Source organism: Tursiops truncatus, chromosome 16, assembly GCF_011762595.2.
Source record: "Tursiops truncatus isolate mTurTru1 chromosome 16, mTurTru1.mat.Y, whole genome shotgun sequence".
NCBI lineage: Eukaryota > Metazoa > Chordata > Mammalia > Artiodactyla > Delphinidae > Tursiops > Tursiops truncatus.
Genome location: NC_047049.1, coordinates 13,177,254 through 13,465,611, shown reverse-complemented (window position 1 = coordinate 13,465,611; position 288,358 = coordinate 13,177,254). Strand labels below are relative to the sequence as shown.

At 44.3% G+C, this 288,358-nt stretch overlaps 5 protein-coding genes, 2 long non-coding RNA genes and 1 pseudogene across 9 annotated transcripts; 5 read left to right on the top strand and 3 right to left on the bottom strand.

Moving 5' to 3' along the window:
* Positions 1-9,442: 9,442 nt before the first annotated feature.
* Positions 9,443-15,564, bottom strand: VAX1 (ventral anterior homeobox 1). The gene is made up of 3 exons (XM_033841864.2): positions 14,877-15,564; positions 13,534-13,721; positions 9,443-11,677 (listed from the first exon to the last, which is right to left on the bottom strand). The coding sequence occupies exons 1-3, from the start codon at positions 15,115-15,117 to the stop codon at positions 11,111-11,113; spliced, it is 996 nt and encodes a 331-aa protein (XP_033697755.1). The 5' UTR covers positions 15,118-15,564; the 3' UTR covers positions 9,443-11,110.
* Positions 15,565-61,300: 45,736 nt separating this feature from the next.
* On the top strand, positions 61,301-72,249 carry KCNK18 (potassium two pore domain channel subfamily K member 18). The gene is given in 7 exon segments (XM_073793739.1): positions 61,301-61,520; positions 63,890-64,006; positions 71,001-71,010; positions 71,368-71,609; positions 71,612-71,940; positions 71,942-72,011; positions 72,014-72,249. Coding segments are annotated over 7 exon segments (1,224 nt in total).
* A 21,003-nt stretch (positions 72,250-93,252) lies between these two features.
* On the top strand, positions 93,253-132,043 carry SLC18A2 (solute carrier family 18 member A2). Its single transcript, XM_033842184.2, has 15 exons — positions 93,253-93,908; positions 95,308-95,659; positions 103,701-103,759; positions 104,035-104,118; positions 104,428-104,520; positions 105,226-105,315; positions 105,423-105,466; positions 105,537-105,597; positions 108,254-108,349; positions 118,980-119,058; positions 119,227-119,278; positions 120,541-120,604; positions 122,334-122,453; positions 122,594-122,727; positions 129,525-132,043. Exons 1-15 carry the CDS (start codon positions 93,788-93,790, stop codon positions 129,627-129,629), a joined length of 1,554 nt encoding a protein of 517 aa, XP_033698075.1. The 5' UTR covers positions 93,253-93,787; the 3' UTR covers positions 129,630-132,043.
* A 1,086-nt stretch (positions 132,044-133,129) lies between these two features.
* On the bottom strand, positions 133,130-231,286 carry PDZD8 (PDZ domain containing 8). Of its 3 annotated transcripts, XR_012326883.1 has the most exons (6): positions 230,190-231,285; positions 202,797-202,922; positions 178,896-178,998; positions 143,004-143,166; positions 133,934-137,898; positions 133,130-133,875 (listed from the first exon to the last, which is right to left on the bottom strand). XR_012326883.1 is itself a non-coding variant. In XM_019940066.3 (5 exons), the coding sequence occupies exons 1-5, from the start codon at positions 231,053-231,055 to the stop codon at positions 135,695-135,697; spliced, it is 3,462 nt and encodes a 1,153-aa protein (XP_019795625.1). In that variant the 5' UTR covers positions 231,056-231,285; the 3' UTR covers positions 133,130-135,694. The 3 variants fall into 3 exon arrangements, 2 of the variants coding, with proteins under 2 accessions (XP_019795625.1, XP_019795627.1); XM_019940066.3 differs by having other exon boundaries at positions 133,130-137,898; XM_019940068.3 differs by lacking the exon at positions 202,797-202,922 and having other exon boundaries at positions 133,130-137,898; positions 230,190-231,286.
* LOC141276784 (uncharacterized) lies at positions 160,730-178,383 on the top strand. Its single transcript, XR_012326884.1, has 3 exons — positions 160,730-160,775; positions 167,030-167,152; positions 178,362-178,383. It is a non-coding gene; the product is annotated as an uncharacterized lncRNA (long non-coding RNA).
* LOC109550696 (gamma-aminobutyric acid receptor subunit alpha-5) lies at positions 212,961-223,794 on the bottom strand. The gene has a single exon (XM_019940069.3). The coding sequence runs from the start codon at positions 214,375-214,377 to the stop codon at positions 213,337-213,339; it is 1,041 nt and encodes a 346-aa protein (XP_019795628.3). The 5' UTR covers positions 214,378-223,794; the 3' UTR covers positions 212,961-213,336.
* A 20,299-nt stretch (positions 231,287-251,585) lies between the features above and the next one.
* Positions 251,586-252,674, top strand: LOC109550673 (uncharacterized). Its single transcript, XR_002177286.3, has 2 exons — positions 251,586-251,805; positions 252,257-252,674. It is a non-coding gene; the product is annotated as an uncharacterized lncRNA (long non-coding RNA).
* Positions 252,675-287,514: 34,840 nt separating this feature from the next.
* Positions 287,515-287,820, top strand: LOC101319291 (non-histone chromosomal protein HMG-14 pseudogene; annotated as a pseudogene).
* Positions 287,821-288,358: the final 538 nt, after the last annotated feature.

The window sequence follows — 288,358 nt, the reverse complement described above, 5'->3', positions numbered from 1 at the left end:
GAGCTTAGAAGGCAATAAAGCAATGTCTTCAAAATTCTGAGAAAAGGCAGTTCCAACCTAGAATTCTACACTCAAGTAAATAATCATGTAAGTGTAAAGGTAGAATAGGGCCACTTTCAGACATGTAAACTCTCAACAACAAAAAATTACGTCCATGTGCCATGTCTCAAGGAGCCACTGAAGGAAGTGCTCTACCAAAACAAGGGCGTAAATCATCAAAGAAGCAGCAGGAAAAGAGAATGATTCCCAGGACAATAGCAAAGAAAAATGCTAGGAAAACAGCTGTGTCACCAGTTTAGAGAGTCAGCAGTCCCCATTAGAGCTGGACAGAAACACCAAGACAGATGTCTCCAAAAATAAGGAAGGAACTGGGAGAATATTTGATGCATATGAGCTAACTGGAAGATTTACTCTCATGGCAGACTTTAAAATGAATTCGTGACTAGTACACAGAGAACCAATTAAACAAAAAATGTTTAAAAAACAATTACCTCCACAGAAAACAAAAGTTGTACCCCAAAAAATGGATTCATAATATATAAACAGCTCAACTATGAATAGGGTTTATATTGCCATAATAATGTAAATACTAAATGTTGGTCTAGCCCCCGCAAAAAATTAAACTAAACTGTGAGTATTGGAGGAGAGGAACTATGGACATATAAAGGAGATGAAGGGGAGGAATTAAGAAGTAAAAGAAAACATTCAAAAGAATTTAAGGTGGTTACAGCTTGAGAATGAGGGCAGGGGACTGCTCTTTTACAAAAAGCCTTGACATTTTAACTTTTTATCACTTTGAAAATAAATATAAATCTGTTTAGTTTTAAAAGAGATCCTAAATGATCTATAAGATTAATAATCAATCCAGAAAAGAGAAGAAACAAACTATGTTTTTCAGTACCTTCAGGGAATTTATGTTGTATGCAGTTTCAACACCAATTCCTTGAGAAGTTAGCACACAGAAGAGTCTCAGACGTATCATATCCAGTAGTAGACATTAAATTACCCAGACTAACTTTCAAAAACTGTGAGTGGGAATATAAATTCGTTTAATCTTTGGGCAGTACCATTAAACTTATTAAAATACATATTGTTTGACCCAATAATTCCACTTTCAGAAATACCAGTATAGGTGCAGAGACACAAGAATGTTCTCAGAAATATATCTGTAAAGGCAAAAAAAATAAAAAAGAGGAGGAATACAAATTTCCATCAATAAGTGAATGGCTAAGCAAACTATGATACATCCACACTATAAAATTTAGAGAAGTTAATAAAATAGGCCTATAAGCAGTGACATAACAGGATCTCAAAGATATACTGTGTTACATGAAAAGAAAGTCACAAAACAATATGTATAATATGAACCTATTTATGTCAAGGGAAAACAAGAACTTTAACAAAATGTATGACTGAGAGTGTGTGTATGTGTGCATGTGTGTTTGTAAAAATACATTTAAAAAATGCTCTGGAGGGCTTCCCTGGTGGCGCAGTGGTTGAGAGTCCGCCTGCCGATGCAGGGGACACGGGTTCGTGTCCCGGTCCGGGAGGATCCCACATGCCGCGGAGCAGCTGGGCCCGTGAGCCATGGCCGCTGAGCCTGCGCGTTCGGAGCCTGTGCTCCGCAACGGGAGAGGCCACAACAGTGAGAGGCCTGCGTACCGCAAAAAAAAAAAAAAAAAAAAAAATGCTCTGGAGACACCAAACTGTTGAAAGTGTGTCCTCTGTTCTACCAATTTGCAAAGAGGATTCTCCTACTCTATGTCACGTACTCCACATCCAACATCTCAGTGAATCTTCACAAAAATTACAGTTATATAATTTTGCCCAGGTGAAGATCTAGTCAGAAGTTGATGCTTAGGACCTAAAGACAAGGTTTTGTTCAAAATGGAAAGAGGCTAATTAATATTTGTTGAGTTCATAGTTGGGCACTATGTTAAACACTTTACATCTAGGTTGAAAAAGTAATATATTTCTATTTTACAGATGAGTATTCTGATTGAAAGAGGTTGAGTAATTTGTCTAAGTTCACATGACTAAATGAAAGACGGAGACGGAATTCAAAGCCCAAGTTTTCTTACTATGGCCAGATTGTGGGGGTCTATGTGACGACTGGGATACCTGCTGCAGGACCTTGCCCTGAGTTACTTGGAATCAGCTCCCCACTCTGCCATGACCTTCCTGGCTAAGAAAACCTACTGAGCTAAAACTGGACCCAACTCCTTAATCAGAACCTAGAGAAGCAGCCTGACCACTGAGTCACTTATATTTGTCTCAGAATTACAAAAACATCTCCTATGGCTATAGTAGACATCACTAAGGATTGGCACACTTTTCCAACTGAGTTTTAATGAGGCCTTAGAATTCTCTGCAACTTAGTATGGCAGGCAGCCACCATCAATCAATCAGAGTTAGAACCAGAACTGAAACTTATTTGCCACCTTCCCTCTTTTTTTTTCTCGGCTTGTATTTTCCTTTTTTTTTGGGGGGGGGGTGGTCATTTTGCAGTCAACCATACCTGTCATTTTATTTTTTATTATTTATTGGCCATGCTGCACAGCATGTGGGAATCTTAGTTCCCCAACCAGGGATCGAACCCGTGCCCCCTGCATTGGAAGCACAGAGTCTTAACTACTGGACCGCCAGGGAAGTCCCCCTTGCCACCCTCCCTCGTCTCTGAACAGACATGTTCATAGGAAGATCAGGAAAAGAATCTTAAAATGAAATAATGCTTTTGTTTAGAAAGGAGTGCTGGTATCGGTGCATTAACTTACCCCTAGCCTCCATCACTGATGAGATCAAGAACAAGCCTACCTACTTTCCATTATCACCACCTGTAGCCTAATTTCAGATCTCAATACCTAACTTCAAGAGTCACTAACATTTCTCCTCTGTCTGCACCCGCATGATCCAGGAACTCAACTTTCCTCCCATTGCTGCCCTACCAAAAAATCTCCCGTTTGCCTACAGAATGAAGATATTTAGCTTGGTATTCAAGACCTTTCTTAATCAGGCTACTTTTCTAGCCTCATCTTTCACCTCTACTCAAGGCGCACTCCCGCCCCACCTCCTTTCACTCCATTTCATTTTATTCCCTCTCCCCTCCCATTCCTCCCCGGGCTGCCTTTGCTCACCCCTCTGGGCTTGCTCTCCATAGCATCAAGTGACATCTGGGATGGAAACATTAAACTTGCATTTAGCTCTTCCCTGGAACGGACTAAGTCTGGCCCTAAGTAAAATGGGCTAGATGAACTTCCCTACGGACCACCTATCTAACCGACGGCAGTCTTACTAACAAACGGGAAAAAAGGAAAACAAAGCAAAACCCAGACACTCACTGTTAGGCACCTTTAGCAAACTCCTCACTCCTGCTTCTCTCCTTCCAAGAGGGAGTGGGCCCACGACTCGGGCCCAGCCTGTGTTGCTGCTCAGAACCCAGAGCACTGGTCTGGAGGATGGAAAGAAAGATGGCGTCCGGCTTACCTCCCTCTCCTTTCTCACGAGCTGAGCAGCTGGGTGGAGACGGGGGCTCCAGGGGTGGCGGCCGCACCTCCTCATGCCAGTTCCTGCTGCTCCACAGCCCTGGTCACTGCTGACCTCTTCAGAGCCCGACTTCCGAGGAGGGCGTTTCCATTATTTCTGCCCATGCCGCGCAACAGGGCGCCACAGGCAGGCTCAGCTGAGGTCAAGGCCTCTGGAGCCAAAGCGTCAAACCAGGTCCAACTCTCCACTTTCCTGGCAGCTGGCACCGCATGCGAGTGCGTCCTAGGCCCGTCGACTGGCAAGAGCAGCAAGGGGTGAGGAGTGAGACGTGAGGTCTTGACAGATAAACAAGAAGCCCAGAGGCCCGGTAACTCCTTCACGCCCTCCCGCCGCGGAGAAGAGGCGCCTACTGCTTCCGGCAGACTCGCGCGGAGCGCGCATGCTCCGTGATTTTCCCGCCCTCTGGCCTTCCTGCCTTCCGGTCCAAAGCCTCCTCCGGAACTCGTAGCTGCCGCCACAGCCTTGAGGAGAACTCTGCCCCAGCCCCTTCTTGGGTTTAAGCTTCTCATCTCATTCCCTTCCAGACGCAAGGAAAATAGTTTCAAATTTGATTACTTTCCGTCACTTCCATTTGATTACTAAGATCTGTTGATTTTACCTAAGAAAATACCTTGAACCCATCCTCTCTTCTCCATTTCTTCTGCTAGTGCGCCAACTGACACCACCACCAGCACCACCGTCATCCTCTTGTCACTTTTGCAGTGAACTCACCGACTGACCTGTGCCTCAGAATCCGTGTGCTCCTCTTACCACACCACTTCCCCTGGGGTCTCCCCCAACTGCCAAAAGATCTTTCAAAATAGACCTGCGGGCTTACCTGGTGGCGCAGTGCTTGAGAGTCCGCCTGCCGATGCAGGGGACACGGGTTCGTGCCCCGGTCCGGGAGGATCCCACATGCCTCGGAGCGGCTGGGCCCGTGAGCCATGGCTGCTGAGCCTGCACGTCCGGAGCCTGTGCTCCGCAGCGGGAGAGGCCACAGCAGTGAGAGGTCCGCGTACGGCAAAACAAACAAACAAACAAACAAAACAAACAGACCTGCAACTCACGGATATAGAGGACAAACTAGTGGTTGTGGGGGGGGGGGGGTACAAACTACTGGGTGTAAGATAGGCTCAAGGATGTGTTGTACAACACAGGGAATATAGTCAATATTTCGTAATAACTGTAAATGGAAAATAAAATTGTATTAAAATCTTTTTAATTAAAAAAAAAGAAAGGAACAAAATACAGACCTGCAATGATAGAGAAAAGCCATGGGGAAACAGGATAAATAGAACTTCAGGGAGTTGGGAAGATGGGATGCCCTTCAAAACTATCCAAAGTTGGAGTGCAGAGGATCAGGCTTATCCCCAGGTCTCTCCGTCATTGGAAGCCACCCTGGGAATTTAGGGATGACCTTGGACAAGGTAGTTCTCTTCAGCTGAGGCAACTCCCAAAAAAGACTGACAACTGAGGGCTGTCTGACAACTGACAGCTGAAGGCCGTCCGCCAAGTCATTTAAATAATAATTTATCATTTTTAGTGAAAGTGCTGTTCTTACTGATGGCCTTACTAAAGGCAGGGAGAGTAAACTCCATTATGACTGGCTCAACCACAATTCCAAGTCCTTCCTTGAGTAAGGACTTAAGGCTAACCCCCTCACTCTACAGATGGGGAAATTAAGGCCCTGAGAGAGTTTCAGACCATCAGCTACCACATTGACACAGTCTTATAATAAATAGCTAATATTTGAATGTTGATACTAGGTTGTACCAGATGCTTTAATGCCTTATCTAATTAACTACTCATGAAAATTCTATGAGGTAGCTACCATTATTATCTTCATTTGACACATGTAGAAACAGGCTTAAAGCAGGCAGCTGGGTAATTGTCCAAGATTACACAGCTATTAAGTGGTGGGTCTAGGATTTGAACCCATGTCACTGTGACTGGAGAGTCTGTAACTAGTAACCTCTAAGATTAATTACTTTTTCTTAGTGGAGCAAACCATCATCCTGGGCCTTGTGAGATACTGAGGAACGTGTGTGTGTGAGCTGCTGTTATTTCTAGGAATGGATACAACACTACCACATAAAGCACAACATATGTCTTCTGTTTTCAGGGTAAGAAGATAAGCAAATATGCTTCTAGACAGAAAATAAGTTTCATATCAACTAAATAAACCAGAGAATATGAAAGTAATTTTCAGCTTCCATGTCCATTCCACGCCAGTTCCTCTGGACCTGGTGGCCTTGCTCCTTCCACAGCTCTGATGTCTCTCCAACAGACACCTTCAGTTGCCACCAAGAAAAGAGTGCACCTGAGTGTCTTTCAGTGAATATGGAGGACTCTCTTCTTGCCCCCCCAAACTCCCAGGTCTAAAGGGGAGCATCTGGTCCAGCAAGATTGTCCCAGTTAGGGTGATAAAAGACCTTCCCTTAGACCTGAGAAACCACCAAAATCTATCCATCTTCCTCTCCTGCTTCATCGAAGTGAAACCTATTAAAGTAAAAACACTCTGATATGTAAGGATTTCCCAATGTAGAAATGGTGTTAAATTACAATAGTATTATGTGATCCAAGAAACTCGTGTCAGAAAATGTGGATTAATTTGTTTAACAAACATGCATTGTATTCCTACCAAACGCCAGGTCCCAGGCCAGATGCTGGAAGTTGCAGTGTCTTGGGAGTTTGCCATTCAGTACAGTAGCTCTCAAATGTTAGTGTGGATAAGAATCACTTGGGAAACTTGTTAATAATGCACACTCCTGAACCCCACCCCCAGAGTTTCTGATTCATCAGGTGGGGCTGAGGTTTAGGAATCTGCATTTCGGCTAGTTCCCAAGTGAATCTGTAGCAGGTGGTTTTCATTTGTATCTTGAGAAACCCTGACTTAGTAGACAGCTCTGATCAGGTGTTTGATTTAAGTCACTTAAACTCAGGACTGCAGGAGATCCGGAAGATACCTGATTTCTAATGCTTTCAAGAAGCCTTAAAAGGACTTCCTGGAGTGGTTTTCTGTGAAAAAAAACATCACACCAATATGACACCACTTCTTTTCAAACAGGAGAAAAAGCCATTGTGTCATGACGTGGCCCAAGAGGAGAAGTTGAAAGAGTTTCACTGGAACAATTCAAGAAGTGTGTGTGTGCGCACGCGCGCGTGCATGCGTGTGTGTGTGTGTGTGTGTGTGTGTGTGTGTGTAAAAATTCATTGACAGTATACTTAAGCTTTGTGTACTTTACCATATACATATTTACTATATGAATGTTATTCCTCAATTAAAAAAAGTTTTTTAGAAAGTGTAAGGTAAAGAGGGTAAGGAGGTTTAAAGATGTCTGTTCTAGAGGGAAGTAGGGGGAAGGAGTTGGGTACTGGCAGGAAAGAAAACAGGAAGAAGGGAGAAATTCAGACCTCTTGATGAAGGTACCAAGTAAATCCTCAGCAGCTGGTGTAGCAGAAAGAGGCCTGGAAATAGGAGTTGGCAGATGTGGAAGCAAATAGACTAAAGAGTTCGATTAACCGTGAGCCAGACACTTTGAACACGAAAGGAAGGAAAGAAGGAAGGGAGGGAAAGGGAAGAAAGAAGGGAGTGAGAGAAGGAGAGACAGGAGAGGGAGGGAGAGAAGGAGGAAGAAAAAGAAAGAGGAGGGCCCTGACCCTAGGGGGAGCTTATAGTCTTGTGCTCTGATTACTGGCCCTCGGCAAGTTATTTGAGGGCTCCAAGCCTGTATGTGGCTCTTCGAAATGAGGCTGGACCTCTGAAAGTAAGGCGTAATAGAGATGGTGTATGCAAAAGGCTGTAAACTACAAAGGGCCGCTAAATGCTGCTTCTTACGAACAGATTCTGGCTCAGAGTTAGACCAACTGCAAGCATGGATATGAGCACACGTCCAGTTCCGGAGTGACTTCCCTCACCTTTGCCACACCTGACCGCCAGACTCACAGGAGTTTGGTGAGAGGTTTTTTCTTTTTCTCCTCTGCTCTGAGCTAACTTGGATATTGCTTTGTGCAGGCCTGAGCATGAGATTCCCTTCAGTACCCCTACCTCCAGCTGTTCTCCATGACCCCAGAAGTCCCTTCCACCTTCTCCCAGACGGGGCCAGTTGTTCTCATAGAGGTCACCTGCCTCCTCCCTGGCCTGTGAGTCACTAGTTGGAAGCCAGAGACCTCACTAGAAGCCTCCAGGGACCAAAGCAACTTGCTGAAGGCCCTTGGGGAAGGAGAGGAAACAGGACGGGCACTAAAATGAAATAAATTGTCTAGAAGTGTTTTTTAATTAAAATTGTAATTCTTGTTCTATGCAGAAGAGTCGAAGAAGAACTCCACTCCAAGTGGCAGGTGAAAAGCTCAGCAGCTCTCCCAAAGCCAGGGAGGGGAGGGGAGGTGAGAGCAGAGAGGAGATGGGTTAACTTGTTCTTTCTCCTTTTAGGGATAAGAAAGCAAAAAGGAGAAAGGCGGGGGTGGGGTGGGGGGCTGCTGAGGGACCTGCTTGCTGACTCCCCAGGCTGAAGCTCCTGGGGGAGGGGGCTGAGCTTCCTGGGGACCCTGAAGCTGCGATTCTGTGCTTTCCTTTGTTCTATAAAATGATGCCACCTTCTCACTCCCTTCTCTCCCCTTGCTGGCCTCAGCCACCAGCCATGAATCTGCAGCAAGAGCCACCCACGCATCGGCCTTGGGGCCACCCGGGCAGACAGAGGAATCCAAAAGCGGGGAGAAAGAGAGAGACACTGGAAGTCTCCAGGTGGAGAAAAAGGAAGAAGGGAGACAGCCGGACTGTGGAGAAGCGATGGAAAAGGGGAGGAACAAGGGGGTGGAGACTGGAACCCCACCAGAGGAGAGGGGTCCTCAGAGGGAACGCAAAGGGTAGACGGAACGGGTAGAGGAGGGAAAGTGGCGGCGAGGGGGGGGGAGGGGTGTGTAGCGACTTTGAGAAACAAAAGTGAACTGTCTGGGCTTTGCGGCTGCTCTGATCTCTCAGAGGTCTGAGCCGACGGCAAGGGTCCTAAACTCGGTAGGGCCCATCGCACACTCAGCTCAGGAACTCCGCTGCCCACACCGTGCCGCCGCCTTATTTCGGATGCCTCAAGCTCGCGGTTTAGGCCCAGTGCACGCGTGGGGGGCCGAGGGGCCTGGCCTGTGCGGGTGTCCCCAAGAGAACTGTGAGCCCCCATGCCCCCCAGGGGTTCAGGCGCCACGAAGAGAGGACTGGAGCTGCCGCTCAGCTTTAGAAGAGCGCGCCCTGGAGTACCGTCCCCAGCCCTCCTAGCTTCCCCAGATTTCTGTTTGCAAAATCTACATCCGTCACCACTGTGTATGTTGTATGTACTGGGGTGGGGTGGGGGGAGAGGTCTCTGCAGGAGTTAATAACTATTTTATTCTCTTGCTCCTTCAAAGTTTCTCTTTGACGGCGAAGAGACTTATTATAAGTCAGAAGAAAGGAAAAGCTTCCCTGTTCTGGGCCCTGTGATTGCACAAATCCAAAATACTGCCGGCGTGGAGATTGCGGCTGGAAAACTCTAGAAGCTGGGGGTGTTATTAGGCAGGAGCTCTAGGGTTTCCGGAGACAAATTCCTAAATAAACCAAGAAACACCAAGTGGGAGATCTAGGAGGGAGGGCCTGATGGTCCGACACCGCTGGGACAGAGAGCCAGAGAGTGAAAGGAAGCAGAACAAACATCGTCGGCAGGCTCCTCTGTCTCCCGGACCGAAACCCTCCCCAAACCTCATCCCAAGCGCTCTCGGTACCAGTGGCAGGGCCTGGCACTGCCGGGGCTGCCACCCTCTGCCTCAGGTCCCCACTCGGAGACTCATCACTTGCTGGCTCTTCTTTCTTCTTCTTTTTTGTTTTTTTAATCCTTCAAATACAAGACAAAAATACACCTCATTTATCATCATAGATATATATATTTCACTCTCACCACATAAATACAAAACATCCAAATATCCAAAACATTCAGAACAAAGTTAGTAGCCAGGATTCAGTGACACCTACCCGCGTTTGAATCGTTCATTATTTTCTTCACTATTTGCCTAAGGAAAAAAAAGAGAGAGAGAGAGAGACAGAAAGAAAAGAAAAGAAAAAAGGGAAAAAAGCTTCCGACGTAAATAATTTACAATAAAATTACTATTTTTAAAATGCTCTGCGCTCGCTTCGGATGGAGGAATACATTCTAGACACTGCGGCACCTCGCCGTCTGGGTCTGTGGTTTTGGTTAAAATGCGGGTGGCCGTGGCTGTGCGGTTAGGGCGTGAGGCCGCGACAGCGTCGCGGTCCGGGTTTCTGACTTGGGACCGCCGAAACCCTGGGGGTGTTTTAGGGGAGGCGGTGGAGAGGGATGTCTTTCATATCCACGCAGGGAACTGATCGGGATATGGAGACTACCGACAGAGGAGGCCGGGCCGCCCTGATGTCCCCGGCTGCGTCCCTGCCTCCCGTCCGCAAAGAACTCTGAAATCGGGACGTTTCCTGCGTGCTGGGAGGGTTTTGTGAATCCGGGGAGAGGGCGAGAGGAGGCAATGGGCACTGATCTGTTTCCAAACCTAGCAACTCTGCCCGGAGCCACGGGTCCGGGAACAAGGGAGACGGTGGGGAGAAGAGCCAGCGTCCGGGAGCTGCCGCCAGCTGCACAGCTCTCTCTCCTGGAGGAGCGTGAAGCTGTCGGCCACCTCCCGGCGCAGCCTCGGAAAAGATTCTGAATTTTCTTTCACTTAGCAGCATAGGCTTTTCTTTTGCTTTTCCCTTTTAAATTCCTGTTTTAAGTCATTACACCCAGAACTTTAATTTTGTATTGCCCTGGGACGCATTTTGTATCCTGCATTTTCTTACGCCTTCTAAACTCCATCGTTATGAGTATTTAAAAACTGGTTCCACTCCATTTGGTTTTGTGTGGTAGTTCTTACTCTCCTCTTATTGCTGATGAGATCAAATTTATTACTGCCGCTGCCCATCACGATGTTTGGTTTATTGTCTCCTGGGGTCGGGGGTGGTTGTGATTGGAGTTTCTTTAAAGGGGAGAAAATTCGGCAGGATTTGTCCAGCCAGGAAGCTGCGTGTGCACCGGCTCTCTCGAGAAGTCCGCAAAGTGGGGCCCAGGGGCTTCTCTGGCGAGAGGAAGGAACGTCCTCCTTTTTGGTCTAATGAAATCTGTCAGCCTTTTCAGCTGGGGTCTGCTCGCAGCTTCCTTTTTCAGATATCCATAAGAATAATCAACGGCAGCAGTGGCTCGATCTAGAGCAGATGTCCTGTGCTCCGGACTTAGAACCAGACTTTACCCTCCAGGGCCAGGCACTGGTTGGGGCATCAGGTTGGCTAACTCGGGCTTTCCCCCCAATTCTTTGGATTCTCCTGGATTCAGAAGGAAGTTGGGGGCGAAGGGTGGGTGTGGGAGGACACAGGAACGGTAGGGGGAAAAAATAGCCCAAATGGGGTAATATTGGAAGCAGAGCCTGGTGGGGAAGGAGAGCTCTCAGAGGCCTCTTGGGAGCCGGGAGCCCAGCGCAGGGGCCCCGGGTGCCTAATGCGCGTGAATCCATAAATATCACCACGATAGATACTATAAATATAAATACAGGAAAACACTTAAGATCAGTCCAGCGCTTTTTTCTCGGCCCCTTCTTTATTGTTGGTCCGGGAGTAAGGCTCGAAGGCCGAGGAGCTCAGGTATCGGGCGGAGAGTTCTTGCAAATTCCCGGCCAGCGAACCGGCCATTGTCAACGGGGCGGAGGAAAGGCGGCTGGCGACGGATCCGAGCAGCGAGGGCACGGGCAGGCTGAAGAGGCCGTGGCCGGCAGCCGGTGCGCCCGCGTGCAGTCCCCCTGGCCCGGTGGGCCCGGGGCCCGGAGCGCCTCCCACGGCCGGCGGGTGCGGGGACGCGGCGCCTGCGGGACCCGGGGCGGCGGCGGCTGCCGAGACCGCGGCAGAGCCCGCGCCCAGGGCCGGCAGGTTGGGCCCGCGTAGCGCCGAGCCGAGTGCGCCTGTGGCGCATGGCGGCAGCAGCGCAGGCAGGCCGGGCGGCGACAGCAGGCGGCCCTGCTCCAGCAGCCGCAGCACGCTGCACGTGGCCGCCGTCTCCGACACCACCGAGCGCAGCTCCGAGTCCTTGCCTTGGTCCTTCTTCTGCTTCGTGCGCCGGTTCTGGAACCAGACCTTCACCTGCGCGCCGGGCGCAGGGAGGGTGGGAGAGAGGGGCAGAGGGAGACGGGCGTCAAGGGGAGCGGGCTCCCGGAGCGCGAGGGCTCCAGGGGGCCCTCCCCCAACTCCAGCCAAAGCCCCAGTCCCAGTCCCAGCCCGAAGAAGTCGGGCCGGGAGCTGCGGGGCGGGTGGGCGGGGCGGGGAGTCAGGGCCGCCAAGAGGGGTACACAGCTCCCATACGCTGCGCTTCCGGGTCATGGAAGCAGGCCTAGGCCAGCCTGGGTTACAAATAACAAAGAAATAAAAATGTCCACGACCCTAACTGGAAGGAAGACCAGAAGTTATTTCACTGGGCTGCCGCACTACCCGCAGCGGAACTATGGATCAGTGCTGCATAAAAGCCCGCATTTCCAGGAGAAGGTGTAAGGCCTAAAGGATGCAGTTCGGGAAGTGGGAAGTGAGGGTGAATGGGGAGGAGAGTGGCCCAACTGGCTCGAATTTAGCCCCAGAGCACTCCTCCTGTTGAAGGCTACGAGAAGCTACTTCCTGCTTGTTAGGGTCAGATTGACTATGAACTAGCAGCAAGCAGGCTATAGACTGAATAACTGGTGCAGGATGAACTTTATAGGCCAAGCTTCCTCACCACCAGGTGGATCGAAAGGGCTGAGTGATACCCTTCATTTGTAACTCAGCTGCTCTCCATCATGAACTTTGGAGTCATGGGAGGAAGTCAGTAGGCTGGAGTGGACTAAATTCTCTCCGTCAACCTCCCCTCTTACTTCCTGTTCTCCCTTTGCCCCTCTTCAGGCCTAGCTGGTGGCCCAGAATGGAGTTTGGTAGCTCTAGGGAAAGGTTATTCTGTCTAGATTTTGTAAACTAAGAGGGATGGTGGCTGAGAGAATAGGGAAAAAGCTACCATGCCAACTCAAATTCGAACATCCAGTATGTTCTGTCCTTGATTCTCAGCTTTCTGCCCAGATCCCATACCCAAAATGCTCCCCACCCACTTCAGGGCTGGGCACAGGTCAAGGGACTGGTCCTCAGAAAGAAATACGCCTTCCGTAGGCCAAGCTGGTACCATGCCCTGGGGAGGCCCTAAATGAACCCCACAACACAAAGCTCTCAGGTCGTAAAGTGCTCCTGGGCCCAGAGTTCACACAGTCAGCCCCAGTAGCATCATATGGATTTCATGTAAAGGAGAAGACCTCAAGCACAATTGTCAGTGCTGGCTCCCAAGGCCCCAGATCTGCTTCCCATCCCATACCTCACACATCACTGGCACTTAAGACAGGGTCTCCTAGGTGCCCACAGTGGGTGCTCAGGGCTGGGAATGGGGCTGAGTCCAGCTCAAGACCAGGGAAAGCCTTAAGCATTGGGGCAGCCTGGTCTGCAAAGGCAGATCTCTGGAATATGCAACTTTTTGATCCCTAGTTGTCACCCATGCTCTGGAACAGGGGGTTTTGGCCCTAGCCCCATTCTTGCTGAATGGGCCTGGGTGCTGTGTAAGGCTAGGGTCTCCAGAGGGGGTGTGCCTGGAAATCTGGCCAAAATGTTGTGGCCAAAACAGGGGCAAACATTGGTTCCTCCAAGAGCAGAGACAAGCAGGGAATTCTCAAGACTGGGGTCCAAAAAGAAATCCAAAAGGATAGGATTTGGGGCCTCCTGGGCTAGAGGCCAGGAAGATTTGGGGTGGAGGGGGAAAGGGATGGCTTAGGAAAGGGAGAAAGCCTTCGCCCTTTCTTCCCCATCCTCCTTATCTTCTCCGCCTCACCTGGGAAGCTCTATCCAGAGTCAAGCTAGGTGGTGAGGAAGAGCTGGCTGGGGGTGAAGGGCAAGGAGGCTGATGCTGAGCTGTGTGCAGCCCGGCCGCTGAGTACCTGGGTCTCTGAGAGGTTGAGCTGCCGAGCGAGCTCGGTTCTCTCCCGGCCCACCACGTACTGGCAGCGCTGGAACTCCATCTCCAGCCGGTAGAGCTGCTCCGCCGTGAAGGAAGTGCGCGTCCTCTTGGGCCGATCCAGGTCCAGGCCCTTGGGCAGGATGATCTCTCGGATGGACCCCTTGGCATCTGGGGAAGGGGAGATAATCAGGCACAAGAACCCTCCTGCCTTCCTCCACCTCCCCTGGCCCGAGCTGGCTTCTGGGACACAGTCACCAGCAGCCAGCAGTCCGGAGGTGGGAAGTCGGGCTGCTGGGCCTGCAGCCACAGCCGGGGAGCAAGGACGCTGTATGTGCTTGGGGGGTGGGGGTGGGGGTGGGGGTGGGGGTGGTGGGGGGACTAACTCCACACAGCTGATGGGAAGGGGAATCGGACTTGGCCTTTGTAGAGCCCTCCGAACAAGGGAGAAAAAAAATCAATTCCAAATCGGCTGACGTTCCTTTTGGTCTGGGGGCCTCGGCTGCGTGGACTGGGTCCCCTGTAGCTTGAGGGTCCCCGCACTGACCAGCTCAGATCCTGCCGGCCCCAGCTCTGGAGCATGTTGACCAGACCGCACTCCGGCGGTTCCCACCCCCATCCCGGGGTCTCCTTCCCTCCCGAACCAGGGCGGCGGAAGGAGGAGGGACCGAGTCGGAGCCGGCAAGGCCTGGCGATCAGTTGGCGGGGGCGGCGCCGGGCCGGGGCCGGGCCTCACCACCGCCACCGCCGGAGCCGACCGCACGCCGCGCAGCAGAGCGGGGTCGAGGCCAGCACTAAAGCGACATCCGCGGCCTGGCAACCCAGCTTGGCTGCTTCTCCCAGCGGCGGCGGCCAGGCCCAGCGCGCCAACTGGCCTGGCCGTAGCCGGCGGTCCGCGACTGTTCTCCAGCGCCCGCGGCCCCCTCGGACGCGCTCAACTCGCCAAGGTGCGGGAGCCCGCGAGCGGGTTCCCCGCAGGTCCTCCAGTCCGCAGGATGCTAACAGGTCCTCCAGAGTTTCCGGCTTCTTTCCCGGGTCGGAGGCCGCAGCCTGGATCCTGGGCCCTCCCGCACAGTCCCTCGGCTACCCCAGCAGCCAAACCGGCGGGGCCTCTCGAGGCTTGAAGGGATCGAAGCTCCTGGAGAGCGCGCGTCCCAGGTGGGAATCCCCAGCGGCTGGCCGCACCCGGGACGGGGAGGGCCAGCAACTTTCTCCTAAGTCCCAGGAGGCAGACCCACCCGGGCTGCCGGGGTCGGTGGCGGCACGCAGCTCGAGCCCCTGAGTCGCCCCTAAAGAACGCCCCCCGCAGCCCTGCCCCATTCCTACCTCGGACCAGGATCCGGCGGCAGTAATCCGGATCCGCGGTTGAATTGGATTTACTTTTGTTACAATCTTCCGCGGCGCCCGACGCAGAGAAGGCGCCCTGCGGTTCCTTGAGGAAGGCGGCAGGGAGGTTCCCCTCCGCGCCCTTGCTCTCCCGGCTCTCCTTGTGCGCATTCTTCGAGACCCGGGCAGCCTCTGCGTCCGAGTGGCACCGAACGTCCATTTTGTCTCGTTTCCCGAACATAGGAGAGGCAAGAGCAACAAAAAAAAAAAAAAAAAAGAAAGAAAGAAAAAAAAAGGGGGGGTGGGGGGAGGAGGAAAAAAAAAGCAGACGGGAGACAAAACCGCTACAATGCAGCCCCTACGCTCGGTCCGGAGAGAGGCAAGCGGCAAGAATGAATGCCCCCGCGGGGCGGCTGCGGCGGCCGCGGGCAGGTCAGCGGCGACCGCCGAGTGGCGCGCTCGCGGAGAGGCGGCGGGTCTGGTCGTGGATCCCGGTGGAGCAGCGGCGAAGCCGCCTCGTCAGCGCCCGCGTCCTCTGAGCACGTCCACTGTCCCCAGCCTGGCGATCAGGTAGCGAGCAGCGCAACTCCGAATTGCTGCGGCTCCCGCCTATTACTGAGACTGCGAGTAGCAGTTGTCCGACACCCGGGGGGACGCACACTCGCTGTTGCAATTGATTACGGGTAATTTCGCAGCCTCCACGTTTCGGCTACCTCATGAATACACTAAATTGTTTGGATAATATATCAGACCGTAATGGATGGTTTCTGTCCTTGTCCCCAATCAAGTAGGGGTTTAGCCAGTGAATAAACGGAAATGATTGGTCTTGCTTTCAGGAAACACACAATCAAAGACCCACACTTCCAGAAAAACTTTTGACAAGATTCATCCTGAATTGTTAGTACCGTTAGCAGGCATTATTAACTTTCCCTTTGCCTTTGACCCTCCTGCTCACACACTGGCTAGAGGGGTTTTCTCCACACTCGACATATAGAGCTGAATGAGGATGGAGGGGGGAAGAAAAACAAAAAACAAAAACCCTTACACACCCTGCGGCAGAAGAAAGCAGTCGCCTCTAGGAGGGGGAAAAAAGGGGGGGGGTGGAGAAAAAGTTTTCCCCAAAAGTACTTCCCCCACCCTCTAAAAAGCCAAGCTTTCGTCCCAAACAACTCCTTAACACACCTCGAAGCTGACAGCCATCTTAAACTGCCACCTCTCTTCATTTAGTTCCAGTTGGATTTTTTCATGCCTGCACCTCCAGCAGCCCTGAGGCAGCCCATTCAAAGGGCAGCTTTGTACTCAGAGAGTCCAGCAGGAGAGAGAGGGGGAGAGGGAGAGAGAGCCGAGAAAATCTGAACTGTGAGATCTGCTTAAAAAAAAAAAAAGTTTTCCCCTAGCTATTTCATTGTCTCTGCTACAATATCTTTGAGAAAAGCAACAGCCAGTAATCCAATAAGAGCATTGATTAGGCCACAATGATTCAATTCAAGCGCATGGCCTTGTGCAAGGAGCATGCTCCAGCCCTTCTCGTCACCTTGCCGGGGCAGAAGCCCTCTCCACGCCGCTCTCCCCATTCATTCCTTTATGGGAAATGCGGAGCAAAAGGAGTGAAAGATGGCAATTATCTAATTGGACTATTAACAAACAGTCCTCTGAGTGCGGCGGTCTGGCGTGGCTCCTGGGCGGGGGAAGGGCCGTGTTCCCTGCCCTCATTCACAAAGAGTGCAGGGGCCGGGGAGGAAAGGGGGCTTTTTAAAGGGCGTGGGGAGTGGGGCGGGGGTGGGGGAAGAGGAGAGGTGGGAGGTTTGGCTGAGAATTTTTCCACACAATTCCAAGAATGGGGGCGGAGGCGGGCGGGGAAGGGGAAGGGGAAGGGGAGGGGGCTGGAGTGGGGGTCGCGGCGAGCCGGTGGGAGAGGGGGAGGGGAGGGAGGGAGGGGAGGGAAAGGGGTAAGAGTGTGTGCGGTGGGATCGGAGGGGCTCTGCCCGCCGCTTCCTCCCGCCGCCGCCGCCGTCCCCCTGCCGGACTCCAGCAAGCATCGGGGGCGGAGATGATGAGGGGCCCTCAGCCGGCTCCTTTGCTCTCTCCCCCTCCCCCTTCCTCCCCCCAGCCCCTCTGGCCCCCAGGGAGAACCCACGCTCGGTCCGGTTCCGGGGGGCGTCTCTGTCCACGGAGGCAGACCTTGGGCTTTTACTTTATTTCATTGGTTGGGTGTGTGTGTGTGTGTGTGTGTGTGTGTGTGTGTGTGTGTGTGGGTGTGTGTGTGTGTGAGTGAGCACGCGATTGTCCCGAGCTACTCTCCGCAGGGCGGCGGGCTTCCCGGGTCCCCAGCGGACCGGTGGTCCGTCAGTCCTCCTCCACACGGGCGGCGGCCCTCCAAATCCCACGCCAACTGGGCCTCGGGGTGGAAAGTGCCTTTGAGTCCCGGCTCTCCCGGGGCCGTCCGGTAGGGACAGGTGGGAGTGGAGGGGGGGAGGGGTCCTTGCTGCCGTCCTGTCCTGAAGATGTGGCGTGGGCTTGGGACGAAATCCAGCCAACTCTCCAGTGACTTGCCGCAAAGCTCAAACGCCCAGGTTGGCGCTCCGAGGCCCCGAGGGCTTCACTCCCTCGCTGGCCGAGCCAACGCGGGGCGCCGCCGCGGGGTCTCCCGCTACCGCGTTGACAGTGCTGGTCCCTGGGATTCGGGTCCTCCTGTTGAGGATTTGGGCGGTGGATGGGGCCCTTGTTTACCTGCAGCGCTCAACCAGAGTCAGTTACTGGGGCCTCCGCGGGCGGGGAGATGTGAGGCCCCAAATTTCTGATCACCGACCCTTCCCCGCCACCTGGAGGGTGGGGCCTCGAACTCTCCAGCTGGCTCTGGCCAGGGGTCCCACCCCAACCGCTCCGGGTCCCCAGGAGGATTGGGGGCCTCTTTATTCCCTCCGGAGACCTCCCGGCCGCGGAGAGTCCAAGATCGCAGGGATCCTCCCCGGCCGCACCCAGCTTCACGGCCCGCAAAATCCATGCTTATACCTGCGGTGCCGGGTCAAAGGCCCAGAGGGAAGTCTTTAAAAATAAAAACGCCCAACCCACCGCCTCATATTTTAGGTCTAGGAGGGTGAACCAGCCAAGCAACGAACTGCTGCCTGTAGTAAGGACGCCCTGGTGGCTGTCCCGGGGTGGTGGCCCGGGAGATCCATGGCCACGTTTCCCCCGCACCAGAGGATACGCCCAACTGTGGCCAAATCCCAGATACCGATTTGAAGTTGGGCCTCGGACACTCTTGCCCTCCCCCGTCTTGTAGGGGATAATAGTGGCATATTTTGTTATATAAGTGGCAACTATTTACTGAGCAGTCAGTTACCAGGTGCATAAACTCATTTCTTTAACCTCTCGGCCAGGGAGGCACTAATATGCCTGTTTAAAGTTTTCAGAATCTGCCAGTGTTGGTGATGTGTGTCAAAGAGATACAGAGCAAGGACCTTAATGTTAATGCCAGGAATCCTGAGTATTAGGCATCAACTTACATGAATTTTATCCAGACAGCAACAAATACAAATGCAAACATGAAATTCTTGTTTCTGATAATGCTGTTTATTTCTAGCCATGAGCCTTTCTTAGTAGTCTATCACCCTCCTACATCAAGCTGCCCTGGACTGAATAAAATGCAGTTTTATTGGCTCCAAACCTACTGAATGAACGTCTACGAGCAAGGTCCTGGAATGTGCGTTTCTGGCTGCCTCCCCAGGGGAATTTTCCACAAGTTAAAGTTGGAGAACGACACCTTTTAAAGTTAGCTTAAATTAGGAGAGCTTAAGTTGCTAAGCTTCCTGAGGACAGGGAGTTCCCCCCTCCACCCCTTACTGGAAATGCAAATACTTATTGGGGAAGGGAAGACAATGGGGCATTATGGAGAAACAACCAGTTTAATTAAGCAGCCAGTTACCAAGAGTCAGGAAGTGTCAGGACCTGGGGCAGGACCCAGGGTGGCCACTAAATCATATAGGCCTTCTCTCCACATCTTCAAGGACAAATGCTTAACTAAAGGAACTCATTGGTCCTGGCCATGGCTCTAGGCTGGCAGCACAAATGGTGCTGTTGAACGATGCCCTTCTATGTTCCAAGCCCTTGAAGTAAACAAATTCAGTAAAGAAACAGACAACCCATAAGCTGGTTTTGCTTTATGTTATGCATAGTACTTTTTTGTGACTGGATTAAAATTCTATGGGCATCCATCCAGAAAAACCATGACAGGTTTCTGAGAGGACAGAGTGGAGATGGAAGCCCTGGGATGGAAATTTCAGAAAAGCAGCTGCTGCTCTCAGAAAAAACTAAAGCTGTGTGTCCATTGGCAATGAAAGGAGAGAATCCAGTCATTTATTTGGATAATCTGAGACAAACCTGTCTACACAACACATGAGGACACAGGGCTGCTCCAGGTAAAAGTGTTTTATGCTCTTGACTAAATGTGCCTCCCTCCCTGGTACCCTCCCCGATCCCACATCGATGTCTGCAGGTGCATACAGACCCAGAATAGAACTGTAGAGATGGAAGAATTTTTAGAGATCATCTATTCCATAACCTTCATCTGACTTGACAGATGAGGAAAATGAGCCTGGAAAGACCAAGTCACTTGTTAAGGATTAGACAACTAGTTAGTGGGGGCATGTGTGCTACAATCCTGGTCTCCTGACTTAAAACTGCATTCCCACCACCACCCAGTTTTCCCAGAACCTGAACAAAATGAATGTTCTCTCTGGAACTGATGAAACAATGCCATATAAATTAACTAAATCATAATCTGAGCCTTGGGGGTGTTTTTCATATTTCATGCCTCCACCTTGTCACTGCAGCAGAAGGTAGGATCACAGGTACTACACATTGCTTCCTTTTTCAGTCTTCATTTTTTATTTCAGAAAGATGTAGGAGGGGAAAACAAGCTGGCGGAAAAATCTGAGATCCGCTTAGATTATGAGTGGCTTGGGAACAGCATAACTTAATGTCCAAGACATCATTTTAAAAGAACTGCACCAGAGGAGATAATACAACCAGAAATTAAGTTTCTGTAACAATGAATCAGAGTACCTGATAATAATGACTAATTAAAAACAAGAACATCTAGTATTTATACAGAGACTTTCATCCCAATCAAAGTTGCATGTGGTGATGAATTCAATGTCATCTAATTGTCATTATCCCCATTTCACAGAAAGTAGTCAGGGCACTGGAGAAGCAATTGACTTAAGAACTGGTGCTGAATATCCAAAGTGAAAAATACAGCCTTACATCCAGATATTTAGTTCCCATTTTAGCTAAAGATAGAGTATTAGCCAAAAGGCAGAGAGCTAAATTCTGAATTATTCTGACCACATTGCCAGCAAATAATCCCACTGGACTCCATTTCTCAATTTTGTATTTTGTAACAAGAAACTAGGTTCTTTCAACTACTTTATATATTTTGTAGGTAGAAGCAACATACAATTTTTGAGTTGGAAGGGGCCTTAGAGTGGTATAATAAACAAACAGGGCTCTGGGGTCAGCCAGGCTGTCTGATTCCTATGTTCCTATCTCAGCTGCACTACTTACTAGGTGTGTGGCTTTAGGCTGGTTACTTTGCTACTCTGTGACTCAGTAGCCTATCTGCACAATAAGGGTAGCCCTACTACTTACCAGGTTGTTTGTAACATAAGCAAAGTGCTTAGAATATTGCTTGTCCCATAGCCAACACTGTGAATAAATATTTACTATTACTATTTTTACTCGCACATTCCCCATAGGCCTAGCACTTGTTAGATAGAACCAGAGATAGCAAAAAGAACCAAGAGCCAGACAGAGTAACTGAAAGGTCCAGATAGTAAATGGCAAAGATAATTGGCTTCATACTGATTCAATACTATAAAACAGTAATGAAAACTAGTATTTAGTAAGGACTTACTGACTGCTATAATCTCATTTAATTCTCATAACAACCCTTTGAGAAAAGGACAATTGCGTATACCCATTGTGTTGGATTAAAAATGGTCATATATTCTTTGCCATTCCTCCCATCAAGAGATAGAGTCTATTTCCACTTCAGTAAATGTGGCCCGTGACATGCTTTGATCAATCAAATGAGGTGAAAGTGACACTGTGCCAGTTCTGGGGCTAGGTCATAAACAGCCCGAACAGATTATGTTCTGGCTCTCTTGGAACCCAGCTGTTGTGCAAGAAAGAAGCCTATCTAGACTACTAGAGGAAGAGAGGCCATATGGAAAATTGAGTTACCCCAGCTGATAGCACCACCTTCCAGTCACATGTGTGAGGCCATCTTGGATGCTGCAGCCCAGGTGAACTTCCAGCTGAATGTAACCTTATAAGGGATCCCAACAGTTTCATGTGAGGCAGGGATGAACCATCCATGCAGAGCCCTGTCCAAGTAGCAGAATCTTGAAAAAATATATGGTTGCTGTTGTTTTAAACTACTATGCTTTGGGTGGGTTTGTTATGCAGCAATAGGTAACTGAAACACCCATATTTTGGATGAGAAACTGAGGCTCAGAGAGGTTAAGCAACTAGTCCTTGGCGTCACAGCTAGGAATCCACAGCCTGGATTCAAACCCAGGACCATCCTAAACCCAAATTCATGATCTTGACCAATGAACTATATCATGCCTCCTAAGGAATAACCAAATTCTAAAGGATAATTCATAAGTTTATTTTTGTAATTTCTCTATTTCAGACATTACACAGTGTAGGCTGGACTAATAAAAAACATAGCATGTCATTCTTTCTTTCTTTTTTTTTTTTTAGCATGTCATTCTTAATACCAAACAGAATAAAATTGTTACAGCTAGAAATGGAACCAACGTGGTCTTTGCCAAGTTCATCATCACTTCTTATAAATTGAATGGGGCTACCTCACTGGGATGCACCTCAGGGTACAAAGCCCTAAATTACTTTCTCTTTTTATTAAAAAATAAAGATGCAAATGAACATGTTCTGCTCTCACCTTCAGGAAATCAGAGGCCCATTTGCACTTAGGGTGGTAAATGGAAAATGACAACAGGTGCTTGTTGGCTGTGACATTCTCCAGGTGAAGCATTCTGGGAAAAGGAAAAGAAAGGCTGATTTTATTACATTTTCTGGATCACAGAGAACTTTGAGGTTTTCCAGGAAACTTGGCTTATAACTTTGTATCTTTCTAACAGGAGTACATTTGTATTTCAAAGCGTCTTTAAACCCATCATTTTCTAAAATTTCTTACTGCCTGAAAAACTGCTGGAGCCATTTATTCAACAAGCAGGTACTGACACCTACTCCATGCAAATCTCTGAGAACTCCCTGTATCAGAACTCTAAAGTGTTTTTATTTCAGTGTGCAAGAATGCTTGCCCAGAAATCACTTATTTTATAAACCTCATCCCATCTAGAAGAGAGCCACAACCGGAAAAGGATGAAGACAAGGCCATCAAGTAGTTAAAATGTGTGTATCAAAGAGTGTAAATTACAGCCTGGGTTCTTGGCTTATAGGAGACCTTCTCAGTCCCTCATTCAAAGCCTACTTACTCTTATTTTAGGACTAATTCTAACAAACCTAACTCTCCCATTTCCTAGCCTACAGAAGATTAGAGACATCAAATGGGAGGGGAAAGTACTGCTTGGAGAGAGAGAGAGAAAACAGACCAAGTAACTTGAAATATCGCAATCTGGGGTGACTTTGCTTGGACACAAGTAACTACAACCTCAAGTGCTCTTGAGGGCATGAAAGCAGTAGAATGCAATGTGACAGTGGATAGTCAGGGAAATGACCCTCAAAAGATTAAATTGCGTTTTTGTTTAAGAGGGCAGGGAAGCACATAAAAGCTTTGAGAAACATTTTAATATAAAATAAACTCAGAAAAACTACATGTGTGTCACACTGAATTCCTTTATAATAAGGGAGAAATCACTGTAAGTTTGAGATGCAAAATTATATCACTGTGAAAGCAATGCAAGCAATATGGACTTTCCTTCATTCTCTACTTAATGATGGCAGAAGTGAGATCATTAACACAGGAATACAGAACTGAGCATGAGCATAGTTTTATTCCCAGACGTTTTGTGTTAGATCCCTGCAACACAGCCAAAGGGATCAAGGAAAGTGGAAAGATGAATTGACTCATCCAAGGTCACTCAGCAAAACCATTAGCCCAGACAAGAAAAGAGGACCAAAAAGGAGGGAGTGCCTGGTACAAGGTGGGGCACTCAGTATTTGGGAAAAGAGGAAAAGAAAATGAGAGGACTGTTAGTATTTTTGAGAGGCATTTGTTCTAAGAGTTTGCCAAGACTCTCAGCTACAGCAAAAGTGGAGAACTGTGGTCACAGGGTCACAGATGGCTGTAACTGGCCTGGCAGCCCAATGTGACCCCAGAAGGAGACAGGAACCCTTTCCATGTGATGAATTCTGTAATGGTCAGAACTCACACACACCCAATGAGCTGGAAGGGATGACATTTATAACCAGGAGATGTTACAATAAAGTGCGTTGAGTAACTCCTAATACTGCTCACTACTTAGTACTTCTACAGCACGTTCCCTCTCCCAAAGTGCTTTACAAACATTAACTAATTAAACCAGCATGAATTCTGGATGGGAAAATTGAGCCTGTGTAATCTGTTTGAGTTCTCTGAAAAAGCTAATAAAATTAAGGTGTAGTGTTCGTGAAGAGGAGTACACAGAGCTACAGCTTTTGTAAGGGACTAAATATGGAGGTGTGACGGTGCCATTTGATATTCTCAAAGGCTGTTTATGGCAACGTTACGCCACTGCCGCAACGACACCAACAGAAGACCAAGTCGAAACACCGGGGATGCTCTCTTTCCGCAAGCAGCCTGGGTATCTGTGGCTGGCTGGGGTCCCCTCTCCCTAAAGTTCTTCCTGCAAGGGGCTTGTCTGAGGGTACATACATGGAAGGAGGAGGAAGCCTGCCTCCTGGGTCAGCCAAGCTCTGTCCACCATCTCTGCAGAAAGGGCCTCATAAAGAGGTGTGGGGAGCAGACACCCTCCCAACGGCCTACACCAGCCAGTGGCCAAATATCTGGTGCAGAGCAGGATATTCAGCTCCCCGCCCCCCCACCCCACCCCGGTCAAATATTTGGTCGTTGCTGCCCAATACACAAATGCTTTAAAATATTCACAGTTTTGAGATTCTACAGCGCCTTCTCCTACTACATTCTTAATCTGGACAAGTTATTTTGCCTGTTTTTACATGTTGCCATGTTTTTTATAAAAGGGAGACATTGTTACTCTTGGTGAAGAAATTTGGAGGCAATCAGATGAAAATGCACGTCAGAGCATTCTGGTTTGCCATATCAGAATCCCTGGGATTCCGCATCGCACTCATCCTGATTCTGACCTCAACCATAAAGAACAGACCACAGAGCTGGCCATTCATCCAACCTGCCTTTCATTCTTCAATGGCTTGAAACCCCAGTGGCTCAGAGGAATACTACTTCTCAGGAGAATTTCATTTGGGGTTGAAGCAAAGACAATTATTTTATAGCAGGAAATGGAAGCTCAAGGAAAAGTGGAAGGAAATAGGACCAGGGGTTGGGAGGCTGCACTATTGCTCCAGCTGGTTCACTAAAAATCTGAGTGATCCCAGGCAAGACCCCACTCCATCTAACCTTTGCTTTCTTTTTTTACTGAAGCAGGAGCAAGACAGGATCAGTGGTCCAAGGAGAGCTGGTGATCCCAACTCCAACATTCTTAGATTCTGTAGTTATACACGTAAGCCTAGGGGGGTTGGGTCCCTAGGCAGAGACTTCTTGATTCATGGCAGAGTCATCGGGCCATCCAAATTATAGGACTGCTGCTGGGTATTTAGACAAGGCCCCAGTAGAAATGCATATAAGTCACAAAACAGTTACACTGAGCATTTACCAATATTCTCATGTGGATTACTTTAAAGCAGAGGCTGAAGACGTGAGCCAAATCCAGTCTGTGGTTCTGTGTTTTGTTCTGTTCACATTTTTAAAGTTAATCTCCAATATTTCAAAAATAAGCGATGTCATCTAAAAACTTGAACTCCCAGTTTCTCTTGAAAAATTAGATAACCTGGTTGCACTGGGCTAATTTTTCCATGTCAACAATCAGCTGGAGATGAAGAGAGACTACCTTTCCTGGAAGGACACACACTCCCTGGTTCCTTACCAGGTGGGCCCCTTCCATCACATTCCCTGCTTGGGCCTGGAGGCATCTGTGTCTAAGAAGATGCTGTAGAGAACAGGTGCTGTAGATGTGTCTGTCCAGCTGGGCTGCACGAGAAGCTAGCAGTGCAGGCTGCCATTGCTCCGAGGAGCTGACAAAGTGGGAGAGCCTTACGGTCAGTCGGGTTCTCCCTGCTTGCTGGTCCTGAAAAACATCTCACAAAACTGCCCTTTGGGGTTTGTGCCATCATTGGAGTACTTAGAACCCCGAGTCACACCAGTGAAGCCAGCCCTACATCGAGGGAATGACCCCGAGGCTGACTGGGCCCCTTCCTTCTTTCTCCCCAATCCAGAGATCCAGCCACAGTGAGGCCAGGGAAGGTGAGAGAACAAATGACAGGCAGCTGGTGAAAACAATGAGAACAACCACATCCTCCCAGAGTGTGACGGATCTGCAAGAGCTTTCACATTGATCCTCCCCACTATCTGTGCCATTTTACAGATGAGGAAACTGAGGCTCAAGGTTCCCAGTGTGACAAGGCTAGAGGAAGCAGAAACAGAGTTAGGAGACCAGCCTATGTTTTTCACTCCAAGGCCTGCGTTCCCTCTCCTGCACCCAGAGAGTCTGTGACAGAGACTGCAGGCTGCCATTTACCCCGCCAGATGCAGAGCAGCGAGAGAACATGGGCATGTGCCCGTGGATGCAAAGGCTGGTCTTTCACCTCTAGGAGAAGAGCAAAGAAGAAAGATAAAGGCAATGTGTGACCCAAAGGTTCAGACCCCAACTCTGTCTTGGTTTTGAGAGTTAAAAACAATAAAACCAAACCAAAAAGGATCAACTTACTTGACAGTAAATTGAACATTCCAGTTAAATTCTCTTTACAGAGCAAATCTTTGCATGCCAGAAAGGGAGGGAGTAGCAGACTTGGGACTGTGTAGCACAATGGCTAATGTCCTGCTGCACCAGGACATGTACTCTGGTGGGTGTTTGGAGGAGAACAGGAGAAGCAGAGTGTGCTGAGTAAGAGAGAGCATGGTGCCAAGAAGGGAGAGAAGTGACAGCTGGTGAAGGGCAGGCCAGCAGGGCCTGTTGACAGACCCGAGAAGGTCAGTAATCAGAACGGAATCATCAGTGACACAAAAAACACTCAGAATGTCTGCCGGCTTCTCCCTTGCTTTGAAACACTGGTGTTTATGTGCAGATAGAAATGGAACTCTCTTCTCTACAGACCCTCTGCCCAAGCCAGCCTACCCTGTTTGCTGCCCCTGGGCACATCACATAGTGCCGACTCCCATCCTGTCTCTCCAGAATTTCTTCTCTTCCTCCTCTGCCCTTTTGCATCTACCTATTTGTCTGGGGCCTCTCTAGGTGACACTTCTTTCCCCAGGTAACATTTTCTTCCCAAATGTCCTACTTGGGAGCCCTAAAATTTTGCATGATTGCTGTCATTCACTGAATTGACTGAACTATTACTAATTCAAATAGCTACCATTAATATAGTATCCTAAGGGCCTTAAATATATTAACTCAACCTTCATCACAACTCCGTGAGGCAGAAACTATTATCAGCTCCATTTTACAGGTGAGGAAACTAAGGCACACAGAGGTTAGATGACTTGTCCAAGGCCAGCCAACTAGTTAGTAATTGTGTATATTTTAGTCTACTAGGGCTGCCATCACAAAATACCACAGACTGGGTAGCTTAAACAATGGAAATGTATTTTCTCACAGCTCTGTAGACTGGAAGTCTGAGATCAAGGTGCTGTCAAGTTTGGTTCTGGTGAGACCTCTTTTCCAGACTAGTAGACAGCCACTTTCTCACTATGTCCTCATATGGCCTGTCCTCTCTGCTCTCATGGAGAGAGAGAGACCTGGCATCTCTTCCTCTCCTTATAAGGACACCAATCCTTTTGGATTAGGGCCCTACCCTTATCACTTCATTTAACCTTAATTTCCTCCCGAAAGGCCCTGTCTCCAAACACAGTCACATTAGGCATTAGGGCTACCACATATGAATTTGGGAGAGACAGAATCCAGTCCCTAACAGTGTGATATAATTTTTTTCCATTCATTCATTTACTGAGCATCTACTAATTGCCAGACACAGCAGTGAAAAAGGCAAACAAGAGCCTGGCTTGTTAAACTATAAGCTGCCTGTAGTCTAGTGGGAGAAGTGGCAACACACAAGGGACATATGAACTCATTAACCAAATAGATAATTTCAGACAGTGCTACGAAGAAATAATAATACTGTGAAGAAAGAATGCTGCTATGAAAAAATAATAGTAAGGTGTGTTATTGGACTATCTTGGCCAAGCATGCTTAAGTATTTATTAAGCATTTATTATGTGTAAAATCTATTCATTCATTCAACCAATATTTACTGAGTATCTATTCTGTCGGATAAAGTACTGATGCTGGAAATGCAATGGTGAACAAGACAGACCAAGTCCTTGTCCTCAAGAAATTTAGAGGCCAGTGGGTTATAGAGGGGAGACTCTGAGGCATCATGGTCCCAGCCCAGGATACTTCCAATCTTCCATTAAAACATCAAATGAGGGCTTCCCTGTTGGCACAGTGGTTGAGAGTCCGCCTGCCGATGCAGGGGACATGGGTTCTTGCCCCGGTCCGGGAAGATCCCACATGCCGCGGAACGGCTGGGCCCGTGAGCCATGGCTGCTGAGCCTGCACGTCCGGAGCCTGTGCTCCGCAACGGGAGAGGCCACAACAGTGAGAGGCCCACGTACCGAAGAAAAAAAAAAAGATGGACAGAACATCAAATGAGTCAAGACATCCCTGAGGGCTGAACTTTGTGGCCCACACTGCAAGCGGGGAAGGAGTTCAGGAGAAAGGAAGGGCTGGCTACAGTGCAAGTCAGAGTGTGGAGCGTGGCTTCTTTGAAGATGTGGGACTCAACGGGCATAAAAGGATGGAAAGGATGGGCGTGTGAGAGAAGGGGGACCTTCCACCTAAAGGGGTATGAGGAAAGGCACATAGTAGAATGGAAACAGCAGCGACGGCACTGGCTTATTCTGAATAAAGTTTCATTCAACACCTATTCAGCAGAGCACATGTTCTGTCCCTACAGGGACCCCAGACTCCTACGTTCCAGGAATTTCCATCCGGCAAGGATAAGGAAGGCCCATGATGATCCATCGCAGCCCAGAGTGGGATGTTCCATTAAAGAATTGGAGAAAACACTGAGGGACATGAGAGGAGTGTATATGCCTTTTGTGTATAACAGTAGCTGTAGAAACTTGTGTGTACACCTCCATATCTATACACATATATAGGAAGAACAATTTATGCTCTCAGAGCGCCTTCACATTCATCCACATAAGTACCTTGTGAAGTATGCACAACAGGAGTGATGGTTACTTCTATCTCCCGTGTGCATAAATGCAGTGCTTTCTCAATGAGGACCCAGTCAGGAAACCTGGAACCACAGCTATGCCCTGCACTGCACTGTCCTGCTCCAGCATCAGTCCAGAGCTGCTGGGGAAATGTGCCAGCACACGGGCAATGGCAATGGGGAGAAGTGGGGGGACTCGGGACATAGAAGGTTGAACTGGCAGGACCTGCTGTTGGCTTGACTATGGGGGTAAGGGAAAGAGAGGAATGAAGGATAACAATAAGATTTACAGAGGACAAAGGAAATACAGATCAAGGGAGAGGGGAAATAATATATAGTGCTACTTTAGCTACTGAGAGGCTGTTTGATTCTAAGCAAGCATTTCTTTCTCTAGTTCTCAGGTTTCTCATCTGTAAAATGAAACTATTTAGACCCAATAACTAAAGTCCTTTATGTATATATATAATATGGTATATACATATGAATATATGTATGGTATATAAATATTTCATATATACCAACATTTATAAAAATGAGGCAATGAACATTCACGTGACCATCCCTCAATGTAACACAGAGCACACCCTTTGCAAAAAAAAAAAAAGACCCTTTTTACACCCTTTCCCATTGTACCCCCTAACCTCACCCCCACTCTAGATGGAACCGTATTGCCGTGCTACTGAATTTGGCATTTGTCTTTAAGCCTTTTAAGGTTTAATAATAATTCTGTTATTTTCCTGCATCTTACAATTTAACAATGCTCACTCTTTTTTTGTACAGTTGATTTGTGGTTGACAGAAAGCTTCCCATATAGACCATCTCATCTGTTTTTCACTGAAATCCTATGAGAGGGGCTGACCATAGAGGATTAACTCCAGTTTTTCAGGTGAGCAAAGTGAGGTCCAGAGAGGGGTATGCCATAGCGCTTATCTTGACTGCATTTTCATCCCATTTCATGCTTGCTTTCTACTGCTAGTTACCTTTTCATGCACATGTGTCCCCATAACTAGACTATAAGTTCTTGAGAGCAGGGATCTCTTCACCGAAGCTGTGACCAGTGTGGTAAGGTTATGGGACTCAGGCTTCAGTCAGAGAAAGAGTGATGAGGGGAAAGCAGCTCACGTGATGGGGAGGCTTCACAGATAACACAGGATAAGAGATGCAGAATTGGATCTAAAGAGAGGAACAGGACAAATGAAGGCCAACCGAGTAATCAAGAAAGTGCTTAATAGATCAGAACCCATGACAGAGTGTTCCAGGCACAATTTTGCTCTTATAAACCAAACTTCTGATGTTTAAAAAGCAAAATAAGGAAGTTTTCAGAATAGTTGTAGGAAACCATGGGGGTTACCCAGTTTGCTTGTTGGCATAGTCCTGGACTTCCTGCAAATGTAACACATGTCTAGTAAAATGCAATGGGATCATATTACAAACCAACCAATATAGTCAGGAAAAGCATGACCCTCTAAGTATAACATTTCAGAATTAGTAAATTTAGGACTAGGGAATACCAGGGAAAGGGTAATAAAGATAACCATAACCTTACAAAAATTATCTCCCACAAAACTAGAGGGTACTTCTTTTGTTCATAGGCTTCTTAGAGTCTCAATCCATCAGTAGGGAAATGAGAACTTCTTATATGCCACCAGTCAGCTCAGACAGCAGAAGCTTCCTTGAAAAACAGGTCTCCCAGATTTCAGGCAGCCCTTATGAAGGCTGGACAAATTTTGTCAGATGTCTGGTATTTTTAAGGAATGTATGTTGGTTTCAATGATCTCAACCTCTTGGTCAGTCGTAACTTGATATACTCCACTTGAATACTCCAATTTATTCCTATCTTGATACCTATTGGTAAAACTAAGATTTTTTTTAGAAGCTCCTGGATTTCTCAACTCTTTCGTAAAAAAAGAAGCATGACTGTGAAGACTACTGTGATTTGCCTAATGTGTCCATACATGTATAACCCCAACAGACCAATTAATGAAGCTTCACTTGGGTGTGACAAGTCTCCTGGGATCTACGAGTAAAACATGTGACCACAATATCCATGGAGTAGATGTTCTTTCTAGTGACAGGGACAGGGCTAGGAAGAACTCTAGGGCTGGGTCTTGGATACTCAGTGCTGTTCATCGTATACACAGATAATACTGATGATCACTAATGTTGCGTGTTGATGCTTTGCATGCACCTTGTCATTTAAGCTTTATAACAAATAATAGAGCACTACTATTCTTACTTTCCCTATTCTTAAAGATAAGGCAACAGAAGCTCAGACTGGTTAATAACTTGCTCAGAGTCACCGAGAAAGCAAATGGGGGAGTCAGGATTCCAGCACAGGTCTGTCTGCCTCTGGAGCCCCAGCTCTTAAGCATTTTGCCATCTCATGTTCCTCAGTGGCTCTCTTGCAGTCCAGCAAGACCTAGGCTCTGAACTGTTTCTCTACTAGCCATGCAAAGGTAGGTTTGCACAGATCCAGCCTGGGGCTGCTGGAGAGGGCACTATTCATTACCATCTCAGAGCAAAGTAAATCAGCATACGACCTTGGTCTCATTAGTATGAGGCTTAATCTCCTCAGGTTGCCAGTCTTGGCCCATTAACACTTTTATTATCAGCAGCTGTTACCTTTGTGCTTCCCAGGTTACTAAACATGGGTAATAAATTGATAGCAACTACTGGAGCCATGCTGACAATTAGCTTGCCTCAGGTCCAAGGGCAAAACAGTCTTAAGTGTCCTACTGACTCTTTAGCTTCAGGTTAAACAAGTCTTTCCGCCACTAGAACTGCCTTAAGCTATATTACGTTTTCCAGGTGAAAACACTTAGGGCCAGTAGGCCTGAGTAGGTGTATGTAAGGAGAGAGATGCTTATGGCAGATCAGAGGGTTTCTTTCTATTCCCCGGGCTTGTTTCACTCTTATGGAAGATCTCAAGTATGACAAAATAGCTCCAAAGAGTTAATGTTTATCAACCTTTGTCATGAATGTCAGAAGTCTTGACATGTCATGATATTATATATATATATGTGCGTATATATACATATATGTGTATGTGTGTATGTATATTTTAGCTTACATGTTTAAAAAGAAGTAAGCAGAAAGGAAACACTGTGGTCCAGTAGAAAGTATCGGAGGTCCTGTGGTTTCTAACCTTTTGGGGTTTGATATTCAACAACACAATATTAGAAAATCTTTTAGGGGTTTGCTATTCAATAATACAAAACCAAAAAAAATGAGACAACGATAAATAAATCCTATCTAGCTGATTTAAATTATAGAGCTCACGCAGTTGGAGCAAACCCTCTTCCTTTAGCCACGGTATGATTCTTCTTGATTGAGAATCGAGTTTCTGAGCCCTTTCTCAGAGACTGAAATTACAAAACACAAGATAGCAGATTTAAAAAAAATTGTCCCCAGGTATCCCTGCTGAATATCAAGAGACTGGGTCAGAAACTCAGTCGGAAACTCTGCTTCAGGAAGAGCAGAACAAATCCCCCTCGCCTAGGAAGCCAAACAGAGCATTGTTTTAGTTCCGTAGGAGATGATGACAATGGGATAGGACATTGTCCCGAGTAATGGTCTCCTGCTGGTGGGGAACCGCAGAGGCAAAACCGAGGTGCTCAGCAAAAACAAACAAGGGGCTGAACTGCTACCTTCTTTTTAAAGCGAAAACTGTTGATCCTGGAACTAAGCCCCTCCCAGCAGCTTCCATTCGGTTAGAAAAGTCTTGCTTTTGGAAGCATTCTCAGCTGGAGTGTCACTGAGTGGGGAGGCAGGGTACGGAGGCTAACGAACTGGTTCTACTGTTTCTGAATTGCTGGCTTCAGAGACAGGCTTTGGGGACCATTTTGAATTTCACCAGCTGCTGGACAAAAGAGGCTTTCCATAAAAACACAATCCCTGCATCCTGCGTGGGTCCCAGATGAGCTCTCCCTGCCCCCGCACCCCACCCTCACCCCTCACATTTTAGGACTGCGGATCACGCTGATGTACTTTGTATTAGCAAAGTCCTGCATGTGAGAAAACCTTTATTTTTTTAAGTATTAATCAGAGATGCCTGAAGACAAAAACCAATAAGCCATTTCTTTGACACAGAAAGTCAGTACCTTCCCTTTTTTCCTTGTAAAATAATATTAAATGTAGAGTCTCTAATGTGCATCTCAAAACATAATTTAAACCAGATAAAAATGGAAATGATTGAAAATTTGAAATTTTGGGAAATAACAACTATCCTTTCATATTTGAAACAAAACATAAATGAAAATTCAGGGCCAAAGTCGTCCATCAGCCAGCTGAAGCTTTTGTAGCAAACACAGCTCAAACTCTACCACACAGATGGAAAATAGTTCGTCCGAATGCAAGCTGGCACTATTCTTTCAATCCGCAAACTTCTACAATCTCCATTAAAGCTGCATGGCATTCAAAAGTTGAGGTCCAATTCATCTTTGCTGTTAATGAGACATTTTACAAGCGTATTTTTTTTCTTGGGAAAAATTTTTGAATTGGGTAAAACAAATGGGAAGTGGATATTTAAAAAACAAAACAAAACAAAACAATAAAAACCCCCCCACAAAACTCCTGCCTGGTCTGGTGATTGACTTGCTTAGAATTCTCTGGGCAAGCATTTCATTTCCTGATAACTGCCATTTTCCCTCCCATCCCAAATTCCCTCTCATTGGGGCAAACACAGGTCATGGAAATACGAATTTGTTCTGCTGGAATTCCCTTCAAGTGTTTCAACAAGAGAATTATTTCATATCAGCTGTCTGGGTGTCCTTCCAACTTTTTCTTTTCTTCTAAGAACAGGTTTTTCTACAAAGAAGGATGCCAGAGAGATTGTCAGTTATAGGAATGAGGCATTTGGGGTTAGACACGCAACTTTTTGATGTTTTGTACGGCCACTATTTGAGTTTTATAACGTCGCTAGCAGAAAAGCATCCTGACGTGAATACCCAAGGGAGAGTGGCAATTTACATTTGTCTTACAGTAATTAATCCGATATTTCTAATTTAAAGATGTTCTTTAAAAAAAACTCAGTGAGAGGATGTTTTTGTCCTCAGTTACTTGTATATGATCATCTCATTTTTCTCCCTCACCTTCCTGGGTTGACTTCCTTGGTTAAATGATATTCCAGTGGGTGAGGAAAGGCATCAGTTAATTTTGAAGGTGTTTTGAAACCTCAAGTGAGAGAAGAATAAATGGGGAGAATGATAAGCAAGGAGAGCTAGTTTGAAGTACAGGAATAAAGTTAAGAGGGAAAAAGTAAAAAATTATGTAGGGACAGAAAAACTGTTTAATTTGAAGATCTAGTTGTTAAAGAATAAAATTAGAGTATAAGAATTTGATTAGGCAGACTCAGTTCAAATTATTACTGACAATGTGGGGAGAAACCAAAGGAAACTGTTTTCCGGTAAATCTCAGGTACTCAGAACTGGCTAAACGAAACAAGCTCTGGAAAAGGAATGAAAATTAGTAATAGATAGACATAGACGCTGTAGACAAGTCCGATCTCACTGCCTCCTCTTCCTCAATATCTGAGTGCATCCTGCAAGACAAGGGGCTATTTTAATTTTGTCTTCATCCTCCATGACTCTGGCTAGTTTTTGCATCTGCCTCATCTTGTCAGCATGTCCAGAATAGTTGCTGGGTTTTAAGCTGATCCCACGTCCAAATCGTGTCCATCCTGATAGGCGTGAGATGCAAAATCCTGCATTCATTTCTTCTGGGCTTGCCATAAAGCAGAGTTCTTCAGGGATGCAAATTTTCCCCCCTGAGAACCCTGCTTCAAGAAGAGGAAGGTCCAGGCACTCAGGAAAATGCTCAATTCAAAGAATCTGGCAGGAAATGGATGGTTGTGAAAGTTGTGCTCCAACTTCTGCTTTTTAAGGGTCCCAGAACCATGTTTAATATGAAATTTCTCTAAGAAAATGTTCACGGGAATTATTTTAAAGTTTTAGGAAAGTCTATTTGATAAAGGTGGAACGTTTTCAACTTCAGAGACTATTTTTTTTAAGGAAACAAATTTCAATCACTTTTAATATACACTTTAAAAACAATTTATGATAACCGTAGCCCTCCGATGACTAAGGCTACACTTCAGTTTCCAAGTTGAAACATCCATCCTTGTATTCAGGGAAAGTCCTCTCAGCAATTTTGAAAAATACTAAAAACAGGGAAGCAATTGCAAGATCACCTTCACCTGTGCAATATCCTTTTACATGACTGTTTCCGAATTACATAGCTCGGGTCACGAATTTTCACAAACACAGTTTCATTTGTGATAGTTATGTGGCTGAAATTCCAGGCTGCTGTTTCATTCTACTGAAAGGTATAGGGCTATCTTTGCCCTCTCTTCCTCCTGTTGCTTAAACCAGCCAAGAAAGCGTCAAGAAATTAAGAGGAATGGAAAACAGGAGGTAGAGATCATATTCAGAGGCCTGAAATCCACCACGTGAGAACAATTATGTGGATGATCGTTGGGGTTTTACCTCCCTGCTCCAAGTCCTTCGTGTGTGCAATGGGCTAACGTCCCTGGGCTGGGGAGGAAGCCGATCCAGATCCTCCCGGTGTCAATTTGCCTTCTAGAAGCAACAGGATCTGGGCAGTGCTTACATTTGTAGTTTTTTGGCTTTATGAGGGTTATTTGGGACTCTCTCTGCGACAAGCTGCAGAAGAGTGGGGGGCGGGGGACAAGGTGGGGAGGAAAGGAGTTGGCGAAGAAGAGGAGAGTAACAGAGATAAGCAGGGGGGTGGAAACCCCGGGAGGGAAGGGAAATGCCGAAGGCGCAGAACGCAGCCAGAGGAGGGACGCGGAAGAGGTAGGGCGGGAACCGGACTGCGTCCCGAGCGGGAGGGCCCGGGCTGGGCTCCGCTCGAGCGCGCCGCTAAGCCCGGGGCCGAGCCCTCGGCAGCAGAGCTGCGTCCCTTGGCTCGGCCTCCGCCCACGGCCCCACCCCCACGACACCCCACCCCAACCCAGGTGGCCGCCTCGGGGAGGTAGGAGCCGCGGGGATGCTGAGTTCTGCCTGCCTTCGGCCAGGGATCTGCACCAGCCGAGACTGAGCCATGGCGGGGGCAGCCCACGGCAGGGTGGCTCGCCAGGCTGGGTGGGATGGGCCCGTTTTACTGGAGGTGGTGTTTGCAGGAGGGGAGGGGACAGGGGCCACTCGGGGCATCCCTGAGCACCGCGGGCCGGGCTGGGGGCCGGGAGTGAAGATGCGAGTCGAGCTCCAGGTTCTGTTTCTTGCTGGCGGCCGCCGGGCGCCAACTGCAGCCGCGCGAGCCCGCTGCCCCCTCGGTCTCGGCAGTCCTTCCCCGGCGCTGGGGAGGCACCCGCCCCCAACCCAGGTCCTGAGTTGCGACGATCTCGGGGGGGCCCGGGAGCCGAGCGGAGAGGGAGGCGGTCTGCGCGCCTCGACTTACCCCGCGCGCCGACGGCACGGAGCGCAGGGGCCCCTCCCAGGGCGGGGGTTCCCGCCTGCCCCGCGACCTCACCTCGGCGTCGGGCCCGGCCTTGGGCCGCAAGGGCAGCTGCGGGCGTGGGCTGCGCCTCGGCCGCATCCCCAGCCAGCCCAGAGGCGCCTTCTCGCCCTTTCCTCCCCGGGTTGGGGACCTAAACTCCCGGAACCCCGTGCGGGGCGGAGAAGACAAAACAGTCCATGCTGTCCGCCCACGGCGCCAGAGGAGCTTCTCGGGGGCGCTCCAGATTCGGGGGGTGTCGCCTCCCCCAGTGACTTGCGGGAGTGGATGCCAGGCTGGGCCTCTTGACAGTTTCATCGCTACTTCTAATTTCTCCTTCGCTTTGCACTGGGGGAGCTGCCCCCTCCTCTTGGAGAAAGAGGCCGCGCCTGCACCCAAAGGGAATGCTCGGGTGACCCGGGGAATGGGGCTGTCTGCCCTTGGTGCGCGACCTGGGGCCAGGAGTTAGAGGTTTCTGTTGCATCAGAGAAATACAACGGCGTCAAGGAGAATAAACGTATAGTAGGACTGGGCCTAAACTTAATTTTAAAAAAGTCTTAAATAGTCCAGTTTGCCTTTTTGCTTCTACTGAAAACATTACTATTTCTCAGCGGTGGAGAGGGGATAAAGGTGATGGTTGGGTCACCCTATGCTGGCGTCTAGTTTGCCTTCATTTCCTTCGTTTCTCCCGCGGTCGTCCCAGCAGTGTCCACATAAAATATTTTCTTCTGTAGAACCCTTGCAATAAAATCGGATTTTTCTATTTGGATGATTCTACGTCAAAGACAGTAGGCAGCGGCGCCCGGCTTTGCCAGTGATTAACGGGAAGGACATTTCCTACAATAAGGTAGAATCAATGCAGTGTCCACAAGCCATTGATTTCCACCCCTGTGTCGTCAGCTTGCTGTTCACTTTCTCCTAAGATTATGGCAATAATAATAACAACTAGGACACAAACAGCTCTTGAGAAGTCGCTTGTAACTACTTCTTGGAGGTGAGACACACGGCACACCACCCTGTGGACCTATGTTTTATTTTTGCCAGAGGAGCGGCAGAATTGCCTGGAGTTTTAAAAAAAATGATCTATTTACAGACTTGCTAATGCCTCTGCAGAAATCCTGTTTATCAGCCCAATAGTTGTGACAGGGTTAGAAAACCATTTTAAACTGTTAATCGGCCACAAAAAGGGTCCCAGATTGACGCCTTTCACCTACCTTTGAAAGGCTATAAAAGCGATGCTGTACATTGGGATGAAATTAGACAGCGACAAAATCATTACCTTGACTTCCCACAGTAAAGACAGCCTTAAAGAGGGGCTATTGATGGTTTCAAATTACATAACGGTGGTTTAAAAGTTCTTCCTCTGGGCTCACAGAAAGCAGTTTTAAAGTGTGAATTCTTCAAAGAACAAACAGCCACTGTCATTCAAACGCTGACATGCAGCTGCCTTTTAATTTTATTTATTGCAAAACGGCTATTGAGGGAAAAAAGAGAAACACAAAAACAAAAATCCCAGCAAGAGCAGGCCGAGCCCAAAGAGAATCATGTTCGGGTTATATTTCACCAAGCTCCCTGGGCGCACACTTGGCCCGGAAGCTCGGAGGGCGCGACCTTTTCCTCCGCGATGGGACATGGAGTGGAATTCGTAGCCTCACGTGTGGGAAGAGCTCCGCGAGTGTCACTGGGTACGGTCTGCCCACTGCTTTTGCAGATTTTAAATCTGGACACAGCCTCCTCTAGGCTAGAAGGGAAGGCTTTTCCCACACGGCATCGATTCCGGGGCTGGGGTGGGCCTGGGGATGGGTCCTAGCGCTAAAGGTCAGCCCTCCCACCCCCGCCCCTCTGGATTGGCTCCAACCTGGCCGAGGGTGGGCCTCCACCTTACATCTGACCTTTCCTCGGACCGATTTCTAGGTAAATCCGGAAGGCGATCGAAAGATAGCGGCCCTTTCCTTTGCCAAAGGGGCATCTGCATTTTTGCGGGCTGTCCCCTCAAACCCCATCCTCCTTGTAACTCCGCCCTTGCGCGCAAGGCCTGCAAAAACCCTATGGGACACCCCGCCGCCCCAGCTCACGCTTCTTAAGGAGAAGTCAGTGGTCGAAAACCAACCAGGTGGCAGCTGTCTTTACCGAGCAAAGACATTCAAAGACGGCCGCACCGAGCGCGGCGTGCGGTGGGAGAGGAGCGCACCCCCTTTAGCGTCTTGGGGCGAGAGGGCTGTTGGGCTCTGGAGCGCTCAAGGAGCAACTTTGCAGCGTACTTGAGAGACCAGAGGGGAGTCGGAGAACCGGCGGCAAGCTGCGGTTCGGCCACATTCGCTGCGCAGCACTGCCCCCTGGTATCCTGCGCCGAAACTGCCCCGCTAGACGGCTGCGGATCTCCCTCCTCCGCAGCCCGGACCAACATTTTCTCCTTTCTTGGCCACAAGCCCTGCCAGAGAAGCTGGCCCGGAGGCCTCAAGAAAGCCCTCGTGCCGAGCTCCAAAGCCTTCCTCCCCGCCCCAGGCACTCACCTCCCCAAAGAGGACTGAGGGCGAGGGCTGCCAGACCAGGCCCCAGTGCGGACCGCGCCCCTTCTTGACTCAGGCAGCCAAGTCCCGGCTGATGTCTACTCAGGAGGTCGCTGAGTAGATGTGTGCCGCTGGAGATGTGGGATCTGCTAGGAGGCCTCGACTACAGGCCTGGGAGAGCGGGGAAGGCTTGTGTACACAGAAACTCATTTGGGGCTGGGAATGTTCATTCTTTAATGAACACCAGCTCCCTGGGCATCTTTTTTTGGCATCTGGGCTTTGCACAGAAGAAAGAAAGCGGGAGGCAGAGTTGGGTTCTTCCTTGCACCCCGAAGTGGGAGAGATGGGCAAGGTATCAGGTGACCCACTCCAAACACCAGGGTGAGACTTGGGAGGGCCCAGAGTCCTGCCCAGTTTGTCCCTTCCTACCAGCCCTGGCTGGCCCTGACTTCCTGCAGGCGCCGGGAGGAAGACTGCCCTCTTTTCCAACCCATGCTAGGCATCTGGTGCCCAGCGTGGGTATCGGGCCCAAGACACCCACCACCAACTGGAGGATTGGTCCCAGGCTTGGGGGCTAGGCTTAATGGACAGGTAGGTGTTTAGATCGCTGGACATAGGGAAGGAGCTCAGGCTCTGGAACCAGATCTGGTGGGGGGTACCAGCTTGGTTGGTCACTGACTGTGTGACCTTGAGACCTTCGGCTTCTCTGTACATCATTTTCCTTGTTAGTTTTTCAGGATGTTGTGAGAATTAATTGAGATAATTTCCTTAAAGTGCCGGCATGTGCTCAAAGTCACCGTTGGTGATCGCAGGTGTTCCCTGCAGGAAAGTGCCCCAGAAAGCATCCCATACGGGGGCCGCCTGCACCACCACACTGGTGCTAACTCCAGTATTCAGGAGGGGATGGTACAGAGCAGTGACAGCCCTGAAGGCTGTGCACTGGCGTCTGGATGCTTCCCTGGCCTCTAACACCAGGGCCCAGACTTTGCTCACTTCTCTCAGCTCTGGGAAGCTAGTCATCCTCGCTTATGAGGGCATCTAGCGATGAAAACACTGGCCTAACACCTGTCGCACACCCAGCCTTAACCTGCACCAGATACAGGGCTAAGAGCTGTGCATTCACTATCGCATCTCATCTTCACAATGCCGGGACAGAAGTAGTTAAGTTTTTAAAACTCCCTTTTACAGAGCAGGAAACAGGGCTCAGAGAGATTGGGTAACTTGCTGAAGATCACACAGTAAATGTGGCACAGCAGGGATTTGGACCCAGCGTTTTTTTCAGAGGCCAAGCCCCCTCAGGTGTGACATTAGAAAGCACAAGCTTTCGCTCTTTGGTTTCCACTCACTCTACGTTCTTTAAACTGTAATTTCCTCTTCCCTCCGTTGGCACCTGCGGACGCTGAGGCACGATCCTGGGAATCTCAGGCCTTGGCGCGCATTTTCGCTCAGTTAATTAGTTCCCCGGGCGTCCTGAGACCCTTTGGTCGAGTCCTTTTCGGACTCTAGTCCCCTAGGCGATTTCAGATCAGACTGACCCACCCGAGCACCGCGACAAAGGTCCGGGGAAGAAATCCCTCCCCTCCCTGGAGACTCAGCTCAGCTCAGCGGTCCAGAGGAACCATTTAAGAACGTAGGTGAGGCTACTCCTGTTGAGTCTCGGGGAGGCTGGGAGGAGCACGGAGCCGGGAAATTTCGGGACTCCTCTGGGTGCCAAGCCGCGGGGGAGCTCCCTCTCTCCCCAACCCGGTATGAAATTCTCTAGGACGGGGACGGGGACGGGGCGGGTGCTCTATTGAGTGTAACAGTAGGTTCGCGGCAGTCAGCTACCGAGACCCCATTGAGAATGGACTTGGACTTGGGGTTCCCGGGCCAGCTGCTCCCTATAGCTGTCCCTGAGCGCCGCCCCCCGCCCCCCAGTCAGCAAATCTCTAGTGAGCGCCTACTGGGTGCCAGGCCCTGCACCCCAGGGCCCTCACTCTCTGTCCTGACCCCTGCCCTCCAGTGAGGGCGAGTTGAGGGCGCCCCCAGCGCTGGTCCGAGTGAGCTTTCCGGGGGGGGCCCGCGCTTTCCAGGCTTAGCTGTCGCACCCCGCCCACCCTTCACCCAACTGCGGCCGCCCCGCCTAGCCCCGCCGTCGGGCCACGCTGGGCCAGGCGGCCCCTGGCGGCAGGAAGCCGCGCACTCGTCGCCCTTGCGGCTCCGGGCTGAGCCTGCCCGCCGCCCCCTCCCCCGCCCACCCGGGAGCCCTCGCTTGCCTCGCCCACCCTCCCACTTCCCACGGAGGTGGCCAGCCTTGTCCCCAGAGACCGTCCGAGAGTCACTCAAGGCTGTCCTTAACTGGCCCGGGCGCGCTGCTGCCCCAAGCCCCCCACGTTCTCCAGTCGCAGGCCCGGTTCTCCCTGGTTAGAAACCAGCGACGCCAGGTAACGCCGCCCCCCACTGTCCAGCTGCAATTGGACGCCAGGCCGCTCGGAGGCAAGCGCTGTGGTTGAGAAAAGACAAAACCCACCCGCCCAAGTTCAGGGGGTGAAGGAAAACTGTATTCAACCTGGGTTTTTGGAAAGTGTCCCCACTCAACCACCGCCAACACACCCTTGTGTCCACCTCCCCTTGCCCGTATCTTGTGAACCGGAAGGGCAAATACGCCGCAGTCGGCGGTCACACGTGTGTCCCCGATGCCATCTGCCCATGTCTCTGTGCGAAGCAGCTTCTCTCCCTCGAAAATCCCCCCGGGAAGACGCGATGGAGAGAGAGGGCTCATCCGAACCAGAATTTGGAAGAAAACGCCCTGAGAGCTGTTCAGAAACCCAGCAAGCTTCATTTTAACTGAAACTCCTGGTTAAAGCTTCTTGGGTTTCATGTGGGTTTCAGGTCTGGGGTCAGAACGACCTGGATTTGAATTTTGACTTTGTCACTTAATAGCTGAATGACTTGGGCAAATTACCTTCTCTCTAAGCACCAGGTTTCCCTCCTATTACAATAGTGTTACCTCACTGGTTGCCATAAAGATGAAAAAATCATGTGTGTAAAGAGCTTAGGATAGGCCAGGGAACTGCATCTCGATTATTTCTTCTAAAGCTGGAGTTCGATGAGATTTTAGCTAATGAAGTTTTGAAAACTGGATTTGATTTGGGTGCAAGGATGAGACTGGAGGCAGAGATATTATGGTGAGGTCAGTTTTTAATCCTGGGAGGGCTGAACTCACAAAGGAGCATTAGGTGGGGTGGAAGCCTGCATCAGTGAGAATAAGTAAGGTTGGGAGTTAGGACCCCAGGATTCTCCAAGGACCCTCCCAAGCCTAAGAGTTTTCTTGTACCTGCCTTGGGGCAGGGTTGGTCTTTCTGCTCTGTACGCTTGAAGCCAACAGGGGGCCAGGCACTCAGGGCCGTTGCTGCCTGCTGAATGAGCGGTTGACTTGATTCATCCCAAATGGGGCCTCACACAGGTTATCTTTCCCTTTGCTTCATTAACTCCTACCTTCTCTGAATGGGTCAAATTCCCCTGTCCTATGCTCTCGGAGGACCATACACCTTCTGTTCATGAGGACTTATCACTGTTAAAACTTCACATTTATTCGTGTGATCATCAGATTGTCTTTTTTTGCTGTAAGCTTCATGGCTGTTTTCTTGTCCCTGTATTCTCAACAGTTAATACAATGGATAACGGTTGAATGGCAATGAAATGGCTTTTTTTGTAGCTAGATTCAGAAAGTAGTTTAACCCTACCCCTCACCCTAATTAGCAGTCATAGTAGGTAATTCACAGTATACTCTTTCAATATGTTGTAAAGAAATTAGCCTCCAAATGCACTACCAGGCAAGCTATTCTAGAGGTGACAGAATAGAAAGGCACGCAGACCAAGTTAAATGCTTGAATCTCACAGATTATTGGATAAATTTAAAACCCACACAGGAAGAAGGAAGAGGAAAGAGATGGGGCATGTTAGCACCAATACAGTAAGGTGTAAGCAGGCGGAAGGACCACTCTCAGAATCATGGGTTACGTAATATGCAATGTTCATGTCCCCTTCTCCCTCCCCTCCCCTGCTCTCCGTATTAACCTCCCCCCTTAATGATGTGGTTACAAGGACTAGAGTTGGGGGTGAGTAATGCGATAACAGATACAAGGTGCCCGAGGCAATGACACACACTTTCGCCATTAGAGAGCCATGGTCAAGTTCACCTGGCCACAGCAGGAGCTCTACTATTAGCTTGCTGAACGTCTAAGGGTTTAGCTGTGCTTCACAGGCAGAACACAGTTGGGACCATAATGGTGTCACCAGTGGGCGGCTGGTATAGAGGATAACATAGCTGCCAGTCCTGAGGTGGCATGATCGTACCTTATAACTTGGTGTTTTTGTCTGTATCTATACTTAGCACTCTGGTTTGTTAGGCAGTCTTCCACTTACTGGAAAGATACAATCAAATAATCCACACAGTCATATGAAATGTGATAAACACCAGGAAGCTGGGGGTGGGGGTGGGGGAAATCTGCTGTCCCAAGAACATGAGATGAGCAGTCAGGGAGAGCTTCCCAGAGGAGGTGGCATTTGAGCTGAGATCTGAAAGGAGAGTTCCATAGTCCTGAGGTTTCAGAAATTCCTAATAAATAAACATCAAGGTCTATTGCTTTCCGCCATCCAGTTCTCAGTCATATTTAGTCTGTTTTCTATCTGACTTTCCAAAGAACACTAACCTGTTCTAGTCCCCCAAATGTGCAAATGTTATGTTTTACACAACAATAAGAACGAAACACACCTATTGGCAAAAGACACTGCAGAACAGTGTTTAGGCTTATAAATGGTTCTAACTGGGATCAACAGCCTATAATTAGACTTTAACAATCCAAGAGAGGAGTAATGTGCACCCTGCAGGACACATTGGCGTCTTTTTCTTTAGTTCTGCAGGTTTGGTGGGTAGATTAGCCCCCGACTTGCCTCCTACAATAACTGTCCCACCGAGGTAAACATGTCACAAACAAGAACAATGAGATCACCAATAATATAACACTAATACTATAAACAAAAGAAACGCCACCTTTGGCTCTGGTGCAATGAAAAACACAATGTGGACCAACTAACAGGGCTATTTAAAAAACAAATTACTCACGGCCAAGCTTCTTAGCTCTCCAAACACAATTTTCTGGGAACCTTGGTACGAGGAGAAGTTTTTCCTGAAAGGGACCCGCCTCTGCTGCTCTTTGGACGGTGCTCTGCTTACAGATCTGAGGCCTTGGACAAAGAAGAAAATGCCCCCCACAGACCTACCTCGGTGCTTATTCTCATGTATTCCTCTTTATTTCCTCCCAAATCGAGACATTTCTAGGGTCACAGGTTACCGTAAATGGAGAGTCTGAAAGCACATCCCCATCAATGACATTTTCCAGAAACCTCAGGCTTTTCCCAGGTGCCTAAGCCCTCTGATCGCAGACCACAGTTCCTTGATAAGGACTTTTTTCTGTACTTTATTAAAGAATGTATAGATGGGTAACAGAATATTAGTTATAGTGGATGTTTTAAGAAGTTACTTGGTCTATCCCCTTCAATTTGTAAATGAGGAAACAGACTCCAGGTGCAGACGAGATGAAAGGCCTTGCTGTGAAGAAAGTGCAACATATGCTTATACAAATAAATGAGACAGACTTGGGTATCAAGCAAGATGCCTGGCTGGTTTCATCTGGATATTGCAATTTGCCCCCATTCCAAGAATCAACTCATCGGACCAAGGGTTGAGTAGACAGAGTCCTCAATTAGCTTCCTTGTGACTTGACAAGAGGGACAGAGACAAGGACCAAGCCCACTGTCTAGAAATGGAATGAATGTGTTTATAATGGGATGACTGGTTTTTGTAGTAGAAGGGATGTTACATTGGATAGGACCTTTGAGCCAACTCAAAACTGACCCAAGAAGCGAAAGGCCTTTATTGGATCATATAACAAAAAAGTCCAGGGAAATACTCATTTCAGGCATAGCTATATCCGGAGACCAATGGTATCATCAGCTAGTCACTCTCTGTTGCTTGGGTTCCTCATGGTGACAAGATTGCTGCCAGATATTCCAAGCCTGCATGCTCTCAGGTTTCTCAAGTGCTGCGAAAGAGAGTACCTGTCTCTTAACCATCACAGCAGGAGTCTCAATGCTTCTGACTGGGCCATGTGCTCCAAATCACTGTGGCCAAGAGAAAGCAAGGCTCCAAATGTTCAAGTCTAAGTTGCATGTCCATTCCTGACACAGGTGAAACATCATACTAAATATGAGGGAGAGTGGTCCCTCTTAGGAAAACTGAGGTATTGGGAGAAAGCAGATAGGGTGATGGACAGCAAAACCAAAGACATCCACCATAGATGCAAAATTGGATACAGGATATGACTTAGAGCATCAGCCTTCTAGTGGCAGCACCAGGTCATGTGGGTTCTGGAATCCAGATGGTTATCCAGAGATTCCCCCAAGCTCAGGCACAGCTACTTCATCAAAGTGAAGTGCCTCAGACTAGCATTGTCTCCTCCCTGAGGTAGGCTTGTAAAATCAATAGTTTGACTTCAGGACTGTCAGTTCTGCAGATTTGTAATATGGTTCCTGATTCACCAGACTTTTGGATGCTGGCAAGCCTCAGTTTCCTCATCTGTCTAATGGGGATAATACAATGAAAGTGAAAGCTTTTTGCAAACCATAAAATACCATTCAGAGGGCATGAGGGTGGCTGGGGAAGTCAGGGTCCCCGGCCACAAAGTCAATGGCATGGATGTTCTAGGCCATTTCAGATGAGGTGCAACTGCTGTGTGGGTGAAACAGTTAAGGGATCTACCCATCTCTGAACCAAGACCCTGTGCACACCGTCTCAAAGAGAGTCTGAGTTTTTAACCATGCACTAGAAGAAAGGGAATGCAAATGCACCCTTCGTTCACAGAGCTCCAGAAGGCGAGGGCGTGAGTCATGAATGTCACCTGAGACCTGGGGGAAGGAGATAAGACCCAGGACAGCAGCTGCCCCCGGTGATCCTGTCACCTGACTTGGCAAGCACTCAGAAGATGCCACTCAGGGAACATGTGCTGGTGCAGGCCAGGGGGCGGCTGAGGGGTGAACCCAGAGTGTTGGTTGCAGTCACCTATCAGCCTTGCAAGAGAAGCCTGGGGGACATCTGTCTTCGGAAGCCTTTCCAGATGTCTCCAGGAGCAGCTGCCGTTTCTGAGCGGTCATGCACTCCTCTGATGTCCCCTGAGTGCAGGAACAATGCATGCGACCGTATTGACAGATCCACTTCCCTGTTGACCTACTGGCCTCCTTCAAGTCAGGAGCCCACCACAGCAATCTGTGCTGAGCCCCCAAACCTGAAAGTCGGGGCCAATTCTCTCTGCCCCCTCCCCCACCCTTCTAGGTTGCCCCCTAGGTTCTGCATGAAAACCAAAGGCCCCTGGGCCCAAGGCAGCATCCCTCTTCACAGTTCTATCTCCAAACACATTAAAAAAAGGGAAATTTCTGCAGAAGCAAAATAATCTTGAGAAGAAGGAGAAAGCAGTTGTGATGTCCTCACACGGTAATAAGGATGAAAACCTCGTGAACTCCGATGATTCTAATCAACAAGTGATCTAAGGTGGGATTTGTCATGCTCTCGGATGCAGCTGCTGTATCACCTCCCTGGGAATCTCGTCACTCCATCCTGGCAGCAGAGCACCACACTGCTGCATCCCCACCCCAACTGAGATGAGAATCTGCAGTAAAAAGGAGGCATGGGGAATCTAGCAGCTGGAAGCAATTTCCACTTTAATTTCAATGCCTATATAACAGTCTGTCACATCAGTATTGTCATATGTTCATGGGTAGCTTGGAAAAGAGGGGCCTGAGGAGTGGGGCTGGCACTGCTGTGGATGTTGGAGGTAGAATCTGGGCTTGGTTCTGGTTGGGAGGGCAGTTCCGGAGGCTGTGAATCCAGGTGGGGAGAATGCTGGCATCCCATCCTCTGAAGAGAGCACCATGGGCAGATTATAAAGGCAGGACTTCCACTGTGGGGATCATTTGAGTCTGAAATATTCATGGGAAACTCATGGAGGAGGGCAGCCATTCTGTAAATCTACGGATCCAGCATCATTCTGCCATGCGTACTTGTCACAAAGTAGGAATGAAGTAAAACCGTTAGGGGGTTTTAACTGGTCTTTGGACTGGCTGAAGGCAGAAAGCAGCCTTTCCCCCTCTTCTTTCATAAATGACAAGGAAGCAAAATTCAGGCTTGTTCTTTGAGCTCCCTCTGGTGGCAATTACCAAAAATAATCCAGCTCTGTGGGGTTTGCGGGGAGTTCGTAACACAGTGGTGGCCTGCGTTTTCAGTAAGAAGCTATAGGAGAAAAGATCCTCTACCCTTTTAGTAGTGGGGCAAAGGGTCCACTGTCTCCCTCTGCAAGGTGGCCGCCCTTCGGATTCTGAGGAATTGGAATTCCTTCCGATGTCCAGCCCGGCTGATGTGCATGTATCCTGGGGTGAATGGTTCCTGCAGAGGACTTGGAAATCTGCTCTGTGCTGCTTTGGCGCTTGTATTACCCTTTCCTAGATTGGTCTCAGTTTCTCAACCAGATTGACAGCTTCTCCAGCGCTGAGATGGCATCTTAATCACCTTTGAAGGATGCCTCCTTCCCTCCAGCATCCAGCAGGGGGCTTTGCTGATTGGAGTGTTTCCTGGAGGAACGCTAGAGCCGGGGCAGGTCACAAGGTGACCTGCCTGTGTGCCTCTGAGGCTGATGCTGGGTGATCGACCACATCAGCTGCTTGCCTGCCCCGTGCCGACTGCGTTCTCATAGGTCTTGACAGGTGGTGGAGGCTTTGACAGCTTGTCAGCCCTGCGTGGACGCTCGTCCCTAGTCACTGGTCTTGGACCGCCAGCTCTGACTCTGAGTGCCGGGCTTTTCTGCTAATGCTTTTGCCTTGGGAGATGGGAGCCAGGAGCAGCAAGGTGGGAGTTCGAAGGCAGCCGTGAGGTTGGAAGAGAGACTTGCCCTGCCACAATCACAGCAAGAAGTGCTTACGTCAATACGCAGACATGACTTGCTCTGAAAGCTCAGGGGAAGGTCGAGGAAAGCTCGAGAGAGCAGGAGGCTGTGGTACCAAGAGCATCAGACATGAAAACATTAGACCTGGGTTCCAGGCCTCGCTCTGTGGCTCTGGGCTGCTCACTGAACCCAATTTCTATATTTATATAAACTTGATGGACATGTTTTCCAAAGATCCTTTTCCAGATCCAATATTCTTTTCAACATACATACTATATATTTTTAAATAGCTGATGATGTGTTCAGTAGGCTGGGGTTATTTGCTACCACTTTCAATGATGAAAACTGGAATCTGCAACTCAAGAATTCTAATTTGTCTTCTTAACTGGTGAGGCATTGCCTGGACACCACTGCCCCCTTGTGGCAGCGAATCTAATTTTGTAGTAGTATGGTGAGTTCAACAATTTATAAAGCCTTATAAACTTGGGTTTATAAAGGGGCTGGAGAATGTCCCCAAAGCTTTATTCATCCCTGGAAGGAATGCATGCTTGTAACTAGATCAGATTCCCCCCTAATGCCTTGGCCTTACTTCAAGATAGTGATTTAGAGGCAATCTTTAAGTGGATTTACAGCCAGATTACCTAAATCCACTCATAAATTGACTCACAGATTAAAATTTGCAAGCTTCTGAGACCTGGTACGCTCCTGCTTCAGAGTGGAGTAATTAAAAAGAGACGTGACACCGGTGGCACTTGTAGGTATTACACATCCCATTTGTATGAAGACAATTTTTTCTTTTCATTGAGGTAAGATTTATATAACATAAAATCAACCATTTTTTAAAATTGAAGTATAGTTGATTTACAATATTGTGTTAGTTTCTTGTGTACGGCAAAGTGATCCATATATATATATATATTCTTTTTCATATTCTCTTCATTATGGTTTATAAAATCAACCATTTTAAAGTAAACAATTCAGTGGCATTTAGTACATTCACAATGTTATGTAACCATTTAGTTCCAACACTTCTATCAACTCAAAAGAAAACTCCCTACCCAGGCGGTTAGTCCCCATTCCCCCTGGAACCTGGAAACCACCGATTTGCTTTCTGTCTCTATGGATTTACCTTATTCTAGTAAATGACATGGAATCATACAATATTTGTCCTTGTGTATCTGGCTTCTTTCACCTAGTGTACGGTTTTTGAGGTTCATACACGTTGTAGCATGTAACAGTACTTCATGCCTTTTTATGGCTGAATAATATTCTCTTGTATGTCTACCACTCATTCATAGATGGCCATTTGGGTTGTTTCCACCCTTTGACTATTGTGAATAGTGCTGCTATGAACATTCATGTACAGGTGTGTGTTTGAGTCCCTGTTTTCAATTCTTTGGGGTATGTATCTAGGAGTGGAACTTCTGGGTCATACGGTAATTCTGTGTTTAACTTTTTGATGACCCAAGTCCTCAGGAAGAAGACATGTTCTAGCATCTAACAATTCCTACCAACTCCTTGTTTATTCTCCCAGGTCTCTTACAGGTTTGCCAGCTGGCTGGTCTGCCTTTGCTTGGATGGGGGCGGGGAGTTCTGGCTGGCTCCACATGTCCCACACAAACAGCTCCCAGAGATGTTAAGGTGCATAGCAGAATCCCAATCCATGCAAACGCATTAAAAAGCCATTTCTGGGGACTTCCCTGGTGGTCCACTAGTAAAGAATCTGCCTTTCAATGCAGGGGATGCAGGTTCGATCCCTGGTCGGGGAACAAAGATCCCACATGCCGCAGAGCAACTAAGTCCACGTGCCACAGCTATTGAACTCGTGTGCCTCAGCGAGACAGCCCGCGTGCCACAAACTACAGAGCCCATGTGCCCTGGAGACTGCATGCCACAACTAGAGAGAGAAAACCTGCACGCCATAACTAGAGAGAAGCCCGCGCACTGTAACTAGAGAGAAACCCGAGCAGACGGTGCACCATAAGGAAAAGATCTCGCATACCTCAACAAACATCCCGTGTGCCGCAACTAAGATCCGATGCAGCCAAAAAGGAAGCCATTTCTGGCATCACATCTGCTACTATTTTCATTGGCCAAAGTCACATGGACAAGCCCAACTTTAATGGAAAAGGGATATAATAGTTGCCGGCTCTGTTGGGGGGCACTGCAAAGTCACAGGGCAGAGGGTGTGGCTGTATCATGGTATTAGAGGCAAAGAGTAAGGAACAGGAACAATTATACTCACCATCCCCAGTAAGCCTTGTTATCTCTTTGTAACGGGCTGACTGGGGTTATTTTAAAAACTTACTTTTTCTATGTCATATTTACATTGTATCAAGGGCATTCATGATCTTGATGCAAATGTGTTTGCACTGTGGGATGTTTGCAGTTAGAGAACCCTCACACCACAGGGCCAGGACAGCCGAGCATCCTGACTGCTGGAAACGCCTCTGGGGAAGCTGGGCTTGCACTGTGTGGAAACCTCCAGCCTCCTTTAACCCAGACCTCTTAAGGAATGTGAATCAATAAGTGGCATAAATTATTCACCTCAAGGAACGTTTTCAGAAATGAACAGCAGGCTGGAGAAATCACCAGCAGGGTATTCATTCTTTTCAGTGTTTGGACCTCTGCTCACCTTCTGAATGGCTGGGCATTTCTAAACTATTAAAAATTCAGATCTCAGAGTAGAACGAATATAAGTTGTGCTTAAATTTCAAGGCAACTCCGAGTTTCCTTTTCCGCCTCTTCTGCAGGGTCAGGGGAATGAGCATGTAGGCACAGTCTTGTTTGTGGGAGATGCCTCCGGCCCCCTCTGTGATGTGATCTCAGGGCTGTGGAAAGGGCCTATCCTCTGTTCAAAACGGTCTTTTCTACCTGTCTTCCAAGATATCAGAAATTCATTTCACCTCTAAAAACCATTCTGAGGGCTTTGCCTCTTTGGAAGACTCCATTCAGAATGCAAAACTTCGGGAGGGGAGGGGAGGGGAGGAAAGTTAACATTTATCACACACCTATTATGTGGATGCATCCTCACCCACAAGATAGATATGCTTTGCAGGTTTGCTTTATTAGTTTTTCCTTTTAAATAATTAATATATTACAGAAATATGCAATATTGGAAAATAAAATTTAAAAAAAAAGGAAGAGTCTCTGCATTCCAGCCCTCAGAGATAATCTCTGGTAACGGTGTGGTGCATAACCCTCCAGGATGTTCTCTATGCTGATACTCACGAGTATTTGCATCTCACTTGACCTGTCAGTAGCACTTGACTGGATTGATGACTCTAGGCTGTCCTGGCTTCAGAGATGGAATTCCCCATGATTTCCCACTTACTACTCCGGCTGCCTGACCGCAGTGGCTTCTGTAGGTTTCTCCTCTCCTTGCCCCCTATGTTGGAGTTTCTCAGGGCTCAGCCATGGGCCATCTTTTCTACTCATTCTATACGTGTTGGGAAATCTTGTTCACTCCTTTACCATCTCCGTGTACCATCATATACTATCTGCCTAATTATGGATCTCCAGCCTTCTCTCTTCTGAGCTCTGACCTAAATACCCAAGTGCCTTCTGACATTTTTCACTAATATGCCTTATAGGAACTCCAAACTTACTTTTGAGTGAGAAGTTGATCTCTCTCTTTCAAAATCTGGTACTCTTCCATCTCAGCATTTGGGACTTCCGTCTCCTGAATTATGATGATATTTTTCTCTTCCCCTCCCTCAATCCATCATTAAATCCTGTCAATTCTGCCTGCGAATATATCCACATATTATGACATCCACATTTTACCAAATCTAAGATGTGTTGCTGCTGACACTTAATCTTACCAGGAGGTGTCAATGGAATGTTTTCACCACACAACAACCTCACAATTGTTTCATGGTTGATAGCAATTGAAAGATGCTATTGATTGAAGAGTACTTTTCAATTTCAGAGAAGTATAAATGTGAAAAAAATGTGGATCTTAGAGTCGGTGAAATAGAGAATATTAAATCTATCTCTGTCAGCACTATTCTAGCCTAAGCCATCTTCCATCTGGACTTCCTGTCTCTTCTCTCAGACCTCACATCTACCCTCCTCAAGACTTCTGTTCTCCCATTTATTCATTGGTAAATCCTGCTTACCTCTAAAATATATCTGGATTCCAATAACTTCACACTATCTTCCCTGCTATGACCCTAGTGCAGGCCCCACCATCTCTTGCCTGGATAACTGGTCTACTTTCCTCCTCCTCCAAGCCAGAGGGATCTTTCTAAAGAGTGAAGCAACCACATCACCCTTCATCTCGACACTCTCCAGAGGTTTCCATTTGTACCTGGGATCCACTGCATGGCCATCAAGGGCCTACTGAGGGTCCCGCGTCTGCTGCTCCATTCTCCTTGGTCTCCATTTGGCACCTTGCTCCCTGTGCGTCAGCCACCTGGGTTCTACTCATTTCCATCTGAGGGTTTTTGCACTTGCCATTCTGTCTGATTCAAAAGCTCTTATCCTGGATCTTTGCACAGTTCGGGGTCAGCTCAAATGTCACTTCTGAGGAGAGGCCTTTCCCAGACCAGCCTCAGTAAAGCTGCCCCCCACCCCCACTTCCATCCGCCCTGCCCGCCCACCGAGTCACATTCTACCACATTTAATACCTGACAGTATCTGATTCATGTATTTATTTCTTTTTCTCCCCTCACTAGAATGTAAGCCCCTTGAGGGCAGACACTCTGTCTTGTTCCCTGCTACCACCTCAGCACCTTAGTGCTTAACCCAGTACAGGCACTCAATAAATATTGATGAAATGTTTAGTTGATGTAATTTCCTAATCCCTACTTCTTCTTTTGTTCTTCACCTCTCCTCCTAAACTCAATTGCTAGACAGACTGACCTTTTAAAAACAAAAATTCCGACCCTGTTACTGCCCATTGCAACCCTTAAATAATGCTGTAGCAGCGTCCCACTATATCGGATCTGTTGTATTTTCATTCAGTTCAAAATGCTTTCTAATTTCCCTTGTGACTTCTTCTTTGACTTATAGGTTATTCAAAAGTATGTTATTTAGTTCCCAAATATTAAGGGGACTCCCAGTTATCTTTTTGTTACTGATTTTTAATTTAATTCCGTGGTGACCAAAGAACGTACTTTGTATGACTTAGATCCTTTTACATTTATTGAGACTGGTTTTATGACCCCAAATATGATCAATCTCCATAAACATTCCATGTGCACTTGGGAAGAATATACATTCTGTGGTTGTGAGGAGGACTTTTCTGCAAATGTCAATGAATCGATTTGGTTGATAGTGTTGTTCAAGTCTACTATGTCCTTGCTGATTTTTTGCCTACTTTTATGAACTATTTAAAGAGGGGTATTGAAATTTCCAGCTACAGTTGTGGATTTGTTTATTTCTCCTTGAATTTTATCAGTTTTTATTTGATGTATTTTGTAACAGTCTTTATTTTAAAGTCTATTTCGTCTGATGTGAGTATTGCTATTCCCCCTCTCTTTTGATTTCCATTTGCGTGGAATACCTTTTTCCAACCCCTCACTTTCAGTTTGTATGTGTCTCTAGATCTGAAGTGGGTCTCTTGTAGACAACATATATACAGGTCTTGTGTTTGTATCCATTCAGTCTACGTCTTTGGGTAGGCTGAAATCTACCAGATTTAATTTAAATGTAAATCTGTTTACATTTAAAGTAATTACTGATGTGTATGTTCTTATTGCCATTTTGTTAATTGTTTTGGATTTGTTTTTGTAGGTCTTTTTTCTTCTTTTCCTCTTTTGTTCCCTTCTCTTGTGATTTGATGACTATCTTTAGTGTTGTGTTTGAGCTCCTTTTTCTTTTTTGTGTGTATATCTATTATAGATTTTTCATTTGTGGTTACCATGAGGTTTTGATATAGCAGTCTATATGTATATATGATTGTTTTAATTTGCTGATCTCTTAATTTCAAATGCATTTCAAATATCCTGTGTTTGTACTTTCCTCCTCTCACAATTACTGGTTTTTGATATCATATTTGTGTGTGGGTAATCTCCTACCTTTACCATCTGTTTGCCTTTACCAGTGAGCTTTCCCATTTCATAATTTTCTTGTTTCTAGTTGTGGCCTTTACTTTCCCGCCTAGAGAAGTTCCTTTTATTGTAAAGCTAGTTCAGTGGTGCTGAATTCTTTTAGCTTTTGCTTGTCTGTAAAGCTTTTGATTTCTCCGTCAAATCTGAATGAGAGCCTTGCTGGGTAGAGTATTCTTGGTTGTACGTTTTTCCCTTTCATCACTTTAAGTATGTCATGCCACTCCCTTCTGGCCTGCAGAGTTTCTGCTGAAAAATCAGCTGATAGTCTTATGGGTATTCCCTTGTATGTTATTTATTGCTTTTCCCTTGTTGCTTTTAATATTTTCTCTTTGTCTTCAATTTTTGTCAATTTGGTTACTATGTGACTTGGCACGTTCCTCCTTGAGTTAATCCTGTATGGGATTCTGTCTTCCTGGACTTGAGTGACTGTTTCCTTTCCCATGTTAGGAAAGTTTTCAGCTATTATCTCTTCAAATATTTTCTCAGGCCCTTTCTCTTCCTCTTCTCTTTCTGGGACCCCTATAATGCGAATGTTAGTGCATTTGATGTGTCCCAGAAGTCTCTTTACCCATCATTTCTTTTCACTCTTTTTTCTTTATTCTGTTCTGAAGCAGTGATTTCCACCACTCTGTCTTCCAGCTCACTGATTCGTTCTTCTGCCTCTTTTATTCTGCAATTGATTCCTTCTAATGTATTTTTCATTTCAGTTTTTGCATTCTTCAATTCTGGTTGGTTGTTCTTTATATTTTCTAACCCTTTGCTAAAAACTTCTTGTAACTTCTTGCTCTGTGCATCCATTCTTTTCCCAAGTTCTTGTATCACCTTTATGATCATTACTCTGAACTCTTTCTCAGGTTTTTCATGTATTTTGAAGCTCTGTTATTAAGAGAAAACCATTTAAGATTGTATGTCTTCGTGATTAATTGAATTTATGATTATGAAATGACCTTCATTATCTCTGGTAATATCCTTTGCTCTGAGATCTATTTTATCTGATATTAATATAGCCATTACAGCCTTTTCTTTTGGTAAGTGTTAACATGGTATACCTTTTTCCATTCTTCTAACCTATTTGTGTCTTTATGTTTAAAGTGTTTTTCTTGTAGACAGAATCTAGTTGGGTCTTTCTTTTTGTTTTTTTAAATTTATTTATTTTTGGTATTTTTTGGCCATGCAGCACAGCTTGCAGGATCTTAGTTCCCTGACCCAGGATCAAACCCAGACCCACAGCAGTGAAAGCTCAGAGTCCTAACCACTGGACCAACAGGGAATTCCTGGGTCTTGCTTTTTAATTCCGTCTGACAATCTGTGCCATTTTATTGAGATATTTAAACCATATATATTTAATACGATTATTGTTCTGGTTAGTTTTAAGTCTATCATCTTGCTATTTATTTTTTATTTGTCTGTTCTTTTCTCTGTGGATCACTATCTTTTGTTGCCTGATGTTCAGGTGTTTTTTTTTGTTTTTTGTTTTTTACATTATTTCATGTCTTTTTTCCCCTGGTAAGTTTTATCCCTGTTATTCCATCTTGACTGGACCTATTGACTGTCTTTGAGTTCATTAGTTCTTTCTTTTGTTGTGTCCGAGTCCTCAATTAAACCCATCCAGTAAGTTTTTTTAAAAAGTAGACTATTTGGGGTGCAGTTTTAGGTTCACAGCAAAATTGAGCAAAGTACAGAGAGTTCTCATATACCTCTGGCCCTAATACATGCAGAACAACCCTTGCTATCATGATCTGACACCAGAGTGGTACCTTTGTTACAACTGATGAACCTACATTGACATATCATTATCATGCAAAATCTATAGTTTATATTTGGGTTCACTCTTGGTGTTGTACATTCTTTGGGTTTTGATAAATGTATAATGACATGTATTCACAAATACAGTATCATGCAGAATAATTCCATTGCCCTAAAAATCATCTATGCTGTCTATTCATCCCTCCCTACCCCCTACCGCCTAGCAAGCACTGATCATTTCACTCTTGCAATAGTTTTTAGTTTTGCCTTTTCCAGAATATCACATAGTTGGTATCATTCACTATGCAGCCTTTTTCAATTGGCTTCTTTTACACAGTAATATGCATTTAAAGCACCTCCATGGCTTTTCATGGCTTGATAGCTCATTTTCTTTTTAGTGCCGAATAGTAATCCATTGTCTGGTTGTATTGCAGTTAATTTATCCATTCAACTATTGAAACACACCTTGATTGCTTCCAACTTTTGGCAATTATGAATAAAGCTGCTGTAAACATCCACATGAAGCTTTTGTGTAGGCGTAAGTTTTCATCTCCTTTGGAGAAGCACTAAGGAGTGTGACTGATGGATCATATGGTAAGAGTGTGTTTAATTTTATAAAAAACCACCAAACTGTCTTCCAAAGTGGCTGTGCTATTTTGCATTCCCACCAGTAGTGAATGAGAGTTTCTGTTGCTCTACATCCTCACCAGCATTTGGTGTTGGCAATATTCCAGATTTTGGCCATTCTAACAGGTGTGTAGTGGTATGTCATTGTTGTTTTAATTTGCAATTCTCTAATGACATATGATGCGGAGCATCTTTTCATATGTTTATTTGTACCTGTATGTATCCTTTGAAGTGTCTGTTCAGATCTTTTGCCCATTTTTAAATCAGGTTGTTCTTTTTCTTTTAAAAAATTATAAATATTTTATTTTCCAGCTTTATTGAGATACAATTGACATATAACATTGTGTAAGTTTAAGGTGTACAACATGTTGATTTGATGCTCTTATATATTGCAAAATGAGGTTGTTCTTTTTCTTATTATTGAGTTTTAAGAGTTCTTTATATATTTTGGATAAATCCTTTAACAGACCTCTCTTTTGCAAATATCTTCTCCCAGTCTATGGCTTGTCTTCTCATTTTCAGTAAGTTTTAAGTTTCATATTTTAAAATTTTAAATTCTAGAATATCATTTTGATTGTCTTTTATAGACTTACAGATTCTCTGTTAACATTGTTCATTCGTCCGTTTGTCAACCTTTTCTTCTATCTTCTTTAACATGTTAGTCATAGTTAAAGTACTTGTTTGCTTACTTTAACATATGGATCATATGTGGGTCCACCTTTGTCTTTTTTCCCCACTTGATTATGTTCACAATTTCCTCTCAATATGTCTATCAGTTTTTTACTGGGTGCTGAACAGGCAGGATGGAAAGGGTGGGAACCTCCATACCCCAACATTCTAGAATAATAAAAATCACCAAAAAAACCCAAACAAAAAGCAAACCCCCAAACAAGAACATCACCCCTTGAATTTATACAGTGCTTTAGAGTTCCCAAAGCTCTTTGAAAGCTTTTTTTGGGGGGGGGGTGCTGCGTTGGGTCTTTGTTGCTGTGCACAGGCTTTCTCTAGTTATGGTGAGTGGGGGCTATTCTTCGTTGTGGTGCGTGGGCTTCTCATTGTGGTGGCTTCTCTCATTGCGGAGCACGGGCTCTAGGTGTGTGGGCTTCAGTAGTTGCGACTCGCGGGCTCTAGAGCACGGGCTCAGTAGTTGTGGTTCACGGGCTTAGTTGCTCCATGGCATGTGGGATCTTCCGGGACCAGGGATCGAACCTGTGTCCCAGGCATTGGCAGGTGGATTCTTAACCACTGGACTACCAGGGAAGTCCTCAAAGCTTTTAATCTTTTGGCTTTCCTCATTCTTCCCTCACCAACCAGGATAATTAATTGCAGGCTATAATAAGAAGTCATCCGCAAAAGGGAATTTTATGAAAGCCCTTATCAAAGACTCAGAGATGTGCGTCTCCTTCCGCCAGTGTGGCGACTTAGCAGCAGTCTCAGGACGTTGTTGCTCTGTTAGTGTGGTTGTGGTCAGTTGTGTCCTCATAATCAATTCCCCCTTCTTCCTGGGCAGTTGCCACCTGCTAGATGCTACATTTACATTTTCCAGATGACCTTGTGTCTGGGTATGACAAAATTCTCATCAACTGAATGTGAGCAGAAGTGATGTGTGCAATTTCCATCTCACTGGCTTAAAAGGAAAGTGATTTTATTTTACCTGCATCTTATGCACCTGTGTTCTCTGCAAAAAAGCCACTTGTTTAGAAGGGGAAAAATCCTTGCTATTATTTCCATCTACCCTTAGCCCCACCTCCAGAACTAGAAAATTTGACCTCAGTCCAATCTATTACCATGGATATGCTCTCATCTGTCCATTATTCATCTCCTCCTTTGATATATTTTTAAAATTAATTAATTTACTTATTTTTATTTTTGGCTGCGTTAGGTCTTTGTTGCTGCGCACAGGCTTTTCTCTAGTTGCGGCAAGCGGGGGCTACTCTTCGTTGTGGCACGCGGGCTTCTCATTGCGGTGGCTTCTCTTGTTGCGGAGCACGGGCTCTAGGTGTGTGGCCTTCAGTAGTTGTGGCACGCGGGCTCAGTAGTTGTGGCTTGCAGTCTCTAGAGTGCAGGCTCAGTAGTTGTGGCGCATGGGCTTAGTTGCTCCGCAGCATGTGGGATCTTCCCGGACCAGGGCTCGAACCTGTGTCCCCTGCAATGGCAGGCAGATTCTCAACGACTGCGCCACCAGGGAAGTCCCCTTTGATGTATTTTGAATTCTTCTCTTTCATGAGGGCTGCAGGGGCCACTCGAGCTCACAGCATCCCTCTTTCTTCTGACTCCATAAGCCACATAGTATTTGCATCTCACTTTGTAATTCATCCCTCACTATATTTAAGTGCATAAACCCATGTATCTGCATCCTCTCCTTTGATGGACATTGGGGTTTTAATTGCCCTTACATAATCTAGTCTGTAGCTGACCCTCAGGAATGGCTTCTTGTCTGGTCCATCTGATGCCTCATTAAGAGAGAGATTTAGGCTTCAGGAAGAGGCCTGTAGCTACCCTGTCTCACTTCCTTCCTAGGAAAAGGGTCTGGACAACCTATGGGACTGCAGGAAAATTTCTCCTTTCTAAAGACAAAAGAAACTCGGATCACCTCAATGGTGTTTCATGTAGTGGAGAGTGGTGGCTGGACTTCATGGCCCTGAGTTTATCCACAAGAGTCCCCTTCTCTTGAGGGTTCTTACCCATTCCTGCTGCCACCATCACATTGGCCGAAATGTGGTGAAAAGACTCTTGTACACACACACTGAGTGACATGCAGCTAGATAATCTGGCCAATGAGCTGGAGCTCACTTACTGTCAGTTTGTGGCCCATCACAGTGTCCTTCTCTTCCCAGCAGTCAGTCTACCTCCAGAAGGTGCATTACGTCATGATGCCCATCATCAAGAGTGATGAGTACACAGGTTCTGTTATTCTCTAGACTCTTCTAGATGTTGAAATATGTCTTCTAACAAGACTTAAAAAGAGGAGTATAAATACACTTTCTGACCTCTACCATCCAATACTTTCAGCCATTAGCACTGCCCCTAAACACATTAAATAGCACTCAGAATGCATTACATAACAAATAACACATGACTTATGCATTGTTATCTTAAAATGTTGATTCTTGACTTGGGTAAAGAATAATGGGCACACGCTAAGGTGTTGTTCAAAAGTAATGGCCAGGAGAGACATACAGGAGACGTACTGTGTTCATGGAGTGGAGGGCTCAACATAGTAAGAGGTCAAGTCTCCCCACATTGACCTATGGGTTTAATGCAATTCCTATCAAAATCCCATAAGGTTTTATGTAGACATAGATAAGATTATTTAAAAACATATAGAAAGGCCTTTTGTTTAGAAGTATAGTTGATTTACAATGTTGTGTTAGTTTCAGCAAAGTGATTCAGGTATATATATATGCTCTTTTTCAGATTCTTTTCCCTTATAGATTATTACAAGATATTGAGTAGGGCTTCCCTGGTGGCACAGTGGTTGAGAATCCGCTTGCTGATGCAGGGGACACAGGTTCGTGGCCCGGTCTGGGAAGATCCCACATGCCACGGAGCTGCTGGGCCCGTGAGCCATGGCCGCTGAGCCTGTGCATCCGGAGCCTGTGCTCTGCAATGGGAGAGGCCACAACAGTGAGAGGCCCGCATACCGCAAAAAAAAAAAAAAAAAAAAGATATTGAGTATAGTTCCCTGTGCTATACAGTAGGTCCTTAAAGTAGCTAAAACAATCTTGAAAAAGAAGAATAAAGTAGGAGGAATCACTATACCCGATATTAAGGCTTTCACACAATGGAGCAGGGAGGAATATGGGTGGCAATCAGGTGACCCAATGGACAAACACAAGCAAGTCCAACCTGGAAAGGCTGTGGTTACCAAGGACTCAGACCCTTCAGGAATGCGAATTTGGGTCACGCCATTGGGAAATCCATTGAAAGCAGTAAAAGAGGCAGCAGAGGGCAAGGAGAATTTAGAATGAAGAGTGAAGTCAGGAGACAACGAAAATCAGTTGCCGTCCTGAGTTCAACTGCAGTGGAGGCTGTGCGTTGTCCTACTAACCTCCCTTTCTAAGTTTGCCTTCAGGGGATCAATGCAACTTCCTAATAACCACCCAAACTTATCCTTATATTTATCATTCCTCTCCTATGTTTTTTTTTTTTTTTTTTTGGTATGCGGGCCTCTCACTGTTGTGGCCTCTCCCGTTGCGGAGCACAGGCTCCGGACGCGCAGGCTCAGCGGCCATGGCTCACGGGCCCAGAAGCTCCGCGGCATGTGGGATCCTCCCAGACCGGGGCACGAACCTGCGTCCCCTGCATCGGCAGGCGGACTCTCAACCACTGCGCCGCCAGGGAAGCCCTCTCCTATGTTTTAAATGCCTGAACTGTTGCACCTGCACACCATCCCACCTCACCATTGCCAAAAGTGTAACAACTGGATGGCCACCTTGAGCCAAGAGCTGCCTGCGCGCCATCTCCTTACCAGTGGGTACTGAGCCACCCAGCGCTGAAACCCCATTTAAGATCCTGCTCTCTCAGGTCACTCCCGTTGCCCACTATTGCAGGTTGGATCCTCTGCGAAGCAGACACAGATAGAGTAAGGCAACCAAAAGCTCTATTTATTAGGAAGTAAAGGCGAAGGGAGGAAACAGGATGGGACAAGGAGAGCCTTCATATCACGATGCAGACCTGACAAAATCTCTGGCAGACCAACAGAGAGCGAAGATTTCGGCTTGGAGGAGTCCGGCATGCGGCAGAAATGGTTAAGCTCTTGTACCTCACCTTGCTCAGCCATTGGACAAGGGCTTCCCGGAGAACAGGGCCTGAAAGCTGAAGCAAACCCCGAAAGAACGGATAGCTGGAGGCTGTCAGGACCCATGCTCCTTGAAGTGCATGGAGAAACCTTTCATGAAGGGGAATCTAAACACCCACACATCTCCACATCCACCATGTGGGGCACTTTTTTTTTCCTAGTGGCAGAGGCAAGGCACAGGGGAGCAGGTCCCATTGTACGTTTACTTTTCAGGTCCCTGCTTAAGTCATGTCTGCTAACACCTGATTGGCTGGAGCAAGTCACGTGGCTTAGTCCAATGCTAAGGAGGAAGTATTCTCTGCCCACCCTGAGGCCAAGGCAAGTCTGGGTATGCTAGAGGGGAATGAAGAATTGGGACCAATAATTAGATCCACACAGAATAAAGGCCATTTGTAAACTGTGGAGCTCTGGCCGCACTAATTACTATTATTTCTACCTGTCCAAGAGTCAGGGTACCACAGGCCAAAGCACAAAGCAACCACCACGCATTCCTCCCAAAGCCCCTGAAGGTCAGCTCTCAGGCTGGCCAGGCTGCTGGGAGCGCACCTGCCTGGTGGATCAATAGTAATTTGAGACACTAGGGGGCGCGCTATCTGAGAAACTCTCAGGAACTGAACGCGCAAGGAGTGCCGCCTGCTTCCCAAGTCCTTGGGGGAAGCGCTGGAGCCGGATCATTCTCGGGGCACACCCCCCTCCTCCCTGGCGGGACCTCTGGGCTCCTCCCTCTTCCAGCAGCTCCTGTCCTGCCCACTCCTGGGAGATGGAGGCTGCGGGGCCGCCTCAAGATAGGAGGTGCTGCTGGGAGGCCCTGAGGAAAATCTTCCCTCGCCTCTGCTTCCACTGCTCCCTGGTGACATACGCGCTGGTGGGTGCCGCGCTCTTCTCAGCCATTGAGGGCAGCCAGGACCTGGGGGCAGATGACCCGGAGTTTGAGGAGTTCCTGGAGAAGCTCTGTGACATCTTGAAATGCAACAGAACAGGTAGGTGGTGTACCTGGGCAGGGCGGGCCTTTTCTCTCTGGGTAGAGGCAGGCCCCAGAGAGGAGAGAACTGCCTTGAAGGAAGCTGAGTCTGGGAGCCCTCTGCTTGCATCCTGCCCACTCCTGGGCAACCTTAGGCAAGTGACTTCTCTCTGGGCCTCAGTTTTCCCCTCTGTAAAATGGGGGTGGGAATAATGGACTGCCTCTCAGGGTTGATGTAAAGAATGTAGGAAAAGTGCTGAGCACCCAGTGGGCTCTCCCTTCCCTTTGCCTCAGTTCCCAGCCCCACCCAGACCGGCAGGCTCTGAGGAGGATGGATTGCTGGAGATTTGATGAGGTGGGGTGGGGTGGATGGGTGACCAGATCTGGAGCTGTGGGTTCCTAGGCTGGTCCTCAGAACTGCCTGCCCCACCCCATGATTCAGTTTACAAGGACTGGAATTCAAGGAACAATCCAAATTGGGCTTGGACTGCCAAGATAGTAGCCTGCCCCCTGCTCTCCTACTTCTTGTTTCAAGTGGCCTTTTTTTGTCGTCGGACTCAGGGGAGGAAGAAGGTGTTGTGAGAAGAACTTGGGTCCTGGTTTCAGTCCCAGTTGCTCTCCCAGCTTGCTGTGTGATCTGGGGCAGATTGCCCTCTCTGGCTCTCAGTCTGCCAGGGAGAAGAAGGCCCACAATCTCAGGCCTGCCAATCACAGGGACCCTGTGGGAAGCAGAGGAGACAATGGACATGAAGCCTCTTGGAAGGCACAAGGCACTTTATATATGTCCTTATTGCTTTTCATTCATATTTGTCACTTATTTCCATACTGTCTCCTAAAGCTTGGAAGGATGCATTCAACAAAGCAAGATAAAATAATAGAGAGTAACTAAAAGACAAAGGAAAAACAGACTAAAGTTCAAGGGAAGAACAGGGTCCTGTGGTATGACAGGTCCTCAGCCAGGCTGGCAATGACCCCTCCAACCTGTGGGAGGTCCTTCCAGCGGGGGCGGGCCAGAGGCTGATCACAGGTGGCAGAGTCTCCTCTCCGTGGAGGGTCCTACTCCTTCTCTCTGCATCTGTGCCAGACAGACACAAGCCTACTCAGATGACCCAGGAGATGCCATCAGACACTCTGAGCTATCACTGGGTCCAGACTGTCAACAAGTTCAGGGCTTTCCAAACCTGGCCACGCGTCAGAATCGTCCAAGGAGCTGATCTAAAATACACATTCCCAGGCTCTTCCCCCAACCCACTTAATCAGGATCTCCAGGACTGGGCTGGGAATCTTATTTTTAAAAAGTTTCCTGGGTGATTCTGATGCACAGAATGGTATAGGAAAACAGAGCTGGTCCATCCGCATTTTGTACTGATTTTCACTGGAGATGAAAATGCTCAGTAAGTGCTGGTTAGTGCAGACCCTGTGCCAAGTGTTTTTCATGCACTGTCTCACTTGATCCTCACACCCACCCTATGAGGGGGATATGAATTGTCCCCCTTTTACAGATCAGGAAACTGAGACACTGGGAGTTAAACAACTTGCCCAAGGTCGCCCACTAGAAAATGGAGCCAGGGATTCAACCCCAGACATTTAGATTCCAAAGCCATGTCATGCTGCCTCCCCGATGGGGAAACTGAGGCTCAGAAAGAAGCCTCTTGTCCACGGCTACAGGAACTAGTCAGGGTCAGAACTGGGTCTAGATTGCAGGTGTCTGGACTCCCAGGTTGGTGCCCATTCAAACGAGTGGTGACTTCCTGCTGTGCCAGGCTCTGTGACATCTTCTTACAACTGTCCCAGCTGGCAGGTGACTTCTGGGATCCCTAAAACCCACTGGCTGCCAGGCCAAAGGTACCAGTTGGACACCTCCCCAAGAAACTAGGGCCCCCAGGCCTGCTTCCGCCAAGTCTTCCCGGGTATCCTCAGCCAGCTGATCCCACTATGATCACCACACTCCATCAGGCTTAATGGCTTCCAGGAGTGCATATGGTTTACAATCACGCAAGAGCCTGCATTTCATAAAAGCCTTTTTCTTTCAGTTCTCAAGACCCGGGGAAAGAGGCAGAGCAGAAGTTAGTAGGCCCCTTTGCTAGGCTCCGAAAGTTCAGAAAGGCCACAGGGCAATTCCATGGCTGAGCTCAGGCCGGACCCCCGTGGGCCTCTCTCTTGGGTGCTCAGCACACAGGGTTATGTGGCCTCCTAATCTCTGCAGGTGCTGGAGCAGTACCTAAACTGCAGAGACATTGAACAAAGGGTTCTGAGATCCTCCATTTAGTGTTGATGAGGGCCGCAAGGCAGGGGACGTGGTCCCTGGGGAAGACGCCCCTTCCCCTGGGCGGGACCTGTTTTAAAGGGTGTAACCTTCTCTCTCACGCCGGTTGTCTCTTTCTGGAGTTGAGGAAGGTAGGAAGCGGGGTCTCGGGAAGCTGCTGCAGAAGGTGAAGCCCCAGTGGTTTAGCGGGTCTGCAGACCGGTCCTTCCTGAGCTCACTCTTTTTCTGCTGCACAGTGGGTAAGTCCAGGGACGAGGGCAGACCTGTGAGAGAAAGCTGGGGGTGGGGGCAGGGGAGAGGGGGAGGCGGACCCTTGGTGGGGATGAAGGGTTCGATTCATTTAGTGCAAGAAACAGCTGTGGAGTGCCTACCCTGTGCTCAGGGAGACGACAGTGAGCAGGGCTGCCACTGGCGCATTTGTGCAAATGAGAAGAGGATCCCCTTCCTTCAGGTGGGCATGGCCCCATTCCCCGGGCAAAGGCCCCAGTGAGCGAGGTGTGGGCTGCGTTTCGGCTGCTTCTTGTCTCCCAGTGAGTGCTCTTGTACAAAACACAACCTGCAGGGTACCTGCCTGCCTGGGTTCCTGGACTCGGGGGCAACCAAACGTGGTCAGTGCGACGCGCTCAGGGTATGGTGGGAGCACAGCTTCCCCAGCCTTGGGGCTGGGGAGTGGGTTTCAGAGTCACCAGCATATTGATGGCGGCTGGCTCCAAGGGAATGGAGGAGGGCACGGCGTGCAGAGGGAGGACGGTGTGCCAGAGCAGGACCGGAAGCGCCAACGATGAGGCAGAGGAGGAAGGGGACCTGCAGCTCTAAGGAGAGCGCACAGTTGCCTGCAGGGGCCGTGCTAAGCTGCCTCCTTTAAAGCCCACAGTGAATCAGGTCAGGGAGCCCAAGCCCAGAGAGGTGACGTCAGGGGCCAAGGTCGCGCAGTGAGTGGAGCTGGTGCCCACGAGAGCTGTTGAGACTCCAAGTCCAGTGCTCTTTCCCCAGAGTAGGCTGCCAGCTTTGCAGGTCTGCGGGGTGCTGTGGAGACTCTGCTTATCCCCGCTCAGGGAGCCCCAGGGAGAGCCTCGCCCTGCCTGGAAGCAGGGGCTGCTCAGATTCCTGTGTCCCCATGGAGTGGATGACAGTGCCCAGAAGGGAAGGACTTGGAGAGAGGAAGGAGCTGGCCTCGCCCTGTTCCCTGCACTTGCTTTGTACGTGTCTCCAGCCTCCAAGCAAGGGAAAGACTCCTGTGTGACACATTGTCCCAGCGAAGTCCTTTCCAGAGCCCCAGGCAGAGGGGAGGGTGTGGAGGCAGAGCTGCTTCCCTACAGTGAACACTTGCACGTTTTAAGATGGGCTCTGTGGACCCTCAAAGCCACAGATCCTCCTCTCGGTGGCTACACAGAGGGTGGGCTCCTGTGTGACACCGCACATTGGAACTGGGCTGTGGAGATGGCCTTTGCTTCTTCCCTCCCTCCCTTCCTTCCTTCTCTCCTTCCTTTCTTCCTTCACAAATACCGAACGCCTATGATTGCAACAGCAGCGGCTGCGCTGGCTAACGCATGTGTATTTATTTATTTACTTGTTTACATCTTTATTGGAGTATAATTGCTTTACAATGGTGTGTTAGTTTCTGCTTTATAACAAAGTGAATCAGTTATACGTATACATATGTTCCCATATCTCTTCCTTCTTGCATCTCCCTCCCTCCCACCCTCCCTATCCCACCCCTCCAGGCGGTCAGGTCGCAAAGCACCAAGCTGATCTCCCTGTGCTCTGCGGCTGCTTCCCACGTGTATTTAAGACTCATCAGGCTCCCTTTTAAGTTCTTCGTGATGATTAGCCCATTCACACCTCGCAACAACCCTGAGGTAGCTGTTGTTATTATTCCCACTCTCTGAGGCAAGGCAGGTCCACCATTTTTGCAAGGGGACACAGCTCATGTCTGTCTGGGTCCAGGCTGTCTGGGTCTTAACCTGAAACCCCACTGCCTCTCTCTGTAAGTGACTTTTTCTGTGCCTGGCATGGGGCTGAAATAGCTGGATGCCTCCGAGTCTAATGGAGGCGGGAACAATGAACAGCTAAGCGCACAGACGTGCTCAAGAGGAGAAGCTTGGGCTGTGGAAGTGGGTGAGACAGGATGGGGGAGGGTGGTCCTGACTTTCGGGGATGGGGAGAGGCTGGTCTGAGGAAGTGACATTTGAGTGGAAGGATCTGTGGAGATGAACCAGGCAAAGAAGGCTGAGAGGGCTTCCCTGGTGGCGCAGTGGTTGAGAGTCCGCCTGCCGATGCGGGGGACGCAGGTTCATGCCCCTGTCCGGGAGGATCCCACATGCCGCGGAGCAGCTGCGCCCGTGAGCCATGGCTGCTGAGCCTGCACGTCAGGAGCCTGTGCTCCACAGCGGGAGAGGCCGCAACAGTGAGAGGCCCGCGTACCGCAAAAAAAAAAAAAAAAGAAAAAAGGCTGAGAGAGCTTTCCAGCGAGGCAGCAGGCAAAGCTCCGGGGCTTAGAGGCCCCTCTGAGGTAGAGACCACTGAGGCTGGCAGGCTGTGAGAAGCGGGGCTGGTCTTGCACTCAGGCGCCGTGTCCCTGGGCCAGCATCGGAGGACCTTCTAGTAACTAAGGGCCCCAGCTTCCCTCTGCGGTGCAGCAGCAGGGTGGGCCAGGTGCAGGGACCAAGCCAGGCCTGGCAGGAGCCACCCCTGCTGGTGATGAGGGGGTCACAAGAGTGGAGGTAGTGGAGCTGCCCTCGGCCACAGGTCAGGGGCTCCTGGGTCAGCGTCCCCACCAGGAGTGTGACTCATTGCGCAGCCCCTGCCCCTCTTGGTCAGTGAAAAGTACTGGGGCCCCATCTTCATTCAAGAGAGCATCAGTTCAGGAGAATACCGATCCCCAGGGGGCCTGAGCTCACAAAGGCCATGGCTGGGCACTCTTCCCGGGGTCCCCTCACACTCGGGGTAGAGGTGGAGCACAGTGGCCAGCTGCGGACTCTGGGGGCCAGACACCTTGGGTCAGAGCTGTGTGACCTCCGGTGAGCAATTTAGCCTGTCTGAGCCTGTTTCCCTAATCTATAACTCCTCCCAGACCTGCCTCTGAGGGTCAGCATGAGGGTCAGCTGCGACTGACAGAAAACCCAACATGGTTGGCTTAAACTGCAAGGAAAATGTGTCACCTCCCAAGTAGGAAGTCCAGTGGGGGACAGCCCTCAGGCTGCTTGATGTGCAGCTCAGCTGTGACATCGAGTATCAGGTTCTCTCCATCCTGCTCAGCGGGTCACACGATGGTCACCAAGGTCCACTTCCCGTCCGGGCATAATTGCATCTCATAGAGAAAAGGCTGGCTGTCATAATCGGCAAGAAACTTCCGGGAAGCCTCCCACCCCCCAAGCCAGTCCCTGGCAAGGGGATTGGATTACCAGGATGACTTAGACGGATCGGATCTATCTCTAAATCAGGTGAGAGAGAAGCAGCGTTCCAGGGAAAGATGGGGGAATGGCTGCTGGGTGGACAACCTGTGCCTACTGCAACACACTTTCTTAAATGGGCACATATGCTTGTGTCCAAGGGCGCCCCCATGTGGTTTCTTTCAGAACCGGTCTCATTCACCTGAATGTTGATATCCAAGCAGAGACAGGTCAGGAGCAGAAAGAGTAACAGTAACTTAATAGCTGCACTACTGAGCGCTTACCAGCACCAGGCGTTGTGCCAATGTGCTTTATATGCATGATTTTTTTTTTTTTTTTCGGTACGCGGGCCTCTCACTGCTGTGGCCTCTCGCGCTGCGGAGCACAGGCTCCGGACGCGCAGGCTCAGCGGCCATGGCTCACGGGCCCAGCCGCTCAGCGGCATGTGGGATCTTCCCGGACTGGGGCACGAACCCGTGTCCCCTGCATCGGCAGGTGGACTCTCAACCATTGCGCCACCAGGGAAGCCCCTATATGCATGATTTTGTTTAATTCTCATGACAGCCCCACGAGGTAAGTGCTGTGACTGTCCCGTTCAGCAGTGACCTTGGGCTCTGGGAGGGAAGTCGTTTTGAGCAGGGTAGAAGCAGGGCACAACTGGCCTTTTCAGGGACCCCAGACCTCCAGGGAATGCTTTGAGGAACAACATTTACAGGGGATCAGCAAGCGCAAGGAAGAGACTGGAAGCAAACGGGCTTGAGAGTATGGGGTTTTGTTAGGTTTTTTCTCAAGAACAAAAGGGGACTGATCTAAGGCAGCGTTTTTTAGCCTTGGCACTATTGGCATCTTGGACTAGAGGATTCTTTGTGGCGGGGACTGTCCCATGCATTCATTGTAGGATGTTTGGAAGTATCCCTGGCCTCTACCCACCAGAGGCACCCACCTTTTCCCCTGCTGTCTTCGCCAGTTGCAACAGCCAAAAATGTCTCCAGACATTGCCAAATGGCCCTTGGGGGGCAAAATTGCCCCCTGTTGAGAACCACTGATGTAATGCAATGGTTATTAAAGCGTGGTCCCTGGACCAGTGGTGTGAGCATCACTAGGGAGAACTTGTTAGAGATACAAATTAATTTCCGGGCCCCATCCTAGATCTACTGAGTCAGAAACTAATGGATGTGGGACCAGTGATCTGTGTTTTAGCCAGTTCTCCAGGTGATGCACGTAGATGTTTGAGAAGCACTCTTCTGGGGCAAGTGTTCTCAGGCCAGGCTGCATATCAGAATTACCTGGATATCTTTTACATGCCCCCATGCCTGGACCCCACACGTCAGACTTACTATCACGTCAGACTTACTAGGGACAGACCCAGGCATCAGTCTTTTTCAGAGCCCTCCAGGTGATTCTAATGGTAGTCCAGGCTATGAACCACTGACCTAACGGAAATGCATTAGCTTGGTTCATATCCCAAGAAAACAATGCTGCCATTCATGGTACAAGTCCATTAAGACATCAAGCCATCCAGTAATTACAACTGGAAGAGGACTGGGGAAGGTTCTTCGCTGCGCGTCATCAATAACGGTCCTGCTGGTAATACTGCTTCCTGTCCTGCATCTCCGGGTCACCTGAAATGCACCTGGCCTTTTTGCTGAAAAAGGGACCCCTGAAAGGTATGAGGTTGGTCAGTCCCCAGTCATTCCCAATTGGATCAGCCCCCTTGGATTAGGAAGTGTATGGGCTGTTAAATCCTCACAGGCTAAGTGGCGTGGACTGATGGAATTGGAATATCGGCATGCATTATAAGAAATAATACGATTTTCCATAATGCGTCTTAGCATTCAGCAATTGGGTAGGCAATACATTTCCTTCATAGGGGCCTGTGCTCTCTGAGACTTACTTCTTTGATGCATTCTCTGCAATGTGGCATGTCCTCTGGACTGTAAACATATTCCACCCAGAGGCAGCCACAATGACTTTGTTTGTAATCCACTAAACCCGCCTTTGCCAAGGAGAACATGCATGTGGAGGGAGGTCTTCAGGTGAGGGGTGCCCACAGGCTGTGGGCTGTGCGACTCCGGACGTGTCACCTGACTCCCCTGTTCCTTGTCTATTAAATGCAGTAACGACGGTGGTTGCCAGCATTAGGGGTTCTGCTATGCGGGAAATTCTGACTCTTAAAGGCAATTTTCTCCATAAATCCTGTAAGAAATGTGATATTCTTTCCTTTAAATAAAATAGATCTCACCCTGGGACTCCATCCTGGAGGCTGGAGGGCTTCCACTGGGGAGCCTCTCCTGACTTTCCTAGGGGTGCACGAGAGCTGGGGGCTTCCAGGCAACATCTGGAAAACAGGGTGGCTGCCTGCCCCCGGGCCCTGCTGCTGACACCCCTAAGGACTGCAAGGCCTGTGACAATCTCAGGAGCAGGGATATTTGCTGACACCGGGGCCTAGGCTCCTGAGACTCCACGGCCAGGCCTCTCTGAGCTCCTGCCCCATCACGAGGGGCTCCAGGCCCCCTCCTCTCTTCCCCGCTCCGGAGAATCTCTCCTCACTCTCCCCAATCACCCTGGCTAGAGCGAGCTACTCCCTGGTGTGCCCGAGGCTGCCGTGGTTTTAGCATTTAAGGGTTTACCAGAACATGAGACTTTCAGTCCTGGGCACATTGGGCCGCTGGTCATCCTCTCCAGGGCCCCCCTCTGTCCCCAACCCCCTCCCTCTTCCTGAGACCCCTTCCCACCCCAATCTCCTCAGTGCTTCTGGGCTTTCACCGAAGCCTGGACCAAGATGCTGTCCTGAGGTCATTTCTGCAACCTCCTTTCCCTGAGGGGAGGGCTGAGCTGCTGGAGACCTGCAGGGAACGGGGAAGGGAAAGAGAGGCAACAGAAAACCTGGGCACCCCCTTAGAAAGTCTGGCCCTGCGGAACAGCCTCAGGTTTCTGATGGGGGGTTTAGCCAGTGCAGGCTCACTCCTGAGCTCTTGGGTCCTGCTGGACAGGTGGGGAGCTGAGTTCAAGGCTTTTCTTCCTGCTTGACTAGGAGCCCCCAGAGGGTGTGACCTCTGCCTGTTCCTCATTGTATCCCAATCCCACCCACGAAAGCCTGGCATAGAGTAGGTGCTCAATAAATGCCCATCCAGGATGGATGCCTGTGTTCTAATCTGTTGGTCTGCTCTTACACATCTTGTTACTGATCTCCACTTGTAATTGCATACTCACGAGGGTGGTTATTTGATTCATATCTGCTTTGCTCACCACTGCGTCCCAGTGCATGCAGTAAGCACTCACGTGCACAAACAATATGAACGCACAGAGAGTTCACCACCCCTGCCATCAAATGGTACCTCATGGGCGCAGTCAGGGTGGCGTGGAGTGCCCTGGGAGGGGTGCACAGTGATGGGACCTGGTGAGGGCCACAGCCCTCTTCCAGAACCCTGATGAAGATGGGCAGCCTTGCCCCGTGCGTATGCCTGGAGGGCGGAGGCTGAGGCCAGAGTTTGCACAGGAAGCTGCAGCCCTGGAGGAGGTTGGGGCTTAGCCAGCCCGGGAATTGCCTTCCAATTAATTTACATAATTGGGCTGGGGTTTTCTGTATTAGTCATCCTTTATGACACCAAAAATTAAACATAGGCATTAAATACAGAGCTTCTCCCTCTTTGTTGAAGGCAGTGAGCTTGCCCACCCCAGAAGATCCAGCGACTTGTGCTGTGGGGTTCCACATTCCTCTGATCCTGCCCTCTCTAGACACGGGGGGGCGGGGCTGGGGTGATGGGAGCAGGGGGCTCCTGAAGAGCACGGAGGCTTCAACCTCTAATATTTCCTGTTTCTATGAATTTGACTGTTCTAGGTAAACTCATGTATGTGGAATCATAGAATACTTGTCCTTCTGTGTTTGGCTTATTTCACTTAGGATAATGTCTTCAGGGTTCATCCGTGCTGTGGCATGTGTCAGAATTTCATTTGTTTTTGTTTTTTTGCGGTATGCGGGCCTCTCACTGTTGTGGTCTCTCCCGTTGCGGAGCACACGCTCCGGACGCGCAGGCTCAGCGGCCATGGCTCACGGGCCCAGCCGCTCCACGGCACGTGGGATCTTCCCGGACCGGGGCACAGACCCGTGTTCCCTGCGTCGGCAGGCGGACTCTCAACCACTGTGCCACCAGGGAAGCCCCAAGATGAATATTTTTAAACATGTTGTGTAAAATGTCATATGCCAGGGAGAGGAAGTGGCAGAAGGTCTCTTTAAAGTTTTTTGAGCAGGGGAGGGGGGAGAGCAGCCGACAATCCCGGGCTCTGTCCTCCTTTTCAGGTTATGGCAACGCCTGCCCTGTCACCAGGCTTGGCAAGCACCTGTGCGTGCTCTGTGCTCTCTTTGGCGTCCCCCTGATGTTCCTGGTCCTCTCAGACACGGGTGACATCCTGGCAACCATCTTATCCATGTCCTACCACCAATTCCAAAAACTCCTTTCCTCCCCTCTCCCCTTCCCAAGTGGCGCTCCGGACCCTCCTGCGAAAGAAGACCTGACGTCAATCCCGTAGACGAAGCCATCCCGAGGATTGCCATCAACGACCCAGAGCTCCCGGGCCCCAAACCTGCCCCCTCAATCCCAAGCAGCAACATGGAGCTGTTCGAGAGACTTCTAGCACGAGAGAAAGGGAACACACGGCAGGTGCCCCCTCAGGCCATGGAGGGGAGCTCTTCGCGTCCTGAGCTGGTGTTCGGGAGACTCTCGTACTCCATCATCAACAACCTGGATGAGGCGGGGCGGCAGGAGGAGAGGCTGGGCATCCCCCCTCCCCATCATCGCCCTCGTGGTCGTCGCCTACGTTTCCTGTGCAGCTGCCATCCTCCCCATCTGGAGAAGCAGCTGAACTTCGAAAATGCCTTCTGTTTCTGCTTTGTCACGCTGACCACCGTTGGGTTTGGGGACATTGCTTTCGAACAGCCTCACTTCTTGTTCTTCTCCATTTATATCATCGTTGGGATGGAGATTGTGTGCATGGCTTTCAAGTTGGTGCAAAACAGGCTGATTCACATCTACAGAAATGTCGTGCTGTTCTTTGCAAATGGAAAGTGTTACAATCCTGTTAAAAAGTGAAGGCTCTATCGACTCTCGTGTGATGATGCCGGCCCAGCTGGCTGTCTTGCCTTTTGGGGCAGTGTAGTTAGAGCTGGTGGCACGGCAGCCTGTCACCTGAGCCCTCAGAGTCACACCCTGCATGACAGCTGAATGCAGTCTCGAGGCCCTGCAGAGATGTGGCCAATGCCCTTCCTCTCAGGACATTAGACAAAAACTGTCACCATCCTCCAAAGTTCAATTAATTGCCCTGTCTTCATTTTTCAAAAGCCCCACCTAATGTAGATGAAACCACCTTACAGATGTCACTGGATTTCTTGCAACATGAGAAAAAATTTACCTTTTGTTTTTGCAATTTGTACTTTCAGCTGAATTAAAATCTTCCTGAGCTGCTCCCCATTTACCCTTGAGGAAACAGAGCTAGACTGAGCCATCTCTTTTCTTGGATGAGTGCACGCATGGGATCAGCCCCATCCCAGCCCTTGTAACATACACTGCTGGCACTGAGAGGAATCGTCACCTGTGTTCACAGGGGCCTGGGATAGTTCCTGACTGCCAGATTCGGTGTAGACCAGTGTTCTCACCAAGCAGCACATGATCGCACCTCCTGACTGAGTTGGCATGTGAAAGTATTGATGCTTATGTGAGTGGATGGGTACGTGTAAGGGTTGGCACTCATTGGTGGCTGTACTCGTGACCTGTTCATGAATGAGTTGGCTGGTGTATGGGGCATCTGCGTGGCAGATGCTGTAAGTACCCCACCCATGTGGCCTGTTACTCCAGTTCCCTTTGCCTGAGGACTTTCTCCGGCCACTAAAGCATAGGCATGCGCAGGGCAGGCTAGAAGTGTCAAGGAATGAACGCTCCTGGGAGCAGCCCTGAACCAGTGACTGATGGGAGTGGGTGGATGTATGGCCCCAGCTTCTTGTGCCACGTTCAACACCGTCTCCCTCAGGGGAATCGAGCCTCACTTGCCCAACAGTCCACCCTGTATAGCTTCCTTCATTTCTCTGTCTCCTATCTCCCCTCCTCTTGAGATCACCCCCAGATTACCCACTTGCACACAAAGCTTTGTCTCAGAGTCACCGCTGGGGACCCCAGCCTGGGAGAGGATGTACCAAATTGGTGTATGAACTGGTTGGCCCACGCACGTAGTACTACAGGAGTCCCACTGTTTCCCTAGTCAGTTATTAGAAATGTCTTATTTGAGAGAATCAAAGTTTCTTGAATGCTTCTTTGAGAGAATCTTGGAAAAATCAGCTTGTGCCCTGTGATTGGCCAAATCAGTCAGCTCCTGGGTAAATGGTGAATTTTGCTCCAGGGTATAGAACGAAAATCGCAAAAACTTGAAAAGAAAGGAAGTCAGCAGTCAGAGGGGGCTGACTGATCCTTTCTGGATCTTTCCTCCTCTTCCCCAAACCTATTAGGTTTTTTTGCCCCTTCAGCTCTTTAAGACCTACCTCAGGAAATGGAATTGACACGGTGTGAACAAGAACCACTGGAAGACATGGGGTTTCAGGCAGCAGCCACTGGGACTAGGGCTTCTGTGGAGTTTCTTGACAACCCTGAAGTCACAGTCGCCCAGTTTCTGTGCAGCAAAGCCCCTCAAACCCAAAGGTAATCAAGACTGGCCACTCAAGTGAGAGCGCAGGATCAGATTCAAAGTTCAGTTTGGTAAACGTTCATTGAGTGCTTGCTGTTTTCCAGGCTCAAAGAGGATTGCAAAAATAGGTATATCCTCAGAAACATGGAGGTAATAGCAGGTGGTGTTCAATCTCTCAGCCCCTCCCTTCCTAAGGCAGTAGGGAGTCCTGTTCAAATGCAAACATGGAATTTGTCAGGGACACGTATTGTGTAAATTGAAGGCCACTGTCATTTGCTACTGGTTATTCTTCTGTGGTTCTGAGGAAATGGCCCAGCATGTCTTCCTGCTCTTCATTTCTTGCATCTCTGCCCTGCACACCCCACATTCCATCTACCTCAGGCTTTTTATTCCCATGCCCCTGGGCGGGAATGTAAACTCATTCCTCCAAGCCTTTGCGTGGTGGTTCTCAGCTTTGCCTGTACACTGACACCTGGGGGCTTCAAAGAATTCATGTGTCTCCCCATCTGTCTCCCCCTGAGATTCAGAAGTCATTGGTCGGGGGTGCCACCTGAGCCATTTTAAAGGTCCCCGAATGGGCTTCCCTGGTGGCGCAGTGGTTGAGAGTCCACCTGCCGATGCAGGGCACACGGGTTCGTGCCCCGGTCCCGGAAGATCCCACATGCCGCAAAGTGGCTGGGCCCGTGCCGCTGAGCCTGCGCGTCCGGAGCCTGTGCTCCGCAACGGGAGAGGCCACAACAGTGAGAAGCCTGCGTACCGCAAAAAAAAGAAGAAAATGTCCCCGATCGACCCCAGTGTGTGGTCAGAGTTGAGAGCTTTGCTCTAGCTGCTCTCTCAGCCTGAATGCCCTTCTCCCTTGTAGGACTGATGAAGCCTTAAGTTCATGACTCAGCACACATGTCCCCTCCTCTGGGTAGTGTCCCCTGACTCCTGGTCTCCCCTATGCACCCACTGCATCCACTGTCACCCCTTCCTCTGTTATAGGATTTTAACTAAGGCCTCTGCAAACTCAGAGCTGCCCGAATGAAATGACTGTCTTTTTCACCATCATTGTTCTCTCTTTTAATCCTCCCATCCGTACTCCGCAGTGCCTGCCACATACGGGAGAGCTCTGGGCAAGACTTAGGGGCACAAATGCCAAGGAGGGCAGCCACCACTTAACTGCACACCGGCCACATCCGGACCCCAAGCTGGGTCCTTTCCCAAGTGGCCACCAGGTGGGCGTTGCCAGACCGTGCGGGCCCCGCGCTCCGAGGCCAGCAGGTGGCGCATCCGTAGCCCGGGCCCTCGGAGGAAGGGGCCCCTGGGCGCCGGGAAGGAGAGCGTTGGGTCCCTGTCCTCGCTGCGGACACCCGGGGAAGCAACGCCTCGGACCACGTCCTCAGAGCATCCCTCTCAAGGGGGCACGCCGGACGGCTGTCCCGCATCTCTCAAATCACATGTCCCGCCAAGCTCCTATGAGTGCCTGAAATGTTACCACTTGAGTCTCAGCCACTTGACAGGTGGCGTCCTGTCTGCAATTCTGCCATTAGCTCCCTTTCACCCTGGATGCTTCTCAGATCCACCAGCCTCGTTAGAGAGAGCAGGGCCTTCTGGACCTCATGGAGCTCGCAAGAAAGACACCTGGAAGTTTCTACAATGTGCAGGTGCCCTGTCCCGCCTGAAATCTGCTGGGTGGGAGGCCCTGGGAGTGATGCCCGAGAATGGCTGCTGTTGGGGGCTGTGGTTCACTTTCTGTCTCTCAGCTGTGGAGGGGGATTCTCACTGAGAAGCACCGTCCTAAGTGGGAGGGTGGAGAGGCCCAGGGCCAGGCATGCTCTGACCGGAAGGGGCTTGGGGAGGCCTAGTGCTTCCTGGGAGGACTGCTGGGGACAGAGGGACTAGAAGACAGAAGACCTGGCCGGAGTGCCAGTCCTGGCTGTGACCCTGCTTCTGGGTCTCTCCAGAGAGGAGAGGATTGGCCTGGGCAGCCCCCGTGGTCCTGCTGACCCGCACGCCGGCCCCCCTCGCCCCCCACGCCCACCCCACAGCCAGGGTTTGAGTAGCTGCTGCTTTAATGGGTGGGAAGTAGGATTGATTGCCTAGGAGACTGGCTCGTAGGCTGCTGGATGCATTGCTCTGACCTTGGCCTCAGCTTGGGAGGGTGCCTAGCAGATGGGAAGAAGCTTTAATGAGCAACTAATATGTGCCAGGCTCTCTGCCCATGTTACACATTTAAACCTTTGAGCTATATTTGAGGGGTTCATGGTGAAATGGCCCTGGCATCGTGTTGGCGTGTAGTAGGTACTCGGTATACGTCCGTGGTGTGAATAAATCCCTATGACTAATCTACAGAGAAGGTAAATATTGGTGCTCGGATCAGAGCCTTTGCCCCTGAACACTTGTGCCAGACCACTGGGGTGGGCTCTGCTCAGAACTGCCAGAACCTTCCCTAACAGTGTCCCCTCCGCAGTTGGGGTTGGTCTGGGAGAGGCAGCAGTGAGTGGCGGCGTGAAGGGAGATCTTAATTCCCTGCCCAGGAATTGAACCTGGGTCGCCTGGATGAAAACCAGTAATCTTAGCCACCACACTCCCTGGCTCTTGCCCCAGTGAAAAATGCCTCTCACAGAGGCAGAACTGTAAGAACAGGTACAATGTTTATTATTAGAGACACAGCAAAACAAGTGGGAGAGCACACAGAGAAACAGTTTGTTTAGTTAAGACAGAAGCAGGGCAGAGATGCACACCCAGAGAGCAAGGGTGTGGGCGTCCCCCCAATGAGGAGGAGCGACGTGAAGAGGCGGGTAAGTCACTTATATAGGGCGGTTCTTCCGGGTCTGTGTTTACCTCTGGCCAATTACCTGGTTTCTTTTTCCACACCTGCCCTGCCCTAGGACCCTCCCCAACACGCGTGCGCAACGTTTTTCCAAGATGGATTACAGCCCAGAGGCCTATGGGACGGCCTTAGCATCACCTATTATGGGGTGGCGCCCCCTCCTTTTTGACCCCCAAGGAGTCTTTCTGCACATGTGCAATGTCTCCCTTGCCCCAAGGATGGGAAATGTATGACCTCTTGAATTTTTTTTTTTTTTTTTTTTGCGGTATGCGGGCCTCTCACTGTTGTGGCCTCTCCCATTGCGGAGCACAGGCTCCGGACGCGCAGGCCCAGCGGCCATGGCTCACGGGCCCAGCCGCTCCGCGGCATGTGGGATCTTCCCGGACCAGGGCACGAACCCGTGTGCCCTGCATCGGCAGGCGGACTCTCAACCACTGCGCCACCAGGGAAGCCCTGACCTCTTGATCTTTTAACAGGGTTTAGTCCTGCTCTGTCCCTCCCATAAAAATGTCCAGTGTCTGGTTATTTACCCTATTTCTGTTACTGGTTTTTATATCGAGGTGCAGATCTCAAAATATAGACACGAGTCCGGTCATAAATATGTAGTCCGTTTGTCTCTTGCTTCGGGAAATGTAAACAGGGGGCTGGTAATGAATGTCCGGCCTGGAGCCCATCTTCTTCTCACCCCAGGAGGTGTGAACAGGAGGCCAGTTGTAAATATCTAGCCTGGAGCCCATCTATCTCCTGCCTCAGGGTGGACCAGGCCAAGCCCCAGAAGGTGGTGCTTGAAACAAAGGATCAGAGACTTCCACTGACTCTGATCAAGGTCAGTGTGTCAAAGGCAGAGGTGATTCACCTGGAAACTGACGAAGCTTATGCTCAGGGTCCTTGCTTGCCTCCACCCTGACAGTGTGGTACATTTTTGTATTTGTTCGCATTTTGTTATTTTTTCTCATTCTAAATAAGTATTCGTATTCATACCTAGTTTTGAATGGGCAATTTTGTATTTTTTTTCTTAAAGAGGGCCCCTTAAATTGAATAAACATCCGCAAACCTGCCCCTGGCTGACAGGTACTCAGCAGGAGGAAATGCTGTCCATCTCCTTCAGCCAGCCTCCTGCTGATCCAGTGTCCTCCCCAGACAGAGGTCCAGCCACTCTGCCATCGGCCACAGGCACTGATGTGCATCTATCTGGATCCCCTTTGGCCACATCAGCCTGTGCACACACAGGCACGCAGTAAATAACCTTAAGTGGAGCCACAGACTAACAAGAGCTGTGCCCTGGTTTCTGCCAGGTGGTAAGACTGCCCACTGTCCAGAGATGCCCCCAAAGAAGGTGACTGTTAGAGTCAAGAGGAAGGTACTCAGATACCAGAAACTTCCCTGGGGGCACCCTCAATGTGCTGACCCGGAAGAGACAGTGCAGGCTAGTGGTTAAGGCCGTTGCCTATGGAGACAGGCAGCCTGGCCAGTGGGCATAACAGTAGTACCTACCTCAAGGGTTGTTGTGAGGATCGAACAAGATAATCCATGTGGAGTGCTGTAGCCCAGTGCCCAGCTTTACAAGCGCCTAAAAAAATCCTAGCTGTCTCCATTACTATGATTAGGAGGCAAAAAATGCCATGTTTCCGCTTTCTCCAGCACCCGTCCCCCACTCCCACTGTGACCGGGGAAAAGGATGCATTTGGTCAGCTTGCAGGACACTCAGCGAGCCCCTGCTGATTCTAGGGTGGTCCCAATCCTGTGGGCCCAGGCAGCATGGGCAGTCCCCAGCCAGGTGGGGCATCTTCAGTGGCTAAGACCCCAGCACGCATGGGGTAGAGGCCCTCTTCCTCGGCTCCCCACTCGGTACCCTGAGGTCTCCAGGCATGACTGCATCCTTCTTCCCCAGCCTGCGCTTGTCTCTTTCTCTTGGTTCCCACAACACCACATTGCCTGATGCTCTCTCTCTGATGGCTCACATTTTGTTGCTGGGCCCTCCTCATTGGGCTCCAGGGCTTACACCTTGGACCCTTCGTTTCTTCCCTGTCTCCACTCCCTCCCTTGGGTCTCATCCACTCTGATGGATATAAACACCATCTCCAGTCCTGGCCCCAGAACTGCAGACTCACGACTGCTTCCCCAGCACCTCTCCCTGGACAAGTCCAGGACAGAGCTCTAACCTCTCCTGGGGCCCTGCCCCACCCCATGCATCTGGGGAGTGGCAGCCCCAGCCTGCTAGCAGCTCAAGCCACACGCCTGTGAGGCTGTCTTGACTTTGCCTTCTTCTCTCTCCTGCTCTAACTTGAGAGGCATGTGTGCAGCTTTCAAGGAGCTCCCCAGTCTTGAGTGTGTACCTCCCAGCGATTCTGATGACGCTGATTTCAGGCGGGGCCAGGTGACTTCGGCTGCTTCTTCATTCATTTACGCATCGCAAGCTTTTGTTCAATAACCGTGTGCCGGACACTGAGGTATAGCTCTTAAGGAGAGCACTTCTGATGCCCAGGCACGTGGCAGGTGCTCACGTGTGTTGAGGTGGAGCTGGTGACCCAGAGCCCCCTCCCTCAACAGAGAAGCAGTAAGAGAGCTGGGTGACAGAGGGGCCAGGCTGAATGGGTACTTGGACTCCCCACCCACTGTAGTCCCTCTGTCTCCTCCCCCATCCCCAGCTTCCTGGAGTTGGGCTGTCAGGGTTGGGCTTCTCGGTTGTTGCCATGGTGACTGATGTGCATCTGTCTGTTCAGCAGAGAACTTTGAAGTTGACTTGGATGTGGGATAACAAAGGGCACCTCCATCTTGGATGCAAATTACGGCTTCTTTTCATCCTCCTGGGCTCTTTACTGCTCTGCTTTTGTTCTTGCCATTTAGATCAGAGAATAAAACCCTTTCAAATGCTGTAAATTCAAGACATGGGCAATTAAGGGGCCTCTCTGAGGTTCAAGCCTCCCTTTAGTGTCGTTGGAAAGCAATTTCATGTGTAGGAAAACAGATGACCCTGCAGAGACAGTCAGCATTGCTTGTATGTCACTATCCAATGAATATTTACTAAGCATCTACTATGTGCTAGGACTTGGGGTGGGGTTGGGATGCTGGGGATTCAGTGTGGTACAAGACCAACCAGGTCTCTGCTTTCTTAGAGCTTATGGTAAGGACCACATCTCCGTGCCTCAGTTTCCCCAGAGTACAAGGGGACTGAAGTAGCCCAGGGGTTTTCATACAGAGTTTTCTGAAGCCCAGGCAAAGGTTCCAGCCACTTACCCCTGTTTTGGCCTGAGTAGCTTTGCTTTGCTCCGTTTTATATATTCTCCTTCCCTATAACATTTTGTTTGAAGAAAGACGTCCATAACTTAAAACAGAGAGAGAGAGAGAGGAGAGAGAGAGTGGGTTAGGAATGAAAACCACCGGCTGAGGTTTCAGTAAGGCTCTCTCCAGGTGGAATGTTCTGTGATGTAGATGCTAAGGAGACTGCAGTTTCTCCAGGCTGTTTGGCCACACAGAGACCACAGAAGGAGGTGCATTTAGGATGTAAACCTGCCTGGGATGACAACATCCTGCCTTCATTTTGAACAAAGTAAGGATCCTGGTGGAAAGAGAGCGAATCCCATTCTGTTTCCTTCTGAGTAGACCCAGGGCTTCGCTCTTAAGGCATCTGCCTTCTCAGACTCTGGATCCCACCTCGAGGCCCCGCTCTGGCCCTCCCCCCTTCCCCTGCCCGCTGCTGGCCTCCGCACACTTACCCCGTGACTGAGGCCTGTGTCGTCCTCTCTGTCCAGCTGGACTGTGCGTTCTTAGGGCAGGATGTTTGTTGAAGAAATGTTAGTAGATGAGGTGCTGGGGCCCTGTTGGTGCTACTTATTCTTTGGGCCCTGACCCCACCCTGCACCTTTCCTGGGGTTGCTCCCGAAATGCAGGAGGGCCCAGTGGGCAGAGCACGCCCTCTGCCACCTTCCTTCCCTCCCTTTGCATCACCCACCCTTCCTCCTTCCCGACAGGTGACTGAGGGACACCAGGCCCCATTACAAAGGCGACCTGAGTCTTTCCCCAAAGCCAGTCACATGGCCCAGCCAATCCCACTCAGAGCCATCATGCTGCCTGGGCCCACTGGAGGGTCTCGCCGGTATTGTCACCCTTAGGCTGAGTCATCTTGTATTTGGTTACCCTTCTCTCTGAAGGCCAAAGTGATGCAAAGAACAAGGAGAGGTTTTGGATGGGAGAACAGCTTCTATTTAAACACCCTGAACTTGGTAAAGTTGCCCCACTGTGTGGGACTGTTGACATTTTGCTCTCTTGCCTGATCACTGCAGGGTCCATTGGGAGATCAGAGGCACTCAGGTGCTCTGCACGGCCCTGGCGCATGGTGGGCTTGCAGTACGGACAGGAGGATGGACTGTCTGCTGCTGGGCATGTAGGCTTAGCGGCCTCTCGGCTTTACCAGCTTTGGGGAATCCCTTCCTTCTGGGGATGTGTGCAGTTCAGTGTCATCAGCACTCCCGCTAACCAGCCCCTCCCTCATCTTTGGGGAGATGTGAGCTGTGGAGAACAGAGAGAAAGGGCCGTGTCAAGACCTGAAGCAGGCTGGTCGGTCGGCACAGAATTTACAACCCATTTCACCTTCTCATTTTCCAGTTGCATAAAGACCTTAAAAAAAAACCTTAAAAATTAGCAATATGTATTCATGCAACTATTTTAGAAAGCATTTGACATTTGCTGGGAAGGGTGAAGCTGTGGGTATCCCATGATCCAGCAGTTCTCCTCCCAGGCACAGACCCTGGGGAAACTCGGGCCACACATCTCCAGTGTGTTATTAGCAACACTGCTAATAACAAATGCGGGACACCACAATGTCCATCCACAGAAGGAACAAAGAAATTGCGATATGGTCCTGAAATGGAATACTATACAGCAGTGATTAGGAATGAACGTTAGGTATACATCATGTGGATGAACTCACCAGTGATATTGGTGAGACTGAAAAGGAACCAGATAGAGAAAGAACACCTACAGGATGTTATAAAAAGATAAAAAGATAAAAAGATAAAAAACAGGCAAACCTCAATTATATTTTTAGGAAAATGCCATAGGTGGTAGAATTGTAAAAAGGGCAAGGAACAGAAAATCTAACAAGTCAAGAACTCTAGGGGAAAGGAGGTTATTGTGATGGAGGAGAGAACCCCAGAAGCTCTGGGGCTTCCGGCTGGGTTTTTTAAAAAAATTATTTATTTTATTTATTTATTTTTGGCCGCATTGGGTCTTCATGGCTGCACGCAGGCTTTCTCTAGTTGCGGCGAGTAGGGGCTACTCTTTGTTGCGGTGCGTGGGATTCTTACTGCGGTGGCTTCTCTTGTTCTGGAGCATGGGCTCTAGGCGCATGGGCTTCAGTAGTCGTGGCACACGGACTCAGTAGTTGTGGCGCATGGGCTCTAGAGCGCAGGCTCAGTAGTTGTGGTGCACGGGCTTAGTTGTTCCGCGGCATGTGGGATCCTCCTGGAGCAGGGCTCGAACCCGTCTCCCCTGCATTGGCAGGCGGATTCTTAACCACTGCGCCACCAGGGAAGCCCCCGGCCGTGTTTTATATCTTGACCCGGGTGGGGTCACATGAGGCTCAGTGGACATTTTTTACTCTGTAAACATATGTTTTGTGCCCTCTTCTGTATATATGATATATCCCATAATAAAGATATGAGAAAGAAGCATTAGAAGCTTCTGGTAAATAACACTTCAAAAAAATTGGAAGGACATAAAGTTACCCGTGGAGAGTAAAAATCTTCACCTTCCTACTCTCCCCCCCACCCCCATTTTCAGTCCCTGGAACTAAATACAGTCAGTACTGTATGGACTGTACAGTATCTGTCTGCATTTTGCATGAGTACATGTATTTATAGCCTTTTTGATAAGTTCACTTGTTTTCCTAAATGAATCATCGCAGACACGCTATCCTGTGATATTTGATTTCACAAATCAAAGAATGAAGAATGTCTTGGATACTTTTCCGTGGTAAACCTTGCACTACCTCGTTTTCTTAAGTGGCCACTGGGTATTTCACTGTAAGGGTGACCACCACTTACTTTCACAGTCCCCCGTGTGCAGCCAATCAAGAGCTTCCAGATTTTTCCTACTGCAATTCTAAAGTCACCTAAGTGACTTGACATGCAAATGTCTTAACTAATTTTCAAAAGATTTCTCATCCTAAATATTTTCTCTCATTCAGGGGATTTGGCAAATGCCTGGGGTTGCAGAAGATATTCATGCTGCCATTTTAAAGGGATTTGTTTTCTACTCTCCTCAGAGGAATTAGGGTGGCAAAATCTGGAACCTCAAAAATAAGACCCAGAAAGTCACCCAGGTAACAGCACCTCTGGCCACCTGTGCAAAAACGGTGGACCAGAACCTTCCCGAAGGCTCCTAGAAAAGGGACAGCTCTCCCGTGTGTGTGTGCTTATGTGTATGTATGTGTATGAGTGTGTGTACGTATGTATACATGTGTATGTGTGTGTGAGTGTGTACGTGTGTGTGTGTGTCCCTGTGGCACCCAAACACTGGTTTTGCAGGGAGACAACATCTTCTACAACAAGACAATAGTCAATGTAAATCCAGTTGGACATAATGACTGGATTTCTCTTCCCGCTCAGAGATGGTGACAGTGATTTCTCAGATGCCTTTTAGTTACAGACAAGTTTCTGAACAAAATAATTAGGTTTGGGGCTTTGCAGTCGGCCCTATTGGACTATTGATTATCCACTAAAATCTCCTGCCCTGCGGACGTCTGGGTATGCGGTCAGCATAGCAAGTGCGCAAAGACAGCCCTGAGTGGGCGGGGGGAGCCTCCCAAGTCCCTTCTAGCATCCTCTGCTGCTGAGGGCTGCCTGTGGGCACCCACCTGTCGGCCCCTCCAGTGTTGCACACCAGCTGTCCCCAAACCATGAAGGCCCAGGGAGCAGGGCTCTAGTCCTCACTGCCCGGACCTCACACGTGGTGTGGCTTTGGGCATGCCTCTGTCCCTCTCTGAGTCTGCCTTCTCGCGTGGAAAAGGTAGCCATTAGACTCAATGACGTCCGAGGCCCCTTCCAGCACTGATGTTCTATCCCCACACCATCCAGCAGAAATATAACGTGAGCCACACACTCCAGCCATGTAAGTAATTTAATTCCTAGCAGCCATGTTTTAAAAAAGTAAAAAGCAATGGGTGAAATTAGTTTTAATAATATATTTTATTTAACCTAATGTATCTAAGATTGTTTCAGCATGTAACAATACAAAACATTAATGAAACTCTTTACATTTTTTTCATACTAAGTCTTTGAAACTCCGTGTGTATTTTTTTTTCATATTCTTTTATTGGAGTATAATTGCTTTCCAATGTTGTGTTAGTTTCTGCTGTACAATGAAGTGTACCAGCTCTAGGTATACATATATCCCCTCCCATCCCATCCATCTAGGTCATCACAGAGCACCAAGCTGAGCTCCCTGTGCTATACAGCAGATTTTATACTTACAGCACGTCTCACTTCGGCCGGTGGCATTTCAGGAGCTCTGTGACCATGGGTGGTGAGTGGCTCCTGGACTGGACAGGGCAGGTCTACCCGGCCCATCCACTCTGCCTGTGCAGATGAGCACACTGAGGCAGAAGGCTCCTCACTGTGCCTCTGATGCCGGTCCCAGGGGTCTACTCTGTACAGTGCACAGCGCAAGCCATCCTTGGGGGAGACAGAGAGGAAGGAATTGCTTCCCTTGCCATCAAGGGGCGAATGACCCAGGTGGAAAAAAGAAAAAGAATGAGCGCAGGGCTTCCCTGGTGGCGCAGTGGTTGAGAGTCCGCCTGCCGATGCAGGGGACACGGGTTCGTGCCCCGGTCCGGGAGGATCCCACATGCCGCGAAGCGGCTGGGGCCGTGAGCCATGGCCGCTGAGCCTGCGCGTCCGGAGCCTGTGCTCCGCAACGGGAGAGGCCGCAACGGCGAGAGGCCCGCGTACCGCAAAAAAAAAAAAAAAAGAATGAGCCCAGATGGACCTACTGCGGAAGAGCGCTGGCTGGTAAATGCTTTGGGGGACAGGCTATCAGGGCTTTGTGTATTCTTGGAGGTAGTGGCCCAGGGCGGGCTGTGGGTCATCCCAGGTTTGACTTTGTGACAGAGCACCTGAGTTGGGCTCTCGGGCGAGGAATAAGATTTGCAGTCAGAGGGATACGAGGAGAATGTGAATGATGTCTGTTGCTGGGTCACCGAGGAGGCCAGTGTGATTAGAGCAGAGGGTGGGAGCTGGGGGTGCAGTGGGTGGATTGCGGACCACCCTGAAACGTAGGCAGGAGGGTTTAGACAGGAGCATTAGCGAGCCGCCTCAGGCTCTCGAGCTGGGGAGGGGCTCGTTGGAAGCAGTGGTTCATTGAGATCCGCTGAGTCACCGATAGATTGGAGGCAGTACCTGGTGCCAGGGAGCGGGTGAGAGGCTGCTTGTGCGGGAGGTGGTGACTGGGGTTGGGGGGGTCTTAAAAGGAAAGAGGAGCCGTTCTACAGAGTTAGAGGACGCCTGTCCCATGGCCGTGAGCCTTCAGCTTTGATGGTGAAAACGTGACCATGTGATGACATCTGGGCGTTTGGCTTCTGGCTGGGCTCCCCTTCCCAAGGGCATTCTATGTGGATGGATCTGCCTAAGCAAAGACTCAGAGTCAGGAAGGAACAGAGGCTGGGGGGCTGGGGCTGGGCGCGGGATGGCTGCAGGTAACTGCTGGGGAGGGAGGGGGCATGAAATGACTCAATTATTTGAGGCTTGTTAAACAAGCAGAGATGTCAATTCCTTATGGGATCATAAATTGAGTGGGTCTTTTGGTGAGTTGGTGGGATAGTGGGAAAAAGGTTTTTCAAACCCAACCAGGTAGGAGGAGGCAGGGGCTTGGGTAGGTAGGAGAAAGGGGGTGAACAGTGCAGGTGAAGGACGTCACTTTTGCAAAGGCACATGAGCTGGGCTGGGCATAGCACTTTGCTGTCTCTATACAGCCTGTGAGAATAGAGGTCAATTCCTCGAGTTACCCCCAGAGGGCGCTCACTGCTTAAATGATCAGGGAAACCTGACTCAACAGCTGCATTTATTGATACTTTGTGCCAGGCAGTGTGAGGCTCTGCGGGGATGACGTGGGGAGCAAGACGCCAGAGGTCCTGCCCTGGCCTCAGCTTGCGTGGCGGAGGGATATAGAAGTCAGACATTAATTACAGTCTCATCAGTAAAATTGTGATTATAATGAAAAGTACCAGGAATGAAAGGTTTAGGGACCTATCAATATAGTACAGGGGAAAAACGCATAGGGGTCAGGGATGACTTCCCTGAGAAGAAATACCTCTCCATCCATTTACTTTCAACCTACCTGTGTCTTGACTTGAGACATACAGGCTAAGGAGGAGCTAACTAGTTAAAAGGGGTAAGAGGGAAGGACATTCTAGGCGGCATAAATGGCCTGAGCAAAGGCCCTGGGGTGAGAAGGAGTACGGGATGTATGAACAGATGGGAGACTAGGAATGAGAAAGATAATCAGACAAAGAGGGAGAGGAAGAGCTTCGCAGGCAGAAGGAATGGAGAGTGCAAAGGCCCTGAGGCAGGGAACCCTACTGAAAGGAGCCCTCTGTGGCTGGAGGGGGAAGGCAGGGGCCAAGTGGCCTAAGATGTGTGGAGGCTGCATGACCCAGGCTGGGAAGGGCCTCCGGGCCAGGGCTCCTCAGGCTGCAATGCTGGGACCCTCGTGACACACAAAGATATCTGAAGCCATGTGAGAGCCCAGATAATTATAAGGGAATCCAATTTCAGATCAGAGTCAAGAGCAATGTGGCAAATGAAGATGGAGGAGTGGTCGAGGCTGGACCAGGCACTTCCCGTTGGGCCACATTGAAGACATTTGACATTATCCCAAGTGCAAGGCCGCTGAAGGTTTAGACAGGGAATAAGTAGCGTGACCACCCTGGTGTTTTGAAACTCCCTTGAGCTGGTGAGGAGGGTGGACTATGGGAGGGCTGGGTGGCCATCGGAGTAGCCACTGGGGATGACTGAAAAGTCCAGGTGAGAGTGGGGAATCAAGGCATAAAGCTGATGAAACACTACCCTTCACAGCTGGCTGGCTCCTCTGTAGCCTCTAATTACAGCAAATGTCCTCAGACAGGTTAGTGATTCTATCAAAGTGGCCAAACCTGGAGACCCACATTTTACAGATAATGCTGCATGAAGCCAGTTAATTCAGTGATTGAATTATTAAGTTAGAGCATCTATGACTTAATTTCATTGGCCATCAGCAAGGCCTCCTTCAAGTAAATTGACATTTGCTTTGCCATTCTGTCTTAAAACCAGAACAGTAGATTTGGTTCAATTTCCTACAGAAAATGTGCTTTTGCAGTATGCAGAAGAACTCAGAAAAGAGTAAAAATAAAATGCATTTAAAACAAACTGTGTCCTCACTCTTTGTATGTGTGTTCAACAACAGTAGAGCTGGCTTCAAAGAGAAAAAAAAAAAAACCTCTCTGAATGAGATAGCTCCTGGCAGAGACCTTCCATGAACACTTTAAAAGAATGTGAAGTCTGCTATTTGCTCAGGCTAAATGAATATCAATTAAACCAAGGTGGTTAATGGCATGATTCTGATCATCTGCGTTGCTGATTTTTTGGTCTAGGTGTTAGATTCCCCAATTTGGATTGTGAAATTGTCTTTTTCTCTCTTTAATTCTGTCTGGTTTTGTTTCATACATTTTGAAGCTCTACTGTTGGGTGTATATACATTATGATTCTCAGGTCTTCTATTGAATTAATCACTTTTATCATTATGATATCTCCTTCTTGTCACCAGTTAAAGTTTTGTTTTGAAATCTATTTTATCTGATTAATGTAGTCACTTCAGCCCTCTTATGCTTACAGTTTGCATGGTGTATTTTTTTCATCTATTTACTTTCAACCTACCTGTGTCTTTACATTTGAAGAGTCTCCTATAGACAGCATAAAGGTGGGACTATATTTTAAAAAATCCATTCTGACAATTTCTGTCCTTTAATCGTGTGTCCCTGAACACAATGTAATTGTTAATATAGTCGGATTTCAATCTATCATTTTATTTTTTGTTTTCTGCTTGATTTCTCTGGGTTTTTTTTTTTTTTTTTGGCTCATCTGTTCCTCCTTTCCTGCCTTTTACAAGTATTTGAATACTTTACAGAATGCCATTTAATTTTAATTTTCCTGTTAGCTATTTATTCTTCTTTGTATTACTTATACAGTGGTTGCCCTAGAGATTACAATACACAACTTTGACATTTTACAGTCCATTTATGGTTAATAATATACCACGTGTCACATAAAATACAGGAATCTGGCTGCTTTATAGCCCCACAACCAACCTTGTCCTTTAAGTTATAGTTGTTATAAATAATATACCTACCCGTGCCATAAATCTCTCAATTGTTATAATTTTAAACAGTTAAAAGCTTATAAAGAAAATAAGAGGGAAAAGGCAAAAAACAAAACAAAATAAAACAGAAAACCACCTGTGTCTTTTGCATTTAGCCAGAGAGCTTACTTTTTCTGATGTTTTCCGTTCTTTCCTGGACCTTGGTTTCCATCTGCTCTCATTTCCTGTCAGTCTGGCTTGAGACACAGCACAGCCCTGCCTGCCCCAGGAGATAAAACCCACGTACAGCGCTCAGAACAGCCAACTCTGTATTGAAAGGCTTTGACTTCTCTAGGCATCCACAGGCCACAGCCCCCTTTGGGGGGAACCACGTGCACAGGGAGTTGAGTTGATCATCTGTCTCAGCTCTGCGTGTACTATCATCATTGGTCCTTGCAAGGTCCATTTCTTGGTTTATTTCCACTTTCCCACTTCATCCCAGATGCTCACTCCTCGGCCCCTTCTCTACAAAGGCACCCACTCTGAGGGGCTTCATACGGCCCCTTGAATAGGAATGAAACCTCCAAAATAAGTGGTGCTCTTCTAGCTTTTACTGAACTAACAAGCAATCTTGTTAAAGAACTTGCTCTCCTCCTCCTTCCTTCATACTCAAGACTTAGTAAAACCTGTGCACAGTCACCCGGGGAAATCCCATCTACATGGCATTCCACCATGAGCATCCTCCACATTTCAATTATTTATTCCCAACTGAGGTTGCCTCTAACTTCCCACTGCCACCAAAAACACTGCGATGCCTACCCTAGTTCTTCCCCTTTAGGGATTTCCCCAAGTCGTAGACTGGATCAGGGGGTACATGCTGACTTAATTCCACCAAGCACTCCTGATTGCTCTCCAGAAAGGCTGCACCAGTCCCCACTCCACCCCCAAGGAAAGCGTCCCCATTTCCTTACATCTTCACCAACATACGGCTTTTACCCAGCTTCCTAGTTGTTGCCAGTCCAACGGGTGTAGCGCTGCATCTCCCTCTCATTTTAACTGGCATTTCTCTGATCACTAGTGGGTCTGAGTGTCTCTTCATGAGCTTGGGAGCCATTGGGGCTTCCTCTGTCTACGAACAGCCTGCTCTACCCTGTGCCTGGCTCTCCACTGGGTACTCCACCTCCTTTCTCTACCCATGTGTTAACCAGCGTATCAGGTTTTGCTGCCCACGAACCATTGTGTCTCATCAGGATTCTATTGTCCATTTCTGCTCTGATCCTTTGTTTGCATTTCACAGCATAATGTCCAGGTCATAAGTTTGTTTTCATTATTTCCAAGTTCTCTGGTTGGGGGAGCACCTGAGGATTTTCCCCACAGACCAGCTACACCTCCCACCTATCAGCACTTTCACTTTCACTTTCCCGAGGCCAGGGAACACTTAAAGTGTGAGCCTCTGCTATGTGCCAGGCACTATGCAAGGATCATCTCCCTTGATCCCCAAAACAACTCTGTCAGGGGCCCCTCTTATCATGCTTGAGTGACAGATGAGAAACGGAGGCACGTAAAAGTTAAGTAACATGCCCCAGTTCACAGAATTGTAAAACTGACCCAATCAGGTTGCCATTCATAGCTTAAACTCATGTTAGTTTATCTCAAATAATGCCTATTTCAAATAACTGCTATGTTCCAGAAAGCTCCATGCCTTACCTTTCCTAAATATTGAAATGTAGTGAAAAAAAGTCAACCCTGGTGGTACCTTTGTACCTTCCCAGTCCCTAGTGTTTGAAAAAGGTGGTTGAGCTCACCAGTCTGAGTGCCCAGGAAGAGCAAATAAATGTTGTATTCACTAGGGGACTTCCTCAAAGCCTGGTCCCAGAGGAGTGGCCTCTGGTGGGGGGAGGTGTAACCGTTGCCTTCCAGCAACGGTGCTTCTCTCTCTGGTCCCCATGGCTCCGCCTCAGAAGGGAACCCGACTTACCCAGAGCACATCCTTTTTGCAGGTATTTAATGAGCATCAGCTGTGTTCTGGAACCTCAGTGATGACGAAGAAGAGTATCCCCAGTCCTGATAACCTAGGGAGACAGAGATAACCGATCACACTTATGTGAGTATTGTTCCTCATGGACAGACATATTCCGGAGGAAGTAACAGTTCCATGCAGATTTATAGGAGAAGGGGGCCTGTCTGATACTTGGGGGATGTCCATGAAAGTGTGGCTCCTCCTAAGAAGTGGTACTAGGGCTGGTAATGAAGAATGAGAAGGTGATAACTAGAAGAAGAAGAGGAAGAAATTCCTAGGCAGAGAATGTGCAAAGGTCCTGAGGAACCAGTGTGGCTGGAGGGGAAAGGCAGGGGCTGAGTTGAATAAGAGGCTACAGAGTCCCAAAGTCCCAGATCAGGCAGGGCCTCCCAGGTTGGCTCCTTCAGGACACTGGGTATGTATGAAGACTTCCCAAGCCATAGGAGACCCTCAATTTCCATATGTCCTGTATTTAAAAATTGATCTGGCTAAGATGGACCCCGGTAGAGACACGAGGATTCTCTTTTATCACCTCCCCCTTCAACAATCTCCTGTCTCTCAGTTTCCGAGGAAAGGCTTACCTCCCACCCAACCTGACTCTTACCATTTTACTGGGTTACATTGTTCTGAGGCATAAAAACAATATACTTTCTCTTCTTCTAAGGCTCCAAAAATCCTCTCTCCACCCATCTCATCAGGTAATGCACTTCTAATATAGTGTTCCTTTTTGTGTTTAATATTTATCAAAATTCATATTATATGTCTGAGGCGTTATCATTTATATACTACTAATAATTGTTATAATAACACAATTTTAGAGAGAACCTTAGAACTTAGAACCTTATGGCCATAAGAAAATTTTAAAAAGCTAATGCATATTCATATATTTATTGCAGTTCATATAATAGATAAGGTGGTGAATACTGGATTTAAATAATAAAAACATTACAGTTGGATAAAATTCTGTTGAAAGCAGAAAGAAAATATACTTTGAAGGCATAAAGGAAACAATGTAAATTTTTGAGTGTTAAAGAGAAACTTGTTAGTATTTTAAAATATAATACGGTAGTTTTATAATTCATTGGGTACATTTAAAAGAGTTATAATGGTTTTATATATAAAGGTGAATTTACATAATATACCCCTAAACTATTAAAATTTATGATGAAAGAATATTTTAGATGTCAACTGAGAAATGTGTGAGGCATACCTATCTTTTTAAAAACTCTTTGGGGGTGTCAACAAGAAGTTTGAAGACACTGTTATAGGCCATGGTGCTCTAGGGGTGGTGGCAGAGATCAGGCGGAGGGAATACAGGGGCTGGCATTTTCCCTAGGGCCATATTCCTCCAGCTGCCTGGGCTGGAGTTGGTGTGGCTTCCTGTGTTCACTGTTGTGTTGCTACCAGAATGTGTAAGCACCCCAAGGATGGGGATTTTGTCTCTTTGGGCCGTTAATGTCTCTCCAGTATCAACCACGGTGCCTAGCATGCACTAAAAGCTCAACAGATATTTGTTGGATGGATGAATGGTGGACACTGACTCTCACTTGGTGCCAGGGACTGTGTTAAGGGATGACTGTGGATCCCCACTTAATCCTCACAACAACTCTGCAGTATGTCCAGTTGGCATCCCCACTGCAGAGATGGGGAAACTAAGGCACAGAGAGGATACATGATGTGCCCGAGGTCACCAATCAAGGACGGAGTGGACTGGGACCCAGGCATCCTGACAAGAGCCCTTAACCGTGATGCCTGCCTGCCCAGGGGGCACAGGGGCAGGACCTGTGTCTTTGTTCTGAAACTCCAGGCACTTTGGGGCACCCCATGAACGTGATATCCTTCACAGCCAGCTGAAACAGCTCCCTGCCATCTGTTCTCTCCTCCTAAGTGGTTTTCCTTCTCTCCTCCCTGTTTAATATTTAAGTTGCACATATCCTGGGACATCCCAGAGTCCGCATGTTCCTGACCTACTTACGTATCCAACCATTTTTCTCACATCGGGGGCAGCACAGGGGGGTTTTGGGAAGGAAGTAAGGAGGTGCAGAGAGTGGGGAGCCCTACACATCACCCTGCTGCTCTAAGCAGTCTCCAGCTGACAAGGAAACATTAAGAAAACAAGGCCAGACTCTACGGCTGAGGCTGCAGCAGACAACGTTTATTTCAAGTGGCTTTCCGCGAAAACAGCTCCTGCTTCTCCCGCCCCCAGAAGGGTCTTCAAAGCTCCAGCTCTGTTTGGGGCATGTCTGTTTGTTTCTCTTCTGTTTATAAAATGGAGGGACTTGGAAATCAAAGGCGGGCTGCTACTCCTTGGTAGTGAGGATGACAGCTCCAGGTCAGCCACACACAGGCACTTTGCCTGTTTCAACCATCTTTTTAACCAGAATCCCTGGGGAAAACGCCGAGGGGAGAGGACTACAGCACACAGGGCCTGGGGCAGCTGCCCCGTAAGCCCTTTTACTAAGGCGCCAGGCACTCACCTATTCTCTAGTGTCCCCTGCTCAGGGTGACATGGTCCTATTTTATGAGAATTGGATTCAGGGCCTGGGGCCCTCAGAACCCCACTCTCACTGTGGGGTGACACTGAGAGAGGTCCCCTTTCCCCGTTTCCACATCACCATCTGGAGGGTACCTGAGGACCCGATGGTCAAAGACTCCAAGTGGCACCCTGCATCATGATACCGAGGTGGGAGAGGGGAGGGGTGGTGGGGTGCAGAGTGGCTTCTCCAGGAAAGAGATCGGTCCCCGGCTCCCAACACCCTAAGACCTCTTTCCCTGGCACACTCGCTAGCCTTCATGTTCTCACGGCCAATTTCAGGAACAGGGAGGCTCAAAGAGAGCTTTAGCGCCTAATTGGGCCAGGTGAAACCACTAATCCCTGACTCCTTATCTTGGCCCCTGACCCTTCACCCTGGGATCCTTGACCTCTCGGCCTGGGGCTTTTGACGTCCTCCCTCTGCGACCCATCCACTTCACCCGGACCCGGGTTCCCAGGGCTCACGGCCAAGTGCAGGAACAGGGGCTCGGGTCTGCTCAGGACGGGGCGACCTTAGGATCCGGGCTCAGAACCTGGTCGGGCACCTGGCGGGGAAAGGAAGGCAGTGGCTACTCCGACGCAGTGATGGCGCGGGAGGGCGGAGGCCGGGGCGCCCCAGCCCCCCGCCCCCGCCGGCCCTGACGTCACAGCCAGAGCCGGTAAACTGAGCGGCGGCCGCCGGGGCGGAGACTGAGACCCGCAGCCGCCCGGACGGACGGAGCCCACGGCGTTCGGTGCAGGCAGCCGCAGACCACCTGAGGTAACGCCGACCCCGCTCCCTGCCCGCGGGGCTCGGCGCTGGGGACGGGTCGCCCCCCGGGGCGCGGGGGAGAGCGGAGCCCGGCCGAGGGCAGGGGAAGCCCCCCGAAGCGCCGCGCGCGGGGCTCCAGGGCGTCCCGGGAAACCCGGGGCGCAGGACGCACGGTGCGCAGGCGTCCCGCGGCACTTTCCGAGCACGCAGGGGGTTAAGTGGGACCCGCGGGGGCGGCGGAGAGCCGGGCGGCGCCCAGGATCCGGCCCAGACGGCGCTCGCGGGCGTTATTAACAAGGAGCGCAGGTGCCGGTGAGAACGCGCTCGCCGAAGGTAAGCCGAGGGTGGGACGCCCGGGACCATCCGGCGCCGCCCGGTGCGTGCCGCTCCCCGAGCGCCCCTTTGGCGGCCGGGCCGGGCGAAGTCTGGGGCCTGGGGTTGGGGGAGCCCCCAGCCCGGCAGAGCCCCTGACCGACCGTGCGCCGCGCCCGCAGCCGAGCCCCGGAGCCATGGCCTTGAGCGAGCTGGCACTGCTCCGCTGGCTGCAGGAGAGCCGTCACTCGCGGAAGCTTATCCTGTTCATCGTGTTCCTCGCGCTGCTGCTGGACAACATGCTGCTCACCGTCGTGGGTACGTACGGACCGGGCGCCTCCCCCCACTCCCCGGGTACCCCTTCCCAGGGCGTCCCGCTTACCCGAGCGCGGTTCGGGAAAATTCGAGAAGACGTTTTGCAAAAATACATTCCCCAAGACTGCCTCGTCTAGGCTAGTAGCCGTGTTTATGGCTTCGTTTTCCTGGCGGTCCGGTCAAAAAATGTGACAGCAGATAAAACCCAGAACTTATGTTTCCTCCTGATAATTTCCTGCTTCCCTTTGTCACTTTCAACGCGATTTAAAAAAAAAAAAAAATCTATTAAGGAGGAGCAAGTCCCAGGATTCAAAATAATGTTATAATAATTATTATGCTACCCGGAAAGGTGGGTCAATAATGTGGTCTATCACATCAAGGAACAGGTCAAAATCCTTCCCTCCATAAAAGGAAGGGACATTTAAAGGTAGTGGTTCCACAGATGACTTGATATGGAGACATTACAGGACCCACATCAAGAGCAATTTTAACGGCATTGGTTTTCATCTTTTTCCTGTAATGGATTTTTGAAAAACTAAGTAATTGACATCCAGTTCTCTTAATTAGCACCATTAACAGCAACAGATTTGACATGCTTTTCCTTAAAAATATCCCAATTTGTAATGAATAAAAAATGATTTTTTAAAGGGTTGTTTCCCTTCTCTCCATTTAAGGTTCTCTCTCGATGGTTTTCAGAATATCACACAGTCAGGGTTTCACTTCCAGGCATATCAGAGCTGGGGCGGGGGGGCGCTCATCTGAGTTCAGTAACAGGGCCCGAATCCTCCTTTGTCTTGAATGCTCTGTGATGCACATGCCCGAAGCTTCCAGTATATCAGTTTTTCTTTTCCTCTACGAAAGTCTCAGATCTTCCAGGTTGTATGAAACATTGAAGCTTCCCACTCAAGTAATGGAAAGATGAAGTGGGCCTGCTGCAGAATTTCTGAATTATTACTTCCTGCAGGTTTATTCTTTTCTAAGACACCTAATGAAATTTAGATTTCTGTTTCCTTGATTCATTCACTTAAAGGTCTTTCTAGCCTCTTTCTGAGAAGTACTGGTTGACCCCAGGTCAGCACTGATTAGACTTCAGACCGAATCTTGCTTTCCTAAAATATTCCTGTGAAGGAGCCCTGTAATGGGAAAGCCCTTGAGAACGGGGATCTCTGGGGTGGGTCAGGTCTGCACAGTAGCTGCCCTGAGAGCTCTCCCAGCCTCTGGGGCTTTGTTCGCAGAGCTGAGCAACGTGAAATTGTTCAGTGTCGGCGCGGAGGTCCCATTCCCGAGGCAGACATGCCACTTCTCTGGGCCTCGTTTAGCGTTTGACAAGACCACGGTTTTGCTGGCTTTGGTCCCGGGCAGGGTTTCAGTGTAATCACCACTCTCCTGCTCTTGTTCTCAGTCCCCATCATCCCAAGTTACTTGTACAGCATCGAGCATGAGAAAGATGCTATAGAAATCCAGACTGCCAAGCCAGTGCTCAAAGCCTCCACCTTCGGCAGCTTCCAGAACATCTTCTCCTATTATGACAACTCCACCGTGGTCGCCGGCAATAGCACCGGCAGCCTTCAGGGGGCGCTGCTGCATGAGGCCACCACGCAGCGCACAGTGACTAACAGGTCCACTGCCCCTTCCGACTGTCCCAGTGAAGACAAAGACCTCCTGAATGAGAACGTGCAGGTCGGCCTGTTGTTTGCCTCGAAAGCCACCGTCCAGCTCCTCACCAACCCGTTCATAGGACTGTTGACCAACAGGTGGGTTATATCATTTTGGTCAAAAAGTTTGATGTTTATATTGTTCCAGATCACTTCCACCTGGGATTTTGCTTCTCATTCATTGATCAGAATCTGGAAAACCAAAGCTGGGGAAAAAGCCAGTCTCCTTCGCCTTACGTTTCTGTCCTTAGTCAATGATGATTTCCCATTTGGTCTTCCTTTTCACTGCCACCATGACCATCCTTGTGGGATTGTACGTACCATGTGGCTTTCTCTTCTCTTGCACCTGTGGTCATGCACTTCCTGATAGACAGCTGAGGTGGTTTCCTTCAGGGCTGGTGTCTCAGTGCTCGTGGGGATGGCCAGGTGGGGAACGTGGCACAGGACCTGTAGTCCTGCTGCGTATATGAAACATCTGACACTGAGGTCCTAGGCTGTGTAGCAGTTCTTCCCCTGCCACTTACTAAGCTGCATCCACGTGCACAAAGGGAAGAGGTGTTTTTTCTGGATGATTCAAGCTGCCCAAACTAGCTTTATATTAATCTCAATGTTCTGGAGTCTTTTGGGACCCACATTATTTTGAATAACTGTTCACATTTCCATTGCTGGTGGCCATCCAGCAAGTATTTGCTCTTCTACAGCTGAGGTGGGCCAGCTCTGCCTGATGAATGGGGACTCCAAGTACAGGACAGGGGGCTTGCAGAGGAGGGGAGGAGGTGTCAGCTGCAAAGAGTGGGAGCTGGTAGAGTGTGAATGGTGGTGGTGGGCCGCTATGTAACAGTGTGACCCCAAAGGCAGCAATGTGAAAAATGGGGCGGTGCCCAGAGTCCTACCTGTGAACCAGGCCTAGTAGCAAGAACCAAGACAAGGACTAGAGAAAAAAGGAGAATAAAAGAGGGGGCGGGGTGAACTGAGGAGGCCGGGGCTGGGGGGGGACCCGGCAGGGCTGAGCTATAAGAGGCCTCATGTGCTAGGTGAGAGAGGAGTGGGGCTTGTTTGGGGGGCACAGAGAGCTGAGCGCAATTTTAAGCAGGTCAGCCCAGCACCCCCTGCAGGCTGGGAGCAGGGAGGTCTGTACATTTACCAGGCTTTGGCCTTGGGAAAGGTGGAGCAGGGCTGGCCGGGCCTTCTATTAAAATATTATTAAGCATTTCAAGATGGCAACAACAGAAGCGTTAAACCAGGCAGGGGACCCTTCTCAGAGCGGGGCCCACTCTGCGGGGTGGGAGGCCTGGGGTGTTGGCAGGGGCTCAGAGAGGGGATCCGCCCTCCTCCGCACGAGCTGTCCTCTGGCACGCAGGTTGCCGGTAACGTACTCATGGGGAGTCCGATGGAAGCACATTTTCAACTTCTGTGATTCGATTTTCCGCGCTGAGTAGGGCCATTGAATCCATTTTAACCGTCCCAGGCCACATCCAGCCTGCAGTTTGCTGTGTAGTGTTATCAGGCTGCTGCACAAAATGCTGAGCAAGTTACCGCAGGACGCTGGGCTGACTGGGAGCCCACCAAGAGGCACCGTCATCACGGTGACGTTCGGCAGTTCCTCTGCTCTTCAGGAGGAAAACCAGGCAGACCTTCATAGTTACAGGGTTTTCTTTCTTTTCTCAAGCCTAAGAGCGCTTCTTAAAATGCATGTGGTATAATTACGGGAAACAGCTCAGGGTTTTGTATTCTGAGAAAGCAAACAGCTCAAATACTATATTGGGAAAATTGAGGACATTATTGTAATAACGCCTTGCCAATCACTTGGACGTGAATGTCACTAGCTGCACAGCGTAATACTTAGAAACTCGGCTGCACTGATGTGAGTGTTCCAATCTTCCAAACGTAAATGGCAAATGAAAAGCTTACAAAAAAACCCCATTCTTGTTTTTAATGCTTCGCTTATGCTACCAGGCAAGCAGCTTGTTTAAAACCAGTGTAGCCCTTTCCCCTAGTAAATACTCCAAATGCTTTGACATTGCAGCCACCTAAGGCTCACGTCTGGGGCTCCCAAAAAATTATCTGCCAAGAGAAAACTAATTTCCTCTAGTGACCTGTGAGATTTAGTCTATTGGTACGGTGCGTAATCCACTTCGGAACTTATTGAGGGCAAAATTTTAATCCCTAGCTGATTTCTTCCAGCTCTCCAGCAAATTTCAAAATAATCTTCATCTTCTAGCACTGCCTTGTAATGTGGAAATGCAAACAAGTTTTAATATTGATGTAGGACAACAAACTCTGTTTTCCCTCCAAAATGATCATGATAAGTAATTTTTTTCTAATATTTTCCAAGCCCGGTAGATATGAATTTGGGGACTTCCAGCATTTCTGGGCACTCCACGGCTGTGCTCAGAGAAGTGATAAATACATTTCCCTCTACAGACTCTTCCTTTGTGAGCCATTGCAAATAGCCTTCTGATGTAATTTGTGCCAATCACATCTGCAATTACCAACAAGACGTGTGACTCACATTTTCAGTGTTGTAAAGAAGTGAGTTTACAATAGCATTTTACACTTGGTTAATATGTTTCTGGTTAAGGAGTAGTTAAAACATGAAGCATCAGATCTTGAGACTTTAGCAAAAGCTTTTGGGTCCGTCTTAGTATTAATTTATTTTTTTTTTAAAGAAGATGTTGGGGGTAGGAGTTTATTAATTAATTTATTTTTGCTGTGTTGCGTCTTCGTTTCTGTGCGAGGGCTTTCTCTAGTTGCGGCAAGCGGGGGCCACTCTTCATCGCGGTGCGCGGGCCTCTCACTAGCGTGGCCTCTCTTGTTGCGGAGCACAGGCTCCAGACGTGCAGGCTCAGTAGCTGTGGCTCAAGGGCCTAGTTGCTCCGCGGCATGTGGGATCCTCCCAGACCAGGGCTCGAACCTGTGTCCCCTGCATCGGCAGGCAGACTCTCAACCACTGCGCCACCAGGGAAGCCCCTGTCTTAGTATATTATAGGCAAAAGGGTTTGCTACTCAGGAGGAGAAAGCATTTGTCCAGACTCTCTGGCCAATGGCTTCCTTCCTTCCTGTTCTTTCCATCTGCTTACTGTTACACAGTTTGTACCTTTGGCTACGAAATATAAACAATGCAGGTCAAAATCAGCTTTTTTTGCATCTACTCGGGCTCTCCCTTGTGTGCCAGGCTGAATGAGGGAAGGTTCAAACAGTAAGTTGTTGGGTGCTATTTTTATCCAATGGGAGGGAGTTTAGGAAAAATCAGCCTGATTTTTGGGACATGGATCCTCCCTCACCTCCCTGGCTCTAGAAAAATATCTTTTTCCAGCCCGTGATGTGAGCTGGTCCAACTTCCTACTGTCTCTGCAGTGCTTCTGATAGTGGGGAAAAGAAAGGCCTCCTGCATCCCCAGAGATGTGAGGGGAGCTCCATAGAGACAGGCTGGTTGGAGCCGCTCCTTTCTAAAGCTTCTTGCCGTAAGTGGGACTCACTCTGAAATGAGATACCCAACATCACACAGGTCATAATCCGAACCCCCGTGTTACAACCTGGGGCCCCATAATTTATGGTCACGATGCTGCTGAGTGAGTGGCTTTGTGGTGACGCAGGCTGCCTGTCTGTTTTAAATATTGGATAAGATCTCATGCCAAACCCTGAAAATAAAAAATGACAATTCTTGGGAAGCATTTAAATGCTCATTTGGCTGTTAATATGATACAAGTAATTCCCGTTTCATTGACTCTTTGGGAACTATATTTTTACTGAATAAGATGTGACCAGGTAGGGAGCAAAGGACCTTTAGATTTTGTCGAGTGTGGTGATCACACGTCCAGTAACGCACTTTCCAAAGCCTGTGGGTGCCTTGCTTGGTCTGATTGCCATCTTTGAGGCTTGTGTGACTTATTTTATAATTCCAGTTTAAGTATTCATTTCATGATTGCAGCTGTGAGTAAAAGGGGGTAGAAGGACTTATACTAGCAACACCTGTTGTCTTTTGGCCCGGCAAGTGGAGTTTAGACATACACATAAAAGGAATGTTCCAGGCTGGTAAACAATGTGAAAACCACCTTTACGTTTCTCTCTTCTGTAAGTCAGGTTAAGAACGAGGCATCGTGGCGTTCACTTGCTTAACGTAAGGCTTACATGTAGTTGCATCTTTAGACCCAGGATATTCCAAACGAACCCGGCAGCTTGGGGAAGGGTTAACAGGGGTGGGGATGGTTCCCTCCCCGGCTGGTCATTGTGTTAGTGGCCTGCTTTTTATCAAGCCAGCGTCAGTGACTTAATTTATTTCCATAGTTACCTAGTATATTTGAAAGCCAGTTATTTTTCCTCACAAATCTTAGCTAACGTCTGAAAGACAGGGAGAAAGCCGCAGGGCATGAAATCTCTACAAAATCTACTGTGGGTTTTTTTTTTTTTCCCCTTTAGCTTTAGGCAACTGGTCTAAAGTGGGCTTTGTAGGAATAAGCAGTGACCTTTTCAAAAAGCTCCTCCATGGACAGGGAAACCAGCTATGCTGGAAAGGGATTTCCCATCCTCGATGTCATTAGGGTGGTGGAGACGGTGTGACAGCGTCTTTGCTTCAAAATCAGAAGAAGCTGGCCGTGGAATTGGGTACTTCTCATGGGAGCAAAGCCCTCGCGTGACCTGTGCGTCGGTGAACACCCTGGAGAATAAGAAATCCAAGGCTCGCGTAATTCCCCACACACATCTGATAGCTGAAAAAGACAGACCCAGGGGCTAAACCTAAGAATTCTGTTTTATTTATGCAATGGTTGACCACAAGCTTCCTAGTATATCCTAGCAAATGTAAAATACCTTTCCGTTTACTGCTGCTCATCTTTTGGGAGTATGTTGAGGTAATCGAAATGGGAGATGTCACCTCTTGTCTCATCTGGTGACAGTTTGTACCCTTCCCTGTCCCCTGTTCTGTGTCCTTGCTTTTGTCACTTACCACAGCAGAGGGAACCCAGGTCTTAGCAAGCCTGGGAAGAGAGCTTACATTAATCTCTGTGGTAAAGACAAACTAGTTAGGAGCATTAGAGAATAAGTACTGATTGCCAGTGACAATTTAGAGACATAGTGGGGTTTCTCTGCTGACTGGGTAGGGATATGTAATGAATATAACTTTTATTGCTTTGCACTTTTTTCTAGGATTCAAATATATGATTTTCATTTTTATTCAACTGGATTAACTGCTCCCTGATACTCTGTGAAGATGACTGTGGGCCAGGATGACTCACGAGGGGGTGATAAAGGGATATTTCGTTAAAGGTTTGCCACATCAGACGTGGCTCTGCTTAGTAGCACTTTACTTGAGATGGCGTTGAGTTGGGACAAGAGGCCGAATCAGACATTTATGACTAATGTCAGTTGGGGTTCTGTCCAATTAGGAGACATTGTGGGGAAGGAGAAAGGACAGTGGCGATCTGCCCATCACTCAGTGACCCTGGGGCCTTGAGCAAGTCTCCTGAGGTTGGTGTTCAGGGGGCCAGGAGAGGCTGAGGGTGGAGAGCCAGGAGCTGGCCCTCGGGCCACACTGGCCGTGGGGCTGAGCTCCAGGGAAGGGCGCTGCCCAGCACTTTCCACTGGGCAGCCCTGCCAGCGGCTTGGCTGGTGGTGAAGGCATAGGGCACATGTGTCTGGTAACAAGCAGGAAGCAGCGGGAGCCCGGTGGCATCAGAAGCGATTGGCTTGCTTCACCTCTGAACCTCGGCTTTCTCACCCACGTTGGGGGTTTGGACTGGCCCGCCTTTGAATTTCCTTCTAGCTTTGCCGGTTGGTTATTCCATTCATGCTTTATTAAAATCCCAAAGGAATTAAAAGACAAAACAGTAGCTACAGCATTTTTAAAGAAAACACAGCACCTGGCCTTGGTAAAAAGAATCTTCCGTAAGCACACAGCCCTGTGGGTTCGGAGCCACCTGGTTTCAAAAGATACTGTGGGCCCTGGGTTCCACTCAAGCTGTGTGAACCTCTGCTCCTGTGACTGGTGTCCCCACCAAAGTGTATGCTAGCAGGCCCTGCCACACCTGAGACACACGAGGTACGCCCATTGCCCTGAATTTGGGGCAGCTCCCCAAGCCTCAATGTGGCCATCTGAAAATAGGGATAAAGCCAGCTACCTTGCGGAATTGTGGTGAGAATCACAGGTGACCCTTATGGTCTCTGGGAGTGCTGGAGCCTCCTGGTAAGAAGGAGCCCTCCTCAGCTGTGTCCTGCCAGGTGACCTTGGCCAGTGGCTGGGCTGTAGACTGGACATAACATTGCTGGTATTCCGATAGCTTTGACGTATGTATGGTTTTCCAAGTAGGATGTTGAAAGGGATGAGAAGCCTGTGTTTATTCCAGGGTGGTCGTATGTCCATTCTTCCCCCAGACATGCAGTAGTTGCTGAGAAAATAAACTGCCTGTGAGTTCTCTGAGTTTCCTGGAAGTTTCCTTCACAGTATCCAGCAGTGCCATGTTGGACCTGGTGTTGTGAATGGCTTTCTTTTCCTACATGAATAAGGGCACAGAGCAGTGAGCTCGGTGTTAGTTGAGACGGGAGAAGCTGTCATTTGATGGCATCTGAACTGCAGTTCAGGACTCTGGTATCTTTCCTAGTTCACAGGATTGGCTTGAAGCCCTGCTTTGTGAATTACAAGCTCATTTCAGGTCACAGTAGAGGAATCTTTGCCTGGGTTTGTGGGAGGGCGACTGCCTGAGAATGCTATGATTTTGTGATGCTGTTTAGTTTCCGGATGCACATGAAGCAGTTAAAAAACTTTGTAAGTGTGCCCAGGACTTTTAGAGGGTTCTACTTAAAGCCATGTATGCCTTTTGGCATATACCTGAGGAGGTAGTAAAATTTGCATGGAAACGTCCTGGACTGGATTGAATGGCCCTGAGTGAAATTAGCTCTAGGACATTAGACAGTCATTTTTTTGTACCTCAATTTCCTCATCTGTAAAATGGGGAGGTGGTCGTCTGCCCTTATCAGATCATTGAGCTTGTGTGTAAGTGGAGAGAATGGAGTGTAACCTTAAGGTGAAGGTATTGTGTTATGATTTTTTTGTTCAAGCCTGGAATAGAAGAGCCCTCCCAGGCTGTTTGACTGGGACTCGGGGTTCCTGTTCCTCATTTGGTTTCTCTCCAGGATCTGGAGGGTCCAGGGCTAGAGGGAGATGAGGCCTGGAGATGCTCAGGGCTGTCCTGGGCTGACACAGGTCTCCTTTAGGGCAGTAGCTCAGCCAGTGCTGGCCCCTTCAGGCCAGGTCGTGGGAGGGAAAGAAGCTGCCTTCACTCTCATGCCCTGTCCATATGGCGGGGACCAACCTGCTTGCTTAATCTGCAGAAACAGAGAGGAAAAAAGGAAGAGAATGAGGGAGGAAACAAAATTTCTGAGGCACTTTTTCTGTTCCGGATGCCCTGGTAGCAGTTTAACATCCATATCTCATTTCATACCCACTCCAGCTCTGGGAGGTGGGTGGTGGTCTTTCTGCGGGGCCGAGGGGAGATTTGCCTGGGTTAAGTGGCAGGGCCAGGTGTCCCGGTAGGGGTGTGATGCCAGGAGGCCAAGGTCTCCCCACCTCCCCTGTCCGCCTGGTAGCAGAGCCCTGTACAGACAGTGGTCTTACAGAGCAAATAGGATGTTGAATTTTTGCACAGAAAACAAGGTCTGTCTTTCTCAGCTGGCTTCATTGGGGTCAACGTGAAGACAGATCTGAAAATTTCCTTGCTTCCTAATGACTCTTAGATGTAGTGCCGTTGCATCTGCTGCCCGTTGAATCGCTTGATGACCTTTTACTAGAGTCGTTTGATTGCAGCTGTCCCTTTGGGGAAGCTCTAGCAAAGACTGCAATTAAAGAAATTTTTACAAAATGATGGAAACAGGGGCTGTGTATTTGAACGTGTTCTGGGTTACTTGCCAATATTTTATTAACATTTATTCCAGAGAAATTTCAGAGTGGCAATCCGTAAATGTATTCACGTTCCAAGACAGTCAAACACAGAAAGGTCATATAGGAAGCACCAAGTATATGAATTTTTAGAAAAGTTGACCAAATACTTATCCACCTGATCCCAAAGGGTAAGCAGGAGAGACTCAATATCAAGGCTACACGAGTACGCAGCGGTCACCAGGTTCTCACTGTGGTTCTGTTCTGCAGGATCGGCTATCCCATTCCAATGTTCACGGGATTCTGCATCATGTTTATCTCAACAGTTAGTAAGTGTCTGACGTTTGCCTTCTGAGTGGGGGTCACCGGGTGGGCTCTGGCCACCACCAGCTGGGGGTTGAGAACACAGCCGGGGGTGGGGGTGGGAGGGTGTGTTGGCCACAACTGCAGAAAGAAGTTGATAGGAGAAGTCTTCAGGGAGCAAAAGCACAGTGTGGTTAACACGGAAATACCCCATCGGGTTAAGGGAGGTCCCTGTTTGAGCTGATCTGGTCGCGGCACCAGCGGGTCCACAGTGACTGTGGCCTGGCCCCTCTTCCCGCAGTGTTCGCCTTCTCCCGCAGTTATGCCTTCCTGCTGATCGCCAGGTCCCTGCAGGGCATCGGTTCCTCCTGCTCTTCTGTAGCTGGTAGGTGTGGAAACGCCTAAGTCAGTGCCCCGGGGCTTCTATCTGTCGGAGGCGCCACCGTCATTGTCCAGGCTGGCAGCCCTTTACAGAATGAGTTGGAATAGTTCAGGGAATCTAGGTGTTGGTGGTGGTGGTTGGTGGTTGGTTCTCAGAGAAGGTGCCACCTTGTTGGGTGCTGCTCGGCCTTATGTTCTGCTGGTCTGGCAGGTGTGGGGAGACCAGTCTGGGCTGGGGGTGGGGGAGGGCGAGTCATGATGGTTATTCTGTTGCTCCCAGAGCTTGGCTGTCGCTGTTTCTTCTCCTGTTTAGGGATGGGCATGCTGGCCAGCGTGTACACAGATGACGAGGAGAGAGGCAATGCCATGGGGATTGCCCTGGGAGGCCTGGCCATGGGGGTCTTAGGTGGGTGAGGGCCACTTTGGGGGCCACCTGGGGGGAGGGGCCTATCTGGCATTGGACAGTGAGCCCCCTTTCACACTAGTGTCCACTGTTTCTTCCCTCATTTCATGGAGCCTTTGAAAAATGGTGGGAAGAGTCCTGACCTGGGAGGACCTGGACTCCCCAGACCTCCCTCCTGGGCCCAGGTGTAAACCCAAGCTTTGAACGGGACGGTCTGCCAAGGCCCCTCCTCTTGAACATTCTCTGAGTTACCACCCACCTGAGGACCTTCCCACTTTCCGAGCCTGCCTCCTCCACCTGCCCTGGCTGAGCTCCCAGACCAGGTGCAAACACCTTCCCTGAGAGATCCAGGTCCTCTCCGTTTTCTGTTACTTTCCTGGCCTTCATCTGGAGCCCACAGTCCCTGTCTGTGCTGCTGTGTAATGACCATGAAGTCTTCACTGGCCCATTTTCCTGTGCACTTTCGTTGCCTGGGTCTTATTTCCTCTGACCTTTACTTTGGGAGTGATTCCATGTCTCAGGTGTGAAACCCCTTGGAGGAAGTTGCCAGGGCAACTTAACAGTCCTGAACAGAATGTAGGGTGGCCACCCCACACAGTGTTTGGAACAAAGTAGAGGGAGAAACGCAAGAAACGCAAGATGGTTCTAGACCAGGGGGCGGTCATCAGTCCCGGGCCCGGCCCTGGCCCTTCTCTCTCTTCCTTGCAGTGGGCCCCCCCTTTGGGAGTGTGCTGTACGAGTTTGTGGGGAAGACAGCTCCGTTCCTGGTGCTGGCTGCCCTGGTGCTCTTGGATGGAGGTGAGTGAGTCCACGTGGACCCCTTGGCCGTGATCTTGGGGGCCCTGAGCTTGGCACTCCTGTGGGCAGGTGCTGGGGGCCACACCTCTTCTTTTTTTCTCCTGTAGCTATTCAGCTCTTCGTGCTCCAGCCATCCCGGGTGCAGCCAGAGGTGAGCGGCGGGGCAAGGCGGGTGCTGTGGTGGCCGCGTGGCCTCTTCTAACCCCTGTTGTCCCTGACAGAGCCAGAAGGGGACGCCGCTAACCACCCTGCTGAAGGACCCGTACATCCTCATCGCCGCAGGTGGGGCTCCCCCAGCACCCCTGGTTCTTCCCAGCCAGGCGGTGGGGGTGGGCGGTGAGGACCAGCGTTCATTTTGCTGCTGGAAACGTTGGGCTGTAGAAAAACATAAAAGGCACAAAGAGGTTACACGTCAGAAGAAATGGTTGTCTTCTGTCATTAACTTCTGACGCAGCCAGGCTCCTTTGTTGTTTTTCATCTGGGGCAGAGATGCCTGAGTCACAGAGACGCCCTCCACAGAGGATTGTTTTGGGCCAAACTTGCTCACTGTGTTTGTGTCAGAGGCTGTCGTCGTTTGGCCTTGAACTTCTGGAATGGGTCCATGGCCTCCCTGCCGGTGCCTTAGGGGGGTGCTCTGATTCACCTTGGCATCTGTGAATAGAGACTGACAGCAGGGCCCCAGAGGGCCAAAGGGTGCCTCTCTTTCTGCAGAGGGCGTCCTGCGCAGCGGCGGACAGGCGGCTGGAAGACACCTTTGGGTTCTTGGCCGAGATGGGCTCAAAGGACGCCCTGGGGTTCTGTGGCTCTTGGGGAGGATAATGGGCTGCATCCATCCAAGCAGCTGACCTCCCAGGAGCACCCCAGTGACACAGGCCTGGAGCTGCCTCGTGAGGGACTAGCCTTACGCAGCCTGGGCCTGGACACAGTGGTCAGCAGTGACCCTCGGCATCAAGCCGGAGAGGGCATCCATGCAGTGTGGCCTCAGGCCGGGTCAGGGTTCCCTCCAGGAAGGGGTAGGTGTGTCTAAGCAGCAGTCACAGACACTAGGGCTGGGGGAGCCTGGGTGAAGTGAGGCACGCCCCACCTGAGGGCGTTCAGATTCAGCCGCTTTCAAAATCCCAGGCTGCTTTTGTTAAGGTGTATACTGTTGGGTTTGGTCCCGGCACCACATAAGAGGCCTTGGTCTAGACCTTGTCTGTCATGCCTGTTGACCAAAGGGTTATAAGCCTGGTGTGGCGACCTCCTCATGCAGGGGGACCTCACTGTGTCCCCAGCAAGACACAGGGAACATTCCAGAGCTGAGATTCCCCTGGAGCCCTGGCTGTCCGAACTGGGGGGTGAGGACATGTGTGGTGAGAGATGGGGGCCCAGAGATGCGAGTCCCTGCACCTCGGGGCACACGTGTGGGCAGGCTGTGTTGCCTGGGCCCTCACTGTCTCACCCCTACCCACCCTTGGAGGAAATATAGAAATCCAGCCGGCACTCAGGGTCAGGCTGTCGGCAGGTCCGGGCAGCCTGGATGGTGGGGTGTGGGGTGGAGCTGGGGGGCAGGCGGTGTCTCGTTTGTACCGCTGGGGTTTAGTTTACAGAGGCGACTGAGTGTCGAGATGACACGGAGAGATTAATACCACCAAAGGATGATTTTATTACTTATGTTTCTGGAGAAAAGGGGGCATGCCACGTCGCTCAGGGCCACATGGGGAGGCACTAGGTTTGGTCAGGAGGCAGAAAGGGACGAGGGGAAGACCCAGGCCAGAACCTAGGCATTGGCATGAGAAAGTGGATTTTCCATGGGAAAGGTAGGGGAGGGTAAGCAGTTTCGGATTGGCTAGTTTAAATAATTCCAGTCTGGGTGCTCTCCCCAGTTGCCTGGGTGGATTTAGGGCAGGAGATACTGGTGAGGTGGGTGAGAGTTAGATAAAGCAGGGACTCAGAGTATGGGTTCCGGATCACAGGGGAGACGAACAACTCTGGTTGTTAGCTTGGCCCTGTAATTAACGTCAAATAGACAAATACAGAATTTAAGAAAACACGGAATAGATGGGTGAGGGGAGTCCAGCCATTTCAGCATCATTTTTATGTTCTGTCTTTAAATGCTACAAAGCATGAAAAAATCTTTCATCGTATGTAAACACCTTAATTATGATTGCGCAATGTTCTTTGAATCAGGAGTTTAGCAAATTAGAGGTTCCACGGCACACAGCACAGGAGGCTCTCAGAACAATGGGGACGGCAATTTGTGTTGTTCCAGGTGGTTCTACATTTACGAAGGGTTCTGGTTAACACAGTGATAACGGATATTTGCATGGATACCCTATAGGTACAGCTGATTTAAAAAAAATCCCTCAACAGCATGTTTGCACTAAATGCACTTGAATTTTGGGCAACTAAGGGCATCGTTAGAAATATCTGTGTTTGTTATACGGTGAAACATAGGTGTAGGAGCCTCAGGTTGCCTGAGTCTGTGTGTGGTCAGCCCGAGCTGCTGAGTAGCCTCAAGCAAGTTACTGCATTAGTAACTTGGATTTCTTCATTAATAATAATGAATGTAATAATGAATAATAATAATGAATAATAACGATAATGAATAATAATGAAGTAATGAAATAATATTATAATCAATAATAACTTGGATTTCTCCATTTCTTCATTAATAAATTGGGAAGGTTAAACCTAGTGATCACTAAGCCTTCCTCCACTTCCACACTTTATGACTCTGGGATTCTAGTTGTTTTAAGTAATAATAATAATTTCCAAAGCAACACTCACCACTATCCCTTTGACCTGTCATTTGTCTTTTTCTTACAAAAGTAGACGTTCTGGGTATCTGAGCTGATTGTTCTGGCTGTGGGCACATGGGATTTAACTGTGTTTGGAAATGGTAGGGGACACTTGAGACCCCAAACAGAAGGACACTAACCTTCTTCCTCCCTTTAAGGGTCCATCTGCTTTGCAAACATGGGGATTGCCATGCTGGAGCCAGCCCTGCCCATCTGGATGATGGAGACCATGTGTTCCCACAAGTGGCAGCTGGGTAAGACTGGGCCGCGAGTTTCTGGTTCTAGAATTTTTGTCCCCAGGTTGGGTCTCATTATTGTAGTCCTTCTGAGCTGCCGGTAGCAGGATGATAAAGTGATGGTTTCTGTTTGTCACTTAATGGGGTCAGTGCTTAGGTTAGCAATGAGCTTTGGGGTTGGTTTTGGCTCCAGTTTTTGTATCACCCCTGATAGAGGCATAATTAATATCAAGGCATCAGACCTGGGCAGAAATGAGAGGTGAAAAATACATTCAGCATTTCCTCACACTTATGAACTGGACAAGTTATATTAAATATATGTGGACAGTAATAACATTTATGGGAAAGAGAACAACAAACGTAGTTTTATTTTTTTTTAATTGAAGTGTAGTTGATTTACAGTGTTACGTTAGTTTCTGGTGTACAGCAAAGTGATTCAGTTATACATACATATACGTATTCTTTTTCATATTCTTTTCCATTATGGTTTATTATAGGATATGGAATATAGTTCCCTGTGCTATACAGTAGGACCTTGTTGTTTATCTATTTTATATATAGTAGTTTGTATCTGCTAATCCCAAACTCCTAATTTATCCCTCCCCCCACCTTCCCTGTTTGGTAACCATAGGTTTATCTTCTATGTGTGTGAGTCTGTTTCCTAAATAAGTTCATTTGTGTCATATTTTAGATTCTACATATAAGTGGTAACACATGCTATTTGTTTTTCTCTGTCTGACTTACTTCACTTAGTATGATAATCTCTAGGTCGGTCTGTGTCGCTGCAAATGGCATTATTGCATTCTTTTTAATGGCTGAGTAGTATTCCATTGTGTATATGTTCCACATCTTCTTTATCCATTACAAACTGTTTTTAAGAGGATGAATTTTTGAAAGTATTTTTTATTTAGAAAGTAATTCATGCTTATTGTTAAAAAATCAAAGTACAGGGACTGAGGAAGTAAAAATTGTAAAAATCTCATATTCATCTTTCCCCCTGTCCCAGCCCAGTCCTCTGTGACATTCATTGTTAATAGTTCCGTGTGTCTATTCCTCCATTGTTCTGCATTGATCACCATCTTTGTGAAATGCCTGAAAAACCCAAATCTTGCCATTTACACACTGTGTGACCTCCTGTTTTTCTATGTTTCTGTGTCAAAATGGGTAGATTTACTTTTCACAATTAATTAAATTTTATTTTTTTATCAAAGTTACACATGTACACAATTTTTAAGTTAAATATGTTATAAAAATCATAATGAAAAAGCAGCAGTCTTTGCCCCATGCCTCCTCATCTCCAAATCTCTTCCTCAGATTTGATCACCTTCAACTCTTTTAGTTGTTTCTTCTGCTAATTTCCTTTATGTCTCTAAATAATGTGTACACGCCTATTTTTTGATTTTCCAATTTCTGACGTTGTCCACCAGCTTCCTAATACAGTAGATGAGGATTTAATGCCATTATTGCTTTACCTGAAAATATCAACCAACCAACTCACATGTTTTCTCACCTTCTGTTCTCCTGAAACAATTGTATTACAGGTTTGGTTAGATTGGCATTCAGTATTGACATTATTGTGACTATGTAAATATTATTCAAAGACGAGCTCTGTAGGGTTCTGTGATTATTTCTTTTCTTTTTTACAAAGTTTCTGTTTTTCCTGGAGTTAGTAATTATGGTGTCTTTCTATTTTCTTAGTTTTCTGTGTAGCATTTATGAATATATCCCTCAAACTCTTTTGCAGAGATGAAAGACCCTCTAAATATGGACAAGTACCTCCACAGACCTAACCTTTCTGTGTTTTTGCTTGTTTGTGGACATCTGTCCCACATCATTCTGACTTCCTGCTCTAGTCTAGAGTTGTTCCCTAGGCCATCCAGAGATTTTCCTCTTCTAATGTCTGGGCGTCTTCTTTGCCTCTCTTCTGTTTCCTGTATTCCTCTCTTTCGGTTTACTTTCTCATTATGCTGGAACCCGTCCTCCAGCAGCTTCCTGAGAGGGGGTGCACGGCAGGTAAAGTCCTCTGGGGTTCTGCTTATCAGCAGCATCTTTATGCTTCCCTCAACTTTATCCCGAGTTTGGTTGACTTAGTCTGTTTGGGTGTATAATTCTTGGCTGGACATCCTTTTCCTTCAGAGTCTTGAGGCCAGGGTTGCTGTTGTCTTCGGGCACGCAGGGTTGCTGTTGAGGAGGCCAGTGTCCTCATTCCCCATCTTCTGTAGGAGCTCGAAGGATCTTCTTTTCCTCTCTAGGTTATGAGCATCCACGAGCTGATTTGCAGGCAGTCTTTTCCTCCACTGTGCTGGGCACTTGCTTGTTCAGCCTCTTCATTTGGGAAATCCCTTCTTTCAGTTCCGGGAAACCTTTTTGTATTATTTCTTTAATCCCTCCCCCTCTTCCATTTTCTTTCTTCTCTTTTCTGCTACTCAGGTGGGTTGGATGTTGGGACCTCTGTGTTTTACACTTAATTTCTTATTTGCCTTCCCTTATTTCCATTGATTTCTTCATCCTCCTCCTCTAAACTCTATTGAACTTTTACAGTTGGTGGCATCGTATCACACTTTTGAAGAGCCCTTTCCCATTTGCCCTAAGTGGTTTTGTGTATGTGTGGGGCGGTGGAGGGATGTTGAAATGACACCCTTTACCATTCAGTAGGAAGACTTCTCTTCACCTCCCATTTCAGCCTCTTGTGACATCCCTGATCTCCATGCTGCCTGGGGTTCCCTGAACCTTTTCAGTTCAGTTTCTCTAAAGAAACCTTCTCCTGCTAGGTGAACCACTGAGGGCTGGGGGGTCCAACCGCTCTCTTTCTGGTTGACAGCCTCCGCCCTCAGCCTTATGTTCACAGTACCTGGAGCCTTCAGTTCCTTAATTTTCTGGGTTCTGAGGCACAGAGGTCTTGCTGCTTCTGCCTGCTCCGTGAGCAGGTGGAAGGTTCCAGTGCTCTGGGCTGTGTCCCTCTCTGCTCTCCCTCCCCTTGCTCCTCCCTCTCGTTGCTTTTTCCCCTTTCATTTTGCCTTTCCCTGGGCAGACAGGGGGAGGGTCTATAGTTTTCTTTTATTCCTTTACTAAAATTTAAATGGAATTTAGAGTGGGAATAGAGAAAAGCTCGTAGATTCAGTCTGCCCTGTTTAACTGGAAAGCCATCATTCCTTCTGCTCTGATTGCCTTTTATTCCATGTTAAGGTTATACCATACCTTTGGTATATACCATATACCTTTTTCTACCAGTCCTTATTGCTGGACATCTAGGTCCATTCCAGTTTTGCCATCAGAAACCATACTGCAGTGAAATATGCTTTCCACGTATTCTGCGCATGTTTGGAAGTACATATATCTGTAGGGCAAATTCCTAAACTTAAACTGGCATTTTGATATTTGGTAGCATTGCATTAACACGGGTATTATCAGTCTTTTCCAATCGAGTGTGTGAGAAAGGGGGTCTCTTTTTTTTTTACATCTTTATTGGGGTATAATTGCTTTACAATGGTGTGTTAGTTTCTGCTTTACAACGAAGTGAATCAGTTATACATATACATATGTTCCCCTGTCTCTTCCCTCTTGCGTCTCCCTCCCTCCCACCCTCCCTATCCCACCCCTCTAGGTGGTCACAAACCACCGAGCTGATCTCCCTGTGCCTTGCGGCTGCTTCCCACTAGCTATCTGTTTTACGTTTGGTAGTGTATATATGTCCATGCCACTCTCTCTCTTTGTCACAGTTTACCCTTCCCCCTCCCCGTGTCCTCAAGTCCATGCTGTAGTAGGTCTGTGTCTTTATTCCCGTCCTAGCCCTAGGCTCTTCATGACATTTTTTTTCTTAGATTCCATATATGTGTTAGCATATGGTATTTTTTTTTTCTCCTTCTGACTGACTTCACTCTGTATGACAGACTCCGGGTCCATCCACCTCACTACAGACAACTCAATTTTGTTTCTTTTTATGGCTGAGTAATATTCCATTGCATATATGTGCCACATTTTCTTTACCCATTCATCTGTTATGGACACTTAGGTTGCTTCCGTGTCCTGGCTATTGTAAACAGAGCTGCATTGAACATTTTGGTACATGACTTTTGTGTGTGTGTGTGTGTGTGTGTGTGTGTGGTACGCGGGCCTCTCACTGTCGTGGCCTCTCCCGTTGCGGAGCACAGGCTCCGGACGCGCAGGCTCAGCAGCCATGGCTCACAGGCCCAGCCGCTCCGTGGCATGTGGGATCTTCCCGGACCGGGGCACGAACCCGTGTCCCCTGCATTGGCAGGCGGACTCTCAACCACTGTGCCACCAGGGAAGCCCAAATGACTCTTTTTGAATTATGGTTTTCTCAGGGTATATGCCCAGTAGTGGGATTGCTGGGTCATATGGTAATTCTATTTGTAGGTTTTTTTTTTTTTTTTTTGTGGTACGCGGGCCTCTCACTGTCATGGCCTCTCCCGTTGTGGAGCACAGGCTTCGGACGCGCAGGCTCAGCGGCCATGGCTCACAGGCCCAGCCGCTCCGTGGCATGTGGGATCCTCCTGGACCGGGGCACGAACCTGCGTCCCCTGCATCGGCAGGCGGACTCTCAACCACTGCGCCACCAGGGAAGCCCCTATTTGTAGTTTTTTAAGGAACCTCCATACTGTTCTCCATAGTGGCTGTATCAATTTACATTCCCACCAACAGTGCAAGAGGGTTCCCTTTTCTCTACACCCTCTCCAGCATTTATTGTTTCTAGATTGTTTGATGATGGCCATTCTGACTGGTGTGAGATGATATCTCATTGTAGTTTTGATTTGCATTTCTCTAATGATTAATGATGTTGAGCATTCTTTCATGTGTTTGTTGGCAATCTGTATGGGGTCTCATTTTGATTTAGTTTTACAAATTCTTTGTGAGTGAAATTGAGCACCTTTTCATATGTTTATTATCCATATCTATTCCGTTTACTGTGAACTTCTTATTAATATCCTTTACCCATTTTTTCTATTGAGTTTTGTCCTTTTTTAAAAATTGATTTTAAGTGTTCTTTGTATGTTATTAATCCTTTATCAGATGTTTTGCAAATATTGCCCTTTGTTGTGTGTCTTTTGACTTTATAGGTGGGATTTTATTTTATTTTATTTTATTTTAAATTTTTTAAATTTTTTACCACTCGGAACATTTAAAATGCTCTGAGTCAGATTTAGCAAGCTTCCCCTTTACGTCATTGTCATTTCAATTCAGGCTCAGGAAGGCCTTTCCTATGCCAAGATTATTTTTTCACTATGTTTTCCTCCAGTAAATTTGTGATTTATTTTTTACATTAAACTCTTGGATTTACATGGAATTCATTTTGCTGTAAGGTGTGTGATAGGGATCTGGTGTTACTGTTTTCTTTATGGCTGGCCAGCCCTACAGCCAGGAACCCTAGGAGTCCATCTGGTATTTCCCACGTCTGTCATGCTGGAAATGACTGTGTGTTCTTGGGTCTGTTTCTGGATTTCTCTCTTGTGTTCCGTTTGTCTGCTTGTATTCCTGTGTCAATACCCTCCTATTTAATTAGCTTGAGAATACTGCTTAGTACACGGAAGGCTAGTCCCCGCACACACACATTTCTTTAAGAATTTATCAACTGTCCTTCCTAGGGGTTTATTTTCTTTTCATAGTTCTTGCACCTTACACACTGACATCTTCAGATGGAGACTCTCAGTTCTGAATAAGCCCACTTGTTAGAGCTCCCAACCTTCCTCAGGTGAACTTGCATTCCCTTTGCGGAGGCATCCTGGCAGATGCTGCCTCCTGGTTTGGGCTGGTCCCTGATCTTCCGGCCTCACTCCAATTGGCCTGGCCTGAGCACTAGTCCCTTTGGGTTCTGCATTGAATTTCTGTGTTCGTTCATTTAAAAAAACCCAAAAATCCTTCATTAAAAAGCCCCAAATGGTTGGAGGTCGGGCCAGATGTGGAAGGACTGCTAAAGGGCGTGAGGTTTCTTTTTGGGGGTGATGAAAGCGTTCTGGAGTTAAGTCATGGTGATGGTTGCACAGCCCTGTGAATATACTAAAACCCAGTGAACTGCGCACTTTAAAACGGTGAATTGCATGGTTTGGGGATTATGCCGCAAAACCAAACCAAAGCAGGCCCCCAACAACGAATCATTCAGTGAAGCAGGAAAGATTCTGGGAGGTAAACTAAGGCTAGTTCTTAGCAGGAATTTTGCTCTGAACTTCCTGGCCATGGAGAGAGCAGAGGAAACCCAAAGGCTCTCAAAGGTTCTAAGGAGAGCTCACCACTTTGCAGGAGGGGTGGACTTTTTCTGTCCTCGAGTTAGCGAATAGCAGCTTTGCAAAAGATGAGGAGACATTCTTCGTGTCTCGGCGCTGGTACCGGCGGATGACACCACGGGAGCTGTTTTTCTAGGGCTCTTTCCCTCTGTGCCTGTGCTGATCGGCGCCTTCAGGTCTCCTCAGGAGGCTCCCTGTGTCGGTGGCGCGTGGCTGTGAGTGGAGCTCCCATGTTGGCTTTGCACGTGCTCCTGGGCAGAGACGCTTTCCTGGTGTTTCTGTTTTCTCCACTTAACTGACTTATCACCCTAATTGAACACGTCCTGGCCACGTGCAGCGCTCTCCAGCTGCTTTGCCCTATTCTTCTCCAGACACAGCCCGAGGCTTTCTGTAGAAAGTCTTTCACGTCAGTCAGGGACCCAGGCCATCCGGGTTAGACAGCAGGCCGCAGGCTGCCTAGATTTCATCAGGAGGCTCTCTTGTGGGGCTTATCACCCCGGCCAGATGTTCCCCCGACCCTGTACCTTTCCACCAGTGAGATGGCTCCTTCCTCGTCTCAGAGCTAGACTTGGGTTTCCTCAAGAGAATCAGATTTCTGTTCCCATTTGCAGTGTCATCTCCAGTGAGGGGAAGCTCTCCTCTTAGGTGGGCCTTGCCACCTCGCGGCCCCCTCTCCTGAGCGCCTCAGGCCCCTCCGAGCCTGGGTGAGAAGGCCCCTGGGTGGGCCTGTCCCCGAGGCGAGGACCCAGCTCTAGGAGGTGGCACAGGGCTTCCCCGGAGGCCCGGGCAGCTCAGCCCCTCCCTGTGTGAGCTCTCTCCAGCCCAGTGTGGAAACGGAAGCCGTTCTACCTTTTGCTTCTCTGATTGTTTCTGGAGAAAGACTGTAAGATTTGAAGTAAAGCAAAACAGTCTTATGAGCTGCGCAGGGGACGCATGATTGTTCCTGTTGAACGCGGTGTTTTGGGCCGTCATTTTGGGGGAGGTAAAGACGCGGCCATCCCTACTCCAGAGGGCTCCCTTGCAAGCCCGTCCCTCAGACTCCCTGTGCTGCCACTGGGGCGTGGCCCGGGGTTTGGGTTGGTGGAGAGAGAATCATCATGGCGTCTCTTTACCTCAAGTCCTGGGTCAGATGACCTCTCCCTGACACCCTGTGACACCCTGAGGCTTAGGGAATCAAAAAGTTCATGTTCATGGTGAGGGCTGTGACCCCAAAAGGGAAGCATAGGCTCTGAGGGGCAGGCCCCAGACAAGGGTGGAAACAGACTTTTTCTTCTGGTTCTTTAACGAGGTGTGGTGGTGCAGTGTGGGATGGAGGGAAGGACACTGGCCTGCTGGTGGGGGACCACACTGCTCCCAGCCAGCTGTGACCCCAGGCATGCCCCGTGCCAGCCTAGCTGGGTGGCAAAGACAAGATGATGGCCAACCTCCTGTGGTTCTGGGATGTGACGACTTCAACCTCCCGAGCCTCCCTCTGGAGAGTCCAGATGGGACCACTGCCCCATTCTGGTTCCTAGCTGAGCCCTTGGGGACAACAGGGATGGGTCACCCGGAGCTCGGAAGAAGCCCAAGGCTTCATTCTCGCGGTCACTTTGGGGCTGCGTGTCCAGGATCAGCTCTCTGTGGACTTTGTGATGGTCCAGGCCTCTCCCTCGTGTGCAGGTCAAGCCTGTGGTCAAAGCCAGACTTTCCATAAAGGCACCAGGGGCAGGTGGGTGGTCCTTCTTGGTTAAACGTTCTTGTATGAGCAGAGGCGAGTGAGCAGGCACCGGCACCCCAGGGGAAGAGAAGGGGTCGCGCGTGGCCCAGCCCCAGTCAACACTTGTCATGCGGCTGGGGAAAGGCCTAGAGGGAAGTCGTCTTGTGTTTGCCGGTGATACAAATTTGGGAAGGATAAAGATGTCCAATTAGTCGCAGATTCAAAAAAATCTCCACAGGCACAAATGAAGGCCTGAAAGGAACCTGGGGGGATCCTCTGGTGAGAGTGTGAAGCCCTGCCGAAGGCTGGAAAGCACCCCAGGAAGGCGAGGTCGGGGCTCTGGAGGAAGCGCAGGTCTCTGCGCGGCAAGCCCGGTGAGCGCATGCGCCGCTGGGGCTCCACAGACTCTCGCTGCGCGGCTGCCGCAGAGGGGCGCGGCCGAGGGGCCGGACCTCGGAAGAGGCTTGTAGGATTCCTTCAGCCCTTCTTTTTTTCCTCAGATGCTAGTGGTCCTGTGCTGTGTGCCCATCGTGGGCTGGGGCAGTTCTGGGAACCAGGTTTCAAGGTCGAGAATAACGTAAACTTGTACAGAGGGGGCCGCAGTAGGCGCCCAGCTGCTGGGGAACAACCCAGGGCCTGAGGCCGTGTTTCCTCGAGAAAGCTGAGTGGCAAGAGGGATGCTTCTCACTCTTCCCACGTGCCGGCGGGGGGCTAGGGGAGGGGGTTGAGCCAGCTTCTCCTGGCTCTGGGATGTGAACCAGGGCCGGCAGGTGGAGGTGGTGGGAGGCTTAGGGCTTGGTGTTAGGATGCTGCCCTGTAGTAGGAGGCGCCCCTGAAGCGCCGTCTGGAAGAGTAGTGGGCTCCCGGCCCCAGGTTTCCCAGCAGAGCTAGACGGCCCCCTCCTGGGGCCCCGTTCCTCCCCGAGGCACACTGAGGTTTCTTTGAGTTCCGAGAGGCAGGTTCTGTGGATTGTGTGAGGTGGTGGAGGTCCTGGCGAGGCAGACGATGCTGAGGCTGTGTCAGAACAGGAAAAGGGAACTTGGAACCTGAGGTCCAAAGCGTGCCTGGCCCCGTCCGCAGCTTGAAAGTCAAGAAAGGAGGACTCTGGGCCCCCGACCACACCCTGCCTGTTGCCCCGTGGAGTAAGCCCATGCTGGACCAACGGGGGTGCCTTCATGGGACGGCCTTGAGTACTTCCAGCTCTGTGAAGTGAACGTCCTCACGCAGGGTCTTTCCTCTAAATGGTCAGCGTGTTCTGGGCGCCTCCTGCGTGCCACCGTGGAGTTGGGCTGCCGGGAGACAGATGAAGGGGTCCCTTCCCGCGGGAGCTTACCGCAGTTTGGGGAAGGTCAGCAGGCTGGGGTGAATGGTGAGTGGGGGCTGTGTGGAGTGACAGGGCACAGGGTCAGGCTTGCGCACATTGCCACGTGACCTTCAAAGCCTGCCCGTGAGGTGTGTGCAGTAGGAGCTGTCACCGTCTCTTGGGCTCTGAGGGGTTCAAGTGACCCACTTAATTAAGCCTTGGGTGGTAAATTTCCAGCTGAAATGAACACCTTGTTTCATGCCTCCTAATCCCATGCTTTGGGCTTGAGAATGGGGAAGTGGGTGTTTGCTGTCTGAGAGTACAGCTGACCCTTGAACAACTCGGGGGTTAGAGGCACAGACCCTCTGCACGGATGAAAATCCGCTGTAATTTATAGTCGGCCCTCCGTGTCTGTGGTTCCTCTGTAGCTGCTGTTCCCCATCTGTGGATTCAACCAACCATGGAGCGTGTAATACTGTAGTATTTACTATTGAAAAAAAATCTGCCTACAAATGAACCTGTGCAGTTCAAACTCATGTTGTTCAAGGGTCAACTGTATCTGCTGTCCGTGGAAAATAACATACGCTGGCTTCCGAGTCACATGCGTGAGCTCAGCACCCCACTCGCTTCAGAAAGATGTAGCTTGTCTGGGGCTTGCCCTGAGCCGGCCTGCATCCCTGCTTTGAAGTTTTCGCTTCAGAGATGGTTTTCATGCTTCACTCTGGGAGTCAGGAGTCACCGGCAAGCCATGCTGGCCACAAAAGGTGACCACGTAGACATTTACTTATTTATTTTTCTGGCATGGAAAGATGTTCATGAAGGTTATTGAGAAAAGCAGGATGTAGGACCATAGGTATCATCCCAGATTTTTTTGAAAAACAAAAAACCTAAATCCTGTGTACACACACTTATTTACGTATGTAAAACTTACAAGGGAAAACTGTGGCGATTATATGAGTGAAGGGGTGTGGGACAATTTTCATGTTTTTTTGCCCTCATCTTAATGTTCCTCGATTTTGTCAATGCCCATGTCTTTCTCCTGTCGTACAAATCATGAAGGGGGTGTGGGGAACAGAAGCAGATGCCACCACTGCCCAGGCCGGGAGCTGTCGGTGTCATCTCCGGGTAAAGTGCGCCAGCAGGCAGAGGTGGAGGCGAGATGAAGCTGATGATAGAGGGAAGAATCTCATTTCTGGAGCGTCTCGGGCAGCTTTGGGCGGCCGGATAAGCCGCGAGGGGCCCAGATGGGCTCTGGCAGCCGCCGGATATTAGCTGCTTGGGTGCAGGCCCCAGGGCTTCATTTCATCAGCTCTAATCTCTAATCACCAGCGCGGTGTCTCACAATGATTAGTTTTTCTCACATGTGACTGATATCAGTACCGATAAGGTGTCCTTTTCATACATTTGCAGGCGTTGCTTTCTTACCAGCTAGTATTTCTTATCTCATTGGAACCAATATTTTTGGGATCCTTGCGCACAAGATGGGGAGGTAAGATGAAATGAGACAACACTCACTCTGTTATAATAATGTAGTTCTTTAAAAAAAAATTCCAAGTGTTTCTGCCTTCACGATTACAACTTATTTTTCTGATTTCCATTGAAAACTTGGATGGGGGCGGAAATCACATATTGATGGTGCTTTTTTGTTTTTTGACAGGTGGCTTTGTGCTCTTCTAGGAATGATAATTGTTGGATTCAGCATTTTATGTGTGAGTGAAAGATGACATTTGGCAAGTGGAAATAATCTGTGAATGAAACTTTTGCTTTGGGCAAGAATCACCAAGAAATATTTTATAGCAGTTTGAAGTTTGTTGACTGAGTTTTATTACATCTTCCATTTTCTTCTCATCATTTTTTGTTGTTGTTGTTTGTGATACGGGGGCCTCTCACTGTTGTGGCCTCTCCCATTGCGGAGCACAGGCTCCAGATGCGCAGGCTCAGCGGCCATGGCTCACGGGCCCAGCCGCTCCGCGACATGTGGGATCTTCCCGGACCGGGGCACGAACCCGTGTCCCCTGCATCGGCAGGCGGACTCTCAACCACTGCGCCACCAGGGAAGCCCTCTCATCATTTTTTATCATCTTAAAAATTTTGGACAAGACTCTCCAAAGGGTTTATTTTTACTTCATGTTGGTTGGAAATTATTTAGAATGTTTTATTACATAGTTTTTATTTCACTTTGTAGCCCGCTCCCCAACATCTTAAACATCGCTGTGTCTTAAACACTTTAGGGCAGCTAGCCAGAAACAATAGCAGGATGTTTTTCTAGAATAAAACATCTTCTCCTAAAGGCCAGTATCTATCCCAAATGAGACCTTATGGTTCTTTTCAAAAATGGTGTATGGACGAGGCTGAACTTTCACATATGGCAGTGAACGAGCTTTTCGTGGTGGTCACAAAACCCATTTCAACTCCAACTGTTAACGATTTGGAGGGTCTACTTCTGCCCAAACCTCACCCTGCTTCTCCTCCTACTTGCTCCAGGAGGGAACACGCATAACAGGCCAAAGAAATCATATCTTTAAGACTTTCCAAGATGATTTAGAGTTGGATAGCATGTTATTTTATTTATTTATTTTTTAATAAATTTATTTATTTTATTTATTTTTGGCTGTGTTGGGTCTTCGTTGCTGCGTGTGGGCTTTTCTCTAGTTGTGGAGAGTGGCGGCTACTCTTTGTTGCAGTGCTCAGGCATCTCATTGCAGTGGCTTCTCTTGTGATGGAGCACGGACTCTAGGCGCGTGGGCTTCAGTAGTTGTGGCATGCGGGCTCAGTAGTTGTGGCTTGTGGGCTCTAGAGCGCAGGCTCAGTACCTGTGGTGCACGGGCTTAGTTGTTTTGCAGCATGTGGGATGTTCCCGGACTAGGACTCAAACCCCTGTCTCCTGCATTGGCAGGCGGATTCTTAACCACTGTGCCACCAGGGAAGCCCCAGCATGTTATTTTAGCGTAACATTTATTTTCTCTTACAGATTCCTCTTGCAAAAAACATTTATGGACTCATAGCTCCCAACTTTGGAGTTGGTTTTGCAATTGGTAAGTCACACGAGTCTTTTACCTAAATTTAAAACTTTGTTTTCCCATTACTAAGACAGAGTTCCTCTTACTTGGGCAGACTATAGCTACTCAATATAAAATATCTAGAAGTTTGACAGGAGGCTGTGGGCAGCTTAGCTCATGTACGGCTTGTAGATCGTCCATAGAAAGGTACTGGCTTCCGTGTACTAGTCATTTATTTCCTGAAAACCGGGCATATAAAAGCCTGCTATTTACAGAAGCAAAGCAACACTCCACTGCTGAGCTTGGGCAAACAGGAGAGCTGCTTCCTCAGAATCCATTTGTTTGGGCTCATATCTGTGCACAGACCTTCTCATATGAGGCTGGGGGACAAAGAGACTTCACGTGTATTTTTTGTATAAGGTTTGGTACAGAAAAGGTAGACTGATGTATTGATGACCAGCTGTACTGCAGGAATTTTCACAGGCAAAGGGGTTGAGTCTTTGCAGTAATGTGAGGAACAGTAAGTAATACATTAGGGAAAAACCTTGTTAATATTTTGGATAAATAGCATATGCTTTTTGTTTCTCATTTATAATATACACATTGATCATGATAAAAGTAAAGGTAAATCTGTCACAGGGTAAAGGCAGGAGTTGACTCTTTGGTACAGTAGAAAGGGTGGAGCCTTTGTGGACCCCTTAGACCAGGTTCGGTTCTCCTAGCTTGTATGTATGCGTATACATAACCTCTCCCAGTGCCTTTATAGCCTCAATCACAGTCGTAATTTATTTGCCAACTCTTTGTTCCTTTTGTTCTCCCCTGTGTCCCAGCAACTTGCACATGTTAGGTGATCAGCAAATACTAGTTGAATGTAAGAAATGTCCCTTACCCTCCTGCCCCTGGTGGGTGTTCGGGCAAGGGGTCTGTCATTTGAACGCCCGGCTGGGCATGTTCACAGCCCTCACCTCATTCAGCCAGTCGTCATCATCTCCATTTTATCGATGGGGAGACTGATGTTCAGAGAGAGAAGGCATGACAGTGCTCACCCAGCCAGGGATTTGGGGCCAGAACTCTGAATATATGTGTGTTTCCTTTATGCTTCCTGTCCCCGACTATTCAAGAGACCAGAGATTCTAATACAGGTCTTGGAGGTGGCGGTGGTGGTTTTGGTTTTTTTAGGCAACTAAATGAGCAAAGCTCTTTCGATTTTAATTTCCTGGGTAGGGCAGGATGATTCCTCAGACTCCTTCCTGTTCTGGTTCCTTGTGATTCTCCTAATACTTTCCAACTTGAACTCTCATAATCTAAGTGTGAGGCCACAGTGTGGATGGGGAGGGAGCTGAGTGAGGCATGTAGGTTTGCCCACTCTTTGAGGGCAAAGGACGAGTGGACCAGAAAATAGTGAATCAGGAAAACACCCACAGGAAGCAGGCTTGGGGTCCACACAGCCAGTAACCAGCATCCCTCTGGATCTGAAGAACGGCAGGTGAGTCACCAGAGGACTGGGCGCTGTCCACCAGACAGCGGAGGGCAAGGGTGAGGCAAGGTGGAGAACAGCAGATGGTGATCTGGGTTCCAGTCTCAGCCTCAAGCGCCTTCAGTCTGTCTTCAGCCAAAGGTACGTTGCAGGGAGTTTGCCTCAAGACTTGCAGGTAGCAGTGAGAGATCTTGGCAGGGTCGTGAGTTTAGGACACAGTCCCTGACATTCAGCTCATTATTGGTTTCCATCAGTTTTCTATAGACTGTGTTCCCTGACTGTCCACAGGCATGGTGGATTCGTCAATGATGCCCATCATGGGCTACCTGGTTGACCTGCGGCACGTGTCCGTCTATGGGAGCGTGTATGCCATTGCCGATGTAGCATTTTGTATGGGATATGCTATAGGTAAGGACATTGGCTTTCAAAACAACCTTTTTTCTCAGTGCATGATTGATAATGCCTACTGAAAATTATTTAAACCTTTGCATCTTTCTGCCTACAAGACATTTAGAGAGAGCTTTATCTAATTCTCTGTTTCCTGAAAGGTCCTTCCGCTGGTGGGGCTATCGCAAAGTCAATTGGATTTCCATGGCTCATGACAATTATTGGAATAATTGATATTCTTTTTGCTCCTCTCTGCTTTTTTCTCCGAAGTCCACCTGCCAAGGAAGAAAAAATGGTAAGCAAATTTTAGGATGCAATGAAGTATTTCTGGATAATTTTAGCATGGTCTCCTGGATAGTGTCGTATGGCTTAGTTCTAAAATATATTTCTGCTCCTTTTGAACAGAACTCCCCAAATGTAAATGGTAAGAGTTCCTTTTTAGTTTATACCACATAGGGCAGCTACTTGTTTTACTGTATCGAGCATTATGTTTATATATTTTGAAGAATGAAACTATTTTTGTATATAGATTAGCAGTCAATATAGCTCTTTTCATCAACCAAATATAAGCAGGGATTGTTCAATTTAATTTTCTAAGGTTCTTGAAAGTCTTGAAGATAACTTTTTTGCCTCTTGTGCTTCTAAGATCAGCCATTTTTGGTACTGTTTGCTTTCCTCCTAACCCTTACAGCTTTCAGTAATAGTGTCTTAGTCCTTACTGCATAAGATTCAGGAGATGGTTTTCATGTAGGTAACAGACGCTTATGGAAAAATATTGTTTATGCACCTTTGGGCGCATGTTAGCACGTATGTATAACGTTTAAGTTCGTAATTTCATGACCAGAATCGTAGCTATAGGCAAGATGTAGTATTGAGTGTTAAGTGTTCCTTTTCTGAATAAATTCAAACTTATTGATTCTAAATTTGAATCTTGAAATGCATGGGTCATTTGACCCTTTCTGATAAGCGTTCAGACCTGGTTTGGTGCTGCTGCTGCTTTTTTTAAAACATCAAATGGTGATAGACGCTCGTCTAGTTGAAAGATGAGGGCCTTAGGTTAAAGGTGAATGAGAGAAACAAGGCTGGGGGAGATGGTATTTGGCCTTTAGGAATGGGTGTGAGGTTCCCTTGCTGCTGTTCTCTAGGGAGTACGTCAGAAGTTCTCTCTGATGTTTGACCTGAAATGGGCTTTAAGGCTTTGGCATTTCTTGACTGCCCTTTTACGTGATTATCCCTAAAGAGTGGATTTAAAGAGAGACACTGAAGACCCTGAAGTTAGGTTGTGTGCAGTCTTTGTTTTGGGCACTTTCTGTATTTATTAATATGTGCAGTATATTTAAAAAATATGTCCAGCACTGAGCACTGGTCTTGTGCCCTTTACTCGATAGGATTTAAGTAGGTGATTTTGAATTACTCTCGAGCCATTTGACTCTTCCTCTTTGCCTGTGCTTGCCAGCTCCGAACAGCCACAGCCGTAGCACTATGTCGTATCTCTCTCGGGGCACTTCCTGTTTTCCAGCCTGGTTGTCTAAGTTTCCTGTCTACCTTTGTTTGTCCGACCCCAACTCAGTACCTTGGCCTCAATCAGGGTCAGAAAATTCTCTGTGCAACCACAGAAAACAACGCTTGTCCTGTTGCCACTGTATCAATCTGATTAAGGCCGAATGAAGATTACTCCTAACCCTATTTGACGAAAAAAAAAATCACCTACAAATGCTCCTGTCATCCAAGAGACTGTTTAAGACTCGGGAGACAGTGCAGGGCCAGCACGGGCAGCCCTGGAGCCGAGCTGTCTGTCCCATGGGAAGACATAGCCTCAACCTCACACAGTGGTTGTGAGGATTAAATGAAAGAATACCAGTGGAGTGCGACCCCGGAGTCTGCACACAGTAAATGCTCAATAAATTGTCACGCGTTCCCATCTCACTCCACTCTCCTTTCTTGCTCTCACCTAACCCTGACTTACTCTGTCAACCCAGCAGTACCCCAGTTTCCTCCCTCTCTTCCTCTCTGAGATGAGAGCCTCCTTTTGCTCTCAGAGCCCAGGGCTGCCCAGTGGACTTCCCTCGCCGAGCAGCAGACGTTAGTGGCCGTTGTGTTATCTGTTCGTCGGCAGCAGTGTGAGGGCTTATCTGAGGTCTTGGAGGAAGTGGATGAGGTCAGGGGACCAGGGAGGGTGAGCTTGCCCTGCCAGCCCCCACTCTGGGGTCCCCATGTGATGGGCGGAAGTCAGGCCTCAGTGCTTCTTCCCACATTTAAACTAAGGCTTTAGTTCATTTAAAAAGAAGCGTGCTGAAGGAAGTGGAAGACACGATTCTGAAAGGCAAAGCAACAAGAATGACAGGCTTCCAGAAGCCACTTCCACTGTAAAATGTCAAAATCCTTAATAAGTGCCCGGCAAGACGAGTCATTACAAACTTGAGAGAATGCGCCATCTGCCTGCCCATAATTGATGCCCATAATTGAATGCATCGTGTCAGACGCCATTTGACTGTCATAATGGCAGCATGCGAAGGTGGCAGCTACTCACTATGCGGGCAGAGCAGGAAAGAACCAGGTGGAAACCAATAGCGCCGGATGATGAGGGGAGTGAGGGCAGGAAGCAGTGTGTGCCGTGGTGGAAGGACGATCGATTACTGCCCACTTGAGAAAATCCAATACACACAAGTGCTGGCATTCAGGATCAGCAGTTACCAAATGCAGGGGACCTGAGAGCCAGAAGAAGGTATACAAACCTTAGCCAATCATTCTTTCATTAGTAAGCATTCTGATTAAGTGGTGTTTGGACTTAAGCTAGAAATGGAAAATTCTAGTGCTATTTTATGGATCCTATAAGTATCCAGTCATGAGCCAGTTTGTGAGCACTTGAGTTTTTCTTCCATTTGGTTTATTGGATTTCTGCTTTTTTTTCTTTTTTTAAATAATGAGTGTTATCAATACAGGCAGAGAAAAAAGCCTGTTACTCCAGTTCCTCTGCAAGTATAAGAAACACCAACTCTGTCATTTAGGAAACTGTGTTCCAGTTATAAGACAATTGCTTACAGCCTCTAACTGTCAGAATTCCCAGTGAGGAGGAAAGCTGTGTTCTGGAATGGAGTTTTATCTTTTCAGGTTGAATTATTTTTAAAGATAGGGCACATTTCTTAGGTCTTACTCTTGAAGTTTCTAATTGTTGCCCAGACAGGAAAGTAGGTGGTTTGAGGACTGCAGCTTTCTTTTACTGGGTGACCCTGATGCAAAACCGTCACTTTTTTTTTAAAAGATGTGGTAAATAAATCTTTTTTTTTTTTTTTTTTTTTGCGGTATGCAGGCCTCTCCCTGTTGTGGCCTCTCCCGTTGCGGAGCACAGGCTCCGGAGGCGCAGGCTCAGCGGCCATGGCTCACGGGCCCAGCTACTCCGCGGCATGTGGGATCTTCCCGGACCGGGGCACGAGCCCGTGTCCCCTGCATCGGCAGGCGGACTCTCAACCACTGCGCCACCAGGGAAGCCCCCAATAAATCTTTTTTTTTTTTTTTCGCAGTACGTGGGCCTCTCACTGCTGCGGCCTCTCCCGTTGCGGAGCACAGGCTCCGGAGGCGCAGGCTTAGTGGCCATGGCTCACAGGTCCAGCCGCTCCGCGGCATGTGGGCTCTTCCCGGACCGGGGCACAAACCTGTGTCCCCTGCATTGGCAGGCGGACTCTCAACCACTGCACCACCAGGGAAGCCCTAATGCTTTTACTTTTTCACTGTCCCAACTTTGTATTTGTGTTATTTTTACACTTCACTTGGTCCAGCATGTTTTTACCAGTTTGGAAATTCTGACTCTCCTGTGTCTGATATGAAACCAGGCATTTGGTAGGACCAGGGCTCAACTCTCAGGAACCATGCATTGCCCTGAATTCAGATGAAAATGCCCTCCCCCTCCTTTTTTTTTTTTTTTTTTTTTTTTACTTTTTCTTCAGTCCAGAGTCAAACACACCTTTTTCCACACAGCAGTGCACGGAGCACCGCTCTGATTACCAGGCTGCTCCCCAGGCCACTCTGCACGCGTCCCCCATGCACTTGACTTACCCACTTGATCTTGTTCATGCCCCTCTTTTCGTGGCACTTTTGGGCTATTAGATGCCATCTGGCTTAATCATGTACAACTTAAAAAAACAACTATGGCACAATAAATCTTTCAAAAGAGGTTCAGAAGCCAGTAAGCTAGGTTTTAAAAGCAACAGATGATCTTTTAAGAAAGAAAACTTCTTAACCTGATATAGGTAGTATCAACAAATGCAGTTTGGTTAATTGATAAATTCTATTTAAGTCTATATGATGCCAGATAACTGGTCTGACTGAACTTCCCTTGCAATGCAGTTTTTTAATTGAGTCTGTATTACATACCCAGTGCTAGGTTCCAGAGGTCCTTACGTCTACATGTACATACCATTAGGTATAACGGTGGACAACCAAGGGACGGAAGGCAGTTGTGATAAGGTAGAACGATGGCCGTCCTTCCCAAGCCTGCTTCGCCGCCTGTGGGCCTGGGGTCAAGGCCCCTGCCTGGCATCCGGGGCCCTGCAGTCTGGCCCCGGTTGGGCTTTGCCGTGAACATCTCCCTGTGCCTCATCATCAGATAGGGGGTGGGGGGGGTTGGTGGGGAGGCAGGCTGTTTTACTTAATGTCTCGTTTGGTAAATAACCTCTGCCACGCTCATTCCCAACTCCCTCGCTGTGAAAATCCTTTCCATCATTCAAGCTTCAAGTCCACCCCCATCGCTTCCACATTGCTTTCCCTGAGCACTTAACCCACAGTGAGCACTCCGCCTGCAAACCCTATGGAACCTGTCACTGGTGTGCAGTGAGGTACCTAAGTTGCTGGTAGAGGACCTTAAGGGCACTGACACACACACCTGGTAGGTGCCCAGTAAGCTGCTGTCAGCCATGTGACCCTACTGTGCCCTAGAAAATGCCATGTAAGTCGGGCGGTGTTTCTCGCAGCGCGTTTCTCACCCTCATGTGAGGGTAGGGACGGGGGATTTCATTTTTAACCTGCCCCCTCAAGTGATTCTTAGGAACATTTCTTTGAGGATCACTAATCCAGAGAGGCAAGACATCGAGCTCTTTGGTGGCTAGACCTTTTGTGTTACGAGCACACACCCACGTGGGGAGAATGGTCCTGGTATACAGTGTCTGTTGCCTCAATTACTTATTTTTAGAAATTGAGCTCTTTATGAAGTCCATGTATCAATTCACTTGGCAAGAAGCACAATCAAAAAAATAGAGTTAAATTTGCAGCTGACAATTTGAGCTGGCAGCCTAACTCAGAGGGTCCTGGAAGGCCTTATTTATTTATTTATTTTTTGCGGTACGCGGGCCTCTCACCGTTGTGGCCTCTCCCGTTGCAGAGCACAGGCTCCGGACGCACAGGCACAGCGGCCATGGCTCACGGGCCCAGCCGCTCCGCGGCATGTGGGGTCCTCCCGGACTGGGGCATGAACCCGCGTCCCCTGCACCGGCAGGGGGACTCCCAACCACTGGGCCACCAGGGAAGCCCCGGAAGTCCTTATCTTAACATGCCACACAGCAGACCATTTTAGCATTTCTTGGGAAATGATAAATGGGTTAAGCACTTGAGTGGAGACATAGCAGCTTATCAGATCTGTGGGACAAGAACTGGGTGTAGCTAACAAGCGCCAAGATAGGTTGCAATAGGCCAACAGAAGATAAATTTTAATCCAGATAACTGTTGCCATTTAGATTTTCAAACTGCACAGAAAGGCACTGGAGGGAATAGTTTACGTGGAGGAAGACTCTGAAAGACGTTCTTGATGAGAGAATTCATTTCAGTTGCAGCTGATGTTGTGCTCTACACTCCTGCTGTCCTGTGGGGCATCGCCAGAGCTGACTTTGGCATAGGCTGCCTGGGCTCGTATCTGCCCCATTTAGCTGTACATCCCTTGGTCAAGTTCTTTAACCTTTGCGCCTACACGGAGGGTTATCAAGCTACCACATAGGGTTATTGTGAAGTTGAGGTATTGCATTGAAAATGCTTAGCACAGTCCTGGCATGATAAACCCCAGCTGTACACTCAGACTACGTGCTTGGTCTGTACACTTTCGTGAGGAATGATGACTACAGTGCGCATCAACTGAGGATGTTTATCAGTTGAGGATCAGTTGACCTTTAAGAAAGTTTTCAGTAACAATAAGGGAGTGCACAAGATTTTTATGTACATCAGAGGAATGTATTTTTTTCTTTTTTTTTTGCGGTATGCGGGCCTCTCACTGTTGTGGCCTCTCCCGTTGCGGAGCACAGGCTCCGGACGCGCAGGCTCAGCGGCCATGGCTCATGGGTCCAGCCGCTCCGCGGCATGTGGGCTCTTCCCGGACTGGGGTACGAACCCGTGTACCCTGTATCGGCAGGCGGACTCTCAACCACTGCGCCACCAGGGAAGCCCAGGAATGTATTTTTTAAAATACACTTGAGCAATAGGAGGCCAGCCAGGATTTGGGGAGAGGTCCTTCTGAAATGCCATTTTTAAAAAGATAAGGGCCCTGTGACGCTTAGTCTAGGGAAATCTAAGGGCATGGCCGTGGTCTCAAAATATTGTAAGGGCAGGCTGTGAAGACGGCTGGAATCAGAACTTGATCCACAAATAGAAACATGGAGACAGGTTTTAGTCTAGCCTCAGGGATGTTTTTAACACGGGAGCTTGCCTCATTAAGGAGGGAGGACCTCCTTATTAAGTGTTACCACTGTGAAGTTGCATTGGGTGACCTCCAGGATCCCCCCACCCTAATTCAAAGATTCTAAGTATAACCTAAACCTAACCTGCATATCTCTTTCTTCATAGCTTACAGTTTCCTCCAAATCGACTTACAGCTCCTGGCAGGTATAATGGGAATACTGCAGACTGCTGCTGCTGCTTCCTATTGCCTGGAATTTTCAGTTTAGAACGCCAGGCCTTCTAGGGAAGGCACCTGGCAGTTGCACCAAATTACTGGTTGGTTGATAGTGGGTGGTACTATATGTAGTTTTCAAACTACTAATCCTTAGAAACAGGGTAAGACTATCTTCTCTTTATGAAACAGTAAGTTAATATCTGCACTTTGCTCTCTTTTAGGCTATCCTCATGGATCACAACTGCCCCATTAAAACAAAAATGTATACTCAGAATAATATCCAGTCGTATCCGATAGGTGAGGATGAAGAATCTGAAAGTGACTGAGACCCTCAGAAGTCATCCAAGTATCTAATTGTATAAAACAGTGTTTCCAGTGAAATGACTCATCCAGAACTGTCTTAGTGATACCACTCATCCCTGGTGAAAGAGTAAAACAACCAAAGGTTTTCTTTTCCATGGTTATGATCGATTGCCAACAGCCTTATAAAGAAAAAGCAGCTTTTCTAGGGGTTTGTATAAATAGTGTTGAAAACTTTATTTTATGTATTTGATTTTATTAAATATTATACAATATATTTTGACGAAATAGTGTAAATCTATAAATATTTGAATCCAAATCCAATATAATTTTTTAACTTACATTCACGAACACCTGGGCAAAAAAGTCTTATATATTTTCTGAATATTGGTAATGAGTGTTTAAAGCACGCATTATCTCCGAGACACTTCCAATAATGAGGAACTAGAAGGAAGTCTGAAAAAACAGAATCAAGTAAGATGGCATATATTATATAGTGACACTGAATGTTGAGATACTGAACTTGTAATTACAGTTGACCTTGAACAACACAGGGTTTGGGGGTGCCGACAACCCATGCAGTCGAAAACCTGCATACAACTTTACAGCCAGCCCTTCGTATCCATGGTTTCACATCTCTGGATTCAATCAACCACAGACCATGTAGTACTGCAGTCTGTATTTATTGAAAAAATTCTGCATATAAGTGGACCCGTGCAGTTCAAACCGTGTTGTTCAAGGGTCAACTGTACTGTCAATATATTCATGAGTTAAAAGCTAGTTTTCTCAGATGCAGAAGACAAGAACTTGAGCCAGTCATCTTTCGGATTTATCCATGAATCTCAGCAGGCATTAGTTTTCTATGTAATCACCTACCTGGAAACAGATGGTTGTAAATTATATGTTTACATGTCATGTGGTTGGCAACAAACATAAAAGCCAATAAGGGTAAAATAGTAAATGTTCTGAAAGTAGAGAAAAGCACCCAAAAGTATAGTTATAAACAACTAGAAGCTTTCCCTTTCAGATATATACTTGTCTTACCAGATGACAGAAAATTGAGGATAGATATACCTTACTTATACTGTCAGGGTTGTTTAAGCATGATGAGATATATCAACACCTAGCTCAGGTTTTAGAAAAGAAATTTAAAAGGCTAATAGCTGCTGTGATGTGAAAAAATCAGACTATAATTATCTTTGAGCTGGAAGTCATCCAAGTGTTTTCTAGGGATCTACTAATTTTGAGTTGTTTGAAACTATTATTTTTTTAGACTTCTGAACGTTGTTCACATCAATGTGAAAACAAATTTTACATGAAGATGAAGAAGGAATGAAATTGTCTTGAATCGTGTTAGGAAAACAGGTAAAAATAATGGGGTGGTCAGGGTACACCCCCTTTCACAGGCAGGAAAAAACCCAAACATCTAAAAATGTCTATGTAATACTGTATCGCCTAGTGCTGTGTGATGTAGTTTTTCTAAGCATGATGACATTGATGTGCCTTTTCGATGTGATAGCAAGTACTGTGTTAGTGAACATTGTTAGTTTACATCGAGTTTTGTATGAGATATGAAGATAGTGTGGAATGTCTCAAATAACACTTGTTCATTCTGTAGTTCTGTAATCGTAAACAAAAACTACTTAATGTCAGTTCTTTGTTAAGCTAAAATTGTGCTCCTGTTAACTTGGAAGGACCCCTCAACCTTATAATTCTCTAAGAAAGTAGCTAATACTTCCCATTTTCTTTATGAAGCTTTTTTTGTGGGGCTTTGATCTGAAGTCTGGTTTTCAAGTGCATGTGTTGGAAGCAAACAAGCGTCCTACTCGTGTTTGCGTTGGGCGACTTACACAAGGACTCTGCTTTGCTGGAGGCGCTTCTGTGGCTAAAGTAAAAAGGCAGGACTGCTCTCTACTTCTGGAGGGGAGAGCCTTAAAAAAGAACGTGCTGCAAATCAATTCTCTGGCGGGGTTTGTGGTTCTCCTCACTCCCAATACCATGTAACTTATCCCTCTTTTATTTTTGCCTGCAAGGTTTCAGTCTCTTCAAGAATGACTGGCAGCCATGTCTGCTGGTGATCCCAAGAGATCATATAAAAGATACATATTTTTCAGAACTGTTTTGAGAGCAAAAGGTATCAGTTGTATCTGAAGGAGAAAAAAATTGTAAGGTCTTTTATATGACCAGTATTCTGGGATTGGCAAGACTATGGAAAGAAAAGCTTTTTTTTTTTTTTAATGTGTGTATCAGAACAAAGAACACACAGCTCTCTGAACATTTATTTTTTGAGCAGAGGTGTTTTTTATGTTTGTACCTGGCAAAACAGATACAAAAAGCTTAATGAGGTAGTGATGAATATTCAATTCTTTCTTTTGACTGCTAAGTGTATCCACCTACGTCATGTTTTAGCTAGTTTACTTAATAAATCTTCTGAACACTACTGTGCCTGTTGTATTCCTTTGTTAACCAGATATTATCATTGGAATAAAATATGTAAGAAGGTACTGTTTTAACTGTGGGTATTCAATTAAAAACTATTCTTCTTTGCTTGCAGGCATCAGGTAAAATCTACTCCAGACTAGTTTGAACCATACTTTTTGGCTTTGCAAAATTTGTTTTAATTTGAAGTATGTAACTAGCCACATGGTGTCAGTGTGGAACCAACCAGTAAGTTATCCTTGCATCTCTAAAGTTATATTGTTTTCCTGATGGCTACGAACAGATAACTATATCTGATGAAAATAACTATGATATGCAGCCACTTGACACAGTAGGTCCACGGCCCCTGGAAGTTCCATAAAACTTAGGGTGCGCATGTGTGCACCTTTCAGGGGTGAGAATCCATGGTTTTAAACAGATCTTAAAATGGATTCATGGCTTAAAAAGGCTTAAGGGAACCTCCCCCAACCCTGTTTTTAAAGGAAAGCTGTTATGTCTCAATTTAGAAATAAACTCAATACATTTCAAAATTAAAGTGATTTTAAATTTATTCACTTTTAGGGGACTTGAGATTTTATTATCTTACTATTAGTAAGAGCCAAATACCTTCAAACTGCCTTTCAAAAAATTCAACAATACTTAAATTTAGAATTGACAGTACCTTCAAATTTTTAGCATGTGTTTTCTCCTCTTAAATTCATAAAATGGCCACATAGTATTTTAACTAGTTCTGATACTGAAGAATGTAAGGTCTGATATTAAGAAATGTAGCCTATGAATTGATTCTAAATGCTAAAATATTGCTCAGCTTGACTGTCTAACCTAATAATTCATCTAAATACCAATGTAGCAAATATACTTTAGTCCAATTACTATTAGATAGCAGAGGCAAATCCATAAATCTGATTGTCACAGCATAAAAAAATAGTAAAACCAAAATTTAATGCTTTTAGACAATTTTCAGAATAGCAATTTTGTTTAGCAAAAGCGGACTTTGTTAAACTTATCTTCATGGCCCAATTATACCAGGCAATAATTCCATAGAGATGCAGCAGTCACCTTTTTTAGATGACATCAAATGAAGATATTCTTGTTTTCTGTGGTAGTTTTTATTTAATATTATTTTTTAGCTATTGATAACATAGCATGGCAGAAAGATTACATCAGGAATGTGATATAATACAACTGTTTTCACTGAAGCCTTATACCTTACTATTCCTTAGGCTATTGGCGTGTCCCACCGCCCGCCCCCCTTGCACGAAACTACAACTGTGATGCCTCTACTGCCTCTCCCAGTAAATAGAAAAATATTGCACTACATTGAAGGTACATTTTACAAATATTAGCAGCATTACTGAGCTTTCCATGATTGTGGTTCTACAGAGTTAAATACTTTTAAAACATGAGTAGATTTTTATGAAACCAAAGTTTTGCATTATTTCTACAGCTCTTTCAAATGCATCAGTTTCAGCAGCATGCTTGGATGTCACTAAAACTTCATGGTATAATCCAAAACCACCAGCCACTTACTCTGCCTTCCAGGTTGTCAGTGGTAAGTGATTTTTTATGATAAGATGACAGTTGGTTATTACATTGGGAAGATTGTTTCAAGCTACTGTTACAGAACAACATTTTAGCTTTCAGTGAATTTGGTGTATAAAGACTTCTACAGCAGTGTTGAAATGCAAGCATGTTTAAACAAAAATGGGGGGTATACACAGATATATTTTTGTTATAAACTTGGCCAAGAAAGGTATTTAGTTTCCTAATATTTTACTTAATAATAAAATAGCAAGAATGAGAACTATTGATTTTAAAAGTGGAATGGCTTTTCTACCCATAAAAATGTTTTTATCATCCATATAACCCTTTTATTTCAATAGCTTGTTACTGACCCATAAAAATGTTTTTATCATCCATATAACCCTTTTATTTCAATAGCTTGTTACTGTTCAGAAAACTTTTGCAGTTATGCTGTTGTTTTCCTCACAACAATCCTGTGAGGTAGAATAAATTTTGTTTATTCCTACTTTACAGCTGGGGAGCCTGCAGCATGGAGCCCTATCGTGGCTTGCCTATGGTTACACAGTTCACTAATGGCCAACAGAAGAGCTTGAACTTAAACTCTTGTATGGAGTCCTGGGTTATAGACCTGGGCCAGAATCCTTACTATTATACTATGCCTTTTCCTGCCAGCCATAAAAACTGCCACCATCTAGTTTTAAATTCATGTCAGTTTCACTATATAGCAATTATCATAGTAGTTACCTACAAAAGGGAAAAACATGTACATATCTATTTTATAGACATATAAAAGGCCAAAACTTTTATGGTATACCAACAGAGGTCACGCTCACATGTTTTCCCTCAGTCGTGTGTTACTGGGATCCACACGATGGCCTGAGTATCAGACTAGACCTTCATTTTAAGAGAAATGGTTCCAATTCCTATGTATTGACGCTGTGTAATTTTCTTTTTTTAATAAGACAGTCTGAACTACAGAAGCATTCAGAATGATCAGCCTGTAGGATGATACATAGGATAAGCCTGTAGGATGTCAGACAAAGCAATAAATCTATTCTGCATGATTCCTCTCCCTTACAGCATTCTCATGCATGACTATTTTTCTAAAACAAAACAGCCAAACCAGATATCAACAGGGGCATTTTAAGAACAGTCCTCTGAAACTTCAAATATCTACATGCTTTATTTCCTATGGGAGAACTGAAGATGAAAAATAATCATAAATGTTTAGTACTTCCATTTGAAAGGCAAGTGTCAACATTTTGAAAGATTATATTTCAAAATCCTGCTGGTTACTGTTTTTTGTTTGTTTGTTTTAGTAATCTGGTCATCCTCTCAAAATTCTTGACCAACTGCATTCTGTATTTATTCCCTGTTGCATTTTGTTTTTCAATGCAAGCTCTTCAAATTAATCACTGTATTCTCACTATACTTAAACTGCACATAAGCTTTAGAAAAAAATTTCACAAAAGCATAAAAAACAAGCAATATATGTAAAACTTTTTTTTTTTTACTAAATCAGCATAACTAACTAAAGCTGCGGCTTTCATGTTACATTTGGCAAAATCAAAACAAAAAGCACTCCCCCAAACGCCAAAATAACAAAAATCTCAAGCAAGTAGATATGACAAACTTCATAACACAAAGTACGATTCAAAACCTGTTCCCTCAATGATTGCTGTTGTCAATTTGGGCATGCAGCAAATTTGTTGTTATAACTGTGATGGAAATGAAAATATTTCAAGAATCTGGACAGTATCCTATTTAACACTAATTCAAAAACTACGAAGAGGAAGGAAAAAAAACCACAATGAGACATCACACCTACATAAACACAAAAAGTCAGCTTACATAATTACATAATTAGAAAAAGTTAAAAATAAATTAGTAAAAATAAATTCCCAGTATAAACCCAAAAAGCATAGCTATAAATGCAATCTGAAACAACCAATTTAGTGAGCTGATCATGTTTTTGCTGGAAAACCACCTTTTCCACTCTAGTTCTTACACAAGCAAATAACTGTGAAGAAGCAGGCCAAAGTGCATAATAAGAGGGTTTAAATGTGGTTGTATCTGTGGTACTTTAGATGCAACTTTTCCTCAATCACTAGAAAGTTTAAACAGACTGTTACACAGACTCAGATGGGCCAAATAAGTCATCTGATATGCTACTGAATGGCTGAGAGTCTATTAGTTGGGTTATTTCACTATCAAGGTCTTCTTCTGTATCATCTGTGTACTTGCTTATTTTTTTGGAGTGCTGGTCTAAGGACAGACTTTCTAAAGATTCAATATCTTCAATGCCTGCTCTGTAGTGGATCATAAGAAGTGTTAGAGCTTGCAGTCTTTCACCTGATTTAGCCAAAGCAGCAGAAAGAAGTGATTTTTTCCTCGTATCGGTTGTCTCTTTTTCTTCTCTAACAAGGGAATTATTATGTTCCAACTCCTGATCAATTTCATTCTGCAGTTTATCTAGCATGAACTCTAGTTTCTGGATCCTCTCCTCTGTAGGCAACCCCCTGTACAGATCACGACCAATTTCTTTAACTGCAATGAAAACGCTGTCATCCAGACCACCCTCCTTTCTCACTAATTTTATTCCTGTGTTGTTGCCCTGTTTAGAAGGGCTGTTTGGGCCACAGATCTCTGTGTCACTGCCTTCGTTGTCTGATGTGTTGGGTGTGTGTTTTGGTGAAGGTTCTACTAGATCAGTCCCTGGCTCAGAAAGGCGAGTTTTAGAGACTTGACGCAGATTTAACAAACGAGAGCTCGTATTGATAATATGTCTTGTCAAACCTGTCATTCTGTTGACTGACTTCCCAGCTTCAGCATCAACACGAGGGGGCAGGCCTAAGAGGGCTTCTTGTCCTTCCAGCCTGAGATTTTTCAGGGCCCGGTCTATCCGTTGATCAGTTGCTCCACAAAGAGGAGTCTCGGCTAGACACTTTTCCTGACATTTTTTATGGCAAACATAAGCACAGAACATACACTGGGAAGCAGCTTTAGTCCAAACTTTTTTCTTACAGTAATCACACCAAGTTGGGTTCTGGAACTGAGTATCCTGGAAACTATGTTTATTTTCTGTTAAACCCATCTGTCCAACAAAGTGCTCCTCTTTAGGAAGGGCAGAAACCTCTTCGACCAAATGGAGTTCTTTTTCTTTCTCTAAGTTAGTAACTACATGGTGGTCTGGCTCTCCTTCTTTCAGATATTTGAAGTGAACAGTAATATCACCGAAACAAAATTTGTCATTGAACCCCTTCTGCATACTCAGATTACGTAGCGCGGTTCTCGTGACCATGGCCTTAGGTGATGGGGCTTCCAGTCTGAATTTGGAAAGGTATTCCATGTTCGATGTAGCTAAGCATCCTAAAGCCACCTCTTCAAGTTTTAAGCTGACATGCCCCAAACAGATGAGACCCCCTAATTTGAAAGGATCCCTGCACCACAGTGCGATGTTTAAGTACCTGTGGCAGGCTTCTATGTCAAAGAGACAGCTGGCTCTGGTTCTTGTCCATTTTCCGAGCTTGTTACGATAAAGAATTTCTGATGACTCCCATGTTTGATGGTCATCTGAACTGTCCTTAGGAGTGCAGGAACTTTCTGAAGTCAAATCTTTTGCCACTTCTTGCTTTGCTGGAAACTGCTTAGCTGTAGCTGCTTCTTCGACGTGATCCAGATTTTTCGCTTGCTTTTCAGCAGGTTTATCTGCAGCAGGCGGTGGCAGCACCTTCTCTGGCTTTTCAACGAGAATATCTGGTTCTGCCTGATTTGGGGCATCAGCAGAAGGTAAAGGAACTTTGACTTGTGGTCGTGGTGGCACAGGTGGTTTGAAAGTGGATCCTTGGGTGGGTTTTGACACTTGTGCTGGTTCTGTTATCTCAGAAGATTTTAGGGCCAAGGGCTTATTTTCTTCTTTGGATGGAAGTTTTGGGGGTGGTGGGTAACTTCCTACAACTAATTTACGGTTTAAAACTGGTGATATAGTTCCAAGGGGTTTAACAGAAAGTGTTGTTGGAGTACGTTTGGGACTGTGACTTAATGACTGTGCCTCATCCTTGACCTCAGTTTGTGCTCTCACATCACTTGCTAAGTCTTCAAATTCAGAATCCAGGTCTCTGTTTTCAGCATCTACTGCCAACCCACTTGTTTCCTCTTCATAGTTTGGTTGGCATGGGCCTATCAGAAAGTTGTCTTCCAACTGTCCAAAGTTATCTTGCAGCACTGCACCCTGGTTACTCTGGCCAACAGGCCTTTCATAATATACCAGGACTCGGTCACCAGCCTGCTTGATAAGCTTCAACACTTGCAGTGTAGATGTGATTTTCACACCTGTTTTAAGATATTAAATGGGAAACGTAAATTACTGCAGTAAAAATTACCTAAATTCACTAAGTGTAATTGCCATTAATTCACGATTACTTAACTAATGGAAAAGTAATAGTGAAACCTCTAAAGTATCTTACGGGTTTATGGATACATCAGTGTACTGATTCTTAAACCCTGACTGCTCCGATGTCCTGGAAATGTTTACCTTTTCAAACCAGATGATGACATGAAAATCCTGAGGAGGGTGTCAAGCTGCTAACTCCTAATTGTTTACCATTCCTTCCTAGGTTTAGAAGACATTATTCCTCAGTTTGAACTGAAGTGAGCAGAGTGAGACCTATTGAAAAGGATTTTATTAACGGTTAAATCAGGCTTAAAATGATGGGAAACTGTGATTATATTAAGGGAAATTGTAAAATGCATCAGGGATTACAAGTTGTAAGGTGAATGATTCAAATTAAGAGACCAATGCTTGAAATAAACTTAGCAAAATATTGGGTTGGCCAAAAAGTTTGTTCTGTTAGTGAATACACTGTTCAATAAAAGTCTTGGTGAAAATGAAAAATGTCTTTTATTTTCACTTAAAACTGAACAAACTTTTTGGCCACCCCAATACTATTATGAATAGTGGACTCTTACAGATTCTTTTCATTAGCCCTACCCATCAAACTAGTCTTTTTCAGGACCAGAAAGAATAAGGAAGGCATAATAGGAAGGCTTTAAAGTTAAACAAGTTGTTTACTATCTGTATCTATATCAACAGTATCTTAAGTTTTCATTTTATTTTCTAACAGGTGCTACATCAATTAGTTCAAAATTCAAAAAGTATAGAAAGATGTACAGTGAAAAATCTCCCTTCCACCTCTATCTCCCAGACGTGTTGTCCCTTTCCTGAGGCAATCAAAGCTTCTGATGTGTTCTTCTAGGGATAGGTGTATCTTTTAAAGGCTCTATTTTTTCCCTACCCTCTCCAAAACAGTACTTACCTAAGCCAACCCTTTCTGTAGGAGTTACAGAAAGGTGAGAAGGGGTCTTTGCTTTCCAAAGGTCTTAAGGCCATCCTAAGTAAATCAAGGTAAATCAGCCCCATCTAATAACCTGACTTCAGAGTTCCTCAACCTCTATATTCTCCTACTTTGGCTGCCCAGGCAAGACCATGCTTTAGACCTGGTCATCACTTGGAAGTTTTCCACATCAAAGATCTTTTACTTGGAAATTAACCTCTGATCACAATCTCCTATTTCCACCTCTAACAATCCTGTCTGCTAACTGAATCTGTTTTGAGGTAGTTTCCATGTCCAGTCATTCCTCCTTTGCTCTCATGGTCCAGCTGGTCTCCTGACACCACTTGCTTTTCTCCCCAACCTCAGTTCAAGACTTCAGTGGTGTTCACATCAAGCTTTTTTATTCTTTTGCCCCAGCCCTTTCCTCTTCTACCATCTACCTGTCTTTCTGATCCCCAGCTTTGCTGGCCCCTTATCTCCCTTTCCTGCTCCTGAGCTTATCACCTGGATACAACTCCCGAGTTATACCATCTATCTGCAGCAAGGCTTTCAGTGCTGCTTTAGCATTCTTTTGATTGGTCTCTAAACAACTAAGTCTCCAAACACCAGCTTCAAACCTTTCTTATTCCCCTGAAACCCACCCTTCCTGCTCTCTTTTATTCTGTAGATGACATCACCTTATATACTGAAGATCAGTAAGAAGCCACCTCTCCTCCCTGCCAGTCATTTTCAGGATTAAGCCATCTTAGAGGAGGAAGTATCCCTTGTACTTTGGATCCTACTCCCTATCCCCTTCAGGACTCTGCTCTATCGATTATCCTTGCTAAAATCTTAATTCCCTTCCTTCTTCTCCTTTAAAACCTTGTTTTCCTTGGTTTTCACAACACTGTACTAATTTGGCTCTGATCATCTCTGCTTTCTTTTTTCCCCCACCTATATCTGTCCCTTGTATGCAAATGTTCCCATGTTTTTTTCTTTAGTTTCTCTGCCTTTTTGTTCTCTCCCTAGATTACACCCATTTCAGTAGTTTCAACTGTCAACTTTTTCTTTGGTTGGCGTCCCCTCTTCTTCACTCTAGTCGTACATTCCCAGCTACTTCTGGATATCACCACCTGGATGTTTCGTTGATACTACAAATTCAGTGAAGTTAAAACCTCTCTTTGACCTTCTCATCTTCCTGTTCTCACTACTATGTGAATCAATTTGCCACCCTCCCAGTTAACCCGATCTGAATCATGGAGATGGCTGACTCCCTGGATAGATTCAGTCTGCTGTCAATCCTGTTAGAGTTCCAGTCCATTTTCATTCCTCCTCCTTTCAGATCCTCCTGACCACTGGCTTCCACTATAGTAATAAACAAACAGCTTTTTACTATGATCCCTCACTTAGATCTTCCCTATTTTAATCACCAAACATATATTGCTCCCCAGTTTTCCTAAAACATTGGCTCAAAAACCTTTAGCCTACAAACTCATACTGAAATTCAGAGCTTTCTAGTATGACTTCATGATTTATCCAGCCTTAATTTCTTCTGCTTCCCTTTAACCACACTATGAACCAGCAACTGTAGTTTGACATAAATAAAAATTAAGTCCATCTAATGATCTGAGGTAGGCAAAAAACTTCGGCTCAATCTAAACTCATTCTTTGTGACTTAACATCTGCCTCTTGGGACTGTTCAGCCAAATATGGATTATTTTTCTTTTGGAATATTTCAAATATACTCAAAAGCAGAGGAAATAGTAAAATGAACTCCATCACTGAGCTTAAATATAACAAACATTTTGCCAATCTTATTTCAATTATCACCAATCCTGTTACTAAATGTTTTTTTTTTTTTTTGCGGTACGCGGGCCTCTGACTGTTGTGGCCTCTCCCGTTGCGCAGCACAGGCTCCGGACGCGCAGGCCCAGCGGCCATGGCTCACGGGCCCAGCCGCTCCGTGGCATGTGGGATCCTCCTGGACCGGGGCACGAACCCGTGTCCCCTGCATCGGCAGGCGGACTCTCAACCACTGCGCCACCAGGGAAGCCCACTAAATGTTTTTTTTTTTTTTTTGTTTGGTACGCGGGCCTCTCACTGCTGTGGCCTCTCCCGTTGCGGAGCACAGGCTCCAAATGCGCAGGCTCAGCGGCCACGGCTCACGGGCCCAGCCGCTCCGCGGCATGTGGGATCTTCCCGGACCGGGGCACGAACCTGCGTCCCCTGCGTCAGCAGGCGGACTCTCAACCACTGCGCCACCAGGGAAGCCCGCACTAAATGTTTTTAAAATGTTGTATACCCATACAAATAAAGTATAGCTATAAAAAAAAGAATGTGTATCATACCCTCCCCATATCTCAATGAATATTATTATTTTTACAAATGTTAGACACAAAGAGATGACTTTTGCCTTTTCACCCTGCCTGTATTTATATTGCTTGGATTTATTTATTTATTTTTGATAACAGATATTTACTACTTGTATAATTGAAAACAAAAATCTTTCATAAAAGGATGTAAAAAAGAAAACAATTTTATGCTGTAGGTAAAACCAAACAGGGTATATGTATACATATAAAAAATTCATACTGAATTATGATTTTTAGCTGAGGGATAACTGTTATGTTTATGTTAAATAACTACGTCACAGATGAGGTTTATTTTATAGCCTTATTATCCTAAGTGTCCAGTATCATCATCTGGGAGCCTGTTAGAAATACAGAACCTGGAACACCACCCCAGGTCTACTGAATCAGAATCCACATTTTAACACCATGCCTGGGTGATTGGAATACACAAGAGAGTTTGAAAAGCACTGTTTATGACATAATCAGAGGGATTTCCATGTGAAATATTGACTTAGTGGGGCTTCCAGGTATGCAATTAAATAATTTTCATTATTTTATTGTCATGATGGATATGAATTAAAGGTAGAGTTTCTTCAACATGTAACCAAAGACAACTGCTCCTTAATTTAGGAACTAATTTACCTTGTTATTTATTGTTTTAGCTGTGAGAGAATATTCCATGTTGCCTTTAAAAGCTCAATTGTAACCAACCATGGGCTCAAGAAATCTCTTGACAAGCCTAGAATGGGTGGGCCACGTACTACAAAGGTCTGAAAAGGTTTGGACTTTTCCCCCACTGATGTCCACAGTGAGTCTTACTGCATATTTATAAACATGCAAGCAAATAATCTGCCTAACAATAGAGAGTTTTTGTTGTTATCAATCCAACTGATAGGAAGGCATGCAGGTGACACATTTTTCTGCCAGTGACAGTGATCTGGGCTGCACTCTGAATGACAATCTATTAACAAATGGCTGCCCAGTCAGGAACAATAAGGGGCAACCAATATGGGGCCACAGGCCAGTTCAGGTGTGCCCTTTTAGACAAGGACTCACTCTCCTGTTAATTATCTAGTCCTGAGTGATGGGGGCAGTAGTGCTAACATTGTCAGTTTTAGGCTCAGAGTAGTAATGGTGGTGGCCACACAGAAAGATAACTGTTGACCTGCCCTTTCTTTCACATTCAATAAAAAAAAAATAGAAGTAGGAGGAAAATGGTCTAAAGATGAAATATTTTCAAGATTTATAATTAGAACTAAAATGATGTGTTTCAAATTTTTTAAGTATTTATTTATAGTATAGTTATTACTTTCTTTCCATTGTAAAAGTAACGTGCTTATAGAAATAAAGAAGGAAGAGGGACTTCCCTGGTGGCGCAGTGGTTAAGAATCCACCTGCCATTGCAGGGGACATGCCCAGGTTCGAGCCCTGGCCTGGGAAGATCTCACATGCCATGGAGCGACTAAGCCCATGTGCCACAACTCCTGAACCTGTGCTTTAGAGCCCACGAGCCACAACTACTGAGCCCGCGTGCCTAGAGCCCATGCTCCACAACAAGAGAAGCCACTGCAATGAGAAGACCACGCACTGCAACGAAGAGTAGACCCTGCTTGCTGCAACTAGAGAAAGCCCGCACACAGCCATGGAGACCCAACACAGCCAAAAATAAAAAATAATAATAAAAAAAAGAAATAAAGAAGAGAGGAAAAACCCCCACATCTGTTCTCTGGTTTTCTTTGTAAATGTCAGGTATATTGCACATCAGCATAATTACCTCCAATAGCAATCAGTCGATCTCCCCGCTGAAGATCAGCAATTGCAGCAGGCGAGTTTGGGGCCACGGTCTCAATTATGACGTGCCCAGCATACCCGTCAGTTGACTGGACAAGACGAAGTGTAAGTCCGACACTTTGTAAATTCCCCTTTATTAATTCAACCTTTGATAAAGATAAAAAAATGAAAACAGATTCAATGGGTTCACAGTAGTGGAGTGAGAAAACACAACACATCGAGAGCACTACAGTTGACGCTGACTTTTATACCATGGTGGTTACTATTACAGACTAATAAAGGAGGGAGGAAATCTTTTATTGTGACAATATAAATTAAGATATGCTCAGACTGCACATTTGTGCCATCGAACCTTTTAAATGATAAGGTGAACATAAACAAATAGAAATCCTAAATCTGGTATAGCATGTGGCATGCACTCCCTAAACTCTGACATCATTACCAAAGATGATTTGGTTTTTAAGGTTTTATTACAGAAAATTTTAAAAATATACAAAAGCACAAAGAATAATTAAAATGAACCCTGTGGTAGGTTATAAAATATAGTAACAAATTCTTCTTGACTTGAATGCATGTCCCTTTGCAATGAATACTTTACCAGACCTGCTATTAGAGGTATACCTATTTCTCCATCCTTCTCTCAGCAACCAATATAACTAGAAAAAACAGACGAAGACACAGACGATCTGAACGTGATCAACCTTGACTTAAATGACATTTATAGAACACTATACCTAACAATGCCAGAATACACATTATTTTCAGGTACACATGGTAAGTCCACCAGGATGTGCTACGGTCATAAAACAAGCGTTGATACATTTAAAAAGACTGAAATCCGAGATACGTTCTTTGAATGGAATTAAATTAGCAATCAATTAACAGTAAGAAAACTAGAAAAACCCCAAACATTTGAAAAGTAAAACAACACACTTTAAGAAATTCATGGTCAAAGAAAAAATCAGAAGGGAAATTAAAAAATATTCTGGGGACTTCCCTGGTGGCGTGGTGGTTGAGAATCCACTTCCCAATGCAGGGGACACAGGTTTGAGCCCTGGTCCGGGAAGATTCCACATCCTGTGGAGCAACTAAGCCCATGTGCCACAACTACTGAGCTTGCGAGCCACAACTGCTGAGCCTGTGTGCTACAACTACTGAAGCCTGTGCGCCTAGAGCCTGTGCTCTGCAACAAGAGAAGCCACCACAATGAGAAGCCCCTGCACTGCAATGAAGAGTAGCCCCTGCTCGCCACAACTAGAGAAAGCCCGTGTGCAGCAACCAAGACCCAACACAGCCATAAAACAATAAATTTATATTAAAAAAATATTCTGAGTGGAATGATGAAAATACAATCTATCAAAACTTGTGGGATGCAACTAAAACAGTGTTTAGAGGAAATTTATAGCTTTAAATACTTGTATCAGGAAACAAATTCTAAAATTAGTGATCTCAGTTCATTCCTTAAAAAACTAGAAACCCCAAAGTAGAAGGAAAGAAGAACAGAAATCAATGTAATAGAAACTAAAACAACAAAGAAATCATGAAAGCTGATTCAATGAAATAGTCAATAAAACTGATAAGCCTCTAGGATAAACTGATAAAGAAAAATGTGTACTACCAAAATCAAAATAAGAGGGGAATATCACTACAGAATCTAGAGACATTAAGAGAATAGGCAACATTATGCACAACTTTATGTCAATACATTTGACAACCTAGATGAAATGGAAAAATTTCCTTGAAAGATAACAAATGAGAAAAACTGACTAAAAAAATAGAAAATTTGAACACCCCTGTATCAATTAAAAACATCAAATTCATAAACCTTTGCACAAAAAAATTCCCTCCGGGTCTAGACTGCTTCATTATGAATTGTTGAAATAACAATCTTACTTGGAATCTTTTAGAAATAGAGAAGGAGGGTATGCTTCCTAAATCATGTGTTAAGGCCAATGTAACCCTAATTCCCAAACCCAGACAAGAAAGCAGAACTACAGACTAATATTTCTAATGTTCAAATATGGATGCAAAATTTCTTAACAAAATTTTAGGGAATTCAACCCAATAATATATGAAAAGGATAATAATCATAACCAAGTGGAGTTGATTCCAGGAATTCAAGGTTGATTCAAGCACCCAGGAGTCAATTAGTATAAGTCACCATATTAAGAAAAGAAAGGAGAAAACCATATAAATATTTTAATAGCCGCAAAAAAAAAATTAACATCCATTTATGATAAAAGCCCCCAACAAAATAGAACTACAAGGGAACATCCTAAATCTGATTATAGGCATCCACAGAAATCTGTAAGTAACATAATACTCAAGGGTGAAAGACCTGTTCTCTACCCAAGATCAGGAACAAAGCAAGGATTTCTGTTCTTACCACTTCAATTCATTATTATACTGGGGGGGTATAGTTAGGGTCATGATGTAAGAAAAAGGGAAGACATAAAGAATGGAAAGGGAGAAGAAAAACGGTCTTTATTTGCATATAATATGACCCTATACACGGATAATCCCAAGACATCTACAAAACAACTTTTAGAACTAATAAGTGAAATTAGGTCACAGACTACAAGGTCAATATACAAAAGGCAAATATGTTTCTATATATTACCAACAAATAATTAGAAAATAAAGAAAGCAAATTAATTTGTAATAGCATAAAAATACTTAGGATTAAATTTTTAAAATTTATCTTTTATTGAGGTAACATTGGTTTATAACATTATATGTTTCACATGTACATTTCTGCTTCTGTATACACTACAGTGCGTACTCATCACCAAAACTTTAGTTTCCATCTATCACCATACAACTAATCCCCTTTCTCCATTTCACCACCACCTCTCCTCCCGGCCCCTTCCTCTCTGGTAACCACTACTTTGTTCTCTATTATCAACATGTTTGTTTTTTTTGGTTTGTTCATTTATTTTGTTTTTATTTGTTTATATTCTACAATATGAGTAAAATCATAAGGTCTTGTCTTTCTCTGACTTACTTCATTTAGCACAATGCCCTCCATCCATGTTGTCACAAATGGCAAGATTTCATCTTTTTTCTCTTTTTATGGATAAGTAGTATTCCATTGTGTGTGTGTGTGTGTGTGTGTGTGTGTGTGTGTGTGTGTGTGTGTGTATGTGTATATATATACATACCACATCTTCTTTTAGGATTAAATTTAATTGAAGATGTACAAAACCTGTATGCTGAAAACTTCTGCAAAGGGAAATTAAAGAAGACCTAAATAAATGAAGAATGACACCATGTTCATGGATTGGAAAACTCATTATTGTTAAGATGCCAATTCCTCCCAAATTTATCTACAGATTCAAAGTAATCCCAGTAAAAATCTTTGCAGGACTTTGGAAAGGTAAAAGACCTAGAACAATCAAAGCCATCCTTAAATAGAACAAGGCTGAAGGACTTATACTACCTAATTTCAAGCCTTACTATATAATGTTAGCGTAATTAAGACAGTGTGGTATTAGCCTAAGGACAGATATTAGTTGTAGAAATTAACATCATCATTTCTTAAGATATCAAAATTTGGACAACGTGTTGACTTCCTATTATAATAGATAAGGATGATAGTCCATTCTCCTGCCCCCAAATTACAGTAGAGTTACATCATTATTTTTAGTTCCTCTGCATAACCTCTTTATAACTTTAATTAATATACTTATACCCCTATATTTCTTATTTCATCAACTATCGACAATATCTCTCTTGATACTAGGACTTCTATCTTTCCCTTCACTTCTCCCCTTTATACCCCTTCTACCTTCTAAACTCTACCATGAAAGTTGATAACTATTATATTAATTTTTAAACTATTTTTAAGCTACCAAGGTTGACTGGAAGTCAGTCATGTTTATAATATTGTGACTATATAAATATGATTTACTGAGAACCTGGACATCTTTACATTTTCTGTCTTGTATAGCCTTTTGCTTTTCTTGGAGGTTTTTCTTTCAACAACATAGCTTTCACTCTAAATGTAGGATTTATGTAAGTACTGCTTCTGCAATTAGCTCTTAAATTCACCTATCCATTTGTTTACATATTAAATTATTTAGCACTCAGTCAAAGCAAAGTTTTTCTTTACCCCTCCACCCTACTCCTGCCTAAAAAGAAGCCAGTTAATAAATGTAGAAGGAATGAGCAGATTTGAAAAATCACCCAAAAGGAGAGACAAACATTTAGATTAAAAAAAAGAGAGAGAGAGAGAGAGAGACAAAGAAAGACTAAAGAGCTGGAACAACCGAATGTAATGTCTGAATCTTGGTAAGATCCTGGTTCAGGGAAAAAAAATCTACAGAAACATTTATGGGACACTGGGAGCATTTTAATATAGACTGAAACTTTGGTGAAATTAAGGAATTATTTTCTTATGTGTGATAATGGTTATTGTAGTTATGTAAAATGTTCTATTTTTAGAAGATTCATACTGAAATATTTAGAGGTAAAATATGACGTCTTCAACAATGTCTTTCTCAGATGCAGAGCTATGAAAAGTTTCAGCATCTATTATTATACTTATTAGTAAGACTCAGCACTACTAGTCAAAACAGGATACAAAAGGAAATTTAAAAGCCAATCTGCTGTGAATGAACTCAATATACAGCTGAGGAAACAAGGCAAACATATTATGAAACAAACATCAATTCAGGGCATTAGAATATTTAAACTATCTTATATCGTTCAAACCTTAATTTACTTTTACAGGATCAAGACTGAGAAGCTAATTTTATGATCATATGACTTTAAAAATTCTCCCATTAGAAAAGACAAAGACGGTGACTGATGTCGACATTCAGTAAGAGAACAGCAGCCAGTTCAAACCCACTAGGAGAAGAATGGGCTCAAGCATGGTCTTTACTTCCAAAGAACAGAAATCATACCAATGGTGGTAAATATCTACCTTTTCACAAAATTGTTTTCATCCTGCTAGAAGGTTTCCTCTATGTTGTAGACTAAAGACATATCAAATGAAAGGAAAAGGAAGGGGCTGAAAAAAGGAATAGCAGAGAGAAAAAATTGTATTTCTTATGGACAAACAAAAGCATAGTGAAGAAAAAGTGCACATGGAACAATATTATATTTTCCTTTGGATTGCTGATCATGAAATCTTTATAAAAAAAAGAAAAGCAGGATGAAAATGTCTGATAACAAATACAGGAATAGATTATGGATGGGAGACCTTCAGTCAATTCTAACCATCATGTAATAACTTTTCCTTTCTCATAAAAAGCCAATTAGATGTTTTTAAGCCCACCAAAATCTGGGTACTCCCCTATTCCAAAAGATAAGCTATGATTAAGGAAAAATTAACATCTACAGAACTCATTTTGTCTGCAAAGAGAGAGAGGCTGACAGTGATTTAGTTTCTAGTTCCAGTTTGTTGCTAAGGCCTTGCTGTACTCCTACTAAAAGCTATGCAGACCCTAGCCCACACAACCATGAACAGTGACCCTGACACCTGACTGTGGCATGAAATACCGGAATCCTCAAAATAAGCACACCTTTTTTACTTAAGTGAGTTTTAGTAGGTATCTGTTTCAAACGGGTTCTGGCTTACCAGGCACCGTGTTAGAGACCACCATATACAATATCTCATCAAACTCAAAGTGCTGTATTTATTAACTACAAAGCTACAAATACATTATAAATGTAGGATGGAATCTGCCTGAGCCTAGCCAGGGGCCTCTGCCGCCTGCCCTTGCAGGGACTTAGCACCTGCAAGATGGGTAAGAGAAGGAGAGGAGCACCTGGGCCAGTGCTATACCAGCAGCTCCTCCTGACACCAGAGGCTGCCTCTTCTGCAGATAGGGGCCTGTCCAGGAGGTGATGGGGGCTTGGGGCTTCAGAAGTGTGGTGCTATCCTCACCATTGTCCTACAGAGTAAAACCAAGTCCCCCTAAAACAGAGTTCCCTTACTGAGTTTACAGTTATTCTATCTAAAATTTTATTTCCTTTCTTTGTCACCTCTTACCCCAATCCTGTGCTAACTGAACATTAATCAACTAGAGTCAGATGGCTAAGATTACTATTGTTAACATCATTAATGTACCAAAATTGCTGCTGTAGATATCATCATTAACATACAAACTCAGGTTGTTTCTCCAGCACAAGACGAGCTAACAGACCCCTGAACCATGGACCACCTGGCCTGAGAATCATAAAATAGAGACATCCTGACTCCTTAAACTATGATAAAGAAATGTCACATAGGACTTCCCTGGTGGCACAGTGGTTAAGAATCCGCCTGCCAATGCAGGGGACACGGGTTTGAGCCATGGTCGGGGAAAATCCCACATGCCATGGAGCAGCTAAGCCCGTGTACCACAACCTGTGCTCTAGAGCCCGCGAGCCACAACTACTGAGCCCGTGTGCCACAACTACTGAAGCCTGCACGCCTAGAGCCCGTGCTCTGCAACAAGAGAAGCCACCGCAATGAGAAGCCCGCACACCGCAAGGAAGAGTAGCCCCCTGCTCACTGCAACTAGAGAAAGCCCGTGCACAGCAATGAAGACCTAACAGAGCCAAAAATTTAAAAAAAAAAAAAAGAAATGTCACATACAGTATGGAATTAAGAGATACAAACTACTGTACACAAAATAGATAAGCAACAAAGATTTACTGTATAGCACAGGGAACTATATTCAATATCTTGCAATAACCTATAATGGAAAATAATCTGAAAAAATACATACATAAAACTGAATCACTGTGCTGTACACCTGAAACTAACACAATATTGTAAATCAACTATATTTCAATTACAAAAAAAGAAAAAAAAAGAAATGTCACATAGAGTAACCTAGTGGTTACCAGTGGGGAGAGGGAAGAGGGAAGGGGCAAGATAGGGGTAGGCAGTTAAAAGCAACAAACTACCATGTACAAAATAAATAAGCTACAAAGATATATTGTACAGCACAAGGAATATAGCCAATATTTTAGAATAACTATAAATGGAATATAACCTATAAAATTATGAATTACTATGTTGTACACCTGAAACTTATATAATACTCTATATCAACTATCCCTCAATTAAAAAAAATCACATATTAATAAAAAAGAAATGGCACAAGTTGATGATTAATCCCAGCCTCTTTGTTCTTCCCCTTTAAAAAAGTCCCTCAATCAAGTCCAAATTGGAGTGGATCTGAGACTTGTTTCCCACTCTCTTGCTTGGCACCCTGCCCTTACTTTGATTCAAACACATGCTGTTAGTGTTGGGCTTTCACCTCCTTCTGCACCTTTACATTATGGACCAGGAATGGTTTTCCCATTATGGAATGGGAACGGTTATCTGCATCTAAAAGCCTACTGTTAAAAAGTTCAGCTTTATACACGTGTTGTGTACGTATGTGTACAGGTTACTGTGTCACTCTCCCTTTCCTGTCCCCCTGCTCTACTAAAAAAGCTAGGAAACAGTCCTCATAGTCCACATGAGCCCTTGCTCCACAACAAGAGGACGCCCCAGGCTGGCAGCTCCAGGTCCTGGCGTGTTAGCGACAGAGAAGGTCTCTGAAGGGTGTAGGCCCAGGCACCTCCAAACTCATAAGCTGCGTCCCCAGGCTTGAGCCGCTGTCCCTACTCCCAGGAGCAGTGCGGTGGGCTTCGGAGAGTCTGGGAGGAGTGGAGAACTGTTGGAGGCCATCCTTGCTGGGCCAGGAGCACATCCCTGCTCCCTGCCCTTGTAGCACCCTCCATGTGCTAAATAAAATGGGCTTTATTATCTGCAACTCATATTTTAGTAGTTGATTATACTCTGAACTGTTATGAAGAAATTCTTTAATATTGTTGTCAACATAGATAAATAATCAATAAACCAATCTATCATAGGAATAGAAAAAAAATGTAGGATGTAAAGTGCTTTCTCTGTGGCTTAGCCTGTGTCAATTGGCCTGAATTTAGTTGAAACCAAAAGATAAACTTCTACTGGAAGAGAAATACTATTTCTAGTATTTTTTTGCATGACATACCAAAAAAAAGTTTATCAATTGTCAAGAATTGCTGACATACTAAACAGCAATTACATGAGCTTAATCACTAGTCAACACATACAAGATTGCAGACAGCCTGCATTTAACTTCACCAATCATGTTAGACACAGGTTAAAAAATTCTAGCTGCATGTGTACCTATCTGGTGCAGAGCAATTTAGTAAAAACAACAAGATAGCCTTTAAGAGCTCTCACACTCTGAAATCCTTTTAGCCTTCCCTGGACCCAGCTGGGATGCCTTATTTTCACCTTGGGGGAGGGAGCAGGGTGGGGAACAACACTGATTTTTTAATCCCTTCCTAACATGGACATAATTTTTTTTTTAACATCTTTATTGGGGTATAATTGCTTTACAATGGTGTGTTAGTTTCTGCTTTATAACAAAGTGAATCAGTTATACATATACATATGTTCCCATATGTCTTCCCTCTTGCGTCTCCCTCCCTCCCACCGTCCCTATCCCACCCCTCCAGGCTGTCACAAAGCACGGAGCCAATATCCCTGTGCCATGCGGCTGCTTCCCACTAGCTATCTACCTTACGTTTGTTAGTGTGTATATGTCCATGACTCTCTCTCGTCCTGTCACAGCTCACCCTTCCCCCTCCCCATATCCTCAAGTCCGTTCTCCAGTAGGTCTGCGTCTTTATTCCTGTCTTACCCCTAGGTTCTTCATGACATTTTTTTTTGTTAAATTCCATATATATGTGTTAGCATAGGGTATTTGTCTTTTTCTTTCTGACTTACTTCACTCTGTATAACAGACTCTAGGTCTATCCACCTCATTACAAATAGCTCAATTTCGTTCCTTTTTATGGCTGAGTAATATTCCATTGTATATGTGCCACATCTTCTTTATCCATTCATCCGATGATGGGCACTTAGGTTGTTTCCATCTCCGGGCTATTGTAAATAGAGCTGCAATGAACATTTTGGTACATGACTCTTTTTGAATTTTGGTTTTCTCAGGGTATATGCCCAGTAGTGGGATTGCTGGGTCATATGGTAGTTCTATTTGTAGTTTTTTAAGGAACCTCCATACTGTTCTCCATAGTGGCTGAACCAATTCACATTCCCACCAGCAGTGCAAGAGTGTTCCCTTTTCTCCACACCTTCTCCAGCATTTATTGTTTCTAGATTTTTTGATGATGGCCATTCTGACTGGTGTGAGATGATATCTCATTGTAGTTTTGATTTGCATTTCTCTAATTTAGATTAATGATGTTGAGCATTCTTTCATGTGTTTGTTGGCAGTCTGTATATCTTCTTTGGAGAAATGTCTATTTAGGTCTTCTGCCCATTTTTGGATTGGGTTGTTTGTTTTTTTGTTATTGAGCTGCATGAGCTGCTTGTAAATTTTGAAGATTAATCCTTTGTCAGTTGCTTCATTTGCAACTATTTTCTCCCATTTTGAGGGTTATCTTTTGGTCTTGTTTATGGTTTCCTTTGCTGTGCAAAAGCTTTGAAGTTTCATTAGGTCCCATTTGTTTATTTTTGTTTTTATTTCCATTACTCTAGTAGGTGGGTCAGAAAGGATCTTGCTGTGATTTATGTCATAGAGTGTTCTGCCTATGTTTTCCTCTAAGAGTTCGATAGTTTCTGGCCTTACGTTTAGGTCTTTAATCCATTTTGAGCTTATTTTTGTGTATGGTGTTAGGGAGTGATCTAATCTCATACTTTTACATGTACCTGTCCAGTTTTCCCAGCATCACTTATTGAAGAGGCTGTCCTTTCTCCACTGTACATTCCTGCCACCTTTATCAAAGATAAGGTGTCCATATGTGCGTGGGTTTATCTCTGGGCTTTCTATCCTGTTCCATTGATCTATCTTTCTGTTTTTGTGCCAGTACCATACTGTCTTGATTACTGTAGCTTTGTAGTATAGTCTGAAGTCAGGGAGCCTGATTCCTCCAGCTTCTTTTTTCATTCTCAAGATTGCTTTGGCTATTCGGCGTCTTTTGTGTTTCCATACAAATTGTGAAATTTTTTCTTCTAGTTCTGTGAAAAATGCCAGTGGTAGTTTGATAGGGATTGCATTGAATCTATAGATTGCTTTGGGTAGTAGAGTCATTTTCACAATGTTGATTCTTCCAATCCAAGAACATGGTATATCTCTCCATCTATTTGTATCATCTTTAATTTCTTTCAGCAGTGTCTTATAATTTTCTGCATACAGGCCTTTTGTCTCCTTAGGTAGGTTTATTCCTAGATATTTTATTCTTTTTGTTGCAATGGTAAATGGCAGTGTTTTCTTGATTTCACTTTCAGATTTTTCATCATTAGTATATAGGAATGCCAGAGATTTCTGTGCATTAATTTTGTATCCTGCTACTTTACCAAATTCATTGATTAGCTCTAGTAGTTTTCTGGTAGCATCTTTAGGATTCTCTATGTATAGTATCATGTCATCTGCAAACAGTGACAGCTTTACTTCTTCTTTTCCGATTTGGATTCCTTTTATTTCCTTTTCTTCTCTGATTGCTGTGGCTAAAACTTCCAAAGCTATGTTGAATAAGAATGGTGAGAGTGGGCAACCTTGTCTTGTTCCTGATCTTAGTGGAAATGCTTTCAGTTTTTCACCACTGAGGATGATGTTTGCTGTGGGCTTGTCATATATGGCCTTTATTATGTTGAGGAAAGTTCCCTCTATGCCTACTTTCTGCAGGGTTTTTATCATAAATGGGTGTTGAATTTTGTCAAAAGCTTTCTCTGCATCTATTGAGATGATCATATGGTTTTTCTCCTTCAATTTGTTAATATGGTTTATCACATTGATAGATTTGCGTATACTGAAGAATCCTTGCATTCCTGGAATAAACCCCACTTGATCATGGTGTATGATCCTTTTAATGTGCTGTTGGATTCTGTTTGCTAGTAGTTCGTTGAGGATTTTTGCATCTATGTTCATCAGTGATATTGGCCTGTAGTTTTCGTTCTTTGTGACATCCTTGTCTGGTTTTGGTATCAAGGTGACGGTGGCCTCATAGAAGGAATTTGGGAGTGTTCCTCCCTCTGCTATATTTTGGAAGAGTTTGAGAAGGATAGGTGTTAGCTCTTCTCTAAATGTTTGATAGAATTCACCTGTGAAGCCATCTGGTCCTGGGCTTTTGTTTGTTGGAAGATTTTTAATCACAGTTTCAATTTCAGTGCTTGTGATTGGTCTGTTCATATTTTCTATTTCTTCCTGATTCAGTCTTGGCAGGTTGTGCATTTCTAAGAATTTGTCCATTTCTTCCAGGTTGTCCATTTTATTGGCATAGAGTTGCTTGTAGTAATCTCTCATGATCTTTTTTATTTCTGCAGTGTCAGTTGTTACTTCTCCTTTTTCATTTCTAATTCTATTGATTTGAGTCTTCTCCCTTTTTTTCTTGATGAGTCTGGCTAGTGGTTTATCTATTTTGTTTATCTTCTCGAAGAACCAGCTTTTAGTTTTATTGATCTTTGCTATTGTTTCCTTCATTTCTTTTTCATTTATTTCTGATCTGATTTTTATGATTTCTTTCCTTCTGCTAGCTCTGGGGTTTTTTTGTTCTTCTTTCTCTAATTGCTTGAGGTGCAAGGTTAGGTTGTTTATTCGAGATGTTTCCTGCTTCTTAAGGTGGGCTTATATTGCTATAGACTTCCCCCTTAGAACTGCTTTTGCTTCATCCCATAGGTATTGGGTCATTGTGTCTCCACTGTTATTTGTTTCTAGGTATTTTTTAATTTCCTCTTTGATTTCTTCAGTGATCACTTCATTATTAAGTAGTGTATTGTTTAGCCTCCATGTGTTTGTATTTTTTACAGCTCTTTTCCTGTAATTGATATCTAGTCTCATGGCGTTGTGGTCAGAAAAGATATTTGATACAATTTCAATTTTCTTAAATTTACCAAGGCTTGATTTGTGACCCAAGATATGATCTATTCTGGAGAATGTTCCATGAGCACTTGAGAAAAATGTGTATTCTGTTGTTTTTGGATGGAGTGTCCTATAAATATCAATTAAGTCCATCTTGTTTAATGTATCATTTAAAGCTTGTGTTTCCTTATTTATTTTCATTTTGGATGATCTGTCCATGGGTGAAAATGGGGTGTTAAAGTCCCCTACTATGATGTGTTACTGTCGATTTCCCCTTTTATGGCTGTTAGTATTTGCCTTATGTATTGAGGTGCTCCTATGTTGGGTGCATAAATATTTACAATTGTTATATCTTCTTCTTGGATCGATCCCTTGATCATTATGTAGTGTCCTTCTTTGTCTCTTTTAATAGTCCTTATTTTAAACTCTATTTTGTCTGATATGAGAATTGCTACTCCAGCTTTCTTTTGGTTTCCATTTGCATGGAATATCTTTTTCCATCCCCTTACTTTCAGTCTGTATGTGTCTCTAGGTCTGAAGTGGGTCTCTTGTAGACAGCACATATAAGGGTCTTGTTTTTGTATCCACTCAGCCAATCTGTGTCTTTTGGTGGGAGCATTTAGTCCATTTACATTTAAGGTAATTATCGATATGTATGTTCCTATTCCCATTTTCTAAATTGTTTTGGGTTCGTTATTATAGGTCTTTTCCTTCTCTTGTGTTTCTTGTCTAGAGAAGATCCTTTAGCATTTGTTGTAAAGCTGGTTTGGTGGTGCTGAACTCTCTCAGCTTTTGCTTGTCTGTAAAGGTTTTAATTTCTCCATCAAATCTGAATGAGATCCTTGCTGGGTAGAGTAGTCTTGGTTGCAGGTTTTTCTCCTTCATTACTTTCAGTATGTCCTGCCACTCCCTTCTGGCTTGTAGGGTTTCTGCTGAGAGATCAGCTGTTAACCTTATGGGGATTCCCTTGTGTGTTATTTGTTGTTTTTCCCTTGCTGCTTTTAATATGCTTTCTTTGTATTTAATTTTTGACAGTTTGATTAATATGTGTCTTGGCGTATTTCTCCTTGTATTTATCTTGTATGGGACTCTCTGTGCTTCCTGGACTTGATTAACTATTTCCTTTCCCATATTAGGGAAGTTTTCAACTGTAATCTCTTCAAATATTTTCTTAGTCCCTTTCTTTTTCTCTTCCTTTTCTGGAACCCCTATAATTCGAATGTTGGTGCGTTTAATGTTGTCCCAGAGGTCTCTGAGACTGTCCTCAGTTCTTTTCATTCTTTTTTCTTTATTCTGCTCTGCAGTAGTTATTTCCACTATTTTATCTTCCAGGTCACTTATCCATTCTTCTGCCTCAGTTATTCTGCTATTGATCCCATCTAGAGTACTTTTAATTTCATTTATTGTGTTGTTCATCGTTGCTTGTTTCATCTTTAGTTCTTCTAGGTCCTTGTTAACTGTTTCTTGCATTTTGTCCATTCTATTTCCAAGATTTTGGATCATCTTAACTGTCATTATTCTGAATTCTTTTTCAGGTAGACTGCCTATTTCCTCTTCATTTGTTAGGTCTGGTGCATTTTTATCTTGCTCCTTTATCTGCTGTGTGTTTTTCTGTCTTCTCATTTTGCTTATGTTACTGTGTTTGGGGTCTCCTGTTTGCAGGCTGCAGGTTCGTAGTTCCCGCTGTTTTTGACGTCTGTCTCCAGTGGCTAAGGTTGGTTCAGTGGGTTGTGTAGGCTTCCTGGTGGAGGGGACTAGTGCCTGTGTTGTGGTGGATGAGGCTGGATCTTGTCTCTCTAGTGGGCAGGTTCACGTCTGGTGGTTTGTTTTGGGGTGTCTGTGGCCTTATTATGATTTTAGGCAGCCTCTCTGCTAATGGATGGGGCTGTGTTCCTGTTTTGCTAGTTGTTTGGCATAGGATGTCCAGCACCGTAGCTTGCTGGTCGTTGAGTGAAGCTGGGTGCTGGTGTTAAGATGGAGGTCTCTGGGAGATTTTCGCCATTTGATATTATGTGGAGCTGGGAGGTCTCTTGTTGACCAGTGTCCTGAAGTTGGCTCTCCTACCTCAGAGGAAGAGCCCTGACTCCTGGCTGAAGCACCAAGAGCCTTTCATCCACACGGCTCAGAATAAAAGGGAGAAAAAGTGGAGAGAATTAGTAGAAGTATGAGGAAAGAAAGAAGGAAAGGAGGGAAGGAAGGAAGGAAGGAAGGAAGAAAGAAAGAAAGAAGCAAAGAATGAAAGGCAAGAAGGAAAGGAAGGAGGGAGGGAGGAAGGAAGGAAGGAGGGAAAGGAGGAAAAAAGACAGAAAGAAGATACAGTACAAATAAAATAAAGTATAATAAAGTTATTGAATTAAAAAATACTTATTTAGAAAAAAAAAGGGACGGATAGAACCTTAGGACAAACGTTGGAAGCAAAGCTATACAGACAAAATCTTACACAGAAGCATACACATACACCCTCACAAAAAGAGGTAAAGGGGGAAAAATCATAAATCTTGCTCTCAGAGACCACCTCCTCAATTTGGGATGATTCGTAGTCTAAAGGAGGGAAGGAAGGAAGGAAGGAAAGAAAGAAAGAAAGAAAGAAAGAACGAAGGTAAAGTATAATAAAGTTATTAAAATTAAAATTATTAAGAAAATTTTTTAAAAAACATGGACGGATAGAACCCTAGGACAAATGGTGGAAGCAAGACTATACAGACAAGATCTCACACAGAAGCATATACATTCACAAAAAGAGGAAAAGGGGAAAAAATCATAGATCTTGCTCTCGAAGTCCACCTCCTCAATTTGGGATGATTCGTTGTCTATTCATGTATTCCACAGATGCAGGGTACATCAAGTTGATTGTGGAGCTTTAATCCGCTGTTTCTGAGGCTGCTGGGAGAGATTTCCCTTTCTCTTCTTTGTTCTCACAGCTCACATGGGCTCAGCTTTGGATTTGGCCCTGCCTCTGTGTGGAGGTCGCTGGAGGGTGTCTGTTTTTTGCTCAGACAGGACGGGGTTAAAGGAGCCGCTGATTTGGGGGCTCTGGCGCACTCAGGCCGGGGGGGGGAGGGAGGGGCACGGAGTGCGGGGCGAGCCTGCGGTGGCAGAGGCCGGCGTGACGTTGCACCAGCCTGAGGCCCGCCATGCGTTCTCCCGGGGAAGTTGTCCCTGGATCCCGGGAACCTGGCAGTGGCGGGCTGCACAGGCTCCGCGGAAGAGGGGTGTGGCGAGTGACCTGTGCTCGCACACAGGCCCCTTGGTGGTGGCAGCAGCAGCCTTAGTGTCTCCCGCCCGTCTCTGGGGTCCGCAGTTTTAGCCGCGGCTCGCGCCCGTCTCTGGGGTTCGCGCTTTTAGCCGCGGCTCGCGCCCGTCTCTGGAGTTCCTTTAAGCAGCGCTCTTAAACCCCTCTCCTCGCGCACCAGGAAACAAAGAGGGAAGAAAAAGTCTCTTGCCTCTTCGGCAGGTGCAGACTTTTCCCTGGACTCCCTCCCGGCTAGCCATGGTGCACTAACCCCTTCAGGCTATGTTCAAGCCGCCAACCCCAGTTCTCTCCCTGCGCTCCGTTCGAAACCGAAACCCGAGCCTCAGCTCGCAGCCCTGCCCGCCCCGGCGGGTGAGCAGACAAGCCTCTCGGGCTGGTGAGTGCCGGTCGGCACCGATCCTCTGTGCGGGAATCTCGCCGCTTTGCCCTCCGCACCCGTTGCTGTGCACTCCTCCGCGGCACCGAAGCTCCCCCCTCCGCCTCCCGCAGTCTCCGCCCGCGAAGGGGCTTCCTAGTGTGTGGAAACTTTTCCTCCTTCACAGCTCCCTCCCACTGGTGCAGGTGCCGTCCCTATTCTTTTGTCTCTGTTTTTTCTTTTTTTCTTTTGCCCTACCCAGGTACGTGGGGAGTTTCTTGCCTTTTGGGAGGTCTGAGGTCTTCTGCCAGCCTTCAGTAGGTGTTCTGTAGGAGTTGTTCCACGTGTAGATGTATTTCTGGTGTATCTGTGGGGAGGAAGGTGATCTCCGCGTCTTACTCTTCCGCCATCTTCAAGGTCCCCCCCTGGACATAATTTTATACAATGGATAAGAAAAGGATATATTTTAATAACACATCAATATAACTCTTTTACAAACTGTTCTCTCTTACTTGAGATTGTAACATTGAGCAAAAAACCAAAAATGCAAGAGAGAGTAAAAGGTCACTAAGTGAAAAACCCTGAATAACTGTGACCACTTTTGAGTATTCCTTCATCAAAAAAGCTTCTGGGCTTCCCTGGTGGCGGAGTGGTTGAGCGTCTGCCTGCCGATGCAGGGGACGCGGGTTCGTGCCCCAGTCCGGGATGATCCCACATGCCGCGGAGCGGCTGGGCCCGTGAGCCATGGCCGCTGAGCCTGCACGTCCAGAGCCTGTGCTCCACAACAGGGGAGAGGCCACAACAGTGAGAGGCCCGCATACAGCAAAAAAAAAAAAAAAAAAAGCTTCTGAAAAAGACATCATGAGGACTATTTCCCAGCTTTTTTAGTAGAGTAGGGGGACAGGAAAGGGAAAAGTGACACAATAACCTGTACATGTATGTACACAACACCTATATAAAACTGAACTTTTTAACAGTAGGCTTTTAGATGCAGATAACCATTCCCATTCAATAATGGGATAACCATTCCTGGTCCATAATGTAAACCAATACCTATTCTACCAGAATTCTCATTATATTAAAATAAAAAAAGATGCCCATGATATTCAGGCATATTGGTGTATTCTCTACCTCCTTTCCCCAAAATGAAATGATGGTAATATTTCAGAAAACCAATACTGACCTAAAAAACCACATATTTAACATAACCTATTACAAAACTACTGAGGAAGAAAAGTAATGGAAAAAAAATGCATTAAGTGATTCACTCACTCATTCAAGTGCTTAGGCACTGTGAACAACTTAGATGAGCTTCCCTGGCCTCATAGTAGTAGAAAAGGTAGGTATGAACAAATAATTACTTGTGTGATTTAATAGGACTCACCTAACTAACATTTAGAGAGCAGGGAAGGCATTCCTAAAAAACAAATTTAATTTGACACTTGAAGGATTAGTAGTAGTTTGCTAGGCCAGGTCAGAAGTGGAGGCAATATATCTGAGAGCAGCAGGTTTGAAGGGAGGAGATGAGGGCTAGCATAACATATTTGAGGAAGTGAAAAAAGTTCAGTATTACAGCTCTTTGACAAGTTTCAGTCTATGTGAAGAGGGAGGGAATCTTGGTTCATTCAACTGAAAGATATCTTAAAAGAAAGCAGCATAACGTCAATTCCATTACCGATTTCATGCCCTAGACAGTCAAAGTTAATAAATGGTATAAAAAGCATTTGGATGTGCTAATTAATGCTATGATGTGGCTGAAAACTTGAAAGCAAATAATATTTAATCCACATGGATCCATCCAAGCCCTTTTAAAAATAATCCCAGTTTCATGAATATTAGCAGAAGACCAGGGTTTTTTCCCTAAAAAAAGAAAAACAAATTTAAAGTCAAATGTTTAAAAGTGAAGCAAGTTTCAAATTGCTTCAAAGTTTGATTGCTTGCTAAAAAACATACCATTTACAAGAAACTTCCATAAAGATACATGTATTTGTAAACCATTAAGTGCTTCTCCTTTCAAAGGATACTTCAACATTACCCATATTCCCCAAACTCAAGTACTCTCAAGGCCATAAAGTACAAAACTAGGGGGTCAGGAAATAGACCTCTCCCATGGATACATTTTATTTACCTAATCAAAATATGAATGTTGAGAAAGAGGCACTTCAGAATTTGCTAAATGAAGGCTGAGGCCCTGAAAATAAATCATAAAGTTCTCCCTGCTTTTCTCAGGGAAATCTGCTGTTGAGATGAGCGCACTTGTCACTTGGAGAGACTGCTTAGACTGACCCCTCACAGGTAATAATGAAAGACAGAATGCCCTAGTTCTGAAATCCTACACACAATGGCCAGAATGGTTAGAAGTACAGAAACAGGTCTGACTTGGGCAGCACACATGCAAGCTCTAAATTCCTGGGCTAGATCAGCCCAGCCTTGCTGCCTGCCTGGCCCCAGGACCAGCCAAGATTCAAGGGGAAAGGTCTCTGGACTAATACTTTCCCACCTATCTGGGAGAACTGAAACCTAAATCTCCTTTCTCCCTTCCTTCATTCTCCTGTGCAGTGGATAAGGCCCAGAGCCAGCCACCAAAGACCCAGGACAACAAGGTTAAACGAGGAAGGGAAAGTACACTTAACACAGCTCTTTTCAGATGGTTAGGGACTGGATTACCTCAGGACAGTGATGGCCTGGAACAAAGAAGAGCCTTTTCTAGGAGCGTTTTTTTTTTTTCTTTTTGAGAAGAAAAAGATGCCAGACGGCTAGTGCCAAATAGCATCTGATTCCAAAAGGGGGGTGCCTTGAAGAAGGAGCCATCTACATAGTTTAATCCCTGTCGTTAAACATTTCTTGGAAGGGCATTTCCTATTCATTGTAGTAGTCAATTACTACTGCACTGATCTGCAGTGGTTATGTTGCCTATATTTTTAAAAAATTGAAAACATGTACCCTGTCAGCTATAACAGGGGCTTTTGTAGACTGGCTAAGGAACGTATATAGAACAGTTTATATGGGAAACTCCTGTTTCTGTCAAGTCAAACCTCTACCCTCTCCTCCTCCTCCAGGTCTCTTATCAGTACCAGGCCCACTCTCTAGCTTTACCTACTTTCTCATAGGTTATAGAGATTTGACCTGCTTTTCCTTCCTTTTTAAAAGCTGACACCACCTAGCATCCTGGCTTCCTACCTCTATTACCCCAGAAAACTGTACTATTCCTCTGGCTGGGGAAACATCTTAAACATGGGTAGAATTAGAGTAACAAGTATAGAGAGCCTAAGAGCAATTAGCTTATAAACTCAAGCTTTCAAAAATTCATGCCTGAAAGTAGAACTGTTTGTTTATGCCAACCAAATACCCTGGATATTCTGAGATTATTCAAATTTTTAAAATGGTCTTCGGTGGGACAGGGAGGGTGGGAGGGAGATGCAAGAGGGAGGGGATATGGGGATATATGTATACGTATAGCTGATTCACTTTGTTATACAGCAGAAACTAACAAACCACTGTAAAGCAATTACACTTCAATGAAGATGTTAAAAAAAAAGTCATTCTATTATTGCAGCATCCAAATATTTCTGTCAGAAAGCCACCTGGGTTTACAAAATTTGGTTTCTGTGTGCATGAAATACAATACAGCTCCTTTGGTCAGAGTAACCAAAACTCTACATGCTAAGGACTTCCAGAAGGTGACTAAAAATCATCATTTTTGATGGGCCACTGTACAGATCACCTTTACTTGGCTTGCTTTGAGACGTAGCAACTGAATTCTGAATATCAGGGACCCAGGCAATTATGACTAGAGTATTAAAGATTTATCCCCAAACTCTGGTTTATATTTGAGAGGTCAAGATTTCTAAAACTAGAACAACTTTTATATTAAATAAGTTACTGAGCCGTTTGCAAGGGGAACTTCGATGTACAACAAACTCAGCACAGAGTGTGTTAGAGGTGTAACTTTCTGGTCATTTGCTTGAATACCAGATTTCAAACCAATTTGTTTACGGTTACAGGGCACAGATTACTGCTAGGCTAGGGACCAATAGCTTACTGTCCATCTCAATTAGAAGCAGCAATGAGGCTGTTGAAGATCTAGAGTCAGATTTCATATTTTACCATCCATCACCTTTAAAAATTACAACCATAATTGATGATTCCACTAACTTCATTAGTACCATGCTAAACACTCACAAGGGAAAGTGCATGTTCTTATTCATACTCATTGTCTCCCCTTCCCCTCCTCTCTTCTTCTCCCCAACACAAACACACTTGAGTGTAAAGTAACGCAAGTAACATTTGGCTTGGTTATGAAGTAACTGAGTTAGAACTAGAGTACTATTACTCAATTTCTGCTTTTAAAGCATATGTCAATAAATTATAATTCTGAGAATAAAACAATGTCTAGGTTCTAGAATGAAAAAGGAAACACGTAAGAAAGAGAAAATACTGAGTCTCTGAAGGGTCATTCTGTATCAATTTAATTTACTTTTACACTCAGGCAGTTTTAATAGCACAGAAGATTCAAACTGAATTTTTTTTTTTTCCCAAACTGAAATATTTCATGGGACTCTCAACTACTGGGTACCTATTTTGCTTCCAAGGATTCAACTGAATTCTCAATTGTCTTCCATTCATATTTATCACTCTAACAGAAAAAAGGAGATACTATGCTTATTAGCTGTCTTCTTTGAAACTGTCTCTTATCAGCAGAGGATTCACAATTGGGATGCATGTAATCATACCACCTTTTTCACATAAAGTATAACTCTTGAAACAGACATATGGCAAATGTCTTGTTTTTATCTCTTGGCATACAAATTACTATCAACTCCCATAAAACCTTTCAAAGACCCGTCATTAAAGTTTAACCACTTCATAAAGGTTTAAATCATAACAGATCTTAAACTCATAAGCCAAATAAAAAAGAGTGCCACTGCAGAATTTTCATGCCCCGTCCCAAATGATGACAAAAATTATTTTTAAAGGGGGGGGTTCTTAAAGGGGCATATTTGCATAGTACAGGGAATAAATCCTAAATTCTCTCACATGGATTTTACATGTAAACATTTTCTTTGTCAGTAGAATGCCTAAATTTTCAGTAATCACTTCTTAATGAATAGTTTAAAAACAAAACAAACAACAACAAAAATACTGAAATCACCTCCTCCTCAGTACTAGGACAGATTCAAAATTCTTTCTTGAAGTGTCTGGGATGGTCTGTATTCAGTTAGCTCTAATGTTTACTAGTTTTGTGGTCTCAGGCAAGTGAGTTAGCCTCTGTGAGTCTTATTTGTAAAAAGAGGATACTAATGTCTACCACACTGGGTTGTTGTCAAGATCAAATGAACTCCAGGAATAAATATCTAGCACAATCCAGGCACTTTTATTATCTCTCTTCAGGTGGATTAGGAAGACCTCTTTCTGGGGTGAAAATACAAGTGAGGCCCCTCAATCTCTAAAACGGAATGCCAGCTTGGCCATCTGATAACCTTGTCTCTAAAGCAACTGAATGGTAAATTAGGACTGCATCCTTTCATTGCCTCATCTGAGAGCCAACAAAGATGTAGAAATATGCTGAGAAAATAAAGTTCATTATACAAATACAATTGACCTAAGAGATCCAAAGAATAAAACTGATCCTTTGCCTAGGTTCAAAGGCTGTTAGGAAAGTAATCATGTCCAAATGATTACCTTGCAATACAAAGGGTTTCTTCTCTCTCCCTTTTTAAATGTGATTGAAGTCTCCATTAATATTTTGATCTGAAACTATAATAATTTAAAATTTATACAACTATTCCAGTGAAATTAAAAACTCTGAAAAGTATGTAAAGTCTGAGTTGTTATGGGAAGAATGGAGTGGAACACTCTTGCCCTTTTTAATTCCTTTGTCAAATAGAAACAGCTCTGATTCTGAATCACCAAGTCAACCCTCAGCTTCCTATATTACCAATGTCCTTCTACAGGGTGATTTACACCTCACTAAGGAAGTATGAGAGCTTTAGGGCCAGACTGTTTTTTATTACTTTTTATCTTGAAATAATTCCAAACTTACAGAAAAGTTGCAAAATTAGTACTAAGGGTTTCCATTTATCCTAAATCGAGATTTACCAATTATTAACATTTTTTTCTCTCTCTGCACATTTTTTCCTGAACCATTTGAAAATAAGTTGCAAACATGATGCCCCCTCACCATTAAATATTTAAGTGTGTATTTCCTAACAAGGTCATTTTCTTATATAACCATAGTACAATTATCAAGGTCAGAAAATTAACATTGATACAAATACTATTATCTAATTTATAGACTTGATTCTAGCTGGGATGCAATTTTGAAATACATATTACTAGCCTTTTATTTTTGCATAATCTTTGATCAAGGAATCATAATCGGGGTCAGCAAACTATAGCTGTTTTAAGAAAGTTTTATTGGAAAACAGCCACACTCATTTGTTTATGTATTTGTCTCTGGCTGCTTTAGAGTTAAAACAGCAGAGTTGAGTAGTTGCAACAGTTACTATCTGGCCCACAAAGCCTAGAGTATTTCCTATCTGGCCCTTTATAGAAAAAGTGTGCCAAACCATGACTTAAATGTGCATGAATATATACACACTGCCATTATAGATTTCTCTACAACACCAAAAAAATAGGAAAAAGTCTAAATGTTTATCAATAAATGATTGGTTAAATAAATTATGGTACCCAGTGGAATATCATGCAGATATAAAAACAATAATACATGTACATGGAGATAAAAATATGCCCTCAGTATATTGCTAAGTTGGAAAAAAAGTAGGTTATAAAATACACAATCTCATTTTATTCTTATTTAAAGAACCATACTTAGGTAGGGGCGGGACAGGAATAAAGACAGATGTAGAGAATGGACCTGAGGACACAGGGGCGGGAGGCAGGGAGGGGAAGCTGGGACGAAGTCAGAGTAGTAGCATTGACATATATACACTACCAAATGTAAAACAGATAGCTAGTGGGAAGCAGCTGCATAGCACAGGGAGATCAGCTCTGTGCTTTGTGACCACCTAGAGGGGTGGGATAGGGAGGGTGGGAGGGAGGCACAAGAGGGAGGGGATATGGGGATATATGTATACATATAGCTGATTCACTTTGTTAGCAGAAACTAACACAACATTGTAAAGCAATTATACTCCAAAAAAGATGTAAAAGAAAAAAAAAAGAGAACCATAAACATACCTCATGAATAGTGTGTGTATACTTGAAAGTTCTTCTGAAAAGTTATTAGTGGTTTCTCTGGATAGTAGGATTATGGCTGACTTTTGCAGTTTTCTTTATAGCCTTCTGAATTTATTTTTAATATGGGCAAAAAAAGAAAGCTCATACCAATTTCCAAACATATATCACTTTTATCTTATAGAAATTACTGATTTTACTGTTAAAATATGCAAGTATCCTCCAATTTCACAAATGAATGTATCACCACAAAAACTAAAACTCTGCTTCATGATAGCTACTTCCTTATGCTCAATGGTTTCTTACTTAGACTTCTGACAACATTCTCAGTGTTGATCAATTTATGAAAGATAACTCACACATCATTTAGAAAACAAGCCATCTGTCTATACTCTAAGATAATCACTTGATAACCTTTAAAGAAATATAATGTTTGACCCAGAAGTAGTCTTTTTTTACAGTGATTAATAAAAACACTATCTCTTCCAGTATAGAGCATACTATTTATATATAAACAGCTTTCAAATATAACCACATATTTGCCTAGTACAATCCAGTATCAATGTAATCAACATGCTTACAAATGGGAAACGCAGCTGTCCCTAAACCCACTTTAAATGCTATTTATGGCCAATATTTATGTGTAGAAATACACAACACCTTATGGAAATACTCATTTAACAGGGCACATGTATTAAGCATTGTTGTTGCTGCCCTTTCCAGTTGGCTGTTTGAAGATGATAACACAAATTTCAACCTGGTTTTACTTTTGGCCTATGCATCTTAAAGTACCGTCAATAAGTAAATGATAAACTTCACATTTATACTAAAATGCAAAAGTGAGTGCTACTACTTCCTATATGTTCTAAAATTATATTATTATGGACATCTAGACTTTTTATACTGTGCTATGACATTAACGCTCTTTATTCCTAAGAAGTTCTTACTTGTCTTAAACCTTGCTGAAATTTAGAAGTTTGTCAATGCTTTACCCTCAGCTGAGATGGGCAACAGCTAGTTGATCTCTATCCTTCTTATAATAGCCTTTAATAAACTTGCTGAAGTTCTTAAAAGTCACCATTTGAAACTCTTGTCTTAAAACAACACTATCCTTTGAGGAAGCTATTTCCTTGTCCTCCTCCCCTTGTTATAGGAAGGTTTTAAAAGGGAGAGGGGGATTTATAAGGATATATAAAATATCAGATAGCACTAAAAACACTGGAGCAAAAGAGGCGGCATTTGGGTCAAGTTCAGTAATAATAGTTACTGTTACAGTTACCATGATACTGGGCTAAGTGTTTAACCATTACTACTATCTCTTTTTTAGAGATTATGAAATAACTTGTTCACAGGCATAGAACTTGAGTGGAAGAGCTGAACCTGAAGCCACCATTCATGGAGATGGTATAGTAATGAAGAATACCGGCTCTGGGTGTGCAGACTGCTTTTACCACCTGCTTAGCTGGATGATCTGGGTAGGTTACTTTCTCTCTGTGTCTCAGTTTCCTCGTACATAAAATGGAGATGATAATAGTGCCTATTCTCATGGAGTTGTTATAAGCATTAAATGGTTAATGCATATATCTTAAAATCCTGAGAGGCACACAGAAATCACTCACATCTTGTTATTGCTCCTAAATATCACTGGACTGAAAGCACGTGGGCAAGGAATTGTATACACTGCAGGATCTCTGACAAAACCTCTCTAACACTTTTCTAAATTGTTTAATTCCTAGTTCTGTATCCTGCATCTGAGTGTATGACTCATAAAATGAGCTATGTGGCTAAATGGATTTCTACGGTAAGGTGCTACTGTGCCTTGAATAGGAATGTTTTAGTTCATGACAAAGTATGAACTTAGTGAATCAGTTTTACTTGGATTGCAGTGAACTGGAGGGTTCTAAGAAACAGAATGTTTAAGTTTCATTAAAACCAATGTTTAAATTTCATTAATATTATTTCCTTAACTTGTTCTCAAAAGCTCTTTCAAAAACAATATTTAGATTCTTATTATTCTTTTGTGAAACCATTCTGCTTCTCTTTATCCTACTTGAAAAAAGAAATCTAAAAACAGAGCATATACCCGAAATAAAGTGTTCAACTTACCAGATACTAAAACTTTCATCAACAGCACTGAAAATATTAAAAACAAACATGAAAATGAATAATCAAAGCAGCACATAAAAAAAAAAATCCATCTCTGGACTTTTTTTTTTTTTTTTTTTTTTTGTGGTACGCGGGCCTCTCACTGTTGTGGCCTCTCCCGTTGTGGAGCACAGGCTCCGGACACGCAGGCTCAGCGGCCATGGCTCACGGGCCCAGCCGCTCCACGGCATGTGGGATCTTCCTGGACCAGGGCACGAACTCGTGTTCCCTGCATCGGCAGGAGGACTCTCAACCACTGCGCCACCAGGGAAGCCCTCGACTGACTTTTGACCATCACTGTACCTCAACTTCAACACATCCAGAATGAGATCTCCTTCGTCTTCTTCCTTCTCCCTCCTCATGGCTCTCGTCTTTCTGGCTTCCTCTCTCATTCTCCAAAACCCCCTCCATTTCCAGTGGTATCCAAGCCACAATGATTCTATTTTCATTTTCACCACCATTCTGTTTCAGACCTTCATTACCCTTCACCTCTTCTATTTCAAGTCTTCCCCTTGTCAAATCACCCTTGACTTTACCCATTTGCTGCCAGATCTAGTAAACATCTTACTACCTACTATATGCCAGATATGTGCTGGACATTTTAATATACAGAGTCTCATTTATCCCTTATACAACCATGTGAAGCACTATCATTCCCATTTTATAGAGGAATAAAATACTTGTGGATGAGATAGTTTGGGGACTGTCAATAAATGAAATATCCTTCTGTCAATAAGTGAAATAGCTAAGTCTCAAAGTGAGAGCCAAGTCTGCCTAAAGCAAGATTGTGATGAGATTACTTTCATTTTAAAAGCCTCCATAACTGCTAACTGTCTGGGAGTAACAGCCAAACTTCTTAGGCTGGTATTTAAAGCACTTCTTTAATTGGACAACATGGTCCAATCCTTTTACTCTTGTTTTGCATGATCTTCCAGCATTACCATACTCTTCAGCCAACCTGGATGACTCAATGTACCCTAAACATACTCAAACATTCATACTCTTTATTTGGGTTTACCCCATGTTTTCCACCTTGAAATGCCCTCCTTACTACCATTTTAAAATCCTATATATACCGTGAGGCTTGGCTCAAATGTCACCTCAAAATATTTTTTCCTGGTTTTTCCAAAAGAATGCTATCTCCCCTTCAATGGAACCTCATAGTACTTTATTATGAAACTCTCTTAGAGTATTCATATGCTATAGTAATATTGATGCTCATCACACTGTTGATCTTATTTCCTCCTCCTTGAAGGAAGGGACCACATTCTCATTGCCTTGCACCTCATACTCAGTTTCTTCTTTCTCATACCCAGTGCCTTACACTGACTTGATTTGGAGACACTTCTATATTTTAACCTGAGTTTCTACTCTTTTCACAGAATTTCACAATTATATTAAACACACTTAGAAAATATGAGACAGAAAACTGCATCCCTCATTTCTAACCAAGATGAACTTTAAGAGTGGAAATGCTGAATAGGATTTACTACTAAAGCTCAAAGGCATTTAGTTTATTTAAGAAGCCAAATTATAGAACATTACATATGGCTAAAATTTCATTGGGTCCCTACTGTATTCGCAAATATTATCAAATGGAACTAAACCAGGGTTTTCATAAAAACTGACATTTTAAAAAAAGCTTTATTTGCTTTAATCTTTCTCTTCCTTTTGACAAGATTAAGACTGTAAATGGCAAATGGTTAAATAGGAGCACCAAATAATACTATCCGCAAGGCATCTGGCCTTAAACAAACACACCAAAATGCCAACTCTGAAGCATCTAGCCTAATGTATTTATAAATTTGTCTGTCTCTGATGTTCCTACTTGAAACCACATTTCTTTAGGGAGTTCTTTGAGACTCTTTGTATGTACACTCAATAATTCATGGACAAATATCATTCAGCAAAAACTTCTAAAACTCTCCAAAACTAAAAGGGAAGTAAGGCAAGTAAAATTTTAGATCCCACAGTCATTTTATTTAGGCTATGCTGAACTACACACATTGGGTAAGAAGTTCTTCTGATATTTTAAATAATGCCATTATACCATTATGTACCATATTTGTAAACTCCTTACTCTAAAAACCAGGCTTTTTATACAGAAGGAATACTGAGCAGTAAATCTAATTTTGTGGACCTCCTCAACCTAAACATTTTTATTTGCTTAAACCATACAACAGAGACAGCCTTGAAGGAAGAAAACAGACAGAAATGTGACTACGTCACGCTGAAAGTTTGGAAGAAAAAAGGTTAAGGGTAAATGGAGGCTCATAGCTAAACAGACAGCTTCAGTGTTCCCAAAAACATTTACTGAATACCCACTAAATGCCAAGTGCTGAAAGCAAAAACAATCATGGTATCTGCTGTAAAGGAAGATACTGGCAGAGATAACCCCAATCAAATTATCATACAAATATAAATGAAAACTCCCAACTGTGATAAATATTACCAAAGAGTTTCATGCTCATTAGGAAAAGTTTCCCAGAGAAATGATGATTGGTTGGTGAGTCAGTTAGGGACTGATAAGAAGGCAGACACACATAAATATCTGAAACAGAAGGACTTTAAATGGAGGAAATGGCTACTCAGTGATGGAAGAACTGAGAACCAAACAGGAGACAGTGAAGCAACTCTGTCTCAGATAGTCACTACCACCCTTCGGCTGGAAGGACAGAGGGAAGTAGTAGTATTAGGTGAGGCCAGGGGCTGGAGCATCAAGCAGAAGCTGGAAGCATGGTGAGCCTGTCCTGTGAGAAGTATGGAGCCATGAAGGCCACTTATCCTCCCCTCCCTCCTCCCAGGACATTCATTGAACAACTGCAACATGCCAGGAATTCTACTAGGTGCAGGACACATAGCATAAATAGAATATAGCATATTTGTGCTCCTGCAAAGTGTATCAGCAAGTACGTAGTATGCAGTATTACCAAAGACCTTTTAAGTGCCCTTCTTTTAGCATTTAGCATGTAATTATCATTAGCGCTATGAGATTTATCTTCATAGACCCAGAGACTTAGTTCCTTGCTCCGTAAATCTGTTGATCATTCTATTGTTTACTTTTTATATTTATATGCTTCTGTTAATCATTCACCCACCTTTGTCTTTTCAGCTGAAGAACATTAATTTTTTCCCATCCATTTATCTTTATATGGCTATCTCATTTCCATATAAAGTTCAGTTCTTTCTCCCCACCTTATCTAGCAATTATAAATTTCTTGTATTATAGAAACCAGAAATGTACAAATAATTTATTCTCTCTGAGAACTTCATAGTTTTAAAATAAGCATATTCATTTTGTGACACCCACTCTAATGAAAAGTTGTCTTGTTTTGGAGGTACAATGATATACTATTTCTTTAGGGACCCTAGATCTCACATATTTTAGGCAGTTTGGAATTCTTTCTTACATATTTGTCCTGAGAGAGCTTTCTCAATTTTATACCTTTTAACTTGGCATGTTTTATCGACAGAAGTTTAATGACATGTGCAAATCTGAATATTACATTGTACGTTGCTCCTTCTACATCTGTGCTGTCTGATACAGTCACCACTAGCCACATGTGGCTGAGCACTTGAAGTGTGGCTAGGATGAATTGTGATGTGCTATAAGTGTAAAATACGCTCTAGATTTCAAAGACTATAAAAAAAATCTCCTTAATTTTTATGTTGATTACATGTGAAAATAACAATATTTTAGGTGTATGGGTCAAATAAAAGATTACTAAAATTGTTTACTTGTGAATTTCTACTTTAAAAAATGTGGCTGGAAGAAAACTTAAAATTACCTAAGTGGCATTTTATTTCTATTGGACAGTGCTGTTTTAGATCGTTTGTGAAAACTGATCAAAGTCCCGGACTCAATCATTCAGGATATCACACCTGGTCATTTTTACCCCGTTTCCCCTATCCTTAATGCAGATCTATCTGTGACAAAATATTCTCCTAGTAATTAGATGATTTGGGAACCTCTGGTATGGATCTTCATCAAAAGCTTTCTGAAAGTTAAGAATGCATTTACTGTTTCCATTTCTTCTATATGCTTGTTTAGCATCTTCATATTAGACAGGAAAGATTTCCCTATACATTGTATTTTCTCCAAAATGACTACTTTCCCTCTACCAAATGTTTCCTGTATTCAGTGGCCCTAACCTCTACTCTGGAAGTAAAGGGAGACTCACTGAACTCTATGATAAGGCATATTATCAGGCTCAATCTTTGGCATTTAAACATGGCTGATCTTATTATGAAGGCCTTTCCACTCAAATGCCATCTCCCCATAGTTTCAGAGCCTTCCTTGCCTCTGCTCTAAAATGATTCCACTAACACCATTCCCAAATTGTCTCCTAATTATCAGAATACCACACACAGTCTAGTTTTGTTCGAGGTAGTGGGATTTAAGGGAGCAAGTACAGATCCTATGGGCAAAAGACTCTGGCTCTTTGTATACGGTAAAAGTATCAATATTTCATAGACTCTTAAGTATTACATATGTGACATATTTGGTTCAAATGTCTCTTTCCCTACACTGACAGTTCTTAGAAAGTAGGCATCATCTCTTCAAATGTCTAATTGTAAGGTTATGTTTAAAAGAAAATGGAAGGGAACCTGATATAAATTATTTATTTCTCAGAATCAGATCCTTTCAAAAAATGCGGTTTTGGGACTTCCCTGGTGGCGCAGTGGTTAAGAATCCACCTGCTAATGCAGGGGACACGGGTTTGAGCCCTGGTCTGGGAAGATCTCACATGCTGTGGAGCAACTGGGCCTGTGAGCCACAACTACTGAGCCCACGTGCCACAACTACTGAAGCCCACGCACCTAGAGCCCGTGCTTTGCAACAAAGAGAAGCCACCTCAATGAGTAGCCCCCGCACTCTACAACTAGAGAAAGCCTGCATGCAGCAACAAAGACCCAACGCAGCCAAAAATAAATAAATAAATTTATATATATTAAACAAATGAGGCTTTGATAGGGAAGCAGCAGTACAGAGAAGGAAAAGTACCACTCAAATCAAACAAAAAGATAAAGTCTAGACTCTAGATAATTCTTCTGACTTCATAATTTTGGGTGCAGTAGACCCTATCTAAAGCCCTTCTTATAGCAGTGCCCAATTTCAAGTTGCCAGCTGACACCATACAACCCTCTGAAAGGAATACGTTCATTCTGATTAAGAGCTCCAAATTATTATTTATGGACTCTCCCCAAGTTGTTTGCTGAATGTTTTTCAGGAATTTATTACTTCTTATTTTTCAGACAGATCTGAAATATGACATTTCCTAATATCTTTAACCATAGTTCCCTCTGGTACCTGCATACTGGGCTACATAAGACATGAAGTGCTTCTACTTCTTTTTACAATGAACACATGACTGTTCCAGGATCTCTCTTTTGTCCACCTAATATATTCAGGGAAGATTCTTTTTTAATTCATCTCCACTTCAAAGGAAGAAATCGATATTCCTCCTTCCTCTTTGACAGTGACATATTTATGCCAATGGACTGACTTAACAAGTTAGATTTTTAGCTTTCTATCTCTAATTAGAGAAGGAAAGACTTGACCCTTACAAAGGACAATTGCTATCAAGTAAGTGTCTGAGTGCATACTGTGGTAGGGTGGAAGGAGAGGGAATAGGGTTAGTATCAAAAAATGTACATTAGGGCTTCCCTGGTGGCGCAGTGGTTGAGAGTCCGCCTGCCGATGCAGGGAGGGTGGGTTCGTGTCCCAGTCCGGGAAGATCCCACATGCTGTGGAGCGGCTAGGCCCGTGAGCCACGGCCGCTGAGCCTGCGTGTCCGGAGCCTGTGCTCCGCAACGGGACAGGCCACAACAGTGAGAGGCCCGCCTACCGCAAAAAAAAAAAAAAAAAAAAAAAAAGAGTACATTAAAAAGCTTGTTTTTAAAATTAAAACTCTTTTCATAACTCCTTTTATTCAGAATGGAGAACAAGGGGAAGAACTAGACTGAACAGCCGGATGCCAAAAGGCCCCCAGTCCTTTTTCCTCTACTCCAGAACTCCCGGATTCGGAGGTTCCACAGCTCATATTCATGGTGCCTTCTTCTCTTCTCTCCAAATGGCCTCAAGAATTCCAGGTTGCATCAAGAATAAAACAATGTTTGAAGACTCCAGTGACAGTGGGGATAAATGATGCAAGAGAAGACATGGATGGTACAGGCAGGATAGTTGAGAGAGAGTAAAAGAAAAGAACATTTACTGATAACCTATTTTATGTCTGGGGCTAAGGGTAAAGCAAGTGGGTGGTCAAAGATGAGGGAACTCCAACTCTGGGAGGGTAAGACTCAGGATCTCTCGCTCTTAAAAACTATGTGTGTCTATGTGACATTTATGAGATCTGTTTGCTTTACCATGCATATAATAATGATTATATATACTCAATATGTTTAATATATGTCAGATTAATTTTATTGTGAATGTTATTTGATAAGTACTATAAATTGTAGAGTTATACAGTTGTTTTCATAGTTTCCTACTGAAATATCATGGCCTGAAACTTTTTTAAAATCTGAAAACTCTTTGAATTTTTTCCTTAGTGAAAGGGAAGCAAATTATCATCGCCAAACCTGCATAATGCAACAGACTGAAATAAATCATAAAGTGCCCTGTCTCTTTTGGTGTAGGTAAACATATTTTTAGTATTGGCCCTCTCATCTCTTGCAAGATGATCTTATAATTTTTGTTTAAGCCTAATTTCTAATTTATTTGCTATCAAATCTTATGGGATTATCATGAGGAATCTTCCTTATTTATTATTTTTAAGGAACAAACACTACCACAAAGTACCTCATTTACCCTATGAGCTCTTTCATTGTGCAAATGAGCTAATAAGCAGGGCACTGACCTAAGTGTCTGATTTTGATCCAAACTTTCCTCAGATATCTAATAAATAGGAAGTAGGTTCTATGCAGGGTATTTATTAAATTCTTCTTTTCAACTATTCCCTGATATCCCAATTCAAGAAAAATTCCATTAAAAATAAAAAGTCATCAAATAAATTTGAATTTTTCTTGTGGCAAGACTGTGGACTGGCCTCCTAAAAGGCATTCGTAACTCTTTTTCCCTTGCCTTCTACCTCTACTAAGGCTGAAAAACTAAAATGATTCCCCATACTTCCTTACTGCTGGGGGAGGCCACGTGATTTAGTTCTAGCCAATGAGATATAAGTGGAACTTCTAGGAAAGCATTTAAAAAAACCAAAACCTGGCTGACATGTCTCTTTGGCATGCCTTACGCCTCACCCTTTTTCTTGAAAGATGAACCTAGTGGTACATTAGCCATCTTGCAACCGTGGAGACAAAAACCCTGTGCTATGGATGATGGAGGAGAAAGCCAATAAAAGCTATGCTCCTTGACTACAATACTGCTGAGCTGCCATACTAACCCAGGGCTTATCACACAAGACAGATAATTCCTTTTCCTGCTTAAGCCACTATTCATTAGATTTTGCTAGGACTCGCAGCTATTGCATTACAACTGTTCCATCTCCACACCTGCCCAACACATCTCCACACCTGCCCAACACATCTCCACCCCCACCCCATATTTGTGAAAATACTACAAATAAAACTTTCCATCTATTATTGATCTTCCCTAATTTAACAGCATGATAAGGTACATTATGCTTTAAAAAATGTCTGAAAAACTCAAAGGCATATTTAAAATACGTAATTAATTTTTCTTTCATTCTGCATATTCATTGAAATTGGTGGCTAACTTCACTTAATAAATTTCAAAATTAAAAAAACGGATTTAAACCTTAATTATTATTATTTAAATTTTATTTATTTTATTTAATTTATTTTATTTTTGGCTGCATTGGGTCTTCGTTGCTGCACGCTGGCTTTCTCTAGTTGCGGTGAGCAGGGGCTACTCTTCGTGGCAGTGCACGGGCTTCTCATTGCAGCGGCTTCTCTTGTTGCGGAGCACAGGCTCTAGGCGTGCGGGCTTCAGTAGTTGCAGCACATGGGCTCAGCAGTTGTGGCTCACAGGCTCTAGAGTGCAGGCTCAGTAGTTGTGGCACACGGGCTTCCCAGACCAGGGCTCAAACCTGTGTCCCCTGCATTGGCAGGCGGATTCTTAACCACTGCCCCATTAGGGCTTCAGGGAAGCCCTAAATCTGAATTATTTATTTATACAAAGATAGATTCTAAACTCAAATACTTTTTAGCATACTTATTTTTTTAATGATGTACTTTTTTGCTAGCCAAATTTGCAATGTATCTCAAATTATCAAATCCTATTCTGTAATGCTTTGTGTAATCTTGAGAAACACTCTAATTCTCCTCCCTAGAGTTATTAAATTCAGACATATGTAATTCAGTGCCTGGAGACACTTCAGTGCTGCTGACATTTTTGACACCAGATGTAATTAGTAACCTAGAATTCCTTCTCCAAAACTACCTATGACATATGCTGAGATCTAAAATTATGACTCCAGATTAAAGTCTTACTAACCTTTGCTACAAAATATTAAAGCTGTCTAATCTCATATTTTTGCAAGTATAATAAAGGAAACTGAAAATGCCAATAGCAATGGCAAGTTATGACCATTTCATACGTAGACAAAACAATACTGCTTTTTCATGTATTTATTTATTTCAGAACAAATTATAAAGCTGGTTATTTTCTCTGAGGAGTTGATCCAAACTGCTTGAGATGTAACTTAAAGGTGGCATGAACAACCATGAGAGAAAGGGGAGATATTCCGAAAAAAAACTATTTTGACCCTGTCATTCCCATGCCCCAAATCCTATTCTCCCAGCTACTGTCATACATTCAAACTCTGGGGGTCAGCCCATCCTCCCTTTCCAGCTTTACTTCTCACTACCTTCCCATACTCATTAAAATTACTCTATTTATTCCAAAAGAATTTCACACTGCTCAATTTTTTATATAAGAATGTTCACAATTATTACATGGAGAAATTGGAAACAATTTAAAAGTCAAAGCAGCATCCAAAAAAATACCACATAACCATTAAAAGTCATAATTTTTGAGAGCATGGCAATATGCTTATGTATCTATTTAAGAGAACTGTAACTATTTTTTTTTCTTTTTTTGTAACTATTTTTTAAAATGCTATGAAGAATAACAGACTATCCCAGAAATACCAAAAAGCACATTAATACTACTATAAAACAGCTAGGTAGTAAGTACAGTTCAAAAGTACCTATTCACCAGTATAATGAAGACATAATAGAGAGAGAGTTTTCCTAAATACTGGCTACAAATAATAATCATTAGGATTTGCTATACTGCCACTAAGAGTTAAATGTGATAGAAGCAGCTTAACATCTAACTTATTAAATAGAGCTTTAAAGAACACAACTATAATTTATTCCTGCAAAAAACTACTGACGTGCTAAATAGATCTTACCTTAAAACAGACTAAAAGCAACTCTGGAGAGGTCTGGGGGGTCCCAAAATCACTCTTGAAATTTTATTATTACCAAACCCTAAGATGGTGTGAAAAAAAACCTCGAACGAACTTTTTGGCCAGCCCAATATTTCAGTATATGTTTAATAAATTAAATAAATTTTCTTTAAAAAAAAGGCTGAGGATCCCTTTAGGACACTGATTTTTTTTTTCTTCCCTATTTCAGCCATAAAATTCTGGGATTCTATTTTCATTGTGAAACTTCATGGGCTTAATAAAGAAATTCTGTAGACAACATCTTGATAAATGCTCTAAAATCTTTAATAGACAACTAGATTTATGCAAATTCCAAGAAGCACAACATAACTGCTATTAAAATTGCTATGCAGAATATTAAGAAAACACCAACTCAACTTTGGTTGAGTTGTTTGGTTGTTGGTTATTAGCTCAACAAATTAGCTAATAACTAGTGACAATTTTTACTCATTTAGGAATCCAAAGAACCCAAACAAGTCCAATTAAAACACGTTGAGAGGGCCTTTCCTGGTGGTGCAGTGGTTAAGAATCCGCCTGCCAGCGCAGGAGGCATGGGTTCAAGCCCTGGTCTGGGAAGATCCCACATGCAGTGGAGCAACTAAGCCTGTGGGCCACAACTACTGAGCCTGCGCTCTAGAGCCCATGCGCCTAGAGCCCATGCTCCACAACAAGAGAAGCCACCGCAATGAGAAGCCCGTGGCGCAGCAATGAAGAGTAGCCCCCACTCGCTGCAACTAGAGAAAAGCCTGCATGCAGCAACGAAGACCCAACACTGCCAAAAATAAATAAATAAAATTTTAACAAAATGTTGAGAGTAAAGCACTGTTTTTGTGTATTTTTAATTATAGCACTTAAAATATTTTAAAAGCCTTTACATTTTTTTCAAAGTCTTGCAATTTAGGTGACAGTTTCTTTTGAGAGAGATCAAAAAAGAAACTGGAACTCTAAGTCCTTCACACACCAAAAGTATGTCCCAAATCCATTCTCTTCTTTCCATTTCTTTGGCTACCACCTAGTTAAAGTAGCCAACAACATCCCCCTAAATACCTCCTAACTGATCTGATCTCTCAGGTTTACCCCATCCTCCTATAATCCTTTCTCTCTACAGGCAGACAATTATCAAACCTCTTCCCTATGACAGCACTACAAAAACAGGGTCTCTTGTCTTGAACTGTTTCCCCAGCATCTAACACAGTGCCTGGTACAAAGTAAGTGCTCATGAAATATCTGATGAATGAATGAATGCTCTGAATTTACATGCTTTCTAAGGTGTTCAGAATCATTTCCTTCTGATTCCACAATTATGAAACAAGTTATAAAAGTTTTTTTTTAAAGTTATAAAAGGAAAGTTATAAAGTTATAAAATTTAAAGTTATAAAGGAAAAGTTTTTAAAGTTAAAAAGTTACAAAAGGAAAAGTTATAAAAGGAAAATTAGTTAGACAAGGTTTCTTATGCAAGCAATTAATACTATAGTTTTACATGATTCATTTTATTATGGATATATTGCAACAAGACAAATAAGAGCTATTCATAATTATTTGCATATGACCAAAAATAACTCTAGGATACAGAAATATTAATAAAATAACACTTATAGAATATAAACTTTATACAGATGTAAAGCTATGCAAATCTATTTACCGTCTTAATAGAACTCCTTTGTTTTTCTTCCCAAAGGCCACTGCTCAGCTCAAGTGTGCAATGAATATTTGCCTCTCTGTCATAGGATCCAAAAATAAGTAACCTGCAGTATAAAATAAAACAAGGGGACTATTATACCAATTATATGTATTAAACGTTTTCTTTCTGATCGTTATACTAAAAAGTAATAAATTACTCTGTTAACAGAGGAAAAAATTTAATTAAACACTTTATATACCCTCTACTGGAAAAGTAAAGCTAAAAATTAGGTGAAATTCTAGGACAAGCTGTTATTCAGCAGCTAAATCAAAGAAATAGAAAGTAGTATCTATTCATGAGGTAAACAAATTGACCAGATATCTATACACAGTAGCAAAAGCTATAGATTTTCAAAGCAGCTATAGATTTGAATTTAAAAAATAAGTTGCAGAGTGATACATATATACAGTATGATACCATATCTGTAAAAATTAAACACAAAATAGTACAATATAGTTGCTATGAACACACACACATACACGTACATCTCTACCTACTAATGGGACCTTGGGCAAATTATTTAACTTCTCTAAACCCATCTCTTCCTCTGGAAAATTCAGGCCAAAAATAAAACTTACCTCTTAGAGTTGTTGTGAGAATAAAAGACAATGCATATAAGGCATTTAGCATAGTGTCTAGCAAACAGTCAGTGCTCAATAAATGTTTATTATTTCTATTATCTTGAAAATAACTGTCAAGGAATAATTGTATCACTTAATTTTACTGTTTAATATCCAGATCTAAAAAGGAAATCTTGGGTCAAATCTTGAGATGACATAAAGCAGTTTTTCTTATTGAAGGAAAAAACTGTTACCCACATGCTCAACTTCTATATTATCTCTCTTCTAAGTCAGAATGTAAGTCTGCCAATGTTTTTAGGAGTAAGTTTTAGACTATCTTTAGCATTAATCAACATTTTGACTGCTACTCTATTACTTTATCTCTACACGAAGATCATAGGGATAGGAGTGAGATAATGAAAGAAAAGTGGTTAAAAGACCTTAGAGTAATAAGAGAAAATTGTGTCCTAAGGTTGGAGAACTCAAGCAAATCATGTCCATACCTCACAAACTGGTTTCATAACGTGAAAAGTCAGAATAAACTCATGGCAAAGAAAAGTTCATAAAATTAAATAATTTTTAATCTGAAAGGCAATTTAAACTTACTGCTCAACAATTTACTGCCAAGAGCATTAAGAAGATTCATAATTATAAAATTCTAAGTTTAGGAAAATGAGAATTTTCATTCATCAAAGCTCTGCTGCCACCATGTGTCCAAAAGAGCAAACTACCTAAAGGCCTTTACGGTCATGCAGAGAAGGCTATGCACCAGCTAGTACTCTCAAATTCTCAACAGATATTACAGGATTCAGGAATAAGAAAGCATAATGCTTGGAATCTCCCCCTGAAATCATAAGTCATTGTATATTTTTCATAACACCTTTTTTTACATTTTAAAAACGCACAACAAAAATTAACCTAAAATAAGTCACAGACCTAAATGTCTAATAAGAAAACATAGAAGCCAATCTTTGTGACCTTGGATTAGGCAATGATTTAAGATAGGACACCAAAAGCACAAGTAACAAAAGAAAAAATAGGTGAATGGGACTTCACTGAAATTAAAATTTTTGTGCTTCAAAGGATACCACCAAGTAAGCAAAAAGACAATCCACAGAATGGAGAAAATATGTGCATATCATGTATCTCGTAAGGACCTAGCATAACCTAATTTAAAAATGGACAAAGAAAATGAATAGACATTTCTCCAGAGAAGATATGCAAAAAGCCAATAAGCACATGAAAATATGCTCAACACCGTTAGCCATCAGGAAATGCAAATCAAAACCACAATGAGCTACCACTTCAAACCCACTAGATAGCTAATTAAAAAAGAGACAATAACAAGTATGGGTGAGGATGTGGAGAACCTAGAATCTTCACACATTGCTGGAGGGGTTGTAAAATGATGCAGCCACTTTGAATATTATTTTGGCAGTTCCATAAAAAGTTAACATAGAGTTAACATATGACCTAGAAATTCCACTCCTAGGTAAATAACCAAGAAAAATGAAAGCATACATTCATACAAAATTTGACATGAATGTTCATAACAGCATCATTCATAATAGTCAAAAAGTGAATACAACCCTTATGTCCATCAGCTCATGAACAGGTAAATAAGACGTGGCATACACATACAATGGAATATTATTTGGCAACGAAAGGAAATGAAGTAATGATACCTGCTACAATATGGATGAACCCTGAAAACAAGCTAAGTGAAAAAAGCCAGTCACAAAAGACCACATACTGTATGAAATGTCTGGAAATGGGCAACTTTATAGAGGCAGAAAGTAGACTATTGGTTATATAAGGGCTGGGGGAGGAGGACTAGGGGGATTAGGAATTGACTGTTAATGAGTATGGAGTTTTTTTGAGAGGGACAAAAATGTTCTAAAATTAGATTGTGATGATGGCTGTAGAACCCTTCGAACATACTACAACACACTGAATCATATACTTTAAATGGATAGATTGTATGGTATGTGAATTATATCTCAATAAAGCTGTTTAAAGAGAAAAAGAATAATAAGCGTTCATTAGGGTTATATCAAAAGTCTCAGAGATTTGTTACAAAAAGATATAATAATAAATGCTTGTTTTATTGTTACTATGAATCAATACACTGCAATAAGATTATGTATTTCAATAAAATATAAAATGGATTTTTATCTGATGCTGACATTTGATAACAGAAAATATTAAAAGAAGGGTCCCTTAAAATAAATTCCAAATAAAAATCATTTAAAATATTGAAATACCACCAATATTTAACATTTAATAGTTATCATTCTTAACAATGAAATTTTAAAGTACATAAAACATTATCTACCCTATCAGATAGCCTTGATCTTTGTTTTGTGACAAATATTCCAGATACAGAAAACTTTCATTTTAAAAGCAACTGATCAACTATTAAAAGTACTTCCAAAAACACTTTTAGGTTGGGTTGTTAGGCTCTATGTTGCTTCAGATGTTTATTTCTTTTCTTAAGGATGAAAATATTTTGTCTGATTACCCTGAATTTAATTTTGCCATCAAAATAGATACTGCATTTATTAATTCTGATTTTAGATCAACTTCTGATTCTATGTCAGAGCACTCCACAATACTCACTTCTACTCTTTACATTTCTTCTGTTAAGGTAGTTACAAAGATCTGTAGCCAATGGTGAATATTCTGGAAAAACTGAGCAAACATTACTAGTACTCTAGAAAAGCTAACAACACTACACTAAAGCATGTGTCATAAATGCCAATTTAGTAAGGATCTATTTTGCTTAGAAAACTTATTTCTTTTAAAAAAGTATTATTTCTTAGGATCTGTATAAAGTATACTGTGTGTATAAACGTCTTAATACTTATTTTGTTTGCAAGAATGACCCACCATTAGCAACAGACAGGGAAAAAGAGATACCTGAGACTGACTGCTTAGATTGACTGTTTCTCTCCTACAAGCACCAGATCTGGTTCCCAGGACAAAATTCCTATGTTAGCGTTTTCTGAACCTGCTTTTGACTTGCAATCAGTGGATTCCTTCAACTACTAATGACTCTATGTTGATTAAGATTTAATCCTTTTAGAAGAAGAATAATAGTATCCCCCATTTTCCTGATTTCTTGACTGATATCTTGACTGATTTGGAAAAACATATAATTTTCTAGAGAAATGCCAGAAAGGAGTTTCCACTGTACTACTAGTACCAGCCAACTGGGTGAATTAAGAAGGCATTTGCTTTAGTTTACATAGAACATTTAAAACAAAAGTACCCACTTTCATTGTACATCTACAATTCAGTCTTGAGTTAAACAAAGGTTTACTATTCAAATTATATAATCACCAGAAACAAGTAGCAACAGTCACTGGTTAATACATATTTTGAGTAAAATGAACACTCAACATATATTGAATTAGCAAGAAATGAGTACAAATACATTTCTACTATTACTACTTCCTAAGGGAGTAGGAGTCTGTACTGCAAACAAAAAAGGCAAAGAAAATTGCCTTTAGACATCTGTCTCTGGAAAGAGCTATTAGCTCTATAAAAGTTCTTTCCAATTTCAAAATGTTTATTTTTTTTAAAGGCAAAGGTATATTGAAACCTCATGATGTTGAGCATAAGCACAAACATCACCTATCAAGAAACAAAGAGAGAGAATTTATATGACTCAAGACCAAACCACTGAGAAAAGGAAAGGAATTCCCTGTGCACTCTTCTATAAGACAGTCATTTTTATAATCAAAAGTGAAAACCAAAAATCTTTTTTTTTTTTTGGATGATTAAACTTAATTTGAAAGGAGAATCTCACACCTGAAGGGAGTCAAATATCAACTCAAGGGTTGTGAAAAGAATTAAACTTGGCTGACCTCCTATATATGCTTACCTCTGGTCTATACTCCTCCCCCTTGGAAATTATCCCCACCCAGGACTTAACTCTCCGTGTCTATGACGAAGACCTCCAAACCTAATCTCCAGTCCCTGTCTTTCTCCTTCTCCATGTGTAAACCATCAAGTTTGCAGAACACTTCTACAAGGAAATCTAACCATGCCCTACTACTTAAGACATATAAAGTCAAACTCATCTCCCTCTGAAACAAGCACCTCTATTTCCCCCACTAGTCCTGAAAGGGAGAAGCTTTGTCTTGATCTTTGTATCTCTAATATTAGAAAATAATCAGTACTTGATGACCAAATCAAAGTCAATGAGACCATAATTCTCCTAGACTCAAATCCTTAACATTCCTTTGCCTCTTCCACCTATACACATCCACATATTCAGTCACTCACTAAACCCTATCCTACTTATACCAGTTATCCCTTCCTGTTTCTACTAATACACGTCTTTCAAGAACTTACTTCCTCACCTTTAACCTAAATACCTCTTGTCTCTGGGCCTTCAATTTCTCTTTCTATGCAATCCATATATAAACAGCAATTTCTGAAAACAGTGCATCTTAATATCACCTTCAGACATCTTCAATAAATTCATTAGAAGAACTAATTGACAGTCATGGAATAATGGTGCAAAGAGAGGGAAAATTCAGATAAAACACTATTTTGAATTCTTATTTTTCTGACCACAGTTCATTTTACAGTTCACTTTTGTTGAAAGTGTCACATATAAGTAATAGCATGCCAACACTGCACTTAAACATTTTGGAGTTTGGCATTTTAAAACCCAGTGTTGGCTTTATGTCATCTGGGTTCATACTTAATTTCTTAAATTCTTTTACAATTCAGACATCAGAAGAATTAAAACAGCTGTTTTACTGTATGAAATAGCAGGAGAGGTATACAGGCATACCCTCGTTTTATTGTGCCTCGCTTTGTTGCTCTTTGCTTTACTGATAGTTCGTAGATACTGCATTTTTTTTTTACAAATTGAGGGTTTGTGACAACCCTGTATCGACCAAGTCTATCAGCACCATTTTTCCAAAAGCATTTGCTACTTCGTGTCTGTGTCACATTTTGTTAATTCTTGGAGTATTTCAAACTTTTTGATTATTATTATATTTGTTATGGTGATCTATGATCAGTGATCTTTGATGCTACTATTATAATTATTTTGGGGCACCACCAATCATTCCCATGTAAGACGGCAAACTCAACCGATTTTTGAAATGACAACAAAGGATTTAGACTATTACATAAACTTAGTTGATAAAGCAATGGCAGGATTTGAGAGGACTGACTCCAATTTTGAAAAAAGTTCTGCTGTGGGTAAAATGCTATCAAGCAGCACTGCAAGCTACAGAGAAATCATCTGTGAAAGGAAAAGTCAATCAATGCAGCAAACTTCTCCGTTGTCTTACTGTAAGAAATTACCACAGCCACCCCAACCTTCAGCAACCACCACCCTGATCAGTCACAGCAGCCATCAACATCGAGGCAAGATTATCCACAAGCAAAAAGATTTTATGACTCGCTGAAGGCTCAGCTGATGGTTAGCATTTTTTAGCAATAAAGTAGTTTGCAATTAAAGTATGTACAGTTTTTTAGACATAATACTATCACACACTTAACAGACTACGGTATAGTGTAAATATAACTTTTATATGTACTGGGAAACCAAAAAATTCATGTCATTCGCTTTACTGTCATATTCACTTCATTGTGGTGTTCTGGAGCTATGCCTGTACAATTACAAAAGAAACAATACTATTTTCCAACACAGTAATCTTAGGAAAGAGGAGGTGGGGCAAGAATACCTATATAAACCCAGGACAAATGAACTCTAAATTTGGAATCTTCTGAAAAGTCTTCTTCTAGTCAAAAGCAGGCCTTTATGATTATAGATCTATATAGCCTTAAAAACCACTAGGAGTAATATTCAGCAACAGCTCCAAGTAATTCGTTCTGAGTGGAAGTTTTCCCTTACACAAATTTAAATGTCTCATGTTTGAGCTAATTTCCTTTTATCTCTCCTCCATGAAGGTAACACTTCAGCCTTTATCTTTTTTTTTTTTTTTTTGGCAGTATGCAGGTCTTTCACTGTTCTGACCTCTCCCGTTGCGGAGCACAGGCTCCGGACGCACAGGCTCAGCGGCTATGGCTCACGGGCCCAGCCGCTCCGCGGCATGTGGGATCTTCCCAGACCGGGGCACGAACCCATGTCCCCTGCATCGGCAGGCGGACTCTCAACCACTGCGCCACCAGGGAAGCCCCAGCCTTTATCATAATGATGCTTCATTACTAATGCACATTTCTACATCCCAAGATCTTGAAAAGGTAATTTTTAAAAAAATATAATGACTTGCCTTCAAATAGGTAAAAAAAAATCCCAAAATTTATATACTTCTAACATAATATGAAAAATTTAAGAACCAAAATTTTTTTCTTCAACAAGTTTTAAAAAAAGGCTATGAAGATAGAATGAGTGAAGGATTTTGAAGTCAAACAAACCTAGATTCAAATTCCAGCTATGGGGTCTTGGGCAAGTAATTTATGGATCTCAGTTCTTCATCTATAAAATGGATATAATACTAATCTCATAAAGATGTTCTGAGGGCTGAAATAATGAATGCAAAGTACCTACCATATATTATATATTGCAGGTAATAAGTAAACGCTATTAGTAACAACAGAGGTATTTGTAGAGTCATGCCCCCGAATATATTCAAATTTAGCTAGATATTTTCTCTTTTTAAAAAAGATAAACTGTCAAACATTAAAATTAATGCAGAGTATAAGGCACACACATTTACCAACTACTCGGGGTGGCGGGGAGTTAATATTTAGCCTTATTTACTTCAGATAAAATTTTTAAAAAAACAGTTACCACTTGAGTCAAAAATAAACAAGTGAATATAATCAAACTCAATACTAAAATAAATGGAAGACCACAAACAAATGCAAGCTAGAAATATTTCCTTGGTTTTAATTTCTAAAACTGCTCATCTTATAAACGAATTTCAAAATTCCATGTTAACAGCCTTCTCTATAGAAGAACTAAACATTTCACTATATAATATGGATATAATGCTACTTAAAGTATTAATTCTTTCTACCAAATTTTTACCTTGAAGCTGCCTCACCTAATAAAAGAAACAGCTGATTTTATTTCAAAATAGTTTAATCACATGATTAAATCCTTTCCTTTGTCTTATAAAATCAAAGTAAAAATACGTATTTCTGGTTCTAAAAGGATGGCAGTGGTGGTAGCATGGTTTTGAGTCTCCCCAAATCCTCCCATTAAAGCACAAAGAACAACCAGGAAAACAAAGGCAATACCTGTCAACAACATCTACAAGAAAACCAAGTGAACAGTACTTTTGGTAATAGTGGTGAAGTGGTCACACAAACTCTCCAACAGACTGCAGTTATAAAAACTGGATAAAAAGAATTTTAAAAACACATTTAAAGATAATGTAAACCTTCCCAAAGCACACAGAAGGCAGAGGACAGTCTAATTTCATAAAATTGCGACAAGGAGTATAAACTGCTAGCATGGGGTTTTCATAGCTCAGGGCTATGGCTGCAGGAAAACGGTGGCGTAGTTCAAGCAGCAGAAAGTTGAAGCCTTATGGGTTTCAAGAATCAGGATAGAGTGCAAAGCCAGCAGAGCCGGCAGAGCAGCTAGAAATTATGGGGAGACAAAGAAATCACTGAGCGGGTAAGTCCCATCTCTGCTCAAATCCTTGGCTGATTGCTAAATAAAGAAGGAAAAATTAGGGCACCAGTCTAAAAAGGCAGCAGTGGGAAGACAAAGAAGAAGAGAAATATATGCTGTTGCTGGGAAGATGGGGAGGGTGGGCAGAGTACGGAGACAAAGTTTGCAACTTGAAAACAGGCAAGTTAACTGCCCACTAGAAAAGAAAATCAATCATCCTCAGAACATAAGAGAATACAGAGTTGCTACAACTCATTATCTACAATGTCCAGTTTTCGATCAAAGAAAAGAGGAAAGTATGACCGATGGTCAACAGGACAGGCGGTCAATAAAAACTGACTCCTAATGGGCCCAGATGGTAAGACTTCAATGCAGCATTTATATATTTTTTTCAAAGAAAAATATATATATATACTCAAAGAGCTGAAAGAACATCTCGTTCAAAGAATTAAAGAAAACACAATAATGAGTGAAAAGATAGGTATTCTCAACAGAGAAATGATAACTGTACAAAATTGAACTTCTAAAGCTGAACAGCATAATAAATGAAATTAAAAATTGGAGATAGCAGACTAGAGATAGCAGAAGACTCAGTGAACTTGAAGACAGATTAGTATTACTCAATCCAAAGAACACAGAGAAAAAAAGAAGAGTTTAAAGAAACAAACTGAACCTCAAGGACCTATGGGGAAAATGAAACAGCCCAACATATATGTAATTTGGAATCCCATAAGGAGAGGTGTAAAAGAAAGAAGCAGAAAAAATATCTGAAAAAATAACGCCCCTAAACTTCCCAAATTTGACTGAAAACATTAATGTACATATCCAAGAAGTTCACTGAAATAGAAGCATTAAAAACAAACAAATAAAGAAAAGTACCTCTAGACATAGTCAAAGGACTGAAAACCAAAGTGAAAACTTGGAAAGCAGCTACAGAAAAATGACACACTGCACGTGGAGAGGAGCCGTAAGATTGACTGCTGACTTCTCATCAGAATATAGGATTGAAATAATTAAAGTGTTGAAGGAAAATAATTGTCAACTTAGACGTCTATATCAGGAAAACTATCCTTCACAACTGCATGAAAAATAATTTTCCAGATAAACAAAAACAGAGAATTTGTTGCCAGCAAACCTAAATAACAAGAAATGCTAAAGGAAGTTCTTGAGGCTGGAGGGACGGGATACCAGATGGTAACTTTGATCTGAAGGAAGGAATGAAGGGCAATAGAAATGTTAAATATACAGTAGATGCAAAAAAAATTTGTTTCTTTTAATTTCTTTAAAAGACATATGACTGTTTAAAGCTAAAAATAACACTATTGATGGGTTAATAACATATATGAATGTAATATACAGGTTTCCCCCTGCTATCCAAAAGTAGAGCATTCTTATGAAACTTTTTGTAAGCAAAAATGGTGTAAAATGCAGAAGCAATTATCTTAGGACACATCTTGCTAATGGATGCACAAAATAAATCAAGATAAAGCACAGATGTTCACAGACACAGTTCAAAGCTACGGCGGCTTGATGCTGGGATGCTGAATGTAGTTCCCAGAGAAGGAGCTTGGTGGTGTCAGCTTGCTGCAAAACAAAGGTTGAATGACATTTTCTCTTTTCAATTTCTGTAAAAGTAAAAATCCTCTTCAAATTTCTTTCAGTTAGCAAAAACAGGTACTAAAGTAGGTCTTTCATAAAGGTGAAGTGGTGCAAAGCGAACTTTCAAAAAGCAGGGGATACCCGTATATGACCAACACTGATGATGTGGGCATAAATGGAAATAAACTATTATGAGGTTCTTGTAATTTACCTTAAGTAACAATATTCTAAGTATATGGGATACATTAAAGATGCATACTCCAATTCCTAGAGCAACCATATACACAGTATAAAACTATAGTTAGCAAGCCAATAAAGGAATTAAAATGGAATACTAAAAAATATTTGATTCACAAGACAGGAAGGATGAAAAGAAACAGAGGAGAGGAAAAAAAAACAGATGAGACAAAAAACAAATGGCAAAATGCCAGATCTAAAAACACAACCTCATCAATAACTACATTAAGTATAAGGGAACTAAACACTCCAATGAAAAGGCAGAGATTGTTATACACATAAAAGCAAGAGCCAACTGTTTATGACATATGATACAACTTAAATATAAAGACACAAATAGATTGAAAGTAAAAGGTTGTTAAAAAAAGATATATATCTACACACACACACACACACACACCATGAAAATAAGAAATCTGTAGATGCTATATCAATATCAGATGAAATAAATATTAAGGCAAGAAATATTATAAGACAAAGAGGGACCCTTCATAATGATAAGAGAGTCCCCATGTCAAGAAGAAATATGAAAAAGAAACGAAACTGAGTTATTTGTAGTGAGGGGATGGACCTAGAGTCTGTCATACAGAGTGAAGTAAGTCAGAAAGAGAAAAACAAATACTGTATGCTAACACATATATATGGAATCTAAAAAAAAAGGTTCTGAAGAACCTAGGGACAGGACAGGAATAAAGATGCAGATGTAGAGAATGGACCTGAGGACATGGGGAGGGGGAAAGGTAAGTTGGGACGAAGTGAGAGAGTGGCATGGACTTATATATACTACCAAATGTAAAACAGATAGCTAGTGGGAAGCAACCGCATAGCACAGGGAGACGGAGCTTGGTGCTTTGTGATCACCTAGAGGGGTGGGAGGGAGACGCAAGAGGGAGGAGATATGGGGATATATGTATATGTATAGCTGATTCACTTTGTTATACAGCAGAAACTAACACACCATTGTAAAGCAATTATACTTCAGTAAAGATGTTAAAAAAAAAAGAAGAAATATGCACCTAATAATCAAATTACAAAAGAAGAGAAAAATTAATAGTCATGGTTGAAGATTTAACACGCTTTATTCACTAATTGACCAAACTAGATAAAAATAAAAAACAGTAAAGAAGATCCAAATGATATTACTGGCAGTCCTCACTTTGTGTTAATTGCATAACAGAATTGTGTCCCTGCTTTGCACTGTTCTGACATGCAAGGTTTTGGTTAACACAGTGCCAGGCTGAGTAAGGGTTGTCTGTATATATTTTTGTATAGTTTTGTGTCATAGAAGCACATTAATGCTCTACATATGAAAAAATAGGAATCAATAAGGATAGAAAGGCAGGGGTGGGGGGAGACTGAAACTGAGAGCAAACTGAAACGAACCCAACTGCATTTCAAATGAACAACATAATCACACTAAAGGGGAAAAATTATTCTAATTTATGAATACAGTACATGACCACATGCCCTCAATGGGTAGGGTAGGGGAGAACTGCAAATAAATCCTGAATTCCTTTTAGTAAGTATGTTCTCTGTTCACGTAGGGACAAAGCAATTTCAGAACTATCTGAGATGTAGTATAGGATTGAGCAAATGAGTCAAAGTGCTGATGTTATTGGGAGTCAGGGCTCAAGGGACATAAAAATACAAAAGGGGGAACAACCAAGGCGGGGAAGAACCAAGGCAAGGAACAACCCTATGAGGATGAAATAGAACTGGAAGTATCAGGTGAACTCATGATTTCTAAATTGTGTATCTGTGTGTGTGTGTGGTATGTATGTATATGTTTACAAATGTCTTCACATATATGTATTTCCTAATCCTGCTCACTGAAGGGTCCTATGAATATATGAAGTAGCAATGAACATACCCAACACCCAGATCTTGATTCCTAATACCATTCTCTACTAAAAGGAACCAGGGCTTTTTGGAAAAATAGCCGATTCTAGGACTGTGATGGGGAAGATATAAAATGAACCTGGAACAGCTTGTTATATGTACCAGAAAGTAGTGAAGACCTAAAAAAAAGAAAAAAAGAAAAAAAGGAGAAAGAAAAGGAGGAGGAGGAGGGGGGTGGGGAGGAGGAGGGGGAGAAGAAGAAGAAAAGCAAAGGAAAAAAATACAGGGTTATTTGAAGAGGCTCCTAGTCGTCATATATGAGATAATTTAGGCACCAAAATAATTAAGGATGGTAAAGAATTATAGTGATTGAAAAAAATAGGAATCCATGAGTCCATGCTGATGACAGATAATTATGGAATAAGGGAGAACTCTTGGTAATGAAAGAAGAATGTCAAGTGCTGTGGTTTTCCTGTATTTGTGTTAACATTTAAAAATTTTAAAAATGATGTATTTTTGGAACCCAGTAAAACAGCACTCTAAAAGGTGCTGAGAAAACAGAGGCTTTAGAACAGTGTGTGAGTCAGTGAAGAACTGACCTTAATTAGAACTTCTATCTATAATTAGGACAGACTATCCTAAATATACTGCTCTGGAGTACAGAACTCTCACACAACAGAACTTTATAGGCTTTGCTTTCACTACTATAATCTTGAGTTTGTTTTTTAAAAAATATAAGTGGTTGCTAAAACCGGAAAAGAAAAGAGAGAAGAGAAGAGAAGAGAAGAGAAGGGAAAAGAGACCCATTACATTGTACAACAAAGATGTAGGGGACAAATCCCTCCTAGAATCTGAGGTCAGAATTTCTTTTCCCCTGAAAAACATGCACAGTTTATCAAGAAATAAAAACTAGGAACTCCATCAAGTTTCCTTTGCTGCCAGAAAACTGATCTTCTCTTCTCTACATGGTTGTTTTTGATCTAATTTATTTTCTATTTAACTGCATATAGGTATATCATTTTTGCAAAATACCTAAAATTCTTTTAGAAGACGGACTATAAATTATAAATTTAAAAATAATAATCTTAATATGATTGTAATACTAATGTGAAATAATTTAGTCTAATAACAATACTACAAATACAGCAATTGAGTTCTTCTGTGGTTAAAATCTAGCCTTAGGCAATGTGAAAAAAAAAGCAACTATTCAGAATGACTTTGCTTTTTTGGTAAATAGAACCAATTTTTACAAACAAAACTGTGTTTCCATTCTCAACCTTTATTTTGGAAATTCAAAACTGTTATTTCATGTAATTAGAAAAGAACTTCCCTTTACAGTGTGAGACCCTTTCAAATTAATAAAATTCAAATTCCAGTTCTCATAACCAAATATGCAAAAAAGAACACTTTTGTTTAAGGATTTGTTTTCTTCTTGATAAACAAGATAATGATTATATTAAGGCATAATAATAGAAGCCATATCTACTGAAGCCTTACTATGTGGTAGGGAACTGTGGTTTATTTACCTACCTCTGATCACAATTACCAGCAAGGCAGCACCCTTGTCCATTTTTATAGATGTGTAATTTCCCTGAGAACACATGACAGTAAGAGCACATAGCTAGGATGTGAACACAGCACTTTCTAACTCAAAAGCCAGTATTATTTCCACTTCATGTTGCCTTCTAAAGCATAAAGCTTCCAGCTGTACAACTCCAGTATTTTCAGTAAACAGTTTTCTATGAATACTTCTAACTTGTTTCCTCATTGGCAAAATTCACTCTCAAAGCCTTACAACAGATAAGTTTGATAAATCTTCAAACAGACTTCTGTAAGTCTGAGATTACTTCAAAATAAAGTTAAAAAAGAAAAAATCCTCACACAGAAACATTTTATTATTTCAAAATAAAGTTTAAAAAATAAAAAGAAATAAGTCCTTGAACAGAGCCATCATTGTCTGTGGATGATGAATATGATGTTCTATTTCATGGATTTTGGGAAAAAATTATTAAAGTTACATTCTTTTTACTTGATTCAAGGTCAAGCTCTAAAAAGCTTAGAGTGGGCGGAGTCAAGATGGCGGTGTGGGAAGATGCCGCGTTAGAGTCTCCCCACAACTAGGGTGCCTGCTGGCCACTGGTGGGAGACCCTGACACCCAAGGAGATGGGAGGAACCCCTAAGTGAACTGGTAGGATGTGGGGGGACTGAGGAGTAGGAGAAGTGGAGGTCAGACAGGATCAGTCCCCCTGAGGCCAGGGAGATCAGGAGAGGCAGGTGGGAGGGGCCCTCTGGGAGGAGCAGGAGAGGAGGGTGTTTGCCCTGCCCACTCGAGCCCAGGAAACCTGCTGGGCTCCCAGGTGAGGTCCCCTGCCCTCTGAGACCAGGGGAGGGGGGCACGTCTGGGCCCCTTCTGTTCTGTTGAGCCTAAGCCCAACCCCCCACAGCCTCCAGGGCCTTTTCCAGCCCTGTGGGTCCTAAGTATAGGCCCTGCCCACTGCCCAAACCTCGCCCTTGCTTAGGCCTCCCCCCCACCCTTTTCTCCTTTCCCCTCCTCCTCTTTTTTACTATTGTGGTACTGTTGTACCTTCCTGTTGTTGGTTCATCTATATTTTTATTTTTATATTCTTTCTTTTTTTTTTTTTTTTTGCGGTACACAGGCCTCTCACCGTTGTGGCCTCTCCCACTGCGGAGCACAGGCTCCGGACGCGCAGGCTCAGTGGCCATGGCTCACGGGCCTAGCCGCTCCGCGGCATGTGGGATCTTCCCGGACGAGGGCACGAACCCGTGTCCCCTGCATCGGCAGGCGGACTCTCAACCACTGCGCCACCAGGGAAGCCCCTTACTTTTATATTCTTTCTAACACATCTGTTAGTTTCCTAGTCTAATTTTATTTTTTACTTTATAATTGTTCTTTTTTTTTGGCCGCCCCTCGTGTCTTGTGGGATCTTGGTTCACGAGCCGGGGGTCGGGCTGAAGCTTCTGCAGTGGGAGCTCTGAGTCTGAACCACTGGACCAACAGAGGCCCTCAGACCCCAGGGAACATTCATCGGAGTGAGGTCTCACTGAGGTCACCATCTCAGCACCAAGACCCAGCTCTACCCAACAGCCTACAAACTCCAATGTTGGAAGCCTGAGGCCAAACAACTAGTAAGATAGGAACACAATCCCACTTATAAAAAAAAAAAAGAGAGCAAAAAAATATGTCACAGATGAAGGAGCAAGGTAAAAACCTACAAGACCAAATAAATGAAGAGGAAATAGGCAATCTACCTGAAAAAGAATTCAGAGTAATGATAGTAAAGATGATCCAGAATCTCGGAGACAGAATGGAGGTTCAGACTGAGAAAATACAAGAAATGTTTAACAAAGATCTAGAAGAACTAAAGAACAAACAGAGATGAACAACACAATAACTGAAATTAAAAATACACTATAAGGAATCTATAACAGAATAACTGAGGCAGAAGAACAAATAAGTGAGCTGGAAGATAAAATGGTGGAAATAACTGCCAGGGAGCAGAATAAAGAAAAAAGAATGAAAAGAACTGAAGACAATCTCAGAGACCTCTGGGACAACACTAAGTGCACCAACATTCGAATTACAGGGGTCCCAGGAGAAGAAGAGAAAAAGAAGGGTCTGAGACAATATCTGAAGAGATTATAGTCGAAAACTTCCCTAACATGGGGAAGGAAACAGTCACCGAAGTCCAGGAAGCACAGAGAGTCCCATACAGGATAAACCCTATGAGAAACACACCAAGACACATATTAATCAAACTAACAAAATTTAAATTCACAGAAGAAATGTGAAAAGCAGCAAGGGAAAAACAAAAAATAACATGCAGAGGAATCCCCATAAGGTTATCAGCTGATTTTTCAGCAGAAACTATGCAGGCCAGAAGGGAGTGGCAGGATATACTTAAGGTGATGAAAGAGAAAAACCTACAACCAAGATTACCCAGCAAGAATCTCATTCAGATTCGACGGAGAAATCAAAAGCTTTTCAGACAAGCAAAAGCTAAGAGAATTCAACACCACCAAACCAGCTTTATAACAAATGCTAAAGAAACATCTCTAGGTGGGAAACACAAGAGAAGAAAAAGACCCACAAAAACAAACCCAAAACAATTAAGAAAATGGCAGTAGGAACATACATATCGATAATAACCTTGAATGTAAATGGATTAAATGTCCCAACCAAAAGACAGACTGGCTGAATGGATACAAAAACAAGACCCATGTATATGCTGTCTACAAGAGACGCACTTCAGACTTAGGGACACATACGGACTGAAAGTGAAGGGATGGAAAAAGATATTCCATGCAAATGGAAATCAAAAGAAAGCTGGAGTAGCAATACTCAGATAAAACAGACTTTAAAATAAAGACTGTTATAAGAGATAAGGAGGGACACTACATAATGATGAAAGGATCAATCCAAGAAGAAGATATAACAATTATAAATGTTTATGCACCCAACACAGGAGCACCTTGATACATAACACAAACGCTAACAACCATGAAAGGAGAAATCGACAGCAATACAATAATATGGGGGCATTAACATCCCACTTAAACCAATGGACAGATCATCCAAACAGAAAATAAATAAGGAAACACAAGCTTTAAATGATACAATGGACCAGACAGATTTAATTGATATTTACAGAACATTCCACCCAAAAGTGGCAGAATACACTTTCTTCTCAAGTGCACATGGAACATTCTCCAGGATAGATCACATCTTGGGTCACAAATCAAGCCTCAGAAAATTTAAGAAAATTGAAATCGTATCAAGCATCTTTTCTGACCACAATGCTATAAGACTGGAAATCAATTACAGGAAAAAAACTGTAAAAAACACAAATACATGGAGGCTAAACACTGCACTACTAACCAAGAGATCACTGAAGAAATCAGAGAATTAAAAAAATACATAGAAACAAATGACAACGAAAACACAACAACCCAAAACCTATGGGACGTGGCAAAAGCAGTTCTAAGAGGGAAGTTTATAGCAATTCAATCTCACCTCAAGAAACAAGAAAAATCTCAAATAAACAATCTAACCCTACACTTAAAACAACAGAGAAAGAAGAACAATGAAAACCCAAAGTCAGTAGAAGGAAAGAAATCAAAAAGATCAGATCAGAAATAAATGAAAAGGAAATGAAGGAAACGATAGCAAAGATTAACAAAACTAAAAGCTGGTTCTTTGAGAAGATAAACAAAATTGATAAACCCTTAGCCAGACCCATCAAGAAAAAAAGGGAGAGGACACAAATCATTAAAATTAGAAATGAAAAAGGAGAAATCACAACTGACACTGAAGAAATACAAAGGATTATAAGAGACTACTACAAACAACTATATGCCAATAAAATGGAAAACCACAAAGAAATGGACAAATTCTTGGAAACATACAATTTTCCAAGACTGAACCAGGAAGAATTAGGAAATATAAACAGACCTATCACAAGTAATAAAATCGAAACGGTGATTAAAAATCTTCCAACAAACAAAAATCCAGGACCAGATGGCCTCACAGGCGAATTCTATCAAACATTTAGAGAAGAGCTAACATCGATCCTTCTCAAACTCTTCCAAAAAATTGCAGAGGGAGAAACACTCCCAAATTCATTCTACGAAGCCACCATCACTCTGATACCAAAACCAGAAAAGGACATCACAAAAAAAGAAAATTATAGACCAATATCACTGATGAACATAGATGCAAAAATCCTGAACAAAATACTAGCAAACAGAATCCAACAACACATTAAAAGGACCAGACACCATGATCAAATGGGATTTATCCCAGGGATGCAAGGATTCTTCAGTATATGCAAACCAATCAATGTGATACACCACATTAACAAATTAAGGAATAAAAACCATATGATCATCTTAACAGATGCAGAAGAAGCTTTTGACAAAATTCAACACCCATTTATGATAAAAACTCTCCAGAAAATGGGCATAGAGGGAAACTACACCAACATAATAAAGGCCATATATGACAAACCCACAGCAATCATCATACTCAATGGTGAAAAACTGAAAGCATGTCCACTAAGATCAGGAACAAGACAAGGATGTCCACTCTCGCCACTCTCATTCAACATAGTTTTGGAAGTCACGGCAATCAGAGAAGAAAAAGAAATAAAAGGAATCCAAATTGGAAAAGAAGAAGTAAAACTGTTACTGTTTGCAGATGACATGATACTATACATAGAAAATCGTAAAAATGCTACCAGAAAACTACTAGAACTAACCAATGGATTTGGTAAGGTTGCAGGATACAAAATTAATGCACAGAATCTCTGGCATTCCTATACACCAAGCAACAAAAAATCAGAAAGAGAGGTTAAGGAAACAATCCCATTTACCATCGCAACAAAAAGAATAAAATACCTAGGAATAAACCTGCCTAAGGAGGTGAAAGACTTGTACTCAGAAAACTATAAAACATTGATGAAAGAAATCAAAGATGATATGAACAGATGGAGAAATATACCATGTTCTTGGATTGGAAGAATCAATATTGTGAAAATGACTATACTACCCAAAGCAATCTACAGATTCAGTGCAATCCCTTTCAAACTACCAATAGCATTCTTCACAGAATTAGAACAAAAAATTTTACAATTCATATGGAAACACAAAAGACCCCGAATAGCCAAAGCAATCTTGAGAATGAAAAACGGAGTTGGAGGAATCAGGTTCCCCGACTTCAAACTATACCACAAAGCTACAGTAATCAAGACAGTATGGTACTGGCACAAAAACAGAAATATAGATCAATGGTACAGGATAGAATGCCCAGAGATAAACCCGTGCACATATGGTCACCTAATTTATGACAAAGGAGGCAAGAGCATACAATGGAGAAAAGTGAGCCTCTTCCATATGTGGTGCTGGGAAAACTGAACAGCTACATGTGAAAGAATGAAATTAGAACACACCCTAACACCATACACAAAAATAAACTCCAAATGGATTAAAGACCTAAATGAAAGACTAGACACTATAAAATTCTTAGAGGAAAACACAGGAAAAACACTCTTTGACATAAAATACAGCAAGATCTTTTTTGACCCACCTTTCAGAGTAATGGAAACAAAAATAAACAAATGGGACTTAATTAAACTTAAAAGCTTTTGCACAGCAAAGGAAACCATAAACAAGACAAAAAGACAACCCTCAGAATGGGAAAAAATATTTGCAAATGAAACAACACACAAAGGATTAATCTCCAAAGTATACAAACAGCTTATGGAGCTCAATATCAAAAGAACAAACAATCCAATTAAAAAATGGGCAGAAGACCTAAATAGACATTTCTCCAAAGAAGATATACAGATTGCCAACAAACACATCAAAGAATGCTCAACATCATTAATCATTAGAGAAATGCAAATCAGAACTACAATGCGATATCATCTCACACCGGTCAGAATGGCCATCATCAAAAAATCTAGAAACAATAAATTCTGGAGAGGGTGTGGTGAAAAGGGAACCCTCCTGCACTGTTGGTGGGGATGCAAATTGATACAACCACTATGGAAAACAGTATGAAGCTTCCTTAAAAAACTACAAATAGAACTACCAAATGACCCAGCAATCCCACTACTGGGCATATACCCTGAGAAAACCATAATTCAAAAAGAGTCATGTACCACAATGTTCACTGCAGCACTATTTACAATAGCCAGGAAATGGAAGCAACCTAAGTGTCCACTGACAGATGAATGGAATAAGAAGATGTGGCACATATATACAATGGAATATTAGCCATGAAAAGAAACAAAATTGAGTTATTTGTAGTGAGGTGGATGGATCCAGAGTCTGTCATACAGAGTGAAGTAAGTCAGAAAGAGAAAAACTAATACCGTATGCTAACGCATATACATGGAATCTAAAAAAAAAAAGGTACTGATGAACCTAGTTGCAGGGCAGGAAGAAAGATGTAGACACAGAGAATGGACCTGAGGACACGGGGTGGGAGGGGGAAGCTGGGGCAAAGTGAGAGTAGCATCGACATATATACACTACCGAATGTAAAATGGTTAGCTAGTGGGAAGCAGCAGCGAAGCACAGGGAGATCAGCTCGGTGCTCTGCAATGACCTAGAGGATTGGGATAGGGAGGATGGGAGGGAGGCTCAAGAGGGAGAGGATATGGGGACATATGTACGCATATGGCTAATTCACTCTGGTGTACAAGAGAAACTAACACAGTATTGTGAAGCAATTATACTCCAATAAAGATCTATTAAAAAAAATAAAAAGCTTAAAAAATAAACATTTATAAGAATATTAAGCTAAAACTATAACAATGACATTATAACAACCTATGACATTATAACAACCTGGACATGTTTAAATAGTGCTCGCTCAAGCAGGAGAAATGTGAATATGTATGCCTAAAGGCTAAGAACTCAAGAAACTTCAACTCGTGACAGTAAGCTAATTCAAAACAACGTTATATATATACAAGTGGTCTACGGAAATGTTCTAATCTTAATTGGTTTATGTGCTCTTAAAAATTTGATCATTCTAAAACTTTCCTCTATTTGTTTCAAATCTTCTTATATCACTAAGTGAAGTTGTCACGGTAAAAATATCTCAAGAGGTCTTAAGCCTTAAATTTCCAAAACTGAAATAAATGATAAGCATTTTTTTGTCCTTCCTCCAAAAAAGGGGGCACTGTTATTTGTTCTTCCATTTTCTCTAGAGTGTCCCTTTCTTTCTGTTTTAGAGATTACAATAAACCCCACAAGATGAATTTATATTCAGAAGCAGGAAAAATGAAAATACTTAGATTACAGTAGTATCTCCTCTTTAGTTTGAATCTTACAAACTTGTAATCTATATGAATTGAGAGTTCTTTTTTTTCTACTAACAAAAATGCTCAGAAGAAAAACAACAATGTAAGAAAGATTTTAATAAGAATATGAGAAGAATAAAAAAGCAGGAATGAGTTGAAAGTAGTAATTAGTAATTTATTCTCTCCTTCATTAACAATTTTAAGTGATCCTTAAACTGTGTGAATAACACATAGCACCACAACACTAAGTAACTTTACATGGTTGGGTTTATAAAGATAGTGACTAAAACACTATTGAGATAGTGTGCTTGTTCCCAAGATTAAGCTGTCACCTGGGAAAGGTGCTGGCCTACAAGGACTAACATAAGAACATGAACTACTGTCCATGCTTTCTCCTTCAACTCTCCAGAAATACTGGTCTTTATTTTTATATTTTTTGACAAGGTGATACAGTCACAAAAATCAAACAGTATAAAAAAGGTTATAGTGAAAAGTTTGGCTCTCACCTTCACCCCTGTCCATCATCATTAACTCAGTTCCTTCAACCTTTTCCCCATAAAAATTTTTATTGGTTTCTTGTATATTCTTTCAGAGATTCATTATACACTTCCTTATTAAAATAAAATAGGATACATATACTTCATAAATTGTAATGTTTTTCTTTGTATTATTTATCTCAATTCAACATGATCTAAATAATGCCTGACTACACTCTCTCAATGCCTTCATGCAGTCTTGGGTTCAAGGCTGACCCAAGGTTTTAAGTGAGCAGTATCTCAAATAAAGCAAGAGAATGGTGAGCAAAGGAGACAGCAATAGCAAGTGGTTAAAAAGCCGCAAACAGGGGGCTTCCTGGTGGCGCAGTGGTTGAGAGTCCGCCTGCCGATGCAGGGGACGCGGGTTCGTGCCCCGGTCCGGGAAGATCCCACATGCCGCGGAGCGGCTAGGCCCGTGAGCCATGGCCACTGAGCCTGCGGGTCCGGAGCCTCCTGTGCCCCGCAACGGGAGAGGCCACAACAGTGAGAGGCCCGCGTACCGCCAAAAAAAAAAAAAAAAAAAAAAAAAAAAAAAAAAGCCGCAAACAACAGACATATAATTAATCCATAATCTCATCAGCAACACTAAGACAAAAGAACTAGTTTTTTAAAGTTCCTAGCACAGTACCGATTACACATCATATACACTGCATTAAATATCTGTTCAATGAATCAATCAATGAATCTTCTTCAAGGCTATCTTTGCAAGTTTGGGGATAGGCGGGTGAATAGGTAGGTAGGAATTAACAACAGGAGAGTCAAGAAATTTTTTACAAAGCTGCCTTTCAAATGTTTAGAAGTTGCTATGATTATTTTGGAAAAGGTAATCCAATGGTATGATTTTGATGCCTGTGAATCTATAAGAAAATTCACTGAAAGAAAGTATCAGTCCAAAATTTCTTCAGACACAGGCCACTTGATAAACATCCTTCCAAATGATAATATAAGCCCAAATTATAATTAGATATTTATAATTATAATTAGATATTTATATAATTTATATAATTGTAAATTATAATTAGATTTTAGACAGGAGAGATTTAATACTTATGCTTACCATAGCATATTGGATTAGCTACTTCAAATTCAGACTTACGTAGAGCCGTATTTTTATTGTATATATCATTTTACTGTACATTGCAGTCCCTTTTACAAAATTTACAGCATATTCAGTCTTTCTTTGATAAAAGAATTCCCTTTAAACTAGACTTTCTGACATAATCGTACACAATATTGATTCACTCCAAGACTTAAAAAAATATTTAGCATATTACTAGTATACTCAAAATTAACCTATTAGCAAGGATACAGGTATATTTGGTATAAAATAAAACCTCTGGATTCAAGCACTTATTTTTTATTATGGGCTGAAAATAAAAATAGAGTGATTAAGCAACAAATAAGTGGTCACAGAAATGTAGCAATAAGGATAGTGTATTTGTAGTTGGAATGATCAGGAGACACAGTAAGGAGGCAGTTTTTAAGGTGAAGCAAGAAAGGCTAGTCTCAAGGAACAGAAGATGGGGTAGGGCCTTCAGCCAGGAGAATAGTGGAGAGTCAACACAGGAGCTTGGTACGTTAAAATATCTAAGGCAGGGAATGGCAAACTACAGTCCATGGGCCAAATCGAGTCCACTGCTTGTTTTTATAAGGCTTGTGGGCTACCAAAGGTTTTCACATTTTTAAATGGCTGAAAAAAACAAATCAAAAGAACTTTATGACACATAAAAATTATAAAATTCATATAATAAAGTTTTACGGGCACACAGCCATGCCATGCCCATTCATTTACCTGTTGTCTATCTATGACTGCTTTCACACTACAAGGCAGAGTTGAGTAGTTGCAACAGAAACCATGTGAATCACAAAGCCTAAAATATTTACTATCTGGCCCTTCAGAGAAAAAGTTTGCCAACCTCTTCTCTTAGGAAGGCCTATGTGGCTGAAGCACTGTGAGTGAGGGGCTGGGTGGAGAAAGAAACTAGAGAGGTAAAGAGGGGCATGCAAGCCATGAAAAAGATTTGGGTCTATATTCTAAGAGGAATGGGGAAGCCATTAGAGAATTTTAAGTGGAAAGTGACAATCAGATATGCATTTTGAAAAGCTCATTCTGGTTGTCACAATGGTAACCCGTGTCAGGAGATAAGTAAGGAGGCTAATGTATTAAGTAGTTCAAGCAAAGTATGAACACAGCTTAGACTATGGGGCTGGAAAAATAAAGAGGCTGGGCAAGATTACTTCTGAGATTCCCTTCCAGCTCTAAAATTTTAAGAATCACAGGAGTTTACAAGTCTGATTTTGCAACTTTCCAGGGTATTTCCAATTATTAAAAAGAGTTCTCAAAACTGTTATGCTATGAACAGCTTTCTAATAGGTAGTAAGAAATATGCCAACAGAGCATTATGTATCTAAAAAGTTTGGAAATTACTGCAGGATAAATGATCACCCCCACCATTAGAATGCTTTCTAAAATATAGTTTGTATTTTTTATAAGTTGGAAAGCACTACTTTTATGAAATTTACAGTTAAAGAATTTACAGATAATACAATATAAATTAACACAGCGGGGAATAAACACAAATACTGCTCAAGTACATTTTCAGTGTACTTTCTTTCCTATAATGTAGTAATGACAAAACAAAGAACATACCTGCTACATTCTAACAATGTAACTTTAAGGCGGCCTTCCGTAAGTGCCCATTGTTGTATATGGATATGCTCTTCATCATCTTCTTCGAATCCTTGCAAGGTTTGGAATGGGAAAAACGGCTTAAACCTGACAAAAGTAAAGATAAGTCTAAATTTCTGAATAATAACCACCACACTTTAAAGCGTAATAACAAAACCTACCTGTAGGAAAACAACACAAAACAAACATCTAATGCTGCATGTGCCCTATAAAACCAGAGCTTACCACACTCCCCCATAACTGGCAGCAAACAGTGCCTTCTTGGTGGGACCCAGACTTCCTGTTTTTTTGGCATGCCCTCATTGACAAGGCAGGACACCCAGAACAAAGGAAAAGAAAATCTAGAAGCCACCAGTGGGCCCTGAAACTTGGGTGGCACAGGAGAGAGGTTCTTTCTGGACCAGATGGGAAAAGTGTTCCTACTGTAAAAGATCAAAATTCAGAATGCAGTCTTCCATGGAAACAATAAAATTGGATAGCGATTAGTACTAGATAATGATAAATAATAATAATAACAACAACAATTAACAGCAGCAAAGGTATTTATCAGAGATGTTTACTATCTGCCAGGCAGTGTGCTAAGAGCTTTACATGCTTTATATCTTATTCAATGCTCAAAATCCTGAGTGGGCAATATGATTAGCTTCCCACTCCAGATGAAAGGAGTGAGGGTTAGAAAGGTTAAAGAATTTGTTCAACATTACACAGTGAGTGGCATAACCAGAATTCAAGCTAGTTTGACTAGTTGACTACGTAACACTTCAGATACCTATGAATTATTCAGGTCTTTATGTGCTCATTGTTAATACTCTTGGGTTTTATGTAGAAGCTTGTGGTGAGTTATAAACTGTAAGCTTTAAAAACTTTAATTTGAAACATAATTCATACTCCTCCATTAAAGTAAAGGACAAAGAAAATGAGAAAATTGGGCTTGAGGGCCTATAGTTTTCAACTAACCCTACACGCTGTCACTAGACATGACATTTGTCTGCTCAAAAGCCTTAATGCCTTCTCACTAACCACACACAGTATAAACGATAGTCAAAAGTTCTTGGTTTCATATTCAAGGTCTACCACAATTAATCTTTCCAATGGTATTTTTCCTTATTAGAAACCTTACAATCTAGGAAGTGTAGTCACCTCATGTACCCAGAAGATGCCATGCATATTCCTGCTTCCAAGCCTTTTGTACCAACTGGAGGTTTTCCCTATTCTTCAAAGCCTACCCAAACCCTAAGCACTTTCTATAATCAGCTTTAGGTCCTACATCACAGCAGACCACACGCACTGCTTTCACTCTTCTTTACCTTGCAGGCATTTAAACTGCTGGGCACTTATGCCTTGAAATCTCAAATGTGACCTGGTTTCACAATTATCTTTACCCCTCACACACTATCGGGACTGAAGTATGTATTGATCTGATTTATAAAAATCCAACATAAAAAAATGAAACAAACATTTAGAAAATATGAATAGCCCACAACAATTTATACTGAAAGATAGTGATAGAGAGGGAGAAATACTATTTTACAGTTTCCCAATGAACAGGATTAAAGAAAAAATTCTTAGGGAAAGATAAGGAGGTATACAGACAATGCTCAGTGCTTTTCTCTTGCTTCTGAAAACAGATGGAAAACAGAAAGCCCCTTTAGCTTCCTAATTTCCATTGAAATCATTTGATTCAGACAGACTGGCACCAAATTTTTGAGAGAAAAAAAGAAACTACATTTATCATGTTAATACGATGTTGTAGCTGAGTGTTTTTAATAAACAACCCTTATGGCTCCTGAAGAACATATAACTGTCACTCTATTAAAAAAAAATCACAAAAAGCACTACATACACTAGCAACCTTGAATATAATAATCCAAGTTTGCTAAATCACAGCTGCTCTATGAATCAAATTTTCTTGTCAAGTATAAAGTTAAAATTTGATTAAAAAATTTCTCACAGGTGTGTGACTTCAATGTTGTAAGTAGTAAAGTCTAATTTGGGTTTATTAATGCTTCTAGGGGGGTTGCTAAAAGGATTTAGGCACAAAAATAAACTAGAATCAGAAAAAATGTATTCCATTTTAAAATAACACACTAAACAGTGCGATAGAGCTACTTGTTCAACACCCTCTCACCATACACAAAAGTAAACTCAAAATGGCTTAAAGACTTAAACATAAGACATGATACCATAAAACTCCTAGAAGAGAACATAGGCAAAACATTCTCCGACATAAATCGTACCAATGTTTTCATAGGTCAGTCTTCCAAGGCAATAGAAATAAAAGTGAAAATAAACAAATGGGACCTAACCAAACTTACAAGCTTTTGCACAGCAAAGGAAACCATAAACAAAACAAAAAGACAACCTATAGAATGGAAGAAAACATTTGCAAACGATGCGACCCACAAGGGCTTAATTTCCAAAATTTACAAACAGCTCATACAACTCAACAACAACAACGAAAACAGCCCAATCGAAAAATGGGCAAAAGTTCTAAAGAGACATTTCTCCAAAGAAGAAATACAGATGGCCAATAGGCATATGAAAAGATGCTCAACATCGCTAATTATTAGAGAAATGCAAATCAAAATTACAATTAGGTACCACCTCACACTGGTCAGAATGACCATCATTAAAAAGTCTACAAGTAACAAATGCTGGGGAGGTTATGGAGAAAAGGGAACCCTCCCACCCTGTTGATGGGAATGTAAGTTGGTGCACAGTCACTGTGGGAAACAGTATGGAGGTTCCTCAGAAAACTAAAAATAGAATTACCATATGATCCAGCAATCCCACTCTTGGGCATATATCCAGACAAAACTATAATTCAAAAAAATACATGCACCCTTATGTTCATAGTAGCACTATTCACAATAGCCAAGACATGGAAACAACCTAAATGTCCACTGACAGACGAATGGATGGATAAAGAAGATGTGCTAAATATATATAATGGAATACTACTCAGCCATAAAAAAGCCATAGAAAAGAACAAAATAATGCCATTTGCAGCAATGGCAACTAGAGGGATGCAACTAGAAATTATCATACTAACTGAAGTATGTCAGAAAGAGAAAGACAGATACCATATGATATAACTTATATGTGGAATCTAAAATATGACACAAATGAACCTATCTATGAAACAGAACCAGAACCATAACCATGGACATAGAGAACAGACTGGTGGTTGTCAAGGGGGAGAGGGTTGGGGGAGGTATGGAGTTGGAGGTTGGGGTTAGCAGATGTAAGTTTTTATATATAGAATGGATAAACAACAAGGTCTTACTGTATAGCACAGGGAACTATATTCAGTATCCTGTGATAAACCATAATGGAAAAGAATGTTTATGCGTATAACTGAGTCACTCTGCTGTACAGCAGTAATTAACACAACATTGTAAATCAACTATATGTCAATAAAACAAAACAAAAGCTATTTGTTCAGCAAGCTACTAAACAGAAACCACACATTCACCAAGAACACTTGGTTTTCAAAACTTTTAGTCCAAGTCTTTAAATAGCCCAAACTCATAAAGGAATCCAAACAATGAAGTAGGCTACTTCTATCCCTTCCTTTTATATTCCCATCATACCACAAAATCCTTCCTTCATTAGCCTATATCTCCTGTGAACCTATCAACTTAAAAATGTCACTGTTTTCGCACTCAAGTTCCCTTTCTTTTCCCCTCACTCAAACCTTCTTTTACAAGCTATCTGTACTTCCTCTTGTAGAAAACTTTAAAAACCAACCTGGGAAGATGGACTTTTATAATGACAGCATGAGACACTCCACTGACCTGTTCCCAGTGAAGCTGGTGAAATTATTAAAACAAATATTAAAGCCTCTGGAAATGGTCCTAAGGGCAAACAAGAAACTTCCATTCAAGAAAACCTACAGAAATATGGTAAGAAAGGTGAGAGTCTGTGGTGTTGGAGCCAAGATTGCTCAGCAGGGAAGAGATTCCACTCTGGACTGCTGAAGCGAAGAACACAGGCTGCCTCACTTCCCCAGCACCCTGTCAGAGGGCCTTCTTCCTGGTTAAGTGCAGGGCATCAATGTTTCTCATCTGGCCCTCGACCACCTATTATTAGGCTAAGTTCTGGGAGAGAACCGTCAAGAAGTTGGGAGCTCCTTTCTTTGACCGAGTTCCCACTTGAGAAACAGAGACTACCTTGGGCATAGCACACTAAGAATACTGAGGCCTTGATAGTCCTTGCCCTGGCTCATGAAACAGTGGTTCTACGCCAAGAGAGGCAAGCCAAGAGAACCTCAGGCTGCTACCACCCCTCATCCCACCTCCATCTAGGGTCCAACAGCTAGAGTGGGGGTGTCACTCACAGAGAAGCTTGCCATTGTCCCCAACCCTAGCTCCAGAGCCCTGGCTCAAAGATTTTGCTGAGGGAGAAGGAGAGGGAAAGGCAGGACATAAAACAGCTCCTAAACTGTTCCCACACTTTGATTGGATTTGTGTGTAGAACAATGTCCCAGGGCATTGTTGAAAACAAAAGGCACAATGTCAGAGATTTAACACTCCACTAAAATAATCCAGGCAAATCACTAAAACACAAATAAATAAATAATAAATCCTGGGAGAGGGGGACCAGTATCCAGAGTTACTACAATATATTATCTAAAGTATTTGGTTTCCAACAAAAATTATGAGGCATATAAAGAAACAGGAAAGCATGATCCCTAAAGCAGAAAGAAAGCAGTCAACACAAACTGCCAGTTAAAGTGACCAGGTATTGGACTTAACAGAAAAAGACTTCAAAATAAGCCCTTACAAACATGTTCACAAAAAAATTTTTAAAGCATGATTAAAGGAGTAAAGGGCGGTATTATGACAATGTCACATCAAATATATAATATCAATAGATATAAGAATAATTTTTTAAAAAAGCAAGTGGAAATTCTGGAGTTGAAAAATACAATAGGGACTTCCCTGGGGCACAGTGGTTAAGAATCCACCTGCCAACGCAGGGGACACAGGTTCGATCCCTGATCCGGGAAGATCCCACATGCTAAGGAGCAACTAAGCCCGTGCACCACAACTACTGAGCCCGTGCACCACAACTACTGAAGCCTGCGCGCCTAGAGCCCGTGCTCTGCAACAAGAGAAGCCACCGCAATGAGAAGTCTGCGCACCACAACGAAAAGTAGCACCCGCTCACCGCAACTAGAGAAAGCCCGCGTGCAGCAACAAAGACCCAACGTGGCCAAAAAATAAATAAAATTTAAAAAAAAGTACAATGCAATTTTGAAGTTCACAAAAAGGGTTCTGAATAGTAGATACGAACTGTCAAAAGAAAAAAAAAGTAGTGAATTCAAAGACAGGGCAACAGAGGTTATGTAAGCCAAAGAACAGAGGAAAAAAATGAAGAAAAATAAACTGAGCCTTAGAGAAATGATACCATTAAGTATACCAACATACACATAAAGGGAGTGCCAGCAGGAGGGGAGGGGAGAAGACAGAGAAGAGCAGAAAAAATATCCAAATAGAGGTAGGTAGCTAGTAAGCCCCCAAGCCACAAATTATGTGATTTCATTCATATGAAAATCCAGAATAGAGAAATCTATAGAGACAGAAAGTAATCAGTGGTTGCTTAGGGTTGGGGGTGGTAGATGGGCTAGGAGGTTGATGGGTGGAGGGTATGGGGTTTTGTTTTTGAGGTGATAAAAATGTTCTAAAATGACTGTGGTGATAGTTGTAATATATCTGTGAATGTACTAAAAACCACTGAATTGTAGGTTTAAATAGGTGAATTATATGGAGTATGAATTATATCTCAATAAAGCTACTTTAAAAAAAACTTAACCCAGTTACCCAGAGATAATTGCTCTTGTCATTGCTTTGGTATGTAAATGTTTAGTTAGAATTATCTGATTAAAGAAACAAAACCATAAATGACACAGCTCCATTAACATAACTTAAAGCCCCTTTTAAGGCTTATGAAAAACAAAGATTTGCTGAATGGCTACCATACCAGGTACTGACTGTATAAAGCATTTATTTGCTCACTTAATCCCCCCAAACCAGGCATTAGCACACCGTACAAAACGAAACAGTCCTAGAGGTCTAACAAACGCTATACACTGGAGCCAAAATTGGAACCTAGTTTCCTAGCACTGCCACAACAGAATACCACAGACTGGGTGGCTTAAAAAACAGAAACTTATTTTCTCACAGTGGAAGTCTAAGATCAAGGTGCCAAGAGGGCTGGTTTCTGGTAAAACCTCTCTCCTTGCTTACAGACAACCACCTTCTTGCTGTATCCTCTCATGACTTTTTTCTCTGCACACATACTCCTGGTATCTCTTCCTTTTCTTTTAAGGGCACCAGCCCTACTGGATTAGAGCTCCATCCTTACGACCTCATTTAACTTAAGTTACCTCCTTAAAGGTCCTATAACCTCAAATACAGTTACATGGAGGGTTAGGGCTTCAACATTTTGGGGGATACAATTTGCCCATAAAAGAACTCATAACTCTGCCCATAACTCTGGAGCCGGTTCCTGAGGCTGATTTGATTACCGACCTGTTTTCTGCTGGAATACATGCTCTAAAGCTGGTCTGAAGTTATCTGACAAGGATGGTCATGGTTTCACGTATATTACTGTGCTTGATCCTCACTCACAATAACATGGTGAGGCACATTGCAAATCATTTCCCCATTTCACACAACAGGTTCAGAGAGAGCAAAGAGCCTTGCTGCAGACTGCATACTTCATTAAAAAGTTACATGAAGATATATGCCAGCAAAATGAGGGCCTAAAGCAAGAAAGAAGAAAGTGATGCAGAAAATACTGGATCCAAGTCAAGAAGGCAATGATGTCCTAAACCCAGATGACAGAGGTCTGGCAAACCAAGAGAGAAGTCCAATTTGGGGAAGGTGATGAAAACTCCAAGAAGGAGATCTCCAGGAAATAGGGAATGAATCGAAGAGGCAGAAGACATGAGAAGAGGTTCATTTTTCAATTAAATCTTGAAGATTTGGTTAAGGCAACTTGGTAAGAGAATAAAAAAGAATTCAAACTTGACTCTAGGACCATAGTGCTTTAATGGCACAAAGATTCTGAAACTGGAATATAGAAAAGGAAGCATAAACTTGCATATTAGGCAGCTCTGCAATAAAAAAAAATTGTATAGACCTAACAATAACATAAATATTTCAATAAAGGAAGATTTAAGTCTGAACAGAACATAAATGTTATTATATATAAATAAGGATGTAGTTCAATGAATGAATTGAAAATAGTGACATAACTAGATTGGGAAAAGACAGAAGGGAAGGTGAGAGAGGATATCACTTAGCTAAATCTTCATCTATCTTAGCAGGAAGTCAATCAATAGAAAATATCTAAAGTCGCTGAATCAAGACAGCTGTATGACTTTGTTGAGCAAAATATAGGTAACATCATAATTAATTACTATAGCTAACATTTACTGAGTACTTACCACATAATGAAAGTCATTATATTTATTAATTCTCACAATTCTATGGGATAGGTACTATAATTAATCTCTATTTTGCAGATGAGGAAATTGAGACACAGGTTAAATAACTTGCTCAAGGTTACACAGTTAGTAAGTAGTGAAGCCAAGGAAAGAATCTAAGCAGTCTGGCTTCAAAACCTGTGTTATTAATCACTGCCTCTTAAAAGTTGTTAAAAATAGAAATAGTACTTATGGCTGCTTCTGAAGAGTGTGACCTAGGGGAGGAAAGTAGAGGCTTTAGCGAAGTAATTGTTGATTTTAATTCTAAGTCCTTCTGTTATATTTGATTTTTAAATTATGTACATTAACTCAAATGAAAAGACAGATAATATCAAATGTTGAAAAGGATGTGAAACTGCTAGTGTGCCATAACTACTTTGAAAACTGTGTGGCAATTATCTGCTACACAGGGATAGATGCTTAACCTATGACCCAGCAACCCTAGATATCCAATAGAAATATGCATAAATGTACACCAAAAAACACGTATAAGAATATTCATAACAGCAATATCCAACTGTCCATCAACAATAGAAGGGATAAATTGAGGTACATGTGGAAGACGCCACAGCAAATAAACAAACTACATCAATACACAATAACATGGATTAATCTCACAAACATACTGTTGAGTCAAAGAAGCTAGAAAAACGATGAGTGTAAACACTATGGCTCAATTTATGTACAGTTAAGAAACAGGCACCTCCCTGCCCCGCACCCAGAGCAATGGTGGTAGAAGTCAGGATAGTAGTTACTCTTAGGCAGAGCAGGGAAGGTAGTGTAGCATATGAGGGACTTTCTGGATGCTGGTAATAATTCTATTCCTTGTTCTGAATGCTGTTTTGTTCATTTTGTAAAAATTCATTGAACTATATTTTTACAGTTAGTGTACTTTTTAAGCAGTGAGTTACACTTCAGTAAAAGTTTAAAAGAAAAAACATGTTTAATTTAAAAATATGTGTTACTCTGATAACATTTTTAAAATACATATTTAAAATTTTACACCTACAAGAGACGCCAAGCCTTCTTCTCATATGTGGATCTGAGATACTCTTTTTTAACATCTAAAATATGTTTTTGCTCCAAGATGTTTCTTCAAGACTGTTCTATAAGCACCCTGAATGCCAGCTGGTGACATCTCCATCACATGGCAGCAGTAAAACCGTTTGCAAACACTGATCTTTAGAGAAAAAGGGTTTACTACAAACCCAATATAAAAATATTCTGCAGTCTAAATCTACTCTTAACTTCAGCATGGGTTCTTGTGTCCTTGCCAAAATAATAAATCTGCTAGAGTTTTCAACTCAATAAAAGGGAAAACTTTCTAACAATTAGAGCCAGTCAAAAAGGACACAACTGTCTCAATGCACTGCATGCCTTCTATCTCTAAAAATATTCAGGTAGAGGTTGGATGAGGCTTCGTCAAGGAGGGAAGGTGTTGTATAAAGAACACAAAATTTAGAATCATACAAACATAGATTATAGTCCCAACTCCTAGAGATTTGTTTCAGAATAATCAAGGGAGGGGAGCGTGGGAAGATACAGATGATCAAAAGTGGGCCACAAGTTAATGATTGTCTGGCTACATATAATGGGGTTCACTGAATTCTTAACTCTTAAGTTTGAAATTTCCCATAATGGAGAATTAGAAGTTTGCTGTGTATACTAAAACAACTTGGGTTCTCTCTTCCTGTTTCCTTTCTCTTCTATATTTTCCTTAGCAACATCATTTGCTCTCACTGCTTCTATAAATTCCATATATTTATGCTTAAAAGTAAATGGAACACCTTTTCTTCCAACTTGCTCCTCCTCTGTTTCACTGGCACCACTGATTTCATAGACTCTAAGAAACCTGAAGTTACCTTTTACTTCCCCCTTTCTCCAGCCAACCAGTTCCACCTCCATTTCCCCAACTTCATATTGCTTCATATATCTTCTACTTTTCTTCTGTGTTTCCCACTGGCTTGGTTCAGGTTTTCAATGATTACTTAGAATTTTATGACTTCTAAAATTGTGTTTCCTCTTCTTAAAAAAGACTATTTTCCTTTATTTTTTTATTTTTTATTTCTTAATGAACATTTAAGATTCATATATAGAAGCTAAAGCAATAAGTCAATCATGAAATAACATACAGGGAAATAAAATGGAAAATAACTCATTTACAATTTCTCGCCACTGAAGCACTACACACTGGCTAAAGTGAGGTGTGGTCAATGTTTCAGACAGTGGATGCTCAGGCTAAATGCCAAGACTGTCATCACACTACTTTTTAAGATCTTTTCTTTCTTGATCATTGTTCAGTTAGTGGGGGGAGTCGGAGGGAGAGAAGTAAGTTTCATTCCCACCTCCCCCACAAAAAATATTTTTTAAGCAGTTAAATTTTTCCTTGGGGAAACACTGTATCTGTTAATCTAATGTACCATATATTTCTGTTATTAAATGTCTGCATAAATATTTGTTTATTCTATTTCTTAGCATAAGATCATGCAGTACTTTTAATTTCAGAACAGTAAGAATTATCAAAGGTAATTAGTTTTGTACATAAATGCCCAGTTTCTTTTTCAATGAAAAATGTGCTCTTTGTGATATTTGTTTCTTGTGAGAGTTGGTCAAGTAATAATCATGGAGTATTTCCTAAAATATTTATTTGCTGGGAAAATTTGTATGAAATGACATTCAAAGTATAAAAAACATTGTTAGGTAATACTTGGAACAGTTAAAAATATACTTGTTTGTAAACTATCAATGTAAGATACTGAGCATCTGAGTGTCAGAGCCATTGTCTCCTGTTTTTCCAGAAAGTGGCTTGATTTGTCAATGTGACATCTTTGAAACATCTGACATTATATATGGAAACATCAAGGCAATATTATTTGTACATATTATTAAACATGCAAAAATTTCCTGAAAGATAGTGCCCAAATAAGGGAGGTCTCCCAAGCTCAACCTCTCCTTGGTGCCCGTCACTGAACGTATGGCTGTCTTGGAGTTTGGGAGCATGGCAGCTCATTTTGGAGCGGTAGCCCCTTTAATCACTGGCTTCCTATTCAAATATGTTGCCCAGTAAACTAGGCTGAAAGTGCCAAACAGGACTGGGAATATAATTCGGGACATTTTGTCGTTCTTGCTGATGCTGTTGTAAGTCTTTTTGTTTTCAGAAGTCTTGTCTTCAGGTTTTACTGAGGCTGAAGAGGCATTTGAGGTCCCTGCAGGGGTCTGCTCCTTTGCGATGTTTGGGGGGTGGGTCATCTTTCCAGTAGTATAAGCATTTGTTGATTTATTTAGTGTAAGTTCACACTCCTTTTTCTTGATCTTGGCTGCTTCCAAGGCTTTTTGGCCGTCCCAGGCTGGGCCTGTCTTTGTGAAATAGTTGACGGTGGCAAACTCGATCAGCGCAGAGAACACAAAAGTGTAGCACACGGCTATGAACCAGTCCATGGCCTTCGCATAAGCCACTTCGGGCAGAGAGTTCCGGGCACTGATGCTGAGGGTTGTCATGGTCAGCACCGTGGTCAACCCAAACACTGTCCCGGCTGGGACTGATTCTCGGTTCAGCCAAAAGGACAATTGCGACAAGATCACAGTCATTACGCAGGGGAGATAGGTCAGAATGACAAAGTACCCGGTCTTCCTCTTCAGATGGAAATGAGCCGTCATGATTGTGTATTCACCTGTGCTGGTGCTGATGCTCTCTGTGCCCACTGTCCGCCTCATCAGGTGGTATTGGTTCAGCCTGGAGCCATCTACTGCCACCACCACCGACTTGGTTGTGCCGTTGGTCCAGACATAGACAACTTCGGAATTAGGATATGCACAGCTGCCAAATCTCAGAGGGCAGGCATGGGCCTCCATCGGGAAGTCAAGCTGCATTGGGCGCTCTGCCGAGATGGTCAAGCGCACGGTGCACAGCAGAGTGCCATCCTCCAGCCGCAGCAGCTTGTTGGGCGTGGTCATGTTGTGGGCGATGGACTTCTTCCCATTGTGGAGCAAGGTGTCTGGAGTCCAGACTTTGCTGGCAAGGAGGTTGTTGAGGGGCAGGCGCTGCATGGGACCTTCAAACTGAAGGCTTTCGTCTTTCCAGCTTTGTCAGAAAAACATGTCTATGGTGCATTCCATTTCCGTGTCAGACACTGGGCCGAAGTTGGTGACGTAGATGTCCGTTCTCACCTGAGTACTACGCTCTCTGAGCCCAGGCCTCAGTCTGCTGTCGTAGCCATCCAGGAGCCCATCCAAGATCCTGGTGAATACTGTGATGTTGTCGTTGGTTTCATCTTTTACAGAACTGGTTGGCATTTGTGAAAAGCCAAAGTGACTGGCTAAGTTCATGGAAATACAAAACAGAAGGAGGCTTTTGATCATGATAAAGCTAGAGAACATTCCATTGTCCATTCCCAATAAGAATAATAGCTGAAGCAGATGAATTTGGAAGAATAACTGTTCCTTTCTCCACCTTGATCTTGAAGCTTTCTGAAATACCTGCCACGCGTTCAAAGTCAGCAAGCTACTCCTTGTTCTGCAAGGTGCCTGCGCGCCGGCCCAGGAAGGCAAGCCGTTGGCAAAGGTGCATCCTCCTCCTCCTCCGCCTGCTCTCAACCAGCTGGCAGGAGCGGAAGGCCAGTGCGGCGTCACCGCCCCATGCCGCCAGCGCGAACTGCCGCCAGCGCGAACTTCCCCAGTCCTCTCGGGCCGAAAGCCTCCGGTGCCCCCCGCGCTCCCGCTGCCACCCTGCGGCTCTGCTCCGCAACCGAGGCCGCGCTCTGCCCTGCTGCAGATTCCCCCCCCCCCCCCGCAAAAAGACTATTTTCTTAACCAAAAACAAAAGTCTGTGCCTTTTATTTTCTTTAATAAAACGCTACCTCACAGGATTATTACAAAGATTTAGGAGTTCATACATGTGAAGCACCTCGTAGAATTCCCAGCATGTAACAGGTACACGAATCCTGGTTTTCTTCCTTCTCTGTGCTTGAGTTTCATCAAACTGGCTCCTTACTGAATCCCTAAAGATATCATACAGTGTCCTGATTCTGTTCCTTTGCTATTTCTCCTACCTACACTGAACTTCCATCCCATCTTCCTATGTCTAAAGCTACACTATTCCTTAACAATCAGCTCAAATGTCACCTCATCCCTTCAACAAATATGTTTACTGTATTCAAGAATAGAGAGACCAATCAAAGTCAGGCACTCAGAGACTACAGTCTTATTTCATGGTCAGGAATACAAGCGTCACTACATCCCGCCTAAGGAAGAGAGTAGAACAAGTAGATATAAATTAGGTAATTGGGAGTCCCGTGTGGTTTTTGCCTTTCAGTCTGACAGTCTTGACTCTCTCACATTAGGAACTAGCAAACGTAAGTGTGCTCCCAAATCTCCTAAACCAAATACATAAACTAGATAAATCAGTAGTGATCGTTTCAAAATGTGTCTTCATTTACGTTCTTCAGAGGCACCTCAGTGGTCCTTTAAATAATGAGTTCTCCTGCTGCATTTAAATATTATCACAAACCTCTATTAGCCATAACTTGTATGGTGCACATTATTATGCAAAGTATGGCACACTAATACAAAACTACACGTAACTAGAAAGAAAACAAAGTACAAATAGTTTGAAACATTCTTAATTTTCTATATTCGTAAACCATGAACCTAAATTTCAAATCTATTTTACGTAGACATTTAAACTGATATTACATTAAAAAGACAATTCATACACCAAGCTCCTCCACACTTAGCAAGGTTAACACAGCCGCATTATTTCTCCTGAGAGACATGTCTGCCTGCTAATCACTCTGATCCCATAACTAGCCCCACACGGTAAGCTCCTCTTCACTATTCAAGTTCTCCTTCAGAGTCACCTCCTCTCTAACCAGCACCCCTACCCCCACCCCCACCATCTGGTCATTGCTTCCCCATCTGTGTTCTAAAAGCACTTTATACACACTTCTGTTATGCCACTAATCACCCCATTTACATGTCTGTCTCTCTGTAGTTCTCCCACACCTCCCACTCCTCCCAACTAAATAGGGAGTTGCCTGAGGAGGGGAAACAGGCAGGTAGTACAGAACTGTGGTAAGATCAGACTCTGTAGCCAGACAGCTTGGCTTGGTATCCCATTCTGCTGCTTAGTAGCAATATGACCTGGAGCAAACTCTTGCCTTTAAGCCTCAGTTTCCTCATATGCAGAAGGAGGATAATAATTACACCAACCTCACAGTGCTGTTATAAGAATTACATGAAATAATTTAAAGCACTTAGCATCCCTCACTTCTCAGCTTCTTTGTGACATGGTAGTTTAAAGCAGTGTTAAGGACACAGGATTTAGTTAGGGCTTGGTTTTGAATTTTAGGTCCAACACTTATTAGCTTTGAGACCCTGGGCAAGCTATTTCAACTCTGAGTGCCTCAGTCTCTTCATCTGTAAAAGTAGGATAATAATTAGCACCTATGTTAGGGTTACTGTAAGGATTAGACAAGGAAGTTCACATAAAGCATCTGGCACAGGGAAGTGCTCTAGAAATATTTCCTATCAAGCTTCTATTTATTTATTTGAAGGCTGGTCTCCTAGAGACATGTCAGACAGCAAACTTCTTCCCTTCCACAAGGAACCATATCAGGACTCAGCATTTGCCACATATGATGTTCAAGGTTATAGCTGTTTGTCTTCCTTGGACTTCAGATTTCCCATGGCCATGATTTCAGTCACTATACTAGTTGTCCTTTGTGAGGATATAAACTTGCAAGTGCAAGGAAACAAGTTAATAATAGCCAGTGCGCTTTCCTACCTTAGGTATCACCTTTATACCTCCGTGTCATTAAGCTTTTTAACTAAGGCTTATATTAAACTGAATATATTAAGAAACTGACTTAAGGAAACCCATGCAGAATTGTTCTATTTATGGAATTCCTTGGTGTGCACTAGGCTGACAAAGTTCATACTTGGGAAAATGATTTTAATTTCTGTACTCCTAGGGAGAAAAAAGTACTCCTAAGTGGTAATGAAACTAAAACGAACAAGGATAACAAATACTGTTACAAAGAAACTTTTCCCACCTGCTCATCCATACGCCGTCTACCTAATATGAAAGGTTCACTTTTATCTAAACTCCTAATTCTGCACAGACTGATCAAGATCTAAAATGCTTCAAAATTTTCTGAAGCGGTTTTATATATACGTCGAACAAGAGTGATAATAGAGGCTGCAAGTCCCTCATAACAGAACTCAATAGCTGGTGACTCAAAGATGAGTCAATGTTAACTGATCTCCTATGCAGGAGAGAGATAAAGTATCAAATGAGATGAGTGGCTCAGGGAACCAAAGTAATTCACTTGACCATGTCTAATAAATTGCCTATCTTTTTATGTTCATCATAACCTACAATGTGAAGGTCTCTTACCATAGCCTATGATCAATTAAATTGAAACTCTCAGCTTTCACAAAGCTAAAAAAAAGGGCAGAGCAATGAGAACTGTCCTCAAATCCCAACTCCTACTATTCCTCTCTACCAGCTTTCCAATACATGCCTTTGAATAAGGGAATATAAAAATTACCACTTTACATGACTCTAGCACATTTACAAATTACATAATAATTTCATAGACATCCTTGATTCTCGTAACTCATAACAATGTACAGCATTATAAGTCTTATTTTACATATGAAAAAACTAAGGATGAGGAAGTTCAAGTAATAGCTTTCTGTGATCACATAGTAAATGGTACAGTCAAAACTGCAACACATCCACCCAGCCTGTGCTCCTTACAACACCAAGATGTACAAGCAATACTATAAAGCAACAAAAAATAATGTATGTATTTAATATTCATTAAAGCTGACTCAGAAAGTGAGGCAATAGGGGTATCTCCTTTACATATGGCCAAAAATAAATAAACTTCAGGTTAGACCAGCAGTTCTCAAATATTCTGTTCACAGGGCCCCTATACATTTTAAAAAATTATTAAGGACTCCAAAAATCTGTTGTTTATATGGGTTATATGAATTCATATTTGCCACATTAGAAACTAGAAATAATACTTTTAAACATAAGACTACAAAAGCTCACATTCCATTAGCCTTCAGGGTGATGATGTCTTCGCATATCAGGAAACTCCTGGAAAACTCCATTGTACACTTATGAGAGAATGACAGTGAAAAAGGTGAAAACATGTTTGTATTATAATGAGAATAGTTCTGACTTGGTAGACTGCCCTGTAAGGCTCTCAAAGTCCAAAGGGGTCCTCAAACCATACTTTGAAAACCATTAGTAACAACTCTGAGTCATGGCAAATCTTCTTAAATTCCAAGTTGTAACTCGTTATTTTACTTTAAGTACACTGTTTCTCACACTAGATTAAAAAAAATCTTGAAGGAAGGAAGGACTGTTTTATTTATTCCCTCATTGCACTAATTCTCTTTGCAGTGTACTGTGCCCTGGACAAAGATGGTATCAAACAATTACTGAGTAAACTGAATCTCTTCTGAAATCTAGTGGATGGGGGGAAAGAAAACATCTTATGCCAAAATTATCACTTCCCTACTATGCAAAGATAAGAAAGATGAAGTATGTAACACAGAGGTCTGTCTTAAGTCAGTTAGCTGTATTGAACAGACAGAAACTCCATTCCAGATATGAAGTAAGAAACAGCAAAAGATCTGAACAAGAGAAATGAGGCAAAAGTTAATACTTTAGGGTTATAAATGTCCAGCTTTCCCCTCAATTTTCTCTATCCAAATAAAAGTAGCAAAGCATTTTCTGAACTATAAATGATTTTTAATATTATCCATATCTATGCTACACTTAGTTCATAACCCAATCACCTAACTAAAGTCAAACTTATTAAATGAAAATATATTAAAGATGATTTGTACCTGCACATTTAGGAGAAATTCCTACATTAGACCTATGCAGAAATAACAGAGAAGTGAATAATAATGCCACCTCATTCTTTTCTCTAAGAACTTTAAAAACTTTAGATTTTTGTTTCATTCAGTATCAAAAATTACAAGTTACATGACTTACCCAACTATACACTAAATAAAGAAATCCGCAGTAAACAGATGTTCCTCATCATATAATCCTACTATTTCAGGGCAAGAGGCTGAGTTACTTTCAAGAAAAACCTTAAGACCACAGAGGCTCCAACAATTATTACCACAGATTCTGGTCTAAAATGCTTGTTGACTGGCATGAATCTCAGAATGAATCCAAATCCTAACTCTATAGTACTAAAAAATTCAAATAGTTTGAATAATTTACTCAAATATTTTAAGTAAGCAATTTACCCCTAAAATGGCTTATAATTTAGATAAATTGTATTCATGGGCTTTACTACAGACTAAGATGGTCATGAATTTTCTCCTTACACTTCACTAATTTCAAAATAGCTGAACTAAATTCAATCTGTGCTATCTACCACTCCAGCAACAGTAAACAAAAGCAATCATATTTTGCTACAAACATTTACTTAAATTTTTCCCATGTCAAGAGTCTGCAATTCTAGTTCTGATTAAAATCCAAAGTTAAATACTGAGAACTAATAACCTTTCCAAATATTAAAATAGATGACACATAATCTTCGTAAACTTTCCAAAAATAATATTGTACTTAATAATGGTGAGAACAAAACAAAATTTTCAGTGTATTATAAAAATAATTATCACAATGAAATTAGCTATGGAAGAATGGCTCTTAACTTCAGCCTCAGCAAGTTTCACAGAACTAAAAGCTTTGAATTATTTACTTGCTTGACCAAATAACTAAGGTAGCGAGACTGTGTAGTCAGCAACCACATTCATCCTTAGTAATAAGTATGAGTATAATCTAATATGCATGAAAAGCTATTGTGTGAAAAGAACAATGAGTGCGCACACCACACCAGATGCACTATTTGGTAGATACTGATGTCTGCATGAAACAGCTGTACTAAGAAAACAACACAGTCATTTTTCAAAACAGAGATTCTTGTAGCCAGCTACTAAACAGAAATAATATCTCCCCCATTATTGTTACTTAAGATTTTACAGCAAAGAAAACAATAGTCACTTATAATTGCAGATTATATAGGAGGATATGGAGTTGATCCTGGCAGAAACACCATTTCTAAACATACTTAGGTTACAAATACCTATTCAACTGGCACATACCTCACCAACGAAACAAGTACACATAACAGGTACTTAATACAAAAGAATAAACTCAACTAAAACATCTTTACTATGCTTGCTAATCAGCATTTTTGTTGTAAGTACATATCAGGAAGAATTATGCTGGGGAGTGGGAAATTGTGTAGCTTTTTTTTTTTATCAAAGTTATGCAAATCAAAGCATGGACATTCCAGTAATCCACCTACCATATCATCAGCCCCATTCTCCCTACAATACATGAAGAATTTATGGGCATAAAGATCCAATGGGCTGATTAGAGAAGAAATACATGTTCTAAAGCATTCTGCTGGTTTGAGGAAAACTGGTAATTATGCACCAAACCAGTGAAAATAAGTTTTATTGTTATTCTATATCAGTCCAAGGGAAGGATGATAATCTGCGGTTTATCAATATTGGAACTTTCCTAAGAATGTGAAATTAAAAACCAAGGCTTCTGGAGTGCCAGAGAAGGCTGCAAACACATTTGTGTTTTGTCTTTGTGTGTGGGAATGAGAGGAGGAGAGATGGTGTCAGTAAGGTGCCTGACAGACCTTGAAGTCAGCACTGTGAACTGTTGGAAACCTCAATCAGCATCATTCGAGTGCGTGTGCGTGCCTGTGTGTGTGTGCCTGTGTATGTGTAGGGGAGAAGGCATTCCTCTTCAATACTGATTTTACAGTCAGAACTGGGTTATATATCATCAGTCTGTGTTTATAACAACAACCTTCAACCATTAAAAAAAAAGGTTAATATGTTCTATACATTCTATTTAAAGAAATTCAGTGAACGGGTATTCTTTAGACAGACTAACTTCAAAATCCCAGGACTTCAGTTACAAGGCTGAGTTCATTCTGTGAAAATTTATTAACTGTATACTTACGATTTGGGCAGTTTCTGTATATACACACAGAAATACACACACACACACACACACACAGAGTCAGTAAAAAGTTTGTGCAAAAAAAAAAATTCTGCGTTTAACAGGCTAGCGTACTTTTTTATATAGGATAGTCAAAAAGTGATATGGAAGCAAGGAACTGAAAAAGTGAAAGGGTAAGCTCTTTGGCTATCTGTGGGAAAAACATTCTTGGAGAAGGTCTAGCAAAGGCCTTGTGATGGGTGCAGCTTGGAGTGTGAGAACACCCAGAAGGCCAGAAAAGAGTAAGTGAGAGGAAGAGTTATAGAATATAAGAGTTACAGAAAATAAGGTATGGCCAAAAGTGGAGTAAATCAGTAAATGACTTAGACCTATGCATAGTGCCTGGAGAAATGTCTATGTTACACCTACAAACCAATTTTCAGGGTCACATTTATATTATACTCTCCACTTTATTATTAAGGAGAAAAGGATGGGGAGATGGAGAGGGAGGGGGAGATGGGGAGGGGAAGATGGAGAGGGAGGGACAGAGGGAGAGACAGGCACCTCCTCAGCATATAAGAGGCTTGTATTTGTGTGTTTGAGCATAAAGCTGGGTGTACAACTCAAACTTAATGCTTCAGTATATCAGAGGAATGAAATTAAAACGGAGAGGAGTACATTTATTCAGCAGGTATCATATGTGACATTTATTATCTCCAATTAGATAGATATTATTTCCGTTTCCATTTTACAAATCTGGAAACTGAGACCAAGAGAAGATAAGGCCTTTTGTCCAAGGCCTTTTTGCACGGTAGAGTGCTGAATGCAAGTATACGTTAATTCAAAACTCTATCTACTGGAATAGACAATTTAAGTACTTCCCTATAGCTTCAACCAAAAGAATGAAATAATTCCATGGTATTGCCAGTCTCTATGTAGCACCTGCAGTTCTACTCATTTGAAGGTAAATATTTAACACTTACACCTCATTTTTCCCTAGTACAAATATAGTAAGTATGTGGTTTTATGGGAGTCCTAGCAATTTGGCAAGAGAGATTTCGAAACTACTCTGTAAAACTTCTGCTAATGACCCAGTAGTTGCTTTATGACTTTCCAATGAAGTGTGAAGTGCTCTCATGCCAGGCCCAAAGTGTTGGTAGGTCCTATGACTCTATAAAGGAACAAAGGGATTTAACGGCACTTGTTTCCTGGTGACACTGTTCTGAGGAAACGGAGAATGTGAAGGGAAGAAATGCTGGGTCAGTATTTAACTTCTAAAGTAGATATTTAGTGGTAGAAACTAACTAAGTTGTTCGTATTGAACAACTGATTCAGAAAGTCTCAGCCTGCTATAGGGAATCTTACTAAGAGAAAAAAAAGAGACAGGTTATACTTTCTTGGATAGTGAGAGGTTTTTTAGAAATGCCTGAGCTGGGGCTTCCCTGGTGGCGTAGTGATTAAGAATCCGCCTGCCAATGCAGGGTACACAGGTTCGAACCCTGGTTGGGGAAGATCCCACATGCTGCGGCGCAACTAAGCCCGTGCGCCACAACTACTGAGCCTGCGCTCTAGAGCCTTGCTGCACAACAAGAGAAGCCAACTCAATGAAAAGCCTGTGCACTGCAACGAAGAGTAGCTCCCGCTCGCCGCAACTAGAGAAAGCCTGTGCGCATCAAGCAGGACTCAACACAGCCAAAAATAAATAAATAAATTAATTAAAAAAAAAAAAAAGAATAGAAATGCTGGAGCCATTGAAGGCATACAAGAAGGACAGCAAAAGTATTAAGTGCTTAATATTTGTTTTAGCAGGTTAGTTTTAGTTATATTTATGGAAAGTTGTATCCCTCTGTGTTTACTATGCAACCGGGAGTTAATGACCCCAGACAGGTTTCCAGAGGACTAAAAATTCCATGAAATTAAACTGTTTATGCAGTTTTCTGCAGAGTATCCACAGTTTTCATTAGCTTTCCAAAAAGGACCCTCAAAAAAAGGTTTAAAAGTACCTTTCAACATATATGCGTACACGTTCCTTTTTTGTATGCACTTAACCATAGTTTTTTTGTTTTTTAGGGTTTAGAGCAGGAATTAGCAAACCATTTTTTATAAAGGGCCAGATAGGATATATTTTAGAATCCGTGGGTGCATATGGTCTGTTGCACATTCTTCTTCTTCTCTCTCTCTTTTTTTTGAACAACTTTAAATGTAAAGTTAAAAAATATAAAAGCCATTCTTAATTTGTGGGCCTAACACCAGCTTGTTTGCAAACTCCTGGTTTATTCAGAGTAACCATTGATATATCTCTGCAGAAGTAACACAGCATGTCTTTGGGAGTCCAGGACTTTTTAAAATTTTTATTATTTTTTATTATTATTTTTACATCTTTATTGGAGCATAATTGCTTTACAATGGTGTGTTAGTTCCTGCTTTATAACAAAGTGAATCAGTTATACATATGTTCCCATATCTCTTCCCTCTTGCGTCTCCCTCCCTCCCACCCTCCTTATCCCACCCCTCTAGGTGGTCACAAAGCACGGAGCCGATCTCCCTGTGCTATGTGGCTGCTTCCCACTAGCTATCTGTTTTACGTTTGGTAGTGTATATATGTCCATGCCACTCTCTCGTTTTGTCACAGCTTACCCTTCCCCCTCCCCATATCCTCAAGTCCATTCTCCAGTAGGTCTGTGTCTTTATTCCTGTCTTACCCCTAGGTTCTTCATGACATTTTTTCTTAAATTCCATATATATGTGTTAGCATACGGTATTTGTCTTTCTCTTTCTGACTTACTTCACTCTGTATGACAGACTCTAGGTCTATCCACCTCATTACAAATAGCTCAATTTCGTTTCCTTTTATGGCTGAGTAATATGCCATTGTATATATGTGCCACATCTTCTTTATCCATTCATCCAATGATGGACACTTAGGTTGTTTCCATCTCCTGGCTATTGTCAGGATTTTTTTTTTTTAAAGGACTTTGAGAAAGTCATTAAGCCCCTCAGTCTCAAGTTTCCACATCTTTGTAAAAATGAGATACCGACCTCTCCTACACAGTTCCTTTAACTATTAAGAGAGATAGCAAGTGTATGGAACTGCACACACATTTCCTGGCATATAGTTAGCAAACTGATTTTATTACCTGTGCCTCTATCTCATATGATAAATTAGTAATATTTATAAGTCAATATTAAGTTTTTGGTCAGGCATGCTCCTCCAATGCAATCTACTTTATAATGATCTGCTTTGGCTACTACTTCTAGTAACAAAGTAGGGCTTTCCCAGAAGCCAACAGACCTGTACACCACAGATTAGAATCCAACAGTTTCCTCATAATTACTCTTCTCCTTTCAATACGTAAATCAAATTTCTAGAGCAAAGATTTAATTTTCAATATATTATTTTCTATCTGAAGTGTTTTAAATGCCTAAATCATAATAATTCAAAACAGCTTAAGAAAACCCAACTTGCAAGAAGTTATTAAAACCAACACTAAACTGGAGCATACTTAGGTGTACCAAAGAAACTAAGGCCACAAAATATTATACAACACAAAGTAATCAAGTATTTGCCTAGCAGAGACACTGATCTCTCCTCTGTTTCTCACAAAACTGAAGGTCTTAAATGTATCCAAATGTCATTATAATGAGCTTTAATTTAATTGTTCATTGCTTTCCCCTGGAAGACTAACCAGCTTGAAAGCATGAACTCTGTTTTAACCATTTTTTTATCACCATACTCTCACACAACAGGAGGTATGGTAGTCTTCAGGAAATAGTTACTGAAAATAAGTGTCTATTTTTAAAATGACAACTATCTAAGATAATGATCTTACAATTCCATTTATATAGAGATACTCATCTGAGCAGGAGTACAAGAAAAAGCATAATAGATAAAAAATTAGCAAATACATTACATCATTACTCCAGAACAGCTAGCGTGATACCCCAATGTCCTTGTCTCCACTCTCCCAAAGTATCAAAGGTGAGTTATATTTCCTACTAACATTAGTAAGTAACTAACATTAGTAAGTAAACATTAGTAAGTAAAACTAACATTAGTAAGTAAAACTAACATTAGTAAGTAAAACTATGATTCCTACTTACTAAAGTAAACAGTAACTAACATTAGTAAGTAAACATTAGTAAGTAAAACTAACATTAGTAAGTAAAACTATGATTCCTACAATCACTAAGGAATTTTAGCAGCTATTTTAAAGTATTTTCCAGCCTAAGCAAAGATACCTTTTACAAGTTGTCTATATATAGAAAAAAAAGTATGAAAGCGTAAGTGAATAAACACAGCACATACACTTAACTTTACAAATGATTTTGTCAGCTTTCAGAGAATTTACTTTGAAAGTTTTTAAGAAGACATCAATTACTATCCTTACCTCAAATAATCAGTAAAATTTAAAATGTTATAATTAACATTAAGAATAAATGTTTTTCTTCCTCATCTCAGAAGACCAAGGAAGAAATAACACAATTACAAGCCACATTATAGAGTATGAGGCTTTCCAGACCAAGCCTAATTTAGTTCTCTGAAATTAATGGTATATTTAGAGAAGATGTAGATAAAGATGCTAAAAGACCCTATCTAACTAAATACAGTCCTGTCCTCGCCTCCTCAATCTCCAGTCACTAAGAATATGTGAAAGTTTTCTACAAATACATATTGGAATATTTTCAAGAGTAAAAGAACAAAACAGTTATGACAAAACAGTCATGTTCAGAAGACATTCCGTGAACCTGAAAAGTGAAGTTTCCCCCAAATATTTGTTCCATACTCATTCATTAAATTCAAATGGTGTCAGTAAGTAGATGCCCCCTCATTTGTAAGTCAGAGAAGTAAACACTTATATATAGTTAATTAATGACCCAAACCTTGCACTAAAGCAAAAGTCCACCAAACTCAAGGTAAAAGCAGCCACTGTCTACTTACTATCACTGTACTGCAGAGAAACGAAAAATGTTTCAAGGGATTTTTAAAAGATTTCTAACAGAATGATTTTCTTTAACATTCAACATTATAATGATAATGTCTTTTATAAAATAAAGTTGCTCAGTGAAAGTCTCTTCGAAGACATAATGTTTAAAGAGGGACAGAAATTATCACCCTCTACTATCCAGCTGTTAACTAACTCTTCCCATTTTCGATGAAGAGCAACAGTAACGCTCCTCATTTAGTAAGCATCTCAAGTTTATATTGCCAGGCCAGGCAAGTACCATCAGTAAATGTAGCAAGTGGGTGGGAACTACAAGCTACACGTGAGGTTCCGGCAGCTGCTACTAGACTCCATCTCTCCATCTTATTATTGCTAGGACAAATGCAAGCCTAGTGCTACCAGATCTTCCAAATTTTCCTAAGAAAAGCCAGAAATCCAAATCATGCAAAATTTTCCATTTTTAAATGTTGGCAATTAAGAAATAAGAAAACCACAGTGCAGGCCAAATTCAAAGTACCTACAAACTGAATCTGGCCTTTCAGTATGCAACAACTGCTAACTACACAGCAATAATAACCCAAGGAACAGAAGCATCAGTAAGAATCTCAAATGTCAGACTCCCAAACCCTAAACTCCTCAGGACTATTACTCAGATTTCATGTTGAAGATGGATTCTCCGTGTAATCAAGAACACTGGTGGTAATCCTTCTCTCTTGAAGACTAATTTTTGACTAATAATAATTTTTTAAAAACTATGGCTTTTACTATTTTAAAGTATACATTTTAAGAAAAAATCAAAACAATGAACACCGAGGTGGTGAAATCAGAATATTAGTAAAAATTAATAAAATTAGAATTATAATATGTAGAAAATGTATACTTATTTAAAAATACTATAATGCTTTACAAACTGTGTTAGTTGGGTAAATGTCTGTCAGCTGGGTCCCCAGAAAGCAACCAATCATTTGAGCTCCCTTCTCATCTCTTTATGAGACATCAAGAATTGGTAGTCCTGATGGGCCACTTTTACTTTAGCAACATGAAAATAAAAAACAAATGAAGAGGGGGAAGAAGTGACAACGATGTTAATTGGCAAGGTATTTCTGTTTTATAATAATTTCAAGTGCCAAAAGATCCTAAGACTCAATACAATTTTCGTTACTACTTTAGCTCTAAGTAGATTAGATAGCTAAAAAGGATAAACTAGCAAGACCTTCTATTTAGAAATAAAATCTGCTGGATTAAAAAAGAAATGCTAAGTGGGGCAGCACCCAAAGGTTTAACCTTATGATTTAACCTTAAAAGGATCGTTTCTCAAAATTTCCAAAAAAAATTTTTTTAAGAAAAAAAAAAAAGCTTTATAGTCATACTCAGAGTTCTCAGTTAATTTGGAAGGCTACCCCCACATATTTTGATGACATACTTAAAAAAAAAAATCCTTAAGAACAACACAGCAGAGTTTAAGGAAAAAGGGCAGCTTGACTTTATCAGAACTTGACAGCTGTGTGATTTTAAGCAAGTTATTTAACTACTCTGGGCACTATCCCCTGATCTATAAAAAAGGATAAACCATAGCTACTTTAATTCTCATGATGAGAATTGTGATACATCTTAAATGTATTTTAATTCATTCTCTTAGCTGAAACTTGAATCTGTACCACAACATCAGTACTTTAAAATATTCCTGGCAGAACAGCTACACACAGATGAGAGAACTCAACACTTCTTGAAGCAGCCCTTTTCATCCTCACACTTCTATCATTTTCTTTTACTAAACTAAAATCAGCTTCCTAGTTACTTCAACCCCATCAATCACATTCTAGTTTAAATCTTATTAAGTACAGCTAATTCAATTCTCACTAAACTCCAACCTCCATAAGGACTGAGACTGTTCAGTATTGAAACCCCAGCACCTAAAACAATGATAAGCACATAGCAGGTGTACAATAAATATTTACAGATTGAGTGATATGTTCTGTACAGTATTTACTGATTGACCATTGAAATGCCTTCGAATATAAAGAGCACAGGTGTGTATACTTCTGGAGGTGATCATTTAATGCTTAAGGTTTAAAAGTTGAAATATCATACATAACCAAACACACACATGCTATGTTTTTAAAAATTCCTTTGGATACAGTAAATAAAAGCAATTTTGCTACATTTTAAACGATGATGCTATTCAATGATACAGATGATAAAGTTCCTTCAAAGCAATAAACCTATTAATGGCTCCATAACTTCTAATCATAATTTCCTTCAGATTTAACTGAATTCCAAGTCTACATTAAAAAAAACACCTCAAAATGACATGTACCCTCACTACCACTGGCTATCCTACAAATAACCCCCAAATAATAACTTAGTCAAGTTTTATCACCTGAAAGTTACCCAGAAAACATCAGAATTGAAATTGTGATAGAATTATCAAAATCTGTAACAACTTTCTCTCATGACTTTCTTAGCCACACACTGCTATAAACACCTTACTGCTTAAACACTAGAACTCATTGATAATTTAGTCACTTATATTTCAGAGCTGCAAGAGTAGGTTTCATAAAGTTATGTTCTACTTCACAGAACAGGAAATCAAACAGTGGATGACCACCTCTGCAAATCCATGGAAATATTTCCATTATAAATTTCTCCTGCCACCTGATGGTTTTAAGCTGTCACTCTGTGATATTAGCGTAAACAAAACACAATTACTAAGGTAAATCTGCCACATCACACAAGTCAATACTCCACCCCAAACCCAAACATCAAATATTCCTGAATTATTTGGGTCACTGATGCTTGAAACTGTGGTAGAAAATCAGTGATCTAGAAACATGTAACTTCCACTAAAGGAAACTAGGTAAGGCAAATACCAGATTTACATAATTTTATAGGAAAGAACAAAATCTAAAAGCGTCAAACATTTTAATGAACACAAAATTAAAGGAGGACAGAAAGTAAAATTAAAAATTCATGTTTTGTAAGAAATAGCCATACACGACCCTTTCAACACCGACAAGCCTTCCCAGACCAAAGTGGATGAAGCCTCTAGCCCTACAAAACTTTCTTTCCCCTTCCACTTCCATATTAAAAAAAAACAACCCAAACCCTTGTACATTAATCAAAATAGTATACTACAGAAACCGCCAGATATAGGGAGACTTTAAAACAGTTAAAATCACTACCAATCTTTAAAATACTATCTGCAGGGCCATTTCGGGTACTGTGGGAGGAACTCAGAGCCAAGAAGAGCTGAAACGTGAGGGGCAGTCTGCATCTGTGCTATAGAACCCACCCCCAAAGGGCAGATGACGTTAACACAGAATGTACAGAGAATTACAACACGCACAGGCTCCCAACTCGTTACCAATCTGCAGTGGAAGAGTATTCCTTTCCAACAGACACTCCCTCTACCCTGAAAGTTGCCGAAGCAGCACAGCAAAACGGGCCTGCAGTTGCAAAACACAACAGCCCTGGGCTACCAGCACACTCTTCACGCCTGTACTTTGTGTCCAGGAACAATTTCTCAACCTGGCCAAGGTGATGCAGCAAAGCTGCCCTCAATGCAGCAGCCACGGATAGAAGTTTCTCAACAGTCCCAGAGCCATCCCGGGGAGGAGGGTGGACTTCCCTTCCATCTTCAATATGCTGCTTCGACCCATGCTGACAGCACCCTGGATGCCCAAGAACACACGAAGAGGTTTCTAGCTCCCATTAAGGCCCTTCGGAAGCAAAGAACGTAGGCACTACCTGCCTTTATCTAGGGCCCTGTCCAGGGCTGGGAAGAGCCCTGGAAAGCAGGGACTGGGATTCAGTCGTGGCCCTTCCCACCCACGCAGGCGGCAGCGTGCCTCCAGGCCCGGGGTCCCAGCAGCCAGGCCCCCGTGGCCGGGCGACCCTTCCCCCCACGCCCCTCTCACCTGATCTTGTAACTCGGGAGGGTGTGCTTGCGCTTGATGACTTTCTTGAGCTGGTTGACGATGATGGAGGTCAGCTGCGGCATGGGCCGCCCTTCGAACTGGGAGCGCACCTCGAAGTCGATCAGCGGGTCCTCCACGAAGGAGAAGAACCAGTGGGTGAAGGGCACGCGGGTGAGGACGAAGCGCAGCCTCCCCACCACCCGGGACAGCTTGACGAACAGGTAGGCGGACTTGCCGAAGACCAAGTCCACGTCGATGGCCAGGTGGAAGCCCCCGCTGTACTCCACCTCCGCCTCGAAGGCCAGCTCCTCGGGGGAGGTGGCGGGCAGCGCCTCCCCCTCAGGAACGTCGGGCTCCCCGGTGGCCGAGGGCACCACGGGCCGGAGGAGCCGGATGGTCTTGATGAAGGGCACGGCCTCGCCCAGGAACACGTCCCGCAGGCTCAGCCCCTCCAGCAGGCGCCCGGCCGTCTTGGTCTGCAGCAGCTCCTCGAACTCCACCTTGATCTTCTTGGTGACCCAGCGGCGGGCCAGCGCGGTGTCCCGCAGCTCCCGGAACAGGAACAGGATGGTGGCGTTTAGGAAGTAGCAGGTCTCCCGCGTCGGCGGGGCGGGGGTCTCGGGGGCCGGAGTCGGGCCGCCCTCGGGTGGCCCGCCGGAGGGCTCCTCAGCCCCGCCGCCGCCATAAAGGTACTCTCTCAGGGCCAGGTCCGGCACCGGCTTGATGTAGCGGAAGCCGTCGGCCGCGCGGGCGGCCTCGTCCGGCGGCGGCTCGGGCTGTTTGCGGTAAAGCAGCAGGAACTGGGTGAGCAGCGTGAGTAAGGAGCCCAGCACGGCGGACGCCAGGATCATAAGCAGCAGCCCCATCCCGCCACCGCCTCCGCCCGGAGCGCCCGCGCCCTGGCCCCCGCGCCCACAGCGCGGCTTTCTTCACGGCGCCCTCCCCCCTACCTCCATCTTGAGGACATCGGGCGGCGGGGTCTGGGCGAGCGGCTCCCTGGGCCTGGTCCAGGGGCTCCGGACGGCGCACTGCAGCGCCCCAGCCTGCGGCGGCCCGCGCCTCCTCAGAAGCTCCCGGAGGCTGCTGCTGTGGTGGCGGCAGCGGGGGCGGGAGGGAGCGGAACGGCGCCTTCCTCTGGCCGCCGCTCATTGGACGAACGGCGAGTGACGTCAGGAGCGTACTCGCTCCCGGCGGCGTCGCCTGGCAGCCGGCGCCCGGGCACGCGTACGCGGGTCCTTCTTCACCTCTCGGGCGCCCTTCCAACCCCGCCCCCACGCCAACATCCTAGTCCCCCGCGATACACGTGGCTGTCACTTCTGAAGCCGCTGCGCGGATCTGGGAGGATAACTGGGGCCACCGGTTGGAGGATAAGGAGGCCGGGCGGAGATGTCGTGGCGGCGCGTTCTTGACTCCGGTCATCCCGTTATCTTCTAATGCGCCCATCCCCCCTCATTGGCCGCGGTCCCTGTTACCCCTGCTGCAGTGTGATTCTTCCACCCCCGTCCCTGAGAATGGGCTGGCGGCTTTCCCTGCCGGGCAGCGCCGCAAAAGATCTGAGTTGGCCGTTCGGAGACTTCCCAAGCCGAGGACAAGATTGCACTGCCTCTGAGACCGCGGTCGCCGACCATCAATCTGACCAGCAGACGCTCTGCGTTCGCGGAGGGTGGGCCCTGGGAAGGAGGGACAGAGAAAAAAGGAGTCAGATGCGGACTAACTTTACTACCTAGGCGGATATTTGAGATTTAAACGAGAAGGACATTAAAAAAAAAGAGCCGGTTTGAGAATGATGAGTGGGATGAACTTGCCAGATGATTGGAAGATAAATAGTCACTGTCAAGCTATCGCAGTGCGTTAAGCCCCTGAGTGTACTACCACATTTAGTTCATTTAAGAGACAGTTATAGTTAGCCACCACCCATTTTACAGACGCAAACACTGGCGCAGAGAGGCAAAGGAAATTGCCTAGGGTCACACAATGGTGCCTGATTTTGTCTAAAACTAAATCCTAAGTCCTTGGTCACTACTCAGTACTAGGATACCAAGATTGCTAGAGTTGGAAGGGGGCTTATTGGTTCCATGGTGCACAGGAAGGGGGAGTTAGAAAGTGGGGGGGGGGGGGTGAGGAAAGACTTAAAGGAATTTTGCACAAGGTAGCACCTTGACCAAAGCCATAGAGTTAATGAAGCCAGGTTGCCCAGGAACAATGTTATCCTCCTGCCATCTGGTTACCTCACAAATGCTTATGTGCTCCAACCACATGGACAACACAAAGATCCACCCCTAGTCCCACAAGGGTCAGATATTCCATACCTAAAAATCAGGTTGGTTCTGGCTGGCCTTAAGGGGCCAGGGCAGGGCTCCTCTTTAGCTCTGGAAGATCCCCAAGCCAGTGACAGTCCTGAGTCTGGGTGATTCTAGAACAAAAAACAGAATTCTGACCCAACTGGAGCAGGTATAGAACTTTGGAACCAAGCCGTTCTCATCTTACTTACTCATCCCCAGGTGTGAGACCAGAATGGCTCCTTTGCTGTAAAAATGTTAGCCTGCTGAGAGAGCCAGGCTCAAAACCACATTCCACATCCTATCGAAGTCCAGAGCCCTGCCGGGATATCTGGGAGCTCCAGGCAGCTTCTTTTCTTGTGATCATCTCTGGGCTGCTATCTCAGTTCTACACTGTTTCAACCCAAATGGGAAATGTAGACCCTTAATATCCACCAAAAACCTTATTTATAATACTCCTGCACCATTGTAATAAATGTCACAGAAGCTGGAGGTGGGGTGGAAGATTATCTGAGTAATTTTCACAGCACTGAGATACAATATCCTCAAATTGTGTATTAATCCATTCTGCATCTTAAAATATTCTTCAACTACCTCCTTCCCCCACAAGGAAAGTTGGTGATTTTCCTGGGAGTGAGTTCTCAGTCTCACACTCCATCTTGCAGGCTTCTCCCTTTTCTGCCCTCCTCCTACCTCATTAGTAACAGAACTCCCATTTGACATCCCATTGACATGAATGTCAATGCATTGAGAGAAAAGACACTTATTCCCCAATCTCTCTTACATCTAGATGTGTCAGTGTTACTGGTTTCTGATACGTAAGAAGTTTTGTAGGACCTTCTGGAAGTCTCTTAAAGGGGACTGACTCAGCTGGAAGCTACACCGTTTTGCTTTCCTCTCTTTGTTCCTCCTTCCAGCTGTCTGGAATGCAGTCATGATTTCTGGGGCTCCAGCAGCTACTTTGGATCTTGAAGTAACTTTGACAATGGAAGCCTTATGCTGAAGATGGCCAAGTAGACAGATATGCCTGGATCCCTGATGACTTCTTGGAGCTACCACAGCAGCCCTGGATTTTCTGTTGTATTTGGTCAAACCTAATCTTAATTGTTTCATCCAATAACCATCCTTCCCAAGTTGCCCCCTCCTCTATGTTCCCTACCATTCACCCACTTGTCCAAACTGCTTGCCCTCCTTACTCCCCCTCATCATTTTAATTCTATCTCCTTAGTATATCTCACATGTGTCCTCACTTCTCTAGCCCTATCACCAGGCCCTTATTTCAGGCCCTCTTCTTTTCTCTTGCAATGACTTTAGTTCTTCGTTATCTCCTACCTAGTCACTCTGTCTGTCTTGCCTCCTGTGATCATTCTCCACACTGTTGCTACAATGATCTTTCTCCAGTACAAAACTGATCTTGTCACCTTGTAGCTAAAAGTTCTTCAGTGGCTCCCCACAGCCATATTCATAATAATGGCTATCATGCATCAGAGCATAGTAAATGGGAAGCATTGTGCTAAGCACTTTAGAAGCATCTACACTCCCACAATTGTCCTTTACGGTAAGTACTATCATCTCCAGTTTATGGATGAGGAAACAGACACTTAATGCAGATAAATAACCTGCCAAAAGTCACTAAGTTAATAAGTGGAGGAGTGGAGATTTGAATAAACTCTGTCTAACCCCAAGGCCTCTCATTTTAGGTCAATATTCCTTTAGGATACAGTCCAAACTCATTAGCATCCTTTGTGAGCTTGCCTTTGCTTACAATTCAGCTTCTTCTCTCACTACTCCAGATGTAGATTTTGAAGATTTTTTTCCTATCTTTATATTTTTAGGTCCTTGTTGTTTATCTATTTTATATATAGTAGTGTGTATATGGTAATTCCAAACTCCTAATTTATCTCTCCCCGCCCCTCCACTATCCCTTTAGGTAACCATGTTTGTTTTCTATGCCTGTGAGTCTATTTCTGTTTTGTAAATAAGTTCATTTGCATCATTTTTTTAGATTCCACATATAAGTGCTATCATATGATATTTGTCTTTGACTTACTTAACTTAGTATGATAATCTTTAGGTCTGTCTGTGTTGCAAATGTCATTATTTCATTATTTTTTTATGGCTGAGTAATATTCCATTGTATCTGTATAACACATCTTCTTTATCCATTCATCAGTTGATGGATGAAGATATTATTGATGAATTTGCTTTCATTAAAGCCAGAAAGTAAAATTATAATAAATGCTGTTTGGGGTAAAAACAAAATATTTAAACTTAATGTGAACTTTAATATATCTACTTTTCAAATTTACTATATTTTTTCAACTACTTTAATGTTCTGGAATAAACTAGCCATTAAAATATATTAAAAGGTATATACAGGGATTCACATGTTGACTGAAGAAAGACACACAACCTAAAAGTTGCAAGTTATGTTTTATTTGGGAAACTTACTGAGGACTACAGCCTGGGAGACAGCCTCTCAGATAGCTCTGAGGAACTGCTCCAAAGAGGAAAGGGAAGAGCCCAGATGAATAGGAATTTTTGCTGAAGACGAAACAAAACATGTAGTCAAACATCAAAAGCTTCCTGCTAGTCATGGAAAACAGACATCTCGAGTTAATGATTTTAGTGCTTTTCTGTGTATGGGAAGATGCAAGAGTCTGGGTTCATTGAAGTTATTCCTTAGATATGAATCTTAATTGTCTAGGGCCAGTATCCTGTTTTTCTCCACCCTGAATTTTCCACAGGGCACACTGCAGGGGTTAGCTGCAGTGCCTGATGACTTGATGGTGGGCAACATTCTTTGTTTATGGAAATGGCAGGCAACATTTTTTTGTCCACCCACATTTGTCCTTTTGCCTCAGGCTCTGGTATTTCTTGGCATGGCACTGTCAGATCCTGTCTTTATTTAAAATCTTGATGTTTTGTTTATCATAGATAACATATTATTTTTATTTTTTAGATGTTGCATTAAATGTTACTTATCTTGTTGATTGGTTTTTTTGGTGTCCCTTCAAATTTTCTGCCCAAGGTGAGAACCTCACTCACCTCACCCTAATCCTGGCCCTGCTCTTCAGCCAGATGGGACTGTTTGCAGACTCCTAAACACACAATTATCTATCTTACTTCCTTTATATTTGTCAGTCTTGCCTAGCACATGGTGGGTACTCCATAAATATTTGTGGATGTGAATGAATGCTTTTCCTTCTGACCTTAACCCTTTGGTTCTCCTGCCCATTGTCTGAATAACTCCTACTTGGGGTTTTTTAAGACTGAACAGAAGGGTCACCTCTACCAGGAATTTTCCCTGACTGTTCACACCCCTGTCCCTCCTGACCTCCTCTAAGTCTGGGTTAGGAGCTTTTCCATTGTCCTCAGTGCAGTTTGAGGTCACCTTGGAAACAGCATTTCTTATCATGTTCTGAGATTCCCTGTTACTTGCTCGGAATCACGAGTCCACTTGTGAGCTTCTCAAGAGCAAAGACCATGGCTTTTTTGTCTCTGTATCCTCAGCCCGCAAAACACATACTAGGAAGCATGCTCATAGGATGAATGGATAGCTGAATGGATGGAGAGATGGTAGAGTGAGATCTGCTTTAAGATATAACTGGTAGCAAATTGCAAGTGGAGTCTGTATGGAGGGAGAGTGAGATTTGTGAAGAAGTTTTGCCAGAATCCAGACAAAAGTTGATCAGGGATTAGACTAAGGCAGTAGGTTGGACTTACGAGACATTTTAGAGGAAAAATCAATGGAATTGGTTTGAAATTAAGTGCATGGAGAAGAACTCAAAGGCAACTGAGGTTTTATAATTGAGTGAGTAGGAAGATGGGGGTTCCCTAAACAAAGACAGGCAACACAGGAGAGCAAGCTGTAGGCCTATCACCTACACACGGTCATGGACCCAGAGAACAGGGAGCGCAACCATATCAGATCCTTACTAGATAGATGAGGCCTTAATCAGTATTTACATTCATCCTAAATTCTTCTCCAAACCATTCCACTTTTCTCTATCCTCTGAAATTGCTTTAGCCTGGGCCATTGTCATCTTTTGTCTAAATTCCTGCCACTGCCTTCTAATTGGTCTACCTACCTCCCACTTTCCTTTCCTTACTTTATTCACCATTCTCAGCCAAACCAAATTAAGCTATTCTCTGCTTAAAATCTTTCAACAGCTCTCCATAGGCTTCTGGATGAAGTGCTGATTCCTGAGCACGATCCCTCAGGCTTTCACGATCTAGCCCTTGCCTACATCTTCCACTCCATTTCACAATATGCCCCCACTTGTGGCTGTGCTCCAGGATTCCTAAAGTTCTTGGGATTCCTCCTTGTCCCTTGCTCTTTCTCTTATCTCTAGGGCTTTGCACATGCTACTTCTTCTACCTGAAACTCTTTCCTTCTTCCCTTTGTAGGCAACTGCTGCCCTTCAAGTTTAAACACTTATTTCTAGGAGACTGTCCCTGCTCCTAGCCTTAACTTGGCCCCCTGCTACATACTCATACAACAACCTGTTCTTTCCTGATGCTTGTGACAGAGATTGCTAGTTGCCTATTCATATTACATACAGATGTGATGACTGGTACTGTAATGGCCATCTTACAATCATGTGGTAACCTTGAGGATAGATGCCACACACTGAACGTAGTTAAACAGAAAGATAGAAGAACCTTGGGACACTAATGATATTGAAGCTGTATACAACCTTGCAATCCTCACCTCTGGACTTCTTCTACATTTGAGAAACATGTCCTTTAAGCTGTCACGCTAGTATTTCTCAGGTCTCTGTTGCCAGCTGCCAAATGCAATGCTGATAAAAGTTCATTACACCTTTTTGTTATCACTTGTACAATGTGTCTTATAAACCACAGTGTTTCCCAGTCCTCAACATAAATCTTGGAACATAGCGAGTGCTCAACTGATATTAAATCAATGAATATATTCACATGACATCCTCTCCACTTTTGGTGAGAAAGAGCTACCCTGTTCTCCTGAAACTTTGGGACCACTCATTTGAAGGAAGAGGCTAGGGAGGAGGGAGCAGAATGCCCCAGTAGACTGGGAGAAGAGGCACTGCTGTTGGCTGTGCTCCCCTGCAAAGCAGGGGAAGGTAACTGTGGGAGAGAATAACAGGCTGCAGTAGCAAGAGGCTTGGAGACTGTAAGTCCTTGAGATTTATTGGTGGATCCAAATCTACTGCTGGGAATTGGTATAACTGTTGGGGTCCCAGGCACACTCACCTCTTCTGTATTTATATTCACTCCTTAGGTGATCTAATCCAACTTCATGGCTTCAAATACTATCCATCTGCTGTGTTTCCAAATGTATTTAATCAGTCTGGACCCCTCCCTTGAACTCCTCTGGGAAACCCATATATCCTACAGCCTACTGGACACCTCCATTTGGGTGTAGAATGACTTACTGTGTGCAAAACTGAGCTGATATTCAACCCCACTGGTTCTTTGGGCAGGCTTCAGTTAATGGTGCCTCTGTTCTTCCAGTTACTAAGGCCAAAAGCCTTGTGTTGTCCTTGATACCTTTCTTTTGCTCATATCTATACCTGGTCTGTTGACAAATCCTGTTGGCTCTATCTTCAAAATATATTTGGAATTTTACCACATTCATCATCCTGGTTCAAGCACCAGGTTGGGCCTGGATTTTTGGAATGGACTCTTAACTGGCCTCTCTGCTTCTTCCCTTGCCACCCTGATGTCTATTCAAACACAGATGCCACAGTGATTACATTAAAGGACAAGTCTGATCGTGCCACTCATCTGCTCAAAACCACCAGTGGTTCCTGTGGGGGGCAGAATAGTGACCCCCCCAAAGATGTCCACAACCTAATCCCTAGGACCTGTGAGTATGCTGCGTTAGATGACAAAGGGGAATTAATGTTGAAGATAGAATTAAGTTTGCTACTCAGCTCACCTTATGAGAGGGATATTTTCCTGGATTATCCAGTTATGTCCAATGTGATCACAAGAGTCCTTAAAAGTGGAAGAGGGAGGCAGAACAGAAGAAAATCAGAGTGATGTGATGTGAGAATGACTCAGTCCCTTATTGCTGGCTTTGAAGCTGGAAGGGGGTTAGGAGCACGAAATGTGGGCAGCCTCCAGAAGCTGGAAAAGACAAAGAGCCTCCAGAAAGAAACACAGCCCCACCCACACTTTAATTTCAGTCCAGTGAGATGTGCTGCAAGTTGGGCTTTTGACCTCCAGAACTGTAAGAGAATAAACTTGTGTTGTTTTAAGCCATTAAGTTTATAGCAATTGGCTACAACAGCCACAAGAAGGAATACAGTTGCTTGTCGCATACAAGGCGAATGCTGAAGTGCAGCAGTGAAGTCCAAAGTTCCAAATGACCTGGTCCCTGTTCCCTATCATCTCCCACTTCCACCTTATTCACTCTTCAGGCACAGCGCCCTCTTGATCTAGCCATTAATCTACAGCTTTGTAGAGGAATGAATGATTTTGAAACTTCATTTTCCAGAAGAAAGAGAGGAGAGGGGACCTGCCCCTGGTGCCCCAGCAGGGACTTGAACTCAGGACTCCTGCCCAACTACCAGTGGGCTACTAATTCTATGGTACTTAGCTTTCACTTCAGCTTCCTCCCCAAGAAACTCTTGTGGTTACATCTCCCTGGCCACCTCCTGGTGTTTAAGATCTCCTCCAATGCGGTTATCTTTCTTTTGACCCTATTCTTTGCAGAGAGTAGCTCATTTCTTGCTGTCTGAAATTCAAAGACAGAAACATTTTCCCTTGAAAAGGCAGGGAAAGATATTCCCAGGGCATCAGATTGTAGTGATTGAGACAGCCAACTTCCTTAGGAGGAAAAGTCAGGCCTGCCTTTCTTTCAACCAAGGAGGTTTGCTGTATGGATTCCTGTTTATACCCTGTAGAGTGATTTACATAGAAACCAGGACACATTTCTAAGTGTTGTTGGCCTTGTCAATCTGAGTGCAAACAGCCCTCCTTATTTTGCTGACCTGGCACTGATAGTTCCAGAAGAGAAGGTCTGATTGGTTAGCTTCCTTCAGTGGAGCCCCCTACCCCACATTTGTGCTGAGTCACCTCAGTATTGATCAGCCTCCCTTGTGTCCAGCTGATATATGTGTTGCAGGCTGCTCTGGGACTGATCTCTGGTCCACTCAGCTCTGGCCACAAGAGCAGAGGTGGCTTCCTCTACAAAGCTTGTGGGTACCGGCCTGGCAGATATTACAGGCCTATTATGTCGTTTGGATTTTTTTTTTTTTTTTGGTCTGCCTAGCATTGCTTTCATTTGGGAACTCCCCTTGGATCAGGGGTCTGCAAACTTTTTCTGTAAATGGCGAAGAGTAAATATTTTAGGTTTCGTGGGCCATCAGTTCTCTATTGTAGCTAGTCAATTCTGCCATCGCAGCCAAGCTGCAGCCACAGGCAATAGATAAACAAAGGAGTGTGGCTATGTTCCAAGAAGACTGTATTTACGAAAATAGGCAGGGGGCCATAATTTGCCTACTTCCTGGTCTGGAAGGCCTGGAACCTTGCCCTCTATTCACAATCCATCCTCCCTTGCCTCCTCTCAAAATCTTCATGCTCCAGTCCACAGGGTCCCTTCCTCACAGGGCTCCCAGCCTGGAAAATTCTCCTGAATCTTTGTATGGCTAACCCCTACTACCACCTCGATCATTGCTCAAATGTCCTTTCCCCAGGGAAGTCTTCCCTGATTCCCCTAGTACACTTTCCTAGGGCACCTACCGTTCCTTCATGGCATTTTGTATCATCGTTGTAATTTTCAGTCTTTTCATGTTAATTTGCTGTCTGTCTCTCCTCTAGGCATAAGAGTGAGGCCCTGTCTGTTTTGTTCAGTAGCTGGCATAGTGCTTACTGCATAGTAGTAACTCAGTGTGTATTTCCTGGAAGAAAGAGAGAGAGAGACAGAGAAAGAGAGAGAAAAGGAAGGAAGAAGGAATCAGTCTTCTGAACTTGCCTGTTAAATGACTGAGCATCTAAGAGTAACAAAAATAAATGGGACATTCTACTTACCTGTGCATTGTTAAAGCCAGGAGAACAGGAAGAACTGGCAACACTGGCACTCCTCCCCACCTATTCAGACATCTGGTAGCCTTTGGTGCTTGGGGATGTTCCCTGGAGGTGACCTCACATCTCAGGTCTGACTGTAGAGTTGGTGGGGACTTGTCCTCGCAGCCCTTTCTTCCAACACCCTGACCCTCCCGCATCGCCTTCCTTCTGTCTAAGCTCCCAACAGGATGTGCATCAAGGTCATCTCCCCTAAGTGCCCTTTCCCAAAGTTACTCAGGCTTCCTGGGGTCAGATCCCAGATCCAGGACTTAGTGGTTATATGACCTTGAGCACGTCACTTAGACCCTCCAAGCCTCAGTCTCCTCTCTGTAAAGCAAGGATCATAAAATTACCTGTGACATAGGGCTATCGGGAGGCTTTAATAAGGTAATATGTAGAAAGTACTTAATAGGACGTCTGACACATACTTAGTATCAATAAGTTATTACTAGCTAAATTTTAGAAAAAGAACAACCTGATGATCTGATTGAAGCTATCAGGCCCATCCTTAAAATACGTGGGGTCAGGGCTAGAGTACAAATGCTTGAAATGTTCGAAAATTATAAATCAAGCTGTTAAATAACATTTGTCTGTCTTCTCCCTCTTCATTGACAAATACGGCTTCACAATGGCAAAACTTTTTAAAAATTGGAAAACTCTAGTTTTTACATGACTGAAAGATGGCAAAATAGCAAAGGCAACTGAATTTAATTAGTATTGTGCATGTGCTATTGAGGGCCAAGAAATATTTGCATTGTGACAAAGACTCCTACTCACCCCACAAAGAATCCCTGGGATGAATGGGACCTTGAAAGGCAATTTTGAGCCAAAAAGATGTACAGCACCTCCTGCCCTCACTGTCCCTTACCTCCCCCCACACATCAGAAGAACGGGGTTCTTCAGCTCCGCGTCCTCATTCTGACTCTGCACTCTCTATGCTTTTGCTAAGCAGAAGTAGAGCCACAACTGTTAAGTAACAAAAGACACAGCAACCAAATGCTTTACTTCTTTATTTCCTGATTGATATCAGAGTTTCAGGGAAGTACTTTGACAAGTAACTCAATAATAAACACATCAAAATAAAACAACTAATGAAAGAAGAATAAGATACTGATCTGCAGAAAATGCCAACACTATTTTTTTTAAGTCAGGAAAAAGTCACAAAGATGTATTGCTCATAAATGCCTATTAAAAGCCTTCTTTAAAACACAGGTACCTGGGCTTCCCTGGTGGCGCAGTGGTTGAGAGTCCGCCTGCCGATGCAGGGGACACGGGTTCGTGCCCCGATCCGGGAAGATCCCACATGGCACGGAGCGGCTGGGCCCGTGAGCCATGGCCGCTGAGCCTGCGCGTCCGGAGTCTGTGCTCCACAACAGGAGAGGCCACAGCAGTGAGAGGCCCGCGTACCGCAAAAAACAAACAAACAAACAAACAAAAACACAGGTACCTGCAACGGGCTAGACCTTCAAATAAAAACTGAGGTAAGGATAGAATTCCTATTTGACAGAGAGGGAATGGAAGCACAGAGAGGCTAAGCAGCATGCAGAAGGTCACACAGCTGCTAAGTGGCAAGGGAAGAATTCTAAGCCAGGTTCATTTGTGTCCAGATTCTGACCTGGTGACCACCATGGCACACCGGCTCTTTGCTCCCTACTGCCTCACATCCAGAGAAACCAAATCATCAACACTAGTGAAGAAAAATGCAGTCGGAATCCTGGCTGAGCATCTTTCTTCTCCTGAGTCTTCAGTTTCTTCAAAAAGACAAATAAGTCTTATTAACACCATGCAAACAGTTAATATGCATGTGTTAAAGTGTTGCGTTATAAAATGTTGTAAAACAACACTTACTGACCTACCCTTTTTTATTGAGTAAAATCCCGACCGCTGAACTTTAAATTACCTCTTCCTTCTAATTACAAAACGTTGACTTGCTTAATCTTCATTTTGAAGACCAAGCGGCTTTACAACGTTATTACAAGTTGAAAAAGTGCCAAGAGGACCTTGAATAGCAAGATGGGGAAACATGTTGCAGTGCTATGAAGATATTGACAGCATCTTTATGGTTCGTCGACATCTTTATGATTAGTGAGATTTTTAATAGCTTTGTTGAAATATTTTTCATATACCCTAAGATTCACCCACTTAAAGTGTATAGTTGGTTAGTTTTCATATATTCGGAGTTGTGACACCATCACCATGATCTAATTTTAGAACATTTTCAACACCCTAAAAAGAAACCCCATGCCCATTAGCAGTCACTCCCCATTTCCTCTCACCCCAACTCCAGGCAGCCACGAATCACCTTCTGTCTCTATCTATGTGCTTAGTCTGGATATTTCATGTGAAAGGAATTGTACAGTATGTGATTTTCGGGTCACTGGCTACTTGCACTTAGCATAATGTCTTTAAGATTCATCCATGCTATAGCATTTATAAGTATTTCATTGTTTTTTATGACCAAATAATATTCCATTGTATGAATATCCAAGTTGTTTATGCATTTAGCAGATGTTAGGCATTTAGGTTTTTCCGCTTTTTGTCTATGACGAATAATGCTGCTATGAACTTTTGTATACAAGTTTTTGTGTGGACATACATTTCCATTTCTCTTGGATAGACACCTATGAGTACGATTGCTGGGTCATATGGTGGCTCTATGTTTAACCTTTTGAAGAGCGGCTAGACTGTTTTTCAAAGCAGTTGCACGATTTAACATTCCCCAAAGCAGTGTATATGGGTTCCAATTTCTCCACTTGTTTGCCATCGCTTGTTTTCTTGGTTTTAGCCATCCTAATGGGTGTGAGGTAGGATCTCATTGTGGTTTTGATGTGCATTTCCCTCTTGTCTAATGATGATCTTCTCTGGAGAAGTGTCTATTCAAATCCTTTGCCCATTTTTTTTTTAGAAGATGTTGGGGGTAGGAGTTTATTTATTTATTTTTGCTGTGTTGGGTCTTTGTTTCTGTGCGAGGGCTTTCTCTAGTTGTGGCAAGCGGGGGCCACTCTTCATCATGGTGCGCGGGCCTCTCACTATCGCGGCCTCTCCTGTTGCGGAGCACAGGCTCCAGACGCGCAGGCTCAGTAGTTGTGGCTCACGGGCCTAGCTGCTCCACAGCATGTGGGATCCTCCCAGACCACGGCTTGAACCCGTGTCCCCTGCATTAGCAGGCAGATTCTCAACCACTGCGCCACCAGGGAAGCCCCCTTTGCCCACTTTTAAATTGGGCTACTTGTCTTTTATTATTAATTTTTATTATTAATTTGTAAGAGTTCTTTGTATTTCTGGATACAAGTCCCTTCTCAGGTATATGATTTGCAAATATTTTCTCCCATTCTGTGAGTTGTCTTTTCACTTTCTTGATAGCGTCCATTGAGGCATAAGCGTTTTTGACCTTGATCAAGTCAAATTTATGTCTTTTTTTCTTTGGCTGCTTGTGTTTTTTGCATTATACCTAAGAAACTATTGATTAACCCAAGGTCATGAAGATTTACAGCTATATTTTATTCTAGGAATTTTATAGTTTTAGCTCTTTCATGTAGGTTTATAATCCATCTTGAATAAATTTTTGTGTATGGTGTGAGGTAGGGGGTCCAACTTCATTCTTTTTCATGTAGATATCCAGTTGTCCCAGACCATCTGTTGAAAATACTGTTCTTTCCTCTGCTGAATGGTCTTGTACCCTTTTCAAAAATCAATTGACCATGAATGTGAGTGTTATGTCTCAGGAGTCAGGGAATCCTGGTTGTCTGCATATACTTAAGAGAGGTGGGCCAAAAAGCTGATGGGATCTTTGAGTATGTTGGTGGGCTTCTAGATTTTGAACTTTGCTATAGAATGATCTGAATCAGCCATTCTTAGGGTAATTGTTCATGCTATATCTTTAGATATTTCCTCTTGGGCAAGTCAGATTCCTTAGAGAATACTCTTTGATTCTCCTGGCTTGAAGATAAAGACCAGAATGTCAGGGTTCTGGGAACTGAATAAGGGCAGAAATCAGGAGGAACTCAGAGATCAGTATGCATCCATTACTGATTTCCCATTAGTTTACTACAGCACTCCTACCCTCAGCTGTGTTTTACTTGCTCCAAGGGTTACACCTCCAGTCTTCTGCCAGGGTGAGAGAGGGGCAGTCACCAGTGATGTAGAGTGGGAGAAGGGAATCTATTTCTCAAACAGCTTTAAACCAGTCCTCCTAATTTTAGTCTCCCAACCTCACCCTCATTTCTAAAGGTATGCAGTTGCCACTAATTCCTGAGTCTTTTGAATTTTCTCCATATTCCTTTATTTCATGTTAGCTCTCACATTCCCCATCGCCAGTTTAAGATTTGGCTTCCTTGTGTCTGTCAAGTCAATTAACACTGATCTATCTGCTTTCTAGAATTTTGATGTTGTCTCTTAGCCTTGTCCTTGTGGGTTTAAGTCTTACAAAAAATTCCTTTAATATAGTTTTAAGTGAGGTTTTAAGAGGAGGAAAATCAGATGCTCGGCTTAATCCACTCTCTTTAGCTGGGAATCTGATAACCATCTATTTAAAAAATACCAGTGAAAGGTGAGTGGTGGAGTGGAGGCCTTTCTTCTCCTCATACTCCGTTTTTCCCTTGGATTCCATTACTCTGCCCTCTCCCAACTTATGTCTGAAACCTCTGATTATGTATTTTGGTTTCCTTTTCTGCCTCTTCTTCCTCCCTCTGTCCCCTAAATTATAGGAAGCTCCACATTTGGGTCCTTTCTGACCTTTCCATCCTTTGCCTCTTTAATAGCCTTCATCTCAGAATAGCCTTTCCAGACCATGCCTTCTAAGCTGCTCTCCAAACCCACTACTCTGTCTCATTTCCCTGATTATTTCCTTCAGAGCACTCATCACTATCTGAAATTAAGTTTATTAGCTTGTGTATGCTGTCTCTTCCCATCAGAACATAAACTCCACGAGGGCAGGAACTGCATCTGTCTTGTTCAGTGCTGTATTGAGCAGTACTTTCCTGGTGCATAACAGGTACTCAGTAATGCTATCTGAAGCAGTGAGTGAAAGATCTGACCTCTCCCAGTGTGGAGAAAAGGGAACCCTCCTACACTGTTGGTGGGAATGTAAGTTGGTACAGCCACTGTGGAAAACAGTACGGAAGTTCCTCAGAAAACTAGAAATAGAAGTACCATATGATCCAGCAATCCCATTCCTGGGCATATATCCAGACAAAACTATAATTCAAAAAGATACATGCACTGCTATATTTATAGCAGCACTATTCACAATAACCAAGACATGGAAACAACATAAATGTCCATCGACAGATGAGTGAGTGGATAAAGACGATGTGCTGCATATATACAATGGAATACAACTCAGCCATAAAAAGAAGGAAATAATGCCATTTGCAGTAACATGGATGCAACTGGAGATTATCATACTAAGTGAAGTAAGTCAGAAAGAGAAAGACAAATCCCATATGATATCACTTATATGTGGAATCTAAAATACAACACAAATGAACTTATCTATGAAACAGAAACAGAATCACGAACATAGAGAACAGACTGGTGGTTGCCAAGGGGGAGGGTGTTGGGGGAGGGATGGAGTTGGAGGTTGGGGTTAGCAGATGTAAGCTATCATATATGGAATGGATAAACAGCAAGGCCCTGCTGTATAGCACAGGGAACTATATTCAATATCCTATGATAAACCATAATGAGAAAGAATTTTAAAAAAAGAATGTATATATGTGTATAACTGAATCAGTTTGCTGTACAGCAGAAATTAACACAACATTGTAAATCAACTATACGTCAATAAAAAAATATTGATTAAAAAAAAAAAAGATCTGACCTCTCCCTATATTTTTTCCCCTTTATCTTACATGTCTTCCTTCTCTGTTCCAATACTCATTATACCTAACCATCAACAGTCCCCTGAATACTAAGACTTTACACCTCAGGGCTTTTGCACAAGCAATTCTCTCATAATGGAGGGCCCTTGGCTTCCTGCCAGACTCCCCCTTTATTCTTGAAGACTCTCTATCCCTTCCCCAGGCATTCTGACACCCCTTCCTCTGGACCTCACTGTTGTCAGTACACACTTCTATCCTTGACTCTGTCACTCCACAGGGACCTTCAATTTGCTAACATGTCTGTCACTCCAACAAGACTGTGCTTCTTGAGGGCAGGGACTACATCCTACCTGTCTTTATAACTCCAGGCCCAGGAATTCAAAGAGTGTTGAATAAATGATTTGGATTCACTCGGTATATGTGAACTCCTGTGGGTACACAAGCGCCCTCAAATTGTGCAACAACTGACCCGAGAAGTCACATCTGTGCACATGTTTCTCATACACACTGAAGAGGGGCTTTGACAATTACTGGATTCATTGACAAGTATTGGTTTATTAAGAGCCTTATCGGGCTTTATACACACATATTTAAGAGAAAACCATTTGAGGACCTGAATGCATTGATCAAATAAACGGATGGCTGTCAAAACTCCTCTTTTCCTGGAACTCTATAGAAACTGACCTAGACGCTCATTCAACCCCAGGAAATTCTGTTCTCATTTGCCCTAAAGCTACTTTCCTCAAACCACGCTTGGGCTCATTACCTCCTCTGATACCTTTGGATCAATAGGTGGAAGATGCTCGTGGGTTTCAGATGTTTTTACCCTCACTGTCTCACTTCCTGGCTCAGATCGAAATATCTTTGGACTGAAGACAATTCAAGAGCTGGCCAAAAACATTGATCCTGCCCAGTTTAGACCACATGCCTTTTTATGGTCCTTCCCATCAGAGTGAGTGTAATTAAGACTCTAGACTGATGAGCGTACAGTCTTTTCCATAAAATTGCTTAGCTGGGCAGACCTTTTCTCTTCCATGTTCTTTAGTTACCTCAAAGGTCTATGAGGTGGGGGTCAGGTGTGGGTCTCTTTCTTAAGGAAGAGGAACCAAAAGGTCTTTGACCAAGGACAATTTCCCACTGCAGCACTTAATACTCCATTCAAGTTGTCTAATGAACAAACCTGACACATATTTCCAGTGTAATACGAAGGTTAGGAATCTTCGACTTTGAAACTATTCTCTGCTTTGCAAAGGATCCTTCAAAGGACTTCATACTACTTTTAACCACAAAGCCGCTACAAATGGTCTTGCATTACTCCTTTCCCTTACTCTTTGTGTCAGAGTTCAGAGGTCATATGTAAAAGTTGAATGAATTGCATTTAATTTGTGAAATTAAGGATACCCTTTTGCTGCACTTTAGTCATACACTTTTATTAAAACATTCTTGGGCTTCCCTGGTGGTGCAGTGGTTGAGAGTCCGCCTGCCGATGCAGGGGACGCGGGTTCGTGCCCCGGCCTGGGAAGATCCCCCATGCTGTGGAGCGGCTGGGCCCGTGAGCCATGGCCGCTGAGCCTGCGCGTCCGGAGCCTGTGCTCCACAACGGGAGAGGCCACAGCAGTGAGAGGCCCGAGTACCGCAAAAAAAAAAAAAAAAAAAAAAAAAATTCTTAACTCATTCTACTATCAAAACAGCAACATTTCAGAAGAGATTTTAGAGCTACAGTCTGTTAGAAGCAACAAAAATGAACAACAAAGGTCCACTTAGGAAAGCCCTAGTTGAAGAGGGGGGAGAAAGGGTCTGAGCTGTACTCCCTTCCCCTCTATTCTCCAATCAGTAGCTCACCTCTTCCTCCTCCCTTGGGGGCACAAAGAGGCCTGTAGCCTCACTCTGATGGAATTTCTTTCACGTGGAAATATAAAAAGACTCACCACTCTCAAAGGTTTTTTTTTTTTAGTCTGATAATTTAGGGAAACAGTGGACTGACCTCTGATAAGCAAAGTCAGTCTGATTTCCTTACTGCAGGCCTGGGAGCCTCTAATATGTGTGCTACGATTCTTAAGGGACAACATGGCGGGCAGTTTTCTCTAAAGGCATTTGACCAGGGAACACATTCTTCCCAGATCATGTCTTTTCAAGGTTAGTGTTCCATGGAACACACTTTGAGAAATTCTGCCTGACAAGAGTCTAACCCCTGGTTTTGCACATTAATTCATACTTCTTTTCATACCTAGGAACCCTCCTTTCAGAAAACAATCACTTCTCAAAAAGGAGGACTATTCCTACTGCTTAGAGCATCTCTGGTTTAACTCAGTGAAGAGTTGTCACGCTATTTGGCCAGAGCTAAGCCATGCCCTCTATTATAGCTTTATCAGTAAGAAAGGAGATATTTTCAGTTCCAACTATTGGAATACTGTGTCTCTCAATTTGTTCAAAACTCAGGGCCATTTTACTGGTCATTACAACATCAACAAGATGCATTACACTGGCGTTCCTCCAGATGCATTTTGAAAACCACTGCTGTAGGTTGACGGGGGGCCATCACAGAGTTGAAAGCAAAGAAACAACAAGATCAAATCAAGAGCTAATATAGGTAGGGAGATCTGACTGAGTCCAGGAAAAAGATGCTGGGGACCTGATCCAGGGCAAGGCTGGCTAGGGGAGAGAGGAAGTCATGGAGGTGGCAGGGAGGTGGGCAGGGCTTGATGGGGCACAGGGGAGCTGAGGATGACGTCCTGGTGGCTGACTTGGGTGACTGTGTGGGTGGAATAAAGGTGGAGGTGAGTTGTGGTCTTGATCTGCACTGTGTGTCCTCAACTTTTAAGGCTAGAGGAGGGGAAAGATACCATTGGTAACAAGGAGGAAGAGGGAAACTATGAGAATAGGGTGAGGCTTTTGAAAGGAAGTCCTTTCCTGGGGTTGGGGTAGAAAACTGCTAAGACAAAACATGTACCAAGAGAGGCCCTTGTCTTTGGGGCTTGACCTTGGAGGCTGCTTCCCTTCAGTTCCCATCCAGGTCCACAACTTGGGAGGTGACATTAGCAGCTTCTCCAGCAAGAAGAGTATTCTAATTCAGGAGGTACTTTCTCACCTTCAGGTTACAACTGCCATTCTGGTATCTACCTGTGTCATGTTTCCTTAAGTTGTTAGGAGTAGCTCTGTAGGGGCTGGTACTCCTGGGAATTGATGAGCAGGAACATCTGGGACTTTGCCCTACTGACTTGAGCACTTGTGTCCATGGGAAGCCCTGGCTAGTGTGATCAGCCTTCCATGAATTTCTGCACCATCTCTCTTGTGGAGAAACTATGAAGATCAAAGGAGGTAACAATTGTGAAGAACCAAAGGCAGTACTTGGCGCATAGTAGGTGCTGCCCATATTAGGTTCTTCTCTTTTCTCTAATATCCACAGCCCTCAAATGTGCCAGATCTCCAAAAAGGTCATCCTGGTGGTGAAAAGCTCTGACCTGGTACTAGACCGACTTGAGTGTGACTCCTGAGCATAATAATACCACACTTAGAAAATCATTGTTTTGCCCCATAAAGAGCTAAGTACAATGCCTGGTACCTAACAAGTGTTCAATACACCACACTATATTATCATCAGTACAAATCCAAAAGAGTCTAGAAAAGATACTGAGTTCAGATGTGACAGACCAAGGCTTGACTCCATCCCAGAATATTCAAAAACAATTTGCCATAAAGCACTTTTCCCACAAAAAAATGCAAATTGCTTTTTATTTCATTTATGCATCTTTTAGAATCTATAAAGAGTTTGTGTTGTGGGCTGTACATCAACTGGTCCCTGACACTTTGCAAAGCTAATGAGGAATGTTTGATCAACTCACCCCAGGGCTCAGTGGGTTGCACGGTATAGTGAGTTGAATGGTGGCCCCCCAAAATTTATGTCCAAGTCCTAACCCACAGTGACAATAAATGTGACTTCATTTGGAAAAAGGGTCTTTGCAGGTGTAATTAAGTTAAGGATTTCGAGATGAGATGATCCCAAATTAACCAGGTGGGCTCTAAATCCGATGACAAATGTCTTTAGAAGAGACAAATGCGGAGAGATACAGGCAGGAGAGGAGAAGTCTATGTGAAGGTAGAGGCAGAGATTGGAGGCAGCCACAAGCCAAGGAATGCCAGGAGCCACCAGAAACTGGAAGAAACAAAGGATTCTCCCCCCAGAGGCTTCTGAAGGAGCATGGCCTGGCTAACACCTTAATTTCAGACTTCTAGCTTCTAGAACTGTGAGAGAATAATTTCTGCTGTTCTAAGCCACCCAGTTTGTGGTAATTAGCTACAGAAGCCACAGGAAACTAATACGTAAGGAACAGAAACACACTCAAACTAACTTTGGCAACAAGAAAGGTGGAGAGAGGGCACTTTCTAGGAAGACACGGTGGGTATCATGGATTCCGAGGATGGGAAGTTCAGGCTGGCCTCATAAGGGACAAGGACCAGGACCTAAGAGGTTGGGAATAGGGTGGCTCTCTTGCTCATGGACACTTGACCTCTCTTGTCATCCTCTCTCTATCTGCAGGCTGCCTTTCTCTGGTTCTTCACACACGCAGCCAAAACAGTCACCTTCAACGTGACCTGTCTGCACATCGCATTTTAAGCTAATAAACAGTTCTATCCACCAGCTTGACAGGTCAGGGAGAACCTGACCTTCTTTCCAAGTCTTCTTTCCTGCATTATAGACAATGTCCTTAGTTTTCCAACCTTCTGTGTCCTCAGACTCCTCTCTCTGGCGTAAGCACATCATGTCGCAGAGGGGGAGAAAGCAAAGAGCTGTCCATTAGATTCTTTTCTTGTTCTAAACATGAAGTTAATCTACTGGAACAAAACCATTATTGATTTGTATCTGTGATAGCCTTCTGAAACAACCAGTGTGTGCTCCTCTTGGAAAAATTGTCGGCCTGTTTGCACGCAGATCTTAATTTTTAAAAATTCCTGTTTACTAATTTTGCGTTCTGGCTTCTAAGGGCTCCTTGAGGCCAAGTGGCACAGGAGATATTGGGAGGTAGCCCCAATATCTGACTTTGCCTTTGCCTATAATGCCTTTGATCTGAAAAGCCAAGTTTCAGACCATACAGAAATCCAAGCCAGGCAGGCGGGGAGCAGAACAGGAGAAACGGGTTCTGGGGAGAAACTCATTCCTTGAAATTCATTGCGTAATCAAGGAGAATTTGCTGAGTGCATAGTACACGCAGAGCCCTGAGCTAGAGCTGGGATTACAGAGGGGAATAAGCCGGACGTTGTGCTTCCCACATGGAGCTTATGACCATGGGAGAAGCAGGCAGGGAGAAAAGAAAACAACCGAGAGGAATGCATAATTGCAAGCTGCAACAAAGGTCATGGAGCAGAGGGGTCTGGCACAGCGAGAATGAATAACTCCGGCAATCAGCCCAAGGGGTCAGGGAAGTCTTCTCTGAGGAAGGAGTATTCCCTGAGATCTGAAGTGTGAGTAGGTGTTTAACTAGATGAAGCTGAAAGGGGTGGGGCGATGGGGGATATTGTAGGTAAAGGGAACATTGTGTGCAGATATTCATTATGCCATCCAGGTAGAAAGCCATAAAATGTAAATTAGAGACATATGTACACACTCAAACCCACTGACTTGTGAAGCAATGAGACATCAGGCAGTTATGCTCTGCTTTTTTGCATACCTGCAGGTACAAGGGGCTGCATGAGGCTTTCCACCAGGCCTCTGACCCCAGGGAGCTCTCCCTGGAGCCTCTGGCATCCCTGGCCTGGTTGAGTGCCTTCAAGGCTGCCTCAGGGTCAGCATGCTCTAGAGCATATCAGGAAGCCCAGTCTAAAGGAGCCTAGGCAGACAGAAAACAGTAGATTATGTCAGAAAGAAAATTTATTCTGAAATGAGGAACTGTTTTGTTTTCTTTTGTCTCTAAAGGGAGAAGATGGGCTTCCTGGGGCATGCGGAGATGACCACCTGAGATTTTCCCATCTGAGGGGTGCCCGTCTGAGGTCTGCCAGTCCTCCTGGGAAGGCCACCTGGAGGAGTTAGTTTATCACCCCAGGAGAAGGAATCAATGTAGGGAAGAGCAAAGGATATTAGGAGGGGCACCTGGCTTCTCCCCAGGACATTAACCATCCCTGGCCATTCCTGATGGCCCACTCCTTCCTGTGTGTCCTAGGAGCCCGGGCTACGCCCCTCCCGTGGCCTGCTTTGCAGTGCTTTGCCGACCTGTCTCTCTCCCCCACTTGCCACTGGGCTCTTTGAGGCACTGTGTCTTCTTCAGTTTTTGTTCTGTGCCTAGCACCTGCCATTCAGATGATAAGCATTCAATAAATATTTATTAAAGGATGAATACACGAACCTTATTAATTTACACTCCGCTTTAGTCCCAAACATTCTGAGGCTGAATCATGCTGCTTAGAAATAGATGAGTGGAGATTAAATGAAGGGTATGGGTCACACTGCCTTGTACATAGTCCGTGCTCAATTGTGACTAATTGAATGAGTGGTTATTAACATGGAGATGTTACATATCTGGTACATATATGTAGCACAATTTATTTCTTAACGGCATTGATTCTGTAACAAAGCAGCACTTTGGGGTAGGATTCATACATTCCTAAGCTAGCTATTTCAGTGAAGCAGAATCTTCCAATTACCATTCTCTTTATACATAAGAGAATATACTTCTGCCCTTCCGTTAAAGATAGGACATAGGGGCTTTGTTTTGTTTTGTCTTATTCCTGACCCTTGAAGGTCAGGACAACTAGTTCCCCTAACTTGTATGTGAGTGTGTGAGTGTGTGTGTGTGTGTGTGTGTGTGTGTGTGTGTGTTCAGGAAACAAAGGCTGAAAGTCCTTCAGCAAAGGCGGCTGAGGTTCCTGTGTCTCCTCCTTGCATAATGAGTCCTGCCAGTTACGGCTGCACGAGGGTGGGAGCGGATGGCAGCTTGCCAGCATGGTCGGAAGCATTTGGATAAACAGACATCAATATTTATCAAAGCTGCTCCGACGTGCTTCCACGGCGGCTGCCAGAACAGGGAGCTCTCCCGTGCTTATATATAGTTTTCTCTGTATGAGATAAAAGTTTGGGGCCATTAAGGGAAAAAAAATGTTTGTACTCTGCTCCCCAGTTACCTAGGCTAATTTACTGCACTAGGAGGCCTTGTGATTCATTAATAATATACAAATACAAACCAAGGGAAGAAATTGCCTTGTTAATTGACTTCTGTGATGCTAATCTAGGACTCCTTGGCTTTAAACATTACTCAACAACTGTGCTTACACCAAACATTTTAGAGAAAGCAGAAAGCCACCCAATACAAATGTTTGAAATCATCGCCTCTGGGCTTTATAAACAGACACTCACCTCCACTCCTTCTCTTTAGGAGTCTGGAGGTAGAAGACACAAGGAAAAGACACAGAGATGGGGATAGACTCAAACATCCTAGAATACAGCACAGACATGCTACAAATGACGGCCAGGCTGTGCTGGGCAGTGCTGGGCTGTGCTGGGCTACGTAGAGTGTTGCCAGGTTCTCTACTCCAGACCAGATGGCTGCAACGCTTGATTAGAAACAGTATTATTAGGCTCAGCTGACTGGTCCAATAAGAAGCAAAGTTCATCAGTGTCTTAAGAAACCAAATCTCCCCCACTGACATCCCTAGGCTAGGCTTCTGTCTCTTGTCCTCTCTGATCATTGCCTGTGGAGAAGACACAGAGCTTTCGGCAGTTCCCTAATGATGAACTGGGAGGTAGCAAAGTTGAGTGACAAGGTTTCCTAGGCCAGCCTTGATAGTCAAATGGATCTGAATTTGAATCCTACCCATTTCCCCACCAACTACCCATCCCTACAAGTCTGGGAGTTGGAGTTTCAAGTTCATGAATGTGACCTTAGGCATTAGCAACTTCCTTATCCCCTTTGAGTCTGCTGGGGTCAGCTGGATGACAAATATGGTTCCTCCTTGTAGATGTCACTCACCCATGGTGTGGGGAGCCATGTGGATTTTACTGCAGATTTCACAAGATAGACAAAGGGGAGCCTTTAAGTTGCATGCCCCACAGTAAACAGCTTAATCCTTCTGCCAGATTTTTCTATTCTCCCCAAGGCCCTCCTTAATTGCTTAAACTCTGTGACTTTTTCCTCTCTGATCTTGCCCTTTGGAGTCTCCTAATTCTTCTCATTCTTTCCTTTCTTTTTTTTTTTTTGCGGTACGCGGGCCTCTCACTGCTGTGGCCTCTCCCGTTGTGGAGCACAGGCTCCGGACGCACAGGCTCAGCGGCCATGGATCACAGGCCCAGCCGCTCCGCGGCATGTGGGATCTTCCCGGACCGGGGCACGAACCTGTGTCCCCTGCATCGGCAGGCGGACTCTCAACCACTGTGCCACCAGGGAAGCCCTCCTTTTTTGATTAATAGAATAAAAGTGAGAAAATCGATCTGGTGTGTGAAGCTTGAGATTCATCTTTCCGTTCTGTAAAATGCGGATGATATTAATTTCTACCTCATAAGGTAAGAGGGAGGACTAAATGAGAATTAAGTAACTGTGAACTCTAAGCAATGTTTTTCTAACATGACCCATGAAATCAGTTTAATGGGTTGCCACCAGCATTAAAAAAATGAAGTAAGATAAAATAGAATAGAAAATATCAGAGGGCATCACCTGTAGTAGGGGTCAGTCTTATTTTGTGAACCTTTTCTTCCAGCTTTATATATGTGTGTGCACGTGTATGTGATCACTGATGGACTGTAAATGGATTTTTTTACTGTAGGTTACAATAAAAAAAAGTTTGAAATATTTGTCATTAAAATTTGCCTTCATCTTTGAGGCAACGATCTCTGAGAGTCAGGGAGACACCAAATCCTAATGTTGAAAAGATCAGAGGCCCTACATCCAGCCCCCAGCCAGAAGGCTATAACATCCCACCCAAGGCACGATCTAGCAGCCCAGGGACCTACTTCTGTTCACAGATATTTTTGTTAGGCTCACATTGCATTGATAAAAAATTTTGAAATCATTTGAAAATCAGGAGGTTGGACATGAAAATCTAGATTTTCAGTTTCTCTGGAAAATTCAGATTTGACCATACCAGGTATCTTTCCCACAGTCTCTGTCCTGCCTGCGTCCTCATTTGTCTCCTGCCTGGGCTCTGGAAGCACGTGAAGCCTCAACTCTTGGTGGATTCCGTGGGCCATTTGCTGCTCACTCCTTGTCCTAGGGTCCTTCCCCAGCGAAGGCTCGATGTCTGTTTTAAAGAATCACAAAGCTGGATTGTACTCCAAGGTTCCTTTGGTCCAAACCCTCATTTGTGGGTGGAGGAAAGAGGCCCAGGGAGGAGGAGGTGACTCACCCATGGTCACACAGATCATCACTGATGCAATGGGAAAGTACCCAGATCTCCGCCCTCCTGGGTCAGTGCTCCTGTCCTCATGAAAACGGAGACTTTCTTAAGAGATGTGCTTGATTCACTTCAAAGGTCATCAGCCCTCACTTTTCCCCTCTGTCTCCATCAAGGCAAATGTTTACCTTGCAAAGGTGAAATTAGATCCAGAGTGGTTCCTGCTTGTTTTACAAGGTGTTTTCATGACTCCACCTTTGCCTTCCCTGACTTTTCCTTGCGGCTTTGCTGTAGCTGCAGCCACATGAGTGCAGCTTCTGCAGGAGAAAGACACCCAGGCAAGGGATTCACCTGGGTGGGTGTTCAGAAAGGACATGTTTCTCCAACGTTGTCTGGCTGTTGGTTTCACCTTATTTAGTTGCAGGGCAGAGAAAATCAACTTTGGGTGCGTTTTTTGTCCAGCATGGTCGCAGGCAATGTCAGCATTAGCAGGCTGATATATAATTCCCTGATCACCCTACAAGAAGGTGCAGGGTGGCCCTAATAGGGCCATTCTTGGAGGTGGGAGCCTCCCTCTGCCAGGCACATGGCCAGGAGCTTGACAGATATTTTGGTTGTTTTTAATTTTTATTTATTTATTTGTTTGTTTATTTATTTTGCGGTACGCGGGCCTCTCACCGCCGTGGCGTCTCCCGTTGCGGAGCACAGGCTCCGGACGCGCGGGCTCAGCGGCCGTGGCTCACGGGCCCAGCCGATCCGCGGCATGTGGGATCTTCCCGGACCGGGGCACGAACCCGTGTCCCCTGCATCGGCAGGCGGACTCTCAACCACTGCGCCACCAGGGAAGCCCTGTTTTTAATTTTTAAAAATTTGTTTTGCATTATAAAAATAGTCAAACATATGCACAAGTAGAAAGCACAGTATAATGAACCTCTGTACACCTATCACTCAGATTCAACATTTATCAAGATCTCGCTATGTATACTTCCTAATCCCCCTTTTAAATTTTTCTTTGACATGTAATTTATATACAGTAAAATGCATAGACATTAAGTGTACAGGTATGAGTTTTCTTTTTATTTTGAACTTTTATTATTTTGAAATAATTTTGTACTTATAGGAAGTTACAAAAATAATACAAAGAATTCCCATATACTCTTTAACGTGATTCCCTAAATGTTAAAACTTTACCACATTTGTTTTATCATATTTTACGCACACATTATCATCATCATCAACATCATCATCATCTTTCTGAATCATCTGCAGGTTGATGAGTTTTTCCGAATATTTGCAGATGTGTTTGAAGGCTGCTGAGAGCTTCCCATTCACCAGGATCTAGACCTTGAAAAGGTACCAAGTTAAATAGTCCAAATGCAGAAAAAACACATTTCCTGCCTTTAATATTTTAGGTCATATTTGCAAATGAGTTCCAATAATATACAAACTCACCTTTTATTTTAGAAAAAAGAAAGAAAGAAAAGAAACTAACACCCACAGCAATCTGTTCTTCCAAGAGACAATTAGGTAGAAACAAATTTGAAAGGGTATTGCAACCCATCCCCACTCACCCCGAATCCCAGCCGAGAACTCACTGGGAACAGCTGGTTGTAAGCCTGAATCAACTGCTAGTAATCACGATTTTATTCAATCTCATAAATCGCAGGGCTTGTGAAGCAACTGGATAATTCAGGCTTAAATGTATTCACATATCAAACCTTACACTTCTCCCAGGAGACATATTTGTTTGGTAAATACATCCTTATTGCTTGTTTCTAAAACAGCTGGATGCAGCTGTTTAAATGGAAATGGATTTTCAGCAAAAAGATATTTCTCAATTACTTAGAAATAGAATCCTTCCCCCTTTCCCACTATCATTGTCTCTGTTCTCCACACGATGGGCCTGTTGAACCTTACAAGGTTTTCAGGCTGTGTTTCCTTTCCATGGAAATCCAAAGAAGGACCTCATGGACCAGGGGATGGAGGGTGGGGAGTGTGGGACTGAAGGCGGATGGTTGAAGCTTCCCTGTCTCTCCCTCCCTCCTTCCCTCCCTTCCTCTTTTCCTCCCTCCTAATAAGCTGTCTGGCTCCATTTTAACCTGTTTTATGTACTAAACTTGTGTATAAGATTGCCTTTGGAGAACCACTGGCCTCATCGATCTTTTCTTTCTCTAGCATGTGAGATGCTAAGAAAGTCAACGTGAGGGGGTGTAATTCCCTAAACCTAGCTGTAGATTCTGGTCTGATGCCCATGAACTTGTTGTAGCTGTAGATTCTGGTCTGATGCCCATGAACTTGTTGCCATGGTGCTTCCCCCTCCCCAATGACTTCTTGGTATCCAGAGAGGGAAAGTGCGATTTTAAATGGGAACCAGCAATACACAGAGGCTTGAGAGGACTTTCAAAGTTCTTGACCTCCCCGTCTTCCTTTTTCTCTTTGTCCTTATTTTCTTTTAATTAATTAATTCATTTATTTTTGGCTGCTTTGGGTCTTCACTGCTGTGCGCAGGCTTTCTCTAGTTGCGGTGAGCGGGGACTACTCTTCTTTGCGGTGCACGGGCTTCTCATTGCGGTGGCTTTTCTTGTTGCGGAGCACGGGCTCTAGGTGCGCGGGCTTCAGTAGTTGTGGCTCGCGGGCTCAGCAGTTGTGGCTCGTGGGCTCTAGAGCGCAGGCTCAGTAGTTGTGGCGCACAGGCTTGGTTGCTCCGCGGCATGTGGGATGTTCCCAGACCAGGGCTCGAACCCGTGTCCCCTGCATTGGCAGGCGGATTCTTAACCACTGCGCCACCAGGGAAGTCCCTCTTTGTTCTTATTATCATTATAAAGATACATGCTCATGGAAAAATCAGTAAAACACAGAAAAGCAGGAAGAAGACCAAAAAAACCAAAAGCCTCATTGGCTTCTTGTGTCCGTTGGCTAGACATAAGAAGGTATCTATTCATCTTAAAGCATTTTTAATGCATTTTAACATAGCTTTGATCATGCAGTATGCACAACTTTGTACTCTGCTTTTGTTCACAGGCCTTTTTCCACACAGCTTTTACTGACTGTGTAATACCCCACTGCAGTATTGGACCAAGATTTCCATACAAGTGGGGCTTTGCAGGAGGGTTTTCTTTTCTATGAAAGTTGCTTAAAACGTTTCCTAACCTCGCACTGAGGCAGGAAGTCGCCCCCCCCCCCCTCAGCATGAATAAGAGGGCTGAAGTTTGCACAGGGCCCGTGCTGATGGGGCGGGCAGCCACAAAGGCCAGCTAAGAATGGACTTCTTATAAATTCTGACACAAAGACGATTCACGTGGAGCATGGTGAGTGCAAGGCTAAGGTCTGTGACCCAGGAAAGTGCTCTCGAGTTCTCCCCAGTTAGTGATGCTGGAGCACCGCTGCTTCTGGGCAATAAATCACTTCCTTGGAGCAGTGTCAGGAGGCTCACTGCCCACTGGTCTCATTAGTCATATGTATGTTTCAGGCTCTTGAAGCCTTCCCCAAACCTTTATTATTCCCTCCAAAGGACCCAGAAAAAGGTCCCCTCCTCTCCCTGCACCATCAGAAGGCAAGCTCTAATATACAGCACTATAGAATGTAATGCCCCAAAAGGGATGACTGAAATATTAGCTGACTGTCTCTGCACCAGGCATTGTGCCAAGGAATTATGCGTATGAGCTTTCATTTCATCCTGGTGAGGCAGGAATTGTCCTCCCCACTTTGCAGATGAGGAAAGTGACACTCAGAGCTTGAATTACACGCTTAAGACCCCCAGGTGGGAAGGGCAGAACGGGGACTAGGACGCATCTCCCTGCCTTAATGCACCCTGTCCTGCACCGCCGCCTCTTGGTCATGCATGACCTCTTTGCTGCGGCCAGCCAGGCCTCTCTTCCTCACCACGATGCTGCCTGCTCCTGGCTGGAGGAGCCAGCAACACATGCTCCCAGGCCTTCTCAGCACCAAAGGTAAGGGTGTACCCTTGGCCCCCTGAAAAGACCTCATGATCTCCCCAGAGCCTGACGGTGTTCAGAGAAATGAAGCAAGAAGAGCTCTCTGGAGACAGGGCTTTTTATTTATTTTATTTTATTATTATTATTTTTTTGCAGTATGCGGGCCTCTCACTGTTGTGGCCTCTCCCGTTGTGGAGCGCAGAGGCTCCGGACGCGCAGGCTCAGCGGCCATGGCTCACGGGCCCAGCCGCTCCGCTGCATGTGGGATCTTCCCCGACTGGGGCACGAACCCGCGTCCCCTGCATCGGCAGGCGGACTCTCAACCACTGCGTCACCAGGGAAGCCCAGGGCCTTTTAATTTTGTTTCATTTCACAAACACAATGAAAAAAAACTTCTGCTAATAGGATTGCCGACTCAGCACGTCTAGGCAAGCAATTGTAGATGAATATAAAGCGTCCTGGCACACCTTGGGACTGATGACAAGTTAGGAACAATGACAGGCAGCCAGAAATTAATCAGGAGAGCTGCCTTTTACTAAAGGGAGGGGCAGGGAGAGAGCAGGCACGAGGGCACAGCCATTATACCAACTCCTGTTGGTTCTGTGCCTGTTTCTCTCACGGCCCCTGGGGCCCCTAGGAGCAGAGGAGGCAGTCAGGTGGCTCTCTGGGCTGCCTGAGAGCTTGCAATTCTGACCAAACCAGCACGCTTCCTCATGGGGAGTCTCACTGCCTGTGAAGGCGGGGCTTCCTCCTGTCCAGGTGTGATAAACCTTCTGTGGTCCAGAGTCCTGCCCTCCAAGCCTCGCCGGCAAGGCACAGTGTCTCCTGGGCCAACACGGCCCTCCTTTCTAATATTGGCCTGGCACCAGCAGCTCTAACTTGGGGCTGATGGACCATGGCCAGCCTCCAAACTGCTGTCTGCCATCTGCTGGGTTGGGCTGGTCTTGGGTGGATCTCCTGCTCGTTGCCCTTCCCTGGTCTTCTTTCCCCTTCTCCAGGCAGCTGACTGTGGTAAGGGTGCTGGTAAGTGAACGGGCTGGTTCCCGCTGGGGGTGACAGAGAAACATAGGCCGTGCTCTGCTTTGGGCATGTATGGCTCACAAGCCCCCTCCTCTTTCTGGTCACAGTTAGCTCACCTGGAAGGAGATCTGTGCTTGCTCAATTCTTAGAAGATATAGTGTAAATGTGTCAGATGACACTCAGGCCTTTCATGAGCTTACCCTTGACCTCATACCCTATGCCCCGCTCAAGAGTTTTCCAGAATTCCCCATGCGCATATAACCTCTCTTTGCTCTTTATGACTTTACGTAGCTACTTACGATTCCTCCCTGAAGTCCTAGCTCCAGCATCACCTCCTCCTTGTTTCTCAGAAGGCCTTACTCCTCCTGTGTGCAATCCCTGCATCTTGTCTGCCCTCTAAGTGGCAGGTAAATGTCACTCACTTACTGCTATACACTTCCACATCTCAGTGCTATGTACCAAAGAAATACATCCAGTACAGGTATCTCAGGCATGACTTTGTAAAATACAGACACATTTTAGGGCTGGAAGCACTGGATCCATTTCTAAACCCTGAAATCCTGCTACAGAGGCACCAGACTCCCAATTTTCTTTTGAGATTCGGAAGGTCTTCCTGAGCCTGAGAGACACCATGAGAAACATTTATTGCATTTATTTTCATTTTAAGATTCAGCAGTTGGGCTTCCCTGGTGACACAGTGGTTGAGAGTCCACCTGCCGATGCAGGGGACGCGGGTTCGTGTCCCGGTCCGGGAGGATCCCACATGCCGCGGAGCGACTGGGCCCGTGAGCCATGGCTGCTGAGCCTGCACGTCCGGAGCCTGTGCTCCGCAACGGGAGAGGCAACAACAGTGAGAGGCCCGCGTACCGCAAAAAAGGAAAAAAAAAAAAAAAAGATTCAGCAGTAAATTCTAGGAGTGCTAATCCCTGTGGATGAGGGGCACTGCCTGCTTCCTTGGTTTTCAGTGTCTCTTTCCCACAGAGCAAAGGGCAGAGCACCATTGTGGTGCTGGAGCCTTTTACATGTTTGACTCCTAAATCCATGGAGATCTGTGTCTTCAGGAGGCCCTGCGTTCCCCTGGAGGGGGGGACGCCCACATCTCTTTAGGGAGAGGTGGGCAGGGCACATCTAAGTGTCCACGTGTAGGGCAGTGAGGGTTTGGGCTCACGGCGGGGGCAGTCTGGTGGACAGGGAGCTAGAAGACCTGGACTCTGCCCATTGCTGCCCTTGTAGGCCAGTAGTTTCTTCCTGCTGCTTACAGTTCAACAGAGTTTCATCCTCTTCAGGCAAGTTTATTCTCCAGCCCCTTTAGGGTCTCTGGGTACCTGGTTTTCTGGTTCTATGAGATAGAGCAGAGAGAGGCTCCCATTTGAGGAGAATGTTGGGACTATAGGCAAATTGCCACCCAGAAACCACAGATGGGTAGGGGTTGGCAGGGACTTGAGAGGTCAGTCAGCCCATTTCTGTCTTACTACTTAAGAACCCAGAAAGTTGGAGGGTTTTGTTTTGTTTTAATTCAAGAAGAACATGAATCTCTTAGCACTATGAAAGTAACTGAAGAGGCAACATGGCAGCCAAAATTATCAGGCACCCAACTGTAGTAGATACCCATGAGGTGAAGGCCCAGATCACAACCATTGCCGTTTCCCTAAAGGAGGCTCACCGAAATAGGACCAAGTCTGGGCTCTGTGGTCCCGTGCCTGTGCCACACCCGTGCAATTGATTGGTTCGGTGCTGGGGCCCTGACTCAATCTGGACCAATCAGAGTTCTTCCCTGTGAATTTAAAAAATGGGAACCATTTGGAGGTGGGAGCATCGGGATGTGAGATGGAAGATGTGAGTGAGCATGTTCTCAGCCACATGGAGAAAACTGGGCTACAGGGAGAGAGAATTAACTCAATGGGCAGAGGAAAGGTGGTGTTGGAGTTCCTGGTTTCAGTTGTTTTTGTGGCCCAGCTGCAGTTCTCTCCTTCCCGTGGTTGGATGAGATACCTCCTTTATGTCTGAGCTACTTTGGGTTGCATTTCTGTCACGTGCAGCCCGAAGTGTGCGGACTCACAGGAACAAAACTGTATCAAGCATTTCACATGCTCGGAGCTCTTTGTCCTTAAAATCCCCACCTGGATCTTAAGAAAGACCATGGCATCTGTAGGAGATGATGTCATGAGAGAGTTCAACAAATTGGAAGTGTCTGTATCGAAATTATATTAGGCTCCCAGAAAGAGCTTTCAGAACCAAACAAATAAACAAAGTGCGGCTTCCGGCGTTCCCCTAACTGCTGCTGATGCCCAAGCCTCCTCACTGCTGCTCTGACCTGCTATCCTTCCCCTAACTTTTCCGTGTGTTGCTAGGGTAGAAGGAACACTGGACTGAGAGCCCTGATTCTGTTCCTTTCGATCATTTGATGGCAAACAAACGACTTACCTCTCTAAATGTTTCCTCACCTATAAAATGGAGATAATATTAATGCCTAACTCACAAGGTTATTGTAAGGCCGAAACGGGAGTGAAGTTCCAAATTCAAGTGCTGTGGCTGTGTCTCGTGAAACAAACAAACAAAAAAACAGGCCACATGGTCTGACAACTCTTCAGTCATTTGATTCAGTGCAGCACCATTCAGTAAATATTCCTGAGTGGCCCGTACACGCCAGTTCTGTTTAGAGATCTGATGATCCTGTAATGAGCAGGACAGATGAGGGTTGTTCCTACGCAGCTGATGTCCTAATGCGGACAGCAGAAAATAAACAAGTCAACCAAGAAATGAGCACATAGGAAAATTTTGAATAAAGAGAAGTGCTATGAAGAGAGCAGAATGGGGTGTAGAGTGAGTGGGTGAGCTCCTGAAGAGAGCAGGGCAGGCTATTTGAAACCGGGCCAGTCCTAGAAGATCTGGGGCATGTGGCTACCATGATAATAAACCTGTCTTGTTAGGTCATACACCCAGCATGCAATGATGGGCCTATGGCCACTGGAGGATGTGGATAAATGGCCGAAGAACTCCACGCACATTGCCTACCCAGTTTTGGACTCTGCAACCCAAAGAACTGATATCAGACTCAACTTAAAGAAAAAAAAGTATATTAACTGAACAATGGCTTGAGTAAGGAAAAAAAGCCCACCCAAACTCACACGTCCTTCGCTTCCTTCCTCTGGCATTTCTTTGCTATGGAGGATGTCTTGAAACTTTTCTAGGTTAAGGCTGACTTGGCATCAGTCTTTTTCTTGGACAGTTGTGTCCCACTCAGTTTGTCCAGCTGCTGACATCCTTAGAGAAGACTTTCACAACTGGGCTTTTAAATCCTTCTTCCAAAATGATTCTAAATGTAGGGAGAAAGGCACTCATGCCTTAGATGTTGTACCAGGCACATTATATCATTTAATCCTTATAGGACTGAACTTGGAGAGGTTTTGCGACTCACCCTAGGTCACAATGCTGGTTATAAACCAGTCACGCCTGCCTCTAAGTCCTGGGTTGGTCGCCCAGCCACTTGGCTTCTTTACCAGTGACTCTCTGTCTGCAAACGGCAGGAAGAAGCACACAGCAGGCTTTAAACAAAGCCATTCTGTGGGAGCTCTTCTGCACTCATTGTCAGCTGATCTGCACAATGGCTCTGAGGTGTCGTGGACATTTTTATTCTGACTTATGAGCGTTCCTTATTCTCTTTCTCAGCTTTGCTCCCCGTTTTCAAGGAACTGCACCTTCCTCATTCCAACAGATTGGGTCTAGAGCCATGGCAATAGATCCTGCCCCACACTAACCAACCAACCAACCAACCAAACAAAAAAACAGCAGGGCTTATCGTGGAAGCTCATTCTTCTGGCTGCAGTGATTGGCCCAAGGATGTACATGTGACCCAAGCTGGGCTAATCAGAGTGGTTCTCAGGGATTTTTATACTTTGAGCTGGAGGAATGAACCTTTTTCTCTTACGCAATAATTGTGCAGACGTGAGCCCAGAGCCGAGGGTTAGCTGTGTTCCAGCCTCATGAATAAAGCACGTTTGGGGGATGAAGCCAGAGGCTGAAGAGAGACAGAGAACATCCTGAAGTGCTGGAAGCCCTTTTACTTTGATTCCTCCTGTCCTTCCTCTCTTTTGTCTAAACCAGTTTGGGTTGACTTTCTAGGCCATACATTCAGAGAGCTCTCACTGAGAGGCCAGCTTGAGCTGTTTCTGGGGTAGTGCCAAGGGGCAGTGGTAGAGGTCACATATAGGTTGTTTTCAGAGGCCATTTAAGGGAAACACCCCTGTGGGTGATATGCAAAAAAGTGTCTGTCTCTGTACGATGCAAATGACAGAAAACTCCAATATAAACTGGGTTAGGCAATAAAGTAGATTTAACAGCTAATGTGATTTAGAAGTCTAGAGGAAGCATGTTTTCAGGTAATGCTTGATCCAGGCTCTAATGATGTCCCTGAAGTCATTTCTTTGCCTCTCTACTCCACCATTCTCAGCTTTCACAGAACGACTCCCAGAAGCTTCAGGCTTCAAGATTCCCCTAAGGAGCAGCATGCATCCATTTCAGGCCTTCAGAAAAGGAGAGCGTATTTTACCATTCAGTTTTTAGAAGGGCTGGGATTTACTTTTCCTTAATGGCTCAGGCTGCATCCGAGGCCTATCCCTGAATCAGTCACTAGCTAGCCTGGGAAGGGGGATATGTTGCAGGGAGGGTGGGAGGCAATTCCGTCCAGATTTCATGGTGGAGGGTGGAAGAGGGAGACATCTCTAAAGGAAAATCGAACACCGTTGGGAGAGAAGCAGGGAAAGGATGTGACGGACAGAGCAGCACATTCCACCGTAACATTTAGCGCTCAGGCCACTGTGTATCCGGGCTTGGGATAGAATTGACTGAGATGCTGGGGCAGCCTAGCTTGCACAGAGACGAGCTGCAGTGAAGGTTTTACAAACAACTGCAGGGGGAACACACTTTGAAGTGATCTGCAGCAGCTGGTGTCCACTTTGCCAAGAGATGGCACGTGTCCTAGGTGGCTGTCTGGGGACCTAGCGGATGCTATGTGACCCAGCCTTCCTCCTGGTCCCTGGATCCCCATGTGGTAGAGCAGGATTCTTAACCTTAGCTCTCTGACACTCTCAACTCTACTGCTCATGGAGGTCAAAGCCACGTCCTCTCTCCTGCTCTCCTTGCCTTCTGTGCTTCACCTCCCTGGACGGGGCACTAGTTAGCTGTGCATAGTCCTATCTGTTCTCAGCAGAGGGCAGGAATGGGGGGGCCACGCTTAGGAACCCCTCATGCTGACAGCTGAGGCTCCATCAATGTCTGCTGAGTCAAAATCTTTAGGGCTCAGATGAAATTTTTTGAGTCAAATTCTGGCCAAAGTCCCCTGACTGTGTGGTGATTGGGAAAATATAGCTTCAAAATATGGTTCAGGGCTTTTGCTTCTGGGAATCTGACCTTTCCAAATGTCTGAACAGCTGCTCCTTTTGCATTATGTATAATAGGGAATAATCAGAGGCCACCTCAACGTCCACTGGTAGGGCTCCTCTGATGGGACACTCGGCTGCTTTTCTTAAACACGTGACTTACAATCACATCTCTTCTCATGGAAAGACCACTAGGATATACATCCAAGTGACAAAACAAATTATAGGACAGTATGCAGTACAACCACCCCCCTCCGCAAATGCACAAAAACCTCTGACAGGCTACCCTCCAAACTCTGAACAGTGATTCCCTTTGGAGAACGGGATTGGAGCAGGATCCATCTGGATTCGTTCATTCATTTGGATTCATTTTTTACTTCATTTCTGTATTGTTTGTTGTCTTTGACAGTGACCATGTTTTACTTTTGTAATTAAAAGAGATTTCAATTAAAAAATAACTCTAAAATAAAATAAAAACAAGCCATTGTGGGGGCACGGTGCTCACTGTTCGGTACACTCTTCTTCTGGTGTCCCTTCCATAGTGTGGAAGCCAGAAATGGAAAAACTACATTTCCCAGACCCGTTTACAGCTAGGATTCTGGGTGTAGCTTAGATTTAGCCAGTGAGACATCTTTAGGTGAGATCAGGAAGAGGATGTGAAATAGAGACTGCTCAGCTGTTGGTTATGCTGACAAACTCAGCCAGCTGAGGGGGAATCAGGCTCTTTTGAATCAGTGTTAGCAAAAGTATCCATGTCCCATCACTTGCTCTGTGGGTGCAGGGTGCGGCGCACATCTGCTGCTCTGGACTGGAGCTGCTGAGGGCTGGACACTTCCCAGGTCGGTAGGTGGCTTCCTAGTAGTACAAGAGTCAGCTGCTCCCTTGTGGCCTGATTCCACTGTGCGACTGGAAATTACACTTGTTTCTTTCAGCCCTTCTTATAATTCTATAAACTGTAATAAAGCCCTTCTGGGACTAGAATAGAGTTGTGGTTTTTTTTCCTTGACAGATACACTTGTATGGAAATCTGGAAGCAGCAGCATAATACTTCTTTGGGTTCAAAGCCCTCATACCTTTAGGAAACACGAGAGGATTGGCTTTTGTTTCTTTTAAATTAAGCTCAAGTAGAAAGACTAGACTAAACTTTTAAAAATTCTACTCCAGTAATTTATGAAATCTGATGGCACAAACAGAAAGAGTCAGGAATGTGGTCTTTGAGCCTCCGGAATCACCTCCCTACATTTTCTCTCCGATGCACACACCATCTCCCTATCTCCGGTCATCTCATAATTTCATTTAGAGCCACTTTGCAAGACCAGTCTTCCTAGGCAAAACCCTAGTCCAAATACACATGGAAAAACAAGAAAAAAAATTATACGGAAATGTACAAGGGTGTAGTCTACCAGTGCAACTGACATTAACAATAGCTCCCTTGGATATTAGAATAAAAGGTGCCTCCTATTTTGCCTTTGGGTTATGATTCTATTTTTAAAAACCTGTTTGATATATGATTTTTGAAGTTAGATGGCCCCTGAAGTTACTCACCCATGTTTATCTCTGAGACTTGAGTCCAGAGAAAAATGCAGAATGCCCTTTTCTGATGAGGTCACCCTGGCAGTCCAAGGCTGAGTCTCCAAAGTTTCAGTGAAATTGGAAATTGGAAGTGTTATTTGTCAGCTGGCCAAGCCTCCAGAGTCATAGTATCAATACTTAGCACCTCGTCACCAGCTCCAGCTTGCCCTGCCCTGTCCATCACCATTCCATCCTAGCAGCCCCAGCTGTACAGCATTTTGCAGCTTACAAAATGCTTTGCAAACGTTCTCATTTGACATTCACCACAGCACTGGGAGGCTGGCTGAGCAGGTGAGAGTTTAAGGGTCTGCTCAAGGTGACACAGAGCAGCAGGTCTTGAATCAAGTTTTCTAACTTAAAACCCAGTATGGATATGGGGAGGGGGAAGGGTGAGCTGTGACAAAGCAGAGAGAGGCATGGACATATATACACTACCAAACGTAAGTTAGATAGCTAGTGGGAAGCAGCCGCATAGCACAGGGAGATCAGCTCGGTGCTTTGTGACCGCCTGGAGGGGTGGGATAGGGAGGGTGGGAGGGAGGGAGATGTAAGAGGGAGGAGATATGGGAACACGTGTATATGTGTAACTGATTCACTTTGTTATAAAGCAGAAACTAACACACCATTGTAAAGCAATTATACTCCAATAAAGATGTTAAAAAAATTAAAATAAATAAAGGAAACAAAACCAAAAAAAAACCAGTGTGTTTTCCAAGGCCCTGTGGCCCTTTAACATTTTAATTTTTTATGGTTCTTGCCACATTGCTGGCGATGGCTCCCTTTTCTCCCTGTGACTCTAGCTAGGGTCATCATTCAAATAACCCCTGGGCATCTTGTAAGCTGGCAAGGCCTTGGTCTGGGTTGCTTGCCTCTGGCTGCAGATCACACAGATCCGAGTTAACAGCACCCATCCATAGCTGTCAGCCTCCATTGCTCCTCCTTCCTCTGGGTGAACACCCACTGCATTCTGGGAAGAGAGAGATGGAGAGCTTCAGGCAGAGAATCCTCTGTGACCACTGGATGTCAGTACTGATCTATGCCAGAGAGCAGAACCTCTTCCCAGGCCGGGCAGAGCCCCTAGCGCTGGGATTTAAAATGGAACAGGAGAGGCACATTGATTGAAAGCAAAGGGTACAGTGACTACATATTTTAGTTAAACACTTGGGTTTCTGCGGCCCCATCTCTGAAGGCTGCTGTTCTTGGATCCTCCCTCTAAGTTGTTTGATTTGGCTGTTCTGGACCTGATCTAGCAAGAGAGAGAGAACAACCAGAATTCCAAGCAAAACTTAGGACATCTCCGTTGGCCCGTTAATTCCCTTTCCAAGGATGGCACAACTTCAGATGTATCAAAAGTATCATCAAGCGAAGAGTTGAAGTAGTTGCCTTTGAGATGGAGAAACTTGGGGGAGGGGAGCCTTGTAGAACTATGATTTTTTTTTTTTTTTTTTTTTTTTTGGTACGTGGGCCTCTCACTGTTGTGGCCTCTCCCATTGCGGAGCACAGGCTCCGGACGCGCAGGCTCAGCAGCCATGGCTCACGGGCCCAGCCGCTCTGCGGCACGTGGGATCTTCCCGGACCGGGGCACGAATCCGTGTCCCCTGCATCGGCAGGCGGACTCTCAACCACTGCGCCACCAGGGAAGCCCTTTCATATATTTTAGATAACAGTCTCTTACCAGATAAGTCTTTTGCAAATATTTTATCCCAGTCTATGGCCTGTCTTCTCATTCTCTTGACATCATACTTTGCAGAGCAGAAGTTTTTAATTTCGTTGAAGTTCAGCTTTTGCAAATTATTTTATTTAATGGATTGTGCCTTTGATTTTGTATCTAAAAAGACACCACCAACCTCAGGGCATCTATATTTTCTCCCATGTTATCTTCTAGCAGTTTAATAGTTTTGCATTTACATTTAGATCTGTGATCCATTCTGGGTTAACTTTTTTGTAAGGTGTGTGTCTAGATTCATATTTTTGCATGTGGATATCCAGTTGTTCCAGCATCATTGGCTGAAAAGACTATCTTTTCTCCATTGTCTCCAAACACTTTTGCTCCTTTGTCATAAAATGTATGTTTTGACGACTACCTAGGATCTGGGACTTGAGCAGGGAAGGAAACAGACTTGGTCCCTGCCTGTGGGAGTTGATATCTGGTGCACATAACTTTCTTAAGCCAAGAAGCAGGAAGGAGCTTGGAGCAGTGACACTGGGTATGTAGGTTCCCATCACTACTTTTGTGTCCCCAGGCTGGTGAGGCCTGGGCCATGGAGGTTACAACCATAAGAAACCAGAGACCCTGGCCTTCAGTTTTAGGTTGGGACTGATTTGCTGGGGTCCTCAGCTGACATTTGACCCAAGGTCTGATGGTTGCTGGGTGAGCATGGGGGCTTTCATGGTATCTGTATAGGAAACTCTAGGGTCTTAGAAAGAAGGAAGACCCAGGAGAAAAGCCTCTTCAGGAATACTTGCCCACCATCCTGGGGAGTGGAATAACCACACTGACTTCTGGGTTGAAGGCTGGACTGGAGTGGTTCAAGTGGTGGGACTCAGAGGGAGAAGTCCCACAGGTCCCCAGTTAGTGATCAGTGGAAGGCCCCAGTTTCCTCACCTGCCAAATGGCCAAGTGGAGCTGGGGGACCTTTCATGTCCACCCAGCGCTACTGTTCTGTGTTCCTAAAGGAAGCTGAACTTGGGGCATGGCCTGGGTAGTCGCATTTGGCTGACCTCATTCAGGTCAAGAGAGGTAGGCAGACTCTCAGCTCACCCTTGACAGTGGGTAAGAGTGATTTAATGAAGTCCCAGACCGCAGGTGGGTGAGGTTCTGGGGGAAGGGCAAGATTACTCTTATCTTTAACTAAATGAAAATCGTTGCCCCAATTACAGTTTTAGTTTAGGAGGTGAGAAAGCACCTTTGAGGTAAGTGACAAGATTTATAGGAAGGCTGGACCTTCTTGTAAATTCACCCCCATCTTAAGGGAAAACCTTATAACCTGGTGAAGAAGACTTTCTAGGAACATAATTATGGTGGATATTGATGTGGTTGCGGGTTCAGTGCGGGGGACAGGTGGACAGCTGGGAAAGAAGCAGCGATGATGAGCGCAGTGAGTTGAGAAAGACACAAAAGGACATTTAACACTACAGCGTGTGTGCGTATCTCTTGTAAACCAGGTAATATCTTGCTGTAACAAGGACATTGTCCCCCAGCCCACATGCCTGGATTGCCTCAAGAGCCCCCTAACTGGTCTCTCGGCCTCCCCTCTGCACCGCCCTTTCTGCACAGATTAATCAGCCTAAAGCACCACGTTCATCTCATTACTCCCAGATCTTCCAAGGCGAACTTCCTCCCTGCAGGGATTTCTGACCTTCCTTACTTGGCCATAGCCTCCTGCCGCCTTTGTTTTTTGCTATTTCCCATCGTACCTACACACACTCTCTCTTTCTCTCTCTCACACTCACATAAGTGTCCACATATTTGCCTGTGTTTTTGCCCATCTGCAATTCTCCCACCCTCCTCCACATTCTCTCTTTTTTTATTTTAAAAAAGCAGCTTTATTGAGATATAATTCACATACCCTACAGTCCATCTAGTTAAAGTTGTAAGATAAAATAGTTTTCAGTATATTCACGGGTATGAGCATTGTTTCACAGCTAATTTTAGAGCATTTTCATCACCTGAAAAAGAAACCCCACACTAGCTATCACCTCCCAATCCCCTCAGCCCCATGCTACTGGACCTAGGCAACCTGTAATCTACTTTCTTTCTCTATAGATTTCCCCTGTTCTGGACACTTCATATAAATGGAATCATGCATGTGGACTTCCGTGACTGGCTTCTTTCACTTAGCATAATGTTTCCAAGGTTTATCTGTGTTGTAGCATGTGTCATTACTTCATTACTTTTTATGGCCAAGTAGTAATATTCTAATTCTCCCTATCTTTCAAAACTCAGCTGAATCTTCACCTCCTCCAGGAAGCCTCTGTAATTCCTCGGACCCTTCCGACCTCTCCCTGGGATATTTACAGTGTAGAATGGGATCCTTCCTGCGTCCTTTCTTCCCCCATCAGATGGTGTCACAGGCCAGTTCCCTGGGAAGCAGGCTCTCTGCACGCAAGAAGTTTATTGGCGATGCTCTTGTGCCCAGCCTCGTGGGGGAGAGAGAGCTGCAGGAATGGGCAGAAGGAGAAGTTGAACGGCAACGCTGCAGCCAAGGTCTCAGCCAGCCTCCAGAACCTCTGAACCTGGGAGGGCCCTCAGAGTTGGACCAAGGTCCAGTCTGCACATCAACAGTCGTTGGATGCAGCTGCTCCGGGAAGAAGGCGTGACCTTGGGCGAGTTGTCTCTCCTCAGCCAAGGGCAAGCCCCGGAGAGGGACTCGGCCGAGAGCTGTGGCTAGCAGCACCTCCAGCAGGTGGTGGAAACGGGGGCATCATGGGAAGCCCCTTGAGACTGGGGGCCATGGCATCCTTCCTGCTTGCCTCTCCCCTCCCCTAGCACCTGAGTTTTGCTTGAAATAAGGCTTTGGGGTCAGACAGACATGGATTCAAGTCCCAGCTCTGCCACATATTATCTGAGGAACCACAGAAACTTTCCACATCCCTTTAAGCCTGAGTTTCTTCATCTACGAAGCAGGGCTAATAACAGTCCCTACCTTACAGTGTCACTGTGAATTCTAAGTGAGTTGATATTTGTAAGGCATTTAACGGTATTGGTACATACTAAGCTCTCAATAAGTGGTGGCTATTGTTATTATTAATGTTATTATTAGCAGATGCTCAAGGCCGCCTGATCATTAGCTGACAAAAGGATGGAAGCCGATATAAACCAAGGGACAACAAATGAACCAGATGTCAATATTGAGATGTCAGCATTCTAAGGCGGACAATTATTTTTTTAATTAGGAAATATTTCAGACATCCAGAAAGGCATAGGGACTTACTGAACATTCATGTTCCCACCATTGAAATTGATTTTCAAAATTACGGATACATTTGAAGTCTTTTGTGTACCCTGCCCCAATATGCACCTGTCCCCAAGGTGAATCTTACAGGTGATGTTTATTATTCCAAGGAATGTCTCGGTGCTGCTGTATATGTTTGAATCTCTAGATAATATATTATCTTCTGTATGTTTTAAAACATTTATGTAAATGACATCATAGTATATCATCTTTCTGCTTTTTTTCACTCAACACAATTCTTGACGTCAAATGTGAGATTTGCCTGTGTTTTTCCCTGCAGCTCTGGTTCATTTATTTTCCCTGCAGTACACGGATGAAAATGCTGCTCCCGAAGTATAAGAAGAAGTGGAGGGAAAGACACCCTTTCCGACTGAGCTGCTTGGTCCCAACTTCTTTCTAGCCACCCTCATCTTGTGGCGAGGTAGTGCAGCCTAGAGGTTAAAGCCACTGGAACCAGACTCTGTAGGTTTGAACCCCAAGTCTGCCAGCTGCTAGCTGGGAAAACTTGGGTAAGCTCCTTAACAGCTCTGGGCCACAGTTTCCTCATCTGTAGCATGAGAACAATGACACGTCACGCCTGCTTTAGAGGACTGCTTGTAAACACTTCATGCAGGTGCTGGTAGTGCAGTACCAGCAGGGTTAGCTATTACTCTTTTACTTGGGTTGTTTCTAAGCAGACAGTATGGAACATAGCTACGTGAAGCATTATCCCAGTCACTAGGGCCTGACTCCTGCCATGGAGGGAAAAGCAGCTTTACAGACCTGGATATTCCACATTTGGAAAGCTGACTGTCCGACTGTTTGGTTCCACATCCTGCTGGTGGCTCCTGGTACAGCTGTGTAGAGAGGGCTCCTGGCTCCCATCCATCACTGCCTTTGAACTGTCCAGCTCCCTCGAGGCCACCCTTAGTACTGTTCCCATTGCACAAATGAGCAGATGGGCTCAGAGATGTGAGGTGACCTGCTAATAATAAGTGACTTCCGTGAGACCTGAACCCAAGTCTCCTCATTCCAAATCCCGTGGCCTCTGGCCATCTAGTTGTTCTCCCTAAATTCCATCAGTCACTTTTAGCCTCTAGTTTTCTTGCTTGAGGACAGTGGTGGTTCCCTCGAGGCTGAGAAGGGAAGAGAAGCAGTTTTGGGGACCACTCACCCTGCAGGAGGCGTGACCCACTGCTGGCCTTGCAGCATCAACAATCACATGGCAGAAAGCCACGTTAGAGCCAGAGGCTGTTGTGTGGATTTTTCTCTGTCTTTCCTCGAGGACTTTAGTTGAGCAGTCAAAATGTATTTTCCAAAAGGCTGAAGAGCCAGCAGGGTGGGTGTGAGGGGAATCTGTGGGTGGGCGGGGAGTGTGGAGGCAGGTGGGGGACAGCCAGCATGGCTTGCAGTCACCCAGATATACAAGTTTTGGCTTGCCTCACCTTGAAAGGCAGTTCTCATGGAGGAAAATATGTCAAGGTAGACAGATTCTCTCCTTTATGAGATGGCTTATGACTATTCTTGCATGCAGTTATTTTCCTTTTAAAATAATTTGTAATGGCAGAACTCACTGCCATAAATCAGTTTCTGTTTCCATTATGAATCCAGTTTTGGAAGGTGATGGTGTCTGCCATTTCCTCTTCTTCAGGGCTTAAACTTCATATTTTTCTCTGTAAAAAAGGAAGCGGTTTGTGTGTATGTTTGAAGAAACTAAGGGCCGGGGCTTTTAGGGGATAATTTAGCAATAGGAATTTAGGCAAGAACAACAAAAGCAAATAGGTTTCAAGTCCCACGACAACTTCGATCAATTAGAAGTGGGTGAGTGGAGTGTTGTGTTGAGAAGGATTCTGAGACCATGTACAGCATCAATGGAAAAGAGCTGTGATTGATTAGTGATGTCTGTCATGAATCTCTGCGGGGGAGGGGAGAGCCCAGAGGGAACCCTGCAAACACTCATTTGTAAACTAGAGTAAGCTTGGTAGTTTTCTCCTAACACAAACTCCTTACGTCTTTGTAGCATTTGATGATTTGGAAAGCATTTTCATGTGCTTTATTTTCTTTTTTAAAAATTAAATTAAATTTTATTTTATTTTTAAAAATATTTATTTATTTATTTGGTTGTGCCGGGTCTTAGTTGCAGCAGGCAGGCTCCTTAGTTGTGGCATATGAACTCTTAGTTGTGGCACGCATATGTGATCTAGTTTCCTGACCAGGGATTGAACCCGGGCCCCCTGCATTGGGAGCACACAGTCTTATCCACTGCACAGCCAGAGAAGTCCCCATGTGCTTTATTTTCATTGAACCATTCCATCAACTGTGTGAGGTAGGGCTAATCTGTCTTCATATTAATTCATTTATCCATTAAATGATTATTGGGCAATTACTGTACTAGGTTGTTGTAGCTAATCTCTAAGGATGACTACCACCAATTTCTTCCCTTCATGTTCATGAATGCTGCCCCTCACCAAGAAGTAGAATCTAATTCCCTTCTAGAATCTGGGCTGTTCTCAGTGACTTGCTTGACTAATGAGATGCGGCTGAAATGACGTTCTGGAACTTCTAATGATAGGTCTTCAGAGCCTTTCAGTTTCAGCATACATCTTCTTGAAACATTTGCTTTTTTCTTTTTTAAAAAATTTATTTAATTAATTAATTTATTTTCGGCTGCATTGGGTCTTCGCTGCTGCACACAGGCTTTCTCTAGTTGCGGCGAGCGGGGGCCACTCTTGGTTGTGGTGCGTGGGCTTCTCATTGTGGTGGTTTCTCTTGTTGCGGAGCACGGGCTCTAGGCACGCGGGCTTCAGTAGTTGTAGCACACGGGCTCAGTAGTTGTGGCTCGCAGGCTCTAGAGCGCAGGCTCAGTAGTTGTGGCGCACGGGCTTAGTTGCGGCATGTGGGATGTTCCCAGAGCAGGGCTCAAACCCATGTCCCCTGCATTGGCAGGTGGATTCTTAACCACTGCGCCACCAGGGAAGCCCGAAACATTTGCTTTTGGATCTGCCACATAAGACATGTTACTACCCTTCTGGAAACACCATGTTGAGAGGCCCTGAGACTAGAGAGAGGCTCCCAGCTGAGCCCAGCCTTCCAGCCATCCCACTAAGGCTCCATTTATGTGAGAAGCCATCTTGGACTCTCCAGCCCAGCCCAGTGGCCATTTGAATATCACTGAGTCACCCCAGTTGAGACAGTGTGGAACAGAAGAATCACCAAGCTGAGTCCTGCCTAAATTCCTGACTCACAAAATCATGATGTGAAAGGGTTGCTATTTTAAATGAGTAAGTTTAGGGTTAGTTATGTAGCAATAGGTAACCAGAACATTGACACCGGGCTTCCAGAGATGAGTAAGACCCAATTTCAACCCGTAGAGAGCTCAGAGTCTCTTGGGAGAGATGGATACATGAACAAACCAATGATAATTTGGTGAAACCAAACATGTACAAGATAACTCTAATTAAAAGGGGCTGGCAAGGCTTCCTGAAGGAGTGATGTCTGTCTGGGCTCTGGCCCCTGCTCTTGGGATGCATGGCCCACAAGAAGTCATTTTTCCCTAAGAATCCCCTAATACCGAGAGAAGGGTCCCCAGTGGCCAATTTATATTAGGTCACTCTGTTTTCCTGGCTATAGCTGATAGATCCAGGCGTGAACAAATACTCAAGGTGGGCCAATCAAGTTCTGTCTCCCAGTAAACTGAAATTTGGGACGGAGAGCCTCAGAGGCTGGGTGTCATTGGAGCCAAATCATGGTGATGGTAGCCCTCTAGAGAAGGGTTTCTCAGTCTTGGCACTATTGACATTTTGGGCTTGATTAATTTTGTCTTGGGGTTGGGAGAGCTGTCCTGTGCATTGAGGAGTGTTTAGCAGCCTCTCTGATCTCCACTCAGCATATGGCTCTAGCACCTCATCTCTAGTCATGACAATCAGAAATGACTCCAGGCATCGCCAAAATCACCTCCCCCCCAGTTGAGAACCACATCTCTAGAGTGACGGCCCTCAAGTTCGTGAGCTGTCCTATCCATGCCGTTATTGAGATATGGTACTTAAACTCTTCTTTTGATTCTGTGAGGCATCCCAGAGCCTTCTGATAATTCAATGTCAGTTTCCATATGTTGCAATGAAAATAATCCTAGTTCCTACGGTATTGAAGATTGGAAAGGAATTTATTGGGAAGCATTTGGATATGGAGATATGAAACAGCACTATGGAAGCACTGCGTATGGCTGGGGCTGCTAGCGAAGGTGGGCGGTGGGCTGGAGGCACACAAGAGCCCGCCTTCGCTTTGCAGCCACACTCAAGTCTGCAGCCCTGGCGACTGTGGCCCTGCAAACCTCCATAACTCACGTAAGCTCAGCGCTTTCCACTGAGCCAAAGGCCTCCTCCATGTCCCATTTTCTCAGGGTAAAGGTTCTTGAATGGCTATTAAAGGCTAGAGTTTGGGACTTTAGAAGATTACGTTCCACTGAGAATATTTTTCCTTGTTGAGGAATCAATTGCTCCTAGATTTTAACCCTGCCCATGTTTCACAGGCAAACTAAAGTGAGGAACTGAGGACCCTTCTTGAATTTTGCTGGATCCCACATATCTTCTCAGTGTGAGGCAAAGGCGGAGTCCTTCAGGCTTGAGTCAGTCGGATGAAAGTTTCCCATTGTCCCTTTCTGGTGGTCCAGTGGTTAAGACTCTGTGCTGCCAATGCAGAGGGCATGGGTTCGATCCCTGGTCAGGGAACTAAGACCCCACATGCCAGCGCGGCCAAAAAAAACAAAGTGTCCTGTTGTCCACCTTGCCCTGTGTGTGTGTATGTGTGTGTTTGGGTGTGTGACAGATGATCTTTTGGGTCACAGAGATCAGAGATGCACTCAGGTTGTTTGAGGCTACAGGGCACATTGGGAGGAAGAAGGACCCCTAAGCTGCCCCAGAAGGGGAAGTGTCCTTGGCAGGCACGATTACGATTACGAGTGCTGGAGTTAGGGCTGAACTGTGTTACCGATCGCCCCTTGCAAATTACAGGCCATGGCTCTGAACCCAGAATTCCCGGTTTCCAACCAACTGGCCAAACCAGTAGCCTTGGACCAGGTGCACCCAGGGGAGGCCACTTTTGAGAAGTTAGCTTCCAGGAGTAAATTCCCTTGGGAAACTCCGAGGGCAGCTTAAATCTTGAGAAAACAACTCATTAGGAGCTTGGGGAGCTGTTTAATTGCCCTGCCCAGCCAAGATGCAGTGCTGCCGTGCCAGCTGGATGAAAAATAATGAAGTCACTAGAAGTCCCAGCTCCCTCCCTGTCTGCCCACGTTCCCTCCTGCTTCCTCTTCCTCCTCTCACCCCAGGCACTGTGGCCCCCTGCTGCCCAGAGACCCTTGCTGTGGTGTTCAGTAACCTGTCTGTCCCTGGGGCAATCAGATTCTCAGAAAGAACGTACAAAAACCAGGAAAAGGGTTGTTTTGTTGTATTGTTAATGTATTCATCTGAAAGCTGTGTTTACAAAGGTATAAGGGTTAAATCACATAGAGTTACTACTCATCTCTTCTTAGAAAAGTATGACAGCTCAAGAAATTCATCCAGTCTTGGAAAAGCTGTGATTTTCGGTTGCCATGGCCACACTCGCCTCGTCTCTGTCCTGGTCCTACACCGGAGCAGGCCAGTTGCAGGCTGGAGGACAGTGCAGTGGGGCAGAGAACCACTGGAAGGGGAGCTGGGAGGCTTGTGTTCTAGTCCCAGCTCTGATGCTAACAATGAGCTCTGAGCTTCTGAAACAGGAGCGATGCACTATAGAGCTCAATCTTTTCCAGCAGGAACATTCCATGCTAGTTATCTGAACACAAGGGTCCTTAGACCCTTTTTAGGGGATCTAGCATGTGAAACCACTTGGTACTAGGGGGCATTCTCCCACAGTGTGGGTTAAGGTACGGGGCACAGCCTCCAGCTCCTTGGGGAAGGGGGTATGGGGCAGAGGTCGTTTCTCTGATCTTGCCCACTAGGGGGCAGCACCTAACCTATGCTGGCAACTGGCTCTCTCCCCTAGGACCTGGAATCTGGAGAGTTGACCCAAAGAGATGGGCTCATGTAGAGGTTGTTCAGGGTGGCAGCAGCTGAACTGCCAATGCAATGGCTGTGGTGGGGTGTGTCCAGTGGTGTCAACAGTGATGTCTCAATCAAGCTTTTCCTGTGGCATGAATGTGACTGTGATCGCTGTTAACTTCCATGGCTCTCTCATTCTAGCAAGTTCCATGGTCTTGCCTCTTTCTCTGCTTCATGTTCAATTTTGTGAGTAACCCAATACCTTCAGTAAGGATTTGATGTTTTCTCTTCAGTTGGCCAGAATTGATTTCTTTTTTTTCCTTTTTTTTGTAAGCGATTAAAAAAAAATTGAAGTATAGTTGATTTACAATGTTTCAGGTGTACTGCAAAGTGATTCAGTTATATATATTCTTTTCAGATTCTTTTCCATTATAGGTTATTACAAGATATTGAATAAAGTTCTCTGTGCTATACAGTACGTCCTTATTGTTTATCTGTTTTATATACAGTAGTGTGTACCTGTTAATCCCAAATTCCTGATTTATCCCTCCCCACACCTTTCCCCTCAGAGTTGATTTCTATTGTTTGTAACCAGGAACCTCAATCAGAACCTTGATGAACTAATTACCTCGCAGTTTGCTGTTCATGATTGAAACCATTTTAAGGTCTCACCTAATCCCAAAGATGTTTAGGTTTCAAGGAGGATGCTGGCATCAGTGATACCTCAACTTGAGGCTGCCATATAGATATTACTTCACCTGCGAGCTCTGCTCTCTTGGCAGTGGCCACATGGGGTGCTGTGCTGAGGATTCTGAAGCTAAAACTCACTAGTGACGTCTGCCAGTAGGGAGAGGGGAAAGTGTGGCCGTGCCCCTACCATGCAGATGCTTTCCGCGCTGTGATATTGTGCTTTACGAGAAAGATATATTTGGTTATTCAGATGACCAAAATGTATTCCTCACATATATTTGATCTTTGTCTGCAGTTCTGGCTCACAGCTCCCCAAACCTTTGGAACTTCCTAACTGTTGAGTGATACAGGTGTCTTTTGTTAGGGAAGTGAGGTGACTTTTGGACCCATCCCAGGGTGGGGACTGGTTGCCGGGAGAACCAACTGTGTGATTAGAGGCTTGGAAACTTCAGTCCCATCCCGATTTCTGGGGAGGGAAGAGGGGGCTTGAGGTGGAATCACGAGCCCTTGGCCAATGATCTAGTCAATCATGACTATGTAATGAAACCTCCATAAAACCCCCAAAGGACAGCTTTTTGGCTCCCTTTCCCAGAGGGCTTCTACTTGGGGGACCCAGAACACTTCCATGTACCACCGTTAGAGCAGGTCCCAAGCTGTATGAGGACAGAAACTCCTTTGTTTGGGGCCTCGCCCTATGTACCTCTTCATCTGGCTGTTGATTCATATCCTTTAACATCCTTCTACAATAAATTGGTAATCTAGTGAGTAAACAGGTTTTCCTGAGTTCTGTGAGCCATTCTAGCAAGTTGATCAAACCCAAGGAGGGCGTCATGGGAACCTCTGATTTAGAGCCGGTTGGTCAGGTAACAACCTGGCCTTGAGACTGGTGTCTGCAGTGGAGGGCGGTCTTGTGTGACTGAGCCCTTTACCTGTGGAATCTGATTCTGTCTCTGAGAAGGTAGTGTCAGAATTAAGCTGAATTTCTGGACACTCTGCTGGCGTCTGAGAATTGCTTGTTGGTGTGGGAAAGCCTCCACGCACATGCACTGGAATTGGGTCCAGGAACCCCTTTTGCACGTGCCTACACACAAAGGGGGAATTTCAGGGGGTTGTAAAGATGCATTTGGTGGTAGTGGTGGTGGTGATGGGTTATCCCAAATCCCCTCAAACTTCTTGCCTCTGTGGAAGGCAGCTGAACTCCCTTTGTCATCATCCTCTGGCAGGACAGCCTCTCTGACAAACCAAAGTGCAAAACCAAAGATGAGATCAGCATCCCTCATGAGGCCCAGCACAGAGAGATGCAGTGTGAGCTGCCCCAGTGACTGCAGACACACCGCCCAGAGGACCAGCCTATGGAGCCAGAGTGTCAGAGCTGGAAGGGCTCTTAGAAGTCATCCACTCCAATATTCCCATTTCACAGATGGGAAAAACTGAGGCCCAGAGAGGGAAGGGATGACTTGCCCATGACTCCTCAGTCAATTTAGTGGCAGTTTGGGGTTTCACACATCAGTTGGCTCTCAGCCGAAGTTCTTCCCATATCACCACCGTTTCATATCCACTGGACTTTAATCATCTCTATCTTTGGAATATCCCACAGTATTAGTTTCCTGTGGCTGTTGTAACAAAGTACCCAGAACTTAAACAACACGAATTTATCTTAGAGTTCTGCAGGTCAGAAGTCTGACACAGGTCTCACTGGGCCAAAGTCAAGGTGTCAGCAGGACTGCTTTTCCTCCTGGAGGCTCTAGGGGAGAATCCAGTTCCTTGTCTTTTCTGGCTTCTAGAAGTTGCTCACTTCCTCGGCTTGTGGACCCTTCTTTCTGCATCATCAAAGCTAGCAGGAGCTGATATGTCTTTCTCACACTGAGTCACTCTGACACTTACTGTTCTGCCTCTTCGTACATTTAAGGACCCTTGTGGTTACTTTAGTCCCATCCAGATAATCCAGGATAATCTGTCAATTTTAAGGTTAGCTGATTAGCTATCCTAATTCCCCTTTGCCATGTTAGGTAACTTATTCCTAGGTTCCAGGGATTAAGACAGGAACATTTCGGGGGGCATCGTTATCTTGCCCTCCACATCTACCTTCTCTCTGAAGTCAGGGTTTCTCATCCTGAAAAATCTTTTTTTTTTTGGTCCTGCCACCCATGCTAAGCTCCTCAGAGGAGGGTCTATTCTTGCTGTTTTCCATCCTTTACCACTCATTTTTTTCCCTTTAAATTGAGATATAATTCACATGCCATAAGAGTCACTCTTTTAAATTGTACGATTTAGTGGTTTTAGTGTATTCACTACGGTGTGCAACCATCGCTGCTGTCTAATTCTGGAACGTTTTCATCACCCTAAAGAGAAGCCCCACACTCATCAGCAGTCACTCCCAGTTCCTCCCTCCCTCAGTCTCTGGCAGCCATGAAACTACTTTCTGTCTCTATGGATCTGCCTATTGCAGCCCGGACATTTCATAGAAATGTTATCATAGAACACGTGGCCACTTGTGTCTGGCTTTTTTCCCTAAGCATAGTGTTTCCAAGGGTCATTCACTCTTACATACCTTGCAACCTGGCTTCTGTGAACCTGCCCCACGCTTTACTTCCTGAGCTCCCCATGACGTCCATTCTGCAGTTCCCAAATTTCATGGCCTTTCTCAACCCTTGGTCAGTCACTGGTAGCAACCTCCCTCTTGGAATATTTCATCCTTGGCTTCTGCCATGATGCCTCTTCTTGGTTCTCCTTCCACCTCTATGCTCTTGCTTCTCCTCTGGCCCAAGTCTCCCCTGGTCTTCTGAAAGGAACTGCCCCCCAATGGTCAGCCTAGGCTCTCTGCTGTTTCCTGTATCCCAGAGGTTCTAGAAGCCCATGGGTGGAACCTTAGATTGTAGACAACATTTTGTGTATGTATCCATCGCTTTCATCTGCTTCTCAAATGGGTCCATGAATACTAAAGTGTTGTAATCTTTCTGCCTTTGAGAACTCAGGTAGCCAAGAAACTTTGGGTTGCAAGTGAGAAACCCAAATTAAGCCAAGTTGAACATAAAGGGAATTTAATGACTTACATGCCTGGAGTAGCTCAAAGAACTCAAGGAAGCACAGCAGCTTCGGGGGTTTGGGGGACTGGAATCGGGAACACGTTGCTGTCAGGATTCTCCATTTCTCAACTCTTCTTGTCTCTGCTTGGCTTATTCTCTCCAGCAAATTAGCTATTTCACATACCACAGAGGATGGTACCTGGCAGCTCTCAATTCCTTCCCACTCTGGGACTCAAAGACCAAGCCCTTCTCCTCCAACTCCAACTTAAAAATCCTGAGGAAGGGCTCTGAACACTGTGTTGGGTCATAAGCTCACCACTGGAGCAATCGTGGGGCCAAGGGAGTTGTGTGCTGGGATCAAGTGGGGTTAGGCCTGTTGTCTACCTTTGTACTTTGTGGGGCAGGGTTCGGCGGTCCTGCCAGACGCCCCTAATGGGAGTGGAGGGGGAGAAGTTCTTCAAAGGGGTGTGTGTGCATGTGCTGGACAGTGGAAAACAGTGGATGTTTCCTTCAAGAGCTCCCCAACCACTGCTGCCATGACTACTACCATGTGGATAACTCCACAGTCCCCAGCGGCCAGGTGCCTACGGAGGTCTACCTGGTGGCCCACCGGCACCCCCAAACTGAGCATCTCTGGTGTCCCCAGTCTTTGTCAATGGCACCACCCCCAGTAAGTCTCCCAAGCTTCTCCCAGTCCCTTGTCCTCCTGAATTGCTGTCCCCCACTCCTACCTAGGTAGTGGCTAAGGCCCACTGACCTTAGTACTTCAACATCTTTCCCAGCCATTGTTCTCATCCCCAAGGCTCCCTCTTTAGGTCAGACCCTCAGTGCCTCTGGCTCAAGCCACCCTCCTGATCTCTTAGTGAGACTCCCTGCCTCAAGGCAGACTCGGCCACCATCTAGGAAGGCCCCCCTCTATGCCAGAAATGTGCTCAGCATCACTTAAAAATAAATCCTCATAACAGTTCCATGAGTAGGATAGTGTTACCACTGGTTGATAGGTTAGGAAAGTGAGCCTCAGTAAATTAAGGGCTTGCCAAAGCAGGGAGGGGTGGTGGAAGGAAGATTTGAACTTGGGTCTCTAATTCTGAGTGTAGCATCTATTCTGGTTCCCCTCCACTGCCTTTTCAAATAGTTGCCCTAATGAATTTATGAAAGATTACGTATGCTGATTTCTTTCTTTTGGCTCACACAGATGTTCTGAAAGCTTTGTAGGTTATAAAGAAGAGTCCTTAAGGAGCCCCAGGTCTTGCCCATTGCTCACAAAGGGAAATGCTGCTGAGGTCACCCTGATATCCGGGTCTCCCTGAGAGCTCTGGGGGTCCCTCTCTCCCACTGGTTGCCTGGGGGCAGCAGGAGGGAAGAAAGCCTGTTTCCTAAGAGAGTTAAGCTGAAGAATCCAGTGTTAAGCACTTAACACTGAGCGCTGGATAATCAGTAAACACCTGATAAGATTACTTATGAGAGAGCTACACGATGATATGATAGTTATAAGATAGTTAACCACAGTTTTAAATCAGGGGGCTGGGCTGGGGGTGGGGCTACACTGTCCTGGCTGTCCCGGATGAGGTGCCCTGTGGCCTCCTCTGGGCGGCTTGCAAAGGCTCTGGTCTTTGCTTGCTTATGTGCTGGTTTTCAGTCTCTCTCCACTCCCCCCAGATAAGCTCCAAGTGAGGACCTTGCCTGTTTTCTCTGGGACCAGTGCCAGACACATGAGTAGGTGCTCAATAAATACTTATTGGATAGATGGATGGATGGGTGGATGGAATGGAGGGATGAGGAAAAGAGTTTCTAGTTAAAGTCCTAGAATGAGATATTTTGAATTGTTATTACATCTGGTTATTCCACCCAAATGGCAATTCATTTTCTACTGAGTAGACCAAGTGTGCCCAAACAGGGCAGCTCTGCAAGGACAGGGCGTCTAAACAGTATCTGAAGGCTCTGTGAATAAGGCCCTCCCATAGTTAACTTCCTGCCATAGAACATTGGGTTGCTCTCTAATTGACCTTGAATGAGGCGGTGTTTACAGCTGCAACTTAGCAGCCATTGATCTTGAATTGATTAAGCCAGCATTTTGAAAAGCAGAACTGCAGGAACAGGGACAAAGAACCCCATGTACTGAGGATTTCACACCATCCATTCACCTCCTTTGCATCTAGTGTGTGTGTGTGTGTTTTAAAAAAATAAACAAACAATTAATGAATTACTTAGAAAGAAGAGGAAACAGGTCCAACTTTTTCTCAGCGGGAGGGCAGACTGGCTGCCCAGAGCCTTGAAGGGCGTTCCCAGCCCTCATTAGTCCTAACTGGAGAGGCCTGTCCGTTCCCCCAGAGTGGGCAGCTGACCAGGGCTCGGCGGGTTGTAAACTCTTTGGAGCTGCTTTTTTTTTTTGTGGCGGTTCCAGCACTTGGCAGGGCACCCGTAAGGAGCAGAAAACTTGGGGTTCTCCTCTTGGCTCTGCCTGGCTGAGCTTCACTGGGCAAGTGACCTCACTTGTGGGGCCTCGGATCACTCGTCTCTAAAATGAGGGGGTTGGAAAAGGTACATTGATTTCCAAACTTTTTACTTTTTTTGCCCTGGAATCTGTTCTTTAAACAAAAGCTAACTGGGCCACCTCTCCCCGTGCAACACGTTAAGACGAAGTTGGGAAAAAGAGATGGGGTAGGAAGAGGCAGCATGGTCCCATCTGCCCCCACTCCCAATCGCCAGTTTGAGAGGGGAGCTCCATGGAACTTCCCAGCTTCTGTGGCACACTGAAAACCACTTCAGGCTCCCATCCAGCTTTAATTGGAGTTGTTCCTAATCAGAAGAAGCCTAATGCTTGTAGCAGGTAGGAGTTGTGCATGGTTGCTAGTAATAGAAACCTGACAAATAAAGGTTTAAGCAGATTGGGGGGTGGGGGTTATTCATTCATTCGTTTATTTGGTAACAAGAAGTCTGAAGGACGGCACTCCAGGGCTAGTATGGCAGCTCCACAACATCATCCGGGAGAAGAGGCCCAGCCTCATTTTATTCTTCTGTTCCATCATGCTGAGCATATGGCTGCCATTCTCAAATCTGGCCCATGGTCACAATATAGCTGCTGAAGCTCCAGACATCACACTCACATTCGAAACAAGAAAAAGGAGGAAGGGGAGAAGGGCAGACAGGCACATGCCAAATTCAGTTTGCTCCCTTGAAAAAGCTTTCCTGGGTACATTACTGAGGATTCCAGCTGAAGTCACCTTGGAAAGAACTGAGTCACATGACTACTTCTGAGTGCAAGGGAAGCCAGAAAACATTAGCATCGTTGTTTTTAAACCAAGGTGTATTGGCATCCAGCATAAAACCAGGGTTTTGCTAATAATGACAAGAGGATGGCTATTAAGTAGGCCACAGGAAAAACCAACAACCGCTAACACTTACTGAGCACTTATTAAGTAGCGGGCACCACGTGGGGAACTGTGCGCGCATTATCTCACTGAATTCCCATAACTGCCCAGTAAGGTAAACACTCACCATTCCCATTTTATAGCTGAGGAAGTGGAGGCTCTGAGAAGTTAAGTGACTTGGCCAAGGTCCACACAGCAAACAAGTGATGAAGCCAGGACGTTAACCCAAGCACTCATGCTAGCGTCCAAACCCTTAACCACCAGGTTATACCGCTACGGTAAAGACCAAAATGTAAATTACACGCAAGGCTTTTCAATGCTGTTTCAGCATCTTTAAAAAAGGGAAACACATGGCAACCTACAGAGTGCCAGGGCCTGCCTTTTCTGCTCCTCTGCAGTTTCCATATCGTCTTTCTCCTGGTAATGACAGCAGCGGTGGCAGACTGAATCGGCTATGATGCATTTACCAGAAGATAAGTGTTTTAGATACGGTTTGGAGGCAGTTCAGGGGAAACATTTTCAGGGACTCGACTTACAGAAATGATTTATGAAGCAAGATTAAAAAAGCTAAGTCTGTATGGGCTGGCACAATATGAAAGGGTGGGAGGGAAGAAGGCGACACAAAGGTCAAGCATGTAGACAGCCCGAGAGTTCCAGAAACCTAGGGGAGGGCTGCAGTAGCATGAGGCAAAGGGGTCACAGCTCAGATCCAGTTAAAAAAGGAGAAAATAGCAAGCCCTTGGTTCTGTCAAGCAGATGCTTCTTCAGTGCTCGGTTTGTCGTCAGCTCTGTGACGGGAGGTGGCTGGCTCCCGCCTTCATGAGAGCCACGAGGCACCATCAGAAACAGAGCCGTTTGCTGGGGCGATAATGGTGCAAGTAGAACTCAGAAACTTGGTCTCCCGAGAGGAATGGGCAACGTCTTTAAGTTGAGTTTCATATTTATAGACCACGTGGGCAACATTTTTCTCTTTGAATCATCACAATAATATTATCCCCATTCTGCAGATGAGAAGCCTAAGGCAGAGCTGGCTCTAGTGACTTCAGTTTCAGGTGACGTCACACACCCCAGGCAGTGGCAGATCCAGGAGTGGGGATGGCATCAAAAGTGGCATCTTCACTCAGCATAGCCGCTGGCACATCATAGTTGCACGGTAAAAGTCATCTGTATCAAATCCATGGACATATCCCTTGTCAGTCAGCATTTCTCTTAAGGGAAGTTCAACTTCAGTTTGTCCATCAGGAGAAAGACTTACCGAAGAGAAAGTGGGAATACACTCTTGTTAAGACCACGGAGTAATGCAAAATAAATTCTTGTGAGCCAACACGGAATAAGCTAGCTACTAACCTGGGATTTTCTTTTCTTTCTTTCTTTTTTTTTGTGGTATGCGGGCCTCTCACCGTCGTGGCCTCTCCCGTTGCAGAGCACAGGCTCCGGACGCGGAGGCTCAGCGGCCATGGCTCACGGGCCCAGCCGCTCCGCGGCATGTGGGATCTTCCCGGACCGGGGCATGAACCTGTGTCCCCTGCATCGGCAGGCGGACTCTCAACCACTGCGCCACCAGGGAAGCCCGGGATTTTATTTTCTAATTGAATTCTTTTTTTGTTTTAAGGAGGGCTTTCTGGGCTTTTGGTAACATTCTATATCTTGATCCATCTGTGAAAATTCATTGAGCTTTATTATTTGCATACTTGAATTAAACGAAATACTTAGAAATGTTCTTTAAAAAAAAGAAAAAGGTCCTAAATTGGCATTCTGGCTAAGACTGTGATGTGGGCGGGTCTCAGCAGCTCGGGCGGCGGCGGCGGCGGCGGCGGGAAGAGTGGCAGCGGTCAGGCAGCCCAACATCACGAAGCCTCTTGGCGCATCTCGGCCTGCAGGCACCTGGCACGCGCCGGCCCCGCCACCACGATGCCCAAGAGGAAGGTCACCTCCACCGAGGGGGCGGCGAAGGAGGAGCCCAAGAGGAGATCGGTGAGGTTGTCAGCTAAACCGGCTCCTACAAAAGTGGAAACTGAACCAAATGAGGTGGCAGGAAAGGATAAATCTTCAGACAAAAAAATGCAAACAAAAGGAAGAAGGGGAGCAAAAGGAAAACAGGCCGAAGTGGCTAACCAAGAGACTAAAGAAGACTTCCCTGCAGAAAATGGAGAAACTAAAAACGAGGAGAGCCCAGCCTCTGATGAAGCAGGAGAGAAAAAAGCCAAGTCTGATTAATATCACACACCTGTGAATTTTGTGCACTCTAACATCTTTGGTCGTGGTAATCCAGTTCTTCTAGTAACTTTGTTAATGTGCTGTGACTGACAATTTGAGTATGTAGTGTATACGATATTAAATTGTGAATTAGGGGGACTTACGATGTAACAGCGTATCAATATTTGAAGATATTGCTACTTGATTTCCTCTCAAGGAAAATTTGCCTCCAAATTTTAAGCTGGAAAGTCACTGGAATAACTGTTCAGAAAAGAATCACAAGTACATGATTTTTTAGATTTTTGGTACGTATGTTAAGAATTGTGTACAAATTGAAATGTCTGTGTACTGATCCTCAAAACAACCAATAAAATCTCAATTATGAAAGAAAAAAAAAAAAGACTGTGATGTGGCAGAGACCACTAGGTGTCTCCCAACCTCACTCTCCATTTCTGCCTTAGAAGGCAGCTCCTGATTTTTAACTGGGCACAGAGCCAGGTGGAATAAAGCTACAGCTTCCACCTTCTCTTGCAACTGGGCACAGCCTTGTGACTCAGTT

Coding starts and splice junctions, on each gene's coding strand:
- VAX1 (XM_033841864.2), bottom strand. CDS start 15,117: ATGTTCGGGAAACGAGACAAAATGGACGTTCGGTGCCACTCGGACGCA. Junction 13,722..14,876: donor CCGCCGGATCCTGGTCCGAG/GTAGGAATGGGG, acceptor CCCCTTCCCCAG/ATGCCAAGGGGTCCATCCGA. Junction 11,678..13,533: donor TCAACCTCTCAGAGACCCAG/GTACTCAGCGGC, acceptor CCCGGCGCGCAG/GTGAAGGTCTGGTTCCAGAA.
- LOC109550696 (XM_019940069.3), bottom strand. CDS start 214,377: ATGCAGCGCCTGCCCCTCAACAACCTCCTTGCCAGCAAAGTCTGGACT.
- PDZD8 (XM_019940066.3), bottom strand. CDS start 231,055: ATGGGGCTGCTGCTTATGATCCTGGCGTCCGCCGTGCTGGGCTCCTTA. Junction 178,999..202,796: donor ACATTGTTAGAATGTAGCAG/GTATGTTCTTTG, acceptor TTTATACTGCAG/GTTACTTATTTTTGGATCCT. Junction 137,899..143,003: donor TCGACTGATTGCTATTGGAG/GTAATTATGCTG, acceptor ATCTTAAAACAG/GTGTGAAAATCACATCTACA.
- SLC18A2 (XM_033842184.2), top strand. CDS start 93,788: ATGGCCTTGAGCGAGCTGGCACTGCTCCGCTGGCTGCAGGAGAGCCGT. Junction 104,119..104,427: donor CTCCTGCTCTTCTGTAGCTG/GTAGGTGTGGAA, acceptor TCTCCTGTTTAG/GGATGGGCATGCTGGCCAGC. Junction 105,316..105,422: donor CCTGGTGCTCTTGGATGGAG/GTGAGTGAGTCC, acceptor TTTCTCCTGTAG/CTATTCAGCTCTTCGTGCTC.